The 251706-nt window shown below is 35.0% G+C and overlaps 18 protein-coding genes across 38 annotated transcripts in view; 9 read left to right on the top strand and 9 right to left on the bottom strand.

The window, feature by feature from the left end:
• Positions 1-34599: 34599 nt before the first annotated feature.
• LOC118263971 (Golgi to ER traffic protein 4 homolog) lies at positions 34600-37228 on the top strand. Its single transcript, XM_035576258.2, has 4 exons — positions 34600-34837; positions 34918-35200; positions 35373-35683; positions 35764-37228. The coding sequence occupies exons 1-4, from the start codon at positions 34722-34724 to the stop codon at positions 36008-36010; spliced, it is 957 nt and encodes a 318-aa protein (XP_035432151.1). The 5' UTR covers positions 34600-34721; the 3' UTR covers positions 36011-37228.
• Positions 37217-38775, bottom strand: LOC118263973 (uncharacterized). Its single transcript, XM_035576261.2, has 4 exons — positions 38488-38775; positions 38280-38371; positions 37984-38191; positions 37217-37901 (listed from the first exon to the last, which is right to left on the bottom strand). The coding sequence occupies exons 1-4, from the start codon at positions 38591-38593 to the stop codon at positions 37525-37527; spliced, it is 783 nt and encodes a 260-aa protein (XP_035432154.1). The 5' UTR covers positions 38594-38775; the 3' UTR covers positions 37217-37524.
• A 291-nt stretch (positions 38776-39066) lies between these two features.
• Positions 39067-42100, top strand: LOC118263972 (uncharacterized). The gene is made up of 5 exons (XM_035576259.2): positions 39067-39235; positions 39410-39546; positions 40738-40829; positions 41081-41291; positions 41635-42100. Exons 1-5 carry the CDS (start codon positions 39180-39182, stop codon positions 42006-42008), a joined length of 870 nt encoding a protein of 289 aa, XP_035432152.1. The 5' UTR covers positions 39067-39179; the 3' UTR covers positions 42009-42100.
• A 20970-nt stretch (positions 42101-63070) lies between these two features.
• LOC118264172 (class A basic helix-loop-helix protein 15) lies at positions 63071-82692 on the top strand. 3 transcript variants are annotated; one of them, XM_035576591.2, is made up of 5 exons: positions 63071-63427; positions 79222-79368; positions 80266-80492; positions 80586-80725; positions 81067-82692. In XM_035576591.2, exons 2-5 carry the CDS (start codon positions 79230-79232, stop codon positions 81191-81193), a joined length of 633 nt encoding a protein of 210 aa, XP_035432484.1. In that variant the 5' UTR covers positions 63071-63427; positions 79222-79229; the 3' UTR covers positions 81194-82692. The 3 variants fall into 3 exon arrangements, with proteins under 3 accessions (XP_035432484.1, XP_035432485.1, XP_035432486.1); XM_035576592.2 differs by having other exon boundaries at positions 63072-63423; XM_035576593.2 differs by lacking the exon at positions 63071-63427 and adding an exon at positions 76041-76336.
• Positions 82693-84412: 1720 nt separating this feature from the next.
• On the top strand, positions 84413-91183 carry LOC118264593 (casein kinase I). Its single transcript, XM_035577153.2, has 8 exons — positions 84413-84806; positions 85188-85298; positions 85878-86070; positions 86539-86681; positions 87184-87386; positions 87473-87632; positions 87720-87800; positions 87925-91183. The coding sequence occupies exons 1-8, from the start codon at positions 84716-84718 to the stop codon at positions 87981-87983; spliced, it is 1041 nt and encodes a 346-aa protein (XP_035433046.1). The 5' UTR covers positions 84413-84715; the 3' UTR covers positions 87984-91183.
• A 2-nt stretch (positions 91184-91185) lies between these two features.
• LOC118264594 (D-erythrulose reductase) lies at positions 91186-92540 on the bottom strand. The gene is made up of 5 exons (XM_035577154.2): positions 92372-92540; positions 92028-92280; positions 91823-91937; positions 91507-91712; positions 91186-91346 (listed from the first exon to the last, which is right to left on the bottom strand). The coding sequence occupies exons 1-5, from the start codon at positions 92421-92423 to the stop codon at positions 91235-91237; spliced, it is 738 nt and encodes a 245-aa protein (XP_035433047.1). The 5' UTR covers positions 92424-92540; the 3' UTR covers positions 91186-91234.
• A 415-nt stretch (positions 92541-92955) lies between these two features.
• Positions 92956-95529, bottom strand: LOC118264595 (L-xylulose reductase). Its single transcript, XM_035577155.2, has 5 exons — positions 95326-95529; positions 94911-95163; positions 94609-94723; positions 94093-94295; positions 92956-93753 (listed from the first exon to the last, which is right to left on the bottom strand). The coding sequence occupies exons 1-5, from the start codon at positions 95375-95377 to the stop codon at positions 93642-93644; spliced, it is 735 nt and encodes a 244-aa protein (XP_035433048.1). The 5' UTR covers positions 95378-95529; the 3' UTR covers positions 92956-93641.
• A 565-nt stretch (positions 95530-96094) lies between these two features.
• Positions 96095-111532, bottom strand: LOC118264596 (uncharacterized). Its single transcript, XM_050705020.1, has 5 exons — positions 111331-111532; positions 100533-100781; positions 99563-99639; positions 98198-98357; positions 96095-96980 (listed from the first exon to the last, which is right to left on the bottom strand). Exons 2-5 carry the CDS (start codon positions 100717-100719, stop codon positions 96880-96882), a joined length of 525 nt encoding a protein of 174 aa, XP_050560977.1. The 5' UTR covers positions 100720-100781; positions 111331-111532; the 3' UTR covers positions 96095-96879.
• A 147-nt stretch (positions 111533-111679) lies between these two features.
• On the top strand, positions 111680-118252 carry LOC118264591 (uncharacterized). 3 transcript variants are annotated; one of them, XM_050704979.1, is made up of 6 exons: positions 112004-112357; positions 114317-114463; positions 115369-115565; positions 115908-116066; positions 116184-117730; positions 117812-118252. In XM_050704979.1, the coding sequence occupies exons 1-6, from the start codon at positions 112205-112207 to the stop codon at positions 118228-118230; spliced, it is 2622 nt and encodes an 873-aa protein (XP_050560936.1). In that variant the 5' UTR covers positions 112004-112204; the 3' UTR covers positions 118231-118252. The 3 variants fall into 3 exon arrangements, with proteins under 3 accessions (XP_035433043.2, XP_050560936.1, XP_035433042.2); XM_035577150.2 differs by lacking the exon at positions 112004-112357 and adding an exon at positions 111680-111865 and having other exon boundaries at positions 116184-118252; XM_035577149.2 differs by having other exon boundaries at positions 112009-112357; positions 116184-118252.
• Positions 118253-118293: 41 nt separating this feature from the next.
• Positions 118294-125304, bottom strand: LOC118264592 (protein yellow). The gene is made up of 4 exons (XM_035577152.2): positions 125137-125304; positions 119937-120091; positions 119372-119550; positions 118294-119281 (listed from the first exon to the last, which is right to left on the bottom strand). The coding sequence occupies exons 1-4, from the start codon at positions 125143-125145 to the stop codon at positions 118356-118358; spliced, it is 1269 nt and encodes a 422-aa protein (XP_035433045.2). The 5' UTR covers positions 125146-125304; the 3' UTR covers positions 118294-118355.
• A 5599-nt stretch (positions 125305-130903) lies between these two features.
• Positions 130904-141860, bottom strand: LOC118264674 (protein yellow). Of its 3 annotated transcripts, none has more exons than XM_035577260.2 (4): positions 141781-141860; positions 132628-132799; positions 132156-132337; positions 130904-131926 (listed from the first exon to the last, which is right to left on the bottom strand). In XM_035577260.2, the coding sequence occupies exons 1-4, from the start codon at positions 141797-141799 to the stop codon at positions 130974-130976; spliced, it is 1326 nt and encodes a 441-aa protein (XP_035433153.2). In that variant the 5' UTR covers positions 141800-141860; the 3' UTR covers positions 130904-130973. The 3 variants fall into 3 exon arrangements, with proteins under 3 accessions (XP_035433153.2, XP_035433154.2, XP_035433152.2); XM_035577261.2 differs by lacking the exon at positions 141781-141860 and adding an exon at positions 134820-134928; XM_035577259.2 differs by lacking the exon at positions 141781-141860 and adding an exon at positions 140764-141189 and having other exon boundaries at positions 130905-131926.
• A 72-nt stretch (positions 141861-141932) lies between these two features.
• On the top strand, positions 141933-154687 carry LOC118264675 (UPF0764 protein C16orf89 homolog). Its single transcript, XM_050705000.1, has 6 exons — positions 141933-142181; positions 142685-142834; positions 150280-150432; positions 151524-151817; positions 152146-152315; positions 154446-154687. The coding sequence occupies exons 1-6, from the start codon at positions 141977-141979 to the stop codon at positions 154590-154592; spliced, it is 1119 nt and encodes a 372-aa protein (XP_050560957.1). The 5' UTR covers positions 141933-141976; the 3' UTR covers positions 154593-154687.
• LOC118264457 (ATP synthase subunit O, mitochondrial-like) lies at positions 154688-157623 on the top strand. The gene is made up of 3 exons (XM_050705019.1): positions 154688-154863; positions 156397-156588; positions 157252-157623. Exons 1-3 carry the CDS (start codon positions 154794-154796, stop codon positions 157593-157595), a joined length of 606 nt encoding a protein of 201 aa, XP_050560976.1. The 5' UTR covers positions 154688-154793; the 3' UTR covers positions 157596-157623.
• A 352-nt stretch (positions 157624-157975) lies between these two features.
• Positions 157976-179897, bottom strand: LOC118264028 (protein yellow). Of its 4 annotated transcripts, none has more exons than XM_035576342.2 (7): positions 179564-179897; positions 166184-166432; positions 162929-163098; positions 160184-160348; positions 159768-159939; positions 159235-159416; positions 157976-158812 (listed from the first exon to the last, which is right to left on the bottom strand). In XM_035576342.2, exons 2-7 carry the CDS (start codon positions 166398-166400, stop codon positions 158372-158374), a joined length of 1347 nt encoding a protein of 448 aa, XP_035432235.1. In that variant the 5' UTR covers positions 166401-166432; positions 179564-179897; the 3' UTR covers positions 157976-158371. The 4 variants fall into 4 exon arrangements, with proteins under 4 accessions (XP_035432235.1, XP_050560950.1, XP_050560949.1 ...); XM_050704993.1 differs by lacking the exon at positions 179564-179897 and adding an exon at positions 171784-171937; XM_050704992.1 differs by lacking the exon at positions 179564-179897 and adding an exon at positions 169226-169334.
• A 4515-nt stretch (positions 179898-184412) lies between these two features.
• Positions 184413-224412, bottom strand: LOC118264029 (protein yellow). 3 transcript variants are annotated; one of them, XM_035576344.2, is made up of 8 exons: positions 224220-224412; positions 206682-206961; positions 200701-200898; positions 194106-194253; positions 190008-190194; positions 189223-189417; positions 187913-188045; positions 184413-187696 (listed from the first exon to the last, which is right to left on the bottom strand). In XM_035576344.2, exons 2-8 carry the CDS (start codon positions 206949-206951, stop codon positions 187589-187591), a joined length of 1239 nt encoding a protein of 412 aa, XP_035432237.1. In that variant the 5' UTR covers positions 206952-206961; positions 224220-224412; the 3' UTR covers positions 184413-187588. The 3 variants fall into 3 exon arrangements, with proteins under 3 accessions (XP_035432237.1, XP_035432239.1, XP_035432238.1); XM_035576346.2 differs by lacking the exon at positions 224220-224412 and adding an exon at positions 219936-219954; XM_035576345.2 differs by lacking the exon at positions 224220-224412 and adding an exon at positions 219445-219575.
• Positions 219683-232610, top strand: LOC118264030 (uncharacterized). Of its 3 annotated transcripts, XM_035576348.1 has the most exons (6): positions 219718-219826; positions 225873-226037; positions 228762-228909; positions 230097-230296; positions 231937-232157; positions 232294-232610. In XM_035576348.1, coding segments are annotated over exons 1-6 (1026 nt in total). In that variant the 5' UTR covers positions 219718-219824; the 3' UTR covers positions 232584-232610. The 3 variants fall into 3 exon arrangements, with proteins under 3 accessions (XP_035432242.1, XP_035432241.1, XP_035432240.1); XM_035576349.2 differs by lacking the exon at positions 225873-226037 and having other exon boundaries at positions 219683-219826; XM_035576347.2 differs by lacking the exon at positions 219718-219826 and having other exon boundaries at positions 225468-226037.
• Positions 232611-233220: 610 nt separating this feature from the next.
• Positions 233221-251706, bottom strand: part of LOC118264130 (ubiquitin carboxyl-terminal hydrolase 31) — a 23196-nt gene continuing 4710 nt past the window's right edge. Inside the window, exons 1-14 of one of the 8 annotated variants that reach the window (XM_050704973.1) lie at positions 241789-242295; positions 241332-241523; positions 241074-241208; positions 240507-240641; positions 240314-240417; positions 240034-240154; positions 239559-239706; positions 239050-239196; positions 238752-238936; positions 238335-238441; positions 236991-237122; positions 236629-236724; positions 235484-236550; positions 233221-235343 (exon numbers count right to left, since the gene is read on the bottom strand). In XM_050704973.1, the coding sequence (XP_050560930.1) occupies positions 235303-235343; positions 235484-236550; positions 236629-236724; positions 236991-237122; positions 238335-238441; positions 238752-238936; positions 239050-239196; positions 239559-239706; positions 240034-240154; positions 240314-240417; positions 240507-240641; positions 241074-241208; positions 241332-241523; positions 241789-242124 (2946 nt within the window). In that variant the 5' untranslated portion in view covers positions 242125-242295 and the 3' untranslated portion in view covers positions 233221-235302. Of the gene's footprint in view, positions 235344-235483; positions 236551-236628; positions 236725-236990; positions 237123-238334; positions 238442-238751; positions 238937-239049; positions 239197-239558; positions 239707-240033; positions 240155-240313; positions 240418-240506; positions 240642-241073; positions 241209-241331; positions 241524-241788; positions 242296-251706 lie in introns of those variants that run through there. The other 7 variants (XM_050704967.1, XM_050704968.1, XM_050704969.1 and 4 more) reach the window with 7 other exon arrangements.
• The window catches only part of LOC118264111 (phospholipid-transporting ATPase ABCA1), a 37999-nt gene continuing 29046 nt past the window's right edge, over positions 242754-251706 (top strand). The window contains 10 exon segments of the mRNA XM_035576510.2: positions 242754-242948; positions 243728-243955; positions 244054-244310; positions 244447-244620; positions 245354-245598; positions 245682-245792; positions 246175-246316; positions 246485-246664; positions 247713-247925; positions 248889-248998. Coding sequence (XP_035432403.2) covers positions 243744-243955; positions 244054-244310; positions 244447-244620; positions 245354-245598; positions 245682-245792; positions 246175-246316; positions 246485-246664; positions 247713-247925; positions 248889-248998 — 1644 coding nt within the window. The 5' untranslated portion in view covers positions 242754-242948; positions 243728-243743.

Genomic DNA, 251706 nt, shown 5'->3' with positions numbered 1-251706 from the left:
AAAGTTTTTTAACAAAGGACTGCGCAAGCTAATGTGATCAAATTCACTGAGTTTTATGGAGTTACCTTTGTTAAGTAAATCATGAGGCAGTTCTGTACGCCTAGACTGAACAATGCTTATTGGTTTTTGGCAAAAAAATAGGAGAAATGTACACTGTGCTTAGTATAAGTTTACCTTATATAACCTTACAAAACAAATGTCGAATACAAAACAACTCTATAAAGTAACATTAATGTACAGAGCAAGGATTTTACAAACTGTTTTAGATTATCTATACAGTATATCTACTGAATAGGTTTGGTTTTATTCAAAAAAATATAAATATGATAATAAATTCAGTAATGTGTCTGAAAAATCGTTGTCACTCATATGCTATTAAACTACGAAGGCTAATTAAAACATATACTCTTTATCTTACTGTACCGTGGTTGTTAGTATTTTACGGTATCAATGCGACGATGTAAAACTGCGGCAGCGCTAGTTATCTGTACCTAGGCTTCGTTGGAGCCACAACAGAGCTCCACTTACATGAGTGCTTCTCATCCGTACAGTTTCCACCGAAATTCTAGTTGTTAGCGAGTACAGGAACAATATAACCTACAGTTCAAAGCTCCGAAACCGATGTGTATTTCTCTTATTTCTTTCATCCACTATCGTACGGTACATAACTTCACGCCTGTTTCCCATGGGGGTAGGCAGAGACAATGGACCGCCAATTGCTACGACTCTTACATACTTCTTACGCTTCATCAACAGTCATCAGTCTTTTCATGCATGCTCGTCAGTTAAACGTACTTTTAATTTGGCCCTTCTTTAATATATATCCACTATCGATTACTCATTAAGTTAAAACGAGTAACTTTATTTAGAAGGTTAAATTTTAAAAGCTGCTCACGTTATTGCAATCAACAACGGTTTCTTACTGAAGTAGTTTAATAAGTGAGGTTATAAATCTGTTGGCGAACGATTCTTCCAACTTAATGGTTAGTGTCACAGCTGTATTAAATCTACATTTTTACAGCAGGTTTCCAGCTTTAATCAACGGCTACTGGCAATACTTTACTCAAAAGTAGAGTGTATAGATAATATTTTGTCTTTAAGGTGGCAAAAACATTGCCGTGCAACTTGCACAGCAAGGCTTATGGGAGACACACGTCTCCCTAGGGATGTGCCGTAACAGGCGTTGCACCATGGGGCTCCGGAGCAGGTCTATTGAGAGGACCCGGTGCCCCTTACAGGTGTTGAGGGTGGCCACCGGGGTGGTTTTAGTGAGGTAAAAATCCCACACTCCCTAGCCTTTTATCCCCAAAAAAGCTAGGCGCCTTTTGAAGGTTTCCCCCCGTCACCAAAAAAAAAAAAAAAAAAGAAAAGGTGGCAAAAACATCATTATGACGAAGACATAAAAATGTACGCGATATATTTTGCTTTTATAATAAAATCAAACACCTACTTTATTAAGCCACTTGTACAAAAAATATTTCAAAGGTGAGCATAAGAAGTTGAGTGAAGCTACTTAAAAGACTTTATATGGATAAAACATTTATCTTAAAGAGATATTGCAGTTCCGAAGACGAGCACTCCTTAAGTGCAGGGAGGTGAAAGCGGAACCTATTGATCTAGCTCATGTGTCGGTCTGCCTGGCTTCAACTACACAGCCGTTGTATGTAACAAGTTCAATAAACGACTTAACATGTATCGTAAGTGACCCGGTTGTGGCCACTTTAAGAATTTTGTCGACTCTGAGGCTTTCTTAACTTATAGTTTTTGTTATCACGAACATATTTCTTGTAAAAAGTCATTTAACATGTATTAACCTTGCCTAAGAAAACCCTTTTTTTAAAGAACGTCCAATAGAAAAATAACTGTATAAAAAAGAAAAAAAAAGGGAGTTTGTGCCATTTTTGGCCAGATTCGTGCCATTTCTGGCCACGGTCGTGTGCCAGTTCTGGCCATCAAAAAATACAATAAAAGTAATCTTTATTAATTAAATTTGACATTTTAGAAACAATGGTTTTCATTTAGTTTGGAAAATATGAAATATTATTACTTGAATTTAACTTCACTTGAATTTAACTTACAAATAAAGAGATCAACATTTATATGACGTTGGTAAAAGCTGCAAAGTAAACTGACCTCCCCTTTGTGTGAAGGCAATTTATTGCATCTCGGAAAATGAAAAATATGTATTTGTTGATATGTAAAGCCAAGGAAAAATAAAAATAAATTACGATAAATGACTAGAAGTGGGGCGTCTATGTACAAAAGTTTTGGCCAGCCATGTGGCCAAAGATGGAGAAATTCATAATTTTGTCTCCATTAGTGGCCACCTTCTAATAACCTCACTTCAGAAACATATGGCGACAAAATAACTTTAGTTCCACTTAGACAATATATTCTTCATGTAGTATTAACATAAACATCCAAACAATAAGCAAAGATTTAAAAAATAAAACCCAAATCCTCACCCGCTCGCCTTAGCCTTTTTGTTAAGATCTTAACAATTTCACCCTCAACTAAAAAGAATGACTTGTCGCATCGAAGTGAAGTTTGACACATCAAAGCTGCCAACGGTATCAGTGTCTACAATATTCAATATTTTAAATACTGTACATCACAGAGTAATTTATTGGTCCATGCCTTAGTTATAAATATTTGAAGGCCCAAATGGCCACAAAGGGGTCGATGGCCACAACCGGGTCACTTGCCCTATTATGAGTGAAGATTACCTACATCTTATGTTCTTATATCTATTATATAAAAATAAGTCAGGTTTTCCTTCCTGATGCTATAACTTCAGAATGCACGAACCGATTTCCACGGTTTTGCATTCGTTGGAAAGGTCTCGGGTTCTGTGAGGTTTATAGCTAAGAAAATTCAAGAAAAAAAAACATGGTGGCGAAACGGAGTTCGCCAGGTTTGCTAGTCTATTATAGTTATGTATCGACTATAATTATTATGTCTACTCTTATTATTATCTATTACCTTAAGTTCTGTTCTTTACCTAATGCTTTCTCTTCTATAATTTAGTACCTACCACTTCATCATTCTGCACCACCCAATGGTTGAGTGCCAGATAATGCTGATGGCATTAAGTCCGCCAATTTCACAGTGTATGTGCAATAAAGTTTTAAATAAATAAATATGAAATATATATTTACTTAAAAGCATTTTAAAATTTCACACTGCAATTCATACCAATTCTTACTAATGTAAATGATTAATTTCAATTAGAGCTAAATAGAGTGATCCTTACAAATGTCTGGCGTATGCATTTGCTTCATTTGTAATACACGTACACAATGTGCTGTACTTACTTTAAGTAATTACTCTCACTAATCAAGCTGTGTACGGGTTTGAGGTTACCCATATAAAGCAGAATGTGAGGGTTCCACGATGACTAGAAATCAGAGTGTTCGTTCATTCCGCAAGGGTCATAGCACTTTACCCGTGAATCGTGATAGTTTTATTTTCGTTGTCAGACTCAGTGGACTATCGTCCTGATTCTGTTCACAGAGTTTATTTTCCTTTTGGATTTATAGACTGTGAATCTAGTCCTCGATAGTAAATTATTCTTACAATTTGCTTCCTCGGCCGCCTGTCACTAGGTTTCGTTGAATACGAATAACAACACGTTTTTTAATAAACCGATCCAATTTATTTTCGTATTCTCAGCGTAGTTCACACTAATTGAAATAAATTTAACTTTGTTTACTGTTGTGTCTACTTTTCTCTTATTTAGATATTTAGTTAATGTATCCATAAGAATGTTTAATTTAAAATCTGCTGTGTCATTCACATTTTGTACTAAAAACGTTTAACGCGTTAAAATTCCATCTTCGCATAGCTCACAATGTCTCATTAAGTTGTATAGGCAAGGAATAATAAAAGCATTTATGCGAGGGAAGCTGAAACGTGCCCGAGGAAATTATTAAAACAAAGTTCATTTGTGAAGTTCTTTTTATACGAGTAAAACTGTAACGGGCAGATAGTAAGTAATAAGTAAGAATTGAGTATTGTATCACGACAATATGCAGTTGTTACTTTTAATTTTAGCGCACCTCGCTACACTGTCTATCGGAGCGGAGTTGTAGACTGAATAAAATTGCTCAAAGACTGCGATGCACGCTCGCCGAAGCGTATGCAAGCGAGCGCCCCGAGTGCCCCTTACTTACTGTATTCACTCGCGGAAATAAGCCAGGAACACATCGCATTCTTTTACGACTATCATATTTCTGTAACTTCATAAGCGACAGTTCCAATTGAATATCATTTTTCTGAACTCACTTATTTATTCATCGATTCAAGCTAACGGTGACATTTAGTAGGTTGATTGATAGCATTATTATTTATGACTGAATTCATTTAAGATCCAAAGCGAGTCTATGTAATAAATAATACAAATTTATGTAACAACAAACAGCTTCATTTTTAGAATTCTATTGTAATGTAATTAGCGGAAATCTTTGTGTAGTCAAAAATATTCAACGCTTTATGACAATGGTAGCGCAGAACGGGTGCTTTACGGACAAAACGCCGGCGGACACGGGCTGCTGGCGGACGGACGGAGCAAGTTATAAAATAAGCCGCTAGAGGCATGTAGACGAACCGCTAGCCGGTGCCGATGCCGACAGCGATGTTCGACCCAGGCGCACTGGAGCCAAGCCAAGCCTTTCAACCGCTTGCAATATAAATACGTGCTACGCGTGGCTGGACTATTCAATTGCTTCCTAGCTTTGTGTGCGATCATAATCCCCGATTTATTGTTTTGTTATTGACGTACCCAATATTTTTTGCTGTTGAAAATATCTGAATACCAATTAACGTCATTATAACCCTAGTTACGAATGGAAATTGAAAACGGTTGCTCGTTTGTGTTCGTGTTTCAATTAAACATTAATTTCCCATTAGTTTTGGTGGTAAGCTCTGCTAATGATGGAACCAATAACATAATCCGATATGGACTAAATTGACATTATTTTGATATTATCATGTATTGCAATGTTGTTTACAATCAATCGAAATAGTTTAGGTAATCAGAAACAATAAATGGCGTTGAATTTTATATGTGTGCCATCGATACTTTATTTATTACTTAATTAATTAATTTTGATTACTGCGTAGTCAGACATAAAATTATTTATGTGAACACAAATCAAAACTATCGTTTAGTATTTATTAAATGAATTGTTTAGAACAATAAACGACGATTTCAGTTTTAATAATTAAAGAATGCAACTCGTAATTTTGGGCTAATTGAGTCGTTCTACGTCGTTCTAAGGGGGAGGCCTTTGTTCAGCAGTGGACGTCTCTCGGATGATGATGATGATGATTAATTACTTGTACTCAATTGTAAAGTAACGAATTTAACACAATAAGACACCAGAAATAAAGAGAACTTTTTAAAATAATATAAAATGTAGCGGCAAAATGTATATGTATAAACAATTATACATGCATTTTTTTATATTTGATGGGTCGACGTTCTCCACTATCTCTTCTGATGATAAGTGATGATGCGGCCTACGATGGAGCACCAATAATAATAAAAGCTAAGACTAAAATATACTAACGCGACATTAAAAATAACATTAGCTATTTCGTTTTCGCTTTGTCATTGTAAGACCAATGTAAGCAATGTACGTAGTTTGTCGTGAACGAAAGTTCAGTTCAAGTTTAGAGCTACGTCTACAGGGATTCGACCTCGCTTCTATCCGGTCACAGATATCTGTTATTGACGGCCTTTATACTTAGCATACAGCCATACACAAGAGAGCGCCCATTAATATTCGGAATGGATTCTCGTTTAAAAAGCCGGCACACCTTTTTACTTTTTCTTATAATAACCGAATGTTTTATGGTCCCGTAATGTGTAAGTCCTGTTAAAATTTCTACGTGTAACTTTTAAAAGGGCCAGTTTTTCAGGTAGCTATAATTTGAATAGGGATTACTTTTATATTTCGAAGTTCTTTTTAATCGTTTTTTTTCCTTGTAGGTACAAGCTATCTACTCCTTTTTAAATTTTTGAACTTGATCCGATGTTGCTGAGGTTCTTTGAATAGCCTTGTTAGCTGTTAATGAAAACTCTTTTGGTTTATATTGGTTTATTAACAAAATTGGTAAGCCTGTCGACAATAACATGATTACTTAATCATTTAAGCAAATGTAATAATAATGTAAGCAATGAAAGTCTCCTACACTCCATTAAATCAAAGCTAATGTGACGATTTCCATTAACTTACAACAAATAACGATTTAATGGTTTAATTTGACAGAAACTAGAGCGCTTCGCAAAGAAAGCAAACACCAAACTTACTACTTAATAGAAGCAGGCGAACTTCATTAATTAATAAGAGAATGAAACGAAACTAATTGCCGACGAGGCTTCCGTGGATACAACGTTAAATCAAAATTGATTTTTTGGGATATCACAATTTGTAAGAGGAAAATAACGAAAATATTTTTATTGGAAGAAAATGGACTCCACCGATGTGTTTTAATCTATTTAAAATCTCCTAAGCTTGTATACGGCGGCAGGCACGTAGATAAAGCTTTGAAAAAGAAGCGCTTAATTAAAAATATACAATAATAAAGACGCTCTGAATAGCGCGACGGCGCCGCCTCGCGTGTTACTCGATGTAAATCCGATTATAGGTAAATAACTCGAGATTTCTTCAATATTATTAAGTGACGCTGATTGTATAAAACATCCAGTAAACAACCGAAACGGGGCAGACATACAAACGTACACAAACTTCCTGCTATTTATTTATTTCGATGACAGCAGCGAACTTTTTAATAAAATCACAAGTTGGTGGCGCGAAAATTCTGAAAAATATGTGTAATATTATCAGTTTATCTTCGGAGCGTACCATATGTTACCGCCGCAACTCCTTCGGGAGGACAGCTACAGGAAACTAGTGGCAATAATAATATATTCAAGCCGCAAACTTAATATTTTTATTTATAGTATGGCGGACGTTTCAGCTTCGGCGATCCGGTGTTTTCACTTGAGCAGCACGTGCCAAAGTATTTGTGGAAAGAATATGAAACGAACGATTTCATGGTAAGGTGGTCCTCTTGCCGTTATGAACAGGAAATTCGAACTGCAAAGTTGTGTGCGAGGAATGAGGATTTATCTCGAACTTTTTCTTGTTTATGGAAAACTTCTCGAACGAATTCGTTTTTCGAACATTCCGATCTGTGATAAAGAATTTATTCGAACTTACAACTTACGCTTATTCACAGCCCTTATAACTTGAGGGTTTGACGGGATCTTTTTGTTTTTTATCTTTTGTTTCCTGCTTTTACTGCGAAGATTTACGTCGTACGTCGTGTCTCACGCCGATGCGTCCGATATAAGTTAAATAGGGAGATAGCAATCGTCTGTCACATCACGCAACCCTTGCCCAGCTGTTTGTTGGGTACGATTGTAAAACGAGGCGAGCTTATCGCTATTCCAAGTTCCTATTGAACTCTAACTACCCCTTTCCTGACCAGGTAATCGAACCCACAAGTTAAACGTAAAATGAATAACTTTTATCTTGTGTACGTATATTAAATAATACGATTAAGTTAGAGAAATACCGTTTTAAACAATAATTTCAGGCTAAAAACTTGAAACATCAACAATTTTATTAATTAAATCCGTATTTACGCTTCAGATTAACTCTCAAATCCCACAAAGAATAATTCAACACGTTCCACCGAAGTCAGTTCCCACTGCACTAAGCATGCAGTCAATCTAGCTTAAAACCACTCACCAAAGGAAATAAATTACAGTATCGACGTAGAGAAATGTGTACACTAAACGAAACTCTTTCAGAATCACTAGTAACCATTAAGACAATCTCATTTCCACGGAGGTTAATTAAAAAACCCAGGGAAGGGAGCAGGTATGTATCTCAACCCAGTGGAGAGAGCAGGTAATGATCACGTGCTGCCCTCTGCAGGCTGTCGGGGGAACGACGTTGTTTCCCCGGGGACATGGCAATTGCTTAACTCAGTAGAGGTGTCATGTATGCCCGGCTAAACTTGTATTTCTTAGTTAACCTATTTCCTTCCTCGTGTTGTAGTTATCTATCACAATTTCTGTGTGCGAATTTGGTGTTAATTTTGTTGTATGTTAACAATAATAATTGTAGTTTGTAGATAAAACCGCCACGATGATTAACGATACGATTGACGGTGATTTTGAGTTTTTTTTTTAGTAATAACACAGAAGTGACTCTAAAGATAACTATTGAAAGGGGAGTGTTACATTTGATACACATATTTCCTTAGTCAATAAACCTTGATGACTGAATGATGATTTCATCTTTCCTTAATCAATGAATCCTCATCACCTCCAATGATAATCATGGTTCCATATTTCAGTGTTATCATTTCATGTTATTCTATACATCAGTTCTATGTAACAAACACAAGTCTAAAATTAGCACTGCCACTAAAACTTTCCTTATCGAATCGTAAATCAGTAACTCAGCAGTTTACAGTTACCGGTCGAACGAGGCGATTGTAACAAAGTAAGTGATAACTTCTCGTCTCAATTACTGACGATAGTGGAACTCGACCAGTCGGCTGACTTGATTCAATGATCTCTGCCGACTAACGTAACTGGTAACTGTATTACGCTGATAGCTATAAGGTATAAGGTACGATAATTGTATTAATCTTCATCTAAGGAAGCGTTTATATATCATGCATGCAACCAATATGGTTAGCTAAGATTTTTTTAGTATAGGCTTTGAATCCAATAGACTGAAAACAAATCTTTTAAATACCATTTCACTTGGAAAGTGTACCAGATATTTATTTCACGCTGGTGAAGCCACAGGCTAGGCATGTATCTATAATGAAAACTAGCAAACTCGGCGAACTCCGTTTCGCCATCAATGATTTTCCCTGTTTCCCTTGATGTATTCCTAAATTTTCTTGTGTATAAACATCACGGAATTTCCAACGAATACGCAAATAGGCTCGTGCTATGGCTACGAAGCGTAGCATTCGTAGCGCTACACTGCTACGCCCGTAGCATTGCTACGTGCAGTGCACTCAATGAAGTAGCAATTACGAACGTTCTCGAGGTTGTTATCAATAAAAGAGGGATCATTTGTTTCTATTAATGAGCTCGGGGCTTGATTTATGTTAGTTGAGCCAACTGGCAGAGTGGAATACAGTTGTAAACTTATACTATACCTACGTTTTGTGTGAGGTCTTGAAGAGATTTATTTTAATATTTTTTATTAATTAACTGACTTTATTCTGCAATCCCATTACTATGAGGGTCTTAAATCTTTTTTCATTATGTTGTGTTATAATAGTAGCTTAGGTTTAGTATGTTAATCAATCTAAATCCTACTAACTTTTGTAGGCGTATGAATGATCGTCTAGGTTCTATAACTATGAAGAGATTTTCCAGTACATCAATGAGCTTTAATGTAGTAATTAAGGGATATACTAGTGCTCCTGGCGATATCCACCCACATTCTTCAGAAGGAGACGTAACGTAGGGCTGATTTTCTTTTACCTTATTTAACAATGTAGGTGGTTTGGCTGGGAGCGTAGAAAAAAATCCAACACCGTCTTAAATATACAACTACCATTGGTGTCAGCCCCGAGTAAGACTACGAACGTACTATACACCTACAGTACACCCACATTTATGAGCATCGAGCACAGTTCCAATTACCGAGACTTCAGTCAATGGAACCCAATTACGCATGCCCGATTTATTTCTGCTTTATTATCTCGAGATTAAAATATATTTTAAGAAACGCCTAATTTGTTTGATCTATTTAAAACCAATGATTTATAAAACAAAATGCCTTTTCTAAGAATAAAGGTAAGAAAGTTTCCATTAGTAAGTTCATTAACCTCTCGTGCTCTTTACATAAAATGCGATACCATTATGCGACATAATTGTGCGGGAGATTAATCGCGCGAAAAATGTTAGTCGCTTGATTTACCTGTGCCATCTGTCAGTATTAGGTCGTGTTCACACCGGCGACCGCGGCTCCTCCCTACCCGCGAGTTATGACCGCCCGCTCGTCTTGGCAAGCGTTCGGCTTTGCTGAATTTAAATATTTCTACGCTGTACTTAGCGTAAGTGGCTGGAATATTAGGTTACATTTGTGTTAATTTAATATGTGCTCTTTATACACGCTTACTTTATAAACGCAATGTTGTTGCGTTACAAATAAATTCAGCTTTAAATGTAAAATCTTATATGTAGCGTTTGCTGGATGAAATCAGAGATGTTTTTATATTATTTATTCAGCGGTTAGGATATTTTATCTTGACTGGCGAGTAAATATTCACTCGGTCTATTTCATTATTATTCAGGTCAAGTCATATCATAAGTTCGGTACACGGAAATCCCGAACTGAAATGCTGATATCGTGTATTCATAAAATATAACATGATCGGACAGGTAAGGTATCCGAAACTGCATGTTTATATTACCAAGTATTTGAGATGCAAACTATAGCCTCGGGTAGTTGGGTCTGTTCGATATTGCGCAATATTGCTAAAATGAATTAACATCTAAACAAACACGGATTCGCTGGAACAGCTAGTCCCTCGACATTATGTTTTATAATATTTATTTAAGCAAAGTATTCGGTATGCGAAGCCGAGGTTTATTTTATCATTTCTAGTCAATATAATATATGGCCTCAGATTTTTGCTCAAGCTTCGTAATGCATTGGATATGTTAAGAATTTTGCTTGAAAATCCCGTTTTTGTGCTGATCGGTGAGTAAAGAAAATACGAGGGATTTTACCGTGCATCAGTGAATAATGGCGGATATTTGGAATATTTTGAGGATAAGATATCAATCTTCCACTTAGTTTTTTATCTTACCTGATATATCTAAATATAACCTAACTATACGTATCTTCTTACGTGCTTAGGTGTGTGGCGACACATGACAAAAGTCGCACATAGACGATCGACACATGACATCATAAAATGCTACATCGCACATGTGAAGTTTACATGCGAATAAACATAGATAGAAAATCCCAACGAACAACAGCTGGGCACAAAGCCCGCCAGGCATGATCACCTCGCCTGGTCGGAGGATCCTCCTTTTCTTAGGAAACTTTACTCTGTTCCCTAAATGTGTTTGTAAACGCAGTCTCCTTGAGTCGATATAAACGTAGATTCTTTTGACTGACCTCAAAAGGTCTTACTGGCTTTTCTATTGTTCTTACAAAGCCTCAAATAATGTAAAATACACACCTTATTTTCTTCACAGGAGCATAAATACAAGAATCGCGATGCAAGCACCTTCAGATTTTAATCTTGTAGACCCCACCTTTATTACTCTGCGGGTTCAATTCTCTTTGTACTTTAGTGTTAGAGCCACAGACTGTCGCAATGTGAAAAAACACAGTAAATAAAGAATATTTCATTAAAGTTATTGATACATTGGTTTTCGAATTGGAAAACGTTTTGCAAATACATTTTTTTGCCAAAATAAATTCGTTCGCAAAAAGTTTTTTCCCAACACAACCTTGTTAGGTCGTTGACAATTCAACCCGGCCGAATGTCTATCGTCTATCTAAACGGCAAACAAGGACATAAATATTGCAAGAAATGGATGCTTTTAACATATTTCTGATATTAACAAGATACGTAATCACCTTTTTTAATGTAAAAACATGTTATTTTTTTCATAATATTGTAAGAAAACAAAACAATTTAAACAAAGTATTTGTAGTATAAACATGAATTCATTACTTTGAAACATGCCGTAAAGCCGTTGTTTGCAATTTTGCATACTTTACAAGGTAACATTAGAGCTTTATTTAATTAAATGCTGCGATGTAAGACACGCTGCAGGTTCCAAAGTAGTACCGTACATCAGATCTGTGCACTGACCCGACGTGTAAGGGCCGTCATTTAGCTGTCACCTTTGCTTCCAAAGCCGGGTAAGTCAATTTCGGCGTATCTCCCCACATAAGCAACACGTGGCCCTCGACTCACGTAAGGGGATTGTGGGGGAGCGAACCGAAGGGTCTGAGTAGTTAACGCGGAAACGGGAAATGTATGCGAAAACGGGGAGTTGTACACGCGATGCGAGGCGTGAGTCCGGTTCTACGTCACAAGATACTCGGCAATACATCACTTAGACAACTGCGGTGTAACCCGCGCCTTCCGACGAACTCGAGTTCCTGTTTGGATTTTATATTGGATCAAGAAGGAAACTGTGAGAATTGGGTGCGCCGTTTGCTCGGACAAGTGTGTAAGTATATCGATTTTTTCGAGTTGAACGAACTGTTTTTAGTGTGTTTGTATTTGTTTATAAACTTTTTATTACGTTTTTCATGGTTATATCTACTGTAGGTCCTGGTTTACAGGAGTTGCAGTGGAATGTTGTGGCGGGCTTGTCCCTTAAAAAAAAACATTTTATTAGCACGTATAGATAATGACATTTAGCACGTCTTACGCTACCAATACGTAAAGAACGTAGAACATAGTATAGGTACAGTGGACATTGGCAGACTAATATAATAATACAGTTTGGATGTTCCGGAACGTCGACCGCAGAATTTGATCCGGTGGCGAGGAGGTATGTAGCAATAAGTGAGTGCTCACCACAAGGTCGGCTCAGCTAATGCGCCGAGAATATGTATCGAGACATTAATGCTCCACGATGCGCTTAACTGTTCTCTACAACCTCGCTTGCATACAATTTGTAGTAAATTGCTTTTATTAACAGAGAGTGATGGCCCACTGAGTCTTTGTACCATATGGACATAAAAAGGTTTTCTATGGTCTTATCACACTGGCAGGCTGGTTAAAGAATGTTGTTGAAAAGATTCAGATTTATCAGAAAACACTAATGAGTCTAAGTAGACTAAGCATTTGACCAGTCTCTATCAAATGTATAGTCTATATAGTCCCTTATTTGCCTCTTATGACACCCACAACAAGAGTAAAGGTGATCTCAAATGCATTCTACTTTTTTAATACTACAAGGTTTGCTCTCTGGCTTGCTTGCCTTACTTACTTTTACATACGTTCAAATACATGAGCTAGAACGTAATTTACCTAAGGACATGAAATGTACCTAAACTTATCAGACTCGGCGTTTGAAATAGCATTTCCACTGAATTTTTCAACCGTTGAATGAGAGTAGCAATGTCTGCTACCGTTTTAAAGCTACAGATATAAGTACTATTTTTGCATGTTTTGGTACTGTGATGTCTGGTTTCTAGGAGAGCTTTTCACGTAAGAGGAATGTTCGATTTAGGTTTTATACAAGTCACTGGATTTTGAATCAAAAACGATTTCTAATACTCCAAATAACAATAAAAAAGTTGCAAGAGTGATTAGGCTCATCCCCTACATGCATACCTACATAAGAATATTATAAACATCACTACATAGTATAAAACAAAGTCGCTTTCTCTGTCCCTATGTCCATTTGTATGCTTAAATCTTTAAAACTACGCAACGGATTCTGATGCGGTTTTTTAATAGATAGAGTGATTCAAGAGGAAGGTTTTTATGTATAATACATACATAATATATCACCATTGCACCCATGCGAAGCTGGGACGGGTCGCTAGTAAATGATAAAAATAAGGTGTCGTGTTCGCTTCGGTGAATAAAGGAGTTGGAGGAGGCATTAGATATGGTATAAATTGTTTATTTAAAATTGTTAATTTAGAATACCTAAACGCATTAGTATATTTGAAACAAATCATTCACTATCTTCTTCAAATTAATCACATGATTGATTTTTAACTGCACGTTTGGCGTAACAAAGTGATTGATTGACTAACGATACGAATAGCCAACGTAGCTGTTGTATAAAACACAAAATAAATATTGCCTGCATATTTAATCTATAAAAAATTAAACACTCTAAGTTTTTCTTAATTCTCAAGGACCTTTAAGTACAAAGGAAGGCTTTGTTCAACAAATTTTTTTATGGTATAAGCCGGTAAACGAGTAGACGGATCACCTGATGGTAAGCAATCGCCGCCGACCATGAAAACCCGAAACACCAGAGGGAGCCTTGCTGTTGCGGGCCTTTTTGAAGTTAGTCATTAAAGGGTTGTTAGGGAATCGGAGATTGGGAAGATTGAGCCTAAACAATGAACATGATCTGGCTAATGATAATGAAAATATTACTAACTAAAACCCATTAATGTCTTAATTAAAAGATAAAACATTATTCCATTGTAAATAATAACACACAAATATTATTCTAGTTCAGATGATATTATACAGCTATTAATTCCGTGTCTAGTCACAGACGACAAACAACAAGAGTAAGAACATTAGCACGTTATTCTCATCAAACTGTATGAAATAGGTGTCTCCTTCCAACTTTGTAAATAAAGTAAGAAAATGAATGCTCTTTCTCCGTCTACAGTCTTATTTGTACCTCGACAGTCGAACAGCTTACTTACGAACAAATAATGAACTTAAGACCTTTAATTTGCTGAAAGAACAATCTAGAAACATTTGACAAGTATTGTTTTAATGGTAATGATGTCTGTGTTTTTCTTTCGAATGTATATATCTTGTTTTTGACTGATGAGCATTAAAGTCTTGATCGATTTCTTCTTTCTATAATAGTGATTAATTTATGTCCATTTAAACTTTATTGGAATTTTCTATGTGAGCAAAAACAGTCAAAAGGAATGTCCAAGAAAAACAAAAGTGACGTCTACTTTAATTGTGTAGATAATAGCATCAATGAAACTGATTTTGTCTAAAGTTTTTATTAGTAAATTTTATATTTGTGTATGTAAAAGCGAAAAGCGACAAAAAAACTCTTGCAAATTTACCCTATGAAATAAATTAGGATTCGAATAAAATAGAGCACAATACATGGTGAAATATGACGGTAATATAGGCTTTTCCTTTTTTCATGCGGCCAAATCTCGTATTATTATAGTTGAGATAAATATTATGCGTCGATGGGCACAGCTTCGCTAGAACAAATATCGCCGAACATTCACATTCATGTTTTCCTAGTTGCGAGCCGACGAATATCGTAACAATATCAGTCCTATGGGAAATTTTTCAGTGTTAACAATAAGCTCGCGTTTTATTCCGAACGAGATTCCGACACATCGTTGTACTGGCAATCCATGTTAATATTTTAATAATGAAAATGGTTTTGAACTTGGTTTTGAGTTTAGTACTTTAAAATGGTTAATTTATTAATAGTAACCATGCTAAGTTTAGACTTGTTTAGGTTTGTATTAGGTCTAATACAAACTTAATTCTCATTTTACATTCTTGTGTTCATTTTACACTCTCAAAAATAGTTCTTCATAATAAAGTCTTTTTAAAATTAAAGTCATAACACGATATTTAAGTACATCTTAAAATTTGCATTATAGTATTTGGCGGTTAATAATTCAATGTTCTTGTAAAACATAATTTATTTACAGTTAGTATATTTTATAATTATGTTCCACTATTACAAGTTTACAACTACTATTTACAAAAAACGTCTCCAAACATTCAAGTATGCATGCGCAGATGTTTGTATATTTAAATAAAACCACTTTCGTAAATTGACTTGTTCACCACATACGCGCTATCTGCAGGCTCTGTAAGTCGTGAACTCCTAAATTTTATATCTTTTGCGAAGTTTACAACACCTTGAGTCCTTTTAGAAATATTCACATACGACTGAGAAGGGCGGACTTACGACCGAGCTACGCCACGAAATTCCGTTTTTGCCTTTCGGCGTGAATATCTAATTAACCATGTACCTATTCGCCTACTCGTGTAAATTATGTACTTGTAGCTATGTATATGACGTTCTTCCAGAGATTAATGTTAATGAGGAATAACGTGCACCCCCTATGTACGATAGTACCATAAAAACCAAGTACTTTATATCCACAAATTTAGTAAAATATTGCTTGCCACGAGCATAATTAAATCTAATTAGACTCAGATCATTCGCAATTCATTATAGTATCATTCACCAAAGACAATGAATCCTGCCTCTTACAATACGACCGCAATGTTCACTCATTGAGGAAAATAAACGAAATAATTACAACAATGGACCATTGTGCGCCATAGATTAATTTTAGAAATGCTTCGGGAAGTCGCAATCTATACAGAAACGTTGGAAGCATTGAGCAGATTTAGGAAAAATATGAAATTTAAACTCATTATTGAATTTAAAGTTGCTTTTTAATCATTAATTTAATAGATACCCTACGGTTTTACATTGAAACACTATTTTGACTGTAAAATAGAGGAAGCTATTGTAATGGCTTTGCATACAAGTTCGCTGAAGTGAATTCCAGTTACCGAAAATTCGGGAATTCCTTTCTTAGTGCTCACTATTGTCGTCGTATAGCTCGGTGCAAAACTGGTTGTCGCATTTAATCCGGTTTGTCTGCTTCAAATTGATTTGTCTGAATGACTAAAAAAGGATCGACTTTCTGCTCTAATTGCTACCAGTTATCCCAACACTATTGACAAAACAAAAGGTGGGCGAATGAAAACTGTCCTGTACGTTTTGTAATTCTATTACACCCGTGAACCGCTATCAGAGCGAACAGTTATGGGGCCGACTGTACAGAATGGTCGTCAGCTTACCGTAAGGATTCCATTTTGGAAGGCTCGTAAATCCGGCCAGTGCCGAATTTATATTCCTGGCTTCATGCACATATTCAATTCTACGATACTCGGTCCGAACCGATCGACATCTGAATAATCACATGTCAGGGTAAATTGGCGGCACGCCGGACGCAAAGGGTAATCCTCGGGCTGGCGTATTACATAACAGCGGGCACAATTAGTATTCATTACGGAATTATATTTATCATTTCATGAACGTTCCGAGTTTTTCCGATGACAAAAACACGGGTTACACCGAAGTGGCGAAAGATATGGAAATGGGTCGAGTAAATTTATTCAGGGATCATAATTGTTGAAAGATTCCGAGTTTAGGGCGGACTGTGTCCGATCAGCTTTTTAACATATACGTAGTAGGTAGTACAAATAGTTATACCTCACATAATTTTAGTTTAAAATTTGAATAAGTTTTCTCCTTTACACCCTTTGTATCTCATATCTTCCTCTCTCTTTCTAAGTTCTCAGCGTTAAAATGCGCAAACGATGTAACTACGACTTAAATACCACTCCTAAACTCATAAGTGACTTTCGCCGCGTTGTCGTCACGTAATTAGCAGCAATGCAAAAGGGCCAGTTTTTCTGTTAAAACAAAGAAATGTGCAAACAAAGATTCAGTTCGTTACGTACATCATTACAGGGTGGGAAACTCTTCATTTGTTGTTCCTTTTTGTCACGCTTTCGTTTATTTTGCCCGACCAATTAAATACAGGAGACGGTGTGAAGTTATTTTTTTACCAGTCAAAGGGTCAGGCTGGCCGGTGATGATAAGGCTGGAAACGAGTTATTGCCCACAGTACAACATTAACTAGTATTATAATGAAATGTCTTAACAAAGTTAATTAATGCTGCGCTGAAATTTTAATAAAGACTTAATTAAATTAGAATGTGGGTTCGGCAGGACGTCAAAAGTTTCGCAGCGAACACCGAAATTGCAACGCTAGTCGCTACTTGTTTGGTGTTTTGACATGGAACACATGCATAAATAATTATTATGTTATTAATTAAATCGGGACTCACTGGTACTGGCAAATAAGCTCTATATTTCTGCTGGCTAAAAATGTTATTACAAAGAGAAAACAAAATATAAATCCATTTAGTTTCAAGTCATCCATTCTTTTCATGTAACATGACATTTCAAATTAATACCTTTTCTTAGAGCGCTAACTTGGACAGCAATGAAATCGCATTTGTAAAAACAAGCAAAAGCTCAGACACATTTCTTCGCCCGTCGTGGAAGTGGGCGTGAACTCGTGACGTCACGAGATCTCTTAGCTCACTGGCTGCGACGTTGCCAATAACTCACGGAGATAAGCATTTTAAGAAATTTCATAAATTCCGAGGATTTGATTTTTTACTTTATCTTTTCCGTTTGCTATCGATTTAGGGCTTAGCGGTCCTTTCTTATTCTCTTAGATTTGTGTTGTTGAAATTCATTGTTAGGCGCTCGCCTTATTTTTGTTTTAGGAGTAAATCAAGTCTCCGGGAAAACAGAACCAGAATGCGTGGGATTTTCTTTCTCCTAAACCATCTGGTGTTGGAAAGGTCGAGGAGTCCTCTAATGACACTGGCTTCATATATCCTATAAGACACCTTATTGTAACTTTTATCTATGGCAGACGGGTTTGGATCCTCTATTTTACCGACTAAAGCCCAAGCTTAAGTAGGCGCGTAACTGAAAACACATTAGCGCAACATTGAAGCGTTGATAATGTATAAACGATGACAGATAGAGCAATTTGCTGTACAACATCATTCCGCGTCTACGTCCGGACATTTTCCGGCCAATTACTGTGCACTGGGATTGGTTCACGAATAAATTGAACTTGCGCTCATTAGCTTACCCACTAATTCAATCATTCATTTTCTAATATTTACAGCGCGAAACTTACACTCAGGGAAGGGACCTGCCATATTTCCCGACGTAATCATGATATACACATTTCGCTGCCCACCCACCTGATTTAATCCCTTAATAGTATCTTACGACACCCAGGAGACCAGATGGGGAGGTCTAATCTTGGCCGGAGACATACCCTTGCGAGGGCATATACAATATTCCTTTCAAGAATGTACAACATATTCGATTTTGTCCCTTTACGTGATATCCTTTGTTATGTTAGAGGTTGAGTTAACTCGGTAAATGTCAATTTCGTCGTACTTACTCGGATGTATAGGTAAGCCGTCTCAACATGCGATAAGTGCTCCAATGAGTGGTTCAATTTATCACAGTGTCACCACAGTCTGCTCGCTAGTCGCTAGTGCTACGTACACAGGCACTCACACAATGCATGGCCGTGCAGCGTTGCACCGACACTGAATATATTTGATCTCGAACTCCTAGTACACAATCCACGACTAACTCACTAGCGCAAATACTCTAACAATGTTACGATTCGAAGTTTCCAAATACACCAGACTTTCTACTTACACTTGTAGTACATAAATTATTCATTTTGCACATTCAAAATAATCCTATTACGGATTGTATCCATCGAAAAATCAATTAGTACCTGAGCGAAACATGAATATTAGAAACATTATGGGAAATTAATTAGCCTCTCACATTTATTCAGTAATGAATCATTGAATTCATTAATCAGCGGATGACGGAAACATAATGAGTCCGGTTCCTTTCACGTCATTATAAGAATTAACAAAAAGAAACAAGTTGTTCTGAGCTTCGGCAGCGGGAGACTGACAGCTTATTTACATTACTTGTATATATTGATGTAACTATGTAGCTATGTATATATGTATGTACACCGGTGTCGATATATGAGAGTTGTTAGGTGTATGTCCTTAGAGAATTGCTCATCCTAAAAGGAAAAAAGGGTACGGCAGTATATCACATGTAAATACGTGTTGACTTTTTAATGGCCTCGCAAACTGACTGCTTATGCTTAAAAAGAAGTCTAATTGATTTAAAGGTTGGAGAAATAAAAAGGTTGAATTGAGTTCTTGAGGGACATTCTTTTTACCTATGTCGGAAGAAGGAGATTTTCTGTTTATTGGTTTTATTTATTTTCAATTTCAATTCAAAACAAATACGTCAGTTGTATAATACTAGTCGGTAAACATAAATTGACGTGATGAGCTGCTATGCTCAGAATTTTTAGCAAATTCACCCTTTGCACAGTCAAAATAAGATCCTAATTCGTAAAATATAATTCACATCCTTCAACTAACAAGAACACTAATAAAAACAGTTTGAAACGATTGCACCCAGACTAAACGAGCGTGTGGTCTCTGTAATTGCTTTCTTGAATGTGATGGAGAATTCTTATTACTTACACGAGGTTCTTACGTACTTGTATACACATCTGTGCATGTGTGACTTTCGCAAATGAATTTAATAGTGTTTGTGCGGAACGTGCTTTCATACAAATTTAAATCCAAATTCATGGAAACTACTGAAGTGATTGTAATGAAACATGGAACTCGAACGCAACGTGTCAGATCTAAAAAGTTTGTTAAAAAGACAGAGAGAGAGAGAAAGGGAGAGAGAGAAAGAGAGAGAGAGAGAGAGAGAGAGGTAGAGAGAGAGAGAGAGATAAAAACTATTTTATAAGTTCCCTACAAACTAATTATGTTAGACATCATGGTTGATGAATATGTTGGTAACGGTAGTTGAGTATTTGTCCTTAATAGTTTTCAGTTGGCAGCTAAAAACTTAAAATCACCTATGTATGTATGTATATTTGCTAACTTACATACAGGTCACAGCAAAAATATTTTTAATTGACTTTCTAGACATCAAGTTAAAAAAAAAAACAGTTTGGTACCTTCTATGAATTTTGATTTGATAGTATGTATGAGAACCCGCGTGACATATGCTGCTTGTAACGGGGTAACGCGAGTCGAGCACTTGGTAATTATATCAGCTGTGCACAAAGTGTTCATTAGCACCTCTACACTACTACGTTTTACACTTGAATACAAAATGATGTTTACGTTATAACCTTACTAATCACATTTATGTCATTAACAGAAATTATTACAGAGCGCAACTTTTCTGCGCTGAGATTAATTAAAAAAATGTTGCTGTAAGTTGCAGTTAAGAATGCTATTAAAAGTGTAAAGGTGCTTCCACACAGCAGTTATATAACGTTAGAACATAACATATAACATTTATAACATATAACATTTCTTAACATGTTGTAGAGTATGTTACACGCTATTATAAATGTTATCGTGTTATACATTGTTGTATAACGTTATATAACTGCTGTGTGGGAGCACCTTAAAACAAAAGAAATATAACTCTTTTACGAAGTAGTTTACAACTTTGTATTACAAGGATCATTCAATTCTTGAATCAGATGTAGAAGTATGAAGAAACTACTTAAAAAATATGTTTCGTATTTCATTTTGCTTTTTATTTATTTACTAGCGACCCGCCCCAGCTTCGCATGGGTGCAATATGCATGTATTATACATATAATCCTTCCTCTTGAATCACTCTATCTTTAAAAAAATTGCATCATAATCCATTGCGTAGTTTTAAAGATTTAAGCATACAAAGGGAAATAGGGTCAGAAAAAGCGACTTTGTTTTATACTATGTAGTGATTTATTTATTTATTGGAAACTCAACAGCTTATTTCTAAAAGACATAAGTTATATACTTTCACACCCCACTACCACTGAAAGGCATTGATGTTGCTACCAATAAAAGTTACAAAACAGTAAACACTACCAACAATGATGGCTTTAAACCTTTTGAACAGACATTGATTTATGCTAACAAAATATTATCTTGTGAGGCTACGTTTAATACCAAAACATACATTTAATTCCAAAGCCCTCAGTAGCAGTGTATGACAATAATAATCTTTACGCTCACGTGGATTGACAATAAAGCTGACAAACTCCCACTCCAAACCCCTTTTATGGAAAAACAGACGAGATATTACATCATTAATTTTACGACGGATTCAAACAATAAATCAAATAATAAACGTCCCTACCGGATTCAAACGTTTACGTGTTTTACAAGCACAAAACAAGCTACCTGTTCCCCCTCTGTTGCTGTTAACAATAACAGCCAGGTACGAACCTACTCATACAGCGGTTATTTTAGAGTCTGTGGAAATATACTGCCAGTATCAAACTATTGCAAACTGTGTTTGATTGATTTTGAACTGTACTATTTTGTAATTAAGTTAAAAATCGAATAGGTACACAAATAATAAAGTTGGGTATCTTTTAGGTTTCTTTCTCGTTCTTTTACTTGATAAATAAAGTAATATTTTACCAGTTTAGTCACATATTTTGCGTTAGATCTGCATAATACTACGTTAGCAACTATGAGCATCTTTAAGAGTCTACATAACCTTCCGCTTTAATCTTTCGATTTCAAATATTAGTTTGAATCAGTAAGATATTCAATTTAATGCAAATTGAAATGAGAAGGTAAAAAGCTTGAATTCAGTTGGCTGTGCGATGCTCAGCGTGACGGGTATAGTTACTCTTGCTTATGACTACACTCATGTTTATACCACAGAAAGGAGAAATACGTGGTCTATAAAATACATGTATCAATAATAACCCAATAGGTTATATATTATCACGGTATTTATAGTGCCAAAACAATTAGCTAGCTCAAATGTTTATTGTCGTTATTATGTCGAAACTACAGACAATCCTATATTGTATTTACTAATCTTTCACATAAATATCATGTTAATTCCGCTATCAATAGCAGTTCTTCTCATAGCACGAACTCTAACGTTTCACTTTAAAACATGCGATCTTATTTGAAAGTGCAAGAATAGTTAAAATCGAGTTACTAGATTGATATGAAAATTAGACGTAACTTTGCTCGGCTAGTCGGGGAGACCGCGCAAGTTACACACCTACCTATATACATAATTCAGACGAACGAACTAGCAAGCTTTACTCGTTTTTCAACTTAGATAAGCTGTAAGTTAATATAGTTATTTAGACTCGAAACCCGCGAATCACGTGTAATTAGTCGCCGTTTGAAGTTGTGCCATGTTAGTGTACGAACATCCGTTGGCGGAATATCGTACGAACACGATGTTAATTAGTACCAACAAGACAGATAGCTTAATACATACTAATATGAACATAGGCTTGATAAGTTTGTTTATTTATACATTTATGCGATATTGGATTGCCGAATAGACTTATTATTTGACTTACAAGTATTGTATTTTTGGGATTTTTTTATGGAATAGGTGGCAAAAGAACAGATGAGTCACCTGATGTTAAGCGTTAAGCGATCAGCGCCGCCCATGGACACCCGCAACACCAGAGAAATCACAGGTGCGTTGCCGGCCTTTTAAAATAGAGTACGCTCTTTTCTTGAAGGTTTGAAGGTCGTATCGGTTTTGAAATACCGCCGACGACAACTCATTCCACAGTTTAGCCGTGCGAGGCAGAAAGTTTCGTGAGAAGCGCACGGTTATGGCCTGCCAACCATCTATACATATGATGGGGATGGAAGTGCTGTAGCGAACGTCGGCAGGTATCAGACCGATATCAGGTATCAGATAGCCGCCTTAAAAAGGCACCTAGTTTTTTGGAGAAAAATATTAGGTGGTGTGGGATTTCAACCTCACTAAAACCTCTTTTTTGATACCGGGGATAGGCTTCTGCACCTATAAGGGACATCAGATCTTTTAACAAGTCTAGGGCCGTATCACCGAACACGGCCAACATATGGAGAACTACCTCTCTAGTCAACATACAAGAATAAATAAATGGGGTCGGAAAATTTGCAACCCTCATTGGCGAACTCCCTTAGGCATTCGAATTAAAAAATAACAAAAACGTCTTCCGTTAAAACAAAGAAGGTTATTAATATGTTTTGGGTAGGTTGGTTTAATATACAGGGTGACTTTGAATTCGACGTATTCCTCTCGGGAGGTGATAGTACAACTAATTTCCTACAAAATTAGCCCTGAGGTCCTTGGGCGGAAAGTGGCTAGTTTCTGAGATATTCAACATTTTTGGTTTTGGTAAAAAATTCCCGAATTGATTACAAAAACATCAATAAATAAAAAAATACTGGTTGGATTTTAGTAGTTTTAGTTTTAATCAGTTGCCAATACATCGGTTATCATTTATAAATACTAATAATGGCACAAATATCATTCGTTTTAAAATAGCAAGTAATTTCCTATCAAATTTTGTTTTGTGTCACTAATTTGGCCGATAGAAAATTGGATTTATTTAAAAAAAAATATATGACACTAAGCGTACAAACTATTAGAAAAACTTCCTTGGTTTATTAGCTACCCAGAAACATGAAATTATTTACAACATTCTCAAAAATAAATGAATTAATTGATGATAAGTAGAGTGTAAAGAGAAAAGGGCGATTTCAAAAACATCTTTATTTGCAAAAATTTGTTCAAAGTAACCTTCCCTACGACGAATACATGCCCGAACACGCTTCCTTATCTCTATGACGATCACTCTTGGACTGAATATGCGTCTAATTTCGTCATTATCTTCAAATATGTTTTGGAGAAGAATTTCGATACACGGCCTATTCCGTCTGTATAAACAAGGGACTTTATGTAAAAACAAACCGGCGTTAGGTTCTGGTCATTGTGCATGCCATGTAGTCATGTAGTGGGACCGCCCTGTCAATCCAGCGCCTGAAAACCGATGTATCCAACCACTGCCGCACAGTAGTTCGATAGTGCACTAAACAATCGTCGTGTTCGAATAAACTCATAATCTTGTTTCTAAATTCAAATTTAAAACAATAAACCTAGCTCAACCCTTAAAAAAATATCTTAATTCTCACTATTTAAATTATTGGGTAAAAAGTAGAGCCCAATCAAGTCATTATTAATGATACCTATCGAAACATTTGAATCAAAACCGTATGTGGACCTGTTGGTTTTGCTTTTTTAGATTTCGTTGACTTTTTTGGGGCTAATAATGGATATTGTGATAGTTTGATCAGAGCACTATCGATCTACTGTGCGGCAATGTCTCGGTTCCCACGTGTTATATTGACAGGGCGGTCCCGCTACATGACTACATGGCATGCACAATGACCAGAACCTAACGCCGGTTGATTTTTACATAAAGTCCCATGGTTATACAGAAGGAATAGGCCGTGTATCGAAATTCTTCTCCAAAACATACTTGAAGATAATGACGAAATTAGACGCATATTCAGTCCAAAAGTGACCGTCATAGAGATAAGGAAGCGTGTTCGGGCATGTATTCGTCACAGGGGAGGACACTTTGAACAAATTTTTGCAAATAAAGATGTTTTTGAAATTGCCCTTTTCTCTTTACACTCTACTTATCATCAATTAATTCATTTATTTTTGAGAATGTTGTAAATAATTTCATGTTTCTGGGTAGCTAATAAACCAAGGAAGTTTTTCTAATAGTTTGTACGCTTAGTGTCATATATTTTTTTTGAAATAAATCCAGTTTTCTATCGACCAAATTAGTGACACAAAACAAAATTTGATAGGAAATTACTTGCTATTTCAAAACGAATGATATTTGTGCCATTATTAGTATTTATAAATGATAACCGATGTATTGGCAACTGATTAAAACTAAAACTACTAAAATCCAACCAGTATTTTTTTATTTATTGATGTTTTTGTAATCAATTCGGGATTTTTTTACCAAAACCAAAAATGTTGAATATCTCAGAAACTAGCCACTTTCCGCCCAAGGACCTCAGGGCTAATTTTGTAGGAAATTAGTTGTACTATCACCTCCCGAGAGGAATACGTCGAATTCAAAGTCACCCTGTATAGTTAGGTATCTTTATATTTTTCATATTTATAACTTTAAAATGTTAATCGTTACCGATTGTAAGCTTGAAGTAATGAAGAAAATACTTTGATTTTTTTATGGTATAAGTCGATAAACGAGCAGATGGTATCAACGGATCACCTGATGGTAAGCAATCGCCGCCGCCCATGGACACCCGATCACCAAAAGCGTTATAAGTGCGTTGCCCGCCTTTTGGGGGTTAGGAATTTAAGGGTTGTTGGGGAATCGGGCATTGGGAAGATTGGGAAGAGAAGTAATTGGCCCTCCGATAATGTCACTGACACAACTCAAGTGTTGTTTCACGTCGGTTTCCTGTTAGATCGTGGTACCATCGCGGATAGAATTTACTAAAGTTTGTAATTCGTCTAAAAGTATTAATGTCGATAATAAATTGTCTAGGTAACAAACAAGAAGCCTAGTCGATATTCATGTAGGTACTACTTAAATACATAAATCTGTCTGATTTGTGTTACAACTTTTCTTGGAGGTCTCTGTCTGAGATTTATATTATTATACAAAAATATCGGTAGTTTATAAAGTATATAACATAAAATTTCGCCTTGAAATCCTCTAAGGGTTAGACAGAGGAACAGGCGCATACATGACATAACACCCACTTTTCACTATTCTGAGCCGTTTGGAGTTGAAACATTTGGGCCATGGGGTACCCAGTGCACATTCTGTTTTTAAAGAGATTGCTCGTAAGTTTATCGACTCGACACGTGACCAGAAGGCTGGCTATTTCTTCAGCCAGAAGATAAGTAATGCCATTCAACGTGACAATGCGGGCAGTCTTTTGGGAACGTTCCCCAGTGACAGTGATGCGGACGAGTACTTCGACGCCTAAAGGAGAGAAATTTTATTTTATTTATTTATTTTTCTTTATTTTAGTTTTAAATTATAGTAAGTTGTACAACTTGTGTATTTATTACTTATTTAAGTTTTTATTTCTTTTGTCTAATAGTGTTATAAATCTCATATTTATGGTCTATTGTCATAGCTCAGGTGCAATTTCAGACTACATGCTATTAGATATTGAGACAACTTGCTTGTGTGCCGGTAATATTTTTCTTAAATACGACACGTACTTTATAAACCCAGACGAAACTAATTGAAACATAAACGACCGTGATAATTAATGTAACAGCACTCGTACCACTTCAGTTTTGGCAGCCAAATTGTGAAAAAATGCTCCGTCGGTTTTCAAATGCACATTTCATAACATTCTCGTCAATTCCACGGAATATACTATACTAACTTCTGCCAGTGGTTTAGTCCACATAATAAAAGTTAGCTCATATGTTTTATACCAAATTTCCTTCAAATCCGATCAGTATTTTTTGCGCGACAAACAAACATAGAAATCCATATATCGTAACAAAGTTTCACACTTATAAAACCTACTTATTATTATGACGGACAGATGTGGTAGGGGTACAGATTATGACGTCGACAGATGTCCTATATTAACCGCAAATCATAGTCAGAGACAATCTATTCCACAATTAGTACTTAGCGCTTAGGACAGATTTAATTAAATCACCCTTTACACACGCCACAGTGACGCTAATTAATTAAAAGCTTACAACGCTTGTTGTCTGTGTAAAGAAAAGCAAAGTAAAAATATTAATTGTTTATGTTACAGCATAAAATGTGCTTCAATATTCGTATTTACTTTAAATTTTTTATTCGAAAAATGTTTATTAACGGCCATCGCAATGGTTTTGAGCAGATAGATTGTGTTCCTTTAATTTTTAGTTTGGTATCGAGTTTATAGATTAATAGCGACCCGCCCCAGCTTCGCATGGATGCAATAGTGATACTATACGTGTATTATACATATAAACCTTCCTCTTGAATCACTCTATCTATTAAACAAAACCGATTTATTAAAGACTTAAGCATACAATGGGACATAGTGACAGACAAAGCGACTTTGTTTTATACTATGTAATGTTAAAAAAAACAGTTTTTATTGTAATGCTTTTATTTACTTCCATGTTGCCACACATGTATCCCAATCCAGTAATTTTCATCACATAAGCGAAAAGTTTAAATCATATACATATAAGTGATAACTAGCTACACACAGAATTCAACTTTAGGTACATGCGTGTCTATACTGTGACGTATGTACTTTGAACACACAGCATCCGTAGACTGTAGTAGAGGCTTAATTAAATACCAAATTCGAGTGAGCTATTTGCTTATGAGAAGGAATAAAGGAGACTATCACGCTGCAACACTACATTCCCATCGTAGTTCCTACCATGGAGGATAATTTACATACGAATGCAGCAGCAGACATTACGCGCCACCGCCATGTTTAAATTTCACAAGCCCGGCAATTCTGGCACCGAGCTTATTTCTATATTTTTAACATTTCGTTGTTCTTGGCGTTTCCACAGAACAAAACTGAACAAAACAATTTTGCTTTACGCTACTCGACTAACAGTGAATATTGTACGGAATCTATACCTACTGTTTTTTTTTCGGTCGAAAAATGTTATTCCTTCTCTGTGTGGCCTCTGTCTGACAAACAAAACGATTATATGATTATTGCGAGAGAAACTTGCTTTGTGGTAACTTCTTGTTTTTACTACACTTCGAGTGTGATTATGTAATAAAGAAGTTATAGACGGAAAAGTTTAAATAACCTTATGATTCCATATGAGAGATTGCCTAATTAAGAACTTTCGGGTCCCTTATTGTCAGCAGTTACTGCCCATAAAACTCAATCAATACATTTCGCAAAGGAAAATAGAGTCTGAGCGTGTAGTAGGAACAAAGGTTTGTTATGCAAAAAGGTTGCATCTACGTACACTAGAATATTTTGTCAAACCGTTAATTCCCTCTTGTTTAACAACAGCTAAGCTAAGTACCTACCTAAGCACTGAACTTATTACGTCCACAACTACAACGAAAACTGTTTACGTAGTGGAAAGATACCTTACAGAACTTAATGTACCTTACAAATGATTTTAGACGTTTTACTTTCTTAAATTTTAATGTAACAAACATTTTTCCTTTTCCTCTACATTTTCGTTGAAAAAAATACGACGTGGGTAGGTTGGCATAATCTTTTTCGTTCATTGTAATTACTTTCTTAATTGTATGTCATGTTCCCACAGAATACAATGATGATACGTTCATTCGACCGCCAGTTATCACGTACGATGACGTGTGTAGCAAAAGCAAGTCTATTTCGTTTTATCTATCGACCGTCATGAAATTCTACAGGAAATTGCATTTTGCGCAAGCGTAAAATTAATTTATTAACAATGCCAAGCAATGGAACAGCTTTGTAGAATGCTTTCGGTAAAAGAACAGTAAAACAACGTCACCAAATGTTGCGTTCATTCGAACTAATAGTACCTAGTTTGGTAAGCGAAATGGCTCCGATCATATTTTCATTTTCAGAGATACGGGAACAATGCAATTATAAGATAAAATCAGAAATATATTGAACCGAACGTTCCAAATACAGCATTACATAAGTATTTGGACAAAGTTCTAGGTGACAGCAAAATACCAATTTATTTGTGCCATACCAAGCTATCGCTAGGTACTGTGGTGGTTGAGTAATATGTAGGTAGGTACTGAGATACCTCATACCTCCGGTGGTTCGACGAGCTCCGTTTGAAGGGATTACTTATAAGGCTCGCTTCACAAATAGGCCCAGGCTAAGCCGAGATTAACTTTCTAAATCATTCCTTCGCATAAAATTACCAAACGAATTCGTAACAGAAAGTCACACTCTAATTTTTTATGTAAAGTATTGGTTACCTGCTTAGGTAGGGACCAGGTTCCTTAGGACTTTTTCAACTCTGTCCCTACATACGTCTTTAACAATAGATTTACCTACTTCACGACGAATTCCACGATCTTCTCTAAAATAATATTTTAACAAAATAAAGACAATAGGTGTCTTGAATGAATTAAATTAAAGATTTCGTCTAGACAGCCGCCGCCGACAAACTTGGCAGGACATTTACCAGCTTATTATATTTTTCAACTACATTTATCTAACTGACACGAAACTCATTAAGAACAACATCCAAATATTTAATTTGGAAAATGTCTAATTTATATTATTTATTCCGAATCTACTAACTCTTTATGGAAATAAAGAAAAACGTCATTAATTACGGCGCTTAAAAACTCTCCAACTGAATTTTGCAGACATTAAAAGACTCTAATTGCCGGCTGGAGATCCTTTGGCCTGTTTCCAAAGCGTTGCAGCGGTTACTCGGTGAAAGATGAAATCAATTGATGTATTTAAAAAATGTATACGACTCATTCCGAATGCGTCAACACATTTATCAATTGCCAATATCCACATCTGGCAAATTGATTCGATTAAATAAATTATGATTGCTTGCTCTAATTAGCAGACGAATCACTATCATGTATGCAGGATGCTTGTAATTATGATTGCAATAGTAATGCTATCAAGGAATCTACGAAAATTATCAAAATCTAAAATTTTAAAAAAATGATTAAAAAGAATCAGAGTTGATTAGCATAATGTAGATAACGATACTTTTTCGGTCACGCCTAAGTAAATATGATTTTTAAAACATAATAATTACATTGTACTCGTATATTGCTATATACAAACATTAAGTACGTACAAAACACTTCAAGTCGTCTTACCTTTCCCAGACACTCTTTATTCTTGTTTCTTTCTTAATTATATTTACGGTAGGAATCTTAGGTCAGCTTAATCAAAAGGCCCTTATCTGAACTGCCAAATACTCAACAAATTGTTACGCTTCACTCACCTACCTACTAGTACGTACTCGAAAAAGTTACGTGTAATTTTTATTCGGGAACCTTCTGACCTGACAATAAACATGGAACCGTTATTCAAATAACATTATCGCAGTGTAAACAAGTACCTAGATATTGTTACAAGACATCCCAGGATTAGGAGTCTCATGTACTTATGAACGTATGCTATAATCTCCATGCAAGGCGAGCGTGTTGGAGATCACAGTTGTAAAGTTCATGCTTGACAGAGAGAGAGAGAGAGAGAGAGAGAGAGAGAGAGAGAGAGAGAGAGAGAGAGAGAGAGAGAGAGAGAGAGAGAGAGAGAGAGAGAGAGAGAGAGAGAATAGAGAGAGAGAGAGAGAAAAGAGAGAGAGAGAGAGAGAGAGAGAGAGAGAGAGAGAGAGAGAGAGAGAGAGAGAGAGAGAGAGTGCTATGCTGACCAGTCTCTGTAAATTTTGTAGTGACTTAGTGGAGAGGTAACCAATATATTGCCTTGCCCTCACCAAATGATAAAAGTGATAATTTTAAATGAAACAAATCCAACGTTTCAAATAAAATGTTACGTGTGAATGTTGCGTTGTTAACGTGTTGTTGACTGCACGGTTGGTGCGGTGGCTGGGCAACTGGCTGCCGCGCAACGGGTAGCGGGTTCGATTCCCGCACGGAGCAACTCTGTGTGACCCACAAATTGTTGTTTCGGGTCTGGGTGTTATGTGCATGTGAACTTGTATGTTTGTAAACGCACCCACGACACAGGAGAAAATCCTAATGTGGGGCAACGTTAAAAAAAAATGCTATAGGCAAGAATCTCCCCTCAAAATCATGAGTGGTGGTTACTGACAACAGTATATACCTCACTTATGTGCTTAGAGCACACGAACGCCCAATAAAACAATTAGACGACAACATCAAAGGTAGGAACACAAACGGAACGATCGGCGCGACGGTCCAACGGACGTTAGATACGAGTTACTGAAACTCTACGATACGATACTGTCGATAGCAAACTATCCAACATTCGTATGTCCACAACCGAATACATTTCGAATATGTCATCTAAATATGTACACGTAAATATCTGATCTCTCTCTCTTGATCGAGCTCTTTGATCGAGCACGTGGTCTTGAGTTGCATTTCCATGTCGAACAAAGAATTATTAGGGTTTTAAAAAACAGTTATGCGAGAGGTTTATAGTTGTACCCGGTGTATGACAATAATGATTGGAAATCTATTAGGACTCATAACCTAGTAAAAAGTACAGTACAAGTTAACTACTTCTGCCTACCTTGTAGATAAAAGGCGTAACGTTATGTATGTGTATAAGCAAAAAGTAAGTACATACGATGAACCACAAATTTAAACTGAAACCTATAATTAAATGACAACGGTTATGTAGGTAAAAGACCATACAATAAGATCAGAAGACAGAAAGGGTGTCGAAACTACGGTACCGGGACACACTGTATGGAGGAAATTCTTCAATATGTCCGTACCTAAAGATAAATGGGAAGGCGTCCTTACCCTTATACATTCGTACATTATAATGTACAGGTAGGTACACATTTCATTTAGGTAACTTACGCCTTTGTCTCATGGGATTTAGTAGAAACCACAGAGGGTTTTACGAATTTACACAGTCATCTTGTAATGACTAGATTAACTTTGATTTAATGGGAAATTCTACTTAATTGTCTGTAGTTCAAGAGGGTAATGATGATAGACTTGGAGTACAATTCATTTACCTCAGCTCTACTCTTTCCGTGGGTGCAGACACCCACGTAATAGTATATTTATGTATCTCGCCGTCCGACCAGAACCAGACCCGTGCCGCGCACGCCTTAAAAAGCCATCAGACCGCCATTGATGGGGCCCAGTAGTATTGATGCGTGATTCGGAGCTGTGGACTACCTAGCAGTTTTACAGGGGCTCCGACTAGAAAAGCAGGTGTAGGAACGGGGTGGCTTTTAGTCAGTAAGAGTTTGACACTCCATCTCGCCTCACCCAAAGCGGGAGAAGAAGTCGTTGAATGATTTTTACCCTTTAAAAAAAGTAGGATCCCTTAGTAGATAAGATATAACAGTGGACCTTCAGAGCAGCATGGTCTGTTGATGTTGATATATTGAACGAAACGAACATCAGTCAATCTTGAAGATTAATGGTCATTGTAGGTATCATTATTTAATGATTAAACAAAGTTCCCGATCTCGTTACTTATCCATCACTATTAGTTAATACTTGATCATTAATAACACTATCGACAAGCGCCCTTCACCTGTAAGAGTTTATAATTAAGAAGGTAACAGGAATTCCTCAGAGACTATGTTCTCAAAATACTTTTTGCTTTAGGTATATTGAGGATATACTGGATACGGGTATGATTCTAAGTGGTATCTATTCTTTCTGAGATTTCCATTCTTGACTACAAGTCAATGTGAATTTTATTCAGACTTCCTGAAACGCATTTTTCAAGCAAAACAAAACATCCTAATATACTAATGCAATGGGAAACTTGGATTCTGTTGAAACGAATCTTGATTTAACTTATTCGTTTAAGCACTGATAGTTTGCTTGATACACAAACGACAAAACACCGACAATGTCCTAAACATAACCACACAAGATAGGTCTGTATTGGAAACTACAATACTATGTTTATTTTAGAAGCCTACCCTTGTAATTTTCGCCGTCAAGGCTATGTAATGCGTGAATTTATTCTTCAATACAATAATATAATTTATCTCACTTGGATTGCGGTATTGGCAAAGAAAAAAGATAGTCCATTGCCGCATTGCGGTAGACAAGTATAACATAACTCTTTTTCACAAACTATCTAGCAACATCAATCGTTCCACAGGTCGTCCATCTTTGCAATTTCTATTTAGTAGATACCGAAGCTATTTCAACGGAATCTGTAGAGTGGCGTAAGTTTGCGGGCACTTAAACGTTTGGATATGTCTGTGCCAAAATTAGTGCTAAACTATGTTCAAATATAACGTTCTAGGTATTTAATTATCCACCAAGCGTAGCAGGTATTATACAGCTTCTCACGTACGTTGGTATGTCTACCAAATGCTCATCCATGAATAAAATAAACGGCTCCTTAGGGGGATCGCCCCAGAGCCATGTCTTTTCTTTTCACCTACGTAAATCCTCGACCAATGTATTATTTACCAAGATTTACCACTGCGAACAAATGTTACTGATTCTACATAGCTGCGATAGTTTCCCATCTTACCAAATATTGCAAACGGTCCCTTAGTTCTGTTATTTTAGTGATGTAACAAAACTTTACCACACTTTTTATTTCTCGAAGCTCGAAGGGTAAACAAAGGATGAATTTAAAAAGAGAGAACCGATCTTAAACAAATGTGATGTTGACTTCACCTAGAATTTGTCTTTTTATTACCTCGTTTGGTTGAATAATTGAAAATGGCCCCAATTGAAAAAATATTTTTAGGTATGTGGAATATCCAGTCTATTTATCAAAAAGTAACAGGCCAATAACGCTAGCTACCTGCAATAGGAGTCGATCAGCGGGTAAAACTGCGCGGGAGTAGGATAATTAGCACGACTAAATACTAATGTTCAGTGGGTAAGCTTTGAAGTCGTACGAACTTCGGCGATAATAAATGTTTTAATTTTGAGAATTTATATACTATTGCTAGCCGTGTCAATCTTAAATGTGATCTCTAGACAACAGCGTTACTTATAGAAATCGAAACATATTCCGAACAAAGGCTTAACTGACCCACGATCTCTCATATCAAACGATCGGCTAAATGACGGTTGGCTCCGTGTCTGGGCAGCGAACTGCTGCGCAACATGTCACGAGTTCTAAGCTACAGGTATGATTCCCATAATGGAAGACGTCTTTGTGTTTTCCTCAAATTGTTATTCCGAGCTTTAGTGCCACGTTTTGAAAATAAAAGAAAAAGACTAATCCGGCGGTTGACGATGGAGCCACCTAGCGGGATATTTGCAAGAATAAAATTATTATACTACTCAGCCGCGGGCCGCGACCGCTGTTAACCAATAATTGTCGAAATTATCAACAATATATAAATCGTCTATAATAAATAATCACTCATTCACAATGCATAAAACCTTCGATAAAAAAATTACCCGTGCATTCGTATTACGCATAACAGCAGGATTTATTGTGCAAAGCAGACATTAAGATACATAATTATTGAAACAAAGGAAATTAATTTGCATCTTATAAATTTTGTAATATCACAACAATTACATGGAACCTGTTTTCTCAACGTCCTTGATTTTATTAAATAGTTTTTCAAGTTTTATTAAATTATGAACAATTGTAATATTCGGTTTATATTCGACTAAAATAAATGTCGTCTATGGAATGCTTTACATCTAAAGTTACTAATGCAATGGCTCAAGGAGGTTTCTGTATTGACTAAATAGACAGTGTGTCAAAGTAACAAAAGACTTTTTAAGAAAATCCGACAATTCATGGACATGGCGTAAATTGGTTTTGTGAATAGAAATAGAAGAAAAACAGATTGTTCTAGAAATTAAATGATGGCTGCACGAGGAGACAGAGGAGTTTCAAGAGTACTTGATAAGTTAGAAGCGTCTGTAAACTCTGGCCATTACTATGAGGCACATCAAATGTATAGAACTCTTTATTTCAGGTACAGGTCATGTATTTACGCTTCAAGTTGTTCAGGAGCCTGATATCGAGGGTGTTTATTAACATATTATGATTTTTCAGATATCTAAGTCAGAAAAAATATGAAGATCTATTAAATCTATTGTACAAAGGTTCGACGTTGTTGCTACAACGTGATCAGCAAGAGAGTGGAGCAGACTTGGCAATATTACTCATAGATGTGTTGAATAAATCAGAAACGAAACCATGTCACGAATGGATTGAGAAGTTAGCTAAGTTATTCGAATTAATGAATGCTAGTATACCTGAGAGGGAATCTTACCTCACCAATGCTGTCAAATGGTCTATGGATAATAACAAAAAAGGACATCCACTACTTCATCAGGTACATTATTCTAATTGGAATGAGTATATTGTTATGTAAACACAAGTATCAATCTTACAAGAATCTGTTTTATTGCACTACAAGTAGACATTCATATATAAATTGTTTACCTTTTAATTGCACCTTGTCTACAATCTACTTTAGATTACAAGTTCCCTTTATCTTGTTTTAGAGAATTGCTGAAGTGTATTGGAAGGAAAAGAAATATGCAGCTGCTCACAGACACTTCTTGCATTCATGTGATGGAGCTGCATATGCCAGTATGCTTGTTGAACTTCATACGACGAAAGGACTAAAATCTGAAATAGATTTGTTCATAGCACAGCCAGTATTGCAAATTCTTTGTCTGCGCAACATACAAATGGCCACAGATACATTTAATGAATACACAGGCCTACATCCTACAATAAACAATAATAAAGGACCTCCATACATATTTCCGTTACTAAATTTTTTGTGGTTTCTATTACGTGCTATTGAACAGTAAGTACAGACCATTTCATATCTATATTTTTATTTCTATCGGATTCTTACTAGAATCTCAAACAAATTTTCTGTTTCAGGAAACATTCTAATCAGTTTAAAATTTTAAGAAATTGGTATGCAATAAGTATTAAAAGAGATCCAAACTACTCAGTGTATTTAGACAACATTGGGCGCATTTGGTTTGGCATAGAAATACCGCCTGACAACAAACATGGTGGATCAGTATTTGGTGGGCTTTTGAAGTCAATAATAGGTGAAGCTGATAGTTCCGATGATGATGGAGACTATGTAGGAAGAAATGCTGCTGCACCTGACTTGGATTAAATCCATGAAAGAAATCAGTTACTAAACATTTATTTTATTGTGAGTTCTAATGTCTGGCGCCAATTATTATAGTACATAACAAATAATAAATAATACATGCTAGCAAAATAATTATGAAGACCTTGATAAGATGATGTTAATTCCTGGATATTAGGTCATTTCTCTTTCAACCATCACATCATACAAAGATCCAAGTAAAGACTACTCCACAACTAGCCACTTTTCAATATGTCTAACATTCCATCTACATTTATTTACATACATAGTATGTAATAGTGATCCTTTATTCTTTCTTTTTATTTTGCTATCCTCTATAAAAATTTTTATAGGTACTGCTCAATGTTTGTTTGCATTCTTCAACATTAACAGGGTAATATTTACACCACATGCATCAAATTCTAATACTTGATAACTTGTAACATTGTGGTTTACCTCAATATAATACCTAACAAGTTATTATTGGAATGTTCAAGTGCTATACTATCAGGGTCTTCATGTTATTTTTTCGTTTGATTGGTGTTCTGTTATTATACTATTTTTATAAGTTGATATTGTAAGCAGTCTGGGAATGTGACAAATTTAAGATTTTCCTTTATATTTATTGAATTAGGTTTTAGTAAGGCAACAGATAAAAGATTATATTAAAGACTAGTTATGTGGGCCTCATTTTAACAGCTTGTCACGATCTAAAGCAAGCATGGCATGCACATAATTTAAAATTAGTTTCATGCCATTCACAAACTGCTCATTGTTAACACATCTCAGTCCTTGATATTTGTGCATAAAACTCACATTGTGATTTTAGAACTTATAAATGTTGCGTACTAGCGACACAATCAACACTGAGCCACAGTTTTAGAAACAAAAATGATGTAAGAGGTCAATTTGTTGAACTTGCTATGTAAATATACTTTGCTTCTGCTTTGTCATTTAAAACATTTGTTAAAGGTTATAATTATATTAGGTGGAAAGATTACTTGTAAAAATTGTTTAACATTTAATTTATTTGTAACAAATTTATAGTCATAAAATCATTATAGGTACATTTTTAATATAGTAGCTAGGTAATTCAGTTTACAATTTGTAAGATTGCAGGATGAACAATGTTGTACATAATGGAGTATTCTTGTCTTATGAAATCCATTGTCAACTGAATAATAAAATTGTAGAACTGAATTATGTAACAAAATAATCATAAATACATGGTAATGATTTTAATTACGATTTTATTGATTCAAAATAACCCTATATTTTACTATTATCACATTTCAACGGTACTGTATATATTCTGTATAACAATAAAAAAATATAAGCATATCCCATGGACAAGTATTTGCGAAGCAATACATCAATCACAGCAATAATTACGGTAAAGCTATATTAAACTGTAATAGACGGAAGTTGAATGCAAAATGTATAAATTAACAGCTTATTGTTATCATTTCATATTAAGATATAACTTATCTCTGTACAACTTTGCTATTATCATATGACCCTGAACAATGCTGCCATAGTTACTTATCAAGATCTTCTATTACCACTGCTGTCATTTCCCTGCTCAAATTTTTGAGTCTAAGCATTTCTTTACGAAGCTGCAATTTTATGTTCCTATTCTTCAGATCTAGAGCTTGTCTAGCAATAAATCTGTTGAACTCAAGAACATCAGGGTGATTCATATATTCTTCAATAGGCATCCACTTGCATGCCTTAATTTCATTGTCGGCTTTTGTGATTGTTTCTGATGTGGCTTTTAACAAAACAATCACATAGATATCAGAGTTTCCAAACATGGTGTTGTGGGTATGTCTCAGTGTAACCATAGATTCAAAAGTAGCATCAATTCCTGTTTCTTCTTTAACTTCTCTTATGGCTGCATCTTTTATATCTTCTCCTGTAAATATACAAGAAATTAAATACTGCCCTTTTAAAAAAATTAAAAGAAAAGATAATTGATTTTAAGCATGTTTTATAACCTCTTTCCACATATCCTCCAGGGAGTTTCCAATGTGGGAATTCAATGTAGTTCTCAGTAACTACTAATATTTCATTTTTATCATTGAACACCATTCCACCAACACCAAGGTTTGTATGGCAAGCTGGAGGTAAGTTTGATGGAGTGTCAGGAAGCCATTTGTACATCATGACAAAATCGTCACGGGCATGATGGAAGTTGAAGCCTTCCTGTATAAAAAAAGAAACAAAGTTACTAGTATATACAATAAGTGCCAAATAAAAAAAAAATAAAGAGAATAAAAAAAAACAAAATTACGTTAGCTAAAACTGGTACCCAAGCTGCGTCTTTAATGTTAACTTTGAACCATATACAGCGTTTGTTCGCTTCAGTCCACACTCTTATCGATTCTGAAAGAAAATAATGAAAAATATATAATTTCTATGACTCTTATTGGTACACAACTTCAGTCCGAAATACAATTTCTAACAATAGATAAGATCTTTGGGATTTGCATTATAATTACCATTCAGCTGATTTAAGAGTTGATCTATTTCACAAGGTTCCTTCTGAGAATCTACTGTAATACCATTGTACCTATCTGTAACACCTTCAAAAGTTTTAGATTCCATTTTGATTTATAACTAACATACGATTTTATAGCATTAGTTATTCACAATTATGGTTTGAATTTAGTTAGATATTCATAAGAACGATTAAGTATTGAACATCTCCGCAAAAGCCAACCAAATTAAATTCGAATTGATAACGCAATGATAAAATGGAAAATATGTCATCAGGTGACAATCAGGCCACATTGACAGTGACAATGACTTTCAATACTTGGTAGCGATCAGTGTCATGCAATTTTACATTAAAATTTAGTGCGTTTACTATTCGTATTTGTGTAAAAGTTGGTAATTTTTCACAGATATACGAACAAACGTTATTAAAATATCAATTTGCAACCATCGAAACGATGGTTTGAATGTTACGTCTAAGCGTGCCGTCAAAACCGAAAATTAATATTCCCCCTCATTTAATGAACGCAGCATAATGTCTGACATTGGCGCACATTTTTTATATTTGATTGTCAACTTGACAAACGTCATTTTTCAATGAGAACGACGAAGTGAAACATGATTTATTTGTGACCGAGACTTGTGAATTTGTTTTTCTACGTTCTATCTTCTATTTGATGATGCTAATATAGCAATAATGAATAAATTATTATTATTTGGTTTACGTCTCAACCATAAAAGTCTATTCCTAGGGTAAGTAGCTTTCAAATAATTATATTAGACTTTATAAAATTATTTAAATCTTACGTCTGTTCATTATTTACTTGTTATATCATGCCTATTTATTAAACACAAACATTGATAAACGCTCTCTGTATCGTGTGCAATTTTGTTGCTGAATTATAATTTTAGATTATCTGATTTCAGAAGGGTTCCAGTGTGTGCATATTCCACAGAAACATCAAATAAAATATTCAATGGAGCTAAAGATAGATACAATGGCATTACAATTGACTCCAAAAAAGAGATGTTCAATGAGAAAAAGTTCACAGAAAATCTTGACGGTAAATTATAACTGTTTGTAATTATTTTATAAGTTATAACATTAATAGAAATAATATATTATAGTTTCAATTTATTAATTTTGATATTTGTTAGGGATTTCGATTCTAAAAACTACTTATCTCTGCTTATAACCCCAATAGAAACTAAATGGAGTTATTTTATATCTATTTTCAAGTTTCTTATCCTTTCAATAAATGTCTTATGTCTGGTATATGTTAATAATGAGCGGAAGATTTGCCTTAAACACTTACTGCCGCACTCAGAGTCATTTAATGGTTACTTAACCCAATCCTTAGTAATAGTTTTCGATACAAAATCGTTACTCAGGAATAGTTTAAGCAATCATTAAATGACTCTGAGTGTGGCAGTTATCTACTGACAGTCAAAGAGTCTATTATCATCATTTATCTACTAATCATAAAGAACATACCTGTTTATGTAGAATGTAGATAGTAAGAAAACTATTGTACCTATGTTTTTCTACATCTACAATGTACATCCTCCAAAAAGTATTTATTTACTCTAAGCATGTTGATAATAAAAAAGATAACAACTGAACTATCTGTTCTGATAATAGTTTGGATACAACTTCTTTTGTAATAGTTTTTAAAGTCCTACTTCTAATACATTTCATTTGAACATTATAATATTTCATTAACTGATCAGTAAAATTGATTAATAGAACTGAAACTAAGTATATATTTTGAACTAAGCAGGTTTTGATATTTTCCTGAATAAAAGTAATATAGGTATTATTTTACTTATACAATTGAGTCCAAAATTGTATGACATGTGATAGAAAATTACTATTGAGTGGACTTTGATCTACAGATTACAATATTAGGCATAGCAATTGGCAATCTATATTGTCATCCTAAAATAAATTTGTGAATATATGAAATACTAATGTCACAAAGTTGAATTTAAGATTAAATGTAAATAAAAAGAAGCACAATTTCATCTCAGAGTGATAATCAGTTATTGTTAATTGAACATTGCTCATATTTACCTATATAAAGGAACTAAAATCTTTATTTAACAAAGGAAATACTCTACTACTTTTCCCTACTTACTTTACAAGTACCTAAAATACGCAAACCCAATTTCGTATGTAAACAAACTCAGTTTTGAACTGATAAAGAGTTCATTAACTTACATTAACTTGAAATTGTTTCATAACAATGTTTCAGATTCATTATCAAAATGGTCACTACAAGGGTACAGATGTGTATGGTTTAAGGTGAACATTCAAGATGCATTCTGTATCCCCATACTAGCACAAGTAAGTATTATTTATTGCAAATAGTTCTTAGAGTCGGTTCATATTTGACGGAACATGCATAGCGCCAGAACAGATTGATGTATAGAAAAACACTTGAACTTTCACACTCAACCGACGATACGTTAGTGCGTCCGATGATACGCTCGACGTATTTTACGTCAGATATGAACCAACCCTTAACAATATATGAAAAATAGTTGGAAGTTGTCCACAATTGATTATTGTTTTTAATTAAGGCTTGCTGTTCTTAGAAAGGGTTTAATTTCCATCATGCAAGAGATGACTTTGTGATGATGTACAAATGGCTGCCTGGAGACTCGATGCCAAATCTTCCTCCGTCTTGCCATACAAACCTTGGTGTGGGCGCCATGGTATTCAATGACACGGATCATCTGTTGGCTATATCTGAGAAGCACTATGAGTATCCTCATTGGAAGCTTCCCGGAGGCTATGTTGAAAGAGGTAAATATTTTGATGATAAGTCTGATTCATATGTGCATTATTTGACATGTACGCATATTTACAGAGCTAATACAACTCATACCTAATACAACAAAAGCCTTTGCTAAACAATGTATTCTATCACTCATATATATTCACCTATCTCTGCCACTTGTATAAGGTGTGATCTAGTTATGAACAATGTTTAAAAAGCTCCATACCATATTACCGAGAACTTTCGATACTCCAAAATTCAATAATACTTTGCTTACCGTAACTTCGACAGTGATTGTCGACTTTCAACAAATACATGTGTTTTTTGGTTAACATAATTAAATTAAATGTATTTTTTTTGTCATTACAGGTGAAGATATAGTAGACGCCGCCGTGAGAGAGGTAAAAGAAGAAACAGGAGTGGACGCCACATTCGAATCTCTTGTTACGTTCCGCCACACGCACAACATGATGTTCGAAAACTCAGATATTTACGTCATTCTCATGATGAAAGCCCTCACAGATAAAATAACACTATCTCAGAGAGAAGTGAATCTCTGTAAGTGGATGAAAGTAGAAGAATACCTCAGCCATCAACACGTCCATAAGTTTAACAAATTCATTGTCCATACAGCCTTAGAATACAAGAAACGAAATTTAAAACTTGATCTAAAGAAAAGGACAGTTACATGGCCAACCCATGTAAGGGACACGAACTTCCTTATTGTAGAAGAATTTAAATAGAACCAATTTGTAAATTAATTTATGCTATATTTATTTAATGTACATAATGTGAATATGCAAATAAATATAACATAAGCATTAAATAATCACCATTGTTTGTTTCAATATATTTTATTTCGAAATATTTAAAAGAAAATTTGTAGGAACAGTCACAAAAATCACAAGATTTGTTTTCTTTAGTGCCATCACAGTCATATTGGGTAAATAGTCTTACAATAGTAATGTTTAGCGTCAATATTATTCATGATTTACTGGGAAACTCTTTAGAACTTCCACTGGGGCAGTATACGGACTTCGGTAGAAGTTTGCGTGGGATCTCCTTCCATGATATGAGGAAACTCTTGTTTTTCGCCTTGGTCTGAGTGTTGGTCTGTAAACAAAATATAATATTTGTTATAAATATCCATATTATTATATCTCGTAGTTTTCCTGGCTAGTTATACAAATAAACGCAAGTACGCAGCTGAAAAATACGCGCGTTCGAGAGGAGCTCACGTACAACACATTCGCTAGAAATGACGCAACAACATAGGTACAGTTATAAGAGGTAAATACATTCAGTCAAATCCGGATACGAATGTTCAACCAGAAATTCAGGGAAATGGTATGGAGAAAGATGATAATAAAGAAATAGGCACTATACCATCGACGTCAAACCCTAAGACGTCGCTGACAAATTATCACAGGATCTGCGAGTTCTATTAAAAATTCGTTTCTTTCAGTTTTTAATCTTGTTTTTCTAAGGATAAGTGGTATGGTAACGGACGCGTAGCACAACTGCTGCTATGTAGTTATACAGGTGACTTGTAATTTGACGTATTCTTCTCCTCTCATCTCCCCTCATCCACACCAGAACCTAGCACTCGCCTGTATAGTGTAGCACTAATGTTAAATTGAAACGAAGATGTTGGTAGGTCTATGAAGTGCGTATGCTCCCTATCACTTCAGCAATATTTGCGTAACATTACGTATCTTCTGCTTGATATGATATCCGTATTTAAACACGAAACTGCCTCTCGTTACCGAATGATAAAAGCATGAGTAAACATGATAAGGGGTATCAATCTTCATTGATTGTTTTGTAAGATACTTACCTTCTGCTTAGATTGTTTCAAAAGATACCGTGCGTGTGTCTTTCTTTTGCGTAGGTGTGAAAACTTAAGGCAAATGGGCACCTACAGAAATAGTAGGTAGGTGCTGAAATGTAAACTACTCCTAAGTACCTTCTTTTTCGAATCTTAATGTGTATGTCTATCTATGCATTTATGCTACGCTTTACACAGAGAGGAGTGGAAGGAGTGTAGGGAGGCCTTTGCCCTGCAGTGGGACGATCGTGACTGAAATCGAATGTGTATGACGTCTGATAGTCGTAACAGATTATCTGGTACATTTAATACATAAATACTAACTGCATTAGCATCTTATATCAATGCTAACAACAACATTTACCTAGATTATTCATGTGTGATCTAAGATCACTGATCTTGCTATCCTAGAACGCTAGAAGCGTAGAACTAGAGAGGTGTTTAGGAAAAACTGTTCAAATCAATGTTGCGATTCCTGGCCTATGCCTAACTAGATACTAACTCCAGGGTACCAATTTCAAACTTCCTACACCTATATACAGCATTAGTAGGTAATTAAATAGGTACCTACTAACGTTTGTCTACGTAAGCCTCAGAGAGGACACTCGTGTCAATCGGTCTGTATCATATTTGATATTATTCCATTCATTTTGATGTTAATAGAGATATTACCGACGATAAGGTACGATAAATTCAATCGTCACGCGATGTATCTCCACATGGACACGTGTACATGCATGATCTCGTGAATCTCGTATCTTTTGTTTGGCCGTAGAGGTATTCAGTAGATAGTTCCAAATATGCTACTTACAGAATTCTAGAGATAATGTCATCTCTAGGACACCTCTTAACAAATAGGTAGTAGGTACGAATATCTATTCTCTTATATCTTAGGTAGGTAAGTCCTACGTATTGCATTTCCCTTTCCTATCTAGGAAATAATGTAGATACCTAAGTAGGTATCTAGAGTATCTAGGTATCTTGGTTTAATAAAGGATCTAAAGAAAATAGGTACTAACCTATCTTCATGTCTTCTTTATTAAACCTTTGTTTATTAATTCTTTATTAACCTACGGAGTTAAGACGCGTACGGCGTATTAAGGTATGTAATTAATGTATCTAACTAGATGCAGGACAATCAATGCATTTGTGATCAGTGATAGGACTTGCTTGATTACATGGCGTACCAAGTTTGATAAGCCTGCTGGCTTATACGACTACTTTTGTTTACAAATAAGTAAAAAGGTAGGTGCCTCCTAATTAGGTACAACAAGTTTCAAATAATAGGCTAGCCAAACATAATTAGGTAACGTACGGCCAAGGTAATGTGTTGTCAACTTGTTTACATAACTCATAATAAATTTAATTTACACATTAGTACTAAACACAAGGTATGTAGGTAATAATAGTAAAGAGTTTAAAAACTTTAAGTAATTTATTTTTATATGATTCCATGATAACCTCCTTGGCGACGTTATTAAGTTACGCTATGTACTTAATAGGTAATACTTAATAGGCCTGTAACGGCCCCACAAATCCATCGCTGAGAAGGGCTTCATCTCATTCTGAGTCTCACTTTACTGAAGTCCACCTAAACATAACACCACGTTGATATTTGAAAGTTGCACCATTGAAATGTTTGTATGTTTACTATCTACCTACCATAACGCGCTAATCGATACAACTGGTCAGAGCAAATTGAAAAAATATGTGTGTAATGCATTCATTCATTGAGGGAGGATAAAACGTCGGTCATCACACGGGTGAATCCGAATTCATCAGTGGCATTTACAAGGTCAGCCTTTACAGGTATCCTATTCAAGCTACTATAGTGAAACATTACTGAAGATAGGCTAGTTTCTCAGAAGGTACTAAGTAGTTCACATAGTTCCATTCTCTGACGTCTTAGGTAGATATTTTGGAACCGTTTAAAAAACTTAAAATGTTTATTTTCCTTCTTTTAAAACGTTTCGGTATGAAAAGCTTAACAAATGTTTGCTTTGTCCTTTGTCTCTACAGGACGTCTGCAGTAGGTACTACACAGGATGTTTCAATTGGTATTGTTGAGAGAACAGAGGAAACGTCTTTTCTTGGGAAAATCTTTCGTACTTATCAACATTGGTACAGAGACGTGGGAGTATTAAGCAACATCCTTTATACCTATAGCATCTCGATTTTATTCTTAGAATAGAGACAATTGAACACAATACCATTTTTTTTGTATTTTAATATTAGGTAGGTCCTATGAAAAAGTATATTATTATTTCTTTGTCTTTCTTTGACATCGGATCTGAATCTGAACGACTTTTTAGTGTGATCTTTGCATCTTGATTACAGTACGGTGATATTTTTCCTACGGTTACATCTAGGATGCGATAAAAATCTTATTTACTTAACAGAAGACGAGTCTATTGCCCCAGAACGTGCATGTGCTACTTCGTTACTACTGAGAATTCGGAATTTTATGATATGCAATTATGAATGGAATAGAAAATTATTCTCATGATCCCTTGATCAACGAAACCATCTAGCATTACCAATAAGTATACATACCTACTTAGTAAAGACAATAAATAATGAATACACCTGTAGGGTACATTGTGTTATATTATTTTACCTTCATATAGGTGCCTATGTACTTTTCTTGTTTAACAATATTATTGGATTATATTAATATGTTAGTGCAATTGGGACAATGAGGAATGTACCTGCAAATATCTATTTAATGAATAATCAGAAATATGTAAACTATGTAGCACTATCGGCACGCACGGTCTGGTTTACAGGTATATGTATAATGTAAGTATTCATATAATTATGTTCACGCTAAAATATACCTATGAAAAAAGGTACTTCAAAAGAAATATTGTCGTAAATTAGCTTAATATGAGTATGATACGGTAAGCCTTTCAGTTTTTCAATGTGATTTATAACAACCTGATAACAGGTTAGGTTGTAAGATTTTTTCTTGAATAATACAAACATTAACCATGTGATGTAGGCGCATAGATACCTACATTTATAGGAAGGTGTATATATACAATGTGATAGGGGCGAGACTTCTAACCCGTTAAGGCTGAATACTACATCTAATTTTAACGACAAAAGTCCTGGGTCGAAGGGGTCGAATCCCTCCCCTAAAAATTATGGCCATTTTAATATTTTTTTTACTTTTTTTGATATCAAAGGTTGTATGCGTCGTAGAAACAAAAAAAAGACGACAAACGGTAGCTAATAACCTTGGCTAACTAATTCATTACTTTTTTCATATGTTTGATAATGTTTTGGTGAGAAAAAAATAATTTGTGAATTATTCTTACCGAAAAAATCACTATTTTCCTATATTTTCAATTAGGGGTTCAACACCCCATATTATTTTTTTTGTCGATAAAATTAGATGTAGTACTCAGCCTTAACGGGTTAGAAGTCCCACGCCTATCACATTGTATACCTATAGGTGGGTACTTTAGTTGATATTTACAAAACTGGTTTTTATTTTTAGGTAAACACTAAAAGTACCGATGAACTTTACTTTTGTAAATATTATCCTGTTTACTACACACCAGGTGACCCGGCAAAATTCGTACCGCCTCACTTTTCTCGCCTTTTAATCTTTTCCTGAACTGAACTTCCACAAAATAATTCAAGACCAAAATTAGGCAAATCAGTCCAGCCGTTTTCAAGTTCTAGCGGGACTAACGAACAGCAATTCACCTATACAAGTAGATTATAAAAGATTCTAGATGTTTTGCAGGTCCCTCCTAACACCGTATCCAAAACCTGAATCAATTTGACCTTGTTTCATTTAAATGTAACTTTACTTTTAGGTAAATGTACCTAATTATAGTAAATAGGTGTAACGAGTTCAATGAACAACATATCTAAGTAAATACGTAGGTCAGTTAGGACATTAAATAATGACTACTTAATAGAATGTACTTGCTAGTGTCTAGTGTTACCATTAACATTTCTAACACCCTGATTTCACTATGAAATTACTCTGGAAATGTTTGAATTTGTTGTAATAAGTTTTAAAATGTACTAGCAGTAAATAACGGTCCGCTGATGCAATATGGGTTGCCAAACTCGCTTTGTGATACAAACACAAGGCCCAAAGAGGTAACAACAACGAAATAGTTTCTAAAGTAATCGAGAGACACTTACCGGAGTTATTTCAACTTCTTTGTTCTTCATCGTGAAATACAGGGACAAACTCAGGAATATCAGTTTAACTGTAATAGCTACAGACACCACTATTATGAACGCGTAACTCATGTTTGTTTCTCGAGTGTCACGGAGCACGGTAGAAAGTTTACAATTTAAATTGCGACAACAGCCGTGAGTCGCCTTACGGTGTTCGACCAAAACTGCACGAGAACTACTCACAACATCTGAGCGTTTGTGTTGATTTTTTTATCGAAGTCAACTTTAATGCTGCCGTGCGGTGACTCACGAGTATAACAGAACGTCTTTCGTATCGTATCCAAACATTAAACAGCTATTCACTCGTCGGATCAGGTGTATCTCCATCCTTTCCACATTCGGCCGTAGACTAGTGTCTAGTAAACGGTATCTATTCATGGTACATCTATGTGGTTTAGATAAACTACCCACGGCCTCGATAAACATTCTTATCTATTGATTAGAAATTACACGATAAAACCTAATTAAAAGAAAAATGATTTGACACGTGTTCACATGGTTCTATACATTAGCGACAGAACCTGTTTGTCGATAAGATTTGCGAATCCAATATACCTAAGCAAGTTTAATGTGAAATGTTCTTGCGAGAATTTTACATAAAAAATTATTACTATAATGCTACGCTTCTACCAACCTACCTACGTATACCTAATAAAATAATTGACCATTTTTTCTGCTTTTTCTCTAAACAAGGTTTCCTATGTGGAGATTGCGTGCCGTGGTCACGTAATGACATTTGTCCATTATATGTAGGTACTTATTTAATAGTGCATACGTATCTATTTGGCATAGCTAAGTACGCTCTACATATCTGTAATATGTACTAAATCAATAGCTATAGTTTAAACAACTGCGTAACACAGGTATTGTTATTGCAAAACATTCACCGTCATTTTAGTACTCATACACACCATTTGACCGTTTAGTGATAAAATAAGTACCTACCTAGGTAATTTGCGGTATGATAATAGTTCTACTATGGTAGTACTGGACTACTTTATTATTTACATTTTAAATTGCCCTTTCGAATTTACATTTGATCATCACCTGGTATGATTGACGCCATTTAAGAAAAGTGACGTCAAAATGCAGTTTTGTGACGATATTTCCTTTCCGAGTCATTTTTGGAGTCCACACACACACACAATTTCACGCCTTTTATCCCCGAAGGGTTAGGCAGAGGTGCACATTACGGCACGTAATGCCGCTATGCAATGTACACACACTTTTCACCATGTTGTGTTATAAGTCCCATGTAATCGTGGGTGATTGTGGTGATGAGCCTATTGCCATATCCTGGATTGATATCCTGGATCCTGGATTTTTGGAGTACTTGCTACATTTTAGGTAAGGTGACTGTGAGTAAAGGACTAAAAAATTCTGGTAGCATTAAACAATTTTAATGGCAGACTACCTAATTTACTTGCACTTGAAGATTCAATGACGGAGCTGTGAATATCCTCTTGGCGGACATTAATATTCCTGTGGGTTGTCTCTTAGTGAAGGTTTGCGGAAACATCTCGCCTGCTAGTGTTACTCGGAAATAAAACGACGTAACGTAAGAAGTTTTATATTATTGACTATCTAGGAACAATTACCGATAGGCAAAGGTTTGTAACGTTATTGCTCAATAACTCTTCTGCGTTATTTAAAATTAACTCACGGCTCATTGTTATTTTTATTCTTATTTTATTAGTGGTAAACTAGTTACACACCATTGACTGAAATGAAAATAAAAAATAATATATATTTTTCTTTTATTTTTTTTACGTTGTTAAGTCTGCGTTTGGCCATCAATCCGCTTACTGTTATCTACTGTTATATTTATTTTTAATTGAAATACAATGATAACTAAACTCTGTGCCTGTCCTATAGGTAATCAAGTAAAAGGTGCAATGTTATAACATTAACTATTAGTAACTTATAAGTTACTCAAACTACAAAAACAGAATATCAAAAGCAGGAAAACATACAATGCTGCTGGGCATTACGTAATTGCACGAATCAGTAATATGAATTAAAACACGAACTTGTTATTGCATTATAGTAGCTTTTTAAAAAGTTTGATTAAGTATGCATTATATTATGACTGATGTAGATGATCGTAACATAGAAATAAATTGTATTGATATTACTTTTATTTCTTTTTTGTAGATTTAAAAGTGTCTACTAGTAGAAAAAGGTTGTTTTTGGCGTCAGGAACAAACAACTACTTAAATGTCCTTAGATAAGCTATGGCAACATATATTTAGTAATTAAACAAAAGGAAAAGAGCAATAAACAAAAACATTGAAACGAATAACACTGTAATTGGTTTGAGATAAAAAAAATATCTCAAATACCAATCAATACAAATAATCTTTTGCCAACGTAAATCCTTAATGTGTTTACAATTTATCTGAGACGATAAGATTAACTCGATATCAAATAAATTTTAAAGTAAGTGGCATTCAATAAAACAAATCAGCGTTTTCGGAAGAAATATTATCACGCTTGTAATGCCAAATTTTGTTACAACGTATCTTAAACAAATATTGTTTTACAACTTACAAATTCTATTTACACATCTGTGTTTAACTTAGCATTCTCTTATCTCTTAAGTTTTTGTAAAATGCTACCGAATTTGTTCTACTACAAAAAAGTAAATAATAAATGTTATACATAATATTTTTATAATACAGAGACATAGATTTGTATAAAAGCAAATATCTATTAATATGGGATAAGTTATCACGTTTCATTTTTATGTTTATAACCTACAAGACTGTTGTCACAATAAAATATTTTTATGATTTTTTATTAAATAACTACCATAAATAATATAGGCATAAGTGTCATGTGGTGTGAACACACTGTGAAATGTGTCGTTTGCGTACGCCACTTCGCCGACGGCACGTGAACACTAGAAATGTACGCGAGGCGACCGCAAGCGGCTCGTAGACATCTTGTAAGCGGCGCATCGTCAGATCTGTTATCTCCACTTAATGTGTGTGTGGACGACAATACCGTGACATGACGCGATACATTCGTTGTCTCCAAACTAGACAATGTAATCAACATTCTCACAAAATAGAAGTGAAGGTCACTCCGATTGTTTCAAGGCGCAAAACCTGATTAAGAACGCAGAAGAATTTGTATAGACGTTATTACGAAGGTCCATATTATGAACTACGCGTAGCCAGGTTGCTAGGCGTAGCGGACAGGAATGCTACGCAGTTGCTACGTGTAGGAAAGAGGAATGCTACGCAGTTGCTACGAACTGGTGTTCGTAAGTTATTAATTAAATAATTAGGCACATAATCGGTTCTAGATTATATATGTGTATTTAACTTTACGTGTTTCTTCGTACTTTACGTGTATAAAATGTTCAGGATCTGATAATATTATCTTAGCAATTGCGTAGCTTGCCTACTACTAAGAAAACTGGAATGCTACGAAGTTGCTACGAGTTCTCACAGGAAATTTTGTGAAACTTACAAATCTGCAATTTGTAGTCTGATTGATTGTTGTGTCATGTTTCGGATTTTCGAATAAGGTCAACGAAAGTCACGAAGATAATGAAACTGAATAGGGCTTAACGATTTAGTTCTTAGAGCTCCTTTCAATCGGCTCAAAAAATATTACTATTGAAGTAAATGAATGTGGCTTACATTCATATTAACCTTACAACTACGCTCCTCACACATTTTTTAACCCAATAAAGAAGTATAATGAGCAATTGCTACCTCTATTTTAAAAGGCACGACTAAAGATACGCGTATCAATAAAGGGTTGCAAAAACGCTTCTTCTTACTTAGAAAACCTTTAATAAATTACTTACATTTAAAGATATGTACATTAAATTACATTATTACTCACATTTTCCCATACTTAGTTCAGTATTATCGCAATAATGACTACGCAGTTTTAGTCTGGTTTTCAGTTTTCTCAGTTATTTGATGTTGGTTATGGAACTCTCCGCCTGGCAGGGGGTTGCCACTTATACGTACAATGGCGTCATAGAACACCACTTGAGGTTGTAGACTCATGCGCGGGTTCAGGTTCGCTCCTATGCCTAGGTTTCCGTCTCCCTGGAAAAGAAAATGAACAAAGTTAGACATCATGGAAAGGTTGTTTGTTTTAATTGCCTTGTAGGCTATTTTGCCGCAAACAATATTGAGCAAGGGGTATCGCGTCCAATTCCCGTAGGTAGGTAGGGTAAATTATTTATTGAGGTTTTACAGCTTTGCTTTGTAGGCAAAGTAGCAATCGTGGGACGTAAGTATACGGCATTAGGCTTGTGGATAAAACTCAAATCGACACTAGTAATGAGGGGCTGTTATTCTTCAGGAATGATGTCACCTCTATTATATTAAATGTCAATAAAAATGTTTACTAATCGTTTATTTACTGTTATTATTAGTTTGTTTTTTAAAAACCGCCTACGCTTACTTGTCCATCGAATATACGGTCGACTACACAATGATATTATTATTTTCTCAGGCGTTATGAATATTGTATTTCAACACCTACCCACTGACGTTAAGTTAACAACAATATACAGATTTTTTTTACATATTGGAATAGGAAATATATCTGGCTTGTGGAAATATATCTGGAGCTGCAGACTACCTATCGGGTTACCGGGACTCCGGCTCGAAAAGCAGGAGTAGGAACGGGGTGGTTTTTAGTCAGTAAGAGTCTGACACTCTCTCTCGCCTCGCCCAAGCCATGAGAAGTCATTAGATGATTTTCCCCTCTTAAAAAACCCCTTTAGGAGTAAAGGGTGTGATGTTATGTTATAATGATAAGTACACACAAAGGTTCTGCAAGATTGAATCAATTTACGAGAGAATCTATAAATAAAATCTATAAGTAAATGAGTTATCATTATTGACGTCACACTTTAATTAATATGATTGAGATATCCGGGAGACCAATTTATTCTTTTATCTCCAGCTTTAGGTACCTTATCGATTTGAGAAATAATTTTCTTATTTTGTTCTTTCCAATGTATATGAGTATTGTGGAGTTATGATATGTAAACAAAGTTCTTTTGTTGATTTGCGTTTTCTATATTTAATATCTAAGGGAAAAGATTGTATTGAATACGTTCCTCAGCTTCTGGATGATTATAACTAAAGAATAATTTTCAGGAAACTCAATACCTATACATGGGACTTACAACATAAATTGATGTTGTAAGTCCCATAACTATTGTAAAATGTGGATGTACATAGTACAGTGTGGCATCACGTACCAGAATGTGCATCTCTCCCTACCCCATCGGGAATAAAGGGCGTGACGAAGATAATACCTTTCAGGATATTAAGACCAAAGATTAAATGTCTTAATAAGATTAGTTCTAACGCTGGACAAAAAATGAAATTGCAAATGTTTTACAAAATAGTTCTACCTAAATTACATAGACTCGCATAGATCGTGAAAAGCAGATCTCACAAATAAACATATTATAGTCTGTTCAAGCAAAAATCTAGCGTGAATAGCGGCAATAGTATACCTGAAATAGAGTAGATTCATGAAAGGACTACTGAACCTGATTAAATAACATTGAAAAGCCCAAGAAAAAGTCTCAGTTTTTAATTAAATTCAAAATTGAGGTTTCCCTCATAATAGGCTTAAAAAAACTATAGTATTCAGGACTGTATTTAATTTAATGCTGCGTTTGATTAGTTGCTTTAAATTATATTATCGTCTGGGAACGTGAAAACTCGATCTAATTCAGTTCTATGACGTTGAAAAAGTATTTACGGATATCTAATACAATCAATCACTTTAACAATGTGATTTGAGATCGAGATAAAAAAATACGTCTCATAGTCTAGACAAGGAAATATGTATTGTAAGTAGGTAAATAAATGAATATGCATAATTACTTTTCTAGAAATAATTACACTAATAGGTCTGAAAATCTCTCTTAATATAATATAATAAATGTGAAAGTTTGTGTGTTTGGTTCGACCGTCAATTACGCAAAAACTACTGAATCGATTTTGATGAAATTTGGTACACAGACAGGCCATCTAGACATAGCCTATCGTCTTTAGCTAAATACCTCAGTAAAAGTATTATAAATGTAAGATTTTTGAAAAGCAACAACTTTTACTTAATCACTCAATTAGTTTCTTGTAAGTAAGTAAATAAGTGAGAAAATTTTTATTCAGGTTTTAAGAGAGAGAGGAAGATTTTAATATTGTATTGGTAAGAAGAAGTCGGTCTGAAAGTCATTGGGGCTAGCATTGATTGAAGGTAATATACGGGCTCGTGGCTAGGTAATATGGTAAGATAATATACCTACTCTCTCGTCTCGTCTCGATCTTCACACTTTACTTTTTAGTTAAGAACTACTACTAGTAACTGTGTATTAGGTATCTATAGTAGGGACTATATTGCACAAAGCTCTTGACCTGTTTCATGTTATCTCACCCTCACTCAGTCAATTGTCTAAGTGGACCGAAGTATTATCGAATTAAATTCTGATTGTTTCGTCGGTCAAGTGTTCGCAAATAGTGTGCCAGGGGTCTTAGATTCGTAACGCAGCTTGAGTAAAGAGTATCGATAGTTTTAGGAAAAATACGGATCTTGAAGTGGACTTATTTTTTTCAGCTTAACTTAGACAAAATAACTTGAATGCAACGTCACGCCTTTTACCCCCGTAGGAGTAGGCAGTACAATGTACGGCACGTAATGTCGCTTACAATGTACAACCACTTTTCACCATTTGTGTTATAAGTCCCATTATGTAATAGGGGGTGAGCCTATTGCCATATACTGGGCACAATTCCGTGCTACTACTAAGAAATTTTCGAAAAACCGAAAAAAGCTCAATAATACTTTGCCCCATCCGAAATGCGAACCCGAGACCCCTTGTCTGGTAGTCGGACTTGCGACCACTCGACCATCGATTCAGTAACTTCACTCAAGTTAACTCTTAACATAATTGCACTCTGTTATATATCAGTCTGAAATATGTACATATCAAAATTTTGGTAAAATTTTCTGAAAATCTCCAAATAGTCAACATAATAGGCGAAAAACTTAAAAAAAGTAATATTGATCGTTATAAAAGGTCATACATCAAACGACCTCAGTCTATTTATAAAGTTTAAAGTGAATTTACGAACTTGCAATATGAAAGTACGTGGGCCGATCGTGGGCGGCAACTTCACTGACAGTAACTACGATGGCAGAAGTCTAATAATAAACGCTACGGTTTAACAAAGATAATATGATATGACATGACATACTGCAGTGATAAAAATAAAGATTGTTCCTAGTATATCTGTATCGAGTCACCTGATGGTAAGCGATCAGCGCCGCCCATGTTTTGTTTTATTGTTTTCGTTGTAATTAGTATAGTTTTTTGTAAAGATTCCATTTCGACTTTGTATTATACATTATAAAGTCAAAGTCAAAATTATTTATTTCGAATAGACCAGGAAGGCACTTTTGAACGTCAAAGCAATAGATTATCATTAATAGCTCGTAACAGTTAACTGGGGTTTGGGCCTCTTCTACTTATCTAAAGAGGGTTTGCACGAGGAAGCAATCTTCAACCCAAGAGCGCAGTTTATGGCAAAACCTTTTTACGCAAAGGAGGCTCATAGCGCAGTAATGAACTGACGCGGTATGTTAATGTTGATGTTGAATTATGGATGTTAATAATAGATTGCTGTATGCAAAATCACGCCTTTTGTCCTCGAAGGGATAGGCAGAGGCACAATACGGCACGTGTTATCAATTAATGCAACCTTATCCAAGTTTCAATATAAACATACAGTTTAAAGAAAGATTTTTTTCCTGTACGTTGTACCTGCAATAGTGAAATTCAAGAGAATTTATTTATCTGTGTATAATCCTTGAAACATTATCTAGTGTCTGCCAGCAGATTATTCACATACTTTTCCATGCACCTATCGCATTTTTAATCCAATAATTACTTAATTATTAAATTGCGAAGCCATTTCCTTCGACACATAAGGAAAAACTGAATGACTAAGTTTGCTTTTAGGGGTTCAGAATAAATGACTCAACTTTAGTTAAGACGTTGTTATACCTTCTAGTGTCACCTATTTAAATGATATCATCTTTATATGTTTTTTTTTTTTGGAAATGTGTGCCTATTGTTATTCTCAGATTCTTACTAGATGCAAAAGTGTGTGTGTATGTTTTTTGATTAAATTCGTAAGCAGAGGGATTTTATCTGGAGAGTAATATAGGCTACTTTTTGTCATACTACTAAGTGGGTCAAACACGTGTTCTAATAGCTAGTATGTAAATAATTGTGCAATCACACTATTGAACATTCATTGATGTGCATCAACGTGCATATCAGTGTTAAAGCACTAAGAACTAATTGTTATTTTGTTTTAATAGCATACAGTGCGTTACAATGGAAAAATTGTTACTAAATTAAGTTTTAATTAAACTACAACCGTCCTACACAGATAAGAAATTCCTTCTTCTAAATATAGGCGGTCAACCAAATATTATTACAAAATTTAAAAAAAAACAAACATAACATATGACAAATAACTACTAAATAAATAAAGTACCTATCTACAGATTCAACTATAATGACACATTCAAAGTCATAGACTAAAGAGATTTATTATTAAACACTTAAAAACTCATTCAGAGTCAGTGCCAAATCAGAACTGTTCCCTAATTGTCATTGTTAAATGGCATATATCATAAAAAATAAACGCGAAACTCACAATTATAGTAGTTAAAATAATAACATACCTTAGAAGTAGTCTTCAAAGTGTAAACCAGTGACCCAACCAGAAATATTGTGTTTACAAACAATAACACGGCAGCTATGATTAGGAACGCCATTTTTAAAACACAAATAATATATACTTTTTTTAAACTTTATGTAGTGACGTCCACTATACGTGCAGTGATTAGAACAAATGAAACACTGGCCACTGATAATCTTCTAAATTCAAAATGGACCGCTGCCAAAAGGATACTGGCCAGATGTTTATCCTCCGGTGTTGCGACTCTATCTGATTCTGAACAGTGAAACTTATCGATATTGCCATCCTATCGTAATTATTATTTACGTACAACGATTATTTTCGTAGGAATTAAATACCTATGTGCTTCAACATAAAGGCGATTAAATATTACCTTATCAACGTTATCGCAATCGAAAGTACGGACAAATCATAATTAATAATGCATATTTTAGATTTCATCTTATATTTGTAACAATTTACCTGTTGATTAAAACTATAATTATATCTAAATGACGTGAATTCAGATTTTTTTACGCACTCTTGCTACGTAAAGAGTATAAAGCACATTTGCTACGAAAGGGTACAGCAGATTTACTAGCAATATTTATTTCAACATAATATGTTTTGTTTACTTACATAGGTACTTAATCATTAATATTGTTTTCTATAAAATGTCAATTTAACGATGACACATTAATACACTCATTACTTAGGTATTTATCGAAATCTATTTTTAGTTAAAACAGATCTTAATCTTCATTAGGTATCGTGTACACCAGCCCTTACTCAATAGTAGCACCAAAGCAGTTCCGTTCCTTATTTAAAAAAAAACTCCTAACTCCTTTCACGCGCGTGACCTACCTCCACAGTAAAATCCCAAAGATTTGTACGATGAAGTGTGTCTAAGAAAGATACACAATATTATCTTACTTAGTTTACATTTTCAACAACTAGTTTTGTCAAAGAACCGTTAATCACAAGTATGGCTTCTACATTACATTTACACACATACATATTGTCTATTACAAACCGTATGCTAATTGGTAATACCACATAATGAAATGTTTATTCAAATAACAGCGAGTAGCGCAGGTTTCTAATCAATAAATACTTACATAGCTCACCAAGCTACTCTAGTCTATCAAATGTAATTAATAGGTTTTGGACTTTTATCGCTTCGTAATAAAGTCGAAAATGCGTTGTGATTGATAAGAATAATTGGATTTGCTAGTGTCTGTGCTGTCTATCACACATAAAAAGTATCAAAATAGAAGATATTAATGTTATGAATGAATAGAGAATTGATGATAAGATGATTACTAATAGGGAAGTATGGAAAAGAAAGAAACAAATAAATATGAAGTAAATAAATCTATAGAAAGTCGATTGGATAGTCATTTTAGATTATTGTGATTAATATTGTGATGCTCATTGAAAATCACATAAAATAAGGAGATACAAAGGAGAAAAGCTGGACGTATCTCTTGCTCTCTACCGTTTTTTGACGTATTTTCCTCACTTACATAATAAAATTATAAGTGTTGTTGATATATGTACTACAAATTGTTATATTATTTCAATATTTTTCCTCAGATAGATAATAAATAAACGCTTTATTTATACTAATCTAGACAGATAATGGTGGATATATTTTATCAGTGTAGGTGAAGTCATACCCCCAGATTGTCATATGTTATTGTGAGTAATATTCACTGTATTCAATTTCAAGTGTTCTAAATGTACTTATTAGCTACCGTACTTTAACTGCCTCGTTGGTCAAGTGGTCGGCAATGTGACTGCCAAACAAGGAGTCTTAAGTTTCATCCGGGTCTGACAAAGTAACAAATATTTTACAGATTTTCTAAAATTTTCAGTAGGGAATACCGTGTTTGAAACTGAAAGTTTGAATAGCACTGAGGCTCACTGCAGAGGGTACCAGGCATACGACATAGACCTCTAGTTTCAAACCTCGAACGGCGTATGCCATATTCATATTTACTATTTACATTTAGGGAACAGAGAGTAATGGGCTTTCTGCCCCACTGTGGGACACTCCACTTTAGGGAACAGAAAGTAAAGTTCCCTAAGAGAAGGAGGATCCTCCGACCAGGCGAGGTGATCATGCCTGGCGGGCATTCTGCCCCACTGTTGTTCGTTGGGATTTTCTATCCGTGTTATTTCGCATGTAAACTTCATATGTGCGATGCAGGATATTTGTGACGTCATCCGTTGATTTGCTCGTCGATAGTCTATGTGCGACTTCTGTCATCTGTCACTTGTTACTTGTCAATGTGTCGCCACATACACTTTTGCCCATCCCTTCAAGGAACAACCGGCGTGATGTTATCCTTATCTTAAAAAATGCACGTTATCTTCATCATTAATACAGAGCTATGATGAAGCAGAAACTCAATAAAGAAACAACTACCTTATATAATACATATTCTTTAGTTTTGCTCTGTTAGTCGAGTGGTTTGTAAACGCGACTTCTAAGCATTTCGAGGGTTTCGATGCTGGAAAATAATGATAACAGAGCCACGCATTCTGAAAATAGGTGTCGTGAGCTATGGTATGATTTTCTAAGTATATGTAGGCTATGAAAATGGATGTTACATTTTATAAGACCACAGATTCCACGAAGCACACTTTTTTTTAAATGAAAAGGCCGTCTCGTCGTTAACGTTACCCCTTAGGCCTCGGCCTCGAATTTTGCGGGCAGCGGGGCGGCGGCGGCGGCGGCGCGGGAGCGGGGCGGCGGCGGCGGACCCGTTCTCGAAACTAGCGGGCAGATCGCGCGGCACTACAGCGGTGTAGTGTTGTGTTCGTGGTTGTGTTGTCGAGATATTTGTTTTTATTAGCGAACGAAATCTTTTTGATTCAAATTTATTCCTAACGCTCGACTTACTGTGGGCAAAAGAAGAAACTTACTATAGGGCAAGGAAAATAAATGGCGAGTTTTATCGAAATTATGAAGAACAGAGACAAAATCCCGACAAATTCTATGACTACACTAGAATGAGTGTAGAAACTTTTGACTATATTCTTGAAACTATCAAGAGATATTTCAGTTTTTGCTTTAGTCCTCTCTTAGTCCTCTCAAAGATTGCCGAAATCATTTGTCTTGCACGTCCGAGGACATTTTGATACGTCACAAAACAAAATGTAGGTACACAACACTATACTACAATGCAGACGCGCAACACGGGCGGTCACCGCTTGACTGGAGTGCACCGCTCGTTGCCCGCTCCCGCGCCGCTCCGCCGCCGCTGTGTTCGAAAACCGGTCCATTTGATTATACGCATAAGATCCTGCCGCTACCGCGCCGCTGCCGCTGCCGCCCCGCTGCCCGCAAAATTCGAGGCCGAGGCCTTAAACATTACAAACGAGGCTAATACCGGGTACAATTCAAAACTCTCAACTGTAACTGTGTAGGTATTACTCGGCCTCGAATTTTGCGGGCAGCGGGGCGGCAGCGGCGGCGGCGCGGCAGCGGCAGGATCTTATGCGTATAATCAAATGGACCGGTTCTCGAAAACAGCGGCGGCGGAGCGGCGCGGGTGCGGCGCGGGAGCGGGCAACGAGCGGTGCACTCCAGTCAAGCGGTGACCGCCCGCGTTGCGCGTCTGCATTGTACTATAGTGTTGTGTACCTACATTTTTTTTTGTGACGTATCAAAATGTCCTCGGACGTGCAAGAGCAAATGATTTCGGCAATCTTTGAGAGGACACCCATATGGAACAGCAAAGATGTGAACCATAAAAATAGAAGAAAAATTAAAATTCTAGACTCTAAATCACTCTTGATATTTTAAGGAATATAGTCAAAAGTTTCTACACTCATTCTGATGTAGTCGTAGAATTTGTCGGGATTTTGAAATTTCGATAAAACTCGCCATTTATTTTCCTTGCCCTATAGTAGGTATCCACTTCTTCTTTTGCCCACAGTAAATCTAAATTTGAATAAAAAGATGTTGTCGCCGTTTTTCACACATTTCGTGCTAATAAAAACAAGTATCTCGACAACACAACCACGAACACAACACTACACCGCTGTAGTGCCGCGCGATCTGCCCGCTAGTTTCGAGAACGGGTCCGCGATGCCCGCCCCGCTCCCGCGCCGCCGCCGCCACCGCCCCGCTGCCCGCAAAATTCGAGGCCGAGGCCTTAGGCCTCGGCCTCGAATTTTTATTAGCGTCGTTTTTATTAGCGAACGAAATCTTTTTGATTCAAATTTATTCCTAACGCTCGACTTACTGTGGGCAAAAGAAGAAGACTTACTATAGGGCAAGGAAAATAAATGGCGAGTTTTATCGAAATTATGAAGAACAGAGACAAAATCCCGACAAATTCTATGACTACACTAGAATGAGTGTAGAAACTTTTGACTATATTCTTGAAACTATCAAGAGATATTTCAGTTTTTGCTTTAGTCTTCAATATTCAGTTCGTTTTTTATTTCTTCCCATAATTGGTTAATTTTTCTTCTATTTTTATGCTTCTTCATACTATACTGTTCCATATGTGTCCTTACTGAAAAATGAATCATTTGTCTTGCATCCATAGGACAGTATGATACGTCACAAAAAAAATGTAGGTACACAACCCCATACTTGAAATGCGCAACAATCTAGTCACCGTCCTTGACGTCCCGCGCCGCTACGCCTGTGTTCGAAAACCGGTCCATTTGATTATACGCATAAGATCCTGCCAATACTGGGCACAATTTAAGACACTGTACTGTAACTGTGTAGGCACTACCAAAAACTGAACTGTTCAATAATACTAAAATGTCAGGAATCGAATTCGAAACTCCTTACCCGACAACCGCGCTTCCAACCACTCGACCAATGGGGCAATCTGATAAAGTCACAGATAAAGATTTAATCCGTGTTACGTCACTTTTATATATATACTTAAGATAACGTGTAATAAGCTACCTATAGTCCAATAGTACAACCTATACTACGTAATAAGTCGATGGTAGAAAGTTTATCAAGGGCCGTAAACGAGCGAGCATGGTGTAACTAATGGTTTTCGAGTTGGCAACCCTAACTCACTTGTTGCTAGGCCATTCTCTACTCAAGCAACAGGTCGAAGCCGTCGAAGAACCGTTGTTGTCAACATTAGGGGTGCCACTATGAGAAATAACTTGCTCGTAAATTATATGGGGCTAGGCAAGGTAATAACAATTTCCGTAGCTATCTTTCTTTGCTGTTTTTTGAGGGTATTATAATAGATGTAGATGTTTATTGGTGTTCTATTTCTTGTAAACCAATCTCTGAAAATATGTCTAAAGGGTTTACATGTTTCTATTACTATATCAACCTTTTAATGAAGACTTAGCCTTCAGTTTTCGGTATGACTGTGTGAAGATAAAATAGTATTCTACACTAAGCTTTTAAATTTTGCTCGTCTCTTCTATACTATATATAGTTCTATACTATATTACAGAATTCAACAAATATGTAGAGTATGTGTATGTAAAATAAAATCTCAGTAGTAGCACGGTGTCTGGAAATGTGCCCGGTACATGGCAATAGGCTCACCACATATTACATGGGACTTACAAAATAAATAGTGAAAAGCGTGACGCTATAAAAAAAATTACAAATAATCAGACCTTACTTAAGTAACGGAATTCCCACGGCCAAATTTGCAAGTAAAGTGCCAAAGTTAAATACATATAGGGATTGATGTGATTAATTGGAAATTGTTATCAAGTCATCGTTATCATGACGCATTAGTGCTCGTTCTTGTTTTTTTAATCGAATGTATATTTGATTGTTTATCGTGGTTTTGCCCCTTAATAACATAATGTGGAAGAGCATTGAAACCCAAATATGATAATTATGATAAATACTTATGTTATCAATGAAAGAAACGCGTCAAAAGATGAGCGCAGTAAATACATGCATAATTCCTACGTGTTTTCTTATGCTTTCTGCTTTCCTAGTACTTGGTGTTAGTTTTTGCCCCTTAATAAGAAAATGCGGAAGAGCATTGAAACCCAAATATTCGAATGATAAGTATGATACTTATGTTATCAATGAAAATCGGAAAGGATCGCGTGCCTTTAAAAGATGAGCGCATTAAACATATTCGTATTCCGTACGTGTTTCAGAGTTCATCTATGTACGTCTTTAGATTTCTGCTTCCCTAGTAACTCGGTGTTAGTTAATGTTGAAATGTTTTTAAATTAAATCGTCTTTTTAACACGTTATTGAAAAGGCTTCTAGAAAAAAAGTACGGTCATGTGTGCGCGTGTCCAATCAGTTTGGTTATACCTTACTAATAAAAACATCAAAATTTAATAATGTAAATCTAGACTGGATTAGATACGAACGAATAACCCGTGAATTTCCGTATTAAACATAATTAGGTACCTACTCATTTATGTTTGTAGTTGGTACTATTTAATATAAACCAAATATGTTCCTAGTACCTACTTAAATATACACCCAAACATTATACTTTAAGAAAAAATAAACAGTGTTCATTTTTAGCTTCTACGTAAGACACAGCATGATTTTATCCTACGCAAGTAGGTACTAAGCAAAAGTGACGATTTTAAGAGCTAAACTAAGTAGGTAGGTACGTGAATAACTCAAAATGTACATAAATGAAGGCTACAAATAGGTCAGACATGACGTCGTGTATCTTGGACTCAGATATAGGTAGGTACTAACTATTGATGGCGTCTCATGGAAATTGCAGGCGTTATTAAAAATCAATACACACGCCTCAAATGAACTGTTGCGTTGCGAAGAATAATAAAGTGAAATAACACCATAGCAACTAAGTTTTTTAGTTTAATCTCCATGAAAAGTTATTACTGGTTACATCGTAAGATTAATGTTTTCGTGGATTAGTTTCAACTTTGAGTTTAAGATAAAAATGTTGTACAAGTTTACAATTGTAAGTTGAAAGTGGAAGTATTCATGATAGGCGTTATATTTTAGAACTGTATAGGTACCAATAAATTATAGCCGAATTGGTTAACCGTCATATAAGAACTATCAAAAGGATAAATGTTAATAGCAGGATATAAGCTAGACGCAGCGGCCAGGGTGCAGGGAGCTGGGTGGTGGTGGTGAGTGGCGAGGCTGCCGGCGCTCCGTGGCGCGGGCCCACGGCTCGAGCACCCGCTCTCCACTCCGCGCCGAGTAGTCGCCGAGAGTGCAGGCGCCCCGCGACTCGCGACCTTATACCGCGCTACGTCGCTACCACGCCACCACTCACTCGAACCGAATTCGCTCACCGGCCACCGCGCATTACACGGAAACTATCACTTTCGCTCCAGATGACAATCAAGTTCTAACTATGATAACACTGTGAATTTATTAGTGTGCACCGTCCGGCTCTACCACCACGGCAGCATCGCAAGGTAGGTGAGTTTATTTCATCTATACTTCCATGGTCAGAATCAAAATCGAGTCTACGTGTCAGTTCCGAATGCTAAGTGAAAGGCAACTCTTTGTTAAATTACGTGGATAGGTTGACAACGAGTTCTATAGAGCATCTCGAAAAGCACTTACTTTCAATCATTGTAAGAGTTATTAATGAAGAAACTTTATTATGTTTAAATTGTAAGTAAAGGCAGCGCGCGTGTACTGATGTTTATTGTATAAATCGCGCTGCGTCTGTGCATTTGTAATATTGATTACATTTGCAGATTCGAAGCGTTCACTAACTAATATAAATCGTATCAATTCGATCATTTAACACTGACCTACATTCTGGTCAGATTGGCATTTTCGTCCTTGATATGTGAATACCTGAAGATACGGAGTGTGAAGGTACATTTTTCTTTTAACATACGGGTATCTCGTTCGACGAATGTTACGATAATTTATTTTCCACGTTTATAAATAAAATGTGAATTTAAATTACAAGCTAAACAAGCAGAATAAGTGACGGCATAAAGTTGTAGTGTTCATGCATTTATAAATGTTTTGTAAATAAAATTTACAATTGATTATATACGAGTTAAATTGTTAGTATTTTACAAGTATATTATAATATTGCAAGGTCTGTTATGTCCCTTACGAATTACAAAATGGCTACTAAACAATTCCTACAGGAAATCGTAGTGAATAAATGACATTGAATCTAATACTACTGAATAAAACAAAACATCTATAGCTACTGTAAACTGTTTTCAAATGTTTTGTCTGTGTCGTAAAGTTTTAGTAAATTGACATAAAAAACACATTGACTGGATATTTACAAACGTAGGTAATGACATTATCCAATTTGTTAGTCTGTTAATAAGATAGAGAAACGAAAACAATATTTTAATTACTCACTTATATGCATATATCTTCACAACTATGTAGAAATGGTAATGTGTATCTTTATCAAAGTTATTTTTGCATTGCATCGATTTTATGTTCGTACAAATAAATAAGATTAAAGCATGTTTTAACATAAAGTTCACTGACTTGGTCAGAGTCCGTAGATCTAGAGATTAATGAAATAAGGTCGGAACAAAGCCCAATTAATTTGTTGCAAATATAATTAATGTTATTGTTATTATATACTGTGGTTTATTACGTCATTATTCATGTGCCGTTATATATTTTATCAGAGTATAATTATATAGAGAGCTATTGTCACTTTAGTTCCTGTTAGGCACGCCATTAGTCCTATGGTATACGTAATACATAAGGTGTTCTAAAAGTATCTACGGATTTAGTGTTGTTATTTGAATATTACAATAACAAAATATTTCGTACCCCGGACCAGTAAATTCAAGTTGAACATAAAGAAGTTAAATAAACATAGACTCTACTGTGCATAAAGTGGTTCACAAATAATATATTTTTCGTAAGGAACCGAAATAAAACACTTCATACAATGTCATAAACGTAAACAAACTTTGTAATAGTTATCATGTAAATGTTTAACGTTTTAAGATATCGACTTTATATCAAAGTGGTTGTAAAAGTAATCAACAAACAGATATATGTTATTTATTATTTAGGTATTAAGGATATTATTTAAAAGTACAATGTTCATAATACCTTCGGAATAGATTAGTGCGAGGTAGTTAGTTACTTAATCGTTGTTTATCTATACGTTAAAGGTAAGGTATGCTTCCTTTGACATCATTTTACATTATATGCAGAATGGAAAGTCCCTAATGAGGACTTAATGATAGTAGGTATATTGTTATGTAACTATATTATTATTAATACATAAATAGTGATACTCGTGCGTGTTAAAAAGAGATTGATGTAAACAAACTTCTGAAAGGGAATGCTTTGAGTAATATTGGAAAATATCACTAGATGGCGCTGTCCAATTTGATTCTTCTCGTAATTATCATGGAGGTTCATCTCATTTTTAGTTCTGGGGGCTAATCATCATGCCAGTTTACAAAACTTAAACCTACACGTTCCACTGTGCTGCTATGAAAGCAGACGCAGCAAAAAAGTCAGCAACAATCGAGATATTCCATTATCTTTATCGACCCCTTGAAAATGCGTGACGATATAAAATACATGCATTTTTCTATAAAGCACGTTATGCAGTTGTTTGTGGGGTATGCGTCACGTTTACCCGCTACGTGGATCCGTACATACATAGTAGCAGATACCGTTGTAGGTACGTTCAAACATACATACCAATGATAAAAAGTGAGAGCAACACGTACTAGAAGTTAAGCCTGTCCTTCGAATTATAACGTAAAACCTTTGTTTATCTGATATCTACTTTAAGTTATATGCGTAAAGTTCTTTATTGTACGTTCTGGTTCAGTAATAGTGAGCTTGAAAAGCCACGTGTGCTGTCTAAAGTCTAAAAAGAAGTTATTAAGGTAATTTGTGATCATATCATAATTAGGCTATGTATTTATCTCACGCTTAAGTAATCAATAATGCAATACATTTTAATAGTCATGCTTAGTATTAAATTAAAGGTCTAAGAAGGATTAAATATTATGTACCTAATAACAAATGTTTGTATTTAATTTCTTTGATTAATTCATTTACTTCCCCATAACACTTTATAACACACACACATACACACAAACAAATAACCCACGCCATGTTCACTTCAAAATCTCAAGTCTTCCTTCGTCAAATACCTAAGTAATCACATCAAAAAATGTTTTAATCAATAGTTAAAAATATCGTATCGATTCTTCTATCTCATATATTCTTCTTCACACTTCTACTGCATAAGTTTGTTTACTTCCTCTGATTTAATTATTTTTTAAAGAATATAAATAAGTACGTTGTTCTTAAGAACTTTAGAGAAAGCACTGCCTACCCTTTCTACTCACATAATCCCTGAATCACTTTCTTACAGCACCAACGGGAAGTGAATGGATATTGATGGGCGATTGGACTGGTCTCGGTATCTATTTGTAGATAAATTACTAGTAACTATCTACTACCATTCATTTTAATATAGACTTAAGAACCTTATCTAATTTCATCGCTACTATGCATAAAGTTTATCGGTTCTATAAAATGGATTATGTAGTAAAACACATTTAACTAGCGAAACGTTTGTTTTGTAAATATTTCTAATTGAACTTCTACGTTTAATTTTTCTTTTCCACTTCAATACTCTATACTTTGGTTAGTATGTACGGTATGTACCTATGAAGATTGAATTGAAATTCATTTTGCTTAAAATGTATGAACAATGAACATCCGCTATCTATCCGTACTTATATGTATATTGTGATTAGTGCAACTTCTTATTATACATATACATATATTGCAGTATCTGTTAGTAAAATTGATAAAACCACTTTTTACTACATTCAAGTGATATACATATACCAAAATAACATATTTTATCAGTTTTGTCCATCTGTCGGTTTGTTCCCACTAATCTTTGAAAAGGCTGGATTGATTTTGACGGCACATTTATAGGCAGGTAGTTGATGCACTAAGAAGTAACTTATGCTACTTTTATTTTAGTAAAAGTCACAAAGTCTGTAAAATCCATGCGAGCGAAGCTGCGGATATCAGATAGGTTTTAATAACTTTGATAAATCCCTAATTCTAAATTTATCATGACTATCGACGTACAGAGCATTACATTGGGAACAAATCTAAGCACCAAGAAACATATTTGCTTAAGTTTCCTGCTACAACAATAAAGTTACTTAACAGCAAAACTGCCAAAAACTCCATTTATTTTTACATTTCTGGTGATTGCTGCTCTCTATCTCGATCACTTCTTACGTAAATAAATGGAGTAATCTGTTCAGTATTTGAGACCGAACCGTATAAAAACCGGTCACCATGCACCAAGCAATTTTAGCACGACAGGTTATTGATATAGATGTTGTTATTGCGAGCGCTATCGATGTAATTTATGCCGGTACCAGTTGCCCAGCGCACTCCCTAGGGAAAGTAGCGTAATTGGATTCATTAGTACTCCGTTCAAAGTAAATAGCACGGCAGACACGGCAGTAATCTGTATAGTGTGTATTGAAGAATTTATGTACAGACAAACTTTAACTTTGTCTGTAGTATTATCTTCATAACGTCATGACTTTTAATTATTTTTGAAAGGGTAGTTACAAATTACTTCCAAATAAAACTAACAGTACAATAAAAGTGTGAATAAATGCCAGGTTTATTATTTAATGTCACAGGAAATAAAATAGGATCGTAATTTTCATAAAAACTAAGGTCACATCATTGAGAAATTGCATAATACGAGTATAGATATTTCAAATCTAAGTTATTTTTATTCACAGATCACAGAGACAGAGTTTCATCTTAAAATCGATTTTGATTTCGATTTTCTAAAAATGTGAAGACAAAATGCATTGCAAATATTTCATTAGATACTTTTTATATTCGGTGATATGACCCACAAGACGTAACGGTATTCAGTAGCCAGCAAAGAGGTTGGCTACTCACATGGTGCTATACATAAAATCTTTGCTATATAAGTACTATCTTAGTATTAATTATTATTCATTGTTTACATTCTTAAAGATATTTATAAAGAAAATCTCGATCTATCGAAAGGAAAAGCACGTCTTTTTTATAAACATTATAAATAGGCACGTTTAAAACGTCGATATCATCTAAAATATCAATTGTTATATCATAAGAAAAAGATGCTACTTTCTTGAATAGTGATTGATGATGACGAGACAACTAAATCTCTCGTATCTTGTTTAAATAAGCATTTGCATAATAGGCATACTAATTAATAGTCAATATTGGTATACACGGTAATTGGTTCTATTCATAAAATATTTATCAAGTACCATATATCACACAAAGTCAATTGCCTAAGTGAATATTAAATAAATTATGTTTTATGTGAATCTAATATTATAAACCATCTTGTTTCTGTTTTTTTAAAAAAGTAAACGTGGAAAATCATCCAATGGCTTCTCTCACCTTGGGCGAGGCGAGAGGGAATGTCAGACTTTTACTGACTAAAAACCACCCCGTTCCTATTCCTACTTTTCGAGCTGGAGCTTGGTAAACCCGCTAGGTAGTCCGCAGCTCCGGATCAGATAAGATGTAACGAGCGATAAAATTAATCCATGTTTCATTTAATACTTATTATTAATTTTTCAACAAAATCTTCAGTAACTAAGGTTAGAAGATGAGATGTTCATTACTGAATCGTACTTAATTAGAAAACATAACGTAAATGTAGATACAGTTGTATAAGACGAAGGAATTTTATCAAATACAAGATCAAGTGAGCATGCAGTTTGTAATCCGATGTGCTTGTGAAAGTATGGCCTACACTATATTTTAGTAATGGACTTTTTAGTATCGCACTTACATAACTCACTACCTGACTACAATCAGTAATGTGCTAGTACTTCTTTGTAGCTACTAACTAAGTTTTTTTTTAACCGACTTCAAAAAGGAGGAAGGTTCTCAATTCGACCGTATATATGCTTTTTTTATGTTTGTTCGCGGATAACTTTGTCGTTTATGAACCGATTTTGATGATTCTTTTTTTATTTGGTAGGTCTTATACCAGAGGTGGTCCTATTATTTATATCTTAGCTGTCTCCGTTGGTCATGCTTTTAGTGGTTCTAGGTGTCTCATAGGTTGGGTAAAGTTGTGGGGAAGTGAGATTTTTAAATGTTTTAATTCTTATTTTTTTTGTATATGTCATAATTTGAGAATAAGGTAGAGGGGGTTACCCTGTACCCCCCTTCTCAATCTTCCCAATCCCTGATTCCCAATAACCCTTAAATTCCTAACCCCCTAAAGGCCGGCAACGCACTTGTATTTCTCCTCTAGTATTTCGGGTGTCCATGGGCTCGGCGGCGATAGCTTGCTATCGGGTGATCTGTCTGCTCGTTGACCGGCTTATACCATAAAATATATTTCATAATGTGATGTTTTAATAAACTACCCTAGACTATAAAGAATCTTCTTTAAACAACTAGTTTGCAAAACGAAAAAAATATGCTATAGCATATTCACATAAATTCATGTGCTAGCTAACGTCTTTGCAGAACAGCTCTCTTCATCCATCACTGGGTTAATTACGTCCGTGATAGTACATGGAGACGAAAGGAGTATAAATAAATATATCAAAAATAAATGCTCCGAGTATTTCTATTATGTTCCTAAATATAATAGAGCTAAGAATAACCTGGCACTATTGTTCGATGTTCTTTTCACCCGTCATTGGTCTTTGTAACCTTTTTGGGAAAGTATTTCTGCTCTTCCAAGTTTCATTACGTAATGTACTTATTATGTATATGTAATAAGTATTTATATCTAAGTACATCGATGATAATGAGTCAATATTTTTCATTATTGGCTGATAATACGTAATCGTAATTTAAAATCGATTATTTTGTAAGGTCAGTTAGTACGTACCTAGGTATTTTATTAAATTTACTCTAGTGTTTTACAGAAAGACTTGCATTTTCGTAACCTTAAAAATCACTTAACAAAAGTAATTTGTCACAATCAATTAACCATTTCTACAAAACGAAGACAAGGATCCAATTAATGTAACGAAAATGATGCTTTATTTTATAGAAAGTGTGGTTCCTAATCGAACGAATAAAAACTCTAAAGTCGTAAGAGGCTCAGCGAGGAGGTCGGTTAAGCTAGCGAAAGTGGTACCTTCACTTTCTGATTACTTATTTGTATGTAGCTAACAATATTTACGAGTATCAAGTATTTAGGGCATAAGAATACAGAGCACGGGATGTCGGATTCAATTCCCCGTCCGGAATCATCAATTTTCAGAGTATTCGATGGTGTCGAAGTCGGGAATTCTGCACCATAAAATATGAAATTTATAATATAACTGGTGAAAAGTATTACATTTAATTTCTGCCCCTGCTTACCCCGTTTGGCGTTCATAATGCTTAACACCTTTTATCTTCTAGTTCAACAATCGAATCTCTAGTAGATCAAACATCCCTATCAAGGGATGCGATATGACGCTTACAACGTCAAACTTCTACAACGCGTGACGTCACAGAACAATACTGTTTTCGCAAACGAGTAGGTGTAACGTAGCTAGCCTAGACGACCTTTAGCATTTTGTAGGCGTGACAAGTCTTGTTATACGAACTAGATTTTTATAGGCTACTTGTTTTCCGCTTGCAATTTATTTCTTTATGATCTATTTTAGTGTAACCTTTTACTGCACGCCTTAGATAGGCTCTCTGGTGTAGGAACTGTTTCTTTTGGAATCCATCATCTTTAGTCTGAATACGTCCCTGTTGAAGTTTTCCATCCAGAAGTCCCATGTAATAGGGGGTGAGCCTGTAGTGGGGACAATTCTTTCCTCTTTGAAGAGGATTTGCCATTATACCCATGCTTTCTAGTTATGAAGGAGATAACTAATCGCTGGTGTTTTGAATGTACCAGGGATCCTAGACAAGGTTCTGAAAGAGTATCAGGATAAAAAGTAGTCAATGCTAGTCCCAGAAAACTAAACTGTATAATGGTGAAAGTCTTTTTAAAGGCAGCCTTGTATTTTCGAACCTGTTAGGTACAAACAAACAAACAATATTTTCTCTTTACTAATGTTGATATGTAGATGGAAGATTTAGATAACATTGTGTATAGGATCATGATCTTTAGCAGGGCTGACCTAAAATCGTAACCAACTGATGGTTCGTGTTAGACTAAGAGCCTCCTGACGTATTTGGCACAATATAATCACGCAATCTACATTCGAGCTCTTAGACTATCATTTTTTGTGTAACGTCAATGTAAATCATGGTAATGAATACTTAATGGTGTACAATTATCGTTTTACTTTAACTTGCTAGTACTTTAGTAATTAACAAGTATCTTTGTCTGCAATTACAGATGGTTTAAAGAAAATTGTGACTTGTTGTGTTAGTTTTAGAGTTTATATTTCGATGTATTAGGCTTTGTTTTTGTAGATAGTGGGTATGTCGAAATAATATCAGTGAATATGTCTGTACGTTAATACAAAATTACGTTGGAGAGCTATTCCAGCCGGATTCACAATATCCCTCGACTAGAAATCCAATCTTGGACCGCTGATAACATCTTGCAGTGGTCGGACGCAGCCAACAATTACTTACGACGCCTCGGCTTATTGAAACTGTAACTCAATTGCTGTCTCTCGGTTTCTCCTTGCTTTATTATTAATTTTGTTGTATGGCATGATTATTTTAAAACTTCTATTTGTCTTGGAGACGTCTAAAATCTGTATTTAACTGGTTACTAGCCAAGTCAATCAAATCTTATTTATTCTTTACCTGGTGGTGATTAACGATGTGGTCGACAAAAAGGAGTAAGAAATAGTAACGGGACTTATCTTTATCACAGAATAAGGTTCCAAATTCCAGAAATAGGACATGCATATTTTCCGTCGTTTAGGAAAACAAGTAAAAATAAATCAAAACAGTTCATGTTTGTTTAAGGAAACAAGTCATTTCAATATTGTTGTATTTTTTTTGCTACGCAATAGTGCTCGTGCCGTGAATTAATTTATAACAGGTAAATAAACTAAGGAAAAACAAACGAAAACTAATTATTATTCAATCAAAACGCGAAACAATGGATGACAGTAGTTGTTGAAACATTTTTATTTATGATAGGTAGCAATAGTAAATCATTAAAACATTGTTTTAGATTGGGGAAAATTCATCGAGAAAATTTTAGATGTATTCCGATTTATCAATATTTTTTAGTTACTTACCTGCAATTGTGCCAAAACTGTGTAGGTAGTGTTATATTTTGTTATGTTATATAATATATATCTATTGATATAATATCAATAAAAACTGATACAAATTATAGTACGATCTTAGGTAGAACCTAATAAAATACAGTAATTTCCCGGTCGTTTTACGTTTTCCTAGTATCACTGATGATGATATATTATATCATAATCGTTGTCTGTTAATAATACCCGTTTACCAGTTATAACCAGTTTGAGAAAAATACAAAACCACACATCATGACAAACGAAGATATGTTATTCCCCAAAAATGAGACGGAGGCAGATTTTTATAAGAAACACGTAATATTTATGTAGACTCGATTTAATAGTATGAGACTAAGCACTTATCATGACGTGTTTATCAATTTGAATCGTTAAACCCATTAAACATCTCAATTATACTTAAATTTTTTTAAGAGGGGAAATCATACAATTACTCCCGTCTTGGGCAAGGCGAGAGGGAGTATCAGACTCATACTGACAAAAAAAAAACATGCCGTTCCTACTCCTGCTTTTCGAGCTGGAGCCCCAGTAAACCCGTTAGGTAGTCCACAGCTTTGTATCTCAATTATACTTAGTTACTTCAGACCTAAGCAAATATAAACTAGGTGAAACCTTTAGCTAGGTGTAGATATATTTCTGCTGATACCAAGTTTAGTGGCCTAATAATTAAAAACGCGCTGATATCATCCCATCATCAGCGCGTTATGCGAAAGTAGATCTTAAACCTAATGCAATAAATCATATTGTTGTGTAATCTTATAATAATAAAAAATCTTAAAGCCATATGACTAATCTGCTTCAAGCATTGCTTAAAAATAAAATAAATAACAATAGATTTGATTGCATTTATCTACATTTGGCAGTTTAACAATCACGATTTGCATATAAATTAATAATATGAGTCACGTTCCGTATAAAACTATATACGTCAACATTTCAGTATTATGAAGACGTATTCTGTCAATGTTATAAACGATAAAGTAAACATTTATGTTTATATGTTGGAATTTTGAACTAAATAGCTGAACTGATTTTGATAAAACAATATAGAGGTAGTTTTTAAATTACTTTACCTTTATTTGTAAAAGATTTGCATTTGGTTTGTTTATAAAAGAAAATACGTATGTTTGATAAATAAAAACAAATTATAATTAAGGTAAAATTCCCAACGGAAGTGAGTCCTTATCTTATCAGTTTGAAAATACTCACATGTGCGAATGTAGCGGCTGAAACAGAGATAAACAACCGCACTTCCTTACGAAAGTATTTACTGTGTTGTTCTATTATTCATAACTAAGTGACAAAGTAATAAATATCAAGAGTCTCTTCTTTTTTTTCTCGGGTATTAAATCGCTCGATTCCCTACAATATGGTTGAGTTGGGTGGTGCTGGTTTACGTGTCATGTTCGTGGACGGGCGCCGTCAACAGGGACTGGTCAGCTCCAGACTGTATTATTTTATTGTTCTTAAGGTTATATTATCTTTTTCAATCTCTTTGACTGAATATTGGTGTTACATTGTTGTCACGTAATGTGAACCAATGAAGCAATAAAAACCAAAAAATGTATTTTATTTGGTTGCCTGTCTTACAAGAGTTTACTGTTGTATATATGAAGATCCAAAAACGTCCAGAATCTACTTATTACATTATTGTTTTTCTTTTCTTTTTGGACAACCTTACTGCAAAGACTGCACCTTAAAGAAGTAAGTATCGATAGATATAACTAAGTATCGAGGTACTCTTTATCATACGTGATACTGTTGTATTATGCATTTCTTTACTCAACTGTAATACTTAGGACAGACCTAAAAATACTCTATCTTTATATTTATAGAAACCATATTTTACCTTTTTCTTCTAAGGCCCTTCATTTGAACTTCAGTGTGACTATTAAAATTTTAAAACGACCTTGTACTCAGAATTGGTATTTACTCTAATGGCGTATAATAAAGTTTTTTTTCAATTCTATGTCCATTATTATTTTTGTAACTAAAAGGCCAGAAAGTAATTGCACGATCACAATAAAATTTACTACAATTGTTATATCTATGTTTAAACAGCTGATCCATCGTTTTAATAGTGATATTCAAAACAGCTTACACGTACACTTAAATTCAAAAGACTTTTCAATATTATGTACCTACTATGTATACTTTAGACAAGAATTTAATGTAATTTTCGCGTAAATTAAATATGTATGTATATGTTTCTGATAGACAGTATATGTATGGTGTCAATTCAACTGAAATCGATCAAAGATAAGCTCTTCAGTAATGTTATTTTGTATCTACTTACTCCATGTTCTAGTAAGTTCCTTACATGAAACTGTTGTACCTAACTGCTTAACTGGATTGGTAATGTATTATATACATACTCTGTATTTTGTTTTATGCATATAAATATGTAGGGATTATTATCTATATTACAGATTGAAAAAAAATGGGATTCATGAAGTTTTACAGGTTCAAATGGTCTGCAGCTAGATCTTTAATGAAATAGATACATACGTAGATTTCATCATTGGCTTAAAAGTGTCTCTTTGTGTATATTGTTTATTTATTGTTTTTGAGTAGGTGCTGTGGTCTCTAAAGGTTAAATAGTTACCCTTCAGGAACGAGTTTCTTAATATTAAAGTGTGTAAGCTTACGACTGTTTCTAATCGGGTAATAACAATTTACAAATCAAAGCATAACGCCATATAATGGAGTTTGCAAGGAAACCGTTTCAAACTTGTTTTAAAAACATTTAACATTGCATAATTTATGTATCATATTTGGTTATTTTTTTTACGTTTTGTATGCGAATACGAAAATACGATTTTTTTTAGGTTACGATAAGAATAGCTAATATTAAAAAAGACAATTTTATAAACGTGTTTATTTACTACCAGTTATTCACGGCTCACATTGTACAATACTTTAATATTTATAATGAAAATTCTATTAAATACTGTACACAGATATGTGCAAAATACAAATTAAAATTCTACTAAGTTACGTACATAGGTATGTACGTACAAGACGTTTTGTTTTATTAAATTTTCGCAACAACACATCCGACAACTAATAAACAAGAACGAACAATGTGAGGCTCATAAATAGGAATTTTGACACACATAGAATGGAATTCGCCCCTCGGTTACCTTCTCAGGGAATTATGCAACTGCTCTAGTACAATAACAATGGAAGCGATAAGCGTATGTGGGCTAGCAGAGGTGGTAAGTAAGTATGGTGAAAGTGTCCGAGCTGGGTCCGCGAAGGTCGGCTCGGTGCCGGCCGCGGCCGCTGACGTAGCTGCTGCGGTCGCCGCCACCAGCGGCCGGCGTGCACGCATCGCCGTCACTGACATTACCGATCCAAATGTCATGCAAATGTCAACATTTACTCGTGATTGTAGACTTGTTCTTAATAGGTACCTATTGAATAGTCGTAAATATCGAAACGAGTCAAGGAAGCCGTCTCATGTCAACGCAAATGTCCTTCCCAGAGAATAAATTTTGTTGCGGATTTTCAAGGGTCGATCGGTATTATAAATAAAGTTTTACAATAATATCTGTATTAACAGAACAAAGTTAAATATGTTCATTATTAGGACAGGTGTGGGGTTAACACGAGTGACGCAAACGGTTGATCGTAAATAAAACATTCTATAAGTATTATGCCTGAACTAATACAATAAGATTTTTCTATAGCCTTTATTTTCTAAATACCAGTGTGACAATATGTGTAATTAATGTGTTGATTTTTTATGTTGTTTTCGATCACACACGTACGTGGGTGGTGGTTATTCATTACAATACGCGATGTAGAGGATAGACACTCGTTTAGTAAACAAACCTTCATGGTTTTAGTAATTAAATGAAGAACAGTAATTAAGTGGTTTGGTGTTACATGGATTACATGTATTATGTAAGGTGGTGTTGTAAATGTGTGTGTAATTGAGTGGCTTGTGTCTGCGTGCACGTGCGAGCTGCACGCGATAGTGGCGGAGAGCGGAGAGCGGAGCGCGGTGCACACTGCGCAGTGTTGCCGCGCGCACACCGACTTGTACTTGCCTACATACATACGTATTCTACACACATATGTAGCATAATTCGTGCTACCAAAACATCCGGAAGTTAGTACCGCTGCATTTTTCTGATCATGACGTATTTAATTTGCTCTCATTTTTTTTAAACTAGCTGTGTCATTGCGTATCACATTTCTGTGTTATATAGTCTTGTTTTAATAATAAAACGTAGTATATCTGAGATTCTAATGATTTTGATTGACCTTTTGACATAAAAAAGTGAATTCTAATTCAACATAACTAGTTATAATGATATTTTGAATGAAATCATTAATAAATCGAAAATAATGAATGTTGTAACTTATTACTTACTTATACTTGAGTAGTATAATAAGAAAAGCCATTAATAATAAGTATTAAGATTGATATTTTTCATTGAAACACCAATTAACTGTTAGAAACCGGTTTGTTTAAAGTGGAACGATACTCATAGTTATTGGCGAGCGAAACTGGCCAGTCAATCTCGAAACCAGGGCTACGGGCGGGGTTCTTTAAATGAATAATTAAACACGTGCTTTTGCACTACTCTAGTCGCAGCATAAATTAAGTGAGAGTAGTCGTTCTGACTTATTGCCTCAGTGTAACTGACAGCCGAGACTTCGAGAGCAAAGTTTCAACAGACCGTTACTAGTTTATCGCCTCTATCATTTAAACACATCTCTAATACATGTTCACGTTCGTAAGATTAATCACTATCACACCACAAAATGAAAATAAAATTTATAACATCTCGTAGCGCTCCCGGTTACGCCGTAGCCGCGTAGCATCCTTCGTAGCGAAGATGACGTGGCAAAGAAAGCTAATGAATATTCAATAATCTACGAGAGTTGTGCATATTTTAGCAACAATAAATTGTTATAAACAAGTTATACACAGGTATTACTAGGTAAAGTTGTTTAATTTCCAGTCATAACTCAGCTTTCTACGCAAAGTAGTTTCCTGAATTGAGAACTATTATAAATTTTCAATAACCTATAATATTATGGCCTATAATCAAGTGTTAGTAATGGATGGAATCATTCATATTAAAGTTTTTATTTTATAATTATTCTTGCCGCTTATTGCTCCGGTTAATTAGTTAGGCATTAAGTAAGTCCATTATGCATGTAAAGTATGCTCGGCCGGAATAAATAAAAATCCAGCACCTGATTTGAAATTTCAATTCTTCTAAACTCATTATAATCGTTCTAAATATAAACTAGTTTGTTGTTAGCATTGCTTACTCAGCGACGAACTACTTGGCATAATGTAGTTAGACAAGTAGTGTCTAGTATATTTCATAAAAAGGTCGGCAACGCGCCTGTGACTCCTCTGGAGTTGCGGGTGTCCATGGGCGGCGGTGATCGCTTACCATCAGGTGAAGTATTAAAGTAAAGTGAGTTTTCATACTTATTTTGTCTCTGTATCACTATTGTTGATACCATTATGTTATATGTCCAGGAACACTAATGCTTACTCTTACTCCCACATAGGTAATTTTATATCAACGGAATTTACTGAACAACTATTCAACGAAGTGTACATATGTTAATCTAGCACTTGTACAGCTTATCGAGAATCATAACACTAAAATGGCGCTTTCCATTAGTATATACCTCGTATATGTATACACTGTGTATATATACGTTGTATATACTGTATATAAGCGTGTCATTTGTAGCGCGGTTGGGCGTCGCGTGGGCGCCGCGCCTGTCGCCGACCACCGGCGGCGCCGACTCACCCCCCACCCAGAAAAAGAATACAGAAGCGCCATTCAGACTGTTTCATTAAATTTTGTTACTAATTGACAAAATAAATGTTTTCGTTGTTTTGTAGTTGCTGACTCTATCTGAAGATTACCATTTAGAGAGATGTACCTTCTATGACTTTATACAAGACTGTCTCATAGGGTTTCTCAAGTAGTGTGAGATATTTTACATAGTACAAGTTATATATTTCAAAGCGATATTTAACTTATACACTACACTTTTTTTTTAAGGGGGGATATCATCCAATTACTTCTCTTGCCTTAGACGAGGCAAGAGAGAGTGTCAGATTCTTACTGACTAAAAACCACCCCGTTCCTACTCCTACTTTTCAAGCCGGAGCCCCGGTAAACCCGCTACGTAGTCCGCAGCTCCGGATACACTACACCTTTAGATACTTATTTAATCAGGGGTAGACGTAGATGTTGTTTTTCTGAGCTATTTACAATGTCCGGCGCCCCAACTTAGCATGTACGACATGGCATCACTGCCATTACGTTCAACTAGCTGCCCACCATCAACCCGACACTGGCTATTATCAGCTATTCAAATTTTACCAGCGCGCGTCATCAACGGCGTCACACCCTGTTATCAGGGACGACAAAATTTTGATACGTATTTGCTAAACTAATTGTTGCGTAGGATGGTGTGTATTCAGCTAGAAAGACTAAAGCGAAATGATTAATAAACCTAAAAATAATACCTAAAAAAAGTCACTTAAATTCTTCTTACATTTTACTCTTAATATAGGAGAGGTACTGTTGTGCCAATACATGTAAATCATGTGTCGATTGTGAGAATAAGTAAGTGGTGTTGCACATAACATCTCTTATGTTGGAGTGTAGCCAAAAAGCAAGTGGCCGTATTTATTCGAACGCCTTAAAGGAAGGCGATATTTTTCGGTTTGTGTAGAACGATCTATGTGGGTGGTGTTATCTCGTAAACAAACTTGCGTACGATAGTCGTCGAGCCAAACAATCAACAGGTGTATTTTCTTAAAGACGTATAAACATGAGATTATTTTTTATCTTGTACTCGTAAAACTGAAACTGCAAGTAAATCAACTTAACAATGAAGAGATACAATTCTCTACGACTGCAAAAAACTTTCAAATCATTTATTTATGGTACCCATTAAGAACGAAATTAAAAAAAAATGTAAACTTAAAATATTTTTTTCTTGTTCCAGATTTAAAAATGCCCCAGTGGGCGAGTGCGGAGGGCGGAGGCTCAGAAGCCGAGTCGCCCGACCAAGTGATGTTGTACTTCGAAGACGAAACCTCCGAGTACTACGATAATAAACCTGATATTGCTGATAAAATTGAACAAGCTGGAGGTAAGATATATAAAGCTTTTATTGATAAAAGTGGTTTTAATAAATTTTTCTACTTGTGTGGACTATTACAAGGATGACATTTGAAAATATTAATAAAGCCGTACCTAGGCATTCGACTCTTGACATTTAATGAGTGTGGGCGTCTTAGAACTGTACAACAAAGCGGAATAGTAGAATATAGTATAGTTACCTAATTATATAGTTTTGCATACTCTGGAGAAAATAACTAGGCATTATATAAAACGCATACTCAGATAAAACTTAAGAATGCTTATGACCTACGCAGGCTGTTGCTATGACCTGCTTATATCTACGCAGGTACTGATAAAACAAAACTAATCTACATGGATATTGAATTTTAATTTATTATTATAATACGTACAACCGCCGGAAAGCACGAAGCAGATAAGGGCATTACGAAAATTACCCGTAGCCGTGCGTTCAAATCGATTAGTCTGCACTCGCGCTCTTACGCAAATAGTTTATCAAGCGTGCAGCGGCGTCACGTAATGCCCAAGTTTTGTACAGAGCAGCTGACTTGTTGCACAAATGTTTAAGTGTTCTCACTCCGGTATCGTGTCGCTGCCAGCCCGCGGTTGCCAACAGTTCGTGACGGAGAATGTACTAGCGTTTAGCTGTAGTGACGTATGCAATACACACGACAGCTTATTTTAGTAATGTCACGCCCACGTTTTACTTTCTTTATTACGTGGCTTATCTCTGTTATTAATTAACATTTATTATTATATCTGTGGCTAAAAATAATATTAGTATTTCAATCGCTGTTCATTTTTATGTAACTTTAATTTCGTATGCTACAATTTTTAGCATTAGATTATTTATAACAAGTCGATCTTTATGATGTCCGCTTAATGAGAGATAAATAATGAATTTCAGATTTCTACGACAGCGGCAGCGGTAGTGATGAGCAAGTCGTGCGCCGCGTGAGTCGGCCGCGGCGGGCTGCGGCGGGGTCGTCGTCATCGGCAGCCAGCAGTAGCGGGCCCACGGGCCCCGGCCGACGACGACGATGCGGCATCTCAGCGCGAGAGCGCAACCTACGTAGGCTCGAAAGCAATGAAAGAGAACGAATGAGAATGCACTCTCTTAACAGAGCATTTGAGGTAAACATTAATCATAATCCAATCAAAACTACTCCAGTTGATATTCGCCTATAATAAGCATTTTGGCTTGACTTAGTTTCTTTCACATTCTAGGATCTCCGACGAGTAATACCACACGTCAAGAAAGATAACAGGAGTTTATCAAAAATTGAAACTCTTACTTTAGCCAAAAATTATGTAAAGGCCCTAACTAATGCAATATGCACAATGAGGGGCGAAGTACCACGATACCAGTAAGTATTTTTACACCTTTTCCTTAAAAGTTAGAACATACTTAAAGATAACAAAAATACTTAGTAGTAGTCTATAAAAAACTCCCTCTCGTTCAGAGATTGTAAAACTTACCTAATTGACATTATTTTGTAATCATAATACCCATGCACCTAGTCAATTAGACACGCCAGAGTTGTTGTAAGTTTTGGGTTGCTAAATGATTTGAGTTTCCGAAAGATTTTCCTTCTTTTTATCCGAAACATTACCAAATTATACCAATGTTTTCTTATCTTAAATCAACCCATTCTCTCAACTACTTCTTCTCACAACAGGATTAAAAGTACCTTAATTTCAATTCCAGATTTAATAGTGACGACGAGAACGTAGAGCCTGTGTTCGTGTTAAATCGAGACCAGGAACAAAACAATAATGTGCCAAGTGATCAGGACCGAGAAGACTCCAGCCCTGGCTCCAGGAGTTGCCTCTGACAAAGACGTACTAGTCCTCGCCTCGCCTCCCTCGTGTCCACCGCCCGCTCCCCAACTGCATCGACGACGTGAACAAACTCAAACAAAGGAATGATGAACTTATGCATACATCGTGCATCGTCTTAGTATGTGTCCATATTATACTTAATTATATTTTATTAGTATTCTTGATATGCAAAAAATATTTTAAGTATTATTTTTGCAATAGGTAAAACCTGTTCGCTAAAAGTATTTGTGACATATATCACTCGTAGAGTTGTAGCCCCCGATCTTAAATAATATGTAGGTGCGTATGTACCAAGTGCCTGATTACGTAAGGGGCTAAAGGATATACTGAGGTAAAGAACAAAAGTAATAAGAAGCGAGTTAAGCGTTTAATCAAATAAGATACGGCCAGAGAAAATTATTTTGATAAAGTTGGTTCATTCAAAAGTATTAAGCAAGCTGATGCTACGACGACAAAACTCGATACCTGTAGGAACATTGACACCCAAAGACCAATGGTACGAATTAATTGCTAGATGTTAAATATTATTATGTAATCGTTATTTAAGCAAATTATTAAAAGTCATTAAGAAAAAAAAACAAAAAAAAAGAACAAGATTAGTAGCCAAAATTGATGTGATGAATGAAATTAATTATATCGTTTCTATAACGAAATAAATCTACAAAAATGTAGTAAAACATGAAATCTAGATACCTACCTATGTAATCGGGTAACAACTAGCAAATTGGTATATTTAAATGTAATTTTATCGATGCCTGTTTTGTAATTTATCGTTTCAAAATATTACCGATTGATGTAAATTTGAAAAAGAGCGACTAGGGGAAACCAAACTACTAACACGTATTCAGATCTCAGAGAAGTAGTGAAATGTTTGAGCTTATAAATATAACCTCAGTAATTGAATTTTCTCATGGTGCCAAAACGACCGCTTACCTTCGCCCTATACAGACGTTGCTTTTGTGTATCTATATAATATACCTACTATCAATTACTATGGATTAAACTAATTTTGTCTACAGGTAAACAGTCAATTCAACTTTATAAGATTTTTGATGATCTATGTATGTATTAAAAAGTTATCAGAAATTCGAGATGCTTGCAATTTTCGTTTGGCTTTACAAAAAGATATCGTTATTCGACGATCTTTGATGTTATAATAAATATGTTATTATTACCTATAATTAATGAAATCTCAACTTATAGTTACCTACCTACCTTTGAGTTTATTTAAGTTTAGTTTATAATGAAAATAGGTACATATTTTTTGTAAGTACATTTACCTATCTATAAATTAATGAGAATGTTGGAAAAACCATTTTGATGAATAAGTATTTAGCCAACTTGTTTATTAAGCATTTTTACAGTCATTGTGACTTAGCTATAATGATGCATCTAGTAGTTATAAAATGTGCAAATGTTGTTTTTTTGTATTTTATGCAAACAATTTGTGATTAAATTATAATATGACAATTATATCTGCGAGAACATTATATTTGTGCTTTTTATTGCAATATTAACCCCGAAAACAATCGATGAAAATAAAAATATGTTAAAATTTTATCCACTTGAGTTTATCAACACTCTGAAACTTGTTTTCACTGTTGGTGTGTTGGTTAACTAACCCTTATTGAATCAGTACCCTTAGGCCTCTTGTACACACACGGTTTTTCGCCGTGTATAAGCACGGTCGTCAGTGTTGTATGGATCACAATGCAGCAACTTCTTAGTCGCTTTACGTACTGAGGACTTATAAAATAATATTAATGGACTCCCGCAACACCAGAGTACGTGGTCAGCCTGTTGTTACCGTGTCCCTCACGATTAAAAAAATGTCTGTAGTAACTTCACTCACTCAGTATAACATAGCACTTGAGAGGAAAAAAGGGTTTTTCATAATCACTGGACAGTTCAGCGCAGAGGTCGTGCAAGTGACCGTTCCGCAACGTATCACAAGTCGGATTCCTGAAGTAATGAATTTTGTTATTGTGATTCATACTTATTGTTCCGGATTTAGGTCTTATTTATACAGTAGGTACCTACCTGGGTACAAATATGCACCTAGGCACCTGCTTGCACCTGTGCCTAGGTGCATATTTGTTATTTGTAGATATTTATATACGGACCTACGTCCCAGGAGAAATCCTAGTGTGGGTTGACGTTAAAAACTAATCTAGTTATTCATTGATTTTATCTATAAATAAATATTCATCACACACAACATACTATCTGCGTATTTTTCTTTAACCTAAAACCGCTGCAACTCCCAAAACTGCGGACAGAGACATGAATAACTGTGTTGGATTCCGCAACGAAATAAAATAAACCATTATGAGATAAGACCGCCCATTGTACGCATATTACTTAAAATGTAACCTAGACTACTTAAATGTGTTCAATAAAGCATATACATCAGAAGGTATTATAAGAGGAGAAGAAAAAATAACTACCTGCGTATGTTATTAAGTTAATGTATTTGTTCATCAACGTTGCATTCTCGTTTTCAAGTAAGTAGGCCGCGCAATACCGTGTACCTCTACGTTAATATTAATTACAGTGACTCGATAAGTCTAATGCGAATGCGTTCGGATTATCTGTAGACCTTTCATTTATTTTATCTATTAATGATTTAGCGGATGGTAGTGTTCATTATCATTACCTACCATCAGCCCATACGTGCCTACTTCTTGAACACTTTAGTTTTCTCTTAGGACGGTATTGTATTGCCCGGATAACGGCATTTAGGGCGAATACTTTTGTGTCCACCAGATGCCACTATTGTAGGTAGTATGAGGTTTTACTTTTAGTGGAGCTGTTAAAAAATTACTGCTCAGTAGTTTACACTAGGAAATTGTCTATTGGTCTCTAGATTTCCAAGGCTGAATACTTACGCCTTAATTTATTAGTATTTGGAAATTATGATCAACCTTGTATTCGTCACAGAATCGTTTTAATGTCGTACATTAGTAATTGGATTTCTATCCGACTTCGACTTGACTCCAATAATTTTTTAATAATTATTATAATTTAAAAATATTTACTTCACAATTTCTCTTAAGTAATTTGGATGGATATAAATGTATAAAATATTTTGAATTATAATCACATTTATGAAAAATCGACTATTTAAAAAAGAGTTGCCAACGTTACATTTAGTAACAAAAGTTAAATCGATTCTTACTATAATTTTCTCGATTCTATTCGATTGCTATTAACAAAGCGAGAGAGCTCTATCACCCAGTTCCACCAACTGATTGTCTTGTCTACGAAAAAAATCCTCATGTGCGTGTGTAGTTAGATTAGATCAATTTTAGAGCAATTTTGTGTAAGAAACTTTATACGTGATTTAAAGTTGAATATACAAGTAATAAACGAAAAGAGCTTGCAAGAAAACACAGTTTGTAACCAATTCCACCCAAATTAAGTTACATACTTCACTTAGATACATTCTGCGTCTATCGCAATATGGCCGTCCTGTAATGATTTGGTGGCCAGTAATATTATTGTGATTTCATTGTATGCTAAATACCAAAATGGAGCTTCGAGTCGGTAATAAATACCGGCTGGGCCGTAAAATAGGCTCAGGATCTTTTGGAGACATTTATCTTGGTAAGTGTGTTAAGAGATTATAGTAAACAAAGAAAAGTGGTCATTTGGTAGGCCAGCTGCAGTTTTTTTCGTTTCGAAATAGCTAGCATATCTTTTTATATCAGTTGCCTATTGTTAGTAACTGATCTCGAGTGTTTCTTATTAGCTAATGTTAGATTGTAAACTGGCTTATTATTTTTATATGTTAGTCAAAGTCTGACGATAACATGTGATTGTGAATCCGTAGTACTGCTTCTACGCCTTTTTTGTGTGGTTACCCACCTAAATGGCCAATGAACACAGGGGCAGCCTTGAATCTGTCAAGTTCTCAGTTTCATATTTCACAATGTTTGATTAGGCTGATTTGTCTTGGTTGTATAAGATGCTATTTCTGCTTTTCAGGAACTAATATTGTCACCAAAGAGGAGGTAGCTATTAAATTAGAATGTATAAAGACAAGGCACCCTCAATTACACATAGAGAGCAAGTTTTACAAACTTATGCAAGGAGGTGGTGAGTAATCTCAGTATATAATAATAATAATGTTTTAATAATATGTGGTTTAGCAACAGTGTAGTCTATGGGATGAAAAAAATTGTGTTTGAAATACATATTTTCACATACTATTGCAAACGGGTAAATGTTTGTGTATTTATTACTCATCTCAGTCATGTATTTGTGAAAATATTTATATTGCTAGTGTATCCAGGTAATGTAATGTTTATGATGTATGTTACTTGATTCTCAACCAATGTAAGTGCTTGTAAGTTACTGTTTATTTCTTTTAAACAACTGATCATAGATCCTGTTTGTTTATTTCTTTGCACATGACTATAAAATCTTGATTGTTTTTAACTGATTACATTGGTTTACTAAACACATTATTGTGTCTTTAAAACATACTCCCATCATAAAAAACTGTACTGAACTGTCTATCACATCTATACCTGTAATGTATTTAACTACTTAATACAAAGAATCATGTAAACTAAAGTGCTGGTATGGATTTTAGAGCTTAATGAAAATAAAATATAAAGAAAAACTATATAATAATTATGCTACAGCAAACACTAATTTATTTGTTGTTACCAGTTGGTATACCTGCAATAAAATGGTGCGGCTCAGAGGGAGACTACAATGTAATGGTAATGGAGCTACTCGGACCCTCTTTGGAAGACCTGTTCAACTTCTGCTCACGTCGCTTCTCCCTCAAGACTGTTCTACTTCTTGCTGATCAACTCATCACGCGCATTGAAGACATACATTACAGGAACTTCATTCATAGGTAACAAATATTACATTATTGCTTTATGTATATAATGTATAGCTATATGTCTAGAATCATAGCGTTTTTCCTTTTATATTTTTATTATTCTAAACAAAGAATAAAAAAAATAGCATTGTGACCTTCCAAGTGTCTAGAAATGTGTTAGTTTTGGGTCAGTTAAAATAATAATTTTATTGTATTTTTTTTATTTGATGGAGACTTTACTCACATGAACAGTCACATGTATAAAGATAATGAATCTGGACTATCTGTAGTAATAAGGACAGATATAGATACTTGTCGCAGGTCAGCTGGAAGGGTAAAAGATAATAACTACCTGTTTACATAGCTCATTACTTTGCATTTATCACTGACGTTGATTGTATGCTTGTAAATCTAATCTAGTAAATTATACAACTTTACAGTGCGTCTTAATATTTTCATACTCTTCATGTCTTAAATATTGTGTTTTTCTTTATGTTACAGGGATATAAAACCAGATAACTTTCTTATGGGCCTAGGTAAAAAAGGGAATTTAGTGTACATAATAGATTTTGGCTTAGCGAAAAAGTACAAAGATGCACGCACATTGCAACATATTCCATACAGAGAAAACAAAAACTTAACAGGTAAGATATAAAGTTGATTATATTATTCTAATGTTGTAAACCTGATTTAATCACTTCTATACTAGCATAAATTCCTGTTTTATGTCTATATGCAGTTTTCTCAGTTATATGCATTATGCGTTCTTTTTAAAATGACATCATAACCTAGCATTTAATTTTCATTGACATTGTTACTTTTCAATGCAACAGGTAATATGATTCTTTAGTAAATGCTGCATGTATTTAATACTTTGTGTATAAATATTTCAACAAGTGAATATGAAAACAATATCTCTTTTGTTGCTTTGTTAGATCAATTCAGCAATTGCTGTAACCAAAATTGGATGACATGTTGATATCCTCATTATTTTTTCATCATTTATGAAAACACAGTTGCTGAAAGCTAAACAAACATGCAAACTTACAAGTATTTGTATACTAATTCTGTCTCTTTATAAAAATTGTTTTTACCATAATGTTTAAGAATTATTTTAAAACTAATGGGTCAATGTAAACATTATAGGAACAGCGAGATACGCATCAATAAACACACATTTAGGCATCGAACAATCACGACGCGATGATCTGGAGTCATTGGGCTATGTACTCATGTATTTCAATCGTGGAAGTCTTCCCTGGCAAGGGCTGAAAGCTGCTACCAAACGCCAGAAATACGAGAGAATATCTGAAAAGAAATTATCCACACCTTTTGACGAACTTTGCAAAGTAAGTTTTATAGAAAAATATTGTACTTGATATACATGTTTTGTTATACAAGGGCAAGTACTCATGAATGACTTATGTTATTACAGAACCACCCGATCGAGTTTCAACTGTATCTAAAGTATTGCCGACGGCTACGTTTCGAGGAGAGACCTGACTATAGTCATCTCCGTCAACTATTCCGCACACTCTTCCATCGACAAGGATTCACATATGACTATGTGTTTGATTGGAACATGCTCAAATTTGGTAAGACACATTTTCCAGTTATATACTTTGAATTAAATATTATAAATGATTTATTTTTTACTCATCAATAATGTTTCGTGGTTCCAGGTGGCCAACGTGGTAATTACCAATCAGGTGGCACTGACCGCACGTTAAGACGTCATGAACAAAATCAGGAACAAGAGAACAGTAAGTAATTTGAGTTCACTTACTGGAGAGATGTTTCTGGAGCTATTTATCTATACATATCGAGTTGGCGTGCGGGCAGCAAGTGTTGATTGGTACTAGACTAACGTGTAACGTACGTGTACAGCGGCGGGCGCGGCCGGGCAGCCCAGCACCACTGTGGCGGCCATCTCGGAGTGGCGGTGAGGGACCTTCCTGTCGTCGCAGTGTTAACACCACCTAAATGGAACCACGTTCGTATTGTGACTTGCATGTTCTGTTCGTATGGACGGACATTACACAGACTCGATATATTCACGTATTTGACGGTGTGTTTTAACGACGACTTATCACGTCATCGAACCGCGCGGTAGGAATTGAGGCGTGAGCGTGGAACGTCTTTGGACGTTGTCACGTTTCGAGATAATAGATTCTGTATTAAAATAAGGAAACAATTTTGTATGCATTCGTGTTAACATTCATATTATTGTAAATTATTTAATTATAGACTAAGTATGATGATGAGTGGGCCGTGAAATGAAGTTATTTGTTTGAATAACACTTGTTTAAGCATAGAGTTAATTGATAGGCCTACCCATGCATCGTTGTACTTTATGCTCAGTTATATTTAGAAGTAAGATACATATTCTATCATATTGGTAAGATTAAACAGTAATTTGTCAATTGGTCCCAAGAAAATCGGTCAAGAGACTGTGAATTAAAAATAAAGTACTATTCTGACAAACTAAGTGATCCTACTTGGCGATGATTTGGCTTATGGATTTGTTCATCATAGCACAATTAATATAGCCATAAGTTAATAATAATAAAAGTAATATTGACATGTACCATCTGATTCAACAATGTTACTGTAACATACAGAGTATTTCGAGTGATCATTGATTGTTGAAAGTAAAAGCATTTCATACAATGGTCCAACATAATTGTAAAATGAAGAGAATACAAACTCTGAATATAACGAATTATATGTATCAGATAGTTATTTGACTACAGTTTTAGTGTTGTAACTGTCAAAAAGGCTATTCTTTGGTACATGGAATTAGAAAGAATGTTTTTATTTTTACTTATTATACTATGTTATCCTTCCTATTAAAATGACCGATATTTTTTGTGGAACCATATTTTGACTAATTAATCCTATCAGTGGGCTTTAATAATAATCAAAAAGGTCTTTATTGATAATGCTTATCTTTTATTCAACACTATTTTGTGCAATATAGTATCTTTGATCTTTACGAATCTTTTTCAATGTATTTTTTATTGAATTTAGCATTTTGTCTTCCAAGTTGAGTTGAAACATAACCAACATCCTTGTTTTATGCTGAAAGAAGTAATATAAGTGAATGTGACGTATAGGTCGTCTGTCTAAAGGATTGTCAGTATAGAGAGTGATTGTTGTTGAACCAATTGTTGTAATTGATTTCTTGTTTTTGACCAATCAATTGATTATGATTGTTAAATTTCATGTGTCTCTTGATTGTTCCTCTGATTGTGGATAGGCGGCCTAAGTAATGATAGTCTAACAATGTATGTCCAGCCACTGCCATAGTTTTAACTAGGTAAGTTTATTGGAAATAAATTGGCCGGAGAAAACATTGCACTCATAAGTTTTTGTTCAGTTTCTTTGTGGAGTATTGCATTGACTAATTTAAAAAAAAGTGTAGAAATAAAAAATGTTTTTTTATTTTGTAGTATCACGTTCATGTAGACGTATACCTACATTCCCGCTAGAGCTATTGTTTCCCTCTATGTTATCCTTATTACCGATCTAGAACTGCTGGGAATCTATGATCTCATATAAATTACCAAATTTTCTCATACATAATGTACCTAGTTCAATTAAACCTGTTACCAATTCTCGTATTCTGAAAAGTATGGTTTTGTTCATTTGCCTTGAACTGCAGAGTAATAGATATGTCTTATTCTCTGTTAATATTATAATTATGATGAATAGTTTGTAAATATAAAAGTTTAAAAAGTAATACGATTTTTTTATAAAGTGATATTGTATTGGACCGTATCTTATTTAAACAATGACACCTCTTAATATGACTGAGAATTAGGTTCAATCTTATGTAAATAAATACTTAAAGGTTAATATATCCAATTTCATTTCAAGGGTTTGTATCGCAAAGCTTTGAGATTTCAAAATCATCCTGTTGTCATGATATTGTATAGTTAGATAGATAGGGGTTTAGTTTAGAATAAATCATCTAAATATTATTTTACGATCAGGCACTTGAGAGTATGACTTTGTATTGTTGATATTGTAGCCATCATCTACTGTTCAGTTTTGTATTATTGCACCTTATTTAAGTTTGAATCCAATATTAATTAGATCTACAGGGTATTTTGTAGCATTTTGAGAATTTCAGTTTTCTGTTTGAATTCATTTTATAGACAGTTACAAGATTTGATTCACAAGTGGAAGTGACAGTCGTCTTACTTTTCAACGCTGTGCCAACATTGATATCATTATATTTTTAATGTTTACAATATGAGTGTGTTTTAGTTAATTCCTTCATTTAGGAGAATTCGTAATTAGTTAGTGCCCAAATATTTTGATGATATTGTGTTACTAATTCTTATGAATTTATATTAATTAATGTATATTAGATGATGTTTTCGTGTTCAAATATATGGAGGCGACGATGTCGTGAATAGTAAGTGATGCGTGGAGCCGAGGCGCGGCCGTGCTGTATTGTCCTGTGCTTGTCGTCAGTGTGTGAAGTGCGCAACGTGTATCTCAAATGCTTTGGCGGAGGAAAGTCGTAGCTTGCTCCTAAAGTTAAGTGTACGCTATAAACGACGAAAGACTTTATGGACTTAATTTTGTAAATAATAATATTTTTAAGATAATTAGATAAGCAGACACACTGTTTTTTACAATATCCTAGGTAATGGAATAAATACATACATAACTGTTGTAGCGTTAATGTCATTGAAATTATTTTGCTGTTATTGTATTTTTTGTAGACATGTCACGAACCATACGATACATTGCGATGTGTTTGAGATCAGAAGTTGCCTGTTAGTATTCGTTCAGTTACTGTTTAAAGGAGGGAACACACTTTACATAGTAGAATTAGAATGAATAAATGACTTAGAAAACATCTGCTTTGATTGGGTATAATTTAAATTTAAGTGAGCACAGGTTTTGTTCCCTCCAGTGGCGAATAATATGCACTATTATATTAACGACAAGGCTTGAAACTGTCTAACCAATCTACGCCATTATTTACCTTTACAAGTGGTATGTTTTCACTACAAATACAAATGTGCTAGCTATCTTTAGCATATGCATTATAAATAAATTGTTATGCTTGCATTGTTTTCTATGTCCAGTATGTATAAATTCCTTTGGCACAATAAACTGAGTAAAATAACATTTTGTTTTCTTGTAATTATTTGGACACATTTAATATAAGTTCAAAATTCTATGTAGCTAGGTATCCTCCGTCCACGGGCAGATGGACTCCTGTAATCATACTGGCGGCGTCACTCAGGAGGAACAGAACTGTATTGACAACCTCGTGCACCTCTCCAAACCTAAAAATAATTTAGTTTTAGTAAAGCATACCCAATTTTACATTATCATAAATCACTATCTAAAAGTTTTGTCATTCTGATAAAGAATAACTTGACTTTAAATTACGAATACATTTCATAATCTTACGAAATTAATGTATTAAATTAAAAAGAAACTTACCTCCCCAAAGGTATCTTCGAAATCATAGCTTGCGCATTTGAAGGATCTGTTAACCAGACCTTGCGCCCCAGATCTGTCAATACAACTGTTGGATTGACTGTATTGATACGAATACCATGTGATCCCAGTTCCAAGGCCATTACTCTTGTTAACGAGTCCACAGCACTTTTTGAGGCACAGTATGCAGTGTGGTCCTTGAGAGCACTCTGCAAAATAGTAAAAGATGCAATGACTTCCTACGTACCTACCAATATGCAGGATACTTATAATACTCAGTATATAGGTACTCTGTGTATATGGTATTTATAAAACTTACTTTGGAAGCCTGTGATGAAATATTTACAATAGAACCTTTTATGTTGTTGTCCACCATTTTCTTTGCCACAATTTGACTTATATTAAGGATAGATTTTACATTCACTGCCATTGATCTGTAAAAATAATATAAGTATTAACGGCATTAAAAAAAAAGTATTCTTAGTGTCTGCATATATGAAAAAATATTAGTGAGTAGGGATCACCTGTCGAAACTTTCTGGAGAACATTCGAGAAATGGTGCAGTAATAGCTACTCCAGCATTATTGACGAGTCCTTCGAAGACACCTAAAGAATCTACAACTTCCCTGGTTTTGTCCCAGTCTGCTAGGTCAACACATGCAGTCTCTATAGAAGGGTACTCCTTTTTCAGAATTTCTAAATTATCTGGTTGATTTGAGATGACTACGACATTTGAACCTTGCCTCCATAATTCTAAAGCTATACCTCGTCCAATGCCTGGAAATATATTATAAAACTATTAAATAATAACCAATAATAAATGAGTAACATAACTAAAGTTATTTTGCTATTTATTTAAAGATTTTACCTTGACATCCTCCAGTAACGAGTATTCGTTTTCCTTTAAAATATTTATCCATTGTTTAAGAAGTTTTAACTAATATTATGTTGTACGGACACTAGTACCTAAGTATGTGGCTCCACTTACTTCACAATTATAAATAATTACAGAAAGTTGAAAATATTTTTAAACTCCCTATCGTATTTGATAAGGGGTTATCTAAATGACGCGTAAACCATTTATGTTATAATTAAGATAAGAAGTTTGTTTACGATTTTAACGAATCTAGATAATCAACTACCAACAGTAAACTAGATTAGAAAAACTATCATCGTTCTAAATCATACGTTTTAATTAAAAGTACCTAATTGTGTCGCCCTCTTTTAACGGCGATAATAAAAAAATAACACTAATTGATGTTGGTGTTAGTTTAATTTCTCAACTCTAAAAAATCGATAGTTAGCGTTTGTTACTGTATCACGTCAAAACGGCTGACTGAAAGGGGTCGGGATGAAATTTGGAACAGGGATAAATAATGGTATATAACAGGCTACTTTTTATCTTACTGGGACGCGGGCGAAGCCGCTTACAGCATAGAAAATAAAAAGCCATTTTTAACAAATTGCATTTATTCAACATTATAACTTTTACATTAGTAAAATTATTTATGAATCAGGTATATAAATGCATTATGCAAGCGCTAAATCATTAGTAGGTATAATGTCTTGTCGAAATATAAGTTTCTGATGCAAATAATAATACCTAGCTATTTTCAAGTCATCCAATTTTATTAATTGCTAAGTAATTACTTTTGTTAATATACTTCTTTGTACATTCTATTATAGTCGAAAATAATTAATTTGGTGTTGTATTCATTTTATAATTAATAATAATGTTAGTATTAATTTAGACACTGAGAAAATATTATAATCACAATAAATAAAGTGATACAAAGTATTATCAAACAGATCCACTGAGATATAACTAATAAGTAGATAATATGTCCCATATGCAAGGTATAAGATCTAAAAATAATATGGTCATTAGAATTATTACAGAAAAGTTAAATTCTCAGAATTGATATTAATATTATCACAACATAAAACATACATGATAACTATAATCATGGCCATTCGTATTTAAAGTACCATCTTTGGTTGATTTACTAATTAACATAGATCAAAATTTAATACACTTAAGACTAAAATATGCAATTGTTAAAAATATTTCATATTGAAAGCCACAAACATATAACTATTGCTATTTGGTTGATTTATATATTCAGCAATTTGTAATATTATGTGGCAAGGAAACCTCCATCGATAGGTAGCTGTACTCCATTGATCATACTAGATCTTTCACTCAAGAGAAAAACTACAGCATTCACTACCTCGGAAACTTCTCCGAACCTGAAATTGGATAACACATTCATTATTAGTACTGATAACACTTATCTGTTTATATGTAAATATAAAATTAGGGTTAAAATGATGTAATCACATGTCAAGTTGTTTAGGTTGGTGTAAAATAAAGTCTTATTGTTATAGCTTGAAACATAAGACAGATAACTCAACTATAAATTACACCTGCATGTTTTTCATCCACTACTCGGGTTATATTGGTCAAGGCGAGGAGTTTCAAACCAATAGTTACAGAGATTAGTGTTTACCCAAACAAGCGAAATTTTTGAACTTGATTATATAAATAAATATAGATTCTAGATTATAAATATAACATGATTTCATTACCTTCCCAATGGTATTTTAGCCAGCATTTCTTTAGCTTTGTCTGGATCCGACCATCCAACTTTGGCCATTTCTGTCATTATGACAGTAGGGTTGACAGTATTCACTCTAATACCATAAGGTCCCAGCTCAAGAGCCATGGAACGAGTTAGAGCATCCAAAGCAGCTTTAGATGCACAGTAAATAGCATGGTCTTTTAATGCAGCCTGAAATCATAACAATTATTATGTGGTGATTGCAAGAATTAATATAGTTATGGGCTGTAAGTAGAGACTAGGAAATTTATTATATTTTATATAGTTAGGAAATATACTAAAAGGGTAAAAACTACCCTTAGGTACCCAATTAAAATACCACGGGCACAGGCAGGCGAATACGATCTCTGTTTTGCTTATCTTGTAAGGTAAAAACTTGTATTTACATTCTAATAACAAGATATTTATCAAGATAAGAATTACATGTGTAAGCCCCACCGATTGTTGGAAGATAAAGTAAAGCGTTTCAATGAATTGATAATACCTTTGAAGCCTGTGATGATATGTTGACTATGGCACCATGAGTTTTATTTTCTACCATCTTCCTTGCTACCACTTGACTAATATTAAGAACTGCTTTTACATTAATGTTAAACATTCTGAAAAAAAAACATATTGTATAATTTAGCAACCTGTGTAATGCAATTAAATATGTATTTATGTTTGGTTACTCAGTTGTGTAGGTATTTGGCTGATATACTTCTATATAACATTAATGCTTTCTTATCACTATTTAAGTCATGCCTGAACATATATTGAAGTAAAATAAACAGTTGTTTTGCATACTTATCAAAGTCTGAAGGTGAACAATCGAGAAAAGGCTCGCAAACAGCTACGGCGGCGTTGTTCACTAATGCATCAAAGTGACCAAGAGACTCGACCACTTCACGCGTTTTGTCCCAGTCCTCTATATCCACGTCCACTATATCAATTGAAGGATATTCCATCTGAAGCGACTCTAAATGAGATCTTGTTCGAGATAATGCGACTATATTCGCTCCAGCACGCCATAGTTCCACGGCGATGCCCCGGCCGATCCCTGCAGAACAATAACAGTAGTAAAATACCACGCAAGTATTTAAGTGACGTTAGTCATTACGAGCTAAAGCTGTACACACTTTATGTTGTTTCCAATAATGTAAGTTAATAGCTACAACATGACCAAGAAATTAAACAATATAAAGAGATAACGTAAACTTACCTTGGCCAGCGCCGGTAACGAGTATTCTCTTCCCTTTAAATGAGATTTCCATTTTAGAAACAGATTATTTTCCTGAAGCAGCAGTTAAATATACAGTAACGTATGCCAATAATAACAGCTCAATTTAAAATATTACGCATACTCGACAAGTCTGCAGTCCGCACAGCGGCTCTCTCTTGCTAACTAAATTGTTGAAGTAAAATGTAAATTGGTTTGACATTGACAACATTGTTTTGACTTTGACAGTAGAACTTTAGATTTTTTTTTTACTTCACTTTGTCAATCGCGTTTTGTTCTCTGCGATTGTGCACGCATGTAACTGCAATGTGTTGAATAGATTTCTCTTCAAGAAATACCTACAATATCAATCTGGAATAAATTACTTACTTTATTCTAATTTATTCAGTTTCAATCTCAGTATACGTACATGAAAAAGTGTTGTTGTAGGAGGCGCCACTGGACACTCAGTTGCGCTCTAGGCTCTAGTTTCTGAATTCTGTCTGTGGTTCCGTTCATTCGCGCTTTATTTCTTTCAGAGGGGGTTTTAGATGCGTGTGATTTATAATATAATATACCTTCCTGTATTATCGAGCACATCTTATGAAACTTTGTAGAACGCTTTAAATACTCAGTTGTCGGTAATTTGGTAATATTCCCTATATTTTAATTGTTTACTTAAGTATGGCAGGCATAGTTATAGGTGTTCTAAACATAATTCAGGAAAAGGGGGTGTTCTGTTAAGGACTTGTAAGTAATGTCACAAAAAACATTTATTTAATTCCTAAAAGTTTATTAAACATCAATTCTTAAACTTAATCAATATTTTTTATACTTAATAATAAAACTTGTTAAATAAATATAAAAATAAGTTATTAAACATTTATAGAGTTGTATTCTTTATTACGAAACAGATACCTTTGAAAATTATATGTGGCATGTATTATGTATCATCTTGGTAACTTAATATCTTCATGTGTATAGCATTTACGTTATTATACATTTTACATGCCTGTGTAAGTAGATAATTGGACATTTATACATTAGGTACCTATTCAGGTACTCTATATTTATAAGTATAACTTGAAAATTAATTTGTTGTAGGTAGGTAAATATGTAGGTACCTACTTAGTTAAGTAAGTGAAGTAAGTAGATACTATAGACAATTAGAACGTATGTAGTTTTCAACTATAAAATTTTAAATTTTTGTCCCCAGAGGACATTCGATTAAGGCACTTAAAGGCAGTATGATATCTAACTCGTGTGAAATATAAACCTTGTTAGGTTGACCTGACATTCGATTGTGCTTTCAACACACCAACACTAGGTCATTTCGATGTAATCATACTTTACATTCACTATAAAAATACCATCGAAATACAACAACTATGCATGTAATAATTTTAATATCTAGATAAGGCACTGTTAGGTACGTCACAATCTGTACTTATAAACAATTATTCTCTTACATTAAACATATTACGAGTAAAAGCGTTGAGATTAGAGGGTGACGAGATTTTCGAATATTATGCAGTCTAGTTGAGTGTAGGTGGTTGTTTATCGTCTGTAGGGGGCCTTTCTGTATCGACCTCGTTCTTCTTCGTCGCGGACGTCCAAGTAATGACTGAACACCACTGCCCATAGGTAGAGGTACAGACCTGGAAAATAAGGAGAAATGGTTTAAGTCAGGATTCACAAAATATGTAAACAAAGTGGATTTTAAACGGAGTGATATTTATAGCTAAGTGTGGTACGTTGTAGCTTTATCCCCACACAATTTTTTTTCTAGGTGCTATAGGGTGAATGATGGCGATGAAAATAATTAATTCAATATTTTTTTAGATTCATTACGTCAATTTAGAAGCATTAGAATCTAGACACACGGCAGTGTGTCCGCCAAGTTCGAGCAAAAAAACCGACACACCGGCCGTGGGTTATATTACACGAACCATTTCGGGCCAAGTTCGACCCACCTATAACTCAAAATCTATTTTATCTACGCATATGAAATTTCTAGTATCTGTCGAGACCTACTTACTTATCTAAAATACAAAATTTCATTAATGTACCTATTGTAGGTCTTGAGATATTGACGTCAGAAAATCGCTATTTTTACTATACACTCACTGACTGACTCACTCACTCACTCACTCATCAAAAACCTAGACCACTTCCAATGGTCGTATTGACTTGAAATTTGGCATGGAGGTAGGTCTTTGGGTCAAGGTAAAGGAAAAAATCTGAAAATGGCCAAGTGTGAGTCGGTTTTAAAAATAATGAAGGTGTAAATTCATACCCCTAAGGAACTAAAACAAAAAAAATATCTATATCTTCCAATGGTCGTACCGACCTAAAATTCGTTACGAAGGTTTGTATTTAGTCAAAGTAAAGTAAAATAAGAAAAAAAGAAAATAAACCTTACAAAAATAAATGAAATCCCACCCAAAACATAAATGTGAAAGGCTGCCAAGTTCGATAATATTGGAATGCTTCGCCTATAAAAGAAGTGAGATCTAAATAAGTACCAAGTTCCATACACAGACCTCAGTTAAAAATGATATAACTTGGCAAGTTTTAATAGAAAATTATATACTTGACTTATTGCGTTTAGTAGGTTTATAACAAAGTGTGTGAAAACTTGCCAACTTGTTATATCATTTTTAACTGAGGTCTGTGTATGGAACTTGGTACTTATTTAGATCTCACTTCTTTTATAGGCGAAGCATTCCAATATTATCGAACTTGGCAGCCTTTCACATTTATGTTTTGGGTGGGATTTTACATACGGTGAACTATTTAATTTCACTACTTTATGTCACGACAACATGTAGGTATTAAGTCTAATAAACAAATTAATAGGTAATAGAAAACTCACATAAATACAGGAGTCCGCCTATGAGTATGATTGTGGCGATGATGACGTGGTCTTCCTTGTCGAGATAGTAGGTGATGGAGGTGTGCAGCACGCTGATCAGCAGGCCGATAGCCAGCACGATGCCCAGCACTACCCACGGGAGCATTAGCCATGACCGCCGCTGTATCACAAAATTAAATAAAATTAGTACCTATACGGTAGTTATCTGTAGATTTTTTTAGACAAAGATGGGAGAGAACCTTGAAATTGGCAAAGGCGGAGAGAACCTTGCACCTGGCACCCTTTATAGGTGCTAATGGTGGCCACCGGGGTGGTTTCAGTGAGGTACAAATTCCACACTGCCTAGTCTTTCTCCTAAAGAGATAGACGCCGTTTTAATCTTTATACCAAAAAATGTGCTCTTTAGATATACCGTAACGACAACCCGTACTGTGTACAACGCCAGTTACGGTACATCCCTAAGGAAAACTTTAACGGACTTTTCAAACCCAATGGTTTAAGAAATTAATTGAAGAAAATTGAAGTTACCTAATTAATTTAACTACGATAAAAAATGCTTAAGGGTTCAAGTACTAAGGGATTTTGGAGCCATTTTCCATCGTGGATTTGGCCATTCTAGGTACCTACTTTCAAATTCAGCCCAAAATTGGTGATGTCCTTTCCTGTTACAAATGTGCTATAGGTACACTATACTAAAATGGTTGAGTTACGATTGCAATAGCTGCTTTTATAAAGGAAAATGTTTAATAATGCAGTTTGCAGTTTATGAGTAATAATTACGCAGTAAGCTAATGCTGTTACTTTATTGCGACACACACACATAGAATAACAAAGGTATAACCATATAAAGAGTAAGTCTATGTAAGTATAGGTACAGGGCGAATTTATTTATCGTGTCATGAAAAGCCGAAAAAATGTACCTTTAAAATATATTTATCGATACAACTTTTTGATGCCCGACTAAATTATAATGGCGATTTCTATTAAAATACTAACGTTTTCCTTCAGTAAAAAACTATTTCATTTTATCCTTTCCATTTCATAATCGATTAAAATACTTTAGTTGTTACGTTAAAGTGTAGCGTAATCACATTTTCATGCATCATAATTATCAACATCCTATAATATATACTCGTACTAAGTACCTATACATATAACATAGATATTGCAACACATGTTTAAGTTAACCATTTTCTAAGAACGTGAAGCTATTTCAATGCAATACGATACCACATATGTATGTACATTAAGTACCTACTTACCGAAAAAGACGTCTGTTAGTTGCATGCAATACCAAGATTTAATTCGTTAGCGCTCAACGTATTCATGCTGTGACTACATGTGATAAGAAAACCAATTACTTACTTTATGTACCGCTATCATCAGCAGTGTGCATATCAGTATAGTGAAGCATAAATTAATTGTTAATATTATCCTCGGAACTGAAAAAGAAAAGAAATATCTCATTAGGGGCCATCCATTAATATCGAAAAACTAAATAAAATCTAGATATAAAATTATAAAATGTGACGTCACACTAGAGAAGGGGAGGTCTCAAAAATGTGACTTAGCAAAAGACGATAACGTAGTCCACTTTTTTATATAAGTTGACCGGGTTGCGAAAGATATCAAAACCTCGAGTCCAATTCTCAGATCTGGTAACGTATTATTCGGTTTCTAGAGATACAAAATACTTAATATTCAGTAGAAACACGAAGGCCAGAATTATGCCTGGTTCTTGGCAATAACCGCGTCCATTTTTACATAGGGACCATTATGACATCACTAGCGAAAATTTGCGGTCATTACACTTCGGTTACGTCTTCAGTTTTTAGTAGGAGTGAGATGTAGGTAAATGTTATAACCAGCTAGAGGTAGGTAACCCATGTCAGTCTCATCACAAATTCTAATCAAGTAAACTGATAGACATTACAATGCCAAAACATGAACGGAGCAATCATTCATGGGATGCTTTGGTGCACATATTAATTAGCTATCGATGATATTGTGTATCGGATTTATCTAATGAGCTCTCTGAATGTGTTCATGAGTCTCTGGATTGAATCTTATTTGTCTAGCATGTTTAAGTTAATATTAAATATTTCTCTATGAGTTTTCGTTATACTTTTTTGTGTATAGATGTATATTAAACTTACTATGATTAGAACTTGAGATTGGATATTTACCATGTTTATTTATGTCTATGAATTTACGATATTTCGGCACTGTTGCAAGCCCAATGATGACATGATGAACACAGTTCATCCGTGATCATGGCGCTTGCAACAGTGTTAGTGACCATGTCAGTTTAAAAACTTAGGTATATTCAACTTACTGTCTAAATCTGAAAGTTTCCTATCGAAATCTTCATCAAAGATGAATGTGCTGAATGTGATCCTATGCTTCTTCACGACCCATACTATGATTATGGTGGCGATAGAGAGCACGATTCCAAGGAACGCTGTGAGCAGCGTGCCAGTCCGCGTCGAGGCGCAATAACAGAATTTCTGTAACCTCTTCATTGTGTCTGTTTTATGTTACTTCAAATCCCAATACTCTGTGACGTGGCCTCACCGCCTCATCTCTGAAACAAAATAAAGAACATGAGAAAATGCGAGAAGATTTTAGTAGTTAGGTGATTTTCCTGATAACATGCACATTGTTATGATATGTATATTTATGTTTGCTCTTTTCGAGAACATACTAAGTACCTAATCTATGAGAATTGTATAAAGTATTGCAGTCGGTGTTTTATCTCCAACTCGCTGATTGTTTTGTAAATATGAGCTAGCTAGCTAACTACAGTCGAAGGCGTGGGCGGTCGTCATTGGCTTGACCCGTTACTTCCGCGTCGCCAATGACTTTAGTGATTTCTTACGAGTCTACAAGTTTGGGATATCAGTATTATTAGATAACAACAACTCTATCTTATTGCTATTCAAGTTGCAACATCCCGCATAAATTTAAATGTTTAGACGTAGAAGAATGCACGAAATGCATGTTGACTTGATATTTATAGTGTGGATTACACATGTATCAGTATACAAACAAATATTCCCAGCAACAAAAGAACCGGCCTTGTTCGGGACTTGGAAATAAAATTCATATGAGCTTATCTAAATGTCAGTCTTTTGTTATGTACGTACATTGCACAATTGTACATGCTTGCATGCACATACAAGGAATTATGATCCGAATGATAAATAAATATACGGTGCAGTTGCGCTGTCTGTATCATGGTTAGTTCTGAGTTTTAAGACAATAAGTTATAACGTTTAATATTTATGACAAGTGTAGACAAATATCGGCGTTGGCGCCATAAACCGAGTGGAAAGCCGTAAAAACATTGCATCATTGGCTACGGCGACTTCCGTTCGCAACTCGTCCGAAGTGCGACACCAACACACCGTCAAGTCGCCTGTTATCGGTTCCCTGGTGTTTGGGGCTATTTCTGGTTTGGTGACACGTGCCTACTCATTAAGACGGCCAACACCGTAGCCATATTATTTTTTCATATTAAGCGGCTGGTAGATCACAAAAACCGATACAGAATGGGATGTCTTTCTTTGTTGTTCAGTCATAAAGGAACTGCGACCTATTGCCTTTGCAAATTTAAACCCGCTCTGTATCAATATGGGTTGGACGAAAACAAGAAAATAAAGTCGGGGATATCATTCTCCATCTATTCTAGGAGAGACGATGCTAAGAATTTATAATGTGTAGACCATTTATTTTAGTCTTTCTGAATGAGGAGATTTATAGATCTAGATCAGGGTAAAATTCTTATTTATTTACATACATGTGTCGGCGAATTTGATTCTATAATAGTATCTACGTCTGTATATCTGTAAAATAAAAAAGCATGTGATCGGGGCACATTTTTATTATTTGATTGTTGGCGATGATATGCTTTGAATTAGATTGAATGATTTGATTAGGTATATTTATTTACTTACATATACCCACTTATCTAACTATTACATCAATTTTCAAAAGTTTTAATGAGATTATAGACTGCAATTCTTTACCGTTTATTAGGTAAATATATATTTATTCGTGTCACGAATTCGAAACAGAAAAAACACAAGATAGTAGCTTCCTGCGAGACCGGTTTGTATCGCTACTACAATTTAAATGTCAATATACATAAACGTTTCTTTAAAGTTTAAAGAATTAGACATAAATTGAATATCAAAGCGTCCGTAACAATTTACCGATGGCTTACATTAAAAATTTCGCAACAGCGATCTAGTTTGATTGACTGCAGTAACGTTTCGGTCCAGAATTAGACGAGTTGCCTAACAGGTACCCAAATCAATTGTGGATCACGCGCGGTTCGATTACGTATTTTATGAACTGGATTGAAACTGACGACGGTGACCAATGGGATTGTATTGCTCCCTTTTGATTTGGGCAATCAATCAATAACCGCTCGTCCATTAGACGTATTCGTATCAACTATTTTTATTTGTTGGCCCATCATGCGTGAGCGCAATCACACTGTAATGGCCCATTTATAACAAAAATAAGCATATTATAGGTTGGTTTCGGTTTTCCTGCTCAATTGTGAACAGAAATATATAGACATAGGTAATAAGAAATGTTTTATATACAGACTATTGATATTTCGTAAATAAATACAATGTTTTATTTAGCAGTACAGACAACTAATGATGATGATGATAGATAATACAGGTAAAGTACCTATGGAGCATGTCTATCAGTACTAGCTAAGTTCATGGACTGGATTGAAACTGATTTGCAAATAGTATGTAGGTAATAAATAGGGAGACGATAACCCTCGCTCCATTATCGCTGGCATTGGCCTGACCCAGTTCGCAGATCGGCCCCATTAGAACAAATGCCTCGCCTGTATAGCTACACCTATATTCCATGGGGTATGAGACACACCTAGACATTTTACACCCCATTACCATTTGCAGTGATTTTACTTTGAAAGCTTTTACTGCAAATATTATGTTTGACCATTAAACATACGGTTTATACCTACTTGAAATCGGTTGTTTAACCTTGGTTTTTTAATGGAACGATGAGGAAAGATTATTCTTTTCCTTAAAAAATGTGGGATGGGTTTGGAGTAGCTACGTACCTACTCAAGCTGACGTGGTTAAATAACTTTCAAAAGTCATATTCTGATGATATCCTCGTATTCATGTTGTGTGTATTTAGCATTACACAAGACAGTTTCTAAGCAAACGCTTTCTAACAATTGGTGTTTGTCGTTTTTATGTACATAACTTAGAATATTTAATTGAGATGTTCAGTTGATATGAATGTAAACAGCGGTGAGTGAGTAATAAATCTAAGTGCGTAATTTCCGCGTGGTTCAGTAGGCAGCGGAATACTCAGTAGGTAGACAACAGCACATCAACCTACTCTAGTACATCAAATACATTTTCATCTTTGTATCTGAACTATAAAGTCGAAAATCCAATGATGGGTTCCATACCAACAAGAAGTGGAACCGAGTCCCCACATAGTTGTCTTTGTCAGGGACATTGCGCAATATGAAGAACGTAATAGATGCCACTAAACTGCTCTAGTTCCGTTTGTTCGATTCCCATCTTATGTTCTTGGTAGACTCGAATACTTAGAACTGCAATGTGGAAACGTGTTCTGTAGACTGCTATCTCATGTTTAAAATATAGAATTACTTGAAGAACAATTCTTCCTTCCTATTTTTAGGGCCAGAGCAGTAAAGGGACTGTTTGAAAAACTTCATTAAAAAGCATTAAGGGATATTCTTAATGATCTTCGTATGTAATTCAATGTATTTTATACTTATAAGGGATCTATAATTATCTAGTTCAGTCAAGTTCTCAATTAATTTATTGAATAATTCAAAATAATAGAATGAATTTGTTTTCCTCCTAGACTAAACTCCGTCGTCGACACAACCCTTTATAGTAGTGGTATAAACTGCACTGTACCTTCACATAAGGTTTTACTGTATTTTCACTCCATGTTGAGATCCATTGGGTACATTATATTAGTAATCCTTGTACTTTTATAGAGTTGATATAGTTCGTGAGCAGCGCTTACTGATTTCTTTGTTACATTGTATCGCGTACCATCTTAGTAGAGCTGCTTCTGACTTTGTTCATGTATTGTTTTACATCTATCTATACATACGTATATTGAAGTAGGATGAAACTACCGGTTAACAGCTGCTTTCCTGTCTTCGTTTAGTTAAATTGGTTTAAGAGGCAATTTTGTTTATTTGTAGTTATTCAATCTGAATGAAGATGGTATTCATTTTAGATAAAACACCACATAACTTTTCATCTAGGTTTTAGATATATGCTACACGAGCTATAGTGCGACTCTACGCCTCTGCACAGAAGGAATTCGTTGCTAATCGTACTTAATTAGTTAATTTGATAGTGAGAGGACGATGTCGATTAAACATTACCTACTTTTTAAACAGGTAGCCAGACCAGTGAAAATAAAACTTGAAATCTTACAAACTGCACACTGAGTTACCTTGCTCCTCAACAATCGCTGATCCGTAACCCTCCTGAGTCAGATCATCCAAAATAGACCTGTTATATCACGTTGGTATAGACGTTTACACTATCGAAAGTGGGGTTTGGCAAGCGTTGAGCGTTCTTGACTATCGGTCATTAAACAAGCGAAGGTCGTCTTTAAAACAGAGCTTTCTGTTTGTGTGTCATTGTCACAGACGGCCATTGTATTTTTTTTTCGCGATAGTAAAGTTAATTGACGTAGTATATAAGAGAGGGTAGTACTATCTAGTCAAAATTTCTATCAAGAGAAATTGGAAGGAAGATATCAAACTGGCCAAATAGCGGATCGACTGTGATAGATACGTAGAATAGAATAAAAACCCTCTCTCTAATAGCTCTCAGAATTCACAAAACATATCCTATAAAAACATTTTCTCTTTCAATTGACACGCTTACATGACTATTATACGTACTAAAAATATTAATAGTCTCTTATAAAATACAATCACACACAAATCTAATCAACATTCTCAATTCTCATACTCATTCAATACACAGTGCACTACCATTAAGAAAACGGAACGATAAATTGACGAGATCCACTTACAACTGTTCACATGTCCGTATCATCTATACTATCGCTCCCAATTCAGTTAATCGATGTTAAGTAACGCAATCAAGGGCCCGTTGCAGGCATCTGTATGCAATTGATCCGGGCATTCCACTTCGTGCCCACACTAGTCCCAGATGTTTGCTCCCGATTGAAACGCCCATACACTACGTAATCCGACTGTGCATCGACAATACAGTTACACTGATTCTTTATGATAATGTGTATCGTCTTATGGCGTAAATAAAGTTTCGTAGAGAAATGATATTGCTCCCATTTTGTTTAAATAGAAATATAAAAATAATAATCTAGTCATACACTTTATTTGTTTTGCTATTTGTAAGTCATATAAACAAACAGATGCATATTCATAATACGTATTAATAGCGTTGGAGTAAATACGTTTTAGAAGGTCAAACGGGTATCAGTCGGTAGAGCAAAGTCAGTGTCATTAACTAATTAACATGGGGCCTTGTTCTGAGCTGTGTGTCCACTGCCCACTGTGTTTAAACGTTTAAACACATCACACGAATGTTTGTATTCAATGCACCATTCAACGAAAACCGTCTTTGACTGTTTTATAGCGCCGGGAATGTTATGTATACGATATGAATAACCAAACTAAGAATACCGACCCAGATTTTTGTTATCTATGACATGCATTACCCAATCTTAAGGTTCGTTGTCTGTGCTCGACTGTTGAACAATATAGAGCGACAATTAACGTACATTTACATGAAAGTTTGAGAAATCGTTTGTGTAAGGATAATAAGAAGTGATGTCAGAGTAGCCCACGACGAGGAGCGCGGTTTACCTCGCTTTGGTAAGATACGCCGTACGCGAAGGCCGGCGCACGCACAGCCGCAGAAGGCAGCGTGACGTCACCAGGTTCACGTTGTGTGACGCTCACTCATTTGTACAAGAATGTATATTGTAAACAATGAATCCTCCTCTTACTCAACAAAGACGTCGGTCCCCTTTTATCGTGACAAGATTTACTTTCACACATTAATAAAATTATTTTGTAGTCCTCGCATGTGACTTGGCGTGTGTTTATCTACCCGTATTTATGTACTACGGTCGTAGTTTTATTACGTTTTTTGTACGTTAGGAAACTTGTATGGTCTTTATAGTATTATGTTAGTTACTATTTGTATATTTATGTGTGTGTGTGTGGACAAAGTAAGCTTATAAAAGTCTTATTCTTGAACAAAGTAAATACTAATTTATATAACGTTACAGCACCTTGAACAAAGAATATTAACAAGAAAATAGTATTGTATTCCGATATTTACTCTAGTGTAAACAACTATAAATAGTGCAGAGTGAGTAACAAGGTCCGATAGACCACAATGTCAGTGTCAAGCTTGGTGAGTAGATTACGATTCGACGAAGCAGTGAACTCACGCAAAAACTATATATGGTTGTAGATCTCGACGGCTGCTGACGGCGACCAAGGTTAACCACTATTGACTACAGATTTAATAAAAAATCTATAAATATTTTTATTTCATTCACTTCTGGTTGTTGTCAAGGCACGATGTAGTAGCGAAACCATTTTGTAATACTACATAGATTGAGATAGAGCTCCTTATTAAGGTATTTCAATTTTCTTCATAGGCAAATGTCAACGCAACAATATTGACCGAGTAATGAAAACTGGGTATACCCAGTGTTCATTACTCGGTCAAGGTTTAGATTCAAGTGACGTAATCTTTAGTCTAGGTGGTGTTTACCTCGTCTAGTCTAGGTACAAATCAGTCGTCTTGGCGTCATCCACATGTCTTGACATTTGCACTGCTGTTCGAACACACATAAACAGACGACCATGTCTTCCCAAGCCACATTGAATCTTAAATCGACATAAACGCTGGTCGACGTGGATGACATCACCCAAAACACTGATATTATAGCGATGTGTAATACAATATGCAACAGAAATGACTCACAAGCAGTGTTATGTTAGGTACCGTTGATTCCACAAAACCTATAGCTGGATAGCCATATCCTTGAGGATAAAATATAATAAATCCTTAAATCATTCTTATGAAGGGCTGACTCAGTCGCAAATCATGGCTGTAAATTTTCAATTAATCCGTTCATTGACTCCGAGTGTATCTAATTTGATGACCAAATCAGGTTACAGTTCATGTATCTTACATTTGGAATGTTGATACGCTTCGTTGTTCTAGATGAATGATAATTATTGAGAACGACTCATCAGACGGTAAACAACGGACGAAGGAGGTTCAACGTTTCCAAACCCTTTTGTTTTACTTCTGTAGGTGTAAAGTTGGGCAGGAAATTGGTGCTAATTGTAAGAATCATAGCGGTATAACAGTGAGGGTACATAGATGCGTGGGCTACCGTCTGGTTCTCATGTAGTTGTTAAGTAGAAAGCAGGGAAAACGGGGATAAATTACTTGGCAAGCTCACAAGGCATGTTAGTACTTCCATATGCAGTGGTCCCTTATATGGCTAGAGTCGGGAACATAGACGTGTTCTCACGTATATCAAGAATGACACAACCGCTTGTACCGTTTTCCTATGGATGCAACTGTTGACTCAACTGTTTTTCAAAGTCTTTCTTAAAGGACTTACTGACATACTCAAATACATTTATTGATTACTTAAACTATTCATTAGTAAAGATTTTGCTCCAAAAACAAGTGCTAAGGACTGGGTTAAGTAACCATTAAATGACTCTGAGTAAGATAGCTAATGAATTTTCAAGTTTCAATAAATTAGGTTCAAATATCTTAAATGAGTAACATTAGTTCGTTGTTGTGTTGAAAATCTCGAATTTAATACTGAAACAACTTTTTATTTCATATTCATTAATGATTTTTTATATCTCTGGAACAGAAACGTTTACGAATACCTTGACCAATAAACCGAGTCGAGGTTTTGACGTAGTAGTATCCGCAGCTGAGCCATCACGAAAGTATTCCGATTCATTTATATCTACACATGTTTCCGTTGTCAGACTTTTCGTAACAGAAAACTGTAACGTGCTAACTAACGTTTTATGGCGATATTTAACAGTCGTTAACATTAAACAGTTACTTTTTGTTTAGCCTTAGTTAACTAACTGTTGTAGTGACACTACTTTTAAATATTTTTTTTTCATAACGGCAATTTGATTTTAACTTTCTTTTTGGTATGATCGATTTGAGATTAGTGGAGCCATTAGATGTAGATTGATTTGATATACGGGATGTAGATGTATTCAAAACGCTTGTATCTATGTTAAGTCCGTATCTCATGCGTCGTGTGCTCGGCATTTTGGCGCCTTTATAACCTGCTATTAGAAAGCCTCTGGCTTAAGGTAGTAAGATAATAATACTGTTGCTAAATATTTGATAAAACAACCAGGTTGTCTAGAGGTCATTCGCTCTATACGGTTTATGGGACTTATAAAATATATTATGTTTTTAGGTAAAACATTTTATTTTAGTGGATAGAAATAAACATGTTTTTTCCTCTCTATCGGGCACCACATTTCTCTATATTTGTTTTCCTCTGTATATTTTGTCCTAATTAATAATGCAAATTAATATTAAATTCGTACATCTATTCTCGGGTTTTTGCCTAATGTAGATACATATTTCTTTTAATTAAAGTAGTTAGTAGTAGTAAATAAATACCTATTTACTAACATAGTTTTAGTTTTATCAAATACCATTGCAGTTTTAGAGAATAGCTTAATCGATGATCTAATTCGCGGGTAATTTGAGCAGTTTTACGATAGAACACAACTGAAATAAGTACGCGAAAATAGAATTAGGTCCTTGGACAAATTGTACTGCATGTTGGGAGCTAAGTGACTTTAAATTACAGCGTGTGTATTCATGACATCATAGTCAAATTCTGTTCTTACACTACTCGGTACTAATGTGTTTGTAACACTTCTGCAAATATGGTTTGATTGAGTTATTTGCTGAATAAGAAACAGACTAACTGTCGCACTCAGAGTCATTTACTACTACTATTACTATTACTACTATTAATTATTATTACTTAAACTATTCCTTAGTAACGATTTTGTTCCGAAAACGATTGCTAAGGACTGGGTTAAGTAACCATTAAATGATTCTGAGTACAGCAGTAAATCTAGCTAGACATTAAGGGGTATTTACAAGTATTGTCCAACCTGGGAACTGAAAACGGAGTTTATTGGTCGACAGTTTCAGTGATTAAGAGCTGTGATGTTATAACATAATGTTACGTATCGAAAAATAATAACAACAGCAGCTTTTACCTACTACATTATTATAAAAAAAAAAAAAAAAAAACAACACCGACCATTATAAGACTACTAGTTTCAATCCCACCTTTGAAAGACGACAACATAATAAAAATATTCATAATGAATGTTAATTATTGCTTGGACGATACATTTATGAAGGTACCACACATCATCATCCCACGTTCCATTCATAAATAAGTTCCGTATGTCAGTTTTATGTTACTTTATTAAAAGTTAAAACCACACTTTGACTGATAGTTAGTTCACAGTTAATGTCTACCTATAAAAATGTGTTAAAAATATGTAAAGCTATATATATACCTACATATATTTGTCATTTTATATGAATAGTAATTAATGTACTACTATTCACATAATAAATGAAGTGCAGGTTTAACTATTGTAGGTACTTTGTTTAGTACTGAAAGTATAATGTAATTGTAGGTATAATTGTATTGTAATCTGCTACTTTAATAATTAAATACTGCATTTATATTTGGTCATTATAGGGAATAAAGACTACTTGGGTTTAATCACGTCATCATCAGCTTATAAGTGGCCACTGCTGAGCAAAGGCTTCTTCTCACACGGAGAAGGTTTGAGCAATAATCAACATACTTACTTAATACAGAGGTTTCACGTAGGTATCAGTAAAATATGGCCTGGAAGTTAAGCTTTTTCTTTCAAATTCCCATTTAGTAGAGTCAAGTGTCTTAGTAATCTTCTTCTCAATTATTTGAAGATTTTTCTCAATGTTTCTCAAAGAAGATCAAAGCAAAGGTTATTTTGTGAGTTCTGGTTTATATTCATCCCACAATTTTATTATTATTGACATGACGTAACGAAAACAAATTTGAAAAGAAACTTTAGAAATAATTAATTTAATTAATTTTACAGACATATATTACTAAACAATTTATAAACAAGTTTACCGCTTTATTCTTGTTTTTCACTTAATAGTGACGTCATTAATTAAGCTGATTAGTCATTCATATTAATTTTATTACAATTAAGTATTATTCAAATTCGTTGCCTTACATGGTTACCTAATGTTTTAGTGACGATTATATTTATTGTTTAAACATACCTAATGGGTAATTGTATTTGGCCAGACTTACCCACACATTTGGCCTGGTGACCTGTAGGTAACACAGGTTTTACCTATAGCAGTCTCACGTTCATTGAATAATTGTTTGTTGTATATTGTTAATTGATGATGAGAGAAATATACGAATATTTATTAATTAAGTATTTACTAGCTGGCGGCTTTGTATTGCCACCATTTTTTTACCTTTTAAACCTTCCCTGTACCAACACAAATAATTCAAGACCGATATCTGCCAAATCGGTCCTGCAGTTCTTCATAGTTATTATTACTTGTCCGTAATGTAGGCATTTAAAAAGGCGAGTAATAAAAAATATTTTTCCTTATAAGTGTGGATTGAATAAATTAGCATAGTTAATGTCTGTCTGAAGTTTTAATTAGAATATATTTATTTATGCACGCTTTGTGGATCGCGTAGTGTTGTTTCCATTATTTCATAGATCGTGACGTATTCGCAAATCTCCATAAACATTGGTGGGTGGTACGTAAAGACTGAAATCTCAAAAATAACTCGCGAGTCACACTGTTCAAGGTAAGGACGCGTAACCTAAATATATTCTAAAACAAAATCAAGGCCTTCACCACACACATCGAGACTATGAAAAAAGTATTCAGTATTTTATACAGTTTATAAGTAAAAAGTCGAACAAAAGTTATTTATAAATATGATCTAAGCGTTACCTTTATAATGAGGTTGGAACAAATAAAGTAAATCACTGCTTATCACTGTTTACCACTTTTAATCACTTGGGAAATGTCAATGATCACTGTTCGTGTTTGTCGAGAGGAGTTTGTGCGCGGTGGTACGCGGTGTCACTGTTCGGTGGTCTGAGCTCGTCTGAAGGAAGCGCGCGCGACTGTACACACCGCACTGTGCCCGCTGGTACAACACTCACGCCGACGGACTGACGCTGACGCACACCGATGATGACAGCGCTAATCATACTACAACACCCGTTTACTTCAATCCAATTCACGTTTTAAATATTAAATAATTCATATAAATAAACTTGACACCTATTCTCTTTTGTGTAAACAATTGATAATTGTACAAGAAAAGTTATTAGTAAAACGAGTAACACGAACACAGCTGTTCGTCTTTTTCTAAAGTCAGTACACACGGTAAATATTCAGCAGTTGCGTTTATGGTGTTATCGTAATATATGTCTTAATGTATTGTCGCCTACGTGTTCACAACTATTTTCTTAAACTACAGGTTTGTATGCTTAAGATTTCATTTTTAAACTGATAATGTATTTTTCATAGAAGCGTAAGAATGATAATGAACATTAAAATAAAATAATCTTTTTTATTTTAAGCTCGTTGTAGCTAAGTTGTAGCTTTAACAAAGTGAAGGAGGCTACTGTCCGGCTGAATAAAACAAACGTTAACGCCACATAATAGAAAAAAGAACCGAAATAAAATGTCAACAGTAACATCAATAATCTGACAGTATTTATTAAATCAATTTAAATGTACAAATAATCAAAAATAAAGTAAATGTTTCTATTAAATGGTAATCTAAGTTAAAAAAATGTTGTCGTCTCATACATAAATGGGTGTCATTTCAAATAATATCAAAATGATTAATATACTTTCGTACGTGGGTATGAACATGCAGTCCGAAGTTTGTTTATGGTGTTTACTGGGCCTCCTGCGGACTATCTTCGACGCTACACTCTTCAAAGTGAACGACAACCTTAAACAGGTGCTAGCGATGAGCGATTTAATAAATATTCTTATTAGAGTTAAGGCAGGCATTGTAAACCATTGTACGTACTTTTAAAGAAGTGCTTTTTTAAGAAGCTAACTGCTGCGCTCAGAGACATTTAGGTAATGATTACTTAAACTATTCCTTAGAGACGATTTTGTATTAAAAATAATTGCTAAGGACTGTGTTAAGTAATCATTAAATAACTCTGAGTACAGCGATAAGCTTTAATCTTATTTAATTCTGAAAATAATAACTCGCATAGGTTAAATTATGTGATCAGTGACGTGGCTAAAAATATTGTGTTGCGTATCATCAATAGCTTGCGTGCCAATGGTTCGCTATCCCTGTGTTAAGGTGTTTGCAGTCGTCGTCTGTCAACACGTGTTGTGCCTAGTGTAAAATTATCTTTACTATATCAGAAACACTGGACACTCTGGACAGTACTTAAATGTTTGAAGCGACACTACATAGAATGCTAATGCAGTAGAGTAGATACCTATATGTTGCTCAGATACCGATATATTTATTGATTGGAAAACCATCGTCTATGCTGAGTAGTTTTTTATGCTAACAACTTATTGATACCTAAAGTTCTATTGTTTACATCCACCATATTTTTACTAGAACTAAATTTACAGGCACAAATATGTAGTTAGACACATACCTAATCCTAGTTTGTGTAATTCCCGAAAACATATTCTTATTTACATTACAAAGAATAATATTTATTTTTCTGCAGCTGTGATCCGTTGCTTTATCAGGGTCATCCGTCTGCTCTTTTGCCCTCTATTCCATAAAAAGCTGTCATTTGTATTTAGCGCATCTACAATGGTGATATTTATTAAATATATTATACAAAGAATTTTCTATTTACGTCTCGTTACAATTCATTTCAACTGGCGCTCCCCTTGACTTGGGGGGCCCCTTGAAGCCAGACACCCGTGACGTTTTGTTCCTCTAGTTGTACTCTAGTCAGGCTACAATACCTTACAGTATCGTATTTATTGCGTTATAAATTCACATAGATATACTTATATAGTAAACAAAAAACCGCAGCACATTAGGTGTTACATAAAAGTAGCGTTGTAATCGGCTCATCTGTTACATCTCAGAAATTACTGAGCCAATATTGATATAAACCAAATGCTGCTTCATCTTTGTTATGATACAAAGTGTAATCAATATAGTGTAGAATTAATGAATAAACCGCTTTACGTTGATGGATTACTAATACCTACATAATAAAAACTACAATAAGTTTTTCCTTAAATCAATCTATGAATAACTTGACTTCATTATCTAATGATAGGTACGTGCCTTCATAAAAATGATTGAGTAAATTATTACTCATGTTGGAGGAAGTCATGTTTACCTTTTTGATAAACTATTCAATTATGTACCTAGAAACCGAAGGAAAGTCATTAAAATAAGTAATAACGGCACATAAATACGATTTCTCCCCTTTTACATGGGTCTAATGAAAAACCTGTAGCTTTGCCTAGAAAGAAAAGGGTATAGGTACTGATGTAGCTCGTAATGTAAGGGCAGGTCATAAGAACTGTTTTATGTGGCATAGAGGGACCCTTGATAACACTTAAGCAACTTCTATTATAAAACTTTACAAACACCTAAAAATGAAATGGCACGATATATACTAAAACTCTTAAACTATCTTCCATTGCATTAGGCAAACAAAATCTACAGTTAAGTACTTTCGAGGAATTCTATCAGGCAAGGACCATATTTATGACTAGCAACCCGCCCCAACTTCACATGGGTGCAATGGTGATTTTTATGCATGTATAACCGCATCAAAATCTGTTACGTAGTTTTAAAGATTTAAGCATACAAAGGGACATAGGGACAGAGAAAGCGACTTTGTTTTATACTATGTAGTGATGATATCACTTAAAAAATATTAGTCCCTTTTTATCCTTCTCATACTCTGACCAGGTATGGCAGATGAACATGCCAGAAGAGTTGTCGATGCCGGTGCAGCGCGCGCTGCGGACCATGGTGTCAGGCGTGATGCTAGTCCAGTGCTTCACCGTCTACATCTATCTGGCTTCGTACATAGTGCTGCTCTATCCTGTGTTCTTGGTATGTCAAAGTAAATAGAGCAAGGTTGGTCAATATCGATAGATTGCATGGTTCTTGGCGCTGTGGTGGGAAACTGGCAACAAATCGATTCCTTACAACTTTTATTTCTATGTGCAGTGAACTATTGCTACGAATTCGTGCACTGTAGGTTTCCTGATAAAGTAGATTTATTCTAGATACAAAGCTTCTAGCTAAATTACTTTTATTGATTAAATTAAATTTTAGAGTTACTTACCTACATAAGAAGCAAACCTGATTATTGCATGTTTGCTATTTGTCTGTTTACAATATTTTACAATATGTTTCATAAGTACAATGTCATTCTATCATGAATCATGAACTAAGGTTATTGAATAGGGGTACTTGTTTTTACCCATTCATGGACTAACGGAAAAATATCAGTTAGTTGTGTCATTAAAGTATGATTCCAACTAAATAAAGTAGAACACCTATGACAATAAGTTCGTCACACTGCATTCCATCAAAGTAATGTCCCCATTACGTCATAAATTAATTAAAAAGAGTTTAGCAGAAAGATCCAATCAATTAAGAAACATATTTTATTTTCTTCAACTTTTTGTGCAGTGCAATGAATCAACAGCAAAGTACCAATTGATCTTTTCACTATATTCGAAACAGCAATAGCGTTCGCATTCTCACAGCATCAACATAGGTACTTAATTTAGGAACTGATTTTATCATTATCAATCTAAAGTGAAAGTCAAAGCATTTATTTCAATTAAACCTAAATTAGGCACTTTTGAAACGTCAAATTGAATTGTCCGTCAGTCTGTCTGTCAGTGATGCTAGGCGCTCGTTCCAAAGTGTTGCTTCGAACGGAGAAGAACGAGCAAGAAACTCTATCGTTACTCTTACTACTAAATACTACTAATGCTTTGGTTTAGGAAGAGCGACCCACGTTGGTGCTACCCTGGTTACTCCTGGCTGCTATCAGGAAGCTGTTATGTGAGCTGACGAGCCTAGCTCTCGGTCTCGGCACGTGTGTGCTCCTAGGACCCGCTAGGACACCCTGTATCAAGTTCATCGTGGTCAAGTTCACGACAATCATGCCTGCATTTTACATGTGGATGCTTGTATTCAGGTGATTCAAATATATAAAAAAAGAAAAAGTTTACTCGCCAGTAGATCCTAGTAGATGTATGTCAGTTAAATGATGAGATAGGTAATTAATTATGAGATATAAGTTTTTAATCTGACTAACTAACACTAGTATTAGAACTTGAAACGGGATATTTACCATGTTTATTTGTGTCTATGAATTTCCGATATTTAGGCACTGTTGCAAGCGCCATGATCACGGAAGAACTATATAAGAATACTTATGAGAACCTACTACAACTGCTTCTCAACCATATTTATTTTCAAAAGTGTATGTAGCTATAGCTAAATATTTATATCCTTGTACTCAAATTTTATTTCTCAGTTATTACCATGCACTCAAAGTGGCCACAGCATTCAAAACGTTTCCCGCCGTCCTGCCCCCCAACGACAACGACTACGGGCTGGAGCTGGCTGTTCGAAGGAGACGGACCAAGTCTCTGCTGGGAGAAGACCAACTCCGCAAAAAATTAGTCGCAAGCTTGTAATTACCTACTTTTTCTTCAATAATTTCTCCTTCAAGTTCTTACTCTGTTTTAGAATATAGTAATCATGATATAAAACACTATTTGATCTCAATATGTAATTTGTTTGTCCACAGTTACGGGGAAGGATTAAGCTCAACAAATGACACGTATATAAGACCACCAGTAGATATATCTTCGCGAATGGTACACTCCACTGACACCAGTCTAGAAGAGGACGCACCCGAGCCGGACGCCACGAAACCATCAACTGTATGCTGTTCCGACAGCGGTGCGTATGAAGATTGGTTTGGGAGTGAAATAATAATGCCTCGAGATACTGATAGGATTCTAGAACAGATCGTTTTAATGTTATTACGCGTAGGGGCTTATATGAAGAAGGAGGTAACAGAATCTTTACTTGACCCTCAGAGATATAGTTCAGCAGTACCTGCATTGTGGCATCGTGATAATATCGACTGCACTATCAATGGAGACGATTATGACACACCTCAGCTTGTAGGAAGTATTAGAGGAAATACAGCCTCGTATTTGCGAGAATATCCACAAATATTTATGAAAAAAACTACCACGGAAAATCTCCAGACAGAACCTACAAGTACACATTTGAAAACTGCTCATAGTAATGGTGAACATGACGAATTAAAAAACAAATCAAACAAAAATTCGCTCAGTGTATCCCATGAAACGTTGGCAACATCAGCGGGACTTGAACAAAAACCAAGCAAGAAGAAAGTAACTACATTAGACATAAATGCTAAACAGGCATCACAAGTAACTTTTGATAAACAAGGGGAAATAGGGACGCCATTACGAATTGGAAGCAGTCAAATAAGTGATAAAACAAATAATTCTGTTCAAATGAGTATAGGTTCCCAAGGTAGCAATTCAAATCCAAGTGAGAAATCAAATGATAGCGAAAAATCTATAGCAAATATAATAGACAGGGCAACTCAAAATAGAGAAATTAATCTAAAAATGTTGGAGGAGTATACAAGTATGCTGTATAATAAAATAATGAACAATGATGATAACAGCAGAGAAATCTCCGATGATTTCATAATTAATGAATTTAAAGAATTGATCAACGGCAGATCTACTCTTGCTCAAATATTAAATATAGAACACAATGGAGAGTTTGTGCTTAGCAGTGCAATTAATGAAATAAGAAATAAACATTTATTTGCTAGTGATGCATCGAATGAATCCTCAGACGATGCCATATTTGATCCTTACTATAGAAATTCTGATTTCCCTGAAATTTTTAATTTGGATAGCCAAGAAAATTTTATGTTTCGTAAAGTAACAAATGAAAATAGTGTCAACATGAATTCATTCCCTAAAACAGCCAATAAAGATGAATGTAATAGCAATAGCGATAATAAAATAATAAGAAAAGACGAGTCACAATCTGATGTAAAGTATAGAAAACATGCAACTGTTGGTATAATAGATGAAAGCAAATCAGATAATAAAACAAATAAAGAGCCTCCAGGTATTAAAATTCCAAGTAATGATAACATGATAAATTTGACACAAAATGATACTGTAAACGTAGGAAAAAATGGAGATTTACCCCAAAGCACGAAAATAGAAGATTTAACACGACGTATGACAATAGAAGATTTAACACAAGGTAGGACAATAGAAGATTTAACACAAGGTAGGACAATAGAAGATTCAACACAAGATATACAAATAGAAGATCGAACACAAGGTATGAAAGTAGAAGATTTAACACAAGGTATACCAATAGAAGATTTAACACGACGTATGACAATAGAAGATTTAACACAAGGTATAACAATAGAAGATTTAACACAAGGTGTGAAAATAGAAGAAATTACCGACAAACAAGCCCAACAAGCCCCGTACTTTATTACTTACAATAAACCCAAAGAAGTACCTTTACGTATAATGTCGATTGAGGATAACTTAGCCCCTGAAAGAACATCTAAAACTACGACTGTTGACAAAGATAAAGAAGGTACTTCTACAGAATCTAAACAAGAAACATCACAAACTAAAATGTTAAATGAAGAAGAAGATAAAATATTGAAAAAAGTTCCTAGTAAAGACTCTACAGATAATAAACAAGATAATAACAATCCTAACGATGATAGTAAACCAAATAGCAGTGAAAACACAAAAAGAAATGCATAAAATATAAGTTAATTTGAAATTGATTTAATTGCTTTATACAGGGAAATAAATCAAACAATTAAATTGTATGTAGACTTTATTTAATTATGTACAAAATAAAATAAAATAAACTAAACTAACAAACACTACAACGTAATATTTTGATAATAACCTAAAGGTATTTCTGGTTGACACACGCTGTTCTGAACAGCTGCCACTGGATCTAAATACATGACACGGTAATTGAAATCATTGGGATTAATCAAATTAAACTGATACATCGGCAGTCTATTAGTAATAATCCACGCCATTTGTGGTACTTCGTGATCTATTCGTAAATCATTTGGAAAGACCATTGTGACATTATTCCGGGCTACTACCATTAGATTCCGGTTTGAATAAGGTTTGCGTGTGTCCCAACATCCGATACTGTCTCGCGAAATGAGGTTAAAGAACATAACACCGTTGCGGTCGATGGCTGCGGCTGAGACCTGTCCGTTCGCACCGCGACTGTCGCCGAGCAGCTTGAACTCGCCCACGGAGTTGCTCACGCGCGTCGGATCGCGTATTACCGACGTACTCACCACGAATTCCAGGGAACTCGACATAGAGTGGTAGTACAGCGGTCGGTCGCCTTGGGAGTACTTACCGAGGGACATACCGAACAGACCGTCAGACCACTGGTAGTTCAGTCCATGTAGAGTATAGTTCGAGAGCAGTGGCTCGGGGTAAAAACTATAATGGCTGAATCGCCAAAATGCTGCGTCTTCATTTCTGAATACGATCAAGCCGAAACGCCACGCATCTGCTATATAAACGTGTAAGTCCCTACAGCGGACGTCTCTCGAGTCTACCACGAGGTTGGTGATTAATGAGTTTTGCAAAACAAACTCACTTGGTATGGGATAACGTCCTATGACTGTATCAGTAGCTAGATTAATGGCAAATAATGAGGGTGGGCAGAGTTGACGTGGTGATTCGAAAGCTTCCACCTGACCAGAGTCAAGGACCCACATAACGCCACAGTGGTCGATGGCCATACGGAATACCGAAGTGAAGCCCGTGCAGTTATCTGTTGGAATAAAAAGGTAATTAAATATCTAATTATTTTTAAAAGAAACTGAAGGATGTGGCATGTGGATGTGACTGTTTTGTAGGGTACCTGCTGTGTGCCAGCTCCAGTTGGGGTATGGTTCTAGGGGTGGTGATTCAGTTTGAGCACCAATGGGCACAGATGATAGCGTGGCTGGAGTGCCCTTCTTCCATCGCGGTGTGCTGATGAATACGCGATCCTTCCAACGTTCTACTCCAAGCGGTATTACGTTCAGTTGATTGAATTGTCTGCAGGAAAAATTACATTTATTAAATGTAACAATTAATAGGTATAACAATAAGTAGTTAATTATTAAAAAACTAGCATCTACCAGCGTCTTCACCCGCGTTACCGTGGGGTAAAAAGTAGTCTTATGTGTTATTCCAGACAATAATCTACCCCTGTTCCAAATGTCATGCCGATCTCTTCAGCCATTTTGACGTGATTAGACATAAACTCACAAACTTTAGCTGTATTAAATATTAGTAAGCCTTGTAATATTAGTAAGACGCTGAAAATTCGATTGAACGCTGATGACGCTAATGTATAGTTATGTATTGAAGATGTATCTTTTTATTTTTTATTCTGGAACCTAGTATAGTAATGTAATAAATGTTCTTCTCAAGATAATTACCCGTTGTTGATAGCGAACTGGCGAGCCTGTGGTGTGGGGTATGCATAGTCGATTTGTTTCCATCTGTACAGAGTGCCTAGCGGCTTTTTACTAGCAATCTGTATGTAGGCGAAACTCGATGTCACGATACTTAACAGTACCAACCCCAGCAGGAGCTGTAAAAATTAAGATAATAAGTTACATGTTACTAATATAACCTCGTTGATCAACTGTTCTATTTTGATTTTATTATAACTTTCGTGAGACATGCGTGTATTATAACATTCGAGAGCATCTAGCATGGCTTGAAACTAGTCGAGTTCCTCGTCAAACAGTTACGTTAGTAAGCCGATAACATAATAATTAATGTTCTATTTTGGTTTCGGATTTGAGTTTCGGTTAAATCTGGCAAAGTAGGTACTACTTAAAAATAAATTCTATTTTTGTTATCCGTAGGTAATACCACATAATATGGAAATATTCCTATCGTATGACGCACCTGACTATGTAGGTTTTACATTTAATATGTTTTTAGGGAATAAAAGGATAGGTATGATGACCTCAGCCGAACTTTTCAAGGATTTATAAGGCGTTGTTTCAATACTCTAACCTAATACATATATTGCTTTTAAGTACCTAATTGTTTTGTTATTCTACGATGTTCTTGGCACTGCATTATTCATTAGGTGTGGTAAATGATTGATGCGTTGAAACCTTCAAACATGCACAAATAACATACTCAATATTACGTGCCTTTTTTGTCTGTATTCTTAACTTAATAATCGAGTAATGTAGGTAATGATCTGTACAGTGTAGAGTATTTAAAGATAGCTATTACGTAATTTATTTAATAGTAGGCAAAGAAATGGCATGTAGGGCAAGTGACCCGGTTGTGGCCATCGACCCCTTTGTGGCCATTTGGGCCTTCAAATATTTATAACTAAGGCATGGACAAATAAATTACTCTGTGATGTACAGTATTTAAAATATTGAATATTTTAGACACTGATAGGTACCGTTGGCAGCTTTGATGTGTCAAACTTCACTTCGATGCAACAAGTCATTCTTTTTATTTGAGGGTGAAATTGTTAAGATCTTAACAAAAACGTTAAGGCGAGCGGGTGAGGATTTGGTTTTTATTTTTTAAATCTTTGCTTATTGTTTGGATGTTTATTTTAATACTACATGAAGAATATATTGTCTAAGTGGAACTAAAGTTATTTTGTCGCCATATGTTTCTGAAGTAAGATTTTTAGAAGGTGGCCACTAATGGAGACAAAATTATGAATTTCTCCATCTTTGGCCACATGGCTGGCCAAAACTTTTGTACATAGACGCCCCACTTCTAGTCATTTATCGTAATTTATTTATTATTTTTCCTTGGCTTTACATATCAACAAATACATATTTTTCATTTTCAGAGATGCAATAAATTGCCTTCACACAAAGGGGAGGTCAGTTTACTTTGCAGCTTTTACCAACGTCATATAAATGTTGATCTCTTTATTTGTAAGTTAAATTCAAGTGAAGTAATAATATTTCATATTTTCCAAACTAAATGAAAACTATTGTTTCTAAAATCTCAAATTTAATTAATAAATTTTGATTACTTTTATTGTATTTTTTGATGGCCAGAACTGGCACACAACCGTGGCCAAAAATGGCACGAATCTGGCCAAAAATGGCACAAACTCCCTTTTTTTTTCTTTTTTATACAGTTATTTTTCTATTGGACATTCTTTAAAAAAAGGGTTTTCTTAGGCAAGGTTAATACACGTTAAATTACTTTTTACAAAAAATATGTTCGTGATAACCAAAACTATAAGTTAAGAAAGCCTCAAAGTCGACAAAATTCTTAAAGTGGCCACAACCGGGTCACTTACGATATTCTAGAAAGCTATATAATATAGAGATTTTCGTAATACCTTTGACGGTAAAAATGTTTAATAGCTCATGTATATGTATATTTATAAAAGCCTATTGGTTATAAATTAATGAAATATATGTATTAGATTAGCATATCTTGCCTTCTTGATTAAATCAGTAATTTATGATAGAAAACTTTTTGAGTGTAGAAAATTTAGGAAAGTGTAGGCAAAATTTTAATTTAAGTACGATAGTTTTTCTTGAATAAGTGTTTAAAATCGATCTCATAAGTAGTCTATTGTGAAATAAAGTCAATATTCAACAGTTGTTTGTAACCAGCTGTACCAACATTAATGCATATTCGATAAAATGAGTAAATTTTGAAAGGTAAATAATGTCTACCTACAGTAGACTGCGTGACATCGCCGCGCACGCTGCTTATGAAAAAGAATTCCTCCATGACTCGAAATTAGTAGAAGGTTTCTCATCAGTTTACATGAGTTAACTCACGATAGTTATTATATAACGTATCTTTTATTCAGGTTCTTAACGAAAATGCCATATGTAAATGTTCATACGTAATAATTATTAGAACTTATGACGGGATATTTACCATGTTTATTCACTTTGGTGAGAATATCGGAAACTCACCAAAGTGAATAAACATGGTAAATATTCCGTCATAACTTCTAATAATAGTGTTAGTGACCATGTCAGTTTAAAAACTTATATTGTTCATACAAAATGTTATAAAAGTTAAGTGTAGTGACAGCAGAGTAGAACATATTAGCCATGAGCCCTCATTGCGCATTGGGACAGCCGACTAAGCGGCTATATATTCAACAGAGGCTGTTGTACGGCCTTCTGATAAAGCTTAATCTTTATAAACTGCAATCTCTAACACGCGTGGAGATACCTAATATCAAACTCTTTATTTAGAGGGGATCCGATGCCCTTAATGTAGCAGTATCACTGCCTGTTTGATAGATTTGATTATAAAAACACAGGTAACTATAACTATTTTATTTGTAGGCAATCTTGTTTTGAAAGAGAGGTCATAAAACTCGCTTTCATACAATTATGTAATCTAATAGTTTAACATATTTTGAACGTTATCATAAAAATGGCTAGTTCTAAACGCATAAATACTTGTTATGCCATTTCAAACGCTCATGGCATGTTAAGTTGGTCTAGTTTCGATGTGCTTTAGAATAAGAACACTTCTATTCCAAGAGTAATAATATCTATTTAGTTAAATTACTCACGAAGAATGGGGTAACAATAATTACACTTAATGAGAGCTAGCTCTGATGCAAATTCATACATAACCGTAGAAAATTCATATACCTAAATACTTACTCTAAAATTTTCGAATATATTCACATTTCTATAATAACATTAATATAAATAATAATTATAATCTAACATCCAAATAACTTTGTTGAATAATATTCAGTAGCGTGAGCTATTAAACAAACATCCGTATTCCTCTAGAAATAGAGCTTAAAGTACTTCCTCTACTCATAATTATGTTTTTAAACCGTAAATAATTAGTAAAACATTGACAAGGCTGACTTTGTTACTGTAGGGTTACTTAATTACGTATGACCGGCGAGGTAAACGACTTTATGAACCAGTACCAGTTGCTATCAAAATATGCTCGCTATTTGTCGCTCAAGTTATATTATACTCCGAGAAAATCAGCTGCTTTATTCTTGACGACAGTTACTTCATAAGACATTCTTATTCATTAAACTTATGTACTTTTCCATACCTTCAAGATTCGTGTCGAAATTGGGAGCATGCGTATATATTAGGCTAAGCTTAGATTGGTTTAGTTTCGAAACTAAAATTGTTGTAGGTACCCGTTTTCATAGCAAACACAATGATTGATTACTCTGGTATAAAACATACGCCAAAGATTTTGAAATGCTACAGTCTAGTCTATCATCTATTTTTTCTCATGTTTAGTCCTACCTAAACGATGATTAAAGATTATCAAATATTAAGAATGCCATTAGTCCAATTAATTTAGATCATGCACTAAAAGTAAAGCCAAATTTTATTTCTATGTTTTTAGGAATATAAAAAGAATTAGCACGTCGAAAATAAAATTCGACTTATAGAATAAACAAAGAAATTGTATCTAACTTCCACTGTATGGATGATTCGATTTAACTGCGAACTAGTGAGGTGATGTATTATCCCCGAGAAATAATAGGTATAGGTAAAGTATGGTACATGTTTTTGAAAAGTCACCTCTATACCCTTACAAAAACTGTTATACCTAAGGCTAGGATATTACGAATATAGATGTTAATGTTAGGCTATGTTAAATGCTAATGCATCAGCTATGTCAACACGTTAACTGTTACATTAATTCATTTAAGCATTTATTTCTAGGTTTTGCAAGAGCTATCTACAATTCTAGGTCTTAGTATCTAATTATCTAATTATATAAACTTATAATAAACTTGTAATCACTGCCCCAATATGCTAATGAGAACAATTTGAACTACTTACTGCTATTACACAGTGTTTGACATAGGTCGTGGTCTCATTCCACAAAACATGTATTGTGATGATTACAAAATTTGACGCGACAACATACATACATACATACAGGGATTAAAACGAGTTTAAACATTTTAGGTGTCTAAACCATTATGATGTAGAGGTACTTTTTTGTTCTATGCCAAGGGGACACCCTTGGCAAAAATTTTAGAACAACACCTACCTGTATACAAACAGTGACAATCCTTGCATAAAGTCTTATTAAACACTAGCTTTTCCTCGAGGCTTCTTCCGCGTAGAATAATTACTTCTGGCTGAATTTGAGATTATTTGTTAGTTTTGATATTTTTTCTAAAATAAAAGTAGCTTAAGTTACTCCTTAGTATATTAACTACCTGCCAATAAGAGTCCCGTCAAAATCGGTCAAGCCATTTCAGAGATTAGCCGGGACAAACATACGTACAGACTGACAGACAGACAAAAAAAAATGTGATTTGGTTGTATGTATCGTATGTATGTTCATGAGTATGTAGTAAAATCTATAGGTTATTTCAATATTACAAACAGACACTCCAATTTTATTTATTAGTCTAGATTAATAATATTCTCGCATTTGATTTTATGTAGTCATACAATTACACTAGTTATCTAAATCAAAAATCACCAAAATAATACCACCAAGCTCTTGTTCTTTATAATAGATATGGTATTAACCTCACGTTTTGGTAACAGGAAAAATGCAAGGACATAGTATACAATGTGAAACTTTAATCATGCAGGTACTAAAACAAAATTAGCACAACATAGTCTTTACGAGCAAAATAAGTAAACAGAAACTTACCTTCTCCATTTTGGCGATACTACTGAATCACTTGCATGGAATTAAACTACTCTTTATATATAATGTAGCACGTCCGTTCGGTCGATGACTTAGAACTGTTATGTTACCATCGAGGACTAAACACGAATTAAAGAAGTTATTACATAAATAGTTTTGGCATCGCGTCGCCCACCAGTTCTGTATAACTCGGAACTGTGTTCAAGGAGTGGTGTAATACCCCCCAACTGGCTATGTTTTTAGAATCGTGATAAAACTGAATAACTAGTTTTGATAATAGCATGGGTAGTAATGTTTAAATTGTTTTGTACGTCGAGTCGTGGATGTCTGTAATGAGTTGAAGTGTAACAGTTACGTTGTGAGTGGTTTTACTATGCTGGTTGTAATGAGAAACATTTAATACGGATATCTTCTAAATGTTTTTCCTTTTGTTTATGTCATGCCTGTTGAAAATATGGTTGATATTTAGGCTGTTTTTCCATCAGTGATGTGCTATGTTACGTTGCTGTGAATGCGTTTTGCTTTTTGCTTTGTCATATTCATTGGCACACACAGTATAGCAATGGTGGTAATGGACTCGCCTAAGCTATTTTTTTATATAAAAAGATGCGAGGTTTGGATGTGTGCTGTGAATGGCTTACCTATTATCAATACATGACATACTTGAGTTGCGCATCTTCCTCGCACAGCTACATATCTTAGTATCAGTGGAAACGGTCACATAGTTTCACAGCTTAGTTATTACATCTTCATAGCATAGCTATCTGGTGCATATGTATCTCTGGTGGAAAAGCACCCGTAATCTACATTCAGTATAATACGTTTATTTAGACCAAGCGTGCTGTAAATCCCGCGTAGTCAGTGAGTAATCCTGCGTAGACGCTTTTTTGCCCTTCGTAGATACTACATAACCCTTAAAAAGTCCTGTGCAGGAATTGCGTAAACAGTGCATAGCCCTCCGTAGCCGTTACATAGCTCTGCGTAGACGCTACGTAGAACACCACGCTACGCTACGCCTACGTAAGTTCTAAGTAAATTATTAACATAAAATTAAAACTAAAAAGAAGGTCAACGATTAGTATTTATTTTACGTATTATTTCTTAAGATCTGATAATAATTATTATGCACTTCGCGTTATGCACGGCAACACAGAATTTTAGAGTTTGTATAATATACATATAATCTGGCATAATGGCAGGACATTTTCACAATACGCATATTAAAATTAAGTTCAGTTTAGGAATATTAAACATTAAAATTTAAGTTAAAATACTTAATATTTAATTCTTAAAGTTTAAAATTCTTGATTTAATTTCAAAACAAAGAAATTGTTCCAATTTTTTTTTAAAGGTGGGACATATCTAAGTTCTTCTCTCGCCCTGGGCAACGTAAGAGGGAGTGTCAGACTCTTACTGACTAAAAACCAATCCGTTCCTACTTCTACTTTTCGAGCCGGAGCCCCGGTAACCTGCTAGGCAGTCCGCAGTTCCAGGAGTGTGTGTGATAGTGAAGGCGCGATACTGACTGAAAATTTACTTATAAGATTAAAGTAGCAGGATTTATTCAGTATGCAAACCTATGAAACTGTATTTAGGGATCAATCACCAATGTACAACTCCAACCTGGTGGCTGGGTAACTCCCTGCTACGTAACGTGTAGCGGGTTTGATTCCCGCTCGGAGCAACTCTTTGTGTGTGTTGTTTCTTAGGATCTGTGTGTCATGTGTATGTGAACTAGTATCTTTGTTAACGCACCCACAACATAAGAGAAAATCTTAAGGGCAACGTTTTATTTTTAAAGAAAAAAAACATTGTTCCTCAGTCAAAAACAATTAGATTAATGTTTCGACTTTTTAAAACAATAAAATATTCTAAAATACATCATCATCATCATCATCATCAGCCTATAGCAGTCCACTGCTGGACATAGGCCTCCCCAATTGTTCGCCACTTTGCTCTATCACTAGCGACTCGCATCCAGCTCCTGCCAGCCATCCTGCGCAGATCGTCACTCCACCTCGCCTGGGGGCGTCCTACACTACGTTTACCGAGACGCGGTCTCCACTCCAGGACTCGCTTACCCCAGCGGTTGTCGGTCCTGCGGCTAATATGGCCGGCCCACTGCCACTTCAGCTTGCTGATCCGGTGGGCTATGTCGATCACCTTGGTTCTCTGCCGAATCACTTCGTTTCGAATGCGATTCCGGAGAGAGACACCGAGCATAGCCCTTTCCATAGCCCGCTGAGCGACTTTGAGTTTGTGGACCAGTCTAGCCGTAAGTGTCCACGTTTCGGCACCGTATGTCATTACGGGTAGGACGCACTGGTTAAAGACTTTCGTCTTTAGGCACTGTGGGATTGACGATGAGAAGACTCGACGGAGTTTTCCGAAAGCTGCCCAACCCAACTGAATCCTCCTATTCACCTCATCCTCAAAGTTGTTTGTACCTAACTGCAACGTTTGCCCGAGGTAGACATATTTCTGAACAACTTCGAGGACGGCTCCGTGAATCGCAATCGGTTCCGGTAGAACATGTTCATTGAACATGACCTTGGTTTTGTCCAAGTTCATCCGTAGGCCGATGCGTGCAGAGGAGTCAGCCAGGTCGTTCAGCATCCCTTGTAGGTCCTGCAGCGTTTCTGCCATTATGACGATGTCATCTGCGAATCGCAAGTGAGAGATGTGTTCGCCATTGATATTGATGCCACGTCCTTTCCAGTGCAGCGTCTTGAACATATCCTCCATTGCATTAGTGAACAGTTTCGGGGATATGACGTCCCCTTGTCTCACTCCTCGATGCAATGGTATGAGACGTGTTTGCTGATTCTGTACTTGGACGGACATAGTGGCGGCTTCGTAAAGACATCTCATCACTTGGATGTATCGCCAATCAACCTGGCATCGCTGCAAGGACTCCAGGACAGACCAGATCTCTATCGAGTCAAAGGCCTTCTCATAGTCCACAAATGCTAGGCACAGGGGCTGATTATACTCTTCGGTTTTCTGTATAATCTGCCGCACTGTGTGGATGTGGTCTATGGTGCCGTATCCGCTCCGAAATCCAGCCTGCTCCGGTGGTTGGAATTCGTCGAGTCTTCGCGCAAGACGGTTTGTGATCACTCTTGAGAACAGCTTATAGACGTGGCTTAGAAGTGAAATGGGTCGATAGTTCTTCAGAAGGCTTTTGTCCCCTTTCTTGAAGAACAAGACGACCACACTTCTGCTCCACGCCTCTGGAGTTCTCCCTTCAAATAGGACAGCGTTAAAAAGCTTTTGGAGCTCCCTCAGTACGGGTTTGCCTCCAGCTTTTAACAGCTCTGTGGTAACGCCGTCCTCTCCAGGGGCTTTTCCATTTTTAAGCTGCCCAAGAGCAATCTCGACTTCGCCAATGCTGACTTCTGGCAGGTCTTCGGTGAAATGGCGCGTTAATGTAGCTCTAGAGTCCTCATTTTCGGGATCAGGACGAGATGCATGCGAAGCGTATAAACGGCTATAGAAGTCCTCTATTTCCGAAAGAACCGCCGGCTTAGAGGCAACAACTTCTCCAGTTGCTGTGGTCAGTTTCGTCAGGTGGCTTCTGCCGAGAGATTGTACGAACACCTTAGACCCCCGATTCTGTTCGATGGCTTTTTCAATAGAAGCGGTATTAAAGCACCGGAGGTCGTGCCGCACGCGTTTGTTGATCTCCCGGTTCAGTGCTCGTTTTCCTGACGAAGTGGCGGGTGGGTTTTCACGTCGTTGCCTCATCAACCCCAGGGTCTCCTCGGAAAGTTTAGACTTCCTGCCCTTACGTCGCATGTTACAGAATCTCGTACCTTCGTCCCTGAGGACTCGAACTACATTTTCTAGGTTCTGGTTAACGTCCGTTGTGGTTTCCAAGGCAGCAAATCGGTTTTCCAGATTAAGCTGGAACGTTTCAGATCCAGTGATGGTTTGGAGCATAGTAGGTCGGAGCCTGGACTTCATCAAACGGACACGTTCGGCTTTAAAGTCGATATTCAGAGTGCCTCGGACAAGTCTGTGATCACTGCCGGTGTTAAACCTGTTGATCACGGAGACATCTCTGAATATGTATCGCCTGTCCGCTATGATGAAGTCGATCTCATTTTTTGTCATAGTGTCGGGGCTCCGCCAGGTCCACTTCCTTTGGGGCTGCTTTTTGAAAAACGAGTTCATCAAGAACAGCCCCTCCCTTTCGAGGAAGTTGACCAGCATCCGCCCCCTATGGTTTCTGGCTCCAAAACCATGGGATCCTACTACCGATTCACTGCAATTCTGTACTCCCACTTTAGCGTTAAAGTCTCCCATGACAACATTGTAGTGGGTCTTAGTAGTGAAGTGGAGGGCCCTCGATATGTCATCGAACATTTCCTCCACCTCATCATCTGAATGTGCCGAGGTCGGTGCGTACACTTGCACCACCTTAAGGCTGTACCTCTCGGTGAGCTTGATAATGAGGTACGCTACCCTGCTCGACACACTAGATATTTCCACAACGTTATCAGAGAGAGACTTATTGACCAGAAACCCGACGCCACCTTGGGATTGTTGGTCTCCCTCTCGGAAGTACATTAGGTGGCCGGACTCTAGGGTTACGGTGTCCTCCCCTCTCTTCGGACTTCGCTTAACCCCAGAACGTGCCACCTAATCTTCCCAAGCTCCACCTCCAGTTGCGCCAGATGCGAGTCAAGCCTTAGTGTGCGTCCGTTGTACGTCGCCAGGGTCAATTTGTTTTGGTGGCCTCCCATAACCCGGGGATTCTTCGCACCCCCTGCCCCGCCGCTACCATGACCGCCACCGTGGCCAGGCCTAGCGGGGCCGCCGGGAACTAGGGGCCGCGGCCTTGTTCTTTTTAACATTGGGGGGAGTTGCCCGTAATCGCCACGCTGGGCAGGCGGGTTGGCGATCGCAGGGTGTAAACTTCTCGCACCAGTGATGCTGCTGCCCATCACTGGCCTGTAATTTAGTTCACGCCTTAGTAGTGATGGTTATCCCGCCATCAGTCGGTCGCCAGAGCCTCGTTCGCTAATCGGCAGGATGCACCACGGGCAGGTGAGGTTGGCATTTGGGCAAAATGGTGGTAGTTCACCCCTTACACCCCCTAAAATTCACTTGCATTAACATTATTTCATTAATTTAAGATTTGATGATGTCTGAACTTTCGTAATTTTTAAGAAATCATTTCTTTGACGTAAAACATTGACGTCAAAACACGCAATCTCATAAAAAATCATAGCAAATTGTCGTTTGTAACGTATCGGAAAAATAGTGTAATACTAACTCTGCATATTGAATTGAATGTTTTTTAACCCGGAGAAGGTAGGTAGCAAGGAACATATACGTGTATATAAGGAACATATATGTATGTCTTGTGCGACATACATATAGCTCGCACAACAATATTAATTGTAACTAATTGTATGACAAGGACACAGACTCGAGTCCGTGGAGAATAACATCTATTCAATATAAAAAAGAATATATACCTACAATATACCATCTACTTTTGACAATAGTCCCACTGGCCCAGACAAAAGGGGTGATACACTGAGCATAATTCCAGACTGCGCTATTGTTGCAAAAGTTTCGAAATACCAAAAACAGTACTTTAAGTTACCAGGAAATACAACTCGAGACCCTCTACTTGGCTGTCATACTTGCTGAATAAAGTTAAGTTTATATAATTAAATATCTATTAATTAACAAAAAAATACTCATACAAACTTGAGGCTGAATCACTACAAAGAGTGTTGCTATATGTTTACGAATAGGCGCTAAATAAAGATAACGACGTTTTATAAAAGTGCGTTTTAATTAAATAACATTTTTGAGGTACATTTTTATGGCAGCCATCCTCTGTGTATGATATCGGCAGGAGACGGGTGATTAGGGTCCATGTCGCAAACTGTGCCTCGCACGGCTTCCTTAGTGTCAGCGTATAGAATTCGATAGTTATAGTCCTCTTCATCCAAAGGCCCCGCTTGGAACATCGGCAACCGATTCGTTATAACCCACAAATTTTGCCTAAAATCTTGATCAACTTTAATGTCATTCGGAAATATTAAAGTCTCTGTATTGAACGCTACAGTCCCAATATTCCTCCTCTTATAGTGTTTCTTTGTATTCCAACATCCGATACTGTCACGACTTACTAAACCATAAAACATCACTCCACTCCTATCGACAGCAGACGCAGAAGCTTGACCATTCAATCCTCTACTCTCTCCGGCTACATTAAACTCATAAGAACTGTTATTTACTCTTGATGGATCTCGTAATACTTCTGTTGAAACGTAGAACTCTCTATAACCAGACATAGGATGGAAGAATAGTATGCGCTCCTCGTATGGATCGATCGGAGTTAATGCTAAACCAAAAATACCATCGGTCCACTGAAAATTTATACCATGCAGTGTGAAATTCGATGCTAATGGGTCAGGGAAAAATAATGGATTTGAGAATCTCCAAAATTTGTGGTCTTTTTCTCTAAAAACTAGTAGGCCGAATCGCCAGGTGTCTGCTATGTAGAGGTGAAGGTCTGAACAGTCTGCTGTCCTACTGTCCACGACGACGTTGGAGAATAAAGAATCTTGTAATACAAATTGTTTAGGTATCGTGTATCGCGCAATCAATGTGTCTGTTTTAAGGTCGAACACTACTATACTGGGCGGACACAATTGTTTCGGATTGTCCTGTGAGTCTATCTGGCCGGAATCCAATACCCACAGTCGCCCGCAGTGGTCGGCGTGTATTCGGAACACAGAAGTTAGTCCCGTGCAATTCTTCGGGTCACCTGGAAGCATTAAAGAAAATTACTTAAACATTTAATATCTTATTTTGCTATTTTCTGCTTTTCTCCCATGCCCAACTTAACACGTCAAGGAAATATAGAACTATAAATTATAATAATTTTATATTAGGTCATATTTATAAAAGAAAATATTTTCTTCCTATCATACTGTCCACGCAATTAAAAAAAATAGGTTCAAAAATTGGTTAAAAACAAATTTAGATGAACTCACTAAATCCTCTATGAAAGCTCCAATCAGGGTATGGCTTTAGTTGAGGCGAGGCGAGTCCCCCCTGCCTGGGTAGAGTAGCGAGCGTGGCGGGTACGCCTCGTCTCCACGCCGGTATTGTCACCCATACTCGATTCCCCCACACCTCTATGCCCAGGGGAAGCACATTAGCAGGAACAAATTTCCTGAAATTAATTTTTGGAATCTCATTACAGAGTTAAGCTTAAACTATTCTTATTTTAATTGGATCTAATAATATTTTAGGCCCACAAGTTATAAATTTATTAAGGCAAACTAAGTAGTCAATAATTAAATGGAAAATAACAGAATACACTGTAGTAAACTTCTTACAAAAATTAGTACCACGTGATCACGCGTAATTGTATTATTACTAAAGGAAAGGAAATAACAATGACATAATAGTAATAGTATTTTGAATAGATCGTGGGTAAAGATGAGTTACAATGATGTTTACCCCGTGGACAGTGCATGTCTCCGGTGCCTGGGCGTGGGGAACTCGAAGTCGACTTGCTTCCACTTATACAGGGTGCTGAAAGGAGGTGTGTCGTTGTCTGCGGGCACGGACTGCGCGCGCATCACGCCCAGCATTGTGAGCCACAGCGTGACTCCTGCGGCACTGGCATGATCTGAAACATCAATGTGAAAAAATATATTATCTCCTTGAACTCCAAGAAGAAAGACTTATCGATTCATTGGAACTGGTAGACGGGCATAATTAATAGCAATTTTCAGTTGGCACGAAGCCTGGAAATGGAATGGTGCCTGACATACATCCTTATTATGTTACAACCCATGACTTAACATGGCTAAACATTAGCAGTTGTTAATTTAACCCGTGCACAAGCCTTTTTGGGCTGGTACATACAATAATTACAAATAGATATTTATATTTTCAGGGTCCATCATTCTTCTTGATTTTTACTATTCTAATTTTGTACAAAACTACGATGCTTTTTTTTAGTAAACGGATCACTTGATGGTAAGCGATCGCCGCCGCCTATGGACATTTGAAACACTAGAGGCGTTACAAGTGCGTTGCCGGCATTTTAGGGGTTAGGAATTTAAGAGTTGTTGGGGAATCGGGGATTGGGAAGATTGGGAAGGGGGGAATTGGGCCTCCGGTAAGCTCACACACACAACGAAACACAACGCAAGCGTTGTTTCACGTCGGTTTCCTATGAGGCCGTGGTATCACTTCGGTCGAGTCGGCCCATTCGTAACGAAGCATGGCTCTCCCGCATCTAAAACTACGATTCAAGTTTTAGTTTCTAACTCAATTCATTCTGCGGTTTGATATGGAAAACACAATTATAACGAATACCAATTGCGTAATCAACTAAATAATATTATTTCTACGAACTATTTGAACTGTCCGTTTTTTATTTGTTTCTAATTGATTCGGTTTCATTGATTAAATAAAGATCAGTTGACAGCAACATTGACTTATAGTTTGTTGACACGCAAAATTACAAATGATATAAAAATATTGAATGGTTACAAATCAGTGGACCATGCAACTACACTGTCAAATAATAGATTTCAGTCTGCTTTATTCTTACTACTTTGTTTATTAATGCACGCACACATGATATTTTTATGTCGTTAATTAAGTATCATTTCATATGTAAGGGATTATAAGTTACTAGCTGACCCGGCAAACGTTGTTTTGTCTATAAATTATATTGTAAAAAAATTAAAAAATAAATAAATAGAGTAAACAACCCTTATCACTTAGGGGTATGGAAAATGGTTTGTAGTCGATTCTCCGACTTGAATACGCATGGAAAATTTGGTAAAAATCGGTTAAGCCGTTTCGGTGGAATACGGTAACAAACATTGTGACATGGCAATTTTATATATTTGATTCTAATTTTCGTCAATTTTATTTTACAAGTCCCGTGTACGGAGCCTAAGGAGCGATAGCCTACTGCCATGCACCGAATTTCACAGTTCACTTTTTTAAAGTAATTACATTTATAATAATTATTATAACCTAAATATTATTTGTAAAGATAAGAGAAAATCTTCCGTTTCTATCACAAGTTGATGAAAGACAGTTAATTTAACTTATTGGCTTCACGGAGAACAGTTCCGGGGCACTTTCGCTGTCAATATAACTCTCTCCGTTCTGTGCTGTTTATAATCAACCACTTTTGTATTAAAAACACTAGTATGCATGGTTGAACTGTGGTTCAACTAAAATATAAAATTATTTAGATATCTATCACATAATCAAAATTCAGTCAACAAAATCGTACTCTAGTTAGTGACAATTAGAATAGGGATGATAACGGGGTATGAACAATAGTCCGAAAGTTAGGTAATGAAAAAATATAAGACACACGTATTTTTTATTATGTCATAATATAGGATACTTAGATAAAACAAGCAAATACGTCATTTCTATGTATAAAATGTACCTAGAAGTGACGTCACGCGATAATTTAAATCAATATATCTTCGAAAGTATTTCTTTCTTTCTAATGTTTTATAATAATCTACAAGACGGCCATTAAAATAAAAATTAGTCATCTAACCTTTTAGTAGTGAAAATTAAAAATGAAGAGAATCAGTTTATTTTCGCACTGCTACACAATACATATATTATTTCTGACAACTATACAAGGTATAAGCTTGAATACACACCCATAAACATTTGTATAAGTAATCCAATATCCACATTAGTCTCTTTAAACTGGCACCTCGATCAGGGGTATGTCACAACTGAATTCCAATCACATACTGACCGACAAATGTCTTATTTTATTGTTTAAAATTAGGACCCAAAAGAGTGTAAACCTTCGATCTAATAATGTTATCGTTTCATTGTAACAATGGTACTTTGCCCAAATATTTGTGTTTTACCATTCATATAAGTACTATAACATTTTGATACGTTCTGTGTGTTCAAGCCTTATATTTATTGGAGTGTTTACTTTAGCTATTAAAGTCAAGCGTCCTCAGACCCGCATCGTACGCATCGCACGCATTTAGTATGACGTCATCGGTATGCAACGCATGTAGGCATTGCCGAGGATGCGGTCCGTACGATGCGGATTAGTGGACGCAGTTGTATGAGTTTCTATACAAGACAAACTAAAATCCGTTGCGTGCGATGCATACGATGTGCACGTGGACGCTTAACTTAAGGCTCCTACCTACATACCTACCTTGCTCATTTGTTTTAAAAATATTCTGAGTTCTAAATTCGCAACATAATACTTAACCTAACACACTTTATAGTTACATATGTACATATTGTCCAAAGTCAATTTCGTTTTAATTTTGGTTGAACCCTTACATTGTAGTCATGTGAAATCCAGTTACTGAGCTCTTATAAAAACATATCGTGTGAGAAAATCATGCGTAACGTTATTTATTTTTTAATTCTTCAGTAATTTTACAAACAATCTTGTTATGACGTGCATGTGATTTGTTTGTTGCAAATAATACTTAACTACATGGTTCGATAAGTTAGTGCCATATAAGTGCCGTATGTTGGTGATTAATTCGAAATTCATGTTAATCTTTGTAAATATATTTCCGTCCTGTCAAACAGTAATGATGCATCAATCGGATAGAATCGTTTTGTAGTTAATGATGCGATGCTATCGAGCGCCGGTATTACTCGCGCCGTCGTCACTTGTCTACGCATTCTGCACACAATAGGGATCGAGCCGTAAAACATAGTTAATCGATTTCATGCGTGACCGACTCACTTTCCTCTGTTATTGTTCTGAAATCTGTCCCGATTTATTGGCAACTGCTTTAGGGTGATTTACCACCATAGATGTGATATAGCTTCGTAGCATAGTCACTTAGATGTGCTATGTAAGCGGAGTCCGTTTCCACCACTGCTAAGCTATGTATACCAACATCAACGTAGCATAGCACATCTCTGGTGGAAAAACACCCTTAGATCCTGTTTTCTGTATAGACCTTGTTTTCGGGCGAATAGTTGCTCGAGAAATTGTGCTGGCTGTCAAGTATTATATTTCTTTTACTATATTATGTAAAATTAGAACAAAAGGAAGGTTACAGGTAATCAGATACATTTGCGATAAAATATCACTGTCATAAGTTTGGCAACGAGCAGTAGTATACATTTTCAACTGTAACATATCATGTCACTATTGTAACATTAGCACTTTAAAATGTTTTTCTTACACAATAATAGACCTATTCTCAACCACGGCAAAAAAATTATGTAATAGTAATTTAATATTTCAGGAAATACCTTGAAATTGGACTGTTACTAGATTTACTTTAAGTCCTTCATTGTAGTAGTTTTAGTACGTCATCTAACCGGAATATGTCCGGGGTTAAACAATAGTCTCTCTCAACAGTCCGGTGTGCCATAATCTACGCTTAACAAATAACGGATAATTTTAAGAAAGTAACGTTCAATGCTTTCGCCTTTCTTCCTTTAAAATCTTAGAGATATTGTTGTATAATACTCATTACAGCCATTTATAATTATCAATTGATTAACGTGACCATTTAATGAAACGAGAAAATTTACGATGTACCTATCACATACGAGTATGTCTTGGTGTCTCGGAGGCTTAATGTGAATTTTTTCGAGTTATATCTATGTATGCACTTTCTAAGATTATTTAACACCTCTGATAACGGTGAAGGTAAACATCGTGCAGAAACCTGAGCCTATCATTTCTAATTATAAGTTTGAAATTGCCAATCGTAAATCGCCGCATTCAGCAAGCGTGGTGATTAATACTCAAGCTTTGTCCGTGCGAGAAGAGGCCTTTGGCCAACAATGGCCATTTATAGGCTGTTGATGAAGAAGTCACGACATTAGATGAATAAAAATGAATAAATAAGACCATATTGTAGCTATAACTTCCTTACGTTATGTAGATAATATGCATAATTATGCTCCATTAATTTATTAAACTACCCAATAGAGCGAGGATGTTGTAACACTTTACTATGTGCTATTGGTGAAAAAACCGGCCAAGTGCGAGTCGGACTCGCCCATGGAGGGTTCCGTAGCAGCAAGTAGATGACATAATATAAAAGTTGTAAAATAACTTGGTTTTACATAGTGTTTATATGAACGACAAAGTTATATTTGCGGTTTTTGAAAATGTTTTATTTCTTTAAAACTAATAATGATATCTGGTTCAAACCAATTTTTGTTGTTAGTTTCTATTGAAATCTACAGCATATATTTATTTCAATTTTCTCACTCTCTTATTTTAAAAGTTAGAGGGGGGGGGGGTTACTCATTTTTCCACTTTGGAAGCGTCTAACTTTCCAACGATTGATTTTTACGAAAAGTGGTTTTAGGAACCTTAATGTATTTCTTAAAGACCTATCCATAGACAACCATCACGGCTATGTTAGCTGAAAAAAAAATTTTTTAATCAGTTCCATATATGGAGTGCCCCTTTATTTTTTAAATTTAATAATTTTTATTCAAAATTCGAATAGCGGTTAACGATATACATCATCCAACAAAGTTTCAACTATGTAGGCTCAACAGTTTCGGAAATAAATGGCTGTGACATATAGACAGACAGACATGACGAATCTATAAGGGTTCCGTTTGGCTACGGAACCCTAAAAATATGTTACAACAACAGGTAAAAAAACGTGAATGCAGGTCTTTTAATGACTATTTATAGAATGAGAGCCTAACAATCAATTTCATGGGTATCAAACCATATACTTCCTAAGAAAAAATCCTTTTAGTCATTGCTTTAAATATGGAAATGTGTCAGGCAGACAGAATTATTTTCGCAATTGTAAATCTAGTAGACAAGAATTCATTAGAAACTTAAGAAATACTTTACCGACAGGTTCAATTTTCCTGTTGCTTGAAATATATTTAATAGGCCAATTATAAAAATATAAAGTGACGTCTATTCACTAATTATGTTTTGTGGCTCATGTAATAGGGGGTGAGATAAGAATACATATATGAATTTTATTATAACTATTTATATACTACCTGTTAAACTAGACAATTGGAAAAACTTCACTTGTGGTTTCGATGTAAGCGTTCAGTAACATCGATTATGTTAAACCTTAGCGAGGAAGAACACAAAATATTTGTGGTCGATTACACCATGTCTTACTTAATTTGACATTAGATACGGTAACACTATTACTACTACCTTCTATAGAGGCAGCAACACATATGTATTTGTAAGGTTAATAGAGGTTAATCAAAATAAAGAAGGAACACTTTGTTCTGAATTTTAACATCCATTGTCTTCGGAACACTAACCACCGAACTCTAGTTAATCTATACAACATAATGTACTAGTAAAAACTAGATAGAATCAGTTTAATACCTGTAGAGGCTGTAGTTTAAAATTTGCGTGCGGTACAGTACAATTAGAGGCATATTCAGTCCGCTATGGCTTTGTGACCGATAAGTGTAATCGACTTCACTTTCACCGGTTCCAATGCTCGATATTGCTCAAGAAAACGGTGTGTAGGTTACATATTACTATTAACTGTACACATGCAGCCGTTTTTAATTTTTTACATTTTATAATTTTGTAAGTTTGACCGAGTTGATGCTGTTGGGTGAGGTATTACTAGTATTATTCATCAAAATTGTTATCCTTTTACTATATAATTTAAGTAGAAGTTAGAGATCGTAAGTAAAGAAAAGTGGTTACCATAATACATGATTACATATTACATCTCATTCCTTCATCGTCCTTGACTTTAAACTTTAAACCTAGGAGGTAATGACACCTACAAACGACCGTCTATGTCATGGACTCATGGCACATTCGATTGGTATGCCTACCTGACAATTACGATCTAATAAGTTACCTAGGCCTCTTCATTATTAAACCGGAGTTGCGGTCTAACAAGCGGGTTTACCGGGGCTTCGGCTTGAAAAGCAGGAGCAGGAACGGGGTGGGTTTTCATTCTCTAGTGTCTTCACCTCGCCCAAGGCGGGAGAAGACACTAGAGGATTTTTCTCCCTTAAAAAAGGGCCTTCTTCATTAGTTTTAAATAATTTTATTATCAGACAGTTAATTATAGTGTCTTAAAAGATGAATGGTTTACAAATAGCTGGAAGAGGATTAAGTAAGCAGGTGACAGATTACGATGTAAACCGGAAAACGTAATATCATTACATTATTTTAAGGAAAAGACGGCGAAGTAACTCTTTCGCTTCATCGATATTCATCAACCTCTTCAGGCATGCTCTTCGGTTGCAGCTTATATAATAGTTTATTTACTATTATAGTATAGTGTATGTTAGGTAATGTACGTGGTATGTTATCTAATGTTTGCATTGTATGGATACCTATAATAAGACTAATGTAAACATTTTTTTAATTACTATTAAGACGTAATGATTTTATTTAAGTTAATTCTTGCACGTCCACATAATAATCGAATGAATTGTGAGTAGACTGTGAGACAGTTGACCCTGACTGACATACAATTTATTACATTTTACGTGTAAGTTTCTTTCTCCAGTTTTTATGCATAGGATAATTCAAGTTTATGCAGACACCTACGTATGTTTTTTTAATGTGAATTCACAAGTATAATTTAGTATATCTTAATAATTAAGTATGGAGCTTCCATTTATACAATAAACATTAAATATTACTAGATTCTACATTGTATTGATTTGTGTTTCCTGTGATTAGACAGACAGACAGTCATTCTGTTTTTTTTTTAATATTGTAATATTTGCTTTGACGTTCAAAAGTGCCTTCTCGGTCTGTTTGAAATAAATCATTTTGACTTTGACTTTGACTGTCTACTCTGAGAATCACATACACCCTTCGTACGAAGTTATATTTTATTAAAGACTCGCATGTATAGCAAAAATCAATTTATTATAATCGCGTGTACTCAAATTAAATAAGGATGTAACAGTACATGATTAGCGCACTAGTAACCTAATCAACACCGATCATAAATAATCACGAGCACAACTGATTGAACACTCTTTATATACAAAATTAGTACCTAAGTAAAATGTTCAATTTCCTGCAATGAGGGAAACTAAGCTTCATAGATGATTTGGTTCACAATATACTCACGTTATGGCAAACGTTACCTGTTAAATAGCCTGTAATTAGTCCGTAATCGTAGCGGCTAAATAATTGTATATTTCCACTTGATCGGCAGAGTGGCCTATGGCTATTGGCGTGCTCCTCGTAATTTTGACGATCAGTGAACACGATTTCAATGTTTGTAGCGATTACTGATCTAATATAGGTAGCTAAATGATGGATTAATTGTTAGCAATTTTCTTCGTCATAAATCCTGCTATTGTTTTGATTGATTGTTGATTTGCTTTAATGGTAATCTATCTATAAATTGTTTTAGTCAATATCAATTTTATACCGCTACTGAATCAATAAACTTTTTAAAAATTTAAATCACGCAATAATTTTTCTTCAAATAATTAAACACGTAGGTAATAATATTATAGTCGCTTCCTACGCTTTGTATAGCTATTATAGCTTACAATATTAATATGGACATAATTATATATTACTTATCTAACATAACATAACAAGGAAAGATATACCACACATAATATAACACATTATTATACAAGTAATCATAGTAAACTTACCTTTATTTTTAGATCTATCTGACTTATACTTATGATTAGTTTCTATCAAACTGTCCGGGTCTTTATAACTATCGTCACTCAGTTCAGGAACCACTGCAGGGTCACTCCATGTTGGTTCATCACTTTTCCATCGGTCATTGACGTCATTGTATTGACTAGTAATATCCGCGAAGAGCATCGGCGGGGCGGACCACTGCACGAACCACTGATGCGACACCGCCATGCTTTGCGTAACATGCAAATATCTATTTAAACACTATACAACTGAAACTTGTCACTTCTAATTTGTTCACGGAGATGGAAGAACGGATCCGATACAATTGTCTGCATCGCAAAAAATACGTGAGCACGAGTTCGCCACTTGAATTTGTCTGGCGGTGCGTACTCGCGCCCTTTCCATACTACTACGTTCAGCCCCTCTAGTTAGCTTTCGCGATTTTGACACACATACTGGCAGCTTCTGCATTTAATTGGAGGGATCGGAGATAAATCACGTTTTATTACAACACATCTAAGATTAACGAGCCTTACAATGCAGACTCACGCCAACATTTCTATACAATAATTGTAGAGCAATTTGCGAATCTATTGATGGTACATTTTGTCTTCTTCGTGACATGTTACCGTTTTGTACGTATTTCATAAATGGGTTAGTATAACTGCACACTAAAATTATATCACGACTTTATTAAATTACTTTACAATAAATAACTTTGATAAATCTATGGTGGTTATTTCTAAATTGATTAATTTAACTCTCTTACGAGTGAGTGAAATTCATTCATGTGTGTATTCATGTAATCTTCAAATTGATCATTTTAATTAGAAATGGTATAAGACGAGAATGTAATCATGTTAAAAGTGGTGATGAAATAACTATTTATACAAATAATGTATAAGTATGTTTAATGTTACAATGTAAAAGAGGCTTACTTAATTATTTCCTCTATCAGATCTTATACAGGACTAATACGTTAGTTTTAATAGTTTCAACATTTTAGTGATTTTATTACTTACTACTGTGTATCAAAAACATGTAGGTAAATACAATCACAACCTCAATTGAGTCCGATCTGAATTGTAACCACAAACTTACGATAAAGTTCAATAAAATACGTACAAATGGCCCAATCAGTGGTTGCCGGGTGGCCATTTTTATAGTTTTTTACAACACCATTAGTTTTTCTTTAACACCGGTTTAGTTTTCTACAAAATGTGTATAAAGTATATCGTCTTGTTAACTGTTGTAACTGCGAAAGTTTCTTACGGTATATATCCGTACTTTGATACGCAAGATTTCATATACAATGTTCCCAAAGTTTATCGAATTTCTATCACATTGGATAAATTATTAGAGTACTATGAAAAAAAGCCTTCGAAAGATCCTGAGTGGCACATTGCACTGGGAATGGCTAGAGGTAATACTGAATTATAATTAACTTATCTAACTTGATTTAATCGTCGTATCGTTACGCCTTTTATCCCCGAAGGCTCCTTCGGGCAGAAGTACAAATTATCAACACTCATTGCCAGTTTAAAATATACATGCACTTATCAGCATTTTCTGTATAAGTCCCATGTAATAAGGGGTGAGCCTAATGCCAGATACGAGGCACTTTTTTGATAAACCGAAAAAAGCCCAGCAATACTTTGCCGGATCTGGGAATCGAACCAGGAACCTCATGCTCGACCACTCGACCAACGAGGCAGTCTTACTCATTATACACTAATTTCATCCTTTATCTTTAAACATCTAAGAACTGCCAAGTTTATACATCATGAATTTTATTATACTGATGCAGTCTCACGCACAGTTGCAAAAGTATAAAGATGTATCTATGTAAATCAGTACATCATGAGAATGAAAGGTAGTCAAACACCAAAGTGGTTTGGCCTTACAAAGTGTTGTAAATAATTTCAGGTCAACTGGAGTACACGATCAATGAGCTAGATAAGTCAGTGCCAGGCAAGCTTAAGGAGAACTTACAGAACCTCACCCGACGAATGGATCGCATCAAGAACAATACTGATGCCTCCACCTTCGTGTATCGGAGCAAAGATTACGAATATGGTTTGTTTTACGTTTTACATAACGTGTCAATTTTATAAGAAAATATAAGCGAAAATACACTTGCTCATATTTTCTAAATATTACCTTTTTAACTCTATGTAATATTTTACAAATAGTTGAACTGAGCAAAGTAACACCAACCTGCTTTGTGCTTACGGCTTTGCGTGTATGCCTGCTCCAATTTAATTTTTCCATAAAGTTTTTTTTTATTTAATAAGCCAGTTAACGAGCAGATGGATCACGTGGTAAGCAATCGCCGCGGCCCATGAATAGGTTCCCGAAACACTAGAGGCGTTACATGTGCGGCCTTTTGGGGTTAGGATATTGAGGATTGTTGGGGAATCGAGGTCGGGAAGATTGGGAAGGGAGGGTAATGGGCCTTTTTAGTGTGCAGTAATTTCAGCAAGAAAAACCACTTCGTGTCATTTTTTGCATTCGTAATGTTAGTAGGAATCCATATCGCTGGTTATAGTTTCGCAATCGAACCCAATAATGGTTTACCCTGCAGCTGCATTATACTAACGATGCAGTCACGAAGTCTGCAACGACTAGGAGAATAGTCTACTTAGTATCCTTGAAATTGTTCAGCGTGATTGAAAGTCAGTGGGAATGATATTAATATTTTAAGCTATGTTTGCTAGTTGCGTTCCATCGGTGACTTCACCCATATGGAATTTAGATTTTCCCAGTTCTTTAGTATCAATCCCGTAGGAATATCCGGATAGAAAGTATGCTAACACCTAGTTTCACTAGTAATAATTCACAGACTCACAGACTATTTCTTTATTTGTTGACGTTTTAAAAGTATCTGAGTATTTATTTTTTATTGGAATAAATGATGTGACTTTGACTTTGCTACTAGTAAAGTAGTACTTTAGTTGGTCCCTGAAAAGTACACTTAGCAGTATAACTTTTGGAATAAGTTAGATAGACCTTATTCAATGAGAACAAACAAACAGTTAAATCTATTATCTTGATACTATTAGTGTAGATTGTACCATGCATTAAGGTGTATTACTGTTAAACAATATATGATTTTGTTGAAGGTCGTGTTAAAGAATTAAGGCTTCACGCTATAAAATAGCACTTAATCAATAGTTTGTAGTCACGATTATCACGAATTAAATCGAACTCGATCGTAATAATATTCAAAACGATTGGATTGTTTTTTGTTCTTCGTAAATGATAAATCGATGGACATCTTTAGGTATAGAATGGTCTTAAACAAATGTAATGGTATATTTTTTGTTTGCTACAGAGTGATATTTATAAGGACCGCTAAACAGCATAGGTAGAAATAAATCAGATAACCTATTAAATCTGAAAGATTTGTAATTGGTTGGCCCAATAAACTACAATAAATCAAATGCTTCACCCAAGAACTGAATTGAATTGCTGTTCGTTAGTCTCATGGAAGCTCGAAAACGGCTGCACCGATTTGGTTAATTTTGGACTTTAATTATTTGTGGAGGTCCAGCAGGGAAGGTTTAAAAGATGACAAAAGTTTTGAAACCGTACGAAGTTTGCTGGGTCAGTTAGCTATATAAAAAAGTAAAATATTAATATACCTATGTTTACGTTTCTTTTTTGTCTGTCGTCATTATCATTCAACACCCTGTGATGGCCCATGGGCCTCTCGTCACAGCGAAATATTCAATCTACTTTTGTTTTTTTTCTGTATCGTTTAAATGACTGCGTCCATCAGTTAAGGCTATCCTCGAAGCCAAAGGTTACCTAATGCCATTACCTAATTGGTTTTAAGAGCACAATAGTTGAAGCTAGTTCTGCGCCTCAATAGATATCCATCTAGTTGTTAGTATTGTTACACATAGTCTAGTTGTTAGCGTAAGTGTGAGTTGCGCAAATAATTTTGGAAGCTTTAGGGTACCATAGGTCTTAGTAAAAGTCCTCTTAATTTGTTATACACTTATATTTATAAGTACTACCGTACTACGATTATAACGTGTTAAATGTTTGCCAATCGTACATAGTGTAGTTGGTTTTAGTTTACATAATCAATCAATCCGCCATGTAACTCATCTTCTAACTATCCAACGGTTGATTTTGACGAAAAAGGTTCTTAAAACCATTTAAGAACCTTAAAGTCTTTTTTAAAGACCTATCCATAGACACCCATCACGGATATGTTAACTGAAAAAAAAAATTTTTTAAACTATATAGGCCCAACAGTTTCGGAAATAAATGGCTGTGACATACGGATGGACGGACGGACAGACAGACATGACGAATCTATAAGGGTTCCGTTTCTTGCCATTTGGCTACGGAACCCTAAAAAGGGTCATCCTTGTTAAAAGCGCAAGACAAAATATCTTACACAACTTACCAGTGTATAAAACTGTATCAGACTGGTAAGTCTATTATATGGTAATATATGATACACATTGGCTAGACTACTTCTCAAACAACAATAAATCATTTAGGCATCTGTTCACGCTTAGTTACCCAACTTTGTACAGGTAGAACACCCGCAGGGACGCCTAGACATTCTCTCTCACTTTGAAATTGAGTAACATAGGTGTCTTAAATGCTAAATGAAATTGCACATCTAAATTAAGTTATGTAGTCTAACTAATTTCAATTACCGTGGAATTTTAGCATAACTAATGTGAGTAGATTATCATTAACGTCCAAATGAAACGACTTCTTGCACAATGTGTACAAATGTATGTGTTTTTGTATGTTTATTTATGTATTCGTATCACATATATAGCCAGAAGACATCAACCACTCTTGATCTAACCCAACAAGAGTGAATGGCGGTCTCGTTCATAAAATGTAAAATATTCCTAAATGATTATTTTTATTTAAAAAAATATCGTTCAAAAAAATTCTTTATCTGTGAATCGAATAATAGAATTTTAAATATAATGATCACATCAAAATATTAACCCATTAACCGCCTGTGTCGTATATATCCGACACATATTTTCATGTCCCTGCCGCTCATGTCGAATTGTTGCGACATAGAACATGCATGTTTTTTTCATTCTCATCACACGATTGCTCATCCTTATTTAGTGTAGATACCTATATTTATTTTCGATTTATAATAGCGCGCTAGAGTCACGGTAATTGCTATTTAATTGGGAGTTTAAAGGGCGTCCTGATTGGCGTTATACTTATTTTTTTATGAATATAATTAATCGGTTGGTTTTTATAATATTGTTCGGAAACATGGAGAAAACCCATAAGGAAAAATATCTCAAACCATAAGTATTTAGTTAAACTTCTGTGAACTTTTTAGAGATAACTCTAGGAAAATGATTCGTAAATGCAGAGAGACTTAAACAAAATAAAACCAATTTAATTTCAAACATTAAATTTTTATTTATTGCTTCGTGAATATAAAATTAGTACATAAAATGGACTTAATGGCATGGACATGGTCTACCAGTCAATTCTTCATCTGGCATTTTGCAATATCTCAATCAACTGTCGAATATGAAAAATGTGTTAATTATTTTACTAGGTCTAGGTTTTTAATTTATTTTATTATAATTTTAAATTGCGTAATGTGCGTAAGTGCTAATGCGTTACAATGTATGTACCAATGTTCTGAATGCGCAGATTTTTTTCTAATGGTCGGTCTCGGTAATAACTTTCACGTAAAGGTGCGTACTAGCGCTTGCAAACTATCAATCAAGCTTCGAGGTGAGATCTGTATCTAACTAGATGACTAGCAAGGTAGACTTGATCCTAAATATATAATAGTCATAGTGTACCGTACATTTATTACAAAAACGAATTGTACCTAAACTACTTATACACCTACATAAACGTTTCTTACATATGACTTTTTAAGGAGAAAATAATAATATTATGTATTACATTCATTATATGTATAAATTATAATAAAAAAGATTACCTTTATAAAAAAACTTTTACTTAAATAATTCTTATGTAGTGAAAACAGAAAAAAGTATGAGTATCTTGTAAAAAATCAGCGAGACTTAATACATGTTTATATCATAATTATCTGCTTACATAAACAAAATAAGCTCTTTTGAATAACTGTGATTTAAAAACCAAACTTATTTTTAAATTACGTAAAGTAAGTTACTTGTAAAGTTACTTATTTGAAAAGTATCGACTTTATATACAGAAACAGTGAAGACGAAGCCTTAGATCACGGAATAAAACATTATCTCAAATAGTTATAAATAAATGTAGGTTCTATTATGGTTTACGACGGCAAGGTGGATAGTTTCTCTCTTAAATGGATTTTATTCGAGTTATATCATTGAATGCGCACTTTCGCTGGGTTTATTGTATGTTACAAAACTTTATGTTTGAGTGTTCATTATATAGAGCATTTGTAAACATTGCTGGACTAAAAGTTCGTAACAATAAATATAATAACACCTAATGGTCCGCTTGCGCTTGGAAACGTCTGCTTGTTTAAAAACCGGCCAAGTGCGAGTCGGACTCGCTCATGAAGGGTTCCGTTACAGCAAGTAGATGACATAATATAAAAGTTGTAAATAAAATAACTTGGTTTTACATAGTGTTTGTAAGAACGACAAAGTTATATTTGCGGTTTTTGAAAATGTTTTATTTCTTAAAAACTAATAATGATATCTCGTTCAAACCAATTTTCGTTGTTAGTTTTCATTGAAATTTACATTAGGGGCAACTACCCAATTGCTAGCACTGCACCAAATTATCAGCACTCTGAATAAATCGACCAATTCTAAGGTTTTCACTTACTAATTTGGGTTTCCACACTAATAAATAAATAAATACATGTTTTTGGAATCCTGCTATTGGGAAAATTATACTTTGAGAGCTCAAATTGGCGGAAATTGTGTAAACAAACATTTGTGTCCTGCAGTTTCTTCTGTTTTTGCCTGTTTCTTGTGATCGCCGGTAAGGACACGTGTTTACATTATATGATATATTATCGTATCTTTTACAAAAATATTGAACCTATTGATTTCTCTGATAGTTGAGATATTTTTTATGATAATCTGAAGAGTAGAATTTGAGGTTCTGGTGATTAATTGGTAAAATACTTTTTAAAATGCTTTGTAAATTCTAAATTATCAGCACTGGTGATGATAAATGGAAAAAAGTACATAAATACGAATTTCATATTTTTTAATGTAAATTATGTTTATTTTATGCAAAGAATTAATTTTGTTTTGTAAAAGTAGTTTATACCATCAAAATCCAAATGTTAGCATGGTGCTGATAATTGGATCAGAAGCATGCTGATAAATTGGTTTCCCTAGAATTTCATCATCTCTTCTTATTTATTTTTTCTCTTCTTATTTTTTGTTTTATTACCAGTAATATTAGCAGAAGAATTTTGTAGATGGTATGCTAGCTACGACAACTTCTATAACAAATAAACAATGTTATAACTTATAATAATACTGGAGATTGTCTTAGTAGTGCGCAATTTGTATATCTTGATAGTCAACAATATTTACTAACACCAGTCAAATTACAAGACATTTTGATTACTGAAAAAACATCTGAACGAAAAGGTGTTAAAAAAAGAGATTGACTGGTCCATCGTACGTAATCGTGCAATAGACCATCGTAATTCGTTGCCATGAAATAGACTAAACAATTTAATACGAGAAATGTCAACAAAAGTAGGTACATAGGTAGTATTGTGTATTTTATTTAAAACGTAAAATTAATGTAATATTGATATGATAACAATTTACATTATAACTTTAGACAGAAGGTCTCTTAAGTAGGGACTAAATAAAATAACCGACTTGGTATTACATGGATCTTACATTTTTTTACGGTACATAAACTGATGAGGTGCGAGACTTGAATTTTTTTACAGGAACTTTTTGGTGGTATCTCACTTCTTTTTGTAGATTCAATTATTCCATTAAACAATAAAATGTAACTGGTGTGATGAAATTGTAACTATGTATAACTTTGTAATCCCATACATTTAGGATTACAAAGTTATTGATGCAGTTGATGTATCAAAAAACTGGACTGAATTTACAAAATATTTGATTTTTCCCTTGATGTAGGTACTAACTAATTTAAGCTTCTATCTTCTTCTATCGTCTGTTAGAAGTGCCTTATACTTTTGATGATCTGTCAGTCAGTGACAAAATTTCGAAACTTTGACGTGTTATAATTCTTAAATAAATGGTTAAAATTTAATGAAAATTCAAATATACCATGTTTGTACAATGCCTGCTTAGTATCTGAAAATTCAGGCTTCTTGATTTATCCTCAACGAAGTTATAGGCGGTCGAAATTGGCCTGAATGGCTTCGAGAAAAGGATGGTACGGCCGTGACGCTTTTTTTTGCTCGACTTATACAGATAAAAGTAATATTAGATTATAAGTAATTATTATGTTACATACTTACTATCTATATAAAAAATAATTAAAAACAGATTTTATTAATGTAACTAATTTTTTTTAATGCAATTCCTAACAGTGATAGTTAGGTGTTGATAATTGGGTTGCGCTATGCTAGTAATTGGTGGAGATGGTGCCAGTAAATGGTGACAGACACATTTTTTATTCTTACTTGTCTAAATAATCTTGGGTAGAGGTCAATCATGTTTTTCTTTTATTATCGTCTTCCTTATTAAATATTATAACTATTAAAATTTGCCTTAACGGGTAAAAGCCTTTTTTTCACAATAATAAATTGGCTTAAATTAGGACTAACCCTTAAAGTGCTGATAATTGGGTACTTTACCCTATATATTTTTTTCAGCTTTCTCATTCTTTTATTTTAAAAGTTAGAGGGGGGGGGGGCACTCATTTTTCCACTTTGGAAGCGTCTAACTTTCAAACGATTGATTTTGACGAAAAGTGGTTTTAGGAACCTCCGTGTCTTTTTTAAAGACCTATCCATAGACACCCATCAAGGATATGTTAGCTGAAATTTTTTTTTTTTGAAACAGTTTCATGTATGGCGTGCCCCCCTTTAATTTTTAAATTTATACATTTTTATTCATAATTCAAGTAGCGGTTACCGAAATACATCATCCTACATAGTTTCAACTATAAAGGCTTAACAGTTTCGGAAATAAATGGCTGTGACATACGGACGGACGGACGGACGGACGGACGGACGGACGGACGGACGGACGGACGGACGGACGGACAGACAGACATGACGAATCTATAAGGGTTCCGTTTTTTGCCATTTGGCTACGGAACCCTAAAAAGCAATAAGGATTTTCCTAGAAATTTATTTTGCCAAATCAATCCATTTTTTCAATTAAATCTTGTGTAAAGATCTAAAAAAAAACCATGTAACGAAGTTTCTTTTATTTTAGTAACAAAATCGGGGATTTAGGTATTGAGCCCTATTCTAATAAAATTATGAAAATAACCCTCCTTCTGGCGCAGTCGGGTAATAAAACAATCTGTATTGGATGAGTATGTGAAAAACTGTATACGTATTTAAAGATTTATTATTTTTACAGTGGCAAAAGCAATATTCGAGAACATGGATGTGTTATCAAGTTTAATGGAGCCAATTTCAATCGGTACAATGGGCACGCAGAAGCCTTATCGGTTCTCCTTCGAACAATATGTGCAAGAGGCAAAGACGAAAACGCCGACCAGGAAGGCAGCAGGTTAGTTATTGTATTGGGCAACATAAAAAAGTTTCTGCATTTAGAAGTTGGTATAAGTAAACAACATTAACATTCTTAGCTGGTACGTTTGAGTGCAACGGCTTGCAATAAAAAAATACTTTGGCAATAGTTTTGTTTAGAAATGCAAGATTGTGCTTTATATGAAATTTTTTACATGAGGCTAATTGTATATTATGTAACGTCACGCCTTTTATTCCCGAAGGGTTTGGCAGACGTGCACCTGCACAATACGGCACTAAATGCCACTGTTAAATGTACACCTACTTTTCACCATTTGTGTGATAAGTGCTATGTAATAGGGGGTTAACGTATTGTCATCTACTATCTATCTATTTCTAGTCTTCGTGAGGAATTTTCCCAAAATCGAAAAAAGCGCAATAATGCTTTGACTGACCCGCAAATCAAGCACTGAGAGTGTAAGCTAAGTCTTTGGGAATAATGTTCTCAAATACACCATTAGCGAAAGTATTTTCGCGAAACATTTTAATGTAGGCACAGTTAAAAAAAACAGTCAAATAAGACTAAGTTAAGATCATCACTGTTATGATTAAAAAAGCAATTTTCAATTTAAATATTATTAACAAATGCTGCCGAGTAATTTAAGAGCTTACCTAATAGTGAAATTTAACGGAATAGGAATGATCATTATTCTATTTGCATTGCTGCGTAACATACTTTAGTATTCAATGTAAAGTTAGTTTTCAATGCAGACCCTGACACGGTCGGCTTCTTCGAAGGCCAACTTTTTTTAATAATAGTTCCACTAATAACCACATAGCGTCGCTACTGGATAACAATCAACATTTGCGACAAAAATGAGGTGAAAGCTTGACAACCTAGTTTTAATTTACCAAATATAACGTCTTACTTATTCCCTAGTAGAAAAAACAGAGATTCACAATTTTGCTCATCTAAGCTAATAAATAAAACTGGAATATCTGTTTGTAATATTGAAATAACTGCTTTTTAGTACATGCATTAGCATATGAATATACATTCGATACAAAATTTTTAACAAAGTTAAGAAAAACAACAAGGCAATTGATTTAATTTCAAGTGTTAAATTGTAGATGCATGTACCATGCAGCTGTTGATATCAGCTATGGAGTCGCAGACAACGCAGACAGATGGAACATGTGAGCTGGCTCCAGAATGTTCTGCCCAAATACTGAAGGGTTCTGGTCTAGCATTTCAGCAGACCAGTCGTATTAGAGCTGCAACTTTAGCGTATCTCTTCGATTGCTTGGAGGGCGTCGACATTCCAGCTCATATCTATAAACTTTGCATCCAAGTCTACAAGGAAACCAAGTCTTTAGAAGCCTGGGATATTCCACCTGGGACTAGAACGTTGTTTATGCAGCAAAGTGAGTGGTTATTGATTTTAAATAGTTTAAATGTAATATTAATAAAAAACAACAACGTCACGTATTTTATCCCTGAATAGACGGGCTTACACGTAATGCAGCTATACATGTACACCCACTTTTCACCATTAGTGTTATAAGTCCCATGTAATAGGGGTGAGCGTATTGCCATATACTGGAAACCGAAAAAGCCCAGCAATACTTCGCTCGACCCGGGAATCGAACCCAAAATCTTGCAGTCGCATTTGCAACCTCTCGGCCAACGAGCCAGTCTCAGCATTTTCTTCTTAAAGTTTAGTAAGATATAGCTACTAATTTTATATTTCAGTTCTCTATTGCTCTACACAAGGCTATGGAGAGTTCATAAAACCTCGTTGGATGAATAGGATCTTAGCCTGGCAGGAGCCAAAGGGTTGCTACTCAGATGATCGCCAACCGTTCCTGAAGCTCACCGGATTTGTGGGACTTCCGTCAGTACCTTCACAGAAGGAAAGAGAAGTAAGTTCTGCTGAATAACATCATAATATCGGCAGCCTCTATTGCTAGTTGAATATTTTGAAAATACCCGGTTCCGAGTGAAACTATATTCCATGTGTGCTAAAAATAAATAAAACCGGCCAAGTGCGAGTCGGACTCGCCCATGAAGGGTTCCGTAGCAGCAAGTAGATGACATAATATAAAAGTTGTAAAATAACTTGGTTTTGCATAGTGTTTGTATGAACGACAAAGTTATATTTGCGGTTTTTGAAAATGTTTTATTTCTTAAAAACTAATAATGATATCTCGTTCAAACCAATTTTCGTTGTTCGTTTCTATTGAAATCTACAGCATATATTTTTTTTCAGTTTTCTCACTCTCTTATTTTAAAAGTTAGAGGGGGGGACACTCATTTTTCCACTTTGGAAGCGTCTAACTTTCAAACGATTGACTTTGACGAAAAGTGGTTTTAGAAACCTTAATGTCTTTTTTAAAGACCTATCCATAGACACCCATCACGGATATGTTAGCTGAAAAAAATTTTTTTTTGAATCAGTTCCATGTATGGAGTGCCCCCCTTTAATTTTTGAATTTATACATTTTTTTACTATAAACATTATTATTATACATTTCATGATTCAAGTAGCGGTTACCAAAATACATCATCCTACTAAGTTTCAACTATATAGGCCCAACAGTTTCGGAAATAAATGGCTGTGACATACGGACGGACGGACGGACAGACAGACATGACGAATCTATAAGGGTTCCGTTTTTTGCCATTTGGCTACGGAACCCTAAAAAATCACATTCACCTTAAGAAACATTTGATCAAATAGTTTAGGTCGTCGCCCTCGTTTGGCTAATGTCTCAACGCGCACCCAATAAATTAGTTGTATCCCATTAGAACGAGATAAATGATCGCGCCTAGACAATTCAGTCATTATGTAGACGTTTTGTAGAAAAGACAATAACAACAATTGCAAAATGAGGCATTATTTCAGCTAAATAATCATTATTTACTCTGTTTTTAACACCAATATAATCAGCTAGTTTTTGTAGGTGTCTGAAGTCAAATTATAATTCTTGTGGTTCCTTGTCGTGACCATTGTCGCATTTTCTCTTTACTTTAGATACCTCAAAAGATGTGCTATGCTACGTTGCCGTGGATGCGTGAGGCTTCCACCAATCATATTCATTAGTAGACATAACTAAGCACTGGTGGGACGGTGCATTTCCACCAGATATGTGCTATGTTACGATGCTGTGGATGCGTTTGGTTTCCTTCAATCATGTTCATTGGGTCACATAGCTTAGCACTGGTGGTACGGACTCAGCTAAGCTATGCTTTTTATATGGAAAGATGCGTGATATGGAGGGCTGGATGACTTCCCTACTATCGACACATCGCATACTCGATCTTCCTCGCACAGCTACTTTACGGCGTCTTTATAGCACATCTTACTCACATAGTTACATAGCTTAGTACTCGTATCAGTGGAAATGGTCACATAGTTCCACAGCTTAGCTATTACATCTTCGTAGCATAACTACATAGCACATCTCTGGTAGAAGCAGCCTTATTCTCCCAGACAATCTAATTACAGGATGACATAATAATTGGATAATTTCATTATACTTTACTGAAAATAATAATAAACTTGCAATCCTAATTATAAGTCATCTCATTATTACACAAGTCTCAGACAGAACTAGGTAATGCAAAATACTATTTATCTAAGCTTAGACTTATTGCTTCATGTTTCCAATGAGTTTAATATCTAATCTGATTAAATGTCTATCATAAATGGTACTGTTGTCTAACTTAGAAAGAAACAAATAAAAGTAGTACGTACCTAGGTATGTAATTTATTACAATTACGAAATGAATCTATGATTAGCAGCGTCGGGGATCGCGCGACGATATCCGGCCACCGTAACTGCGGATCTGCGGACAGCGAGCAAGGGTAGCTCGCCGTCCGAACAGAACCAGCCCCGTGCGTTGTGGGCGCGTATGGCGCGTCGCGTATAATAAATAGCGCCATTAATGTTAATACTAAAGAAATTGAAGCTTTTAATTATTAATTTAAGTTCTTCAGAAGATAAAACAATCAAAGCCTTATACTCACTTTATTACTATTTTATTTCTAGGAAGAATATAGAGTGAAGAAAGCGGCTTCTTCAGAAGGTGGGGCCTGCAATTCTCTGACGTCAGCGATGGCTCTCGGTTCCCTAGTCATCTACATCAGAGCCTTGTTGGAGACAGACCAAGCTTTCCAATACGATGTACTGACTTGAATGTGCAAATAAATTAGAATTGGTATTCCATACTTCTTTGAATGTATTTGTGTTTTTTGTTTTAAATAAATTGTTTATGTATTTCTGTTCTGTCATTCTGGCAGTTTATTTTTTTATTTCTAACAGTGTTTCTATCAGCTTACAAATAACACTTTTATAAATAAAATTTACTGAAATAAGAATAAAATAAACTATTTGAGAATGTTTCAAATGTTTATCAGAACGATGTGTTCGACGACTATTAAAAAGAAGCCACCGATTCCAGTATTTGGTGAGTTTCTGTTATTCCCTTAGAGCGGCCGTACACGGACTGCTCGAGCAGTTAGCGGCTGAGCGACATACACTGACGGCTCGAGCGGTCGGCGTCGACTGCTCGAGCCGTCGGTTGTTGACGGCTCGAGCAGTTAGGTAGCGTGTACTCAACTGCTCGAGCAGTTGATGTTCTTTTGATTTTTTCAGCAAACGCCGCGAGGCCGCAAGGGGCGGGGGAGGGAAGTCGGAGAGCTGTCGACTGCTCTAGAGCAGTCAACGGCTCGAGCAGTCCGTGTATGCCTCGCAACTGCTCGCGAGCGGTCGACGGCACGATGGTATTTCATCGTGCAGTTGACGGCTTGAAGCGGTCGCGACTGCTCGAGCAGTCGTGTGTACGGCAGCGAATGAATGGCTATAGTTCATCGCGCAGTCGCGGCTTCAAGCAGTCGGTTATAACTGCTTGAAGCCGTCCGTGTACGGCTGGCCTTACTGTCATGTGTTCTTACAAAAAGAAACGTAATTGAATAGAAGATTAAAGCCATAATTCTTAGATTATGATGATTATTAATTTAGAAAGTAAGGATATCTGAAGTAGATCACAAGACAAAGAAGCAGGCTGCATATTTATGCAAGTTTCCCCATATCTATAAAGAGCTGTACTACATAAAACCACCTCTTGTATTTAGTGCAGTAACGATCAGGCAAATAACAGGAACAAATATGTACATAGTTGCACCTTGCACCTTACACCCGCACCTTATAGCAGGGGCTCCCATCCATTTCCGGGTCAAGGACCACTTTTATATCATTCTTATTTGAGTAGGAACCATTATACTTAATTCTTTTTTCATGTGGTCCACACACTCAGATTTTCTGATTCACTCATAAAATAAGATTATCGAAATCTGTTGTTCCTCTCTGTTGTCTTCGTTGATATACGTTTAATACAAGTTTTAAACGTAGTATGTATTGGACAGAGGTGTAGTTCTTGTTTCTTTTTTTTTTTTTCGTAGACCATTTTTTGTCTTCTGCAGACCACTAGTTGGGAACTACTGCTGTACAGTGTACTTGCGTATTTCTTCTTCCATGCGTTACGTGTGTAGTTTACATAAAAATAAAGCGTAAGATTGCAAGATTCCATTCATTTTTGGCCAAAATTTCCAAAGATGCCGTTACAACTTTCATTGACATTGAAATAATTCAGGTTTTTTTTACACTTTAAGTCTTTCGTCACTTTAGTAAGGTAAGGTAGTTGGTGATAAGAAGTTAGTTGTGTTAATACCTATATATATTGTACACATGAACTTTTTCTATCCGTTAAAGAAAAAAAAGGCGTGATAATTTGAAGACATATAAAAGATGCAAACTTTCTAAGTAACTTTCAGCATAGTAATACATACTTATATTAAAAATTAACCTAATTCAGTGGATGATTTGTGTCCTATATATTCCAATTTTACAGTGTATTTTTGTATCAATTTAATTAATAAACTTATTAGTATGTACTTTAATGATGGCAATGATTTCTAAATAAAGTTATTCCTATACAAAGGTTTGGAAGGTCGCTACGTAAGCGCCCTCTATAGTGCAGCTTCACAAAACAATGAGTTGGAGCTTGTAGAGAACAGTCTAAATGACTTCCAGACACTGCTGACTCGACCTAAAGTCGTGGACTTCATAGCAACAAGTCTTATACCTCGACCAGCTAAGGCTAAACTCCTTATGGATATTGCTAAACAAGCAGGTAAATGCTTTTGCTATATTTATTCTATTTTATAATTATACTTAGTGTGTGAGTGTGGTGGTGGCCCAGTGGTTTGAGACGCCCGCTTGTTATGTATGAGACTGCGGGTTCAAAACCTACACACGGCAAGTACCAATGTGACTTTTTCCGAGTTATATGTACTTTCTAAGATTATTTAGACACCACTGACAAACGGTGAAGGAAAACATTGGGAGAAAATCTGGACTTGTCATTTCTAATTTAAACCTTCTCCGTGCGAGAAGAGGCCTTTGGTCAATTATAGGCTGTTCTCTGATAATTATACAATGATCTCTACATTACATTACATGTAGCTATTTGTATAAAGGCATAATATATATAATAAGTGATAATCTCTGGAAGTAAAAAACCCACATTATTAAAATTCCAAATATGTTACGTCTACATTAACGCTCGTGGAACATTGAATTGATTGGAGACGTCAAATGTGCATTACTATTCGTGTTGACATCTGCAGTTTTATATAACAAGCTTTTTTGCTTTTTAATTGTCTGCTACATTGTTCATGTGATATAAAATATGTAACGCACATTGTCACTGTCTGGTCGTAGTAACTTACATGACATGACTTGAAATTATATAATTTCAAAATGTATACAAAAAAAAAAATCTGTTTTCATTCAGGAATGCCATCAACAGCAGTCAACTTCCTTGGCCTGGTGGCCGAGAATGGTCGTCTAAAGCAACTGCGACGTATGATAAACCTGTACCATACTGTGATGGTAGCACACAGAAATGAGGCTCTATGTGAAGTGATCACCGCTGAACCGTTAGACTCATCTACGAAACAAGCACTAACAGCAGTCCTACAAAAGTTCGTAAAGTCTGGCAAAAATATTCAAATCACCGAAAAAATATCCAAAGACATCATCGGTGGTGTTATTGTCGGATTTGAGAACAAGCACGTCGACCTAAGCATTGCGAGGAGTCTGAATAAGTATCGCGAATTACTGAAACAGCCTGTATAATTTTGATACTAAATTGATTTTACTTTGACATTTGGTTTTCATTTGTAGTCTAAATTCAGTTAGGTGGGTTAATTTGTAGTCTAAATTCAGTTAGGTGGAATAAATTTGTAAATTCAGTTTTCTGGCTTGATCCGTTGATTTTTTTACATTTCTTAATGGAACTGTATAGATTAAGAATTATTTTGTAAAGAAAAATACCATCAAGAATAAAAAGGAATTTACAAAATGTTCACCACTTTTACATACACTTAGATAAACATATCAGTGTATTAAGGTAATTTAATTTAATTGATTTAATTTAATTTAACTTAATTCACAGTCGTCAACTTAACCAACGACGAACATAAAGCGGGTATTATGACTACAACATATAATCAGAATAATGTTTAAAACGTATTATTATTTAATAATAAATTGGTTACATAACATAGGTAACTTAAATAACATTGAAATACTAACGGGACATTAGAATTTAAGAAATGACTTTGGTGTTCAAACATGTTAAAATATTTAAATCGTTTTACATAAAATAAAACACAATAAGCGCGTCTAGAAAACGTTCTATGCTAAGGTTTCAGTCGGTACCGATTGCGTGTCAGTTGTTAAATAAATTACATTAAGATGACACTTCACGGTTTCACCTGGCTACAACCGTAGCCTTAGTTATAAGAAAGGTCTGTGAACAAGTCATGATGACAACGTAGTAACTTAAATGTTTTATGGCTTATTATTTCTCACAAATTTCTTAAGCAATCGGTCGGACATGGCATTAATCTCTAGAGATACGACGCGCTGCCATATCTGTGCGGCCGATATGTGTGTCCGTCCGAAGACTTGTCCACGAGGTTCACATGATAGCCTTTTTGACCATTTGGGGAATTCTTGCACGGAGAGTTCGCTAAGATAATTGGGACTTTCTCAGCATGTATCCTGTAGTTTATTCTCTCTGATGTAATCGATCCTGTCATTATTCTTTGGAAACTCGATGTTAATACCCACAGCTCCTCTTCTCCTCTAGCGTTCAATACGATTTTTACACCACTTGCGAACTGTAGGGTTTCCCTATCGGCAGCTACTGTGTGGAAATTGTGAGAAGAGAATTCGGTGGCAGTATTCCAACACAGTATACTGGGTGGGTCCATGAGGCCGAAGTACATAATGCCGTTGCGGTCTATGGCTTCAGCTGCTGATTGTGATGAACGCTCTTTCGGGAATACCTGAAATGAATAGATAATATTTAATATTTTAAATCGAATCTCTTCGGTACGTGAGGTTTTTCTTCTCTTCGATACTTCGTACGACAATCGTAATCTTTGTATTAACCAAAAAGGCATTTTGATACAATTTTTTTTTTTTTTTTTTTTTTTATGTAAAAGAACGTTGCCCCACATTAAGATTTTCTCCTGTGTCGTGGGTGCGTTTACAAACATACAAGTACACATGCACATGACACCCAGACCCGAAACAACAATTTGTGGATCACACAAAGAGTTGCTCCGTGCGGGAATCGAACCCGCTACCCGTTGCGCGGCAGCCAGTTGCCCAGCCACCGCACCAACCGTGCAGTCTAATTGATTACTGTAATAAAAAAAATTAAACTCATTTTGTTAAATACAAAAATGTATAGACATTTACTTACATAAATTGCGTCCGGGTCAATGGTAGGGTCATGCATGTAAGAATTGTTCCTGAGGATCTTGGTGTTCACTACGTTCTCCGTGGTGGAAGCGAGCGAGTGGAAGTAGAGGAAGCGGTCTCTGCCATGGTGGTATGGGGAGAGAGCCATACCCAATACACCGTCCATCAGATCGAAGCTTTCCCCTGAAACAAATTGTCGATTTATTAAATGTTCCGAGAGTAGACGTAATTAGTTGGAAAACACAATTTCTTTATTGGTTTTTTACGAAATATGTCATGTACCACGGTGTTTGGCAAACCTTCAATAAACATGGTAAATAGTCCAGCAATAATTGTTACTAATAAAGTTAATGATCGTTTTTCATTTTACACATTTTGGGCTCAGTCAAATTACGCATAAATCTTTTAATAGACTGTCATTTTTATTGTAGGCATTTATAGGATAATAGGAAAATTGCTCGCCTTAATTAACTCATGATCGGTATAATAAAATAATGAAAAAAAAATATTCTATAGATCGATGTTATTACTAACCGTCAATTGTGAATGTTCCTCGAGATGGGAAGGGGTAGAAAAGTCGGTGTGTGGTGCGCCAGGCCTGGTCTCTCATCACATCGACCACTAGGACACTGTAGGCAGACACATCGGCTACATACACGTACGTGTTTGCGCAGTCACCAGGCCCACGGGGTCGCACGTCCACGATCTGTAAGTAATGTTACTTTAGACTCTGTCATATTGACGGTAAGGTATGTTTTGCAGTGAAATTTTATGTTTCTCTACTAGCTTTAAGTCACACCGGGGCTCATTTGCAGAAGCGTGAATTTAATTTGTCTTACAATAATCATTATTGAAATACAGTTTTTCGACAAATGAAAAAGGTATATTTTGGATCGATGATAAACGAAATAAAACCCAGAAGGTTGGTAATAAAGATGAAAATTACTTACAGGAGTGATATACAGGGATGATTCTACATAGTTGGAGGCGTTGACAACGTGGCGGTAGATGAGCTGGTCGGTTGTCAGGTCGAAGGCGAGCAGTTGAGGCGGACACACCTGCTTGTCTCCTATTTTACCGGCGTCCATCACCCAGAGCCGCTGACATTCATCAATCTGAAATTGGAATAAAAACATGTTTAGTATTGACATAATTTTTTTTTGATAACGTCACGCCTTTAATTCCCGAAAGGGAAGACAGAGGTGCACATTACAACACATAATGCCAATGTACACCCACATTTCACAATTTTGTAAGTCCCATGTGGTGAGCCTATTGCCATGTACCGGGCACATTTCCAGACTCCGTGCTACCACTGAGAAATTTTCAAAAAACCGAAAAACGGTCAGTAATACTTGGCCCGACCCGGGAATCGAACCCGAGACCCCTTGCCCGGCAGTCGCACTTGCAACCACTTGGCCAACGAGGCAGTATTATTGACATAAATAATTCATGTCGTTATAATAGATACAATTTTGTATCATCCTAATTTGACCACAAATAAGTTAATTTTAAACATCCGTTGAATCCGGGTCTATTGACCTGCGGAACCACTGGTGATGTCACTGTTTTGTTTGCTTTTTTGTACTTCTTAATGACTTTTAAAGGCAGAGTCACATCCTCCGTTTTTCCTAAGATGTGACTTGCCTGGGACATACTTAAGACCTAAAGAAAAACTATAAGTTGTTTGAACTTCTACATTATACGAGATTTAACTGTTTGTTTTGATATTGATGTATGTTGATCAAAAAAGTATTAATTGTTGATCAGAACGACATTGTGTCAATCCTTTGAATGAGTAAGTATTAGGTACCACCATCATCATTATCTTTTTCTAGATGTCCCTGGTAACAACCAGGAAGCAAGATGTTTAATCGTTATCAATAGCAATAATATTTCACAAAGGACCTTTGTCGCAAGATCGCCTGATACCAAGAAGCAGAAAAAACTACCATAATCACAATACCTACACAATTATAATGTTGAAATCATAAATCCCGTTTACAATAAAACACAATTATATTCTTGTACTCATCGCGTGTTTTAGACCTAGGCGCAGGTACATCCTATCCTGAGTTACCTAACTACAACCAGACTTACGTCAGATACGGAAATACAAAGTTATTCTTAGATGTTCTTCAGAGGACATCTGTACTTAGGTACAGTCTGACAAATTATTTGCTATACCATGGGTCTCCTCTTCTACACAAGATAGTCTAACCATAATGCCCACAGTTGACAGGTCTATTCTGCACAGAGCATTTTTTGAGGGTCCGGACTTAATTGTGTATCCAATGACTTCTTTCGCCTTGGATGAGGCGAGAGGGAGTATCAGACTTTTACTGATTAAAAACCACCCCGTTCCCACTCCTGCTTTTCGAGCCGAAGCCCCGGTAACACGCTAGGCAGTCCAAAGCTCCGGTTCTACATAGGGCCTAAATTAACTGGTATATTGGAGATTGCACTTTAAAAAAGCTTTATTACTGCTGCCCGGTCTTATTGTATATTTTATACATTATAACGAAGCCGTGTCGGCTTAGTAGTAGCCAACTAGTGGTTAGTGGTTACTGTCTCTGTACTAAATCGATCTTAATTTTCTTAGCTGCATACTAAACAATGTAGCTGGTTGTACCTATGCAATAAGACCCATAAACAGAGTCGTTAAGTAAACAAAGGCCATTGTTGATTATATTGAACTAGTATGAACATACAAGGTTTTCCCTTGGTCTTCAGTTCACGTGTTAATTACGAAAACTACATAACACTTAACATACCTAATTAAGATTATATTGGCGTGGTAACGTTTTCTGGACCGTTTGTTAATGAAAATTATATTTAGCGAATAAATACATATTTGACTCTATGTACGTAGGTATAATGGAGTAGGAACGGGGTGGTTTTTAGTCAGTAAGAGTCTGACACTCCCTCTCGCCTCGCCCAAGGGTATGCATTTAATGATTTTCCCCCTTAAAAAAAGGTATAGGTAACTACGTGGTCTACTACACCACGTCGTTGTTAAGTGCAGCAGAATTTAAAAGGTTAGTTTCTTTACAATGTTACTTATTTTTCACAAGAGGAATCTGATTTATGGTGAGGCAAGGTGACTTGATACTATAAATAGACATTTATGGGATGGCAAACGGTTTGAACTCAACCTATGATTATTCCTTAACATGCAATCAGACATAGTCAAGGTTTACACTGGTTATCATAGTGTCGGCAAAAAGCATACAAACCTATACAACGTTTTAGTCCCTGTTTTTAGACGGTGACGATTCAGTATGAAGCATATTAAATGCAGCGGATTTTCAATTACCAGGTGACACTATTTACGTTATGAAGTATCCAATTTATCGATAAATCATCGTTCTAGGCTTTGTGCTATACCCGTGTATATCGGTGGTCTATTGCATATTGCTATGCAATATGACGTACAATATAACAGACCACCACAGATGGGGCCCAGTAGGGCTGATGCCTGGTGTGGAGCTGTGGATTACCTAGCGTGTTACCGGGGATCCGGCTCGAAAAGCACGAGTAGGATCTGGGTGGTTTTTAGTCAGTAAGAGTCTGACACTCCCTCTCGCGTCACCCAAGACGCGAGAAGTCATTGGTTTACCCCTCAAAAAAAGCTTTGTGCTATGGCGAAAAAAAATCGTAGTTAAATTAGCTCCGTAAATACAATGTTTACTTACAGCAACTCTGAACACGGAGGTCATGCCGCCGCAGTTGAATCCCTGGTTGTCATGCCAGGAGTAGTCTGGGTAGGCGACAATCTTGCCGGTTTCATCCACGGTACCCAATGTGATCGGCCGACCTTCGTCGAACCTAGGGTTTGTCACGAAGATACGGGATGGATATGGGCCTGCAAATGAGAAAAGGATCTTATTAGATTTTTTATCATCGTAGTAATTCATTCAGTCGAGGCAACGTACTGGTATCGGGGTATTGATTAATAGATTAAACTTTACTGTTTGATAATAAGGTCGAAAATCGATTGGAGACATTGTGGATGCTCGATTAGGTTGACCCGCTAGAATCTGAACAATGAAATTAATTCTAAAGTGGATTTGCTAATGCTTGTGTTGGTAATATGCGTACCTGTTTACGCATTTTACGTAACGTAACTCCTTTTGAACTACATAATATTACGTGTGATTCATGAGTTCATCACCGAATCGAGCACAGTAAAAGTTTTCAGTTGTAACAGTTTGTGTTTACAGTTTACTATATAAGAGTAATTGAAACCACTCTTACTCGTAACTGACAAATAAAGGTTTAGTTTAAGTTTGATCTCAACCCGCGTCATCGAATTAGCCACACCTAAACGCTAAACGCATCTAAAAAAATAATCCGGTATAATCTTTTGTATTAAAATAAAACAAATGAAGATCTCATCCTCTAAGTCAGTCGTTTCAAGGCTAACAAGGTGCGGTCAGTATCATAAACACGGCAAATATTTAGTATTCAAATACATAATACTTATATTAGCTCTTAAAACATGTAACTTATATGGTTACGTTTTCGCGAAAAACTTGCTCTGGGTATTCAAAAAAAAAAATGCCTTCACAACGAGAATCTCGAGACTCTGTATCATGTTGTGCCGGATATAGCGTTTGATTGTCTGTGTCACGCGCACCTCAAAGAGCCATAGATGCGGGTTTACCGGGGTTCCGGCTCGAAAAGCAGTCGTAGGAACGGACTGTGTTTTAGTCCTCGCCCAAAGCGGGAGAAGTCATTGAAATATTTACCCCCCTCCCCCCAAAGGGTTTGATTGTCGAATTTTTTATTTAACTGGATTTAATATGTTTGCATCCATAGCTAACAGGTGAAAAGTGAGCTACACAGTAACTAAGTGTAGTGTAGGTATCTTTTCGCATAATATGTAGAATGCGTGATATTATACGCCGTTATACAAAGATCGCATATAAGATACATACGTCTGTACATACGTCATTGACCTAGCCCACGACTTGTCTTTTGTTTAATTAACAATGTTATGTCAACTCGTTTTCAAGCTGATCTTTTGAAGCAATCGCTATAAACATACCTACTTCAAAAAGGATTGAATGGGCCACAGTATAATGTTCTTTATAATTCAAGACACATTATAGCTTATTTTTAAGGGGGAAATCACTAATGTCTTTTCCCACCTTGGGCGAGGCGAGAGAGAGTGTCCGACTCTTCCTAAATTACCACCCTGTTCTTGCTCCTGCTTTTCGAGTCGGAGACCCGGTAAACCCGCTAGGTAGTCTGCAGCTCAGACATTATAGCTACAGAATAAACAAATGATATATTACACTTTAATATATCTCACCTAACTTAAAGCCGAGAGAACCTTAATAACCCACAGTAATAACATGTAATTTACGAGTCAGTGTAAAACCACATAAACACAAGCATTCTTGCATACTTTTTGCGTTGCGATGGTAAAAAACGAAAATCCCCCGTACTTATCAGCCAATGAACTACTGCTAAAAAAACGTTACGGGTTAACGAGCACCTATTACAACCGTTTAAAAACTAACAGTCATTCTTGTTTCCGAAACAAAATTGTGCTAAATATTCCCATGATTATCACTATAAGTAACATCTTTACATTACATATTCCTCGTATGGGTAGGTAGAGGTGGATATCAATTCAATGTATTTTTCACCAGTAACGTTTTTAAAGGGTGTTTTTCCACCAGAGATGTGCTATGTAGCTATACTGTGATGATGTAAAAGCTGAACTGTGAAACTATGTGACCGTTTCTGCTGATACTAAGCTATGTAGCTGTGCGAGTAAGAGAAAGTAGCTGGACGAAGAAGACCATACCACGCATCCAAAACACACATCTTTCCATATAAAAAACATATCTTAGTTGAACCAGTGCTAAGCCATGTGCACCAATAAATATGATTGCTGTAAGCCAAAAGCATCCACAGCAGCGTAGTATAGCACATCTCAAGTAGAAAGCAACTTTACAGTGTTTTTTTTTTTGTAAACAACTGAAGATTATATTGTCATACTATTGATGAGACTTATGTCCCAGATTTGGACAGCAACTGGGTGATAGCAAAGGTAAGGTAAATTCTGTTGGCAAACCTCTTCAATTTCATTGAAAAGGAGACATTTCGTAAGTTGTATCTTATTTTAGTTTGAACCGTTGCCTCACTGGTAGTAACTGCATGTGGGTGTCGCTTTACCAATTAACATCATATTGGTTTTGTTTCCACATGTACCTTACTACTATTGTTATAAAGACGACAGATTTTATTGTTTGTGTATTAAGTACTTTGCAGGCTCTGAAACTACTAGAATTTATTTGAAAAATACTTTCAGCTTACTTTTTAAGGAGTTACTTTAAAAAGAGAGATCTCTTAAATTCCACACAGGACAAGCCGCATGCGGAAGCTAGTCACCTAATGTTTAATATAAGTTCAATCACAAGTGAATGCTATTAGACTCCAATTTCACTAGCGTGACAATAAAATTTAAATTACTTCTTGCGGTCAGAGAAATCGAAGCGAATAGCGAATACATAAAGCCTTTTGTCTACGCATATATTGGACCAGGGGAGTGACAAGTTGTTACACTAAACAATGTAAATGGTGCTAACAGTAAATAGATAATTCCTTTTAGAGTAAAACGTGAACACAGTATGTCAATAGTATTCATGTTGTTTAAAATCTACAGCTTTTAATGAGTTAGTTAAACTTGGTTACTCTTAAACACACATATTATAGTTAGATTACGTATTAGTATAATGTATGATGGGACTGGCATACACGTTCGTGTAAAAGTCCCAAAAAATAAATAAAGAGGAAAACACACACACACACACATGTATGAGAGTTTTTATCGTTGTCGATAAGTCACATCATCATACACTTGTTCCATTCCTATTAACGATTTATAGGTCAACTTGGCTAAGATTGCCATCTACTTACTCATTCATGTAACATACCTTGCCTATGATGCACATCGACGTCTATGGGCACAGACATTCCAGGTACATAGTAGCGCTTTTCAATAGCTATTTGTTTGGCTTCTTCGCTGGGGAACACGAAGTCCAGTTCTGCCCATTGTCTCACCACTCGCAGGTCAGACTTGGCACCCAGCCCGGGCCAGCAACATGCCAGGCAGTAGGATAACAAGAAAAACCTCTCGATTCCTTGCGACATTTCCAATTTGAAAGTGTCCAGCAAATGGGGATCTGAAGGACAAAAATGATAAGTTTTTAAGTATCCATAGAAAAAGATAATTCTTCTCTTACCGGTTCCACGACATTTATTTTTTATATAAACAACAATCGAATTGATTTTATAAATAGTTTCGAGACTCGTGGATGTATGTTGCTTGGGACGACCTTTAATACGGACGAAATATTTAATACTGTAAACAAGTGAATAATATTTATACATATACATAAACATTATTCGCTTATTTGTGCTGTTTCACTAAATTAATTATTTTTAAATTTAATAATAGGCCTAAAATACTTATAAAAGAGGACCGTATATAGAAAAATACTTTTCAATACTGAATTAAATCTACAATTATGGTTCAGAGCACTATTACTTAACCCTACAATGTATCGATGTGATCATGCTTGTGTAACACAGTATAATATGATTCAAAGCAAAAAAAAAAGCGTGAACTTTCATATAAAAGGTATGATGACAGACTATTTGTTTTGTCATAGAAAACTATAGAATTCTACATACATATAGTTCAACTCAAATGAAGCGTATATATCGCCAAATATTTCGCCGGGCATAACAAATTTAGGCTCACACGGGTAAAATAGAATCCCCATCATATTTTACAGCTTATCTAGAAATATATATTCTGTTTTAAATCTTATACCAATTAGATGTAAAATAATAAAGTTACTCAAGAAATTAAATGATATTATACATTCTCAATCGCACTTCCTCGTAAGCAATGCATTTGTGGTAACCACAGCTTCAGTAGAAAGTGCAAAAAGAATGAACGTTTGTTCCTCAAAGAGCACAACTAAATAACAGCTAATTAACGAAGTTATTACCATATTGACTCAACAAAACACCGCAGTACTCCTCACGTTCGAAAAACCCAACCATGGTTACTGGTTTCACATAAATACAAAATATCACCAACAATATTAATTGTCCACTAACAAAACACAGTTTTTGAAACCCCATTCACAACACTTTGTATTTTAATATTTTTCACATTAAATTATTTAACCTTGTCAAATATTGCATAGATATCTAAAATTAATTAGTATTCAGGAAAACCTCTGTCGATATGCACTGGTATTAATAAATTATTTCACAGTTCACATTATTTATTAAAATTACTATCTTATTAGTATAGGTATTAGGTGTATATTGCAATAGTAAATTATCTCGTTGTAAGGAAATATAATGAAAGTCACGCGAACGAAATGGAGTTTACATCGCGGGACGTCTGTCGCTACTCTTTTTTCATTCAAAACTGAGTCTCGATGGGCACTGATAGGTGCTGACCGCTTTATGGGCCATGTAGGATATTCCATACATTCTCTAGACGCTCCGCATAAATCACTGATTCATAATATACGGTACACACGAAAGAACCGGCTTATTACTGCAGGTGGCAGACGTCGATGCGCCCATGCAAGAATCAAAATGAATAAAAATCCAATTTATTAGTCTTTTTTTCTATATATCCCTCTGATACGAGTGTGGACCATAAATTAACTTGAGAAAGAAATAAAATTTACAGGAATATTAAAAACCCATTAGCCCAATAACATACTCAGATATATTTTAACACTATTATACAGCAATTGTATGTTATCTTCATCTCTATCATCCATTAATATTTCAGAACGAAATTATATCGATATCCAATTCACGCAAAGGGCTCACTAAAGCTCGCCGGCATCATTAAGAAATAAATCATAAAACACAATAATTGTCTTCTAACGAAACAGACTTTTTAAATTGTAATAATATGAACTGTAGTTACAAAATATTATTTCTTACACTGGTTATGAAAATTATTGCACTAATATTAAACTTAACACACTAATTTGTACCGATAGCGATGAGACACTACTAAGAAATGAAACCACGGAGAGCAGTGCAGGCTGGAAATACGATAATGTAAGGAAAACCTCTATGGTGGAAAGTAGATGCACTATTCTTCAACTGCGGAAAATTACTTGACCTTTTCTTTGAATAAATTAGAGCTTGGATCTCACGCAAAACCGATATCGTACTTTATAAACTAAGTACGTTATGTTCCTGTTATTTATACCAGCTACAGATTAATTGAAATCCTTGATTATCAATAGGATTATGTGAAACATCCTTATATACAATAACCTAGTAATTACCTCATCTAAATTATTAGTGTCATTGAGAATGTTATTGAATTATCCTGTCCGAGGTTGCGCAGGTTGATTGGTTAAGAACATTACATAGTTCACATATGTACATAAGATTAATATTGTCATCAAATAACGTACAAAGGTTAGTTGGAAATAGATTGAAACAAAGAGTATTGAGGATAATGTGATAGATGTGACATAGTAGTAAATATTGATTCATGCTTAGCATAGTGACTGGGCAATCAGCTGCGCTATGAATTACTGACGGGTTCGATGGCCGCATAGAGTAAATATCTGTGTATAATGCGTTTTTTAAACGGTAATACAGAGCTATTTTATTTACTTTTAAATAAACACATTGTTGTATGAAGCCGAAATTAATACTCATGTGTTTAAATTGCATATACATATTTCATTTAATTTATTGTGTTTCGTGAAGGATCTTTTAATTAAATTGATAACCATGTAAGTTTCAGAAAAAGGATTTTATGTTAAATGTATTAATTTCACACAAGAAATAACGCAGCATCTTTGAATTTTATGTTTTGTTGGGGCTGTGGTAAATTAATTACCCGATCTATCTACGATTACTATGCATATAAGGAAGCTTTTATAAAGTAGTAAATAAAGTTCACATTAGTACGTTACCTGTGTAAGATTTTGTCTCATTTTGTATATGTTCCTTGTACAAAGCAGCGTTTCTATTTGCCCACTTCTCACAATATTTCGTACTAAAACCCATTATTGTACAAAAACTAAATAAACGGAATAGATCACTGTGAAGCACTACACGCAAATTATTAACTGATCTTGTGGTGTCGGTTGCGGGCCAGCTCTTGAATACTGTAAAATATTGCGACACGAGATATCCGTTGCAACTCTTTACAAATAATTGAGATACAGTTGCTGTTTAATTTATTTTGGTCGGCCTCGAACGATGCGCCTGCCCTTATGAACATTTAACACTCTCGCGCACGTGGCGGCAACAATTTTTAACTGCGCTCTTTCTACAAAAACAGGTGTTACCCTTATCCGTTTCTAATCACACCGATTAAGTATTTAATACTGAATATTGTTGGTTCCAACCGACCGACCTTCCTAATTGAAGAAAATAGTTTTAATGTGATCGGGAAACTAGAATATCCACCAATCGCTAAATACGTGCCCTTACATCGGTACGAAATATAATTGAATGCTTACATTGTGCACGTTTGCAGTAAAAAAGTTTAAGAAAAAATGGACAATGGCACCTTTTGACCCTGTGGCATTGAGTGAAAATAACTCTATTTTAATTTAATTTGTACTTAACACTTTTGTTGTTGACCAATTATTTCCTGTTTGTGTATGCTCGCAAATTGTGTCTATCTAGAAACTTCTGTATAATCGTTAATTCACATATTTACATGTATGTAGAACATAAGTCATCATCATAAAACAAGACCGGTCCCGTCCACCTAACGGCAAGGGCAAAAAGCCAATTGCCAAGTCAACAATGTCATAATTATGTATATTTGTACGAACGAAATATTAAAGACTATACTTATATCTTCTGTTACACACTAAATTAGTTGTAAATTATTACTATATGTTTTCTACATTCCGTTCCATTTGTAATGAGCATATTCAACGAATATCAAGCAATCAATTTATAAACAACATCTAACAATACTATGTGTATAAAACTACCAAAAATCGTAGTTGCCATCATCTAGTATTTAATAACATCCCTATTACGAAACAATACAATAATAAATATATTGCAATTATAAAAGTTAAGTTCTTAAATCCGAAGAAACTACAATTCTCCGCCAGATAAACCCGCAACACCTCGTACGGCAGTCGCGCTAGTGACCACTTAATCGATACAATCGATACAGAATCATTCATGAATTCCGATTATGATGTAATCCGTATATTTTATGTAAAGCTGAACTACTCGATTTACTTGCATTCATTCGGATTTAACAGCTGTCATACCGTGCAGCATTCATGGGGCTGCCCCATAGAGTTCACCTCCAAACCGCTTTCACTAATCATTGTCTTTTTTGTCTTTTTCTAGATTGTCGCTTCTGTATCTAATTGCTCCTTTTTACTTCCGTATTCTATGGTAAAATTTTAGAATTGTTTTATGTTGTTACTCGACTTTAGGAATTTCTTCAATTAATAAATACAATAGTAGTTGAATAGGCAAACTTTAGAGGCGACAGACGGTAAGGCAGGTATATATTTTTTTAAACGATGCCAATTTTTTTTTTATCATTCCTCACTCTATGAATTTTTGGATCTAACAAAGATTTGCTCTGTGCGGGTATCGAGCCCGCTACACGTTGCGTGACAGGTTGTCCAGCCTCCGCGTCAACCGTGGCGTCGAATTGTTATCACTGTTCCCTATTTCCGCGGGTATCATTATATTCAAGAGGCGCACGTGGACAGAAACTAGGTAGCTATGACAACAAATGTAATTCCAAAGTAAATCGAATAGATGAGTTTATCTAGCAGAGCCAAAATTACGACAACTGTTTTGCGTTTTTTGAACAACAAGTTGCTATCGGAAATTGGGGCAATGTAAATAAAAGTAAGGCATTTACTTTATTTACATTGCCCGTTGCTAATTGCTTCCGACTATGCTCTTCATTTAGTTAAATTCCGTTAAATAAACTACAAATATTCATAAAAGAAACTTAATTGGATATATATTAAGCGTTTAAATTTTATCATTTACACTTAACTTACTTTAGATACTTAATATTGTTATCAATATTGTAGAAAATGCCTTCAATTGGCATGTTTATGTTTTTATTTTTAGTATTTAACTTCATAGAGAAATTAAATTAAAATGAAACTAGCTCTTCTACTAGTTAAGACCTAATCTTAACTAGTAGAAGAGCTAGTTTCTTTAAATTAAATTAAAATGATAACTTTTATCTTAATGTGTATGCAAATATCTGCAAATGTTGGAGTTTTAGACGAATAGTTACACTATTAAACTATTTATTTTTCTTTCGAAGAATATGCGTTAAATCTTCATTAACTTTATTATGAAAGCCCGTCACCGTCGTCAAGGTTGAAATAGTAACAAAAATAAATCGACCATTAAGAACTTCGAATGAACTCTTAGGACGATTTACAAAAATATTCAAATTGTCTTAATATGTGCGCAGATAACGGAATACACTAGTCCGGTTTATGTTCATAGGATCACTGACCTTATCAAACGCTATGGTAACCTTTTTTTGATAATGACTTCTCTGCTTTCTAAAACGGTGTTACAGTAGGCTTAGCCTCTAAAAAAACTTCAATTTTTCCGGCGATTCGTTTCACTGATCTCGTGATTAACAGATAGATAGAGAAAAGCTTTGGATTCACTCAACCATACTTCTTAGGATAAATTATTAAACACTCACCACGGAAAACGATACACTAATGAATACTTTCAAACTCCCGACGGCTTATGTACTGTCAATAATGATAAACTTATCAATAAGTAATCACTTAATGTAGTACCGTACTGAATGAATATATTTAAATTAGTTAAACAAACGTTGCTGACATACTTGACAGAAATAAATATAACCGAAAATATTTGTGAATGTGATACTAATAATAGTAGCCTACTTCGATGCTAGATAATATTTAAATTGTGTAATTATCTAATTAGTCTAGCACGTATGGGAGACCATGTTTCAGCACTGATGAACCGGCTCGACAGGATTGATACTACGGCCTCACAGAAAACTGATGTGAAATAGCGCTTGCGTTGTATCACAATAAACTGTACAAGTAATTAATCTAGGATACTTAAATAACTCTATATTGATGAAATAAAGTTATCCCAACTATCCTTCTTAATTACTCGCATCACGCGTGAACGGCTGGGCCGATTTTGCTAATTGTTTTTGAAGAAATAGAGATCTTAGTGACACTGTGAGCGTGGAAAGGAGATGCATATAAATAAATGAGCTATTTACACCACAGAAAAGAGAAGAAGATTGACACTGACTTGCCACATAAAATAATGGGATTAATAACTTACATTTCTACGGAAATAAGGAACATATTATAAGCAACTACTTATCACTTAAACGGAAAACTTAAATTATATATATTAGTACTCGTATTATCTTAACATGTACAGCAAACAGGTTACTGTATCTAAACGACTCTTTAGTGATATGTTCATTCATTAATAAATTAAAGCTGATTACTGAACAGTAAGGTGTAAAACATGACACAAATAGAGCAAAGGTATTTGTACTTAAAAATGAACGGACGCGCGGTCTTTTTCACGAGTATAGGTTCTTTAAAAATAGAGTCAACTTTTTTTTATAATGGCTTTAGTGTTGATAGTGGTGAAGGTCAGGATCTTGAAGCAAATACAAAGAGGAGATGACATAACTGGATTTCCCTTTAACATAATGTGTGACACTTTACGGGGAGCGCGGTACGTTACAATCCACGCCCATCTCTATTTTCCATCTAGCGGTCCCATACTACAAAAACGTAGCCAATTGTCCACATTTTTTATGTTCTGAACGCTTATAATCTATGTAAACGTTTTTACTTATGAATTCATTGGGCAGCGTCGTTTTTTGTGACAGTGCGCAATGTAAAAACATTATGGCATCTCCTCTTTGTACGTGCTTCGTGGTCATTTTTTTTTTTTTTTTGAGGGGGAAAATCATCCAATGACTTCTCCCGCCTTGGGTGAGCCGGGAGGGAGTGTCAGACTCTTACTGACTAAAAAACCACCCCGTTCCTTCTCCTGCTTTGAGCCGGAGCCCCGGTAACCTTTTACGTTGTCCGCAGCACTCTTCTCTTTGTACATGCTTCGTGGTCAGGATAACTTTTTCAATCATCCTATGACTTCTCCTTAGGCTACGTGCTACGATTACCATCAAGCAGACTGTCACTGATTATAATGTAAGTATAAAGCGTCATCCCCACTAGGAACATTTTCCGAGCAACATGTGAACCCGGAGACGTCGTGCGATGGCGACGACATCGCCGCGATATTGTTGACTGTGCGACAAAGAACAGTTTCATGTCGCTCGACAAATTTAATGTTCCTAGTGAAGATGAGGCTTAAGAATATAGATTTGGAAACAAAAGAATTCAATTAAATGCTCAAGAATCAGAAACTTTGTTGTTTGGTAAATCCGTTATTAACTGTACAAATTATAAATAAATATGCATACAATGTAATCCAAAAAGCTAATTACTCTAATTAGCATAAATATACAAAAGTAACTGATTGCAACAATTAAAATTTTGCAACTTGCATAATGATGAAAATTAAATAAATACGTATGTATAAATAATGTTTGAATTTTGTATTATTGAATGGATTTTTTCTATCGTTTAGTTGTTTTTTACCTATCTACTGCATATTTAATTTATTATTTTTTCTTTAGTACATTTGCTATAAACAGTTCCTATGTGCGCTTAATATTTTGTTTTTATTTATTTTACTCTTTATGTACATTATACAAAGGTGGACTTTGGTCTTTAATATTATGATCAATATTACCTAACATCTATGAAACAATAAGTTTTACTATTCAACAGTTAATTATACTAATAGTGGCTAGCTCCATTTAGAAGCAAAAAAGTAAGATTTTGCACCTAATTACAATCTCTAAATCATTCAAATTGATTTTAAAATATAGCCTAATAAGGATATCCTGCTGTGCACAATCCTTTCTCGACTAGCAAACAATAGTGACGAAATAGGAGTTTAATACATAATTCTCTCATTAATAACACTTAAAAAGAAACTCCAATCAGTCAGAGTTGAACAAGAAATATTGAAATTCAAATGGAATTAAAAGAAACGGTCTTGGGTGGCACAATTTAACCATTTAAACGGCGATAATTGTACTTCGTTTGGTTTATTTTGTTATAAATCGATGCAAGTGACGTAAGCTCGACCTACTGAATACAATCTATTACAGATAACATTTATGTACAGTATCTTTTATCTGGAAAAAGGAAATGAGTAATTAAAACAAATAAATAAAAGGATACGTTCGTTTCGTCTTGTTACGCAACCTTTAAAATATGGTCCGTCTGGTTTAAGTGGTGCTATCGTAATAAGTAGTGTGTATTTACATTAAATTGACTGTGTGTGAACAAATGCAACACCTGATGTATCACACACACACACACACACAAGTGCGTTGCAGACCATGTAGGGAAAATAAATAATTGAGCAAAAAGAACAATTATTTTCAAGAACTGATTGTCTGACGTGTCTTCTACTTCTAACACTTATTTTTTTATTCTTGAATGGCAACCGAGTCTCCAATATAGTGTTGTCAACTATACTGCCAGTGTCATTTCTAACATTTATTTTCCGCCCTAATGGTATCTTGACGTCAATGCGTTCCATGTATTGTTTAATTTGAACGCAAAGTTTATTACTTCTCATTTGAACTATTATTCATGGTTTTGAATGTAATTGTTTTGTAGATAACATGAAGTTTTTATACCCAGTACATAACAATGGCACTACAAATTGATTACCATGAAAGGATAATGATATTATGATAGATTTTTAAATAGTCTACCTCGAAGAGCACGTTAGTCGTTTCGTTCCAGTTAGACAAACCATAACATACCCCTTTTAATCTCCGAAGATATGAAGGCGCTGGTGCCAACGTACAATGTAACACCCAATATGCATGAGTCCCTAACAGCGGGCAAAATTACTTCTTTCTATCATATACTACTACCAAATAATGATAATTGTCGAAAAATCAATTCTTAACGTGTGTCAGTGCATAGACACTTGAGCCCTAGTTCAGTAGCCCTTATACGATAGTTATCAAAATGATTCGTGCTTGCGACATTTAGTTGCATTTACATTCGGTAGGGGCACTGTTCAAATCTCATAGAAAATTCTTGCGATTGCGATACGAATACGTTCTCGATAGCTTTCGTACTTAGTACTCAGCATCTGCTTTTACGATCAGCCGTCCAACCAGACAGAGCCCTGATTTTGTAATACCTACTACATTTTGTACATATATTTTTTATACGACATCCTGATAGATAAAACTTCAAAATGGATAATATAATAGCTAATACTGACATCATAGTAAATAATAATTAGGTACAACCATCAACAGACAGACAGCTGGTCGGACACGTGACGACCGCAGCGGTGTTTTGTATCATCGTTTTTTCTTATCATACGAGTAAGTACCTACCTAACCAGTATCATTGTTGTAGATTTTAAACTTCGAACTTTTTGGTTGTTTTGCGTTTAATCTTAAAAGGATTAATTTTATTTATTTTTTTTGGAATTATGTAATTGTGAGATTAGGTTTGGGCCTATATTATATGAAAATTTACAATAAAACTCTATTACATAGATCTTATAACAAAACTGGTGAAAAGTGAGTGTAACATAATACATTTGCACCCTCGCCTTAGAAATAAAATAAGAGGCCTTTGTTATAATATTTGCGATTTATCCACAACATCACATATAATTATCTTGTAAAAAAAACTGGTCTCATGTTATGTTTCCAAAGAACTAATAATAAAAACTAACGCATAATTACCCATAAAGTATCGACATACATAAATACATAATCGATAAAAATATAAACACGATAATTCTTTGTTTATTGATCAATTAACCAGACGTAAATGATATTTTATTGTGTCCTGTCTGTTTTTCCGCGTTCCCATATTTTGATTAGATAGGCAAGCGATATATCATTTATTTAACCATTTGCATTACAAAGTGTAGTGTAAATAGGGCGTATATTATTATGTGAAACTAGCTTCAGCCAGTGGCTTCAGCCAGCGTTCCCATGTGACATAAAGTATTCTATCACTCAAGTCAGCTCACCCTGTCTGCATACCAAATTACATTAAAATCAGTTCTGTAGTTTCAGCGTGTATAACGGACAAACATCCAAACAAATAAATTTAAACATTTAGACTATTTGTGTGATATGCGTATTAAGTTTAAACTTCAGCACATGGTTACATGGCTTGCTAGACAAGCATAGAGTGATCATATTTATAAGGGCATAGAAAGCAATATTACCTTAATCTTCTCTGTAGTTGAATTACTTATTGGCAAGGGGAAATATACATATATATAATCCACAAAACATTATATTATATGTCTGTGTTTGTAAACAACCAATGATACAGGAAAAATCTTACGCGGAGTAAAAATAGAAATGACAAGATTTTTTTTCGATGAAACCACTTCCAACCTCTCAAGCCATGAACGATCATCAAATTATCATGGCAATATTGTAATTTTTTGCATTTTTTACTATTTATATACTCCAATCTATTTTTGTTTGCAACTTACTACATCCACTGCTTACTTATCAATGTTAATCAAGCTCAAAATTATTAAATGTTAACTTCTTAAATAGATACTTTATTTACAAACCTCAAAGGGCCCAAGACCTTTCCAACAAATGCAAAACCGCAGAAATCGCTTCGTGCGTTCTGGAGTTATAGCATCAGGAAGGAAAACCCGACTTATTTTTATATTAAACTAGCAAACCCGGCGAACTTCGTTTCGCCACCAATGACTTTCCCTGTTTTCCTGCTTTTCTCTTGAATTTTTCCTGAATTTTCTTTGCTATAAACCTCACGGAGCCCGAGACCTTTCCAACGAATGTAAAACCGTGGAAATCGGTTCATGCGTTTTGGAGTTATAGCGTCAGGAAGGAAAACCCGACTTATTTTTATATTAAACTAGCAAACCCGGCGAACTTCGTTTCGCCACCAATGACTTTCCCTGTTTTCCTGCTTTTTTCTTGAATTTTTCCTGAATTTTCTTTGCTATAAACCTCACGGAGCCCGAGACCTTTCCAACGAATGTAAAACCGTGGAAATCGGTTCATGCGTTTTGGAGTTATAGCGTCAGGAAGGAAATCCCGACTTATTTTTATATAATAGATAATCATGATATTTGTATGTCTTCACCAGTGCTAGCAAATGGGTAGTAACAAGTCAAATCTTCAGTGGAAGTGCAGTGGAAAATATTATGTAAGTTAATTTGGTAAATACTCTAACAAAAACTGATCACTAATTTCCCATAATTGCTTAATTGAAAACTTCATGCAGTTAATACTAAGATTACATTTTATTACTGAGAAATTCTAGTTGATTTGAGGAGCAGAGATAATGGTTAACTACTTGCTAAATGGTAGTACCTATCTATTATTTTAGTGATTAGTATTCTGGGTTCAGAAAATGTGTTTAAAATTTTAAGGGAACCTTTCTTAAAAATGTAGGTACAGAACCCTGGTACTGTTGCGAAATCGCTAGGGATTTGCATATTAGCACATATATTAAAGTACTATGGCTCTGCGAAAAATACTTAATGGATAAGATTTCGGTACATTCAAATGAGATTGGATACTTCTAATGAAAAAAACAATATGTAATATTCAAATTAACAGATACGTCAATAATATACCCATATTTCCAAAGACGGTGTATTATTTATCGCCCGATGATGTACCCATGAATTTAAGAAGACAGGGATCGGGAATAGGTGTAGTGTGGTCAGAAGTCAGTAGATAATATACATAGAGATAATAGAGGTAACTGGCGTACGTGCCAGAGATAGAAACTAAGGAAGTATCTGTGTAAGAAAGAATCATAGGGTCTAGGAAATACTGTGATTTCTGCGTAGACCAACTCCACGTGTCATTTTTTTCAAAAGACCTACTGAAAATTTCAATGCAGAACAAAACTGTATCAATTGGTTATATTTAATAAAACATGATATTTAAATTGCGTTACCAAAAAAATCTGTGGTATTAGGATTAGTGTATAAAATTTTGTTGAGTCATTGTGGTTGTTAAATCGTTATTTCAATGAAGATTTGATTAGGATCATTGAACTTATTGATACAACTGTTTCAAATACCTAAGTTACAATGTTGACATGCTAAATTATTAATTAGATATAATTAATAATTATGCTAAAGGTATTTTCAACCGCACAATTAAATAAATAAGTAGGAACAAATCATATTAAGAAACAGTAATGTCAATTAATGATCTTTCTTTATGATAATTACTTCGCAATTTATTTTATTCCATTTTTAAGGGCCTGTTTCACAATAGCCGCTATGTCCCAGATAAATTTGAATTAAGATCGTAATTTGTATGACCTATCTGTCACATAAGTTTATCGGTTACTTTTATGAAGGTGGTAAAAGAAGCGCTTAATCATTTTAATGTAATGGGTACTTTAGTATATGTAAAAACTAATTTGTACCTATGAAAATATAATTTATTATTATAGTCTCCTTAATTTTATCAGGAAGGGAGTTATTTTGTTTTAATCGGGTACTGTGTAAGCATTTTTTGTGGGGGAAAAATCATCCAATGGCTTCTCCCGCCTTGTGTGAGCTGAGAAGGAGTGTCAGACTCTTACTGACTGAAAATGGAGCCCCGGTAAGCAGTCCCCAGCCTTTGTTCAAAAAATACATTACAAAAAATATTCTAATAAACAATCTGATCGGCAAATATGGAAAGAATTCATCCTAAATAAATAAATATTGAAAACCTGTTATCAAATGTCAATCAGTACTTGCTTACCTATACATACTTGATATCATTTACAAACATTCGGTGATTATGTACATATACGTAATACATATTAGTAGGTATTTGAACGTGATGTTAATGTCATCATATTGTATGTACCATACTATTGACAAAGTCACCCAAAATAATTGGTTATTCGAAACAACATAATATCATCCAAATATTCAATACCTATCGGAATACTGAACAATGCTACAGATAGCAACAAAATATTAATTGGTTGAACTTTAGTATTATTTTGCATATTAAGAAAAATAACTGTGTTTTTATATATATATAAAAAACGCGCTAATCGTTCAAAATCAAAAACACAACGATTATAAAATTGGATTTCTGACAAAAAACTATTAAATTAAAATGTTTCCATTTGATTCTTAAGTTCACATACCTTAATCAAAAAGCCGGTAACCTCGCTTCTTTGGTGTTAAATAATAATAATTATGGTGTTATAATAATTTTACGTATGCGGGTGTCTCTCGCGAGAGACGAGCGTGTACTGTTGCGAAAGCCGTCAAAATGCTATAAATAATAGCCGTGAATTGTATTTGGCCGGAAATTTTCTGATGGCGTCTTCGATTCTTCCTCCCTGTAGTTCGTAGTACAACGCGGCTCGCGAGTAAAGCCGCCCGTCCCTTCGAAGATCGTACTATCACTTAACACGCTTCACTTCACTGTAGAAACACTTTGGTACTGGCATCAGTCTTTTCTCTACGATTTTCATTCGAATCTTAATTATTTAGACATTTTTAAGCGATTAAGATTTTGTTTAATAGTAAGTTTTTATTTTATGAAATTCAAATTTAATACTTAAGTTTCTACTAAATCATACTCGCTTCTATCGACGAATGAATTAGAATTAAATAAAATAACACAGAAATCACGAAACAATACGATATTTAATGTGACCACAAACGTGTTGAAACGCAATTTGCCTAAATAGCTGGCTTTGCAATTAACATCGCACAGATTTTTAAGCAATTAAGTAATAGCATTATATCACGTAGGTATTTAGGTACTACAATATAGTGAGGAAATAAAATTCACATATTACTAAGTTTCACATTTTATGCTAAGAAAACATAAAAAGGAACTGCTAATTTGATGGTCGGAAACGTGTCTTCAAACCAAGGGGTTTTGGGGACAATTTTTAAATTTTTTCCCAATAATTTCAACCTAAACATGGACTTCAGATTATAAAATTTTCAGTAAGAGCACAGAAGCTTATAATTACTGTACTGAATTTGTTCACTAGATGACTTTTTTTGTATGATGATGATGCCAACCTGCATTGTGCAAGCGTGGTGGTTAATGCTCAATCCTTCTCCGTACGAGATGAGGTTTTTGGTCAGCAGTGGTCACTAGTAGGCTACTGGTGTGATGTGAAGATGATGAATGTTCATCTCTGCACATGTTTTTTTCATATCAGTTATGTGTTATGTTACAATGACATTGGTACCGCTGGTTCCATCGATATTTATAAATAAACACGCATAAACACATAGTATGTACCTTATATAATACATGACAGATAATGATGGGTACTTCGATTCAAATAATGAACAAAAGCCGGATGAAATAGTACCTGCGATAGTATGCCAAATAATTACACTAACGTTTCATACAATAGGTTGTGACACACTCACTAACTCCTTGTCACTTGGACTATTTAATCAATACAAGTACATAATACTTATATAAAAAAAACTAAACGCATGACTGATTTTTTTCAATAGTTTCTATAACTGTCTATTTGTACAACCAATGAAGGCAAATTCCATTGGAATCTATTATAAATAATTCATTATTTAGTCTGGTAGAGAAACATAGATACTTATGTTCTGTCTCGAGTTTTCAAGGGCGAAATAAAAGGTTAACTTTTCTATATAACACTTTCTCTTAACTCATTAATATTACCTAGGTATGATAAGAAGCCTCATTGTGCAATAGAATAAAGCGTGTATAATTTACTAAAACAATAAAGAATATTTTTATTTTATTACTTAAAACAAATTCATGATCATTGTTTACTTATCACAAGTTTTGAATACTGCATTGTTGCGTAGGTTAGCTATTAGGTATGCTACGCACGCACTAATTTTCTATTATTGATAGTCACTATATCTAATCATTTCAATGACTATTTCTATTATTTTTTATATAGTCACGCCTTTGGTCCCCGAAGAGGTAGGCAGAAGTACACATTATTGCACGTAATTCACAATTTGTGTTATAAGTCCCATGTAATCGGGGGTCAGCCTATTGCCATGTACTGGGCACAATTCCAGACTTCGTGCTTCCACTGAGAAATTTTCGAAAAACAGAAAAAAGCCCAGTAGTTCTTTGTCCGGCCCGTGAATCGAATCTGGGACCCCTTGTCCGGCAGTCGCACTTGCGATAAATTTTGTATTATTGATAGTCACTATATCTAATTATTTCAATGACTTTCTCCATCTATGTTTAATAATGACGATAATATAATATCGGGTTTCCCCAGGAAAATCCAAAGAATACCTACCTCACGATTGCATGACCCTGTTTGGATTCATCGGCGGTACACTCATCACTTGTGTAATCCAATCTTTATTTAGAACGCATAAAACTCGTTAGGGCTTGTGACATGTTTTAAAATGAAAACAGTGACGTCCCTGGTGGAATCGTGCATTTTTGCAGGATAATATGTATATTAAGGAAGACTTTCCTCACGTTATAAATGTAACATGGATTCTGTGCAACAGTTCAAGTGTATATTATTTGCTAAAACAGAAGGAAAAACATATAAGACAAAAAGAATTTCGTTAATAGAAAACGAAAAGTTCCATCATTACAATGCAAAAATACACCTAAATTAACATATTTTCACTAAACAAAAATACCCCGTAGATATAACAATAGTGCAATAGTTAGGTTATCGAATTATTTGCAACAGAAACAACTGGTATTGGTAATACCTACTTAATTAGTAATAATGATATTCCTTATGCTAATTAATAAGAGACAAATTAAATAAGATCACGTTGCCGTTTGTAAATGGAATGTTTCTTTATAACTGGTTAAAAGCAATCTACTACTAATACAAATTAGTTGGGTAAATTTTGTTTTATTTTTCTTTATTTGGGAAAACAAACAGTTACATAATAAGGTCATAAACTAAGTTATAATATAGGGTGTCCCAAAATTAACGCAAGATTTGAATTAAATAGAAAACGCCGTTTTTAGTCTTTTAATAGTTATATTTTTATTGACTCGTAAAGTACATAGGATAGGGTTATATATGGAATAACACATCGGACAAATGGCCTCCACGGCTTTGTTGAAATTTTCCATGACCATTCTGCATAAATGTGGCTGAATTTCGTTGATGCAGCGTTGAATCTCCCCCTTTAATGCACAGGTGGTTGTGGGCTTGTTGACATACTTGTGATTTCAAATAACCCCATAAAAAGAAGGTGATGAAGGGTAATGGTGTTAAATCGCACGATCTAAGAGGCCAAATTTGATCACCGAAACGAGAGAGTACACGACCTGGAAATGTCTTTAAAATATTCTTTAATAATGAAGACACGTTGTTCTATCGTGTAACGCTCCATTTTTAATAACCCTATACTGTTAGCTGTCAAATTGCTTTTTTTTCAGGGTTGCCAACCCTTCACTGCACAAATGGGGGCAAATTCAAATCTTGCGTTAATTTTGGGACACCCTATATGTAATACGTGGTTTATGAATGTATAATAAATGTATAAATAATAATAAATGTATAATACTTTCCACAAGATATTATTATATATAAAAAATCGATTAAAGAAAACGAGCTAAAGGAAAACACCTTTCAAAATTATCATTATTATTAGCTACATAGATGGGAAACCCAAACTTTTTGCAAAACTATTTTTGTGTACAGGATCTACGAGTACATTTTCCTATTCAGATAGAATAGCGATTTGATGACGTCATTGCCTAGTCCGTTTTGTTTGCAGAACAAACATATAAAAGCGGCTAAACATATATGATATACAATCTCTACAAATGTTTATGTAAGTATTCTTCTTAAGACAAAGTCGTCACGATTCACGATCTCTATTAATTTTGCTAAGGTAATTACTGCCTACAAACTATGCAGTTTATGATAAATATGTGCAAATGTAGATAAAAAAACACATGTAACTATTATTTTTTATGTGAATCATCAATGGGCCTGAAAATTCCCCTAACACAGCAAATTATACTAATGTTTTTATTTGTACCTACTAATAACAAAATTAAATCATAAATGATTATCAAATGTCACTATTTAAGTAGGTTCCCGTATTGCAAAGGTTTTTTTTCTGATGGCAGTAGTAAAGTCGACAATATTGGAGACTCGGTCCCCTCGGACTCGGACAATTCCAAAGGTTCATCGCCACGGACTATTGATATTGTGGCAACACATCACAAGAGACAGGTGACAGAAGTCGCACATCTATAAACGATCGACGAGCAAATCAACGGATGACGTCTTAAATCTTACATCGCTCATAACATGGATAGAAAATCCCAACGCACAACAGTCGGGCAGAAAGCCCGCCAGCCACGATCTCCTCACCTGGTCGGAGAATCCTCGTTTTCTTAGGGAACTTTACTCACAGTTCCCCCCACCAATATTAACACTAGTAACATAACAAATACAGGTTGAAAATGTTAGGACGCTTAGTTGTTATTCAAGCCAAAATTACCTACTAAAATAGCTGTCAATTTCAGTAATTTTGCTCAATTGTTATATGAACATACCAGACTACATAATTGTCATATATTGTAAAAATCATTATTTAGCTAAATAGATTAAGACTAATAGGCGATTAGTCTGGACTATCACCATTACCATTTATACAAAGGTAAAAACATGGTAATAGTTACCACCTAGAAACCATTCATTAGTAAATAGCTAGGTACAATAACAATAGCTATGCAACATAACAACTTTTTTACATAAATTTTTTTCGAATGTATTTAATATTCATGATTGTCCATTTTTTGTTGGTTCCAATTCGAACTGATATTTTTCGAAGATCCGTTTAAAACTATTATCTTGATTTGTACTTCGTGTAACTATGTGATTGGTTGCAGTAATCACCTAATATGCAACTGATTTGATTTCGACAGCGCCAGCGGCATAGCGTCATGTAAAAGATGTAATGAATGTTGTCCTTATAAATTAAATTAAGTGACAAAAAAATATAAAAGGCGGGGTAAATTAAACGCAATTTACTTTAAATATTTTATTTTTATTTTAAAAGTATAAAAATAGCATAGGTACAAATAGACGTATCGGTAGACTAATTACAATTATAAATAAGCATACCTATACATAGAAATTAATAAATTTACAAATGTGTCGATTTATCCTAACATCGTGTAATTTTACGGCTGTGTAGAAATATTACACTGGGTACTAGTTACTAGTCGGTAAATTAGTTACAAAGCGGTAAAATCGAACAAACTTTTTGTAACATCCTAAATTATTGTAAATATTTTGTGTATTTTCTAGTGACACTAAATCTAGCAAACTTAAACATGATTTTTGCAGGTTCAATGTGTAAACAACAAGTATTGAAGGATTTAAAACAAGCTATAGATTAATAATATTTAAATGTAATGAATGGGAATTAAGTTACTTATTATAATCAAAATTTCTAATCTTAGAATTCTTAGAATCCTCCATTCGTTTAACAAAAACATATATTAAAGTGTTATACAGTATAATAGGTACACAAATTTACGTACAAATAATAAACGCGACATTTTCTTTGAACAATTCGTTTGGTGCCTTCATTCATCGAATTCACGGTCTTCCAAAAATATGAGAGTTGACTCAGATAAATAAATACTCCTAACGATGTCAGTTAAACACAAAAATTCTAGGATTATTCTTGACGTAAAGATCAAATATTAGAAAAGGTCCACATAGTACGGAAAATACCGTGAGACAGAACAATAACGCGTCATATGTTCTGAGAAGCCTCAAAATAATGCCTTGGTCTAGTTCGATAAGAAAATTCATTAAAAAAGTTATCATTCAGTACTATAAGTGTGTTTACTACAAGGCTTCACTATGTAATTATAGGAAAAAAACTAATAAAAACTAAGGTTACAATTAGGATGTTTATTTTCTTTGTTTTGTTGTCTATATATTATCGTAATTATGTTTTTGTTACTAACCCATCTGTTATTAGGAAATTCAAATGTGGAAGATACCCGCTCAGAAATTTTGAAATCAATTGAAGATAACTTAAGCAGATGTGAGCTAGAAGAAATTTCTACAGTTATTAAGGCATTGGCTCCTACACTAAATAACATAACATTGATTATAAAACGTCAGAACTGCAAAACATATTATAATGTACCTATTTATCACACTATTTCATTTAGGTTTGAACGATTTTTTATTCTAATTGTATATGAATTAGGATTATATTGTCGTGCAGTATTTTAACTTAATATAAAATATTTTATATACAAAATGATATCAGATATCTTGGAATACCATAATAGTATGGCACAAGAGAAAGCCTTGCTGATTATTATATTATGAGATACTTTATACAAAATTACATTTTTTAAATCTTGAAGTTGTAATGTGACTTATTTAAAGTGGAAAAGTGAAACAATATAATTTATTATCTATTGATTTAAATTATCTTAACATAAAAATAACTTCGATCGATCTGTTTTATTACTGTGAGCAATAGACAAGGATATTTTTTAAATAAAATATGAGATTATAGATCAACTAGTGTCCTTATTCTAAATCATTTTTGTTCATTTGTCTATAAAATAAATCCGTGTTCACTACATCTAAGATTAGAAGACACAAAAAAGCAAAACACATTGAATATAAAAAAGCAGGACTCATTTTGCTACATCCGAGTAAAAAATCTTTAGTTACTTGATGAGTAACTTATAGATAGTTTTAATTTACTGGACATCGAAAAATAAGCCATAGTACAATAGATATATAGTAACAATTCATTCGAAGCACATTTCTGTATAGAAACTCACTTAGCGCATTCACACTTATCTTCAAATTACCCGCTGTGTGTAAAAATGTAAATAAGTTACTCGTACAAATGAAAAGTATTAATCTAGCCTCTTCTCACATTTATATGAATGGAATGAGTATTTGTGAACACAACATTGTATACTCATTGATGACGCAACAATTTTAAAATGGTATAAAAGTACTATGGCGTCGAAACTCAAGATGTATCTAGTTCTAGCACAAAACAAAACGATTTATTTAACTTTACGACTATGTACTAAGTACTTCGGATGTGCCCATCAGTTAACGAGCTCGACCACCCATAAGTGTGTTTAACAGATTAGGCGCCTGTTTCACCAACTCTATATAAGTACCGTACCAAATCGTTCATACAAATTGCGTTCTTAATTCAAATATATCTGGTACATAGCGGCTATACAAACATCGTGAAACAGACCCTAAATAGAATTATGAGTACAATTTAATTAATGGTTTTTTAATTGTTTCGTATATTCGTAATTCATATACACACATGAAAAAAATATGTTACGTTACTTTGTTGAGTTCGTGCTAGTAATAGCATGTCCGTATTCTTGTAATGTAGGCTAACGTTAGTACAACGCAGTTAATTTGCTCATGGTAATGAAAGTTATGTACAAAAGATTAAATCAATAAGAATCATAAAGAATATGCACTAGTTACATTACTATTTCGGCCAAATTATTACCTTTTTCACTGCTCTTATAAGAAGAAGTAACACTAATACTTTAATTTAAAAAATGTCTTTGATATTACGAACGTTGTAATTCTCCAAACTAATTGGTCAATGACCTCTCCATACGTATGTTATACGTACGGTTTTGTAAACTTACAACATCAACTTTTTATTTTGTAAGCCACTGAGATCTGTCTGCTAAAAACAAAAAAAATATAAATGAATAACTTTTATGCACTGATTTCTTTTTTCCTTTCCAGTACACCTTTTTCGAATTCTTTGTTAAATGTGTTGCATCAAATGCAATTATAACAAGGTGGTAACAAAAAGTAGTTCAGAATATTTATTTTGATAATGGAGGTTGTTGATTCAATTGGTCCAGTCCTCTGTTGCTCACATTGTAGGTACATGATGGCTTGGTGTGTGATGGCACTAAAATATTTTAGTTGCTATTGTGGTAACTGAACCACAATGGGCATTAAATAGTACAAAAGTATAAAAAACCGTTATTTTTTCCATATTTAAGTGTCATCACAAACAGCAAAATTTATAAGTATTTAAATAGGTAATATTGATTGGACACGGAATCTGTATTGACTTTGGCAGTGAACGTCATTGGACGTTAGCTTGCACGGTGCTAGTCCGTGCTTGGTATATTGTGCATAGTTTGTGCAGGGGGTTATAGCTTAGTGGGGAGCGATGGAGGTAGCGTTGAACTGCACAGCACGACGGAGTACATGCGGCTGCAAGGAAACGAATCCACTGTCTACCACGCGTAAGATACGAATGTTGGTCTGGAAACAAAAATAATTAAATGTTTAATCATAAAATGTTTTGAGAGGACATACAAAATAAAGTTGGGGCTGAGTTTCAGATGAAGCGCTTTGTGAATAATAACTGGCTAAAGAGTTGTAAATTCATTGTTTAGTATATAAAGCGATATATAAAGCAAGTCACAGTCAATATTTCATTTACTTATTTCATTAGTTTGCAAAATCGTGATATCGTACCTCATGTTTAGAAGCGGAGCGCCGGAAGAACTTGTGGAAACGTGTAGAAAGTGCCCAGATGGCGCCGTTGTCGCGTTCGGCCCATCTCACTTCAGCGCAGAACTGCAGCTTCTCCGGGTCTTGGGCTAGCACCCTGATGGAAAAACACACATAAATACGACATACGAAAAAAAAATGTGATCTTACTTGTCTAAATGATTATCACATTATATATTTGAGTGATCTAGATCCTTAAACATAAAGTAAATAATTTTCCTTGAATTGGGCTGAGTAAAAAAAACCTTGAAAAGTGTGACTGAATCTGCAGCTATAACTCTAATAGCATTATAGGTCAGTGAATCATACGTATCTATAGATATGGAAAAAACTGCAAAGGAGGTATACGCCAAGTAAATAGTAAATACCCGATATAAGATCACGCACTTCATCGATAGGGGCACTACACATAGGTATGCCATCAATCATCATACGTACATGTGTCATCACCTCATCCTTGACCTCTAATACGGAATAGGCACCTGCAGAAGGAGTTTGTATTCTCACAGTTCTTTTAAAGAAGACTCTTAGATCACAATTATAATTATTTAACCAAAATTTTTGAATATCCTTTTTAGAATCACGCAAGCCTCCTCCTTAGTGTTTAATTATTCCTATTTCAAATAATATAAGGTGTTTAAGGTTATCCGGCTACTACCTCATCTATTCGCTCATCAATTACTTTTGTCATATTTTCCGGTTTCCTGATTATTACCTCACATTTCTCATTTAATAACCAATTTCCGTTACATCCTTATTGCAAGAGTTTCAACGACCTTTCATGATACATTATAACCCTACCTATATTAAATACCTATATACATTTATTGCAAGTTAATACTACAACCGCAATCTATTGGAAATTCCCACGTTTTAATAAAAACTGTTTCATTATGTAAAGGAAAACTAAACATAACCCCCATTCAATTGTTTTTTTATTGATGACTCATTAATTTAAGTGATACTTATGCAGGCTATACACCTTCTGTATCAACTGCGGGGTTTTAACTGTACAGTCGGACTGTACATGCTCCGCCTTTAGTTAGCCAAATTTCATAATGATAACAATTAAAAGTCTATGTTACAGGTTTGCCACAGACCTAATTAAAGCGTGCTAAAACCTCATAGGGATCGTATGATAACCAGTGGACTACTTACTACTACAATATTTTCTTTTCCCAACTTTAAATTAATTTACCTCAAGTCCTTCGTACACTAACAATACAATCTCGATAACTTGTTAAATCCATTTTACTATAAGCACAATATCTTACTTGTGTGAGTTTGTGATAGGATTCCAGGCAGCAATAGCAGTTTCAGTCATGGGACTGAAGATGATGGTGTCGTCTCTTGGGTCTACCGCCACTCCGAGACCCTGAGAGGACTTGCGTCCTACTAGGTTCACGGGCAACTCTGTGCCTTCCGCCGGTGGACCAGATGCTAATACCGCAGTCGACACGCTGAACAATCTGAAATTGTACAGAAAATGTATAAGAAACAGATTGAGTGAAGTTTTTTGATACCCGATCTGAGTAACTGTATTATCAAAAGTTGAAGAATTTCTGGCTTGCTTCTTATAACATAGTTCTTACTGCAAGTAAAATTAAGTACATAATATGATGTTTGCCGATGATGTTTTGTGTACTTTTTTGTAAGTTTTTTCCGCTACGGGTCCTGTAAGCCAAGATCTACAGTAGATCGTGGGTTAAGAACTAGAGTAGCGTAAGGGCAAAATGACAACTTCTCAGGAGAGCCGAAAAACAACTCAAATTAACTTGTAGGTCTTTTGTGGCAAAATCTATAGTATCTGTATATCTGGTTTTAACTTAAAATAAAGCTTTATTTATTGGCTACAGATTACTGTAAATTTATGCATAGTTCTTACTACAAGTGAAATTATTAATTATTTAACATAATATGATGTTTGCCGATGATGTTTTGTGTACTTTTTTGTAAGTTTTTTCCGCTACGGGTCCTGTAAGCCAGAATCTACAGTAGATACAGCCATGAAGACACCATTCCGTGTACCTTAGAATGATAATGAAGGTAAAATAAGTACCTGTCAGTAGCCAAAGGTTGGTAGTAGAGCAGGCCTTGGGCGGGGGAGTGAGCGAGACCGACGATACCGTCCATGAGTGTGAACCTTTCTCCGCCAATGTCGTACTCTCCAAGGTCAGGGTCGGGGTACATGGAGGCGTGCGTGACTCTCCACGCGTTGTCACGGCGACCATCGTACACGATGATACCTGGAAACCACAAAAATAAAATTCAAACAACTTTTTATGACATAAGCACTAAAATAAATCAAAAGTGTTCATTCGTTCACACAAGTAACATATAATTAATCGTTGCCCTATGCTAGTCTTTCCTCCTATGTCGTGGTTGCGTTTACAAACATACAATTTCACATACACATGACACCCAGTCCTGAAACAACAATTTGTGGATCACACAAAGAGTGCGGGAATCGATCCCGCTACGCGTTATACGGCAACCAGTTGCCCAGCCACCGCGCTAACCATGCAGTCGAATATTTTAGTTACCTAAATTATATTTTCGTCACCTTAAGTTAGACCCAACACGTTCTCAAAAGAAGAGATACATAGGCGGATGATAAACAGTTTCATTCAACAATTTCCAAACACAATTTGTAATCACAATATCTTCAGCTGTTAACAATATTGCTTTGTCCATCCCGAGCAAATTGCATCACTTATATTGTTCCCATAGAGAACACTAATGAAGATTGAGTATCCAGTATGTGAGTTTATCGTATGAGAAGACGATAAATACATATCAATTGTGGGAAACTTGCTTAGGAGGTTAAAGGTATTAGCTATATCTACAATCTAGTACTTAGCAGTAAGATAGTAACAGTTCTCACGACACTTAGGTCTAGCTTTGTTATAGGTACCCATTTGTCAAGTGCTTTTCAGCTACTTCAGTTAAGATATATGGGTATGTATTTGCTAAAGAAAGAGAAGACTCTTCTAAGGAAGGCAAAAAAAATCCTTAAGGTAACCAAACTGCGATCCTCAATTTTATTTGATAAAGGATTTTAATGAATCTCTCTTATCACTTCGTCGTCCGTCAATCTGGCTATCATCTGTTAATTTCTGGTAAATATTTGTCGTAATCACCTAATTTCCGATGTTCAAAATCAGTTTATACAGCCTACAAAATAATATATTCCTACATTTTGTCATTTTTCTGCATATTCTGGTGTAGGTAGTACAAAAAACAGCGTTGTGCACTGTGCCGTGAAATTGAATTCCACTGAATACAAATATGTATAATCGACATGAAATAATGATTGAAAGATGAAAACTTTTGATATCCGAAACTATGACGTATACACTTTTTTAAGGGGGGAACCGCCGTGGGTGAGACGAGAGGGAATTTCAGACTCTTACTGACTAAATATACACTGACTTTACCATACTACATAATATTTACCTATATAATTATTAGCCCGATGACATCCACTGTTGAACAGAGGCTACTATATTTCTTCAAAGAAAGAGTTTGCTATAAGTAATTCACTTACTTTGCAAACGACTTGGAAATCACAATAATTAAATCACTCAAAATTTAATGGATGTTGATCCTTTGGGTTGATTGTAGGTATGAATCCAAAAATATAATTTGTTTTGTTTAAAAGTATGTTTGTTAAGTCACTGTTATCTTGACTCAAAATTATATTGAGTGGATAATTTAAAGTTCATTAACCTAAAGAACCCAAAGGTCACTCTTAGGGTCATTGTTCATGTTGCAAGACCATGATTGAGTGGAATTGGACGATTTACATTAAACCGGTTGTCAAGATTGCATACGACGCATACGAAATATTGAATGTCATAATAAATCCTTGAATTTGGATATGTTTTCCTTATATTAAAATTAATGCTTATAGGTATGCTTTTACAATATATAAAGTAAAAATAGTATTCTACTGGTCTTCTGCTTGGATGCATAGAGACATTCAAATGCAAAAATGCCACGATTATTGCATTTTATGGCATATATGTATATTGTATAAGTACTATTTCTCTTTGCTTACATTTATTGATTCGATCTCTTTATGAAAGCTTATAGGAATTGTTGAAACGTGGTTGAAACTTTAATAAAAGCAACAAAAACAGATGAAGACATATTATGTAAGTTATATTGATACCAAAGTAGATTGTAAATAATAATTATATGGGTTTTTTCACAAATATTTATGCTCCCATTGTCATGTACTTGTTCTTAAACGATATTACAACGTTTTCTGCAAGAAGAAAAAGATTTCCGTAATAATTAATCAAGATGATTTATCTTTTAACTGTAAGTACATTAAAACAATGCATAATAAAATGCAAATAGACGCTTTAAACTGCTTGCCTCGGTAATTTTACAGTTCACAAATTTTGTAAACAGTTACAATTATGCAATGATACCATTTGTTGAAATGACACAGTCGGCCTTTTTAATTAGTAGGCAAGTGCGTCCAGTGCGCACAGCGGAATAAAATTCGTGCAAATTTCTTTTGACATTGCGCGCATTCAATCACAATTTTTTTACCGCTTGATTTTTTATCGCCTGTGGTGATACTTCCATAATATAAGTCAGTCAGTGTACATTAGAGAATCGCGAAAAAACCGCACAGACTTTTTTTTGGCGTGCGAACAGGCTCTAACTTGTGATTTTTTGGGTATGTCAGTGTATATGTATGTATAGTTACGTCACGATTTCAGAGAAAGCAAAATTTTCGACGTATCACGGTTCGATGGCCACTAAACACCGAAACTCATGTATTTAGCCTGCAATTATTCAATGTGCCACTTACGACCAGTCGCTAATTATCCGATGATTACTGTTGACTATAAATCCGCTATTTAAGTATTTCAAGTTGCCATTAATTTATCAAGACTGATCACGTCCGCTTGGATATCATTGTGAGTACTCTAATTGTTAATGCACGTGCTAATTATATTTTAATTGTGTATAATGATATCTGTCCGTTATACAATAAATGTGTATAAAATTCGCAATCAATGCTATTAAACTATTAAGAACAAAGGTATTTAAAGAATTAAATAACTATTTGTGTATTGTCTTAGTAAATCATTAGGATGTTACAGAAAATGTAAGTTAACTATGTACTCTGTATAGTAGTATCTATTAGGTATGTACCTTATATTGTTTAATTGGTAAATAAACCTATAAACATCGACCAGTTTTTTTTTTATTTTTGCCCCACACTAAGATTTTTGTAGGTGCGTTTACAAACATACAAGTTCACACATACATATGACACCCAGACCCGAAACAACAAGAAGCGTGTCACACAAAAAGTTGCTCCGTGCGGGAATCGAACCCGCTACACGTTGCCTGGCAACAGGTTGCCCAGACACCGCACCAACGGTGCAGTTTGTTAAGAATACTTACTTTATATATCCACCTGGATAAACATTCATTACTTTAATAAACCCAAAAACATTACAATGTGACATTAAAATTTAATGTTACCCAGTTATTATACTCACGTACTATGCACTTATTATATTTTCGCAGAGAAACGCGTGTGAACATTTACTAGGAATGTTTGAACGCGCAAAAAAATTATCACACAATTATGGCGGCTTACACAAACTATTATTAGCGAAATAAATGTAAAACATGAAATAAAAAAGATCTTTTCATTGAAGAAATAGATATCACAACTATCTGAAATCTGACGTAATATTATAGATATAAAAGAGAGTTTTGTGTAAGTTTACTACTTTACAAATAAAAGTAATCTATGAAGGTCACGTTTCATTCTGTTCTACAACCTGAATAGGATCAAATTCCATTTGGACTGAGATACACAGAAGTGCAAGTTAAACTACTCAAAGTTTTTGAAGACTTCAATTATTGGTAACAAAACAATATACCTTCGCTAAAAGTTGTTAAAGTATTCAATTACTAGCAAGAACACAACATACCTTCATCGTCAGAGGGCTTAGTACGAGTTTATTTTACGTTAGGCGTTCTAATTGGTTGGTGTATTCGATCCGGCCAATCAGAGCCCCGAACGTTCTCGTTTCGATTACTTTAAACGTAAAGTAAACTCGTACTAAGGGTTCAGAACACACCTAATGTATAGTTAATAACAGCTTCGATGTAAACTAACCTGGAGCAACCGTGTCACTGATGTAAGCGAAGAGATGGTCGCAGGAAGATGCCAGTCTGGTGTTGGAGGAGCGAGTGTCATCCAGCACCAAGTTGGTGAGCAGCGAGCTGGGGCGGAGCAGCTCACGGGGGAAGTATACGCTTCGTACCTGGAATATAGAGTAAAATTATTTAGAAATACTTACATCTTTGTATTCAGAGAAGCACGAGACGGAGTTTTTGAGTGCCTTTAGATACCCATCGCAGTAGGACTAGAACTTAAAATTCGGCCAAGAATTCCTAAATAACGAGGCACATTTTAGCACGAGTACATGTTTTTTTTCTAACCGTACCACTAATAACAGATCCCATTCATATATGCAATAGGTAATGGTAATTAAAAGGCCGTAAAGAAATGCAGTAGACACTTCCCGTCAGGAATGAGCCAAGTGGCGTGCAAGCAGATTACGTGAAGAACAAACGCGCGAATTTAATAGTCAGTGTGGCCGTCCGCGAGGTTAAACTCCATTCACTAGTTTAGAATTACACAGTGCATGGTTACTGGCCACCCACAAATTGTGCGTATTGGCGTCGAAACGTACAATTGCACCACGGACAATTGGACAGGGCACACCCTTTCAAATAATACACGACCTCGCTAGCCGATACTGACACCGAATCATTTGCTTGCTAGAAAAAATATAATTAATCATGCAGTAAAATAAAAGCAATGCAGTGTCTGTTAGTCATTAATGAACTAGATCAATCACTATTTAAAACATGAATGTAATTTCTGTTCAAGGATTTTATAGACAATACGTATTAGATATCAGGATATGTAACATATATAAGCAGCTTTGTGGTTCGTAATACCATGATACCTTTTGTTCCATTGTCTAAAATATCACTCGTATACTTACACACAGGTATTTTCGTATACGTGAATATTTGCATTAGATTTCACTAAACTACCTTGAATAAGTTTTGTGCATGAGTGAATAATGAGACAGTGGCTTATTATTTTCATGCACACCGTAATTAAAACTGAACGCATAGATTCACACTGCGATGCAATTGATACCTTGAACTTTTGTCGGATGCAATATTATGTTGCATCGCGGTCTACTTTCAAACTGTTTGCCCTTAAAGGAAACTGCTCACACATCTTTGAACAATAAGGCTAGTAACCAGCCATTTAGAATTCATACTATCAAAATTTTACTTGTAATTTTGATACAGAATAGTTTATTGAGTTTGAAGAGCTTAATCGCAATGAACACTATTTAAGAATTGGGTTCTACATTGTTAAATGGTGTAAAGCGGTGTTAATTATGTCAAATCGGAATTTCAGTTTATACAGACAAAAATAATGTCATCATTACAAAGATATCAAAGTTAGGTAGCAACAATGACATAATTTAATATAACTAACGATTACAGCAATATACAATTTGATAATCTATAAAATAAAATTGAGCCAACGCGACGAGCCAACTACACAGAGTCTTCTCAGTTCTACTCAGAACTCATAATTGAATTGAAATCAAATTATCTTATTAACATCTTTAACATAACATAGCTTCTCGCTTTAGGTAACAGAGAAACCTAGACAGTAGAATTAGATAAGTATGCAGTAAGTACGTAGGGTCCCTTTCTAACATAACTTTAGTGGGATTCCGGTTCCTGCATAATAAACTGTAAAGTACCTTAGTCCCGCTTACCGGTACCAAGTCGGTTAAGTATTTATTACTTAGTTATGACAGCACGACAAATAATAAATACATTATCAAATCTCCTTTCCCTTTTAATTGTTTAGGCCTTATTTATATTCATTGATAAATATCTAAGGCTTATCATTTTCGTGACTAACTAAGCTTATGCATAACTCAGCTACGCAAACAAAAGTCAGCAAGAAGGTTACTTTTAAGTAGATTAACCTCTTTTTAGTTCGTGAGTACTTTATTCAAGTTGTCTTAAGTAATATTATTATATTAATCTTACGAGATTACTAGATTGAGACCATCCTTGAAAGTTTGTATAGAGCTTTCCTTGAAACTGCCATTGTGTACGGTTCTGTCAACGAAGGTATTTAAACCATTATCCAAAAAAGTATACAGTTGACATTAAGCAGTCTACATTAAAGTCTATAATTGCATATAAGAAAAAAATCACAATGCATTCATTATTTTCTACAAAACAATGTATATAATAGCTTTAGACCTAAACTTTAATTCATACACTTTTGGATTTCAATTAAATATCTCATTTATAAGTTACAGTAAACAAAAAATCTGCAAAAACTAGACAAAAGTTTTAGATACTTTTAATTCCATTTGTATTACACGGACATAGAAATCAATATTGATCAAATTATCTCTTAATGGCTTTGTCAAACGTTTCTAAATCGAGTTCAATAACAATGACCATGCTTATATCGTGATTTGATCTTGAAATATCGATAAAATAGTTCACTCACGCACAAAATATCTGATGAAAGGCCGATTATAATAGGAACTAGCATAGTAGCACTAGTAAGAACCATTGTCATTGTCATAGTTGCGTTCTCATTTATTATTATATAACTTAATGCCACACCTCTTAATCTAAGATGGGGTATGTAGAGGTACATTTTTAAATTTCGGTTACTACAAAGCATAAAAAGTGTGGGAGAGCCATTCCTGAACCCCAAAAGACAGGCAACCTCTGGTGTTTCCGGTGTCCATGGGCGGCGTCGATTGCTTATCGTCAGGTAACCCGTCTGCTCGTTTACCGGCTTATCCTCATAAAGAGGTACCAATCTAAAAGTCCCAATCTCTCTTTCAGCTATAAAATAATTTGGAAAAAAGAACCTTAGAACAAAATGATGTAGGCGTTGTCATAAGAATTACTTTCTCGTAAGACTTGATAAGTATTCAATCCACAAAATAAAAACTAATTCGAGTAGAATACTTTACTTTCATACCCATGTTATAGATCGTTTTGTTTCTTTTTCGATAGTTCTGAGTCCTATGCAGTAGAGATTAAGCTTGTTGGTTCACATCAACACATCTATCATATATAGATGTGTTGATGTTGTCTACTATAAATGGTTCGATAAAATTTTGGTAACTATGTTATATAACCACACCAATACCTATATTAATAACATGATCTAGGTATCAACAAGTGAAAACAAGACGTTATTAATAAGGAACAAAAGAAATCTGAACAAATAACTGGATGCTTGTTTAAGCACAATTAATTAATATTCTTATTGAATTGCAGAACGTTCGCATGTAATATATAACTTGGTGTTAACAAATATTATTGAGTTATAATGGAGTTACCTACATATTGCAACGATAATTTATTTTAAAATTAAAAAAAACATGACTAGTAATTAATTTTCGAATTCACTAGCTCATCCTACAAGGATCAAAATTAAAATATAAGTAAGTACACCATCATGATCTTGATTTTTTGTGCCCTCACAAAGTCTTTATATTTATGGCTGCATCCCGACTGCTTAAATTTTACGATTACTTTCTTTTTAGGGTTTTTTCTATCCAATTAGTTCCATATTACGTCATAAATTTATACATGCACAACAAATTACTGTTTCTAAGACATTATTTCGGCTATATATATTCAAAATATATAACACTAAGTTAATTTATTAGGTATCAATTGTTAACACATCATAAATGTATAAAGATATGTCAGATTATACGCTTGATCTACAATTAACGTCGCCACGCACGATTAAGCAAACGCTGTTTACGTAAGAATTTAATTACATTTTACTAATTAGAACACAAAAACTTATAACAACTGTTTGCCTAATTAGTCAAACTGCATTGAAAAACGCGATATACCTAATACTATTTTTATTTATTGCGTGATTAACAGTCAAAGTTTGGAACAGGTCACAACTGACAAACAGGTCTGAAATGCAATACCTCGTCAGGTAATTGTTTCTCTAGGTTTTCAGGATTCTTCTTTACCCCGAGTTGAGGACACCCTAAGGTTAGGGTTAGTTAAGGGTTACCGTGCCGTGGCTCTGACTCAAAACAGTAATAGGAACAGGGTGGCTTTAGAAGACATTAGACAATTTATACTCGTCAAAAAAAATCTCGTAAATAGGTAACATAACTGACAACAATAGATCAATCTTTTAGTCAACTTCAACCTGATTTTCTTTTGATGATTCCATTTTCGTCAAGGAATAAAATTTTTATATATTTTTTTTAAGGGGAAAAAATTATCCCATGACTTCTCTCGCCAGGGCGAGGCGAAAGGAAGTGTCAGACTCATACTGGCTAAAAACCACCCCGTTCCTACTCCTGCTTTTCGAGCCGGAGCCCCGGTAAGCCTGCTATGTAGTCCGCAGCTCCGGATCACGCATCAGCCCTACTGGACCCCAACAAAATGATACTAAGTACACGTTTAAGCTAGTAAAAGTCTTTTCTCAGGCAGATACGAAAGGGTTTCAAGTTTTGTCACCAGAACATTAAATGTTCGCTTGTCGAAGCGAAACGGTTGTCCCCTAGTAACCATGTTAGTCAACTTCTTGCGTCTAATCAAGATAAGCTGAGCACGACTTTGATTAGTTCCTATTGCACGATGCATGTTTTGTTGAAACATTTAAAATAATTGACCTACACGGAACGAATTGCCAACAGGTCTATGCAAATTATAGATAAATGTGAACTATAAAGTAAAAAAATAATGTTTTGTTCCGGGTACATATTGGTATGCTGTTAATTTGAATGCACTAAAACTAAAATCTAATAGAAGTGACAGAGGTCACTTCTATTAGATTTTAGGTAGAGACCTTGATTATTGCCATTTACTTTGTTGGATTATGGTTGTTCATCATATCAAGTATGAAGTCCTAGGAAAGACCATCGGATTCTGTTAACAATTTTGATTTGTCATTAACATTATACTAGCACAAAGAAATGAGTCTGGTTTATCATTCTTGTATTGCCTTTCTCCCTCCTTCTCACATCCAATAATTATTGGAAAAGTACGCTGTTACATTACATCTATTGTAAAATCTCATTCAATTTTAGAAAGACAGAAATCCCTTACTATATTCTGACTAACATTTGGTAACAGATAAAATCGATTTTCTCCATTGAATGCTTCCTATTTATGTCTCCGAGCTCAGCACTATACCTAAGGCATTCCGTGATCTAAACAAGTTCCGGCAGTCACGGAACAGATGGACGTAGCTGGGACACCGAAATGTAATTTCCTTGATTTAATGTCAATGAACACATTCTTAATTAACATTAAGCAAATATGCATTTTGTTTTATATGTAAGAAAGGTTATTATTGTCTGGACGTCTGCATGATTCATTGTAAATGGAACTTCTATCTATAGTATCTTAGCACTTACTATTGACCTTTTTTCAATCTAGTTTGACACAAATACTTTACAAGATTGATTGAATGACAATAAGTACATATTTCACACAGGCAAGGTCGGGCACGACCTGTTTTTTAAACCAATTTTTTGCTTTGGAATTACGGAGAATGTTTAAAAGGACTATTTTTTCTGAGAAATTAAATAGGATACTAGATTATGACTTATCTACTATTCCTTTCACCCGGTAACCAAAAAAAAACAGACGCGTCTCGTACGATTTCAAAATTAATCCTTATATCATTCTTCGATCATTCTTTGAGTCTCATTGCATAATATTAATTAATAAATCACCTTAATACCATTCAAGAACACGGAACTCTAATAAAATACTGGTCATGGATACATATGCGAGCAACGAGTCGCCTGCAAAAAATCAATTACATACCTAATTAAAGACAGTTACTGGACACCAATATGGTACAATCTTTGCGTAACTGATAGTGATACAAGACCACACAAGTCGACTAGAAATTGACAGGCTTTTCCAGTTGTTCCCGTATTTTTACCACTGGGCAAATGGCGTTACAAGAAAGCTTCTTCCTAAATTTTACTAAATTCGATTCGATTAGTAATAGAGCCTATTGTTATGGCAGTTTAGGGGACAGTGAGTAAAGTTCCCTGAGACAAAAAGATCCTACGACCAGGCGAGGTGATCGAGGCTGGTGGGCTGTCTGCCCAACTGTTGCTTGTTGGGATTCTTTAACTTCATATGGGCGTCTTCACAGCAGTATATAATTACAGTACACTTTAGCAAAACTTTAAAGATGCCTCTAAACCTTCAATAAAATTGTTTTTTCTATTATCTCGGTAATATGTGAAACAACATTTTCTAATTTTGACGAAATCATCTAACAGGCTCAAAAACGTGTACTGCATTGGAATATGAGATATGGAACTAATCTACGCATCAGAATGCAACTCACGTATTTGTCTTGTTTATGCAAATAGAGAATCTGTTTTCCCAGTTACGTGTTATGAATCAAATTCTCATACGTAGATTCGTTATTTTAGTGAGAGTACCTATCTCATGTCCTCTAGAAATACTTAAGAACATATATCATTCACAATATTACAACTTAACTGGCGATGATTTAGTACGTGTACTCATTCGTGTAATAACAAAAACCTGCTTTACTTTTCACTTCACCAAATTCAGCCGATATTTTAAAGCTCAATAAAAATCCTTAAACCATCTATACTTACCAAGCGATCAGTAGCCATGTCGAAGATAAGGATCTTGGGAGGGCAAACTCGTCTGAAGTCATCGATGCTAGTGACCACTCCAGCATCTAAGACCCAGAGTCGGTTGCACCTGTCAGCTCGCACACGGTACACGGAGATCAAGCCTGTGCAGTTGATGTCACCTCGACCAGCCGTGTGCCAGGACCAATCAGGATACGCCTGTGGAAAAAAAAAGTATAAATTAATTATTAGGAGATAAATTAATGACAATACGAGTGGTAGGCAAGGCACTAGGAAAGCGTAGTGTAGGGCGCCCTCCAGCTAGGTGGAGTGACGATATCCGCAAGGTGGCTGGTAGTGGTTGGATGCGTAGAGCTGAAGATCGAGCTCAATGGCGTGCCATTGGAGAGGCCTATGTCCAGCAGTGGACGAAAACAGGCTGATGATGGTGACAAGTAGAGACAAGAAAAGTATTAATTTTCAAGCTTTATTCATAACTTTAGAAGGTGCCTATCGTTAAAGACGTTTATGTATTTAGGATGCAATATTCATCGAATGAATTTACAGGCGACGATAATTTATAGAGTTTAGCTAATTGCAAAACTTCGTTGAAAAGCTGTAGCTGTATTTGGACTGTTACTAAATAAGTATCTATGTTGTTATGGATTTCAATATTGAAATTAAATTCTTTTACCAATTTACTGTAGCAACCATAAAGCATCTTAAATATTCAGTCAAATCGAATGTGAAAATAAAAAATTTACTAAACATAAAGAAATAAACAAACAATAAGTTAATTTTCGTGCACAATTATTAGGTATTCATAGCATATTATGTTGACAATAAAACATATAATTGAATGGGGAAACATTTCAATTATTGACTTAATATTTTTCGACATGCATACAAATCAGAAATCGAACAAAGGATGAATAATATTCTTGACATTGCAATGTGCATTTGCATTGATATAAATAACTTATGTAGAGTGCATAGAATACAATTTTAAAAATTACATGTTGAAACTTTAAATTAAGTGTAATATAAATACTATTGACTGTTTAAGTGGTGGCAAGTCTGCCGTACACGAACGCGAGTTCAATCTCCAATTCATCACGCCATGATACTAAGTTCTCAACAAATACTATCAGTTAATAGTACCTAATGTTACATACATAGATACCTAAGTAAATATATAGCCATAGCCTTTGTACCATTGGGGTAGTTAGAAACTAAAGAAGTTAAATAGGTTTTTACAATTTCTTAAACAATGGTTGTTACCTATAACTCTGCATTTACCTATCCTCTATGAAAATAAATTACTTAGGAGCGAATTAATGGGACAGTTTTATTAGTTCCCATAATATATAATAACATAACAGGTATCCTAATTACGCAACTACAAGTTTACACGTTACCGCATTGGTAAGCTGAGATTGTGCTTAAATTCAATAGGCTCGCACATCTTTTATGCAAAGGTACCAATAAGAAATACTGGACTTTCTCTTGAATCTAAATTCAAAACAGGAAACATTCATAACGTTTCTAGAATTAAATTTAACCGACTAGCAGTATTTATTTATTTAGGTATTCAACATACTATGTACCTGCTATTTAAGTTTCGCAAAAAGTAAATAATAGACTATGAACACAATTAACGGAAAGGAAAAACTAGCATTCTTTTGTTTAAGCTTTGAAGAATTGCAAAAGTCATTTTCGCAGCTCCTTGCCATTAGAATACCATAAGTAATTATTGAAATAGGGCAATTATTGCAGTTTGTACCTGGTCATAGTTTATGCCAATATTGGTGTAATTTATGAAAAACATTGATCTATTTTGTACTTTAATATTAAAATAAAAAGTGCCAAAATACAATAAAACACACTACATTTTGTCCAAAGCATGAGTGTGGTACATCTAAGTGACAGACCACAGTAAAGTCCGTCAAGGCCGACACTGCAAACCGTGTGCCCTTCACGCTTTCCAAGTAAGCCTTACTTACGCATAACGCGTATTTGTAACAAGTATTAACAGCAATACGTTATCTAATTCCGACGCGGAACAATATTATAATCACTCGATTTAACATGTTCGCCTTATACGCTTCGCTAGTTTAGAAATGTATACGGATTACCTTCTAAACATGACTTGTACCGCCAATTCAAGAGGTACAGGAAAAAATAAAAATAGTTCAGTTTTTCTTCCCGATACACACACACAACGGCATGCCTTTTGTCCCCGAAGGGGTAGGCAGAGGTGCACATTAGGTAACGCCGTAATGGGATGGGGTTGAGCCTATTACCTTATACTGGGCACAATTCCAGACTCCGTGCTACTACTGAGAAATTTTCGAAAACTCGAAAAAGCCCGGTAATACTTTGCCCGACCTGGGAATCGAACCCGAGACCCCTTGTCCGGCAGTTGTACTTGCGACCACTCGACAAGCGGCAGTCAAGTTCTTCCCGATACCTACATAGATGAACTAACACCTTTGTTACATGGGGTAGCAGTTCATATAACGCCTTGCATATCTACCTCTTTAGCTCCCGTCACATTCAAGCATCAGAAAAACAGTCTTGTTTTATCTATCTTATTTCAAAGTAAATAACGAACCACTTTGTGGTTTTTCAACGTAAATACTCGAAGCAACATATTTGTCGATAATGTATATTCTATGTGAATTTGATTGACGTTGGAAATATGTGCATATACTTGCATCATAGCCAAGTAGATGAATGAAAAACTACATAGTACAAGTGCGGGAGAGCCATGCTTTGGTACGAATGGGTTGGCTCGGCAACCCTTAAATTCCTAACGCCCCTAAAGGCTAGCAACGCACTTGTAATGCCTCTGGTGTTTCAAGTGCCCATGGGCGGTGGTGATTGCTTACTATCAGGTGATACGTCTGCTCGTTTACCGGCTTATACCACAAAAAAATATAAGGATAGAAAGAAATAAGAAAAAAATGGCTAAATCTTTTAAAGCTTTTAAACACTTCCTTGGTGTCAAAATTATTTTCAATGCCTGCTCCTCTTATATTACAGTTGTAATCCGAATTTGAACAAAATCTAAAAGTAAAGAATACAGTATTCGAAGGAAAAATTAAGCAATTCATCGACACTCTTTACACTAAAACTGCATGCTGAATAGAGCAGTTAATCTTGACCAATACATAATAATAACAGCTTATTAACATATCCAACGATCCGTATTAAAAAATAAAATGGAAACGTGACTAAAACCTCAAGCTTTTAAAAGATAATCTGGACTTTATATTAATAACAATAAAGCTGACATTTAAAGACATAATTGTTCTAATCTAGTTTGTTAAGATCTAGATAATATCTGTGGTTTGCACAACAAAACGCTACAATTGATGTATTATTTTATTCTCTAACTTGTATCTTTACAAAGTGGAATCGAGAATATGAAATACAAAGAACATTATAGAATAGATATTCTAAGTAAGTAATAGCTACATATATAGAGTTATAGATATTTGATAGACTTGAAAACCTTCATACATTTGCATCATCAGAGATTTGGATCAGCACCAATTTAGGTTTCGAAATGCAATCTAGACAAATAAAGCTTTATTGCCTTTTGAAGGTCAAATTGTAATTTTCACCTTTCATTCTTTACAAACGAAAACGTATGTAAATATTATGTGTGCGAAGTTTTTTTTGTAACTGCGAGTAGTGTACTTATTTATTTATTGGTATTGACTGTAATAAGTCATCCATAAACCACAAATACTATTAACATCGCAGGTAATTTTTTACGCGTGTAAAAATGTTTATCTCAATTTTTTACCGTATGTTTTTGTACTAGTATTACAAGCAATGAGACAATATATAAGTAATTGTTAGATAACAGAGAATGAAATTTATCGCGTACCTGTTCTACACCTAATCTTTCTTTGGGAAAAAAGTTTAGTAGGAATAACTTTAAACTTTATTAAATAAATATCTATCAAATGATTGGTTGAAACACTTTCTAAAACTAAAATTCCTCTTGTAAACTAAGGTACAACAAGTAGGCCAGTACTTAGGTCCTATTCAATGTATTTACACAAACCCAGCTTTCGAAGGCGACACAGGCTCTACCTACAAAGTAATTGCGCAACTCGACTCGAAATCCGAATACTGCGGTATGTTTCCTTAGAATTATTTCAAACCATATGATCGGATTAGTTTCATTTCTCATACTAGATTACTTACCAGCCAGACACATGACTTTAATCGCATTTGAAATGGTGTAAAAAAAAAGAAATCAATGCTGGTTACCAGAGGTAACAGCTATAAGTAAAAGAAACGAATCTCTAAAGCGTTTCTTTTGCAATGAGATACATTTCCATTTTACATTAAATATATAAAAATATCCTAAGGGACGGTTGAGTGCACTGTACTCTATGTGGAATTCCAGACTACAATCATTTATACCTATCAGTATCGGATCTCATCAAGATCTGAGCAGCAGTTTTGAGTTTTTGCGTGACGATTGTATAATGCATATACTCGCCTTCAAACAAACAGACGGATAGAAAAGTAAAATATTTTGTTACATATTTGACAGATATTTTAGATTCCATTAGGAATTAGTGTTGACTATAAATGAATGTCTAATTTGTGCTGAGTTATGAGAGCTTAGCATTCTGTGTGGACAACTTAATGCCAAGTTCTCAAGCAATGAATAACATGTAAGTATCTATGCGTGATTAAAAGATAAACATAATTTGTGCAGCCAATTAATATGAATCAGAGCAGATTGATGCTCTTAATTATAGTTGAAATGTAGTGATTAGTGTAGATTATTTATGCCGTAATAATTTAAACTTAAGCCTGTTTCATAGACATGAGTATCCTGGATACCATTTACAAGATAAAGCTGTATTGAGACATACAATTTGTATTAGTTCCTAACATCGTTTAAGTTTGATTGCTCGATCTTTCTCAAGGCAAAGTTTCTAAGTGTATTCTACTTTCTACCAAAATAAAGGCAACAAACGTTTCACGTGCACATAATACTAAATTAAACTTCATATAATATCAAAAGCATAATACGCGAACATAACAACGCCAATAAAATAACTTCAAAACGTAACTATCTAGGTGATTGGTCATAAAGCACGACTGGCTCTATTAAATCATGTAAAGGTGCTTAGCTTAGTTTAATACTAGACAAACACGGATTACTTATGCTTAACTAAATTTATGTTGAAATACCTTAACAACAATGATCTAGTTATTTTGTTTATAGCTTGAAGTTATAAAATTATATCGCAATGCCAATACTTCACAAGTTATACCCTAGCTTTCGTCTATTTTCTAATAGATAGGAAGGTGAAGCTGTTGCTAAGTAATTTAGAATTGGTTTGCCTTTTTGTTGAAGTGTAAAAAGACTCGTATAGAAAAAGATTAAATAAATGTGCTTAATAATGCATTAAACTTAAGCTCTATTAATTAAACTTTAAGCAACGAAATTACTTACATCAAACGAGTATCGAATAAACTTGACAGATACTTAATTAAGTGCTTTTTGCAGAGATTAATCTGACACAATCTTAACGGAATTTAGATAAACTCAAATAGTGAGTCAATCGATTTTCAATTAGCAATTATCAAGCTCAAGTTGTCTAGATCATGCATCATGACGTAAACAAGATTGATGACACTGGTCCATTTCACAAGTCATGTTACGTACATAGGTAACAGTCCCTCGATAAATGTTTTAGTTTTACGTAAGCATTTAGTCTTTAAGTAATTGTTGGCATGCTCACCGGCCTCTCGAATCTCGAGGCGACTGAGAGCCAACGGCGTGATATGTCATGAATACAATTGTAGCCGTCGAGGTTGAAATCAATTCAATTTACTAAACTATTTCTACCAATTTGAACAGTACTGTATTATAGACAATAACTTTATTTAATAACGTCACAATCAGAGCCACGTGTGCGTAATATATCTATGGCGCAATAAAAGAAAGTTGTTCTTGTTCTCACCTGAAGAACAGGACTGACGCCTGGGGGCAAACTGCGTGGTATCCAAGCCAAAGTTGCTGGCACGCCTGCCCTCAATCGAGGTATTCCCAAGTAGAGCCTGTCCCAGCCAATCTCAAGACCCGTGGGAACTGTGTTCTCTGGTTGGAACTTCTCCAAGAGCACTGGATCAGGGGGAAAGTCGAACTGCATGAAGCTCCATTGGTTGACTACTTCTAGTGTAGCGCTTGCAGTGGCTACGTACGCCAGCAGGAATACAACGTGCCTCCTCATTGTGGTTGATCTGAAACAATAGTTGACATTATGAGTCTAAGGACATTTTGTACAAAAGAATGGATGACCTTGAACTACACCACACTACCACAGTCTGGTGGGTTTGAAGTAATCACGTTCAATTGAACTACAATTATTTCCAAATTCACCAATACGTATTTGATTCCGTAATAAATTCAATCAAGTATAAATTATACAAGTTTAGGACTTCCTACTTCATTTAATTGCAGTCACAAAAAAATAATGTGACATTGCGTTGCTGCAATGGCGTAACAGCACCAACATTGACATTGGGTTGAGCTACACCTTTTTGGAGTTCTCCAAAAAAAATAACAACGACCCCACAATTACTTATTACAACATGAGTAACGTACTTCTTACATTTTTAAAAACAATCATGTTCTAAAAATAAATCATAATTATAATTTTAAGAATTTAAAAAATCTCTCGTGCTCACACTGCGGAACTTTATTCTGACCCCGACACAAACAAAGTCCGATTTTTTAACAAACGCACTGACCTGTGACCCGTTGCCCGACTTTTCTTTAACCACTAAACATATTAAATACTTGTTAAATAAAAATAACTTTAACTTCAACAGTTAACAACACGTCTGAGATGAATTACAAGTGTATTTTATTTGCATGACTAAAGTTGAACGTGGTTAGACGAGCATGTCAAAAACAAACGCCTGATAATGACCTAGTACTTGACCGACTTTTACTTTTAGTTCAAGGACGCTTCCGTAGAGATGACTTGCACTAAATGCATAATGCTCGTGTTAACTTTCATCTTACAAGTGCAAGAGAATTTATGAATGCATTTGATTCCAGCGTGTAGAAGGCCTATTGAACCATTTTAAATAGGTCTAAGATTAGATTAAATATGCAGGTTTTTTTATTTTGTTTGTGGAAATTCAGGAAAATGGCCAGGCTCAGGGCTCAGGGCTTGTATGACCAAAGTTTAGATTGAGTCCATCTTGGTGAAAAGGCGTGTCTTTAATGACTTTAAAGATCGTCAATCGTAGTCAAAAGTTAGATCAGTGATCCAGAATAGGAGAGTTTGAGATGCGAATGTATATTCGTCTAAAAAAAATATGTTGCATGTTTTGTGTTAGTTGCATTAAATGATTAAAACCAAATAATATGTATTTATATAGTGAAGTCTTCGGTGGCCTTTTGCATGGACGTTGCAAATTATTGAAATTATTTAAATAATTATATTTGAAATTTTTGAAATAATGCATTAAATCTTAAGTAATACAGTAATACTTTGGAATAACATTTTATTTAATAAAATTAATGTAACATTCATAGCTAACGCGATATCTAGTGTGTTGAAAATTAGTATTCTGTAAAAGCTAATGCAAAATTTTGCAATGGACTAACTACATACACTTAGCAATAACAAATTGATGCTTTATTATAAAAAAAAAAGTAATAACCTAATCTTCTATTGAGCCCATCTATTCATCTATAAGAAATCAACTTGTGGGAAAATATCGTTTGGCTATGCAGTATATTTAATACAAATATTAAATGGGACGTAAAATAATGAACGAAATAAAAAGGTAGACATACCTACCTAAAAATAATAAATAAAGGTAACCGACATAAAATCTCTGTTAAAAATGTATGAGATAATTAAACAAAGAATTATATATCAATGTAGTAATTATATAACCCTATGTAATTATTACTAGAAATTCGTACACATTGAAACTAGACCATCAACTCTCGCTGATCCGAAACTAGTACTGTTGAGTATTTTTTGTTGCGAATATTACACAACTTGAATGAAGTGATGAATTCGTTTATAAGTTTGTGTACATAGAGGAGTGTAAATAAACAGACAGACACGGCAAATAAAGTATACCAGCCACGTGTAGCTTGCTCCGTAAAAAAATCAAGAAATAATTGAAAGCAACTAAAACCTAAGGATTTTAAAATACAGCAGAGACATCTATGATAGCTGTATATGTCAATGATTGACTTCTTTCACTTGTCACTGTTGTGGTGATGAGGTAATTTCAGCTAAAGGAGAATAAACGTGGAATAAACATTTGGTTTCTCCTGAGCCTGGCATCATAGTGAAGTGATAAATGTAGCCACATAAATTTTTGCTATGTTCCGAGATAAAGAAAGAAGAAGAAAGAAATTCACATTAATAAATGCTTGCTGTGTACAATGTAAGACTGTCCGCACTGTCCATAGCAGTGCGATTATATAATGGCTAATGATAACGAGTTTCTAATAACAAAAGTAGACAGGTCTGCCATTCATAGGCGTTGAACACCGACGGTTTATCTAGCATGTATGCCAATGTGGGGCGACCGCGGACCGGTTTGTTGAAGCCATTTCTTATATCTAATTAGACATAGCCACCTTTTTATACAGATACTTGCATGGCAATTAATCAAATTGGCTGTCAAATTGTATCTTAGGCGATTTGTTTGATTTATATTACATAGTGATTTTGAATGAGACTATAAAATAAGATATATTTTAAATCGACAAATTGTAACGTCCATTCTTGAGGATTGTTTTTTGCCAATTTAGGATTTCCTGAGTAATGCGTCGATACAACAACAATTCGAGGATGTTGGTTAAGGTTTCATGAACCGCACCTATTTACCCTTCAAATAATAATATTACCTGCCACAGAAAGAGTTATTTCACAAAAGTGACTGTCTTCACCCCTGATTGTTGCGTTCTCCATTGTTCTCGTATATTATGTAGTTATCATGTTAAGAATAAAGCATTAAATCAAATTAAGTGCAATTTTCATGTCAGTAAGCCACTCAAAATGTCAGCTGGTGAACGGATTTGAGGAAATAATATAGAGTTGTGTTGACATCTTCTTAGAACAGGCCTGAAATATGTGTAGACCTTTTGTCCGTTTATTTATAATCCACTCTTTATAGATTTTACGATACTATTTCAAATAACGTTAGCAGTTATGAAAGACAGATTAATTTTAGAAACTAGGTTGCACTTGTTTTACGTTAAGACTTGTTAACATTTAGAAAGATTAAGAATTAATTAAACATTGCAATAAGTTGGAATATTCCTTGCTGACAGACGTAACAAATCAGTGAACACGGATAGTGTTGTAGCGTAACGAGGTCAAAGAAGTGTGCATGTCCGACCAATTGGAGCACCTATTACTACAATGTTAGTCGTTTTTGAATGATGCCCATATAGCCCAGCCTTTAGAGACAATGGCATCCACTGGTCTTACGACATTCACAGGAAACAGGGCTTGGCCGAACAAAAAATTTGCTTTTTGAATGTCAAATTTAGCAAGTACATTCAACACAGCACATTCCCTTTTTTTGAAATTGATTGAAAAGGTAAATGAAATGAAAGTTGTGCATGCAAAAAATACTGAAAGTTGCATTTTAGAGAAAGATTAGCAGCTGAGGGAAATTGACCCTTATATGCTTACATAGGTCGTGAGCTACATATGTATGTATTAATGGTATATAAATTACCGTAATGCAATATAGAGCAAGTCGGTATTATTATATTCACGTGCCGGATTCAAATTCTAATATGGAACCAAGGTTAAAGTGCGTTCACCGATTAGTTCCTCAAAGTGCCTCCAAGCAAAAAGTCAATGGTTCATAAAATAAAAAGTGTAACCTTACCTATGTACGAGTAATTAAAATAAAGTAAGGACAGGTTTATTTATAGCCTAAATTAAAATGCTAGCTGCTAACGTATGATTAGCATCTAACATAGGTAAGTAATAATTTGTAATTAGTGAATGTAATGCATTGTTTTACCTTGTACTCATACAATATTTAAGTGATTATGATGAATATTTCCTCTAATTTACTGAATTATAGCCTTTTTGGTATTAGTTACAAAGTAGCTATTCGATGTAAGATATAGAAACTAGAAATCACTAAGCACAATCTAGGACACATGTTATGTCAGTGTATTCCATAAAATCTTATTTGTAGCACCAATTAGTGCAAGAATTAATGAATACATACGACTCCATTTGACATCGTTAACCGTATATGCCTTAAACTTTTGACATCACTATTAATCGTGTGATTGCATCGAATTATTAATTTAGATCATAGAAAAACTGCAATCGAGAAGTGTATCTATAGTTTTTAGTTTCAGTATCCTGAATTGAATTAGTCGAGACAAAAGGATTTTCTAGATAATCATGAATCATGGCAATGGTCATTGACTTTGATATTATTGTTTTAGTTGTGAAACATTCGCTACAGTTTCTGTAGGAAATTCCCAAATAATCTCTTATTCGACACTGGAATTGTTGTAAACAACAAAACAGCCATATTACATGATCTTAGCAATGATCGATTATTATGATATTAGAATCGATTCTATAATCACGAAATTGCAAAACAATTGGGTATAACATTCCTTGTAAGCCAGTCACACCTACTCGTAGTTGCAGCATTTATAACCTCAAATAACTGTCATCTAAATGTTGAACTATATCATTTAACATTCTGAAACTCTGTACAAAGACAAAGCGAATAATTAGCTAAATTACCAAACATTTTAAGGTATCGTATTGTACAAGTTTAACTTATTTGTGAGATGCTTAATTAGATTGGCTCGTTGGTCGAGTGCTTGCAAGTACGGCTGCCTGACAAGGGGTCTCGGGTTCGATTTCCGGGTCGGGCAAAGTATTACTGGGCGTTTTTGATTCTTTGAGAAAAAATCTCAGTAGTAGCACAGAGTCTAGAATTGTGCCCAGTATATGGGAATAGGCTCACCCCCTATTACTTGGGACTTGTTATCTCTGCCTACCTCTTCGGGGACAAAAGGCGTGACGTTACCATGTTTAATAAATTGTGTACATATATAGGTGCATACGTATCTACATTAAAGAATTTTACACCGAAAATATTTGCAGTTATAAATAAATATACATATAAAAACAACAGGAATTTACCTAAAGTCATTCAGCGTTAACGAGAGGTCGAAAGAAACCAGTTTTGTTGAAAAAATTGCAAGAGCAATTAAAGTTATCGTGATTACTACAACCGACGAAAGCAATATAGGATGTATATAATAATATATACCTACAATGTTAGTATACACAGGTAGATCACTATCATATCATTCAACAAATGTTATTTTAGAAGTTAATATTAATTTAAGAATTAAAGTACTCTACACAATCACTTTATAGTATAAAACAAAGTTGCTTTTTCTGTGCCTATGTCCCTTTGTATGCTTAAATCTTTAAAACTTAGCAACGGATTTTGATGCGATTTTTTTAATAGATAGAGTGATTCAAGAGGAAGTTGTATACGTATATTACACATGCAAAATATATTACTATTGCACCCATGCAAAGCTGGGGCGGGCCGCTAGTATTATATAAAGCAATCTAGACAAGAATATTTTCTAGATTAAGGATGTAGATTAAGAATTTTAAATATATTTTGTATGTTTTACCATTGTTTAACACTATTACATACATACATACTATATACCGGATAACCTTGTATCTATTAAAATATGTAAGTAATTGCTATTACTTAAAAACATGAACAAATAATTGAGCAGTAGATTACTAGGCACTTTCAACATTACCAGAACACTGGATTTGTATAGTTATTTTAGTAAATTACATACATTTATTTTTTACAGTATAGGAGTAATTGCGCCTTTTATTATATTAGAGCATTTTTGTAAGACATAAAGGTCGTTGTAGAAACATGGCGTACAATAAAAAAAATTATAATAACTATCGTGAGATATACTAAATTAACTAAAAATCACGTTTTGCTCACGTAAATTAATGGAGAAAAGCTCTACTAGTTTCGAGTCACAGAGGGACTCTCCATCATGGGCAGTGAGCGGAGACGTGGCAAAATAATTATTAAATTATGAATTTACAGACCACTAACCGCTTCATATGTATGTGTTTTAGATTGTGCTTTTTTATGGAACATTTCTAAGTCTCTATATATGATACGTTTACAGAACACACGTGAACATTAAAGATATTGATCAAAATCATAAATATATTTACTAAACAAGTCTATAAAATCAAAATAATCACTCACAGTGTCCTAGAAGAAATAACAAAAATACACGAATTTTTAAACAAAACCTCGTATGTTACTGCCATGTAACTTAAAATCTGCACCTAATACGCATGTGTAGTAACAATAAAAGAGCGGTGTTTTGATTGGCTGACCGACATAACAACAGTAAATAAATCAATTTGCCACGAGATTGAACAACAGATTAAGTAAATTGAAACGTATTACTCGTATTATAGTTTTTATGAATTACGATTTTTATCTATCAACAAGATCTTTTATAGATTAAGACTGAAGATATCTCTTCTAAGATGTTACTACTTAAATAAGTTAGGTGCTTAATAAACGCGTGTTTTAATATTTCTCTCAAATTAAAGTAGGTTATCTTTGAAAGTATATTTAAACGATTAAACAATCATAGGTAATCACTATCGTTATCGCTATTGCTGTAAAGTGCGCCTCTGCCTACCCCTTTAAGAATAAAAGGCTTAACGTTGCACATAACCACTATGTACCAGACATTAGAAAAAATAAACTAAACTATAAGAAACATATAACTAGATTTATCTAATAGGTAGTTAAGTTTAATATATTTTTTTATATCAAATACCAGTATAGGAGCATAATAATAATTATGTATTTTACAGCATATGAATAAAAAAAAACTATAAAATAGTAACTTAAAAATATTAGATAATAAAATCCTCAATAAAAGTGCAATCGATAAAGGTAATTAAGAAGGTTAACAATGTTAACAATAGGTTAATGTTTGGTAGTATTCATTTCTAGGCTGTTACGACCGGACGCATAATAGCAATTAAAGATTACTAGGTAAATTAATGTAATCATAAATATACGATATATTTTTTACTAAGGAAGAAGGCAATTTTATTGTGATCGCTTCAATCATAAAATATTCATTTTTAATTTATTGTTGTTTCAATATTTCAATGCTGTAGTGGGTATTTACTTTTTTATGTACTCTTTTTCAGCAAATTCTATAGCTTCTTTAAAATTATGACTACAGTATCAAATAGAGTAGTTTAAAGGTTTAAAATTATTAGATTTTAGATTTAGATTTCAGCCATGATCGTCCCACTGCATCCCCCTGCAGGTAAAGGCCAGGAAATAGGAGGGTAGGGACCTACCCTGGAGGGTAGGAATCCTCCTGAAATTATCCCTCTGAAATTATATACTACATAAATAGTAAGTAGATAGATTTTAAACTATTTTATTTGGAGGTCAAATCCAGGGCCTCTTAATAGGATAAAGGAGCCACTAACGGCAATATCTAACTCATAAACATAGGTACCTATATCTCTTGATTTTTGTCAACATTACTACGGCGACCAGAACAGATGGTTAAAACACTGAGAACGCAATCGAGGCCACATTTAAGTGAAACCAGACGTGATGTGAAAATGCCTTCACCTATACAAAACTTTTACGCTGACGGCGCGTGCGACGTGCAGATTTTTGACAGTGACAGTATAGTGTAATGTAATATTTTGTATAGTTAATAACTTTTGTATACTACTAACTTCTGTCGGCATCTTGATAAAAACTAGCATAGGTATGTGTTATTCTGAACGAAGTATCTATAATTAATCTATCATTTATATAGGTTCTGTATTTTTTTCATGAACATTCTACATTACAATACAATTAATTATCTAATATTGTTATTTATTTTATACCTTATATAATTATGTACAGCAAATTAAGTGTTTCAAATTAGAAGTTCACACAAATTAATATTGACACTGACATTCACCTTGATCTCTAGAGTCAAGAGTCCAACTATAACTATAAATTAATCCATTGCAATGCGCGTATACTTAAGAACTATTAGGTAATAGGCATTTTACCCCATTTAACATAACCTATCTATAATAAACTAATTAGTCATCATAAATCATATGCAATTGATAAAAAATGAGTGAAACTCAGATGGTGGATGGTAATTTCTGACAACCGGACTGACTTTGTTTATAACTGAGTGGTCGTATGCACGCTACCATCTACTTCCATTTCCACTTGTATATGTATGTATGTATAACTTGATGTCTAGTATGTCGTGCATGGTTTCAACAATGATTGGCAGCGTTGGAGCGAATGACCGTACCACTTCGTGTGTGTGTGTGTATGGCCATCGCAAACTGATGCTCGAGTAGTTATTATACAATGTTTGCATAATTATAGTATAATTAGATTGATTAGGAATTGTATCTATGTGTTTGTTAAACTGTATAGATTGGTTTGAAGAAGTTTTGGTTTTTAAAATACGAAACAAGTATTTCTATAAAATTAAGTTTATTAGTATACTAGCTTCTGCCCGCGACTTCGTCCGCGGAAAATTTCTTGTTTTAACATAAGATCACACTCGGCGCTATTGTAGCTTCCTATTAGTAAAAGAATTTGACTGTAGCTGCTCCCTGTCTTTCTGCTGCTAGACGCTGCGAGCGCTGAGCGCTAGTCTCCCTAATCCTCGTTTCAGAGACATGCTGCCTTAAATCAGGGAGACATTGCGCACATTAATATACTAAAGTTGATATCATACTCGGACGAAAAATCAAAAGAGCCCAATTAATTAATACCGTGATTCAAATCAAATCGAAATTTCATTTAAAACTGAAAGGTAACAAAAAGTTATAGGTACAAACTGCGTGCAATCATCTGTAAAAAAAAAAAAAGGTATCCGATCCGGCACCTACCTACGTAGGCAATATAAGGTTTGCAAAAACAGTGGTCACGGTGAATGGTTATTGAAATAACACGTTGATACCAACATGTGTTCCAATCTCAAGGTTCCGACATTGATATTGAAATCTTTTTACTTTTTAATAACACTAGCACATAAAATAATAACTTAGGTTATAAGTCCAAGGTGATACCTAAGTACTAATATCCGCGGCAGGCTTTTCAACTGTAAGTATTTCCTGGTCTAGTTTTACGTGTCCTTAATAAGATCAGATTACTTTAATAAGAACATTCACTGCTTGCTTGTTTTAGACTATAGTCCTCCTTCTCCTACTAAAGGTAAGGTTTATAGTCTAAGGACGTTACTGCCTTTTTTTATCTCGCTCTGGTTATACGCCTCGTAAGTTTTTCTAAATGCGGAAAAATATGCTCATTACATCTTTTCTAACAATCTACAATTTTAATGGTAATAGTGTCACTATTACCATTAAAATGTCCTTTATTTCTATTTTCGAGACATTAACGTCATATTTTAATTAAATATGAATGGACGATCTGCTCTGATTATTGTTTTATGTTATGCAAGATATAACACTTCACCAAATATAAGTAGGGCTCCTTAATTGATACAAAAACTAATTGTACTCGCGTGTTATTCTTACAATTGCTTTAATAAATTGTGTGACTACTAGAATTAGGCTATCGCACTAAAATATTTATTAGATAATAGTAATTGAATATGATTAATTGAATATATTTTATATCCTATTAATTATTAAGTACCTAGTTACCAAACACATTGAAAAATTATGATGAGTATAAATTAATGATTCGTAACAATATTATTATTTTACGATCTTAAAAAATCGTCCGCTTGTTCAATGGTTAACGTTGAATAAAGAAGAATCACGAATCAATGGAATAAGTGGTTCAATTGAAACGGAAAGTGAGCAAAAAGTTAATACGAGCTAACCGGTAGCAGTGCGAACGCATGTATCAGCTGATGACGTTTCGTCACTTGGAACCACAACAAACAACTTTCTACTAGGGCTGTGAAGAGTACAGGTACTCTCTTTGCATGTACGCGACAATATAAATACACCTAGGTGCGTATTTTGTATTGGCTTTATTAGACTACGAGTACTAGGCCTATTTTATGTATGTAAATAGTCCACTCTTGGCGCAGGTGTTGTAAGACCCAACTAAGGGAATACATTTTGGTTGAGAGGCGTTTTAATAGCAGTAGCGCTCTTTGACCTTTATAAATTGTGTTCTCATTGTCTATTATAGTACATTAAAAAAAGTAAATCTAAATACTAAACCAATTCTACGTTCTATTGTCAAATCTCAATACTAAACCAATTTTACGTTACATTATCCAGGTTTTAATTATGTCCTTATTGATTGCAAAACTTAGGTATTCATTACATAACTGCGTAGTCATGCTTTCTTAGGCCATATTTGCATAGAATACTCGTTAGTCACCGTTTTACAAGGAAGTGTATATAACAAACCAACTATATACATATAAATGATCTCCAAAAGCACAACTCATGAATGTTATTACGAATGAGTTTCTATGTAACTTAGGTACTAGACATTTCTTAGCAAGGTAATAAACAAAGATCTTGACGTTTATACTGATTAAAGTACATAATTGATGTTATATAGCAGAATAAACTCAAGGTTCATAAGATTTCATTTTATAATAAATAATATTTTAACTCTAACTTTCTCACGCTTGCTAACCCTAAAGATTCATCGATCAACTGACCAATGATGGCGTTGCTTGAAGTTCCATATCGGATATTAGGTATAACTAATAAGACCCGTATTCTTACGTTGTCTATTAATAAATAACTTTAAAGCATGTACGTAATAGGTTTTTAGTACAAAATTAACTATTTTAGATTCCTCATAATAATTATTATCCATATGTATATGTTAAAATGCTTGCACAATACCAAATATATGTCAAAATGACAATGTGCATATATATCTAATAGCATAGGTACAGGTTGTCATGTCAATGCTTATATGTTAATCATATCAACCGGTAATCTATCTAAACTGACATAAGGAAATTGAAATAACTTAAAAAAAAGTAGAATCCGGAATTAAGGTACCTAACACTGCTTGATTGCGTTTTAATTACATGAATAACAATTAAAAAGATTTTTGCATGCAAGTATTTATTAATATGAAAATAATAATCATTTAATTACGATTAATTTTAGTTCAATTACTATTAGTGAAGGATAACTATATAATCGTAACCTATTCATATAATCCGGTGCGTCCTAAGGACATGAGTGACTGTCTTAGATCTCGCAACGAAATAAATCAGAAGATATTATTAGAGAAGAAGAAAAAGAAAATTATAGTTTCCACTTCACTCGGTTAATTTAATGCAGGAGATAGAATGACTTAAGCCTAAAGGTACAAAATATTCAGCACAATTCTCATGCCTGTTACATGAAATTGACTCCATTAATAGGCCTAATTAATTCAAAATCCCTGAATCGAATTAAACGATCTATTGTCTATAGAGATATGCGATCGAAAGTGGCGCGCTTTTGCAAAACCGTTCCAAGGATATGTACTCAGTAACTTTGCAACATTATACTTGGCAAAGTACATAAGTAAGGTACTTGGTGTAACAACAAGTTTATTTTTAATTTCAATATGGCGTTTCGTTTGTACGTGCAGGTAATATCTACGAGCAATGTAAAATATTTACCACGGCGCTACACTTCCTGATTTTATTGTATTTATAATATTTTACTTGCGTGAACGACTTGCCTTAAATGGATTCAAGTACTTGATTCTTACTGAATTATGTCATTCAGTTTCCTCTTGACATAATTTTTTGCTATATGAAACTGGAATGATAGCAGTTTATTGTACTGAGTGAAGAACAGGATGTTTTTAAAATTATAACGTAAACTGGTAGCACGAGGAGTTACTTTACAGATAGGTAGTAAGTTACTTGTTTCATGTTAAATTTAATTGAATTTCGTAAAACTTTAATGAGCATTAAGTGGTATATCACGTACCTACCCGTCCACTTTTTATAGGTTACTTTTTATAAAAAATTCAACGACAGAATCAGATAACTGAATGACGGTTGAAAGTCAGATGTTTTTTGCAATATTGCGTTTTATACATCATTTGATGGACAAAAAATCGCTGATTTCGATATGTATATAATTTAATATAGCAAAAAATAACACATAGATCACATTAGCCTTTCAACCGACGGCTACCTAAGTATTTTCGCAAAAAAAAAGGACACGGATATGAATCGGTTCACCTGTCACAGAAACACTTTTGCAATCCTTATAGCCGATGGATTACTATTGCTACACAGTAACAGCACATGGTCAGTAGCGTAATTAACACGACTACCGAGCCCTGTTTGAAAACAGGCTTCCAAAAGGGAATAAAAACACGTGTGAAAATAAATTATTTATCCGCCGAACTTAATTCACTTTTTACACCTTTCCACGCGCACTTCTTACAACGTTTCTTTTAATGTCGATAATTTATTACCTGTCTGTATTACGTAGATACTTTAACGCGAATTTATTTCGTGGTTACTCAATATTATTCTTTAATGGCTATCTTGTAACAATCGTTAATATCAAAGAGCTGTATTTGCTAAAGTTTAACTTAATATCCCATGGGGACAAGGCCACTAATAGAAAACCTCACTAATATTTAAAACAGAAAATATAAAAAAGTACTTACGTTATTTAGATCACACACGTCAATTGCGTTGGAGGTTTATGGTAAAACTGTACTTATAACCCTAGAACCCTAGGGTAATATAGGTAATATTAACCAAGGCGAATAATAGACGCCAATAATAATGCCAAATAAAAAATAAACAATTGGTTGTCATAATGGCAGCATATGATTTCATTTCTTTTAGGATTCCGTGACCCTATTGTTTGGATCTATTTACAATAACATAACATCATGCCTTTATTCCACCTTTGAACTCTTCACACTATGCCCGACCACCGACCAGGGAAGCTAAATCGGATACTCTTTTCGGAATCTAGTAAAATAAATAATACATAACTTTGATTTCTAAGTCTACAATAGGTACATGGCAAGCAATTAATATGTAAGTACCAGATTCACGTAGTACGAAATAGTTTGTGTCACTTCATTATGTGGTTTAGTTCGTAACAAAGTTATGTACAAATGTAGAGTCGAATTCAAACACTACATACCTCTAAGTTATTGTAACTTCTTTGCGCTAGTACCTGTACAATTCTTACTCACGTAAGTTATGCTTAAGGCACACTTTTTTCAATAAATATGTCGCAAAGGCACGATACACATCGAGTTAACGAAGCCAGAACCTATTCTCACCAATTGTAATATTTACCCACTTTGCTAAGAACAATGGCTAACTTGTACGCTAGTATGGGAACGTGCATATTGTAAATATTTTGACACATAGACACGGGTTCCTACCAAAAACATAATGTACTAACTATTATAGTGATTGTTTCTACTCACGAGGATAATTTAGCCACTGTTGTATGGCTAGCTAGATACCTTGTCAGGCAGAATCTACTAAGATTTACCAAATTGTAAACAGAGATTGTTATTATACGTTATATGTCAAATAATAATATGACTTCTTGGACCAAGTAACTATAAATCCTTATAGAATAACTGCCTTACTCAGAGTCGTTTAATGATTAATTAAATCATGCCGGATAAAGCCGACGCGGGGCCCGTAGCAAATATGAACATGGGGCCCTTGAGTTACATTGCCTATTGAAATTTAGGATGTAAATAATCCAAAACGTTTACAAAATAACTTTTAACGCTGTCATTTTAACGATACTTTGTAGATTTGTATGTATATCTATTATTTGAGCATTTCTGGACGAATTTGCATGATTATTTTTTGTTCGGTAGGGTATACTTTATGAGTATCGCAACTAAAAAAGTCGGTTAAAATTCTCTATCTCAATAACTACTTTATTTATTTGTATTGTCACAGTCACTTAATTAACTTTATTGTGATTTCTATGTGAGTATGAAGTTCCATTGGCCATTTCTGGTCTTCTTCATCAGTTCCACCTCTTTAAAGGTTACTTTTTGACTGTAAATGCTTCAATTCTAGATGAATATACCAAAATTACTATATAGTTCCCTATAATATTTGAGGAGTTCCCTCGATTTCTCTAAGATTCCATCATCAGATCCTAACTTGGTGACAGTGGGACCACCTCAGAACTATCTACTTTTGAACAAAAAACCTCCATGAATTTTGAAAATCCGTCGACAATTATTGACGGAGTATTAATTAACTTTATTGTGATTTCTATGTGAGTATGAAGTTCCATTGGCCATTTCTGGTCTACTTCATCAGTTCCACCTCTTCAAAGGTTACTTTTTGACTGTAAATGCTTCAATCCTAGATGAATATACCAAAATCACTATATAGTTCCCTATAATATTTGAGGAGTTCTCTCGATTTCTCTAAGATTCCATCATCAGATCCTAACTTGGTGACAATGGGACTACCTCAGAACTATCTACTTTCGAACAAAAAATTGAATTTTGTAAATCCGTCGACAATTGACGGAGTATTCGATGAACAAACATACAAAAAAAAAAAATGTATACAAACAGCCGAACATAGTACCTCCGCCTTTTTGTGAAGTCGGTAAAATTAGTAACGTGGTCAGAATCAGATAATGAGATCCTAGGGAAATCGAGGGAAACCTGCAAATTCTGAACACATGTTCTCTGTTCCTGATAATTTCATAAAGTTCAAAACTATCAATGGGTAGATAATACAATAATATATATTTTTTGTCAGCTTTTTTTGTTGATTTGCGCACAGGCGTGGGGCCTAGATTTAATTCTGAATGACTAACTGCCGTACTCAGAGTAATTTAATGATTACTTAAACTATTCCTTAGGTACGGTAACGATTTTATTCCGAAAACAACTTCAAAATTGTTAAGAAGTGGAATGAATCATTAAATGACTCTGACTGCGGGGATTAAACACAATGTAGGAGTTTATGTAAGGAAATTAAATCTGTGAAGAATTCTTATAATGATCAGTAAATAGATCAATACTTTGAGTAGATTTAACCATATCTACTAGCAACTCGTGGTTAATAAAGTAAATTACCAGTGTTACAAATGTTCTGCTCTATGCTACCTACCACAGCTACCCACGTTAACATTCCAATAAGTGGGTCAATCACCACCATAACTTAGTTATGGTAAAAAAAGCAATTTATGTTTACCAGTTACTCAACCAGCACCAAAACATTCGCACATTCAACGGATTTTATGGCCGATATTAGGAAGTCAAGCACCTAATAGGAACTGGAACATGTCCCTAGACTAGACTAGATACTTATCTTTTCCTACAGTTACATACTTAGTGAGGAAATTTGCAATTTTTTAAGAGACTGTTTAGAACAGTGTTTTTTGCTACCAGAAATGTGCTATGCTATTAGCATTGGTGGAAACGGACTCAGCTAAACTATGTTTTTATGTGGGAAGATGCTATGGATGTGTGTTACAGATGGCTTCCCTACTATCGATACATCGCATACCCGAGCTGCGCATATTCCTCGCACAGCTACATTGCTTAGTATCGGTGGAAACGGTCACAGTTTCACAGCTTAGCTATTACATCTTTTTTAGCATAACTACTTTAGTTCAACTGTTACATCTTCGTAACATAGCTACTTTAGCTTAGCTATTACATCTTCGTAACATAGCGACTTAGCACTTTTTGGTGGCAAAGCACCCTTACTCAGATTACTGAGGGATTTGTTATTAGAGTGATATTCTGAAGTAACATTTTACAGCATTTGTTTCAATAGTAGCGATTACATGTCGAAAGATTTACCCATATAACATCATAGAACTAGAGCTATTAAATATTTTTCATACACACAACAAAATTTAGGTATATAATGCCTGCCACTTAGAGAATTAAAAGGAGATTTTTTTTGATATAATTATTTCACTTATGCTGTATTACAAGTAACTACAACAAAAAGAATTCTTAATACCTAGCTATCTACGTCACAATATCTATTAATTTTTCGACTTTTTACAAGACGATGTCTCCCAATAACTAGTGTATAATTTAGATCTAGTCTTCTAAACTAACAAACAACATAAACAGATATAATAAAAGTGTAACAGACCGATAAAAATCTAATTCCGAATTAAATTACTGACAGTAATACTCATTCTTAATGCCACATGTATCTTACAAGATTAAGTTAAAACGTACCAAAGTAAACAATACCTAAAAGATGAGTAAATCTATACTATCTATACTATACTAATATTATAAAGCTGAAGAGTTTGTTTGTTTGTTTGTTTGTTTGAGCGCGCTAATCTCCGAAACTTCTGGTCCGATTTGAATAATGATTTGTGTGTTGGATAGTACATTTCTCGAAGATTAAGTTAAAACGTACCAAAGTAAACAATACCTAAAAGATGAGTAAATAAATAATAAAATTGTTTGCAGCATAGTTTGACATCTTGGCCGGTTAAAACAACTTCCTCCGCTTGTTGGACGTCCAGTCATTGTGTCGGTGTTTGTAAACATACACCGGCCAATTTATCACACAATGAACTATTGTTTACCTCGGAATATTATAGCTATTGCCTAAACTCAATTACCACATTTACCAATTATACTTATCTATAGCTAAATATTTTCTCCTAATGATATGCTAAAGTATTTGTTTTTATCACAATAGGTCTATTCACATTCAGGATTTTATTGTTTTTTCTGAGATGTTTGTTATGTCAGTATTGATTTTTTTTCTGAATCATCTGACGCATCACATCTGGTGTTTGATCAGTTTTTTATTCAGTTCCTGCTCTTATTTCAAGTGATAGAGTCACAAGGGTCAGTGGTCAGTGTAAATATTTTATTTTTCATTTCGAGTTTTCTCGTAATTTTTTATTTTCGAATAATCATAAAATGGTGAACTAAAATAAATGCGTTTCATTGATACCTCTCTCATTACTCTTATATCTCAATCAACCTTCTTAACAGTAAACGTTTATTTTTTAATCCTACAACTTACCAATAGTGCACTAGCGTTTTACCTATCTATCTGCTAAAATGATAATAATAAAAAAAATATTGGCTGAGTCCAAATTCTATTACTAGTTTTTGCTATAAATAATTATTATTGTTTATAGATTTTAAAATTAAATAGTATCCAGTAAATCAAGAAAAATCCAACATCCTGAACACCAGTATAGTTATTTTTAATATCAATTAAAACACAAGCTACGTAAATAACATACAATTATATGTTTCAGATTCACTTTTATAAATCAACGTGAAGAGCAGCTTAAACAGAAACACTCCTACTCTCTAATATTTTCCAAAAAAAAAACTGCTTAAAATTTTAAAATATTTCTTTAATTTATTTTTGTATTTTATAGTAAACACTGCACAAAATTTTCTATGGTAGTATAAAATAGCACTGCACTGTGTACCTGTATAGTGAGCGTGGCGTTGTCGCCGGTAGCCGGGGAAGCGTGCGATCGGTCGCAAGCCGCAAGTCGCAGCACGTGTTCAATCACAAATTCGCGAGCTACGCAGGGAGGCGAAGCGTGTCACGGTGCGCCGCCTACGACCTATACTGGAAGAGAACCTTCGCACTCGCACCGATTTTACTCGCCCCTCTACACAACATAACACCTTAAAAGTAAAAGTGGTTGATCCCGAAGGCGTGGCAGCCGGCCGGCCAACAGCCGTGACTCGGCATTGCCTACACTACATTATGTTATTATCAAGGTGCGTGGCCTGCCAATCGTGATAGCTATCACGCTTGCCAATCATGCATTTTAATAAGGAAATGTCAAGATCATATTTCGGGGGACTTAGGTAGTCTTTTACAAATCACAATATAATCTAGACTCTCCTAAAATAAAGCACTTATGACCTCAGCTGTCTTTTATTATTTTCAGCTGCAATTATAATAATAAGAATTAATGTGGGACGTGTGACGAAGTAAGTCAGTCAAAAAATCTAAACAAATATTAGATAGTTAATCTTGATATACTTAATAAAAAAAGAAATGAAATACTGACCTAAAAATTCAGTAAAGCAAGTACAGTAAGGTGTTATTCCGATTTTAATTTAAACAATAGACAATAGCCATATCTATATCTTTACTAAAGATTTGATTGTCTGCCTGCATTAAATAGGCTCCAAAATTACCAGATCAATTTGTAAAATTGTTTCATTAGTTATTGATTTACTTTTCATGGAGTTACTTACCTACCCTACTAAGCTATTTGCATCCCGATATTCCTACTGGAGTAGAATCAACATGAATTAAATCTTTCTAATTTCATGTGGGTGAAACCACAGAAGGAAACTTAGTAAAATAATTTAAAAGAAACCTTTGTTACCTTGTTAATTTTTAAATGAAATCAGATTAATAATAATAACTAATGACCAAATGCAACCTACGTGTACATAGAATATCCTTCCTAAATTACTAGACTCCACGCAAACCTGTACTTTAAAAAAAAATTAAGACAAGTAAGTAAGTATTAATTAATGATAGAAGGTAATAAGCAGGTGAGTATTACGGCGCCGGCGCAGCGACGTAGGTACTTACCTTACCTATGTACTAAGGTAGGTAGGTACTAGATAAATGCCGCAACTAGTGGTTCCCAGGCTACACAATTGCCGGTTTTTGTCCTCGATCGATATAATACAGCAGTATTGGAGACTGTGAGAGCAACAGGAAACATGAGCCCAGCCCTAGTGTCGGAAGAGTTAGCTCATGTTCCTGCAAAAACAATTAGAGCGAAACGGAATTCGGGTCCTATCGATTTACATTATCTTTGTTTCGTAACTCTATCTACCTACCTATGTTGTAAACAATACTTAGGTACAATAAAAATGGCGAACGTGAAGCATTTTTGATTTCTGACTAATTTTAACAATGCATAAAATTATATAATTCTCTGAATTTAAATGAAACTTTCCACGTCAGCTCTTTAATTTTAATGCTATACATATAACTCTAGTGAATCATTATTTGACGAGTCTTGTTTATTAGAATTGCTCTTCAGTTAAGAAATTATGTTTTATAAATTCATAATAGTTTTAATAGTGATTTCATTGAAACTAAGGACTTCAAATGGACATAACACAAAGAACTTAGCATGGAATGGAGGGCCAGTGAATCTACAGTGTGAGTTCGGCCCGGATTTGTGGACTAATGGATACGTGAAGGAAAACGTGATTGCAGTGAAGGCGTTACAGTTTCAAGATAATATTTATGTCATCACACCGAGGTATTTTTTTTTACGAGACGTATTACCTGATGGTAAGCAATCGCCGCCGCCCATGGACACTTGAAACACCAGAGACAAGTGCGTTACCGGCTTTTTGGGAGTTAGGAATTTAAGGGTTGTTGTTCGGGAATGGGGATGGGGAAGATTGGGAAGGAGGGTTGGGCCTCCGGTAACCTCACTCACACAACGAAACACAACACAAGCGTTGTTTCACGTCGGTTTTCTGTGAGGCCGTGGTATCACTCCGGTCGAGCCGGCCCATTCGTGCCGAAGCATGGCTCTCCCACACTTTTTTATTTTCAACCTCATTCATATAGTTAAATTTAGATACGCAAACCGCTATTTATATTTGAACTATTTGGAAAACTACTTAGGTAAATAAAAAAAAAATCAATAATTAATTACATAATCATCTTGGTTTGGTTACCAATCCTATGATTAGCATAAACTATTTCTCGCATGACTTGACTTGTCAAATACCCAGCACCCATACCCACTACTATCCCAAATATAGAATCTTCTCAACTAGATTTGTTCTATATATACTTGAATTGATTATACAGGCTGTAACAAAATACCCATATACATCAAGAAGCACTGAAGAATACAGGTTGAATAGAATCTCTACACAAAGTTTCAGCTTAAAATACGATTAAAAAAAATTGGTACCAAATTCTTGGTGTCACATGGTTCTTGATTTTAAATCATCATACAAACGTATCACAACACTACAGGGGTCACTCGCTAGTTACGAAACATTTCTTCTGTAAATCTGATCGCCTAGTACCAGTATTTACCTAATTATGATGTTCGGTTTCTGGAATTTTATGAATTGGAAAACTTCATAACTTTGTTCCATGAAAACATGAGTTTAAAAAACCCTTCCCGTATCGTTTGTTATGTTGTCTAGGAACCGTGCACTTGATATGTATACCCCCTTTTTGTTACACCTTGTATATATTTGAACACCTTTTTCTAGTCTGGTGACCTAGTGTCACAAGTATACAGGTTGTTTGCCTAATGTCTAATCATAATGAAATAATCATGTCGTTTTATTAGGGCAAGTGACCCGGTTGTGGCCACCGACCCCTTTGTGGCCATTTGGACCTTCAAATATTTATAACTAAGGCATGGACAAATAAATTACTCTGTGATTCATCACATCATTTTAAATACTGTACACAGTATTTAAAATATTGAATATTGGAGGCACTGATACCGTTGGCAGCTTTGATGTGTCAAACTTCACTTCGATGCAATAAGTCATTCTTTTTAGTTGAGGGTGAAATTGTTAAGATCTTAACAAAAAGGCTAAGGCGAGCGGGTGAGGATTTGGTTTTTATTTTTGGACTAAATCTTTGCTTATTGTTTGGATGTTTATGTTAATACTACATGAAGAATATATTGTCTAAGTGAAACTAAAGTTATTTTGTCGCCATATGTTTCTGAAGTGCGGTTATTAGAAGGTGGCCACTAATGGAGACAAAATTATGAATTTCTCCATCTTTGGCCACATGGCTGGCCAAAACTAATGTACACAGACACCCGACTTCTTCCCCTTTATTTTATCGTGGCTTTTTTCCTTGGCTTTACATATCAACAAATACATATTTTTTATTTTCAGAGATGCAATAAATTGCCTTCACACAAAGGGGAGGTCAGTTTACTTTGCAGCTTTTACCAACGTCATATAAATGTTGATCTCTTTATTTGTAAGTTAAATTCAAGTGAAGTAATAATATTTCATATTTTCCAAACTAAATAAAAACCATTGTTTGTAAAATGTCCAATTTAATTAATAAATTTTGATTACTTTTATTGTATTTTTTGATGGCCAGAACTGGCACACGACCGTGGCCACAAATGGCACGAATCTGGCCAAAAATGGCACAAACTCCCTTTTTTTTTTACTTTCTCATACAGTTATTTTTCTATTGGACGTTCTTTAAAAAACCCAGGGTTTTCTTAGGCAAGGTTAATACATGTTAAATGACTTTTTACAAGAAATATGTTCGTGATAACAAAAACTATAAGTTAAGAAAGCCTCAAAGTCGACAAAATTCTTAAAGTGGCCACAACCGGGTCACTGACGATACAACATTGTATTTAATTATAATGTCAAGCTTATTCCTCAATTTTAGAGTTCCACAGTAAAATTCGTACCTGGTAAATGTTCGTTTTAAAATATTTATCTAAATCTTCATTGTGAAGTTTTCAGATTTTTCTGTCTGTGAACAAAATCTAGTATGTAAGTAATAAACTTACTATTCGACGCTACTTTTGGAACGAGCCCCTAGCTTTACTGACAGACAGACTGGCGGACAATTCAATTTATCGTTGACGACGACGAAAGTGCCTAACTAAATAAAAAATAAATGCTTTGATTTTGACTACTATCTTAGATACGTCTACCTACTACACTGGGGAGCTATTGCCTTTCAAACGACATTCGTTACCAAAATAATTGTATCAGAAAATATTTATCAAGAAATGAAAACGAAAAAACGATAGTTTCTTTGCTCCCAAGTGCATTAAAAAAATGTTAGCGAATTACCTATGTATTAATTAGGAAGCCATTAACTAGATCTCATCTCCTTCTTAAATTTCATTTTCCATAATAGTATAATTTTGGAAATTAATTTCTGTCTAGTTTCTCTAGTCACAACCTTATAGCAAGAACTTCCTACATTTGCTGGGTGGTATAACTTACTGCCTAATTTACAGAATGAAACAAGATGTTCTGGCGACACTTTGGTTGATTATTCGAGACAAAAATGGCGTGGAACTCCAACCTTATCCTGAGCTCCGAGATCACAAGCTAACTGACTGCAATGCTATACAAAATGCTGTTGATTTCTATTTGGACCATCTTGTAAGTATCATCATCCTCGTGCATGCATAAGATTCGTGATAATTAATGATTGCACGCACCTCCTGACTAAAAATCACGCAGGAACTGTGAAAACACGCCTATAACAACAAGCGGAGGATCTCTATGAGAATTTCCACTTTATGGACAAAATAATTTCCATTTTAAGGTCAAAAGTGGGGCCTACTACGCCCTACATTTCACTAATAATAAACTCTATAGCTAATATCAGACTGAATAATTTGCTATCATTATTATTCAATTAGACCGGACGGCGTAACAGCAATATTTATTCTGATTGTGCTACAATCAATGTAGCTAAGATTTAAATTAACATCCGATCGCCATATAGCAAAGTACTCACTTAGCTATTTGTAATAGATACGACTAACTGAAATTCTATAACAAATTTCCGTCCAATAATAGGTTCAAATTTATTCTTTGTAAAGAATGCCTCACCATGTGTAGTCGCCTAAATACTCCTAATCACTAAAAAAGTGTCATGGTTATAGGAATGCAAAAATCGCACCCAGAAATATAATATATCGTAATCGCTTCATGAATAAGTCAATCAGTGCTAAGTAATAAATCTTTTATTATCGGTAGCAACAGTAAACAAGGTCATTTGCTAAATATTTCAACCATCGAACCCCCTATAGGCCCCTGGCAATTTTGCATAAGTGAGTACTTAATTTACACTGTCAATATTGCTGCAATGAAGTCGCGACTTAAAATCAAGGCTCTAGGTTTAGAAATGTAGATAACGCACACATCAACAGATCGTGAGAATCCACTGCTGGAGCCTCACCTACATAAGAGAGATTTGCCAAATCTTTATTAGTTTAGCAGGTGGGTGGGAGGACTTGGTTTTAAAAGGTTGGTGTTTATTAGAAATTACTACTGCCTAGTCAGGTTAGTGATTCTTTAGATTATAGATTCAAATGGTGATTCTGCAGAACCCATTCAGATAAATATGCAGTGTTAATTTTTTCTCTTTCTTATCTTTTGAGACAAAAACTCAGCCAATGTATTTATTCTTCCGCCTCGGGTGAGCCGAGAGGGAGTAGGTATCAGACTCTTGCTGACTAAAAATCTCCTTTTCCTGCTTTGAACCCGACTCCGGTAACCTGTTTCGTTGTTGTCCGCAGCTCCATGTGCTTACCTCTCTGAACTACAAATTTTGTTAACAGGGAAAACTGTGGATCCTAGACACAGGAGTCATCGATACGCTTGCAAATCCAAAATGCACATGTCCGCCAAAAGTCGTCGTCATCAATTTACTCTTTGGAAAGTTGGTAAAACGCATCGACATCAGTTCTTCTCTTTTGGAAGCAAACTCCTTGCTGCAAACCATTGTCGTTGAATACGATTTAGGTGGAAACACTTTCATGTATGTACTTATTTAGCCTACTTATTAAAAGGTAAGCGTCCACAGGCCCGCATCGCACGCATCGTACGCACTCTGTATGACGTCATCAGTACGGATCGCATGTGGCACTGTCGATGATGCGGTCCGTGCGGTGCGAATCAGTGGACGCACTTGTATGACTTTCTATACAAGGCAAACTAAAATCCATTGCGTACGATGCGTGCGATGCGTACAATGCGGGCCTGTAGACGCTTACCATAAGGAATCAATATTATTTCATAAGATAATTGGTACTTAAATGCACAAGTATTTTTTATTGGTTGCCTAGGCCTAGATTTTGTAACGAAGTATAATAAAAAAAAATTATAATTAAATTGATTTAGAGCTCAACAATAGAATAAGTAGTTTCGTAATATAACCTGCGTGTCTACCTGAAGTACCTAATTAATGTATATAGATACCTAAGTATATAGATACTTAGATATTTCTATGTGTTACTAACTGACCTGCCCCCGAAACTATTTTAATTTAAATAAGTGTTACCTCCACAAATTAATTAATTACTTAGTTGTAAAGTACTTAGTTGTCAAAGAGCCAGACCACCACAGATGGGGCCCAGTTGGGCTGATGCCTGATCCGGAGCTGCGGACAACGTAAAAGGTTACCGGGGCTCCGGCTCAAAGCAGGAGAAGGAACGGGGTGGTTTTTAGTCAGTAAGAGTCTGACACTCCATCCCGCCTCACCCAAGGCGGGAGAAAAATTCAAACAAGCAATACCCACGTCATTGGATGATTTTCCCCCTCAAAAAAAAAAAAAAAAAAAAAAAAAGGTTGTGTTATAAACATTTGAAACTTTTGAAAGTCGTCCTGACAACTGTCCTGAACCTATTTCATAATTTTCAGTGGTGCTGTAATTACATCTCATTTGCAAAAAAAACAGACAAGCAATACCCACGCACCAACCTACATGTGAATGTTTTTTACAAGCGGACTATCGTATTTCGTCTACCATTTTATAATTAGATAAGTAGGTAGGTATAATGTGTCTAGTTCTGGTTAGTCTTATTATATCTAGACAGAATTTAATATATATAGGTACCTACCTTTTCCTACTCCTGCCTTTCTAGCCGGAGCCCCGGAAAACCCGCTAGGTAGTCCGCAGATCCGTAGGTACCTACCTACCTACGTATCTCGTTAGCATGGTGTCCGTAACCGCGACTACAAAACATAGTTTAATTTGATGATATAGTGTCCTATGTAGGTAAAATATGCTTGCTTTTATGGAAGCAAACGAGTAGATGGATTACAGATGATAAGGGATCCGCGCCGCCTAGCGCAACACTAGAGGCACCACCGCGCCACAAGTCTGTTGCAAATGTTTTGGATCCGTCCATTGTCTGTGAAACAAAATGATGGATCTTAAAAATTGATATAAGCTAAGTAGATAGGTACCTCACACTATTACTAGACTGCAGATCTATTCTCGCATGGAAGAGGTACCTACTCTTTATGTAATCCGCAGATCCACTAATTGTTTTTCCGTTCTTGCATTAATTTATAGCACCGACGCATAATCGTTAAGCAGTTCGTCGGGTTAAGTGAGAAAGAGAGAAAAGATATTTAATAACCCAACTGAGATCCCGTTTCGTTTTTTTTTTCTAGATATGCCTCAGATGCATCAAGAGGAGCAATTCTTGTGCACGACATGTCATCAGGTGCTGGATGGTCAGTGATTGCCTGTGGTCCCGCCAATGGCCTGCAGATTTCACTGGTGAAGCGGGTGGCACACACAGTCTTAATCGTAGTCAGGTTGCACCACCCTGGCATCGTTGAGCTCGACACTACTGCTTTGCGAAGAAGAGACTCCATTGCTCCACTTACAGGTAAGCATACAGACTTTCTACCATAGCATGTATTTAGGTATAATTGTTTAATTTAGAAGTGAGATCGTTATCGTGAAATATCTTTAATTTAATTTTTTTTCTCCTTTCATAAATTTTCTTTCTTTTATTTTTTCAGTTTTTGGTGAGCATAGCAAACCAGTAGTGCTGTTGGGTGCAGAAGGTTACTACGTATATCTCCGTCACATTGAGTGCTCAGATGTACTAGTGTGGAACACACGGGACCCGTACAACGCATCCCGTCTGGACAACATACACTCAGCCGGCCCTCGACTGGCTACTACATCAGTAGCCGGTGACCCACTGAAACCTGTGTTACTGATCCTTGATTCAGACTATCTAACTACGCTTCGAGGGAATACACCAACATATCATAAAATTACTTTCGTAAATAAAAAATTGCATTGAAATAAAAAAGTTATAAAGTGAATTATCTAATTATCTAGTTGCTTGTTTACTTCTAACACTATTACCTGTCTGTCTACCCAATCAATAAAAACAAGTATCATATAATATTAGGTAGCTAGTAATCCTTGTAGAAATACTTGGTAAAGCTACATAGTCATTATTTAAATGATTGCACAAAGACATTTAATTGGCCAATATGATTTGATTGGCATAATTTAGAGAAAAAATTGCAACAATAATTATAATTCTATTGCAAAAATATCTGCACTTAGATTAATGGCTGATAAGATTAGGAGACTGTATATACACATAGTACTAATCTTTGCAGGCCACAATAGCTTAGGTGTGCAGGTCCACCTATATCCTAATAATAGGTATCCGGAATCAATTTGGCTGTACAGCCTATTACGTGTACAGAGTAACCATTTATCAAGTTAGTTCAAGGTAGGCACCTTTCGAGCGTTGTCTGCCGTTTGACGGGTCTCGATCTAGTAATGCTGTATCACCGATCAAACCACTTGAGGTGGCAAGGTGACCCAATTATACTAAAACAATATGTTGCAAAAACTAATAAATTAAGCGTTTGATTAGACATTTCTTAATTAATGGATGTTTAGATAAAATAAAACAATCAAACTGTGGACATAACGCTTATATTGTAACATAACATGGTGAAATTAAAATAAACATCTTTAAATTAAAACAACGCATAATACAAATATTCGGAGGTCGGCCCAAGCTGTTATATTGAACATTATATGTAAATATATTATATTTTTTAAACAAGTAATTATAATTTGAAAAATTATATTGCAATAGTAACATAAAATATTTAAATTTCTATTCTTTGTCTATATTAATTAAGTAGGTAAAAAGGTTTGCAGTCTCGAATCGTGTTTATAACACAAAATAGTTTAAAAAAGGGGCCATACCTCCGATCCTATAAATAAATTAATCTGCGACCAAGTTGAGAGCCAGACATTTAAACTTATATTTAATAACATAATCAACTTTCCAATACAACAAAACTAGCTAATCTTTTAAATTAAGCACTTCGGCAAATTTCCAGTTACATTTCAGTATTGAATTAACTTCTTTATGATGCAATTCATAAGTACTTTCAAAAACTACGAGGCAGTTTTGAATTTTATTGTGTAGGTACTTAAACTCGATACATCCATCATAATCAATATTAAAACGTAACTGAAGTATTCCCTAGCAAGTGTTGTATCCTGATAAAGTAATGGATCACAGGTACATCGTTTAGGCCACGTTACAGTACAGGCTGACGCAGATACCGCACTACAACACGCTCGCTCACTATCTAGCTTGGCAAGCTCCTCAATGCGATACCTTCGTTATTGATTGTGATACTATAAACAATTGTCTTTTTACTAAAAATCAATTTCAATACAATAAATTAATAAAAAAATCATCATTGTAAAATGCATAAACAAATTCTAAATAATGTGCATTTACGAAAAACTTTTTTTTTGCTTATTTACAAAAGTCATTATAATCCAAATTTGAATATCAGTTTAGGTAAATAATAGCAAATCACATCTAAAACATACATAAAACCCACGTCTATGTACAACACTTTGCAAATAGAAAATATTAATTAAATCACAATGATCTCACGTACCTCTTGCAAGTGGCATTAATATGGTAGACATTATATCCAACACAACACATCTCTCTCCTCCTACATTATCAGTTATCAAGATCAACTTATACATGTAATTTTTCGCTTACAGTTATGTATATCGTAATAGCTGTACAAATATTAAAGTTTAGTCACAGTGTACACACCATATTGTATTTTATTTATGTTCAATTTTAAAATCACAACTTCTCTAGGGCCAAGGCACAAATGTGATTACTTATAACGCCCTCTAGCTACGTTCATATAATTCAAGATATTGGTTTATCTACACAGTTGTATGTTACATAGGTACACTATATTACATCAGACGAGAAACAGAAATATACAGGTAAGGGCATGATTGGTCCTATTTGTTCAACAAATATTTTGTTAACTACGAATTTAATATTGTCAATATACTCTGACCTACTATTTAACAAAAATGTAAGGCCTCATCTCCTGCGAGATTCGAAGAAGATAGTATCCCGATGTAGAGTGCCGAATACAGAAAGTGCCGCTAAACTACAATACTAGCATAAGTCTACTGAATTAAGCAAGTATTGCGCCAAAGATTTTACAAAATTGCCAAATGCAAGATATCTAAATATGAAAAATGTCAATACTAATCGAATTTATTTTATCTAATAAATCACTTTCGCTTCAATTTAATTATACTTACATAACTATTGTAACGTAATCAACATTACGTTAAAATATTTATTAAATAGTATACTGGCATAACCGCCATGTTCGCTTACCTCGGGATAAGACCTTGACATATACAAACATAGGATAGGTTTAGTATAAGTCATTGGCATATTGGCTGGTTAATTATAATAATAACAAATAACTTTAAATGAGTATGAATGAACGTCGAGGTTGCAATAAATTAAAATAACTACAGCAACTACATTACAAGCCTCTGTTATAGCGCCCTATTACGAAATTCACAAATTTCATCCATGTACAAATGAAGTGTCAGCTACATGAAATCCTCAGATCTAAGTATGTATAAAAATTAAATAAATAATAAATGTGTAAAATATGGTATTCTTCAGACATCATCTCTTGTTCTCATGTGGATATTCGAGTTTTCCAAACAGCAGACTTCTCTCCTGTAAATATGATGTAGAAGATATACATGAAATATGTACATTATATTATTCTACAGTAAGTACTAACAGTAAGTACCCTGACGTCCACGGCAGCAAATAGCACATCGCAATACAAGCTAAAGCAGTTAGTATGTACTAACCTGTCCTATGAGATTCCCCAGTAACATGATTAGTATGTCTAGGAACAATAAACTTCGATTCCTGGAACATCGACAACATCAAATCTTCGGTGGTGGGGTGGTATTCGACTTCGTTTATACTAGCAACTAACGGAGAACTCTCATAGTTCCTGTTTGTGTCTCTGGTGGTGGGCGTGGCGCCAGAGGACCGAGTCGGGTAGTCCACAGAGCGTGGCCTGCGAGTGTCCACGGGAGTCATCTTAGGGTTGACGTGGACATCTTTGTGAATGTACGGCTCGAGAGAGACGCTCGTTTCGTTTTCGTGTTCGCTGATGTCGTCAGTGGCGTTGTTCCCGTTGACTTCGAGTAGGAGCGGGCGCTGCAGCGTGGGCGACTGCACGGTGGACGTGTTGTTGTGGATCACGGTGACGCACACGGTGTGCTTCACCGGTGACGTCACCTCGCTGACGCTATCGTCGGGAAGACTGGCAACACTTCGCGACAGTGAGGGGCTGTGCGTGAGAGCGGTGATATCAGACTCGGAGTCCGGCTCGTTGGCCGTCGCTTCCACTTTAACTTCTTCAATGACGCTCTCTTCCTTAACCTCGGTTAGTTCGTTTACAGTTTCGGTCGTTCGTTTCACGTATTTTGGCATACGTAACGCCCAATGGCCGTTGTGGTCGTCAGAGGAACATGAATGCGTAACAATTGGCTTTTTGCGCTTATAAAATAGCATATAAGCGGTATTATTTACTAATTCACTGTAAGCATTTTCGTCATCGACTGCGGTCACTTTAGAATCATCGAATTTGTACCAATGTCCGTCATACGGGTTTTTACAAGCTGCCGTGTAGTGTCCAGTCTCGAGATCATCACCGTGGTGATAACAGATAGCATAGAGGTCGTACATGTTCTCCTGAGGGTTGCTCGCGGGCGTCTTGGAATGTCTTCGTCTCGGCGACCGCGAGTGGCCGGGCGACTCCGCCATTTGTGTGTTCCTTCTAACAAGATGTGGCGTCATATCAAAATCATTTAAAGGAAACTCTACCATTGCTGTTAACTTCGTGCTTGTACGACCTTTGGCTTGCCTGAAAATATGCATCAATTAAATATCTTACTTTATACATGTTATTAAACAATTGAAATCAACTAAATATTCTACTTACTGTCGAAACCTTTTTAAATGTATTACTAAAATATCTGGAAGCGACCAAAGACCGAGAGTCTTCACTACAGGCATATACCGCTGACACTGGGGACATCTGTACAAAATTAAAGTTAATAAGTAAGTTAGATCAAATCTGTTACACATTTTTTTTATTTAGAAATGGTCGGCAAACAAGCTGACGGGTCATCTGATAGTAAGCAATTGGCGCCGCTCATAGACACCTGTAACACCAGAGCAAGACAAGTGTGTGGCATTTCAAGAGTTTCAATTTTTTGGGATTAGAGGAAGAAGACTCATATGGTGAAACGCAAAGTAAACTTTGTTTCACACAGGTTTTCTGTGAAGTAATAATGAAGGTACCTCCATGCATCTTCCTGCGCGAGATGCTCCGCGCGCGTGTAGTGCGCGAGGCAGGCGTGCAGCGTCAGGGGCGCCGCCGACCCCGCCGCAGACACGTGCACCTCGCACGCCTCGCCCGCCGACCGGATGATGCTGGGAACATTATATCCAACTCAATCTCCATTCTTTACTATACATTGATGGAATATGTGTACTATTTTAAGATATGTAAGGGTGAAAATGCTACGTCACATTGAAAATTAACGCTTCCATGCGCTAACACGAATAAAACCTTTAGTATCTATTACATTAATGAATCTAGTCATAAAACACCGATTAAGAGTAGGGGCCGTACTTTCAGTATCATAATTAAACAAGTATTTTTTAGGTTCCGTTTTTCGTTAGGAGAACCTAAAAAAACGGAATAATTTATTAGCTATAGCTATATAGCTGCTCCATTCCTGCACAAATTGTTTTATAATACTAGATCTGCCATATTGTTCTGATCATTAGTAGCTATTATAGCTTTTTATAAGAGATATCGCGATTTTAACGGCACTGGGCGATATTGTTGAAAGAAACTAAGTCCTTATATAAAAACAATTATACTAAGTTTGACCATATTTGTCAGTAACCTAAAGTAATCACATTACTTACGTACATATGACATATGCGTCATATAAATATCTCAGTTCAAGGCTATCTATTAATGGAATGCGACTGAAATATGGGACGCAGAACAGCTTTCCGTCATGATAAGTGAATTTCCGCTGGATCCAATGTCAAGAGCAATCAATCGGTATAACATGAAAACGTTATATGAACTCTCTGTATACCGCATTGCTATATGTACTATCGATTTATTGATCACGCCCCTTGTATAAAATAGGGAAATGTAAAATACGACCGACAACTTGTATCTAAATGTCATATGAATTATTTACGTACGACAGTTTTAACATTTAATAGAGATTGATTGACAATAATATATATTTAATGCAATATTTTTTTTAGACTAAAGAAACACATTAATAGTCCATTTAGTTATATAAATACACTAGCGGACCCGACAGACGTCATCCTGTCTACACGTCTTTAAATTAAAAATTTGTCGGGTCCAATGTAAAACATTTCAAAATCAACAACTACTAATAAATTAAAAATTAATTAAAAAAACATTGTCCAGCGGACAAAATTGTGAATCTAAACCATTCTCAGATCCCCTTGAACATCCACAAAAAATTTCATCAAAATCGGTCCAGTCGTTTAAGAGATGTTCAGTGACATACACACTACAGAAGAATTATATATATAAAGATATATTAATATGTACCTTATAACAAAAGTATTAAGAATCATATTTACCTGTCCCTATGCGCAGCGTCCCAGAGAAGTTCGAGTCTAAGATGCGGATGTTTGTCGTGAGCACACAACGCTTGCTCCACATCCAATGAAAACAGCGGATGCGGGAGCTGTGGGAGATACATACACCAATTACAAAACATTCTTGAGACAAAGAAGCTATTTTGGTCACGAACAATCCACTTAATTATTCTTTTATCTAGTCTTTATTCTTACATTTGTGCAACAAATATGTGGAATTATGGAATCCAAAAACTTTTACGAATAACAAACATTTATTTTAATACTGTTTATAAATGAGTGATTGAATTAATTATGAATACAAAACTGCATTATATGGTGTGTATGTGTGTGTAATAGATAATCAATAGTATGGAAATATGTGTAATTTAAGCATATTATTTTATCATATGTAGGTACCTCGGGTTGTAAATACGCAGGATCTCTAGGACGGTGCGCCTCAGCGATCCTCGCGCGGAAGATTTCGGGCCCTTGCGAGTTTTCCAACACTCGCTCAGCCACAATCTGGCACATCTCCTTCAGCATCAGCTTCTGCAAGTCCTCGTATGAAATCTCACGAGGCACTTGCATAGCGTAAGGTGACCCTTTAAAATAACAAAGAAATCTATTAATCTATTTAATCTATTTTTTAATACTTATTAAAAAATAGATCATATTTCTTAGTCATTAAAGCAGCAAATTGTTAATAGAGACTTACCAAATCTCTCTCCTTCTAATACATTAACCCATAAAATAAGAAGGTAAGGAGTGGTTGGAGTCTGCAGGAGTGGTGGTGCTTCCATACAGTATAAGGCACCAAAGTCAATGCCAGCTGCCTCCCAGCCCGCTCGCGCGTTACACCAACCTGAAATTACGTACATATAGAAATGAGACATAGCAATATAATTAAACTCAGGTTAATAAAACTGACATATTCTTCTGGAAATTCTTTAAATAATTCCTAAACTTCAAAATTTATAATACACTAGCTGCTTCCGCGCGGTTTTACCCGCTCTGCTCGGTTCCTATTGATAGTAGCGTGATGTTTTTTAGCCTATAACCTTCCTCGATAATTGCGCTATCCAACACAAAAAGAATTATTCAAATCGGACTAGTAGTTCCGGATATTAGCGCGTTCAAACAAACAAACAAACAATCAAACAAACAAACTCTTCAGCTTTATAATATTAGTATAGATTCAATGTTAAGGTCATACAATATATTTACCCATTTCATTAATTTCCGCCATGATGATATGGTCCCTGTCAATTCCCGTATCATTATGTAATGTTGTCCGCAAGTCATCCATAGTCATGTTTGGTGTAAGCTCTACACCAATACGCACTTGTCTTGGCTGCTGGTTCACATATACAACCTGAAATTTAAAGTTAATTTTGTATTATAGATATAGACAGAATACTAATTTACTTCCGGACATTTTGCAGCTTATAGAACACTAACCCCAAAGGTACATTTATATCAATTGATTTTGGAGACCACAATAATATAATGGTAAGTCACAATGTAAATAAGTAGTGTATAACATACTTGCAAACAAGCCTACAAAAACAGTATGCAAACTGACCCTAATTTGTCATAGTGACATACTTTGAACATGGCTGCAAGTCTGTAACTACTATTGCATACAGATTATAAAACTATTCAATAAATAAATTATTAAAATATGCTACACAACACTTACATTGACAGGCAGCGGTGAGGGCTGGGTGGTGGCCAGTCGTGAAGGTAGCTGTACACTCACACAGTGGAACGGGTCAAATGTACATGATGTGCGCTCACATTTTGCACATGTCAGTGCTGACCTGTAGTGATGTTTCAATAATTAATGATGAAATTGAGCAATACAATACTTAAAAACAGTGAATAAATACCTATGCAATAAAAACTGTGATAAAACAAAACTTGATTCAATCAAAACAACAGAAAGTTAACAACAAGAATAATTTACACAACTTCCATACCTGTACTGAGCTTGGAAAACGGCCTGTACAAATGAACTATTTCTCCTGGCATGATTGGCTAATGTTTCAGCTGCTACTACTTCATCAGGCTTGCCACATGTATTCTAAAATAAAAAATAAACACAAATTAAAAGCAACAGTGCAGACAACACTTTTTAAGCCACTTCGATGAACTGCAATTAGTACTGCTTACCTTAATAGTTTTATATTTCTTCTTTGTAGCTGTATTTAAATCTTCATGAACTTTATCCAATAGCCAAAATAAAAATTCTTGTGCATCATGTTGACTATTGCCCCTATATTGTGTACCATGTCTTTCAACTGCACCCTGAAATATATTAAACAAATGAAACCTTTATTCTACTAGAATAGTTATATGATTAAAATTGTTATGTAACTTCAATACACTTTTCATCAATATTTATAATACAAAATGTATGTTTGTTGAAGAAAATAAAAATAGTCATTACTGTTACATATAGTTAGACAATTTTTTTTTAACAAAATATTAGTCATGTTTTATACAACCTTGAACATAATCATAATGAAACTATTTTCAATGCAAACCACCAAACCAAACAAGAATATTTTTATAATATTCTCAGCTACAAGTGAGGCATTATCAAGGATAGATAATTATATAGGTAGAGCGCAGACAAGGTCGAGATTGAAACAGATACTCTCTTTTTGGCGCTATTTATGAATATTACATTTTTAATTAATAATAAAAACTAATTATTTATTTGAGATAACATGATACCTTAAAAGCTGTGCTCATATCAGGGGTATAATGGCAAGCCCAGAGAGCTTTTAGAATTGCTGCCAGTTGCTCAGTCACTTCACCTCGGGTACCATATTTCTTTGAGTTAATTTTATTTCTTTTCTGTAGATCAACCTAGATAAAAAAATATAATAATAATATGACTTATTATGATTGTTATGAACAACATTTCTAGAATATCTTCACAAAATGTGTATTACTTAAATTATTCATCAGGAATTTCAACACAAAACTCACTTTGTAATGGTCTAAAACAAAATATTCAGCTATAACATCAGTATGTGAGAGACACTGCAAGACAGCATTCATGTAGCAAGTGTTGCCATGGTTTTTGATTCCTGTAGCAGCCGGGGTGGAGCCTGGTGGCCATGGAGGATCTCCACTGCAAGGAACACGCTCACCATTCACTAGAGCTGGTGCAGACTTCACCTGTAAATAGTGTGATTATGAATTTTCATTTAACCAGTAAGAATCCAATTAGACACATGTCTGATTGGAAATTAAAATAAAGAAAATGTGTATTACAGCTTGTTTTGATGTCATTAGGTATTTCATTTGTTATTAATCACCAAACAATACACAGATAACGACTGATTCACCATTATACAATGACAATAAGAGTAAATAATAACTTAATTTCTATTCTCTCGACACTGGCAGTGTATCAATTATCCAGAAATTGAAATATACTTACACCTGATACATGAACAGTGCTCATATGTTGCGCTATCTTGTTTAAAAATCTTTTCCATGATGGCCTTCTAAACAACTTCCTTTCTATGCCATTTTCGTCTTTAGGAGCATCTACTATTGTGGAACTGGCACTTGTTGGCTTGTTTTCACTCTCATTGCTTTTATTCTTACTGGATCCAGGTTTTGTAGTCCCAAATGGATTGCGAGGCAGGGTAAATGTACGTTTTAATCGGGATCCTTCCACCTGCTTCTGTGTCATACTGTTGTCGGACACTTCATTAATCAGCTCACTCTCTGAACAAGATTTTAAAACCGAAGATAAATTATTGGTAGACATATTAAAGAAACAATCGTTGCAAAATTACATTTATAACATTTTTAAACAAAAAAATCCAATAGAAAACATTGATATGTCATTGACGTAAACGCCATTTTGATTATTTCATGATAAAAAATTGAAAAGTGTTCCAATGTATCTATGGTTTTTAGTGCTTTCGATGATTCACATGACTAAATGTATGACATTAAGAATACCATACAAGAGCTGACAAGAAAACACTTTAATATGCAAACCACACATCATGCAAGTAGAGAAGCTGCTACATTAAAAATATCTTTTGCAATTGCCGGTGGCTGGGTCTGGTTTTGGTTAACTATAAGTATGATATTTTTTTTTTACAGTACAAGATTTGTATATTTTAGTTCTTGCACGTTACTTTTTGTACACAAGAAATACCTACTTACCGATACCCTAGGTAAATACGTGATCATTTTACTATTGATGCAATATAATCCAAAGCACAGCACCAGCAATATAATCGAATAAAAAATTGTCGATGGAAGTCAATACATTTTTTTATGTTTTGTAACACTGCTAAACTAGTGTCAAAATGTGACATTAAATTTGACAATGTCAAATCGATTGTCAAATCTGCCAACTTTGTGCTTACTGTTGTCATCGGAACTCGTTTTCATTCATTGAATTGTCACAGTGGAAGGGAGGTTCGGCTCCTGTAGAATGGTCTGTTTCGCTTACGGTTTTATATTGACCTTCAAAAATAGTATCAATTAAATAAATCGTGTGTGAGTGTGCCATACCTTAACAGTGATCTGCGTATCTATGAAAATTCCGCAAAAATAGGATGTATGCGTAATATGCAGGTAAGATTTTTCACGCCGATTAATTACTGAGACGAAAATAAAAAAATGCCACTTAAAAATAGGACTAGGAAAGTAGTAACAGTCGATAGAAATAATTGTTTGTATTAATGTTTAACGAGATCTTTGAATTGATTGATATTATGTCTGTACGACGTTGTACGTACTGGAATACAAAGCTGAGAAGGGAAGCGAAATATGGGTACATAATATTTCAGCTTTGAAAAAATCAATAAATATCTATTAATAAAAATATCGCAAAGAATTTCTGTCAATTAATTTCTCATTTAGATATTATTGCATTCAACATGAAATAAACTTTCACACCTAGGTATTGTACACTATCTAACTGAAAGAATAATAATTAATTAGAAATTGTTAATACCTACTATAATTATTTTTCTGTCCAATCAGAAACTAATAAGACAGTATTTTTAAATGCACTTAACAAATGTTTTTGTTTATAATATTATTCTGATGCTGCTGATGACTATTTAAAGTGAATATTTAGTATCTAGATAAAGTTTTAATAAAAATCGTAAATTTCTGTATTAAAAGTGAAGTTAAAATTATCACTGAGGAAGAATCTTAATATGATGAATAGAATAAACACTAACCAGCATAGTTACTTAGAGTCATTTAATGATTACTTACCACAGTCCTTAGCAATTATTTTCAATACAAAATTGTTACTAAGGAATAGTTTAAGTTATCATTAAATGTCCCTGAGTGTGGCAGTTAATTGAATACCCTTGATGTTACTTATTAAATTTTTATTTTAGATGCCCTCCTGACACTATGGCTGCCTTTGACAAACTAAAGCTCCTCATTTGGAAAAACTTCCTTTTACAAAGGAGGCATAAATGGCAAACAGCTTTTGAAATAGCATCACCTGTGATATTTTCTTTATTTTTAATTCTAACAAGATGCCTAGTGGACCCAAAATCAAAACCAGATATAAGTTATCCCCCATTTCTCCCAACATATTTCAACATAACTGGCAGAAATTTGTAAGTACCTACATAAAAGTTTACTTGATAATAACTAGTTATTTACTTAACTATTTAAAAAAAAACCACCACTCATACTCACTATGTTTTTTATTCAGAGGCAATCTCACAACAACAAAATCAGGAACACTGGCATTCTCTCCAGAAAACCCTCTTACTAGAAAGGTAACTAAGGATGCCATTGCAATGGTAGCTGATGATAATTTTAGCATACTTTTTGCTCTTCTATTTGATTCAAATGTTTTACCTCAACCCAAAGGCTACAAAAATGCTAAAGAAATGGAATTAGCTCTTACCCAACCTAATGCTATGAACCAAATTCTTGTTGGAATCCAATTTGATGACAGTATGGCAAGTGAGTACCTAATATTATATTCACAAATCAGATTATGTGTACATGAATGTCTGAGAATTGATTTTCTGTACCTACATTAGTAGGTAGATGAATACCGCGAAAGTTCGCGGAAAATACAATTGATAAATATTTACAGATGCTACAGAATGGCCAGATGACATAACTCTAACCCTAAGATTCCCAGCTGTGATGAGGACTCCGATGGTGGAGCACCCACTTAGGGCCAGTTGGCGCACGAATTTATTGTATCCGTTGTTCCCGCGCCCTGGTCCCCGTGATCCCGACGACATGTACGGTGGAAAAACACCAGGTGCCATTCATATAAAACCATTTATTCACCTCTCATTATTCACCCCTACAGAACGTCGTAGGTACCTACTTACTTATTTATTCATTCTTGATTGCTACTTTCTTCATACCAACGCGAATGGCTACTGTGATTATAAAACTATGAAGTAAAAAATATCTGTCCTAAGCAGTTAAGCCTATAGTAAGTAGGTGCATACTGTTTGTAACATTAATCTCCATTGTTTACGTAATTTTTATTACGCAAGATACCTACCTATGTGTCGTGTGTAGATTACCACAACATTGCAAACTCACTGATTTAAAATTTCATTATAAATCCGTGAGTTTTTCATCAATCAATTTAATTACACTGTGTGCATGAATCTAATAAAATTGTGGACTATATGTATCTAAGTCCCTCTTCTTGCGACCTTTGACCGTTAAATCATTCGGATGATTCGCAAAAATAATACTTATATTTACGAATGATGCCAGTACAATTTCAAGGCTAAATAAACACATGTTTGTGATAAAAACAACTAACCTTATGAGCGACATTGAATTAGAAATGTGTTGTAAAAAGGCTAAAAATAGGGCCTATAAATTTACAAGCGACTGACGCAAAACCAGGAACTTACTAAGAATTCATAAACGAATCTAAAAATATACCTGCGTGAAAGTAATTACATACATAGATGGTATCCACTGCGTAATGTTAACAGCGAACTGAACTAAGCTTGGTCTTTGCGTTTTAGGATATTCGCCAGAAATGTTCTTAGCGGTTCAGCATGCTATATCACAGGAAATAATAAAACAGAAAGCCGGGAAGCCGATCGGCACCAAAGTTTACCTACAACGTCTACCTCAACTTGCATACAGGGAAGATCAATTGTTAGTCGCACTCGAAAGATTCATATCAATGATCATCATGCTCTGCTTCGCGTATTCCTTCGTCAACACTGTCAGGGTCGTAACATTCGAGAAAGAGCTACAGTTAAAGGTAAATATGTCTCTTATAGAATTACAAAGCACTCAACTATTTAATTAAGCAAGTATTAAACGATTGTGATATTGTTTTAACAGGAAACAATGACAATAATGGGCCTTCCGTCGTGGTTACACTGGTTGGCATGGTTCATCAAACAATTTTCGTTCCTGCTCATATCTGTTGTCCTTATTGTGATCCTGTTCAAGGTAAGTTAGTTGATTCATGCTATATTGCTCCCGTTAGGGGGAATCAGCGGAATTAATATGTCCGGGATAACGATGATCCTTAATTTCGATACTGCAGCATTTCGATTTTAAATAAATCCGTCAGATTAGCTAACCACTCCAAACTGTATGATACATTTCATGCGTCCATTTATATTCCAAAAACATTTCCGCGGAAAAATAAATTCATTCGCTGAAATCGTTATTTATGCATGAACTATCTATCTACAGACTTTAGATACGACTAAATTTTAGACTTGAAAGTAGTTTTGTACCGTTATCCTGAAGACAAACTGATAGAATATGTATTCAAGTATATGATTATAAATACATCAACAAGACAGTAATGAATTGTATGTTTTAGACACCTTTCAACCGCACGGAGGCCGGCGACGGTTACGCTGTACTTACATTCACACCATGGAGCGTCCTTTTTTTCTTTATGATCTTGTTCGTCATCGCCTCATTATCATTTTCTTTTATGGTCAGCGTCTTCTTTTCTCGAGGTAAGCCATCATTACATAAATTACGGTGAGTTTTATATACTTTCCGTCTGCCTAGTGGCTAATAAAATAAACAATAGCTATTCCGTATTCGATATTCCGTATGAATATACATTTTATCTGTAGTGCGGACGTTTGTTATCGTATAGTAATGCTATTGATGTTTCACAGCCAATACAGCTGCATCGTTTATGGGCCTGGCCTGGTTCGCCGCATACTCTGTGTACATGCTAACTCAAGTACTTTACGAAGACATAAGTCTGACAACGAAACTGCTATTAAGTCTGATATCAAACACTGCTATGGGATATGCGTTCCAAATTATCATCATGTGCGAAGGAACTTCCAAAGGTAAGTGTCGCGAACCAGTTTTGATATTTAATGCTCTACTCCTGAAAATTGGCAAGGATCTTTCTGTCCCATTCACTCCAACTTCAATACTTTAAATGTCAAAACAACTGAAATACTATTCACTTAGATATAACTTAAATCAAAGTCTCAGTACGAACAAAAAAATTGTATACCAAAAGTTACTCCCTATAGACTAGTAGATGTGTCCCATAGGCTTGTAATAGCTATTGGGTCATTTAATGACGCAAGTTGTTTGACAAAAGTGCTAAGTGTGAATAAAACCTTTAAAATACCCTGACTGTGAAAGAGGTTCATAATCCATATTAATTAGTGTAATCAACAGAAATCCAATAATTGCACGTCATGCATAAAAATTGTATACTAATCGTACTTAACTTGTAGTAGGGGTAATAATTCAAACGGCTTAAACAAAGAACTAAATTATTCATTTGAACTTTCGACCGGACGCCTACAGCAGTACAACTTAAAAGACACAATAGATGAGTAACATCATCCTAAGCAGTATAAAGTATAGTTATTTTTCTTTTCCTATGACACATACACTTATGTTTTATTTGCTATTATGCTTGGCAAACTGCGAATTGCCTATAAAGTTACATATCACCGTTTATTTGGCTCTAGACGGCTCTTTTTCCTGCAATATGATAGAAACGTAGGTACCTACTTGACGTGAATAGTATTGTACTTAGAACTTAGTATAAAACGGAATACGTAATGCTTAATTTCATAATATTTATTATTTACTAACACAAAACCTTGTGAACCTTGAAACCTTGTGTGTTTCATTTACCGGTCGGAAATAATGACCGATCTTAACCCCTGGATTGATTCAAGTGTTGACTTGACAGAAACTATAAACTAGAACTCATATATGTTCAACATCAATCTAACTAAATCCAAAGATTATCGATGGTGATCAGTTATTAAGTTCGGCCGTAAATGAGTAATTATACACCCAAATTTTACTATGTAAATATTTTTATTATTTAACTTGAATAACACTGAATCTTATTACAATATCAATTAGGTCTACAATGGGACGAGTTCTTCACTCCGATATCATACCAGGATCAACTACAGCCGGGCCATATAGTTCTAATGCTGATACTTGACTCGATACTCTACATGTTGATAGCGATGTATGTCGAGAAGATAAGGCCAGGGCTCTACGGAGTCCCGTTGCCCTGGTACTTCCCTCTGACGAAGAGCTTTTGGAAACCGAAAAAGCATAAAGTAGCAGGTTTGTAAAACAAATAATATTTTAGGTCATCATTATGATTAAATCACGGTTTTTATTTTTCGATGGAGTAGACAAAGATTCATTTTATGATTCCCTGCTCTTGTAATAAGTAGCGATCCTTATACAATACATTAGGCCCGATTCTAGACTCCGGGCTGACCGATTACTGAAAATTCCTTAAGCTAACAAAACCAATAACTCACCTACATTTCGTCAAGCTCAAAAACCCCTTGATCGTCAGTCTCACTAAACTTATTATACCTTTCAATATTTATTACCCAGACATGATGTATTCTCTTCAATTTTAATAATATAGGTCTCCGTCCTTCCGTCCTTCCGTCAGGCTTGGAATGAATGGATAGACATAACACATAACATACATAACATGTGTTATGTAATCCGTCAATATAGCTCATGTAACGAATCAATACCGATCATCACAAAAACCGTGCAATCAAGGTCATTGTCATTGCGTCTGTACAAGGAACATCTCGAATGGAACCGGTTTATCGATATTTAAATTATCTGCCATTATTAGTTGCATTAGAATTTTAATAGCTCTTAAATGATTTATTATTTACCTACTAAAACTGCATAATGCGAATCGTTATACAAGATGCCTATTGTACGATGCTACGTTATGATGAATCAAATAGTGAACTTCGAACCTCGTACCTACGTCGATGTTTTACTGACTAAGCTGGTTGTTACTCCGTTATCTATTGCATATTGCTATGAATTATACCTACGCACATTGCTATTATATTTTGTATTCCTGAATAGAACCTTTGCACATGTTACTATGTAACTGTCACATTTCACCAGTTATGAGTTCCCATGGAATAAATGGTGAGCCTGAAGCTGAAGAGAGTGAGAGAGTATCGTCCGATTACCTAAGAATTATCTACCTGAGAATTTTCTTTATTTGATCTTTCCCAAGAGTAATAGAATTATGTTTTACAGAGATGACGGGTAAAGATTCAAATAATCCAGAGTACAATGATGCTTTGTTGAAAGTCGTTCATGACCACGACGAGGAACCGAAGGGCGTGCCAGTGGGCGTCAACATACAGGTAAGTCACGCACGACACGTTACCAAATGTTTTACGTAAACAAGCTACTGCTGAAAATTACGAATACCTACACAGTTTGACCTTAGTTAAACTCACTTTTTGTTACGGCGCGTCCGTAATCTGTGAACGTATTGGTAAAACAAGGTCTTAGTTGACCGAACTAAATGAAGTCTTCCATGCTTATGTATAATAAGTTAACATTTATTCTTTCATCGGATCATCGGGTCACCTAGTTTAACAAGGTGAAATATTATTGTCTTTGAACTAATGATCTAGTCGAGTAATAAAATTGTCAGCTGTCTATTAATTTACTAAAAAAATATTCAAATAAATATAAAATAGCTAGTACCTAGATACAATTGTGTGAATGACTAAGTTAATATTTGCTTGCACCTGATCACATGTGCTGCGTCACTAAGCTGTGAAGTTATCGCTTTTCTAGTAGATGAAACATTCATGGGGCATGCCTTAATGTTGTTCCTGGCTCCAAGCAATGCAATTTAAACTGATCAGACGGATCTGTCCTCCACTGTACATAACAACATAGCTTATATTTTGCTCGCACTACTCGGGTACGTCTGATCTCTTTCAAGTAACACAACATAATATCCTTCCTTATTGACCAATTTAATAACGATAAGGGGTAGTAAACATCACTGTATTGCGCTAAATAAACGAAGGAGACGACATCATCAATATACTTATGTACAACTCCGTACTTAGCTATAAGTTTGCTATAGGTATCTTAAAGAAACTCACCGGCCCTGACTTCTAGCCTGACCGTATTATAAAATTCTTCAGATATTTAGGTTTATACTACTGAGCTGTGAGAATAGGTACCAGAGGACTTATGCAGTAAACATCAAAAACGTAAAAGTAAATAAAATTTATTAACGCGCTATTTTATTACTGGTATAGTTTATGGACTTGGGAGTAAAAATATTTTACGCGAACTTTTGTTTCAGAATTTAACGAAAATATACAAGGGTCGTAAAAAAGTCGTAGACAATTTGAACCTGAGAATGTATGAGAACGAGATCACCGTGTTATTGGGTCACAATGGCGCCGGGAAAACAACCACTATATCCATGCTTACAGGTACTTTCTTACCTTGACATTTGTCACTAGATGTTAGATACCTACCATACCTACAGTCATCCATCAAATATGAATGATTAACACAATTCACTAGAAAGCCCACTCCACTCCCATCTAGGATAGTCATGTTATACTAACCTACATTCGACATAACTTAAAATATGTATAAATGTTTCTTTATAAAATATTCATATTCATATTCCACAACACCGTAGTCTTCGTTCTGTAGGCACTCAACCGAAGTAAAAAGGATTTTCCTTAGTCGTTAACTATTACGAAACGAACAAACCTCATCATTTTAAGTAAATACTATCTTGCTCCGCGTTCTCATTCAATACACAGACAATTTGTAAAGGCTTATAAAAAGAATGTCATGATAACAAGCACTCGGAAGTCTCGGAACTCTCCACTATAATTTTCTACAATTCGGGTCACAGTCGTATGAATACTTACATAATCAGGCAAAGATCCGAGAACCAATGGGAAAACCGCGGATACCCGGCGTTAATGACGTTTTTCGGTTCATCTAAACGTATCTAAGTAGCACTTGCGTGCTAAACAACTGCCCAATTACGTCCACTTAACTGTAATTTAGCTCTTCCTATTAACCACATCAATCATGGAATGTATCTTCGTGTTTGCTCTAACAAACTAATAATACGTTGATAGATGCTTTAAATATTACATTGATTTGTACATTTGTCATGATACTTTATAGTTTTTTTTCATCATTGATTCTATCCAGGCATGGTTCCGCCTACATCTGGGAAAGCGTACATCAACGGTTACAATATAGTGACGGAAACTGGTCAAGCACGCAAGTCACTCGGCATCTGTCCACAACACAACGTACTTTTCCCAGACCTCACGGTCGCGGAACACATCATATTTTATTCAAGACTAAAAGGTGTTCCTAAAAATAAAATAAAGGACGAAGTGGATCATTTCGTCAAACTCCTTGAATTAGAAGAAAAGGTTAGTAAGAAATTGTCATATCGTATTAGTGATTGATTAATATCTTAAGAAATATAGAAGTGACGTTGGTGTATAGTTTTTGCCCCCCTAGCTAACCTCCGCGCCTATATAAACACAACAATGACTTGGCGGAAAAATGTATGAGATAAATATTTTATGAGGCTGAAGTAGATATTTATCTAGTTTGACGTTGTTTCAGTGAAGTTGTTATTAGATATCGAAAAGGTTTATGTGTCGTAAGGCCCACCATGGACACATATCGAAGCGACGGTTCAATATATTGAAGCATTTATTTTTCGCACTATCCTGAAACATTGTTAATGTAAATGTTGTTTGTAGCGAGACGTGACATCTGAGAAGTTGTCGGGTGGTCAGAAGCGGCGGTTGTCTGTAGGGGCTGCGATGTGCGGCAACTCGCGCGTGGTACTGCTGGACGAGCCCACGTCCGGCCTTGACCCTGCCGCGCGCCGCGCATTGTGGGACCTACTGCAGAAAGAAAAGAAAGGTTTGTCCTTCAAAATATACCTGTATACACAACAGAGTAATTAAAGTTTTGGAACACGGAACGTAAGTTCAAAAGGATTGGGTCAAGGTTCCCAAACGATTACTTACTTACATAATAAATGATTGGTAGT

Source organism: Spodoptera frugiperda, chromosome 26 (assembly GCF_023101765.2).
Source record: "Spodoptera frugiperda isolate SF20-4 chromosome 26, AGI-APGP_CSIRO_Sfru_2.0, whole genome shotgun sequence".
Lineage (NCBI taxonomy): Eukaryota > Metazoa > Arthropoda > Insecta > Lepidoptera > Noctuidae > Spodoptera > Spodoptera frugiperda.
This window is presented reverse-complemented; position numbering and strand designations above follow the sequence as displayed.

Coding starts and splice junctions, on each gene's coding strand:
- LOC118264030 (XM_035576347.2), top strand. CDS start 225,823: ATGTTTTATAAATTCATAATAGTTTTAATAGTGATTTCATTGAAACTA. Junction 228,910..230,096: donor ATTTCTATTTGGACCATCTT/GTAAGTATCATC, acceptor TTTTGTTAACAG/GGAAAACTGTGGATCCTAGA. Junction 230,297..231,936: donor TTAGGTGGAAACACTTTCAT/GTATGTACTTAT, acceptor TTTTTTTTCTAG/ATATGCCTCAGATGCATCAA.
- LOC118264591 (XM_035577149.2), top strand. CDS start 112,205: ATGGGTGTCATTTCAAATAATATCAAAATGATTAATATACTTTCGTAC. Junction 115,566..115,907: donor ATGTGGATGCTTGTATTCAG/GTGATTCAAATA, acceptor TTTATTTCTCAG/TTATTACCATGCACTCAAAG. Junction 116,067..116,183: donor AAAAAATTAGTCGCAAGCTT/GTAATTACCTAC, acceptor GTTTGTCCACAG/TTACGGGGAAGGATTAAGCT.
- LOC118263973 (XM_035576261.2), bottom strand. CDS start 38,593: ATGGAATCTAAAACTTTTGAAGGTGTTACAGATAGGTACAATGGTATT. Junction 38,372..38,487: donor ACTCTTAAATCAGCTGAATG/GTAATTATAATG, acceptor ATTTTCTTTCAG/AATCGATAAGAGTGTGGACT. Junction 38,192..38,279: donor GGGTACCAGTTTTAGCTAAC/GTAATTTTGTTT, acceptor TTTTTTATACAG/GAAGGCTTCAACTTCCATCA.
- LOC118264029 (XM_035576344.2), bottom strand. CDS start 206,951: ATGAGGAGGCACGTTGTATTCCTGCTGGCGTACGTAGCCACTGCAAGC. Junction 190,195..194,105: donor CAGTGACACGGTTGCTCCAG/GTTAGTTTACAT, acceptor TGTGGTTTCCAG/GTATCATCGTGTACGATGGT. Junction 189,418..190,007: donor CAACCTTTGGCTACTGACAG/GTACTTATTTTA, acceptor GTACAATTTCAG/ATTGTTCAGCGTGTCGACTG.
- LOC118264592 (XM_035577152.2), bottom strand. Junction 119,551..119,936: donor CAGTTCGCTATCAACAACGG/GTAATTATCTTG, acceptor TTTTTCCTGCAG/ACAATTCAATCAACTGAACG. Junction 119,282..119,371: donor CTGGAGCTGGCACACAGCAG/GTACCCTACAAA, acceptor TTATTCCAACAG/ATAACTGCACGGGCTTCACT.
- LOC118264675 (XM_050705000.1), top strand. CDS start 141,977: ATGTGTATAAAGTATATCGTCTTGTTAACTGTTGTAACTGCGAAAGTT. Junction 142,835..150,279: donor GAGCAAAGATTACGAATATG/GTTTGTTTTACG, acceptor TTATTTTTACAG/TGGCAAAAGCAATATTCGAG. Junction 151,818..152,145: donor AACGTTGTTTATGCAGCAAA/GTGAGTGGTTAT, acceptor TTTATATTTCAG/TTCTCTATTGCTCTACACAA.
- LOC118263972 (XM_035576259.2), top strand. CDS start 39,180: ATGAATAAATTATTATTATTTGGTTTACGTCTCAACCATAAAAGTCTA. Junction 39,547..40,737: donor GTTCACAGAAAATCTTGACG/GTAAATTATAAC, acceptor ACAATGTTTCAG/ATTCATTATCAAAATGGTCA. Junction 40,830..41,080: donor GTATCCCCATACTAGCACAA/GTAAGTATTATT, acceptor TGCTGTTCTTAG/AAAGGGTTTAATTTCCATCA.
- LOC118264593 (XM_035577153.2), top strand. CDS start 84,716: ATGCTAAATACCAAAATGGAGCTTCGAGTCGGTAATAAATACCGGCTG. Junction 87,387..87,472: donor CTTTTGACGAACTTTGCAAA/GTAAGTTTTATA, acceptor ATGTTATTACAG/AACCACCCGATCGAGTTTCA. Junction 87,801..87,924: donor AAATCAGGAACAAGAGAACA/GTAAGTAATTTG, acceptor GTACGTGTACAG/CGGCGGGCGCGGCCGGGCAG.
- LOC118264457 (XM_050705019.1), top strand. CDS start 154,794: ATGTTTCAAATGTTTATCAGAACGATGTGTTCGACGACTATTAAAAAG. Junction 154,864..156,396: donor GCCACCGATTCCAGTATTTG/GTGAGTTTCTGT, acceptor TCCTATACAAAG/GTTTGGAAGGTCGCTACGTA. Junction 156,589..157,251: donor GGATATTGCTAAACAAGCAG/GTAAATGCTTTT, acceptor GTTTTCATTCAG/GAATGCCATCAACAGCAGTC.
- LOC118264595 (XM_035577155.2), bottom strand. CDS start 95,377: ATGGAAATCTCATTTAAAGGGAAGAGAATACTCGTTACCGGCGCTGGC. Junction 94,296..94,608: donor TATCATCACAGGCTTCAAAG/GTATTATCAATT, acceptor TTATGATTTCAG/GCTGCATTAAAAGACCATGC. Junction 93,754..94,092: donor GCTAAAATACCATTGGGAAG/GTAATGAAATCA, acceptor ATCCAATTTCAG/GTTCGGAGAAGTTTCCGAGG.
- LOC118264596 (XM_050705020.1), bottom strand. CDS start 100,719: ATGAAGAGGTTACAGAAATTCTGTTATTGCGCCTCGACGCGGACTGGC. Junction 99,640..100,532: donor GAAACTTTCAGATTTAGACA/GTAAGTTGAATA, acceptor TTTCTTTTTCAG/TTCCGAGGATAATATTAACA. Junction 98,358..99,562: donor TGATGATAGCGGTACATAAA/GTAAGTAATTGG, acceptor TTTGTGATACAG/CGGCGGTCATGGCTAATGCT.
- LOC118263971 (XM_035576258.2), top strand. CDS start 34,722: ATGATGGCTGCACGAGGAGACAGAGGAGTTTCAAGAGTACTTGATAAG. Junction 34,838..34,917: donor TATAGAACTCTTTATTTCAG/GTACAGGTCATG, acceptor ATGATTTTTCAG/ATATCTAAGTCAGAAAAAAT. Junction 35,684..35,763: donor CTATTACGTGCTATTGAACA/GTAAGTACAGAC, acceptor TTTCTGTTTCAG/GAAACATTCTAATCAGTTTA.
- LOC118264172 (XM_035576591.2), top strand. CDS start 79,230: ATGCCCCAGTGGGCGAGTGCGGAGGGCGGAGGCTCAGAAGCCGAGTCG. Junction 79,369..80,265: donor TAAAATTGAACAAGCTGGAG/GTAAGATATATA, acceptor AATGAATTTCAG/ATTTCTACGACAGCGGCAGC. Junction 80,726..81,066: donor GGCGAAGTACCACGATACCA/GTAAGTATTTTT, acceptor TTTCAATTCCAG/ATTTAATAGTGACGACGAGA.
- LOC118264028 (XM_035576341.2), bottom strand. CDS start 167,402: ATGGGGTTTCAAAAACTGTGTTTTGTTAGTGGACAATTAATATTGTTG. Junction 163,099..166,183: donor CGATGTGCATCATAGGCAAG/GTATGTTACATG, acceptor TCTCATTTGCAG/GCCCATATCCATCCCGTATC. Junction 159,417..159,767: donor AGGAACATTCACAATTGACG/GTTAGTAATAAC, acceptor AATTTGTTTCAG/GGGAAAGCTTCGATCTGATG.
- LOC118264674 (XM_035577259.2), bottom strand. CDS start 140,986: ATGGCGGTGTCGCATCAGTGGTTCGTGCAGTGGTCCGCCCCGCCGATG. Junction 132,800..140,763: donor AGATAGATCTAAAAATAAAG/GTAAGTTTACTA, acceptor TTGATGTTTCAG/ATCATGCCAGTGCCGCAGGA. Junction 132,338..132,627: donor AGACATGCACTGTCCACGGG/GTAAACATCATT, acceptor AATTAATTTCAG/GAAATTTGTTCCTGCTAATG.
- LOC118264594 (XM_035577154.2), bottom strand. CDS start 92,423: ATGGATAAATATTTTAAAGGAAAACGAATACTCGTTACTGGAGGATGT. Junction 92,281..92,371: donor CGTTACTGGAGGATGTCAAG/GTAAAATCTTTA, acceptor ATATATTTCCAG/GCATTGGACGAGGTATAGCT. Junction 91,938..92,027: donor TCTCCAGAAAGTTTCGACAG/GTGATCCCTACT, acceptor TTATTTTTACAG/ATCAATGGCAGTGAATGTAA.